The 288358-nt window shown below is 48.7% G+C and overlaps 3 protein-coding genes and 1 long non-coding RNA gene across 12 annotated transcripts in view; 1 reads left to right on the top strand and 3 right to left on the bottom strand.

Moving 5' to 3' along the window:
* The window catches only part of LOC144180715 (NFX1-type zinc finger-containing protein 1-like), a 27766-nt gene extending 22513 nt beyond the window's left edge, over nt 1-5253 (top strand). The window contains exons 3-4 of the mRNA XM_077708995.1: nt 1-63; nt 1961-5253. The exon at nt 1-63 is cut by the window's left edge and continues 216 nt beyond it. Of these exons, the coding sequence (XP_077565121.1) occupies nt 1-63; nt 1961-5033 (3136 nt within the window). The 3' untranslated portion in view covers nt 5034-5253. The remainder of the gene's footprint in view (nt 64-1960) is intronic.
* A 25581-nt stretch (nt 5254-30834) lies between these two features.
* Nucleotides 30835-46246, bottom strand: LOC144179584 (uncharacterized). 2 transcript variants are annotated; one of them, XR_013324291.1, is made up of 4 exons: nt 45931-46246; nt 35117-35226; nt 34176-34319; nt 30835-31023 (listed from the first exon to the last, which is right to left on the bottom strand). It is a non-coding gene; the product is annotated as an uncharacterized LOC144179584 (long non-coding RNA). The 2 variants fall into 2 exon arrangements; XR_013324290.1 differs by lacking the exon at nt 35117-35226 and having other exon boundaries at nt 45931-46244.
* A 7226-nt stretch (nt 46247-53472) lies between these two features.
* LOC144179583 (alkylglycerol monooxygenase-like) lies at nt 53473-221045 on the bottom strand. 3 transcript variants are annotated; one of them, XM_077707994.1, is made up of 11 exons: nt 220823-221045; nt 137163-137363; nt 97785-97915; nt 91566-91717; nt 90506-90609; nt 87594-87756; nt 76315-76460; nt 71294-71428; nt 57311-57427; nt 56042-56124; nt 53473-53785 (listed from the first exon to the last, which is right to left on the bottom strand). In XM_077707994.1, exons 2-11 carry the CDS (start codon nt 137271-137273, stop codon nt 53575-53577), a joined length of 1353 nt encoding a protein of 450 aa, XP_077564120.1. In that variant the 5' UTR covers nt 137274-137363; nt 220823-221045; the 3' UTR covers nt 53473-53574. The 3 variants fall into 3 exon arrangements, with proteins under 3 accessions (XP_077564120.1, XP_077564119.1, XP_077564121.1); XM_077707993.1 differs by lacking the exon at nt 220823-221045 and having other exon boundaries at nt 137163-137678; XM_077707995.1 differs by lacking the exons at nt 53473-53785; nt 56042-56124; nt 220823-221045 and adding an exon at nt 59381-59506 and having other exon boundaries at nt 137163-137679.
* A 4742-nt stretch (nt 221046-225787) lies between these two features.
* LOC144179579 (zinc finger E-box-binding homeobox protein zag-1-like) overlaps nt 225788-288358 on the bottom strand; it is a 558265-nt gene continuing 495694 nt past the window's right edge. Inside the window, exons 1-6 of one of the 6 annotated variants that reach the window (XM_077707990.1) lie at nt 263735-263978; nt 246003-246397; nt 243443-243694; nt 232524-234329; nt 231932-232136; nt 225788-231551 (exon numbers count right to left, since the gene is read on the bottom strand). In XM_077707990.1, the coding sequence (XP_077564116.1) occupies nt 231349-231551; nt 231932-232136; nt 232524-234329; nt 243443-243694; nt 246003-246397; nt 263735-263939 (3066 nt within the window). In that variant the 5' untranslated portion in view covers nt 263940-263978 and the 3' untranslated portion in view covers nt 225788-231348. Of the gene's footprint in view, nt 231552-231931; nt 232137-232523; nt 234330-243442; nt 243695-246002; nt 246398-263640; nt 263979-288358 lie in introns of those variants that run through there. The other 5 variants (XM_077707992.1, XM_077707986.1, XM_077707988.1 and 2 more) reach the window with 5 other exon arrangements.

The raw sequence follows: 288358 nt of genomic DNA, 5'->3' as shown, positions 1-288358 counted from the left end.
CCTGGCCACGGTGGCTGCCAACGAGAAGTTCCTCAGGAACGTCGAGCAGCAGCTCGTGTGCAGGTGTGCCCGCGTCCTTCCATTTGACTGTATGTGCTTCGCCCAGCACCGGCTTCCCCCCATTCCCCGTGTCGGGTTGTTGCGGCTTCAAGTGTACAATGCGGATTGGTAAGAGGTAACACACTGAGTTTACATCCAATTGTATAGACACCTAGTGAAACATTCGCCTTCCTCGCAGGCAGAAAAAGGAGGTGAAAGTTCTAGCCAAAAGAAGGCCATTTTACTATCCTCCCTCCCATGTAACAGGCGCAGCGTTTTGGATATAACTTGCAGCCTGTGTTTCTGTTGCAACAACGAAAAAATTGGCGCAACTTGCAATAGTGGTGCAAGGCTGGAGAAACAGCAGAGCTGGCGGCCCCCGTCCCTTCGTCGGAGACCTGGCCGCTGCACCTCACGTGGACTTCAGAACTTGGCGCTGAAAGTTCTCCATGACTGCCAGGCCCGGACCGTTTTGTCCGCAGCCTTTCACATCTCTCCCAAAGTGGTCCGCGCTAGAACCCTTCGGCCACAGGCTTCGCGAACTCGGCATCTGTGCTCCCAACTTCGGGCGCGAACGCACGTGAACTCGCCACTAGAAGAGCAAGCGAGACACCTCGCCACGAACGCTGGGCAAAGTGTTCTCGAAGGTCGAGCTCGCCGACGCCGGGCGATCCTCACGAGGCACACGCTCACATGCGCTCGGTGTTTTTTCTTGGCATTAATTTCTCGTAACAGAAAGCCCTGCTGTTAAAAATCGTTTAATGTTACGTTGTATTTATTTCATTAGAATCAGCCCACAGCACTGACTTTGCTGTAAATTCAAAGCGGTGGATATCGTGGAAAAGTCCATCGCACGAGTACCAGTAAATGCCACGGGCAGACTGTGGCGCATTCTAAAGGCATCTGCACGGTATAATATCATTTACACTATTGCCTGAGTTTTATTTTTTCCTGCTTAACGCTAGCTATCTAGGTTTAGTGCCCATTAAGGCGCTGTAATGGTCACTCCGCTCGACGCCCTCCACACGAGCCCAGCATTTTCAAAATAAGTGTTGCATTTATTAATATTTTGTTCGAGCATTTCGAGTGCATCGCGACCTGATATTCAAGTGTAGGTGACATATCAGTTCGCCTTTCAAGTCTGCGTCACTTTGAAATTGTAATATTGAAATGGTCGATTGGCAACGTGATGCCGACTGTTTTTGGCGAGAGTAATGATTCGCACTGGAAAACAGCTTTTCCAAACGACTCTACGCCATAATATCATCAAAATCAAAGCTGTCATGAGAAGTAATAAACTTTTAGAGAGGTCATATAGGGAACACTTTGTAGACAATGCCGCTGTAATTTGAAGCACAAATTTCCGGCTGAATTGTTGTCCTGCAGGGAATACCGACCACTGGCGTCTGCTGGTTCATGAAGTAAATAACTTAAGCCAGTGAAATGAACAACCTTAAAAACAATTAATAATGCCAGCTATATTCTGTTTAAAGCCTTTTTTAAGCCAGCATTATTTTCGATGCTTTTCATAACTTAAAGATGTTTTTGATCTTCACTTAACGGTTTCGGCCGCTGGGGATTTCTTTCGATAATTTCACTTAAACCAGAAACCTTAGCCACATATAAACATAATCGCTTAGAGAGTACCGATACTGAAATGAAAGAATGTTGGTTTTAAGCATTGGTCTGCTGAAGTTCGCGATTTGCTTAGGCTAATTTCTGTCTTGAAACAGTTCCTGGCTTGTAAAAGTGTTTTTTTAATGGGTCCAGAAGAATTATCATCAACACCCCATTTAATAACCGCCGTCAAAATGTTTGCGTGCCATTTTGAACATGTTGCGTTTTTTTTGTTGATGTGTATACAATTATTTATGCGCTTATACACTTGACATTTATAATGTCTGTGGACCTTCCTTGGCAGGCGGCGCCTGTCGGTGTTCTGGAACCAGTTCGTGGTGCCCCTCGTCTCGGTCGTGGAGAAAGGCGTCCGTCTGCTTCCGCGCGAAGGAAAGACGAACCTTTGCGGAATCGCCACGGCATTGCTGGACGCCGTCAACAGCAGCCTCCAGGAAAAGCAGCCCGTCGATGTGAAGATCGTCGAAGCAGTCGAGAGCATCGGCACACAGCTTGCAAGCAAGCTCGACTTTCGTCGCGTCGTCAGCAGGCCCCCGCACGCCACGTTTCCCGGGGACGGGGACCCAGGAAAGAAGCCTTCCGCCTTACCTGCGGATTTCGTTCTAAGCTCACACTTGACCGACACCGCACAAGTCGTTCCATCTCGTCCTGCCACCACGAGTGACTACCTCAACGTCCAGTACGTTCTCCTCCGGCAGCTTTTTCTAGCGCCTCTAAAGAGGGCTCTGAGCGCGCTACAGCTGTACCCAACCCCTGCAGAGACCTCCGGCATCGCAGTATACACTAAAGTAAAAATTGGTCCTCCAATCTGCACGAGCAACGGCGTCGGCAACAAGGTGAACTTCAGCGTCCTGGACAGCAGGGCGTGTGAGTCGAGGCTGCGTCCGGGAAGCATGGTATGCATCAGCATGGACGGTTTTCAAACCGTATTTCTGGGCGTGGTGCTGTGGCGTAGCTTCAAAGACAAGACGAGGGGGCACATGGTTGCGTCGTTTGTGGAGTCGAGACGTCTAGAGTCCCTGGCGTCCTCACGTGGTTTCGCCATGACGGAGTGCCCGGAGTTCTACGAAAACTACGCTGGGGTGTTTTCCGTCATGAAAGAGTTCGAGTCCACCCAGCTGCCACTGCCTTTCGAGAGGTACGTTGTAGAAGGGCACAGCGACGTTGTCCCGCCCGCGTACGTGAACGACAATACTCTCTTCGATATGAAAGCACTCTTCAAGAAAAGTGTCTTTGTACGACCCCACAAAGATCGAGACTGGCCGAACTGCGAAGAGACAGAGTTCGATCGTTACCAGTACGACGCACTTCAAACCGTGCTCTCAAGAGCTGTCACTCTCGTGGAAGGCATGCCTGGAACAGGTAAAACTTACGTTGCCTCGAAGCTTGTATCACTTATATTAGACAACATGGATAACCTTCGCAAAGGGCCAGTTTTGGTGGTATCAAAGGACAAAGAGTCAATATCCACTCTCCTGGCACACTTTGAGGGAGTTCTGGACGAGATAAAAGTCCTTTCTGGAGACGGTGACCTGTCCGAGATGTCAAAGCAGTTGCTCGCCTCCCCACCGAACTCCAGCGCATTGGAATCCACATCGCAGCGTTTGATGAGGCAACACAATGCTGATATTGAGAACTTCAAGTCTCGCGCAAAGATCCATCAGGGTAACCTGAGGCGTCGTTCGTCCGGACTATTATCAGAGAGCGAGCTTAGATCTGTGATGACTGACAAGCACTACAAGAGTCTGTTCTTTACCCTGGCCTCCGGAGCTGAAGACAAGCTTAGGGATTGGTTGCTTGCCGACAATAAGGATGTCGCCTCTAGGTTCTCTACGGGGTTATCCACTTGCCTCTCCGAGGACGAAGTGTGTTACATTACTGATGTGTGGGCTCTTGATATGGAAAGCAGGTATCGGCTCTACAATTACTGGAAAGAACATTACTTCGAGAAAAAGTCACTCGAGTGGCTTAGCTTGGTGGACAAATTCCGGACTGCGCTCCTTCTGAGAGAAGAGGTGGAAGAAAAGTTGCGATTTGACAGTCTTCGAGGGCAGAAGATTGTAGCCGTGACTGTTTCTTCGCTGATCAAGTTGTGGAAGGTTCTCAGGGAGGTAAAGCCACCAGTGATTATCGTGCAAGACTCCCGACTGGTTCCAGAGCCTTTTATGCTCCCAATCCTAACACTCGACCCCCACCACATCCTCTTTTTCAGCGACACACAAAACATTTTCGACGCTGTAGACGAATTTACAGTCGGGTGTGGATCGTTGTTTGACCGTCTCGCCGAACAAGGGGTTGCTTGTTGCCACCTCTTGGGCCAGTATCAACTCATCCCGCAGGTTGTGCGGATTCTGGAAGCCTTCAAAACGAAGAAATTTTTAAAGAGGTACGAGTTTCATGCCAACGTTACCAGTATTCTGGGAGTCTCGAAGAGCGTACAGTTTGTTGATCATAGCCACTGCTACGACAGGGACACCATAATCGCGTGCGCTCTCGAAGCAGAATTCCTGGCATCCTTGGCGAAATATCTCTTATTGCAAGGCTACCACACAAACCAGTTGGTGGTGTACGCGCCCACTGAAGAGCAGGCTGAAATCGTGAGGTCCAATATGTGCGGCCTCCAAGAACAGCCGCTGGTCACCACAGTCGACAAGGCCAAAGGACGCCGAAGCGACATCGTGCTCGCATCCTTCTCGTGCCCTAACACGACGCACGACATCGAAGCCCTGAGCAGCAGCTATTACCACGCCATCGCTTCGTCCACGCAGGGTCTGTACTTCATCGGCAACATGACGTACCTCGCGGAGCGCACACGAACTTGGAAGCAGGTCGTGCCCGTTCTGCACTCAGAAGGTGTTGTCGGGCCGCTGGAGCTGACGTGCCAGCTGCACCCGGAGAAGACGACCGCTGTGGTGACAGCGAAAGACTTCGCAGAAGTGCTCGACGGGGGGTGCAGCACACCTTGCAATGCGATGCTGCCCTGCGGACACCCTTGCCCCAAGAACTGCCATCTCAAAGACAGAGACCACCAGGGCACTACGTGCACCAAGCCGTGCAAGAAGCTTCTTTCCTGCGAGCACCTTTGCAAAGCATTGTGCGGCGAGCCCTGCCCGGAGCAGTGTGACGTCATGGTGAACGCTCTGAGCCCTTGCGACCACGTTGTACGAGTTCCGTGCGCGGTCGTGCGCAGCGCGCACGAGGTTCGCATTCGCTGCACTGAAGTCTGCGGCAAGAAGATCAGTCGGGCCGTCCGCTGCGCCAGGCAGTGCCGAGATTGCTTCCTGGAGGGAACGCACCTCGGCGACGACGTCTACTTTGAAGAGGAGCCAGCCATCTGCTCCAGCTGCCAAATAATGTAACCGTTAGTTTTTTTTTCTTCTTGTCAGTCGTGCTGTAGAGTGTACATAAGCTTGCAGTATGACACGTTGGTTTGCTGTTTTCTTTTTTTCCTTTCTTCATTTTATAAAAGAGACGTGAATTCAAGAGAAACTATGTGTCAATAAAGATTCACGAGTTTTTACAGTACACGCGGTCCCCTGTGGTCTAGAACACGGTCGTGCTTGATCTGGCGTGCTTTATTGCGAATCAAATTCGTTTTACAGCGCAACAGCTAGTATCACATTCGGTGATATTATATCGGCCAACCGCTATATTACGGTATTCACAATGGCAGGTCATTATTACTAATACCAGGTCAGGCGGATCGGCCGAGGACGATGACCCTTATTCCACCGGGCAGTCAGATTGAGTCAACTAGAACATGGCTGACGGTCTCTTTACCGTTCTCTGAAACTTTACGTTCTTTGTGGCTTTAGAGGATGATTTTTAATAGTCTGTAGTAAATCTACGTCGCGATGCATATCGTAGGATTGAGCTTAAACATCGACAGAGGCGATAAAAAGAAGACATAAGGGCGCCTTTCGCAGAGAGAGAGAGAGAGAAACTTTAATCGCAGAAGTGAGCATACTTGTAGTCTCGGTCTTCAGTTCAAGACTCTGCCGGTACGGCCGGCTGTCTTTCCGCTATCAGAAGCTGCGTTTCAGGACCCTAGCTGGCCAGCGTGCTCTACCACTGCTCGCGTGAGGGGTGTTTTCACGTCTGTGAAGTATAGACTACCAAGTAAGCCAATCGATTAGTCGACTATGCCTGAAGCTATATGGAAAGTTGCAGTACAGTAGTTGCAATAGACGTAGTTCACAGCCTAGGAGTTGAAAAAGCTGTCGTGCCCATGACCCGACAGAGTGCGCAGTTGTGCACGTGATAAGGATCACGTTACAGCATTATATACCACGTGCGGTAGTCGCATAATTGCCATTTCGATGTTATATCGGACCTTTTTAACAAATTGTTTTACAATCGCATGGTACTTTTGGCCCAGCTGCTCACACGCTCAGTTCCCGCGAGTTTAGTCATGAGGCGTACTACCAGTGACGGATCTATAGGGGGCGGGAGAAGGGTGTGTTCATACTCCACAAATAGCCTTACCAACCGGAGGGTGCACCTTCGTCTTAGCAATGCGGCTGTATGGGCGACTGTGTTCTCCATCATCCGGTATGGCATCCGAGGTCTAACCGGAAGGCGTTGGTTCAGTCCCGACTCTGGACGCGTGTTTTTCTTCGAGTCTCTTTCGAGCACTGACCGCCCGAGCAGGCCTCTTTTTTCCGCCTAACAGCAGTGTCCCAACGGCTTCTCTGTATGCACTTCTAACTTCTAACTACCTACTCCTCCGCAGGCACTATCCCCCTCCGCACCCGTCGCTAAGGAACGGTGCCGCCAACATGCGGCGTGTCCTACAAACTCACTGCTTCCCCCTCAGAAACATTCTAACACACACGCATAAGTTTCCAACACCCCACTGCCCTCATTGCCACCAACGTGATACCCAATTTCATTTGCTCTGTGAGTGTCCACACGACCCATTTCCCTCCTACCCCACGCCGCACCACTGGGAACAGGCCTTGGGGAGCTCAAACCTGGCGGTTCAAGAAACTCTAACCGCACGAGCCCTTGTGGTCACCGAAGCCCTATGGGCTTCGGCCATCCCTCTCCCATAAATCCCATTTTTACAATAAAGTGGTCTCTCTCTCTCTCTCTCTCTCTCTCTCTCTCTCTCTCTCTCTCTCTCTCTCTCTCTCTCTCTCTCTCTCTCTCTCTCTCTCTCTCCAACATAAATCTGAAATGTTAACTTCACTAATCGTAGTAAAAAATAAAAAATAAAAAATAACTTGAACATTCCCATACGCCTCCCTTGGCGTTGAGGACTCCCGGCCTTTTCTTCTCTATTTCCTCAACGAGCCCCTCTTCCTAACCATATTATTCTACAAAGTATAACGAAGGCCTCGGTTCTGGCAGCATTGACGCCGAAAAGTAGCATAAGAGGGTTTCCGTCGGTCGACTGCTCATGACAGGCAATAGACGCACGAGTCACGGCCGGGACCTTCACCCGTGTTGTCGGAGTGGCGCTGGCTACCACTCCCAAGCGGCAAAAATAGCTGTATGAAATATAAATACAACATAAAGTGACGGAAAACACCATCGCCCAGATAGGCGAATGGTGAGGCATCTGAAATCTTATCGGGAGGCGTAGGTTCGCTCCCCACTGTGAACACGTTTTTAGATGCGACGCATCTCTTGCTCTGAGGCATGTCCCTCCTGCGTTGGCGTTGTCCGGCGTCCGCACGCCAGCTGCGCATGCGCGACTCTCCTCCCGTCTTCTCTCCGACAGCTGTGCGCGCAACGCACTCACTCCGCCTCATTATCATAAACAACAGCTGTGTGCGCGCGCTTCGCTCGCTTCGCTCCGCTCTCGTCGCGCAAGCGTGCGCATGCGCGACTCTTCTCCTCCGTTGTCTCCTCTCCTTGAGGCGCTGTGAATATAAAGCGGGTATCGCGCTGCGGCGGTACTTTGCTTGACGACTGCGTGCTTGACTTGATTCTTGCGATGAAGACGTGATGGAAGCGACGGTACCTTCATGAAAAGTAAAATTACGCTCATCTTCCCGCGTATGAGAACACCCGCATGTGATGGAATGCATCATACGCGTTCACAACACGTTTCACCCGATTTACAGAATCAACCCAATGGAAACGCCAATTGATCCCCCCGATGCGTCGCATCACACCAGGGTTCCCTCGCGGGAAGATGGGCGTAATTTTTTTCTTGCCTTTCGCTCCTATATAAGTTTAAAATGTTAACATCACTAATCGTAGTAAAAAAATAATGAATTAAGAAACTTCATTACATGAGGGTGGCAATAACTCGGCCAAAGTGGGGGTGTAAAGGAAGTCGAAACAACTCCACACGCCCAAATGGACGCCGGTGGAGAGAGCGAAGTCCCACAATGAGGAGAGAGAGAGAGAGAGATGAAACTTTATTCTACAGCTCAAGTCCTAGCCGCGCCACAATGATGAGACCACCTGCTGTGCTTCATTAAACACAGCTGTTGGGCAATTTGGTGCATTATGGTCGAAAAAAAATACAGCGCGACTTGGACGACGGCACAAAAGAATAACGACGGGACAAGCGCTCACTTGCCACTAACATTTATTGAAACATCGTCTCGTATTTATACATGCATCACTAGGAGCATGTGCAGTGGAATAAACTAAATGGAAAGCACCAAACAGATGATGGACACAATCAGAGTGATGTTTCCAGAAATTCGAACTCGGTGGCGCGCAAAAGCACAAATGTATCACTGACGCACTTGTCCCCTGTTTTCTTAATATAAAACGCTTCCAAGAGCTCCCTACCTACAGTACTATCACTCCTGCAGAGAATTCGAATCTGCTCAAAGAAAGGTCTGCATTTTTCCAAAAGACTGACAGGCCTGCAATCTTCGCAATGCGCGGGTAAATGTGCGCGCGTATAAATTTGTTGAGAGAAGAACTGTGCTTGCGTGCCCGGTCATTCACACATCTGCCCGTCTGGCCAATATAGGCCTCCCCGCATGAAAGCGGTATCTCGTATACTACCCCAACGTCACAGGGCACAAAGCGCTTGGCATGCTTCTTTTCGCACTGTTAGTTTGGGCTTGCTGGAAATTTGCGCACACGGGAGGCCAAGTTTCTGTGGAGCCGAAAATACCACCGGAACTTTGTACCCTTCTGCCACCTTCTCCAGGTTGTGCGTAACTCTATGTATATAGGGTAGAACAACAGGCTTCGCCTTAAATTGCTCTGGCGGCTTCGCACCTGCTTGGCCTTTGGCTTTCCGCAGCAAGGCTTCGGCAACCCCCACCAAGACATAGCTCGGGTAACCGACCGACAGAAGTCTCTTCAGTTGAGAGTCAAAGCCCTCTTGAACAGCGTGCGGACTCTAGAACCAGAAACGCTATGGCCCTTGTAACAGTCTTTGAATGGGATGATGAATATGGAAGAAGCTGTTTACGGGAACGCGGGCGATGGACCCAACAAACATGGTCGGATGAAAACTTAAAAAAAAATAATGTCTAAAAACTGCAGGGTGTCATGACTTGGAACCTCGTGTGTAAATGCGATACCCTTCCCATGCCGGCTAAAATGCTCTAAAATCCCTTCTGCGGTTTCAGGGTAGTTAGAAGAACACTGTTTTCTTAAAACGACGCAGAACAATATCCTTGTCAAAACTGAAAAGCAAGTCCCGGCCGACACTGGCAAGAAAAATATTGCATAAGACCGCCGCAACACATGGTCCGATACAAATTCCTTGTTTCTGAACGTACATGCGCCCTTCGAAAGAAACATTTTACATCCAGATAAAACTCCAACAAACGCATAAAACAGTCCACCTACATACCACAAGAATTCTGGAAATTGCCTAACAGAAGCAAGCAGTTCCGAGTGCGGCGCATAATAGAACAAATCCTCAACGTCGACGGAAAAGGCAAACCCCACGGAGGTGTCATTATTTATATAACCTACGACTTCAAGTAAACTCGGTGAGAAACGGGTCGTCGATGGTAAGCCTACCAAGATGTTCTGTAAACACCGGCTTAAATGCGACTGCCAAGTTCCGCGCTCGATAACGGTATACACCGAAAAGAAATCTATCCTTATGCGTCTTAGCTGTGAAAAACACGCTCAAACAATTGCTCTTGGAACTAGAAACGGCTTTTTCTAGACGGGGCAGCTCAAGTTTCCGACATAATTCCGCAGCCTTTGCTTTCACCTTTTGGGCATTTGCCTTCACCGGTTTGAAGCTCTGTTCTACCGCTTGCACTGCCGTCTTATTAAATACACCGGAAGGCATCGCAACAAACCCAACCTCCCTGTCACTCAGAAGTTGTCGTAGCCCATTGTCGTTGAAGTAGTGAACCAAAGGCTTGGTCTTCAGCTGTGAGCACTGGCTTGGCTGCTTAGGAAAAGTCCTACAAAGGCTGTCAACACCGTCTAGGAGACACCGTTCCCGGTCTTCGACGCCTGCTTTTTCCGCGATCTTCCTGTTGAAGGTGAGTCGCTTATGAGCGGGGATCTTTGGTTCTTGACTAAATTTGGGTCCTCTTCCTACAACAGACTTGATTCGGTCGGGAAGCTGAACCTGTTTAGTTATTACGGGTGCTGCATCGCAAACTGGTAACTTTTCCTGGCTCCTTGGGAGTCCCAGCAGCCTGATGAGCATGCTAGGGGGCCGCAAGATGCACAAGCCCCCCGCATCGGCTCCGAGTTTCGCCCCCGTTTACGCTGGCTAATCGCTATCCACGCCATCGAGAGTGGTTCCACGGTAACCGGCAAGTCACGCGAATCACCTGGACACTATCATCTCGGTCATCGAACCACCAGAAGGTTAGTTTGGAGTGCCCGAAGTCCACGACGCCGGCTTCGCTAGGCCTGATCAGGCAGGCCTAGCACCTTCGCTCTCCTCATCGTCGCCGCCGCAGCTGCGCTCGTGCACCGGCCGCTCTGGCGCGTGCACGGCCACCGCGTAATATCCTGTCATGAAGAACACCGTGGAAGGGGAATAAATGGACCCCGCCAAATTCGAACGACCAGGCTGGGCAACCATCAGACACCGCCAGCATGTCCTACACTCTTAGGCAAAAATGACTAAAAGTTCGTCCTTTGGGGGACTAACGACCTCTGCCACAATCATTAGTCCCTTCGGGGACTAACTGCGAGGGGACGAACGGTTAGTCCCCCACCCGGATGGTCCGTTCCGATACTCCCCAAGGACGAACTGCTCTGTCGCAAAAAAAAGAAAAAAAGTGGGCACCAGCAGGGATCGAACCACCGACGCCCGGTAATACACGCAAGGAACCCGGCGCGTTACCGCTGGACCACGCCGCCGGTTGGAAGCAGCAGATGATATTCAAGTGCACAGCGTATAGTTCTGTGCATAACGCGACATATCCATTGCAACTCGTGTCCGAATTTGTATCCGTGCAAGCGAACTTTACCGGGATTTGCGCTTTGTGTTTAGCGCTTTGCTAACTTTAGGGACTATTGCTCAGTTTGATTTTAAGTAGAGCCTCACAACCATAGTTTTTTTCGTAAATAACAATCAACTCGTCGTCGCCTAGTTGAGATAGGTAGCTGGGCGATCGGACGACTCATTTGTTTCCGCACAAATTAGCGCAAACTAGGTGTATTCTTAGTGTTCGATGCATATATTAAGTGCTCTATCTAACGTATGTGAAAGGTGTCGTCTGTGTGAGTGTCAGAATAGGGAAACGGCTGTCCCTATCCGCACCCTCGCGCGGATAATTTTTAAAACTGTCCGCACGCCTCGCGCGGATAACTTTTAAAACTGTCCGCACGCCTCGCGCGGATAATTTTTAAAACTGTCCGCACGCCTCGCGCGGATAACTTTTAAAATTGTCCGCACGCCTCGAGCCCGAATGCTGCCAATGCAGCGCCGTGTGCCGCGTTTCTTTTTCCGGGTGTTATTATGGACGCCCCAGTTTCTTCAGCTTTCAACTTGGATGCTATCCGCGTGTTACGTTGTCGTGGCGGGTTACTTTAGCGTTCGCTAGTACAATGATTTCCTTACTTAAACCAAGTGTAGCGTCGGTCTGCTAACGCTCGGCTTCGCGTTGTGTGCTGTCCTGAGCCAGCCAGCTCACGAGTGAAGCCGGCGGGCTAAGCCCTCGTCGGAGAAACGGCGACCACGACGACACCGACCCATCTCCTGTAGAATCTAGGACGAAGTTTGCCATCGCTAGTCCTGCACTTTCTATCCTACAAGCCACGTTGCAACAATGTGCCAGAGATCACCACATGAACAAATGCCGTGCTGTGATATGGCGAATACTATGAGATGAAGATGATTGTGTGCATCGGGTGCTCGACGTACTACCACATTCGTCTTGTGATTGCGGTGACGGCGTAAACTTTGTAAATGAGAGCAAAAAAGAGCGAAGTTCCTCTGGTTGCTAGTGGCCTTGTCCTCTGACCGTAACACCTTCCCCCGTGGTGGTGTACAGCCATTGCTACTATTTCTCAGGCCCACTTTGTGTTGCACACAGAAGTAGCCATTCCACTGAGAGGAGGGGGAATCACCCCCGCAACCTCACCCACCCAGACGTCGTCACCTGTACTCGTACTCGTAGACGTATGTTGTGCTGTCAATGCTGTAAGCATTGTACGACGCAAGATAACGTGTATGCTAGTTCAATCAACACAGTGAAGCACCTGAAGTAGCTTGGTGATGCTTTGAGTTTGTCAGCGTATCCATGGTCTCTGTTCAAGATCTCTACACAGTGGTTGCAAGAGCACAGCCTGAATGTTTGTAACCACTTTGCCGACCACATTTTCCCTTCGCCTTATGTGAATCCTTGCCAAGTTACCGCCGTCAGGTTCTGTTGTTTTCTTTGGCTCAAAAATCTCTGCCCTCTGATGTCCTCCTCCCTGCCTTGCGCTGTTTCCAGGAGAAGGAAGCTCCTCTCCCACAAATGCAGTCTTGACCGGCCGACCTATGGCTGAGGATCAAATACAGGGGCTTTAGCTGAGGAGGGTGCTGATCATCCACTGTGGGACCAAGGCCATTCTTGGCAGTGTGTGCAGTGAAGGTAGTTAATTGGTTGTTGACCTGTGTGAGGGACTGCTGATAGCACTGCACCATTCCCGCTATGATTACTCTTCACTGTCCTTTCCTTTACTGCCTTTCCTACCCTTTCGCTCACTTTCTTCTCAATCCCATTTAGGTCACCCTTTTTTACTCTAAAAGGCAACCTGTGAAGGAAGGAAAAAATGCTTAGGGGGAGTAGAAAAAACTTGCAAGCCAAATAGTACTCAACAGAAGTCGTTATGCAACAACGGCAGGGGTTTTCAATTATCAGTCCTGGACTCTCTACGAACTCCCCGAGAGGTAATCTGGCATTTCTTGCTCACATGTATTCCTGTGGTGTGGAGAATCTTGTGACTACCCGTGGACAACGGTTGAAATGTCACTGCAAAGACCCAGTATATGGTTCAGGAATTAAGTCAACTTAATGCATATAGATGAGACTAAATCTTTGTCACTTGAAAAATCTTGCATATTCTTCACATTTGGCCTCATGTTAGCTCCTTCTGCATAGGCAGGCTTAGTGAAACTATGTATGAATTCGCTGCACATTGGCTCCAGAGTACCATTTTCGATCGAATAGCCTGCTGAAAAATACCGAACACTTTCCAATATCAACTTCAGGTTAGTTGTAGTGCAGTGGGAAAGTTTGTCGTGCACTCAGAAGCCATAATGTTTTTCATGGCTAAAGCTATGGCTACGTGATAAATCCAACATGTGTAACGTGAGTTGCTAGACCAGCGACCGTCCTTATGTTTCTTCCCCTCTCTTCATTTCTGTTGCACCAATTCCATCCAAAAAACACCGTCTAAATGTCTGCACAGTTTCACCTAAAAACTAGACCATAAGCTACAGTTGAGGCTAACATCAACCACCCGGAGTTATCGTTTGTGGGTGAAAAGGTGAGGAGCATGATCCAGAAAAAAAATGAAAACAATATGATGCTGTTTGGGCAAAAGCTTTATTGTACTCAATTTCTTTCGGAAAAAAGTTACTAGCGAGTGAAAGGGGATTTCAGATTAGTTTATCTTCAGCATTTCTTTCAGTAAAGTTTTACTAAGGCTGCTCTCATTTCAGAAGCTGACATCACAAGCACGGTGAGTTAGGCAACAGCACTGCCTCGACATTAAAATTGTATAATGTAAGGTGTTTCAACTGTGGTGATTCCGGCACTCAATAAAATGCAACAATAATGTGTTTAACAATCACGCATATGACTCCACATTACTACCCCTCCCTTTGCATAATACCACCAGACGCTACTGCATTTTACCTGCCCTTGACATGAATGAAAACAATTTCCGGGCACCTTTTTCTGGCACTGGTGTCACCTATTTCCCTTTTCATTACAAAATTATGAACAAGGTAATGGTCCTTTTATAGCAACCTGAAACGAAATTTTGTTTACTTTTTCCTTTGTGTTGAGTGAAGAGTGGTGTTACTAAGGCACCTATGTCGGAAGCAGCCCTGTTCTCATCTTCCTTGCCCCTGTGAAGAATAAAGGCGATTTAAAGGACTACTGACATGCAATTTTCAATTTGAGCAACTATGCAAATAGCTTCTTGTGTATGTAATCTTTCAGAAGTATAAAACAATTTCAAGCTTCGCACGTATTCAAAAGGCAAGACGGTCTGAAGAAAGGCAGAACACCAACCCAAGAAAAAGGAATTGATAAACACCTCAACACGAGCGAGTACATATCTTGAAACACTTGCACTGCCTATGGTCTAAAACGATTTGCCCAGTTCAGTCTCATAGGAAGAACTGAACATGAGTAACTACTCTTTTAATATGTGTGCCGCCTCATGCACTCATAATACAAAAGATTAACGGATACATCCTCTCTGGAAAGAACTTTCAAAGGCACACAGTGTGATGACTGTGATATAATTCCCCTTTTCAAGAGTGAATGTATACACTGGTGGCACAGGTTGGAATTATCAGCTTTTGAAGTGTTTGCTTTTGGCTCTAGCTCCTCTATTACCATATAGAGTATATTGAACAGAAAAATTTTGACCGACACATGATGTACGCACACAGAATTTTTGGCTAGGGGTCAACACATATCGCATCATGTGATAAAATATACAACAGTGGCAGTGTGTTGGTTCTGCACAACAGGAAAAAACAGCATGGCTGGAACAATGACAAAGGAAAGACGCGACACATCCAGAACTCGTGTGATTAAATGCTTGCCATTGCCCTCTTTGGCATCATAGCAGACCCCGAGTTGTGTACAGTTTTGCTGAGAAGCTTTGTATATCCAAGCCCACATATTGCACATGTGCTAGTGCCAGTAGGCAGTGTTTCCCGGTCCCCCACCTCACCCTGTCTCGTGAAGCTGCATCTATGGTCCGAAATGCACAAACCCCTTCCCTTCTTGCCCAGCCTCGTGTCCACTATACAAATGGAATCCTCCTGCCCCACTTGCCCGACAACCAACTGCCCTTCACACCCCACCAGTACTACCCCTCTGCTGGGGGTGCCATCCACTATACCTGCCGCCACATGCTTCCTGGGAAGACTGGCTGAGCGCGGATTATGGTGTGGACGTGAAGTCGATGCAAGAACTTCTGGTGGTCATGGCATTCGGGCTAGTGAGGAACTCTGGGAGATTTGCAGACTAGCCGTCTTCTAATGAAGATTAGGAGACGGCCAGGCAACCTGGACTATGGCTGCCTATATAATACAATAGTACAGATTTCTCTCTCTCTCTCTCTCTCTCTCTCTCTCTAGGCATGAATACCACATTTATAATGCTTTAACGCGCTCATAATAGCAGTACATACAATGTGCCGCTACCTAGAAAGAATGTGGCAGTGATGTGTGTTTTTAAATGCATCAGACTCGCTTCCCACAAAAGCAGTTTCCACGAAAGTGAGTACTTTAAAACGGAGCGCTTGTAATTTTGAACTCTATTTTTATAGGCAAGAAGTCGACTGATTTTTCTTACGCAGTGTTTTCAAAGGGTCTTTGACGCCTCATCACATCTAGCACAGCTAGGACATGAGGGGGCCAGCTAGTGGGTAAACCATAATGCTCACAATAAAAAAAAAACGGGCAGATTAAAGGACAGCAAACAGCGCCAGTTTTTTTTCCCATTAGTTGTTTTTATTTTGTGCTGTGAGCGTTATTGTACGTACCCTCGTGTTGTTTTCAAAACCAATGCATGCACACTTGATTTAGTATCGCTTTGGCACTGTGCCTGTTCCCCTAGCCCGAAAACTAATACGAGCAGTAGCAAGCAAGCACCCGCAGAACAATACTAACAACCCAAGGTCTGCACAGAATATACCACACACGCATGCTCAGTTTATCAGTTCCGTGCAATAATCGCGTTTTTTTTCCTTCAATGTTACGCGGGTAGCAGCTACGTTAAAAGAAAGAACCTCGGGTGCTAAACAAACGCCAAGGCGACCGTAGCTGTCTACTGCAACCGCGCATTGCTGGCAACGGCTGCCTGCAACAATCGCTGCCCGTGCAAGCATCGCACTCAGCCGCCGAATGCGCCGACATGAAGGGTGATAGCGCAGAAAACACACCCTGCACTCGGCCCCACCTCATTCGCGCATTTACCATGTGCTACGCCGTCACCGCAATCACAAGCCGAATGTGGTAGTACGTCGAGCTCTACGCCCCGATGCACACAATCATCTTCACCTCACAGTATTTGCCACATCGCAGCACGGCATTTGTTCATGTGGTGATCTCTGGCACATTGTTGCAACGTGGCTTGTAGGATAGGAAGTGCAGAACTAGCGATGGCAAACTTCGTCCTCGATTCTTCAGGAGATGGGTCGGTGTCGTCGTGGTCGCCGTTTCTCCGAAGAGGGCTTAGCACGCCGGCTTCACCCGTGAGCTGGCTGGCTCAGGGCAGCACACAACGCGAAGCCGAGCGTTAGCAGACCGACGCTACACTTGGTTTAAGTAAGGAAATCATCGTACTAGCGAACGCTAAAGTAACCAGCCACGACAACGTAACACGCGGATAGCATCCAAGTTGAGAGCGGAGGAAACTTGTGCGTCCAAATAACACCCGGAAAAAGAAACTCGGCACACGGCGCTGCATCGGTTGCATTCGGGCTCGAGGCGTGCGGACTATTTTAAAAGTTATCCGCGCGAGGCGTGCGGACAGTTTTAAAAATTATCCGCGCGAGGCGTGCGGACAGTTTTAAAAGTTATCCGCGCGAGGCGTGCGGACAGTTTTAAAAATTATCCGCGCGAGGCGTGCGGATAGGGACAGCCTAGGGCAACGCCGCCTGTATAAACAGTGCCTAACGCGTGAGCGAAAAATGGACAAACCGCCACTCTCCTGTTGCTCTCTCCTACCCTTCCCCGCTCCGTAGCCTTCCAGCGTGCTTTCGTGTCCGCCAGCCAGCGCCGCTTCTCGGAAACTATGCAAAATAGTGGAAAGTTTGTTTAGCGTTCCCGAGGCGGCGCTCCTACGCCTTCTTGTTTTTCACCATGCCTGTCTGTCTTGGTCTGTCACTGATAAAACTTCCTTTGTCACGAAGCAAAATCCCTTGCGCTGCCGCAGGCTGATGCCGGCTTTGCGCGCTTATCTACTCGGATCACAGGCCCTGAAATTTTCTGAGTGGGGCATCCCCCCTCTATCCCCTCCGCATTTAGGTATTGTTTTGACCCCCCTGTTCGCAGTCCGCATCGGTACGCACTTCTGAAATTGAGGACTATACTGTAGAAGCGCCCGGACAGCGTGGCGAGATCGCAGCTGCTTATCCTTTTGTTTCCTATAATTTTCTGAAGTTTACAAGCACGTGATATTATTGGAAAGTAATCGTAGAAGTAAGTGCCTGAACAAAAAACGTGCACGCATTTTTTTCTTCTCTAAATACTCCAGAAAGAAAAATATCAGTAAAATAATGGCTGCCCCAACCGAAAATATCGTTTTTCTGTTAGCTATATGTCTACCCGACAATCAGTATGTTCTTAGACTATTTCAGTCCGCCTCCGTCTTTATGTTTGGAAAAATGCAGCAAGTATGAAGCGAGCGACACGTTGAACGAGATCCCCAGTGCGCCACAGAACTAGCGCCCAGTCACGGCTAAGATGTAAGCGAAACGGCCCTTGAAGCCCAACAGGCAAGCTGACAGACACACGTCGTAGAAGTGGGTGCAGCGTTCGCGACTCGCGAGCAGTGACGTAAGGCGAAATGTCCGCCGGCACGCGCCACATAGCGGATCAGTGCCTGAACTAAGCGTCCCTACCCATAGCCTCCTTTATAACGGCTTGTGCCTGCTCAGTGCCAGAAATTCCGCCGTTCTCTCTAGTGGCGCCCTAATCCCAGGTTGTCCTCTGTTGGCGAGGGCACAGTCAACATTTGTCTACACACCTGGCAACAATGAGTGGTTTAAAAAGAAGTTGTCAAGGCTCCTTTCAAACAAAAAATACGGGTTGTATAAAGGTGACTCTGGCTCTAGCATTGACGGACAACTCCTGTTTGAACAGAAAAGGTATTGAAATTCACGAGGCCAGAAATAAAGCCATCTAGCTAGGGTGATGCCAGAACTTAACAGTAATTATAAAAGAGATGGTCTTTCTCGGGCTATATATATCTTGTTCGTTCATAAATAATTTAACGCAAAGGATTTTTTTCTGCGTTTCCCTCGATTCAGCAAGAAATGTTACGGGTGAGTTTACTAGTGGGTTTGTGACCCACTGGGAATTGATCGGTTATTCGGTATGTGATTGGTGAGGGAAGAATGAATGTACCGGGGAGAAGTAGCGAGAGGAACAAGCTAAGTGCATGCTGAATGTTTATCCTAAGCTTATATAGGGGCTCTCAAATACTGAGCATCGCCTTGAGCTAAAGCTTGAAGTCGTCATTCTTTGCGCAGCAGCCAGGCATTGCCGATTACCGCGTCGTCAATATATCTACTACATGCGCGATAGCAACATTTCCTGGAGCAGCAGCGACGGAGAAATAGGGAACGGATAGAGGACGGTGGGCGAGTACCCTTTCGGGGACCCTAAAAAATATTAGCAGCTGAACAAGACTGAATGGACTCGTAAGTAAAAAAGGGGAGCTCAACTGTTTGGACTTCTTGAAACAAAATGTAATTAGTATGACTCAATTCACGTATCAGCGGAAGAAAAGTGAACTGGCTCTTATCGCAGTGACAACCATTAGGTCATGTAATACATTTTGTTGGGAAACTGCCCTAGCGAACCCAGAAGGCGAGCGTGCAGGCGGAAACAGTACACTGAACGCAGTTTAGTAGTTCTGCGACGCCACCCATAAAGCTTTGGTCTTTAATACTGGCTCATGAAGTTCAAGCTCGCCGTTTTGCGGAAATTTGCAGCTGGAACACGCCTACGTGTAGCAGACGACGCCGAAGTGCGTTTCAGTTCACCTCCGCCTGAAACAGTAGTTCCTATCGGCATGGCCATGGAAAAACCTGGGAACTTGGCGCCCCCACAGTGAACGGGCTGCTGCAATGGGTTTCGGGGCGATAGAGCAGGCACAGTAGGTTATATAGGAGGCTATGCCCTACCCTTCCCATTGAAAAGCGCGCGACGCGTCAGGCAATGTTAATACAGGCGGCGTTGCCTAGGGAAACAGACCATATTTTCCTGCATCGGCGAAACCGAATTCGGTGTTGCTTAGCCTGAATTCTTCAAGTTCGCGTCGCTAGACGATTGCGACTGGGAAATGCAAGCGGGTTTTACAGCAGCTGCAGCATTGTCATAGCTTTGGTGCACAAGGCAATTATGTACCGAGTGCAAAAGATAACTTCGAGACGCTTACCTGTAGCGGGCATTTTTATTTTGCAGTTGTCATCAGCAACTACTGCGTTTTTTCTCGTCTGTTAAACATATACATATTCATTACACTTAGGAATCCACTTTTGCTATTGTCACTAATTTTTGTGTTACTGTTAACGCGCTTGAAAGCTTTCATTGGACGTTATTACCTCGCATGAATCGTATGCAACACAGCGTATCAAGATAACCTCGCCGAGAAGCGTGTGCACGGCCATCGCGCTCGCCGCTCCTTGCCATTACCCGCCGCTCTATTAACCCAAGGCGATTTTCTTATAATTAACATCGATATTTTCTCCCTTGGCACCGTCTAAAGGACCCACTGACTGCCATGACTTGTGTTTCGGAAATATAAAACTGTTCGCAGACATATGCGCGAAAGGGCAACGACGACGCCATTAGGGGATTAACGACGCAGCAGAGAGACTAACTGCATGCGTTTCGTCTTCCCGTTACTCCTTATAGATCGGCGGGGACGAACAGTTAGTCCGAATTTATGCACATGGCACGTACTCTGCCGCAGATACTCCCTTTGAAGATGAACGGTCACCCGCGAAGACTAACGGCTGTATTTTAGTCCCTATTTTAGTCCTTTTTGCCTAAGAGTGTACGCTCGGCTGCTTAGGCAACGGCGGAGCAAGTAAGTCCGCTCCAACTCTACTCGAAGAAACAATCCCTCCGCAAGCGACCGGCTCAGCGGACACCGCCGGCGACGCCACTCCCGGCAACTGATATCAAAATTGTCCTACGTCCCCGAGGCGGCCTTACCCTTGCGTCACTAGCCCAGGCTACACTTGCCGACGCCATACACGTTCAAGCTCACGTTTCGCCGAATCGTGAAGACCAAGTTCGAGTGCAACAAACCGCTAACTACATCGTCATTAGCACCCCATCGGAGGAACGTGCCCACAAGTACACAAGTATGACCTCCTTGAGGGTCCGCGGGAAGCAATATGAGGTCTCTGCTCACGTAGCAGTTCCATCCAACAGCGTACTCGGTGTCATATTTAATATCCCAGAAGACGACACGCCTGAGCAAGTGTTCGACAGCATATGTAGCTACAATCCGGACGTTCACATTCTTGACGCTAAGCGGCTGAACTCGTCAAACATGGCCCAGATCCTGTTTGATGGTCAAAAAGTCCCCTTTTGGATTCGGTATCTGTCTTCGCTCTACCGATGCAAGCCGCTTCGCCGCAAGACGGAAGCGTGTTATGCCTGCTGGTCCACGGGACACCGACAAGATGTGTGCCCCAATGCTCAAGTCGCCCCCCGCTGCCCCCGTTGCGGTGGTACTAACCCCGCCGAACCCCACGACTGCTCCCCACGATGTATAGTCTGTGAAGGCCCCCACATCACCGGATCGGCTGACTGCCCACGTCGATATCAACCACAACGGCGCGCACCTACATACGCCCAAGTTGTCACAACGGGTGCTCCAGCCTTATCAAACCAAGGACAAAGCGATAGACAGCAGTTTCCACCACTGCTGAAAACCGGGCCCGCCGGCCGCCAAGGTCTCCTCAAGGGATCCCCCTCAAGCCACCAGCCGGTCAACCACAAGGACTTCATGCCAAGCATAAGCATGCGCCTGCAGGTGAACAAAACGCCACCCCGGATCACCAGGTGAGCTGCCCGGTAGCTCCTGCCAACTGCTCGTCAATTAATGAATATCCTTCGGGAACTGAATATCCTTCGGGAACTCAATCCTATCCGGGCTGAAATCTCCCTCCTCCGCCAAGAGAATGCGGCTCTGCGACAGGAAAACCAAGCTCTCAAGTCGCTAATATCCCCTAGGCAAGAGGATACCAATTCTCCCACCCCTCCTCCCCCTAAACGCAAGGCGGTCTCAGACGACTCGCCCTCCTCTGAATCGCCCCTTACACCAGACGAACAAGTCCAAAACCAAATTACTGAGGTTGAGGTATCCTGCATGCAGGCGCTGACGGAGCAAAAAGCCGAATGCTCGAATATTCATCAAGCCCTGCACGCCGGCATATCCAATGTCCATGCTAACGTAGAGCCCTTACGCTTAGAATTGCGCAACAGCGTTCAAGAGCTCGTGAACGAAATTAATACCCTCTGCAATCCTAATCCGGCCCGCATCCTAAATTATGACATCTCCAGGGAATAAGAAGGACCCGCGGCACATTCGGGTCTGGCAGTGGAATTGCAGGGGGTATCGGCGAAAACGACAGGCCCTGCAACTTCTAACCCAGGCGACGGAAACTCCCCCTACGGTAATTGCGTTACAAGAAGTAGGCTCATTAGTTAAGCTCCCTGGCTATAAGGCATTTCAGGGTAACGGCAACCTCACAACAGCAGTACTAGTACATCGCAATATTCCTGCTGAACGCACACAGTTTGATGGAATGGCTGTTCCTCATGATTTGGTGACTCTCTTTCCGAGCAAAAGAGACGCTGAGTGGCTGTACATCCTCAACGTGTACAGCAGTCCGAAGGAAACAGGGCATACATTTAATCTCCTCTTCTCTTTTGCTAAACAGACGGTAGGACCCCATGCGCTTATCATAGTAGGCGATTTTAATGCGCCACATACAGCCTGGAGATACCACCATTGTACTCAAAAGGGCAGAGTTCTCTTGGATCAGATTCAAGCACATCGGCTTACTACAGAATCGGACCCGTTGATTCCAACTAGGATAGGCAATAGCGTGCAGCGTGATTCATCACCCGATCTCACCCTCACTTATCACGTCAAACACGCATGTTGGGCATCCACTCCTGACACATTAGGAAGTGATCATTTCATCCTCCAAACGGACGTGACAGTAGCCAGTTTCGTGCGCCGCCGCCCTCGGCAGGCCTTTTTACCGAATTGCGACGACTTCCGGCAAGTACGCCAAACTCTCGATCCCCCCGAAATTAGTACTTCTCGATTAGACAATTGGGCTCAACGAATTCTTAAAGATGCGCGGCACACAAGTATCGCGCTGGATCCGGAAATTCCTTCAGATGTGGTTGATTCCCACCTACAGCATTTGTGGGCTGCATATCGCAGTATACAACGTAGATGGCGCAAACAGAAACACAACAGAAAACTGCGCTCTAAACTATCTCGCCTCAATGCTGAAATTGAGCAGTACTCCGCCCAGCTTGCCCAAGATCAGTGGCATGAAATCTGTAATCAAATGAAGGGAAACCTCGGAATGAAACGCACTTGGTACCTCCTAAGGCATCTATTAGACCCCTCTCGTGCGAAGACCGAGCAGACCCATCGGCTTACAATGGTCACACAAAATTTCCCGGGTACCAATGAAGAACTACTAGACAAAGTTTGCTCTCTATATGTGCCCAGTGGTGACACCCAACAGCTCCCACTATATAAAGGACCACCCAATGCTGATCTTGATGCAGATATTACAGAAGCAGAGGTACGCAGCGCCCTCCTTGCTCTCCGCCCCGGGTCAGCCCCGGGGCCGGATGGAATAACCAATAAGATGCTCCGTAACCAGGACGACTGCTCAATATCGGCTCTCACAGATTATTTTAACCACTTTTGGAAGCTCGGTTATCTCCCCCAGGCATGGAGGCACGCCCAGATCACCCTCATTCCGAAACCAAGGAAGCCTCTTACCATCGATCACCTCAGACCCATCTCACTCACCTCATGCATAGGTAAAGTCATGGAGCACATCATCCTCTCTTGCCTCACGCTCCACCTTACATCTCCTGATGCTCTTCCGCATTCAATGATTGGCTTTAGGCCCGGGTTATCCACCCAGGACGTCCTGCTCCAATTATCTCGAGACGTAATAACACCTACTACCAAGCGCGACACAGCAGCAATATTGGCTCTGGACCTTACAAAAGCCTTCGATCGGGTCTCGCAGGCCGCCATCATGCGCGGTCTAGAATCGATGGCCCCTGGGGAACGCACTTACAACTACGTGCATGCGTTCCTCACGTCGCGCACGGCGTTTCTCCAAGTAGGAGATCTCAAATAGAAAATTCTCACTCTTCCTTCTATTGGTACCCCTCAAGGGGCCGTATTATCACCCCTACTCTTTAATTTGGCCATTCTAAATATTCCCAAACGCCTAGAAGTAATACCCCACCTTCACTACAGTCTCTATGCGGACGATATAACGCTATGGGTAACAGGTGGTAGTGACGCACAAATCGAGGACACCTTGCAGCAAGGGGCCCAAGCAGTTGCCGAAGAAGCTTTGCTGGCAGGCCTTGCGTGCTCTCCCGCCAAATCGGAACTCCTCCTTCTACCATCTAAATTCGGATCGCGAAGACCCCAAACATCGCAGTTTTCATAGATGGTCACCTGATCCCAGAGGTGCCTGCCCTTAAAGTGCTAGGGCTGGTAATACAACGCAACCGAGGCAACACACAATACATCTCAAAATTAAGCTCCCATGTAAATCAAACGATTGGACTCCTTAAACGAATTTCCGGTTGAAATCATGGGCTCAAAGAACAGGAGAGACTACGGCTCGTACAGGCGTTTGTCATCAGCCGGATTACTTATTCCCTCCCCTCCCTTCGAGTCACCAATGCGGATCTGGCGAAAGTTAATAATCTAATTAGAAAGGCATACAGGGCAGCACTGCAAATTCCCCAGAATGCACCCACTGCCAGACTTGAACACCTAGGCCTCCACAATACGGCTCAGGAGCTGATTGAAGCCCATGACATCAACTAACTCCGCCGACTTTCCACTACATCCACTGGTGAGCACATTCTAAAACGTTTGGGTATCCGCGCACCAGAGATCTCCGACCCGAAGGTCCCCATCCCAAGAACCACCCATGCCTGTCTCCGCGTTCGTCCCCTCCCACAGAACATGCACCCCGAGTACCATAGGGCTCGCAGGGAGGAGCGAGCGCGAGCACTGGCGAAGAAATTGCCCATCCGACCAGACATCATGTATGTCGACGCGGCAGAATACCGCCATCACGAAGGCTATGCCCTCGCAGCCATCAGCAGCCCGGGTAGCCCCATGTTACCTCTCTTACCGTGCGTACCACCTCCCCAGCGGCGGCGGAGGAGGCTGCAATAGCACTTGCGTTAACGACCCGGCCTACTCCAACAATTATAATCACAGATTCGAAAACGGCCATTCAAAATTTCGCCCGTGGGTCAATTTCCCTCGTGGCATCCAAAATCCTCTCCAAAAGTCGAACTCATTTGGACCCCGGCGCACACTGGTCTGGTAGGGAACGAGGCGGCCCACAATGTGGCACGAGGGCTCACTATCCGTGCCGGGGCTAGCCTCACCCCCTACCATGGTGTCCGATCCGCGAGGGACCAACTTATCACCCACCTATCACGACATCGTCGTGCATTACCGCCTCGCCCGCCGCCATTATCCCCCCGCTCATCCAGGGCTCACCAACTATCAGGAACGCCTCTGGCGACTTTTGCAAACGAATATCCTCGCTTGTCGGGCAGTACTGCATCGCATCTACCCCGAACAGTATCCCTCACCGAACTGCCTCCTCTATGGCGCCCCCGCCACACTTGTCCACTCCATGTGGGCATGCCCCCAAGACCCCTTCCAGTGATGAGCAGTGGGAGCGTGCGCTGGGCAGCTCGGACCTGGACGTGCAAAAACTCCTGGTCACAAGAGCTGCCACCGTCGCCGCTAGACTCCAACCGGTGGCCACCACGCATTGCTAAACCACAAGCCTCAATAAAAATGTTTCTCTTTCTCTCTCCTAGCAGCCTACGCTTCAACGAAAATTCAATAGAATTCAGATGCTTGCCGTCGGACAGAATGCAAATACCCCTGTGACAGTATTTTAGGGAACGTGTGTCACAGTTTGTTGAAGTTCAGAGAGAGAAGAACTCTCCACAAGAGTGGTTGTCTAAAATTGAACCCCTAACATACGCTTAGGGAATTTTAAATGACAACACCGGCCCTGGGGGGCATGGTGGCATCACTGTGGTTTTTTTCTTTGTCATTTTACGTGGTGCCTGGTATTGCTGTCCGAGATTGGTAATAAAGAAAGAAAAAAAGTTCACAGCACAGTTGGGAGCGCGTTTCGTACCTCCCGTTGCGGCGACAGAGTTCGTGGCTCGAATCCCGGCGCAGCCGCATGACAGTCGAAGTTTTTCTAGCGACGTTATTTTCGTGACGGATATGACGTCAGTGAGGAGGTCTTGGAGGACCCCGGCATAAAACACTTCCGTGTTAAAATGCAGATTTGGACTAAGTAACGCCTATAATCGTTATAATAGCCTAGATGGAGATAATTGATCGAACAGAATTTACAAAAACCGAGAATAAGAAAAACAGAAAATATAAAATTTTCCCAAAAATGATATGACAAAATAAAACATGAGCACATTTTGCGTCCCCCCTCCTCAAACCCCAACAATAAACAAAAAAGACCGTGAAAAAACTTTCTAACCATGCATAAAAAATTCCGAAAATGGCGAAAATACGTGTAATGCACTGCATTTCAACAAAAATGCAGGTTTGGCAAAAAATACCTGTAATGGCTATAATAGCGGAAATGAGATAATTTGGTCGAAACAGTTTTGGAAACCCATAAAATACGAAAAATAAAAAAATAAAATTTTTTACAAGAATGATCTGGCAAAATCAAAAATAATTATTATACATCCCCACTCAAAACCCAAGAATAAACAAAAAAAGAACCCACAAGAACCTTCAAAATACGAATAAAAAAGGGCGAAAATGGCGAAAAACTATGTGTCGCCCTGCCATTCCACAAAAATGCAGATTTGGCAGAAAACACCCGTAATCGTTTTAACAGGAGATTATTGGTTGAAAAAAATTTGAAAAGGCAAAAATAGGAAAAATGAAAAATAAAATTCTTGCACTAGTTATCCTACAAAATCAAAAATATGCATTTTATACATCTCCCCCAAAACCGGAGAACAAACAAGGAAGTACGCGAAAAGAACGAAGGAAATACGAATAAAAAAAGGACGACCAAAGTGGCCAAGAGCTGTGTAATTACACCCTGCATTTTCACAAAAACGCAGATTTGGCGAGAAAACGCGTGCAATAGCTATAATAGCGTAAATGGGGATAACTGGTAGAAAAGAATTTTTTAAAAATAACAAAAATAGAAACTATAATTTTCTCCCAGAAAATGAACTGACAAAATCAAAAGTAGGCATCTTATACATCTCCCCAAAACCGAAGAAAATGCAAGAAAAGTGCGCAAAGGGACGTTCGAAATACGTCTAAAAAAAGCGTAAATGGGACAACTCTGCAGTACCCCCTGCTTTTTCGGTAAAAGTACATAATTAGCGAAGTAAAAGCACTTCGTCGGTGTAATGGTATAATATTTACCTTGGCGAAACAAAATAAAAGAAAAATTCAAAATAATAAAATAATTCAACGTCTTTCGCTACTCATACCCATATTTGGCTGTAAAGAACTCTCACTCTAGACGAACGGCATAAGAATGCTACGCTAATAGACAATTCTCTGAATTTCTGCAGATTGTTTTTATTGAGAAAAATTAAAGATCGTTGTCCCAAACGTTAGCGTCAGGACCAGCGCCTCTACGCCGTCCGCACAGTGGGGGAACTTTAGGTGAACAGGATAGCGGGATTGTTAAAGCGAACCAGTTAAAGACCCTTACGCACAGAAGTATTATTATATACTGAAAAGTCGCGACAAAACTAACCTCCTCCCTTTCCCTCCAGCGCCACTGCAGGTGAAAAAGCGCTGCTTTCCCGAGGAGCTCCGGAGACGCATGACCGGTGTAACATTCAGCCGTGCACGGACGACACAAGGACGAGGATTACTGATTCATTTACCGTGTATAACTTGGATGGGGTGAGCAACGAGAAAGTTCTGCCTAAATAAAGCAATTTTTTGAACAGTTCTTTACTGAAGGCGTGAATCATTATTTCCAGCAACCGTACGAAGAAAGCGAAATTGGGACGTTTTTTAAAGGAAGAGACAACCGATTTTTCTAGAGTGCACGCCCACGTTTCATATAGTGAAGTAACCACAAGGGCTTTGAAATTTTCTGGCGGAAATAATTTTAATTTCTTCAGAGCCGCTGAGGCGAGCATGTGAAACCCCTTAAGATGGCATCCACGACTGAAGGCTCGAAGGCTGGAAGACTAAAGACTCGAAGGGGTCTTAAACCCCCTTGGGCTACGGGCCTCCTCGTTGAATAATGACAATCAATCAACCAATCAATCAATTTGGCACCAAACTTTCTGAAATCTTAAATGTGGCGCCATGCAGTGTGTAAACGTGACATTATACCATTCGTACACAAACGGCTCCGCCTGTTTCAATGCGTGCTTCAGAAAGCGCTTCAAGGAATATGACAGACTGCAGTTTATTGTTGTTTTAACTGGGTGTAAGCTCTTAAATACCCCTTTTCGTCTCGCGTACAGTTAAAAGCACTCTATGGTTAAAAGCATGCTTCCGTGCCATTTCCGTACGGCTCGCTGGCATGGTTGCCAGCATTCGTTTTGCGGCATAAGTAAGGCTGGTACAGTATATAGCCGACCGATTTTTCGGACCTGGAGGGGAACGAAAAATAGCCCGAATAAAAGAGCAGTCCGAAAAATCCGCGAGTCGCAAAAACTAACTTTATTTCATTTAAAAATGACTGAAGAAGACGCGAAGGGTTCAGAACAAACTTGATGATGATGTTGCTTGTAAGTCAGCGTCACCTGCTGCCTAAAAAACGTGAGGTCTAAAAAAACTGACCACGTATGACTCGTTTCCGGTTTTCGAGATTGCTCCCGCCGCAGAATACATGCAAAATTATTGCCTCCAAGATCAAAGTTTGTTACCCTGTCAAGGGTCAAGCAATCCCCATCCAATCCGAGCTGTGGCTTAGGATTCAAAAAGGCGTCGTACAGGAGTCGCACCGTTGCTCTGTGGCGGAAAATGTGTCTGACGAATCGAACTTTTAGCTTTATTTTGTCCGAAATATTCGTTTACCATGATAATGATAATGATGATTGTTATTGGTTTCCCCTTTTTAGCGGGGTGATGACGTGTCATCTTAACAAAAAGGATTAATATAGGCCGTGTCTAGAGTGCCGTCCGACGGTATTATAAGCATTCGACTATATCGACGTCTACCGGCATTTTGTAAGAAAATTGCCGCGTTTGCCAGTACATCGCTCTAGATCACGTAGGGCTACGCAACCTAACCTAAACATAACGTGAGATAACATAACGCACACAAAGAAATCCCTTAAAACACCAAAACTAACCTAAGGCATAAAAATTACACTTCAATTATTAATGAAAAAAAAAACAACTGAGGCAAGAGGTGGTCTCGAACCACCGACGGTTCGAAAACCACCGATCAAGAAGCTTAGACGGATCCTCGACACTACAAAGACTTTTTTTTTATTGACGACACTACAAAGACAGACGCTTTGGACTGTGCTAGCTTAGTCCTAAATATTCGAATGTCGTTCGACGGCACTCAAGCCATGCCTGCAGCGATCAGCTAGAGTGCCGTCGGGCGGCACTCTAGACACTGCGATTAATATACCTATGTTTTATACTCTTGTTTTCAGACTAGCTCTGCTTAGGGCAGGTACAAAAAACTTATTGGCACAAAATACTTTTTTTTTCCCCTGTTACAGGTGCGTTACTCCTATGGGATAACTGGCGGTTCCTCGGGAAAGTCTGGAATATCCAGCAATTCCGAATTTTCGGAGTCCGAAAAAACGGTCGGCTACTGTAGATCTAAAATCCCCCGTTCACACGGACATTCTAGGGCCCCATCAGGAAAAACGTTTCTGTTCAAGGTGGTGCCCTTTTGTTTGGGATAGACAGCATAAACCCCACAAAACTGATTGGCTGTCCCTAAGCGTTAGTTTAGGTCTCAATAAGATCAGCAGGATTCAGCTCGTGTGGCTCAACGGCTGCGCTGCTGAGCACGAGGTCTCGCACCTCGATTCCCAGCTGCCGGGGCTGTTTATGATGGCTGTGGGAAAAGCATTCACGCGCGTCGAAATCTCGACGCATTTAAATGGCCCACCAGTGCGATACGCCTGAGAGCCCTAGAGGAGCGTAAGGTTGAAGAAACTCCAAGCATGTAATGGGATGTCCGAGTATCTACGTCATGAATTGGCAACGTGCGGCCCTCGGGCAGCATGCGGTCCGCAGGGCAGTATTAAAAGGACGTCAGAACAGCCCCTGTCGCGACTACAACACCTTCGGTAAGGGGAAAAGAACTGCATTTACATTAGAATACACGCAGAACACGTCCGGTCGTTGCCATCGTTCCTCATCGTCTTCTTCTACCTGAGGTCACTTCTTTGCCCTCGGCGAAAAAGTTCCAACACCCCCTCTCTTGGTCACTTCCTTTCTGAAGGCGGAGATGGCAGTTTCGACCTCAGATGAGGTTGGAAGGGAACAAAGAAAAATCGCTTCTCGTTGCCACTGTCTTCCATCTTCCAGTTTTGTGCATTATTGTCGATTCGCCGAGTTTTTTTCATCTTTGCCTGCAAATTTAGCTCCCTTCCTCTCCTCCCACCCACCGTGTCGACCTTCCGCCTCAGAAGGTTGCCGACCCCTGGCGTACCGTATCTCTGCCCCTATCTCAAATAGCAAGCTTAAGCTGGTCCCCATGGAACTTTATGTTGCGGTATATTCGGAAAACCCCGAGTCTATGACAGCTCGCAGGGCACGGCTGGATTGGCATTCCCACGTCAGACGTCCGGTCGACGAGCCGTCCGCTACGAGACCGTCGCCATCGGTCACCAAGGCGAGCTTTCATCTGGGTGCGGCTCGGGCACGAGTGACCGCAAGGCTCTGCCGCGTCATCCCGTTCCGGCTCGATCCAGGGTTTCCGCTGCTGCGAGGCCGACGTTCGTGGTGCGTCAGCGGCCCCATGCTCCTGCTCGGACCGCCGGGTTGCTAAGTCCTGGCCACGGCTTCCGGGCCTGGTGTGCTTGGTCGCGGAAGTGTTCCGGAGCGTCCCACATCAGCTCGTTGGCGCCCTGTCCGTGAAGCGACCGGCCAAGTTTGCGCCCCTTACCCTCGACCACCACTGCGACAAGACATACCTGTGAGCCGTGCTCAACGCAACTGTTTTGCGGGCCTAGCGACAGCCACTGCCGTGGAAAGTTAACCGAACCCTCTTTGCGAACATTTCTTTTTTGAGTTACCTTCATTTCCTTGAGTGGCTAAATATGTTGTATATACATTCCGTCCTGTGTGTGCGTCCGGCATTTTTCTCATTGGGTTCTGCACGATCCTAGCGCAACACCATCCACATCAGTAACGCTAAAATAGCACGCCATTGCCGATAGTCATTGACTGGTCACCTACCAACCTTAAGCATGACGTCGTAGTAAACATTGAAAGTGTACGAAGCACGAAACCTTTTTTTCCCACTCAGCGCTGTCCCGAATAATAGTCGTAGCAAAGAAAAAAAGAAGCCTTCTTTTCTGTTTCAAATTTCCTTTTATATAGTAGCTTGCATGTCCCTTGCAGGGAAATTTCCGCGGAGGTCTGCACGCGTGCATCAGATGTACTGCAGCCGGGCACGGAAGATGTTCTGGTAGAATGTGCAGTTGATGCAGGGATGCGAGCTGAACGTGCCGAAAGCCTCCATGAAGTTGCCAATGTCGTCGGGCCGCACCTGCATAAAGCGGTAGCCATCGGTTATAGCACCAAAGCATAGCAGTCTATTCAGAACTCAGCACTCTTTCCTTACTCATGAGTAAGGTATAAATCACGCTTAGCCATTACAGCTCGCTGGTTGCGTCGGCCAACGTGAGAGCCCACGGCAAATCACAGAAAAAATCGGCGGATTCAAAGCATAGGTGGGGAGTAGACATATTCCTTGGTGGAAATCCCCGGTGTAAATGAACTGGCGTGTGGCATCGTTTTAGTGTCATTGTGCGTGGCATAGTTGCTGATTTTTCAGATCGGCGAGACGTGGAGAGTGCGTGGAGAAATTCGAGGCGAAATAAGACAACGCTGAACGTCTTGATTTACCTGGTGAAGACGCCATCAGCTCCAAGCGCAGAGAACGCGATACATGCAAAAGTGGGGATTCCCCGGAGACCCCTCGGACGCGGTACATCCAGGCCAGCGTTATCGTGTGTAACGCTTCTGGAAGACGACCCCCCCCCCCCCCCCCCCCCTCCGGGTCGCTTTCCCGGACCGTCGAGTTCGATACACGGAGGCCAACGTTATCCGGTGTAAGATAAAACCCAACGGCGCAGCCAGCAAGAATGCTAGCAACTCCAAAGAAGAGCCAGAGAAGAGTCTGGAGAAGAGCCAAGAAAGTTTCCCCTACAAAATAATTCTAAATTTGTGAAAGCACCACCATTTCCTCAAGGGACCAGCAATAAACTTCGAAGAGGCTAAATTTTCGCAATTCAACTACATGGTACGAGCAGTGCGAAGTAACCTGTACGGGTGACGGGAGGAACACGTGAGATACAGGCCTTATAGTGAGCCAAAATGACGCTTCCTTCCCGTTGCATCGTTGCGCTTAAACCTCTAAATGTTTGCACTCTAATCAGACACGTAGCTTTAGCTAACGTTCAGGTGCTTCAGAGGTGGAGCGCTAATACCCTAAGGCAGGCGTCAGCACGAACACAGCAGAAGGAGGAATTTAGCGCGCGTAATCGTCGGGTAGCACGACCACTGGCAGCAGGGCTGACGGGGCGTCTGCAAAGGGACCCTAATTTGCCGTCTGCTCCACTCGGGTTCACTTGCTCGGCTGTTTCTTGCTGTGCAAGCTATGAGCGAAGACTGTCATCACGGCCACACCACATTCAGCACACATGAGTTCAGCACACGATGTAGGGTGAGCTCATGTCTAGCATCCAGTAAAAACAAAAACGTTATGGCAAAGTCATTATGTTGCAGCTTTGCATAAACTCTGGAGCCTGTGAGAGTCATCTTTACATGGTCTTAGAGCCCAATTATACGCGGATACTGAGAATCAGTTCGATGCTTAGTTAACATACAAGAATTTTGAACCCCAGTGAAAGTGTGCTCGGCTCGCTTTGTTCCCGCTTAGCGGTATCACGAGCAAGCGTTGGCAAAACCCCGAGTGCACTGAGCGACGTCATACAGCGCGAGGCTAGAAGGGGGAAGAAAAGGCAACTACAAGAGCGACGAAGAGTTTTGCAGTGCATCCTAGCTATGGTGATACATTACCAACTCGCTAAACAATCCACCATGCGACCATACGGCAAAACAGCAGTACCACACATGAAACGACGCCAAACATACGATTGGCAATGCTGTGAGGACCAAACACCGCAGCACCGAAAGAAAAAGATTTGCGTTCATTCGCGAACAACTAAACAATGCAAAAATCTACCTGTTACTCAAGGCCTCCAGACGTTGTTTCGTGTGCGTCGAAAGCTCCGTACGGCGGGGGCGGTATTTTTCTAAGCCGCGGCGGCCCGCAATCAAACCAGCGATAGTTTGCTTACCAAGACCATAATTTGCCACTCGGAAACTAAACTACAGCGAACACAGCCAACAAAAAAAAAGTGTGTGTGTGGAATGGGGGGGGAGGGGGGGTGAGGGCTACGCTAGAAGATATTGAAGGCACTTTCGCACCAAGCTTGCTTTGTATCGGGTAGTGTCCATTATCCCGGCAACCGTGAGAATTACCGTCAGAAATTTCTCATGGCATTCGCCTCTCATTGGCTAAGCACGCTACGCGGAGATGCTACGGGACAAATATTCCCTACAAAGCCGTGTTTGCAGCTGCCCCTATACCACTGTGGTATAGTACTTGGTTTTAAACGAGAAGGCTCAGATTCGCATCCCACGACGCCATGTTTTAAGTGCGAATGCACTTTATAAGCGACCCCAAACCATCCACCGCCGGCGGCGGCGGCGGCGGCGTCAGCGTCCGCAGTGCTCCTCTATCCGAGGACTTTGCGGCCGCAGCGCGACGCTCTACCGACCAAGCCACGGACGCGAAGCTGATATCAGTGTTAGTGACGCGCCTTATATCTTTAACGCATTCAAACTACGTCGTCAGCGGCGTGCGTTGGCGACTCAGCGGCGTTATAGCGGCTTGATAACTGCGTGGTGTACACGTGATACTACAAACCCGATGGAAGAGAAGGCGGCGAGGCGGTGGGCTGCGGGGGCCGAGCGCAAGCGCCGCAAGCGGGCCGACAACCGTGCATTCGCACTTTCACATTCTCCCCCTCGGGGAAATGCGGGGGAATTTTTTTATTTTATTTCTTAGTTTTCAGAATTTTTCTGTCATCGTGATTTTGTTAATACTTTTTTTTTTTTACTCTGGTTTTTACTATATCAAGATATCGACGCTCAGGACTTCTAGAATGGGTTGAATAGCGTTTAATACAGGTTGTGTTCTGTGTCATCGGGCTGGGTTAGATTCGGTTTGTTGCAGTTTGGCTGTATTTGGGTAGGTTATGACACGTTCGGTTGGGTTACGCTAGGTTCGGTGAGGCTCTGTTATGTTAGGTTACGGTGGAACGTAAGATTATTCAGCAGATTTTAGGCCAGCCAGCTTTAATGGAAACTGCCGTGAGAATTTCCCGGAGGTACTTCTCACGGCTGCCGCGTGATTAGACGCAGCCTTTGTATTGTGTGGTGAGCTGGAAGGCATCTCTGGCTACAAAAACAAAACTAGACAAAATTTTCTCATATCCTACTGCATAGCCAAGCAACTTGCGGAAGCACCACGTTTCCATAAGGTTTTGTGTAGAGATTCTGCAGTCACGCAGGCGCGCGCTAAATTTACCGTGCGCCGTTCCGACGTGAGCAAGAGAGGGCAGTACTCACGGGCGTCCTGAGTGTGCAGTTGAAGTACTGGCAGCCGCTCCACGAAGCATCCACTCCCGCGGGAAGTGCGGCCAAGGCCGAGATCACCGCCAGCAGCGCGCAAGCCACGGTGGCCTTCATTCTTCCGTCTGGGGCCCGACTGTGCTGCAGAGACCATAGGAAAATTAATTTAAAACCCTCTTCGTCCATTTCTCTCGCGGGACTGGGGCTCCTGATTCACAAGTCCACACGTCTCTTGTACTCCGTGCCAACCGTGAGCCCGTCGTTTCTTCTGTTGCCAACGGCTATCAGCATCTCGCCGCCGCCATTCCCACAGATTCTTCTTTTGCAGTCCGCATCGGCTGCAAACTCGCGAACAAGCGTCGGCGAGTCACAAGACACGTCGAAGCACTCGCAGCTGGAAATGCGCGCTTCGACCTGTTTCCATGCCAACGTCGCCAGCTTTGCTAAAGCAGCTCCCTCCACTTTGTCGTCATCTCCTCTTCAATGGTTCGGTGTATTGACAAAGCGACGCGAAAATGTTGCCTACGTGACCCATCTGTTGCTCACGCAATGAAGGGGCACAAACGTGATTCGACGAATTCAAAGCAGCGCCGTAAGTCATGATTCCGTTATCACGCGTCCCTAAGGCTGCTGCTTCACGGGCACAACCGAATCAAGGGCACGACGTGGTCAAATTCACGTAATTTGGACAGAATTGGCTCAATTCGCAAAGCGGAAACGTGTTGCCGAAGATGGCGCACCGCAATGAGCATACGACATGCAAGCAAATAGCGTAGTCTGGAACGTTCTGTGCTCTCGCGCGCAAGGCTTAAAACCGGTGCAGCAGAAGCGGTCTCCCGAACTCAATTCTGCCGCGAAACCCACAGCCCTCCTCTCTTCACTCGCATGAGGTAACCTTTCGCAGTCTATCTGACAAAAAATTAGCGTAAAGAACCTACCTGTGCCAACGAAGTCACCTCAGGCGCCCCGCTCCGAATCCCCGAACGGCCGGCCACACGTAGACTGAATGCGCGAGCTCGCACGCTCCTGTCGTCGTCGTTACCGCATTCTGCAATGATGATAGTGGCCCCGAGACTAGTGCCACAAACCCCCTGACTATGGTCCCTAGAAATATTTCTAGGGACCATATCCTGACTGTGCCTGATGAAGAGGAGTTAGTTGCTCCAAGGTTGCTCTAAGGCGGAAGAAATTTTATTCGAGCTTTACCATTACAACTTTAATCTTTTCTTGAGTTGTATTTTCTCTTGTGCACAACTCTATAGGTCAATCCCACTGAGCGGGCATTAGCTTTTATTGACTGGCACCACTAGTACCACAGAAAGAGGGCTTGTTGTAAGGAGGGGGCACTCTGCTCCGGGTAGCCTGCGGCCTGGGGGCCTGCAGCCTCCCCAAAAGCGGGGTACCAGCTCCTACTGCCCCCCTATTACGAAACTGGACAGGAATTGGGGATGTGGTAAGTAAACAGGTTTTGGGCCCGTGCTGCGCAAAATCTGCATAAGTGGTGTGAAATGTAGAGGGGTCATTTTAAGGCGAGAGCCTTAAGCCCCTATGTTTCAAGCACGCGCGTTGTGTGCTTCAAAAAGTAGGCGGATCAAAAAAGCCGAACCTGTTCGAGCTGGTGAGCGTGAGCAGACTACTACTACTACTAAGTGGTTCAAGAGAAAAGGAAAGGAGATGCACTGGGGATATTATTGAGCCCAGCTGGGGGCTCACCTGCATACAACCCAGTGCGGGGGGGGGGGGGGGGGGAGGGGAGGAGGGGTATATAAAGATTAGAGAGGAGAAAGGGGTGATAGAGGGATAGGTAGGCGAGCAACAAGAGCGAGGAGCCTCGACGTGAATCTTCGTGAAGCAGCAGCAGTGGCGCGTCCAGCAGACTATCGTCTACAGGCGCTGGGCAAGTCCTGTAGCCTCCAAGTAGGCCAGCAGGAGGCGGAAGACGTCACGGCGGGTGCCGTCGGGGCCTGCTGGGTGTAGCAGGCTCTCCAGGCGCTGGTGGGGCAGCCTAAGACGCTGGAGCGAAGTCTGCAGCACTCCCCAGTGTGCAGCTGACGATTGCTATTCACCCCGAGATCGAACCGATCGAGCACAGTCAGCCCCTGGCGGCGGCGGAACGAACCGCTGCGATGGCGTCGTCTGCTTGTCCACGTTGCACGTGGCGCAAGACGCGTGCTGCAAAATAACGAATATGTGCTTTTGTTTGGCACTAAGTAGTGGCATAGTTAGCTCTGCTTGCGGATTTCGTCTATAAACGCAATAATCAGTGGCCGTTGCGGGATAACGCGGTAGTTCAGTTCAACGAAACATCGTCGTGGTAACTGCATGAGCGTGAAATGTGTAATAAACATTTCTTCGACACGTTGAAGGTTTTACAGCAAAGGTCCTCAGTAGTTCGGCTCCGCTAACAGAGCGATGTAGACAAGAATCGCTAGCGAGCGTAGCGCCACGTTGCGGAGCCCACGCAAATCCCAGGGATCGTAAAACTGAGCGCCAGAATCCCGGCGCATGGAAAAAATCATTTAAAATTAAAAAGATCCTAGAGCCTTCATATTTTATTACAACACGGCTTATTTATATTTCCTTTCAAAAATTGGCTGGCGATTACGATACTCCCTAATGCATGCCTAATGCGATATTTGGGCGCTGTTGTGTCGTGGGCGACGGCGAGCGGCCTCGGCAGCGACGAGAGCGAAGGCTCAGCGCGCCGGGCCCACGCACAAGCCCAAGAAGAAAAGAGTGCGGCCTGCTCGCACCAAGACCAGAGCCCAAAGAGAACGTTTATTGTTCGACAAGACGACACCTAGACGCATACGCACGTGACCCGTCACGTGCGACCACAGCAACGACATCTAGTTACAATTAACACAACCAAGCGCCCACAGTGAGCGGGCGCTCCACTAGAGGGCGCCACTACACCACATCATCTTCCCGTGCAAAAGAAGTTCGCACACTCTGCGAAATACGCCACTACACCACATCTCATCTTCCCGTGCAAAAGAAGTTCGCACACTCTGCGAAATACATACAGCATCTTAAATGCACACTGCACATCATTCTCCCGCGCTTTGAAGAATGTCTGCATCTTCCTTTCACTTGACTCACACAACAGGCTATCAGTCGCTCACGACAGTTCTATAAGTCCCAAAAAAAAACCCGTCCAAAACACTTTCAATGATGATATACGATTCAACACAGACATGACACGTTCAACATGACGCAAAGCATGAACCGTACGTATACCCCTTACTGCACATATTCGCGAAGCCACTGAGGCTGCTTAGTCTTACGGCGCGGACGCGTAGACGTTGAACTTGCATTATTTGACGATCCAGAAACCCCCTCATTTTCCCTTGTGTTGTCTACATGGCTATTTGGATCTGTTTGTTCACTATTTTCTTCCTGACATTCTAATGGTTCCCGAGGGACAATGGATTCAGACCTTGCACTGGTAGAGACCTCCGACAGATCAGGGTCTGTCTGAACACTGGGGCTTGTCCCTTCTGACAACTGTAGACTAGGGGACTGACTGTCACAAATGTCCAAGTTAGACAAAGAGTACAAAAACTCTTTATGCCTCGACGAGAGTTCAACATTGTCATAGGAATACGGTGCCGAGCCAATCACAATTCCTTTCGGAACGACTGTGAGTTTCGAAGCGTTCCAGATCTTTCCATCACTGAGCTTAAAGGTGAAAGGTGCAACCTGAGCTTGCACTGTCAACGGCTTACTATACTTCAGAAATCCTTGCTTACGGAATTTTACCTTCACGACATCTCCCACCTTTATGCGGGTCGGCTGCGCACCTTTCCTTCTGTCAAAGTACTGTTTAGCTTTATGCTGCTTCGTGAAGACCTGATTCCGAACATGAGGCAGGAAATTGTCCGATTCTGCTGCCCTTTTACGTATTCTGAAGTTGCTAATATCCACTTTGGAACGAGGCTGACGTCCATGCAGCAAAAAAGCTGGAGAAAGACCTGTCACTGAATGTGGTGTGACCCTATACGACCCAAGAAATTGTGTAATGCTTTTCGAAGCATCCTTGCCTTCCAGTCTGGCTACCTGTAAATGTTCTTTGAGAACTCTGTTAAACCGTTCAATCTGGCCGTTAGCCTGAGGGTAATAATTCGACGAGAACACGTGGCGGATACCTTTCTCCTTTAGATACTCTTGCATTTGTTTGGAGACAAACTGGGGTCCATTATCCGTCACTAAAACCTCAGGGAGCCCTTCCCGACTGAAAGACCAGTCCAACAACTTAATGACATCCTCAGTTGAAATGGAATTTGTGCCCAGAACCTCAGGCCACTTAGAGTAGTAATCGACTAGTGTAACAAGAAATCGGGGGTATGACACATCTAACGGACCGACGATGTCCATTCCCAACTTTTGCCAAGGCCCTTCAGGCCATTCCACTGGCTGTAACGGAGCTACATGAGGCTTAGCAGACTTGTCTGCCAGCTGACAAACGTGACAATGCTTTACATGTTCTTCAACATTGCGATCCATTTGAGGCCACCAGTAACGTTCCCGGAGAAGTTGCTTCGTTCGTACTATTCCTTGATGATTTTCATGTGCCAACTCGAGAAACGTAGGTACCAGTACACCAGGAATGACTACACGGTCATCACGCATGAGTAATCCGTCCACAACAGAAAGTTCATCCCTTACATGAAAGTAAGCAGTTAAATCACTGTGTACCTTTTTCTTATCAGGCCAACCCTTTGACACATACTCTGCTACCTTCTGCAACGTCACATCGGCCTTCATTGCCAGCTGCACGGTTTCTTTATCGACTACTGATGTTACTAGTGACACTATCTCTTCCTCCTTAACAAGTTCTTGACCGGTCTGAATGGGTAATCTCGATAGAGCGTCAGCCACCAGATTTTCTGACCCTTTGCAATACTCGATGTCAAAATTGTAGTACAGCAGACGAGCTGACCACCGTGAAATCCTTAAAGGTCTCCGACCTGAGTCTCCTGCGGCTAACAAAGCAACTACAGCCTGATGGTCAGTTCTAAGTGTGAACCGTCTGCCCCAAAGAAAAATGTGCCACTTTTCGCACGCGAACAAACAAGCCAGCGCTTCGCGCTCTCCCACAGAGTATTTTCTCTCAGTCTCCGACAAAGTTCTAGATGCAAAGGCTATGGTTTCAAGCCGAGAACCATACCGCTGCTGTAGTACCGCGCCAATTCCCACATCAGATGCGTCGGTAGTAACTACTACAGGCAAGTCAGGATTAAAGACCTTCACAACCGGAGAACATGTGAGGCACGCTTTCAACTGATCGAAACTGCGCTGAGCATCATCAGACCAACAAAACGTCTGACCCTTCCTGAGCATGAGGCGAAGTGGTTCAACTATCTCTGCATAGTTCTTTATGAACTTAGCATAGTATCCTGCAAGACCTAAGAATGATTGCAGTGACTTTATGTCCGTAGGAGCGGGAGCATGAACTATAGCTTTTACTTTGCTCTCCAAAGGTGAGATGCCCTCAGCCGAAATCTTGTGACCCAAAAAATCAAGTTCCTTGACCGAAAAAAGACATTTGTCGTTCAACTTCATGCCACTGTTTGCTATACATGTTAAGACTTCAACCAGGCTCGCGTCATGCTCAGCTTGAGTCTTTCCCCACACAAGAATATCATCAAGATAGCAAACAACGTTTTTGCAATTTTTTAAGATCTGAGACATCATTTTTTGAAAAACCGCAGGCGCCGACGCCAGACCAAAACACACCCTCTTAAACCTGAATAAACCTTCATGAGTCACGAAAGTAGTTAAGTCCCTACTGCCCTCTTCCAGCAACAACTGATGATAAGCCGACGCCAAGTCAAGCTTAGAAAAACAAACAGCACCATGAAACATCTGCAACAGCTCTTCAACATGCGGTAAAGGATACCCATCAATGATAATTGCCTTATTCGGTTCCCGGAGGTCCACACACAGCCGAATGTCCCCGTTCTTTTTCCGGACGACGACGAGTGGCGAAACCCACTCCGAGGCGTCGACACGCTCAATGACATCATTGTCCTCGAGGCGTCGCAGCTCGCTGGACACTGGATCACGGAGAGCAAGAGGCAATCTTCGTAGCTTAGATGCAACTGGAGTCACACCTGGCCGCCGTTGGATCTTATGCGAGACGTCCTTGACAAGACCCAACTCGCCGTTGAAGAGATGTTCGAAACCCGGGGGCACGTTCACGGGACACTGCACTGCACACACCGATGCTAGTCGACACGTAAGAGACGCACCGTCGATCTGAATGCCCAGTTGCTGGATGGCGTCGAGCCCCAAAAGAGATGTCCCTTTGTCGGTGACGTAGAATGTGACGGAGCAAGACCGTTGCAAGACTTGAACAGGAGCTTGGAATGAGCCGCGGATGCCGATACGTTGTTTGGAAAAATTCCACAAGTTGACGGAAGCCTTGGACAGCGCATGCTGTTTACTGAAGTGACGCTTGAAATCTTCGACAGTCATCAACGACACGGATGCTCCGGTATCGACTAAGAGTTGCATGGTCACTCCGCTGACTTCGGCTTGAACGACTAAGTCCTTTCTTGGAGAATTGTTGACGCTGACTTCCGCTTGGACGACTAAGTCCTTTCTAGAAGAAGTGCTGACTGTTAAGACGGAAGATCTGGCGGGTGCGTTGATCTCCGTGGATGCTGGATGCTCTACAGGTTCCGGTGTCGAAGCGGATCCCGTAGCTTCCTTCGAAGAAACTCGATGCACTGGTGCCGGCTTGCGACACATCGACGCGAAATGTCCCCACTTGTTACAAGAGTTGCAGCGCCGATTTCGGGCTGGACAATTTTGAAATGCTGAATTATGCCATTTATTTCCGCATCGTTCGCACAACTGAAGCTTGCCTGCAAACTTCTGCTGAACTGTACCGCGGAACTCTACAGCTGACTGCGGATGGAAACGTCCATCTTGGAGGCCACCATCTTGCCTTCCCGAACCCGGTGGAATGACGTCACGGCCTCCCCGGCTGGCCAGGCCATCGCCTCCTTTATTACTACAATGCCTGCGGCGTCACCCCAAAGCGTGCCCGTCTTGCCCTCTCCCACTGCGCCTGAATTCCGTGTGGTGGCGCCACCCACCGATCCTCCCGCTACCGATCCTCTCCCGCTAGTCGCGTCGCACGGTAGCAGACGATCCGCGGGCAAAGCGCGCACTGAGCATTCTCGCTTCTTGCCAGCATTCCTGTCGTTAAAGCCGAGTAAGTAATGACTGCCCGCTAATTAAGCGACGATTTTGCTCGTGAAATAAGTATACCTTCCCAGCCGAAGAATGCGATGTTGCTGCGTTCCATTCTGTACATCAAGCGTGCGGAAGAAGGAGCCCAATGTCTCCTACCATGAGTTCCCAGTGGACGAAGCCCTGAAAACGCAGTGGTTAAAGAACATTTCTAGGAAGAACTGGGAACCGAACTCAACGTCGAACTACTCAGTGGTCTGCAGCCTTCACTTTCGGCCGGAAGATTTTCGGACTGACACGAAAAGGCGTAGGTTGAAGCAAAATGCTGTGCCTAGTGTTTTCCCGCACTACCCTAAGTACATGAAGCCGGCTCCGAAAAGAGAAACAAGAAGCGACGCCAGCATCAAAAAAAGAAAGCGGGAACCCTCACCAGCAAGAACGACTAGTGCTGCACACAAAGCATCATCCACGTTGGTGTTACCAGCAGTGACTTCACGAGATGCTGCCACGGTCGCAGCATGTTCAACTCAAGGCGAAGTCTCAGAGATGGAGGGAATCGATGTTTTTGGCCAACGCACGTCTTCAAGCGACTGCCAAGATTGCGAAACGGACATGGATGAGGCAGAAACGATGGCAGCAACACCTCGCCCTGCGTGTGCCCTACGGACCATTGGCACGCAAGCAGAAGTACGGTACACCTCGGCAGCTTACTTGGAAAGGAAAAAATGGACAGATAAACAACGAGCATGGAAGGCACGCAATGAGAGGTTGCAAGCAACTGTTGATGCCTATAAAAAGGAGCTTGCTCGTCTGAAAGAAGATAACAACGTGGTCAAGTTCCTAAGCATTGTGAATGACGCGCACCAGGGAAATGCAAAAGCAAGGCTCATCATGGATCAGGTGGTCAACTACGAGGCGAAAAAGCCGGCATGGAGCGAAATTACCGTCAGACATTGCATCATTCTCAGAAACCTTTCAACAAAATCCTATGAATACATCAGAACTGAAAACTTGCTCGGCCTTCCATGTCGCACCACGTTACAAAAGTATTTGGGAAGCGCTTCAGGAGAAACCGGTTTCAGTGACCTGGTGAAGCAAAGGCTGAACACCGAGCTGGAGTGCCTCCAAACGCCGCAGGCAAAGGTCTGCAGCCTTGTTGTGGACGAGATGCGGATTAAGCAGAGGCTCGAGTACCACAAACAAAGAGACGTGTTTCTTGGAGACGTCGACGTGAGCAAGGATCTTGACCACCTTTTATCTGCATCGGATAAAGGTGAACTCGCCAACTCACTTCTCTGCTTTCTGCTCTGTGGGTTGCACGCCAAATTTAAGATTCCCGTGGGATATTTTTTTACGAAAGGCTGCACGGGCGAGCTGCTTGCAGAAACCATCAGACATGTCATAAAAAAAACCGAGGAACTTGGATTTCAAGTTGTCCGGCTGGTTACGGACAATCACAGAACTAACGTTGCAGCGATGGAAATCTTGTCGGGAGGGCAGCTGCAAACTCAAGTAACCCATCCGGCCGACCCATCTAGGCAACTGCTCCTTGCTTTTGACCAGAGTCACGTTATCAAGAATATTCGATCACAGTTTTTATCCAAGGACTTCGGACAAAACCAAGAAATATCATCGACGTATGTTAAGGACCTCTACGAGCTGCAGCGGGGAAGCAGTGTGAAGCCTGTCCGGTTCCTCACCAGAAGACACCTTTACCCATCGAACCTCGAAAAGATGGGAGTCAAGACTGCACTGCAAGTGTTTTCGCCAGCTGTAACCGCTGCCTTGAGTTTCATGAAAGACCAGGCAGGACACACCTGTGACGCAAAGTTTGCAGGAGTCGGCCCAACAGTCGAGTTCATGAGCAACATGCACAAGTGGTTTGTGCTTATGGATGTGAGCAATTGCCAACAGCACATCCACCAAAACAATCCAGACACCAAGGAATTTTCTGACCCTGACGATCCACGACTTCAGTGGCTTGAACTTGTATTCATCGAATACATTGAAAACCTCAAAGAGACAAGCTCAGAAGACAGCTTTCTCACAAAGGAGACCTACCATGCTCTCGTGTTCACCACTGTCTCTAACGTGCAGTGCATCAGGCTTCTGTTGAGTGAGCTTCGGTTTCAGTTTGTTTTGACAAGGAAACTTTCTAGCGACCCAATAGAATCATTCTTCGGAATACTGCGGCGCTGCGCGGGCTGTAACGATATGTTGGACGTGCGGAGCACCCTTTGCGGCATAGAAAAAATGCTGAAGACCGGAATCGTGGCTTCTTCAAAGAGCAGCAATGTCAGCAGCTCGACATCTTTCTGCTCATCCCGGGCCATTGTCGGAAGCAACGTGCACAGCACTGAGATCACCCCGTCTCCCACCGTTAAGCTGGCACAGCAAGCGCTACGAGACGTCTGCACGTCGGCGACACCATTTCTGCCAACAGCAGACATGGCCGCGCTTTCATTCGTCGGAGGATACATAGCTCGTGCTGTCGCAGAGAATATCGCATGTGACAAGTGCGTTGCTTTGGTCCAGAAACCGAGGGGAAGCTGCGCCACGGACAGGCTGATATCCCACCAGGACAGAGGTGGGCTGTCATATCCGACGCAGCAGCTAGTGCGACTGCTGCATGGATTGAAGAAGTTTGTTGACGCCATGCTTTCTGATCGTCGCTCACTTACGAAGCCCCTAGAAGCATGCTTGACGCACAGTGTTGAGGTCATCACGTCAATGCCAGTCTTGGTGTGCGCAAATTCCGACGAGAGTCATCGGCGAGAGTTGGTGGAACTTATATGCAGAAAGTTCATCAAGCCGCTGCTGACCAACCATGCATTTGATATGACCGATAAGAATGCAGTGAGAAGGATGTGGTGCACAAAGCCTCTCTCACGAAAAGTTCTCAAACTTTGAAAATCGGCTTTCCACATGCACGTGCAGGTGCGGCGCATGCAGTGTAACATAACTCTGTTTTCACATCTGTTTTGTTTGTGTTCATTTACAATTGTTCTTGAGCTGTTTTATGCCGGTTAATTTGTCTGAATTTGTAATAAACGTACGTGTGTTGTCGGATGCGCGTCTCGATCGTATCGTTGCCCAATGAAACCGACAGCTTCACCGCTGCTGTCATGAGTCGAAACACAACCATTCAGAACATATCAGAACAGCAAACTGTACAGGAAGCTGATTACGTGTAGGGAGTTACACCTGTCTATTCAAAGTAGCCAATATATCCGCCAAAGAGCAACAAAACCGATACAGTTAAAGCGCGTACCCATACACTGTACTAGGGAAACAGAATCTGTTCATTTAATGATTGCACTATAAAGCACTCTGGAAAAGAGCACAGTCATCTAAAATAACAACAAAAACGCAGGGATACAAGTTTTATTTTGTAATATACTTCAGATGGAAGCAAAATCGCGCACAAAAACCCGGCATGAGCTGACGCCAGCAACCGCTACCGAGGATCGGTCACTTGCGCCACCCCGCGCTGAGTGAGTGAAATAGGCTGGCGATCTGGCAGCAATGGGAACCGGCGCGACGCTGCAGGCATCGTAGTAGTAAAGGAGGCGATGGCCAGGCCATCTTGAATTCCTGTGCCGCCATCTTGAGCGCGCCGGCCTCCCCGGCGGCCCAAGCCGTCTTGATTCTCCACGCCGCCATCTTGAGCGCGGCGGCTTCCCCGACTGTCATCTTCCGCGACGCCACCTTCTCCTCGTCGACCTACTGCTTGTACTTGATGCGAACCGAAGGCTTGGTTCGCCAACGACAAAGATTCAAAACTCCGACCAATCTCTTCAGCTTTCTCCAAAGACAACCTTTCGCCATGTGCGAGCAGCTTTTCTCTAACCTGGGGGTTAGACGTTCCATGTATGATTTGATCTCGGACGCGCTCCGCGTACGTCAGCCCGAACTTGCAACGTACGGCTTTCTCCTTTAGAGCGGTCACGTATTCTAAAAAACTTTCCCCCCGAAATTGACGACGGCTTGTGAACTCATGTCGTTCAACAAGCGTATTTGTGGACGCAGCGAAGAGCCGGTCCAGCTGCTCCAAAAGTTGGTCGAATTTCGAAATGGCCGGAGCCGAGGATGCGGTCACACTACAGTCGGTCGCGGAGTCGGTCACGATAGGGCTGGTTACATGAGCGTCGGTCACGTTACTGGCGGCGTCCCTCCTTGCTTCGTCCTGCTCCGCCTCAGCAAAATACCTTCGTTGCCCCTCCCTACCCAAAACACTGACGAGCGCCGACGCGCGTCGTCCGTCATTCCAGTCGCTGCCGCCAGCCGCCTCGAGATGGGCCTGAAACAATTTTTTCCAGTTATGCCACGGAATCGGAGGCGGCCCCGGCAATTCGAGGAAAACGGGCAGGTTATCGAAGAGGCCCATGCTGCCAAGCAGGAAGGAGAGAGACGCAGGAGCAGAAGCAGAAGAACGAAGTAGGGCGAGGCCTAAACGACGGTTCGACGAGCGTCAGCACAAAAGAACGCTAGGCCTCGCGACGCCAGACGCGCCGGACAGTCACACTCGAGCGAGGTCAAACGCACTCACGTTTTCATTCTGCCGGACCCGTCGACGATGTCGTCGCAGCAGAAGAAAAGCATCCCATCCTCGTCGCCAAAAAGATGTTGTGTCGTGGGCGACGGCGAGCGGCCTCGGCAGCGACGAGAGCGAAGGCTCAGCGCGCCGGGCCCACGCACAAGCCCAAGAAGAAAAGAGTGCGGCCGGCTCGCACCAAGACCAGAGCCCAAAGAGAACGTTTATTGTTCGACAAGACGACACCTAGACGCATACGCACGTGACCCGTCACGTGCGACCACAGCAACGACATCTAGTTACAATTAACACAACCAAGCGCCCACAGTGAGCGGGCGCTCCACTAGAGGGCGCCACTACACCACAGGCGCAGCTGTTCGTGCAGCAGCCCCGTTTAGCACCAGCGGCAGACAGTCATATTACCTCTATGCAGGCAGACGACCGCAGTTCCAACAGTTGCCTCGCTCATTGCTCAGGAAGAACTGGCTGAGAGCGCATGTGCGCGTTCCACAACAGCCGCTGCAGATGCGCACGAGCGGTTTCGTCACTGCGACTCTCTCCTGGGGCGGTATTCTCGAGTTTTGTCCCTTTTGCGTCCCTTTCAAAAGTGTCCCTTTTGGCGAGCCCTGATTGGCTAAAAGCAAATAACCGGAAGTGACGTTCGCAAGCGCAACAAACCTACTGCCAACGCTTAAAGGCCAACTGCAACGAAAATTTACCTGCCCTAAATTCTGCTTCAATGTGTGGTATGCACCTCTAAAGTCCCTTGTGACCGAATTTTAAACTCCACAAACGCGCAGTTCTTTTATTAAAACCGTTCGAAAACACGCCACTTCAGCCGACGCAGCACCTAGCGGAGTGTCGCCGCAACTTGTCGCCACTGCGGCGGACTTCCGGATGTGACGTGCCAGTCAGGACTCCCGTGCGGCCGTCGCCTCTCCTCAGTAGCACAGCACTTTTACGCTTTTACGTGCGGCCTCACGCGAGTGAGCAGCGTAATTCGTGCCTCTCGCATGAATAATTGCTTTCACGCGTTTCTGTAATGCGAGAAGCTGAAGAAATTCTGGGTTGCCGATACATAAAGAGCAAATTCGAAAAGTGCTGGGGCCGGTCTGGAGCGAATACGGCAGTAGCACAACGGCCGATTTCATGGTCGCGACGGCGGCAGCAGCTCTCGGTCAGCTGTGCAGAACGGCCGACGCGAGACGATACGCTGTTGTCGCGGCCGCTCGGTGCGTCGGCGCGCGAACGACTACGGCGGCTGTGCGACCACAGAACAGGGAGGATTTGTGCGACGCACTGCAAGCTCGCGGCCGGGCGGCCTACGCGAGACGACACGCTGTTGTCGCGGCCGCTCGGTGCATCGGCGGGCGAACGACTACGGCGGCTGCGCGGCGCGCTGCAAGCTCGCGGCCGGGCGTCTCTCCGAGCAGAACGGCCGGTGCGAGACGATACGCTGTTGTCGCGGCCGGTCGGGGCGTGAACGAGTACGGCAGGTAGCTGTGCGGCCCACTGCACGATCGGCCGGTCGACTTTTCGAGAGCGCGAGCGCGCCGGCGCCATCGAAGAGCTCTGCGCCGACGTGAGGTGATGATACGCTGTTGTCACTGTGATCACGCCGGTCGGGGCGCGGACGAGTACAGCACGCGGCGCATTATACGGAATCGATTCAATTCAAACAACTTCGTCAAAAAACTAATAAATACTAGCCGCTGTGGGCAACATTTCTCTCGCCAGTTATAAAAAAAAACATGAAAAACGGGGCCACATATTTCGCAGCACTCTTGGGGAAGGTCACTGCTTCACGAGTGAAGACACTGCAGTGCTTTCGTCGCTGCATGGCATCATTGTCTAAAAATTTGGCGCGCGGGCACCCTGCTAACAGGAACAAAACTGACCGTGTAAACAAAAATAATTAAATTCTGAATTTGAGCTTTCACAACATGCGCTGAAACCGAATTCTTACACCCTAGCCGGCATGTTTCGACAGTTTCCTCCCACGGTAGCTTTTTTTTTTTTCCTCTCACAAACACAGGGTGGTTCAATCGGCACAGGGCATATTAGCTGTGCCGGCGCCCATCTAGCGCTCAACACTGCCTTTTGTGCACCCAGCTTCGCCACGACGTCTCGCGATGCCTGTGTTTTCGTTTAACCGGTCGACTATAGGGACCGGGCGGCCGTTGTATGGCACCACCGTCGTTTCAGCGAACAGCGCCGCCCGTGGCGAACCGCTCGTCAGTGGAATGCCGGTGGCGGTCAGCGCAGCGTAGTTGCGCATGGCTTTCTGTCGTTTTTCTGCGGTGTGGCTTGCAAAGCGTACGTAACCCCACGTGCATTTTTCAGATCGGTAAATCTTGAGCGTGGATGTGACGTTTACGAGGCATGCCATGTGTGTTATTTACGCCCATACTCAGTATTTACAAATAGCAGACGACGCTCAATGCGCCAAGCTGGAAGTCAAGCTGGAAGTTAAAGTTCGTTGCGCCATGCAATTTTTTCATGCCTGCATGCAATTTCGCGAATCGAGGAGTATATTGCCGCTAAATGCTCCCACAAAGCCGGTGTGTGCAACCGATCAAGGAATGCTGCGGCGCTGGCCTTAGGCACTTGATGACGAAACGGCGTCGACGTCGTGCACAAGCGAAAGACAAAGTTGGGGGGTGTCTTCGAAGATTTACCTCAAAACAGAAATTGTGACGGACGATGCTTCCGTAACTTCATTATCTACGGCTGAAACGTGTTTAATTTCACAGAAATGCTCTTACTACAGTCATCGGGAATCGTTGATAGAATAAATACCGCAGGATAGTAGAACGTTATTGCTTGTCGTGGAGAAGCACTGCTTTACAAGAATTGCAATGGTTGCTGGCTAGTTGGTAAATGGTTTTTCAAAAACCAATTCCTGTGTGGCTGAAGGACGCAAGACAGTAGGGTGCCCGAAACCTGTACTCAGCTTCACGACTGAATGCTGCGGTCGGTTTACAAGCTGCCACCTACGCTTGAAAAATCATGCACACCTCCGTCTAACGACGATGATGGTTTATCGCAAAGCTCTATCGTATGGGTTTCCTTGGTTGCCTTCTGGATTTAAACTTTGACTAGTTAAGCGTCGAATTTGACCAGCACGCAGTTTGGTCTTTATCGCAGCGTCTTTGACTTTGACCATTTCCCATTCGATTTCGCACGAAGAAAGCTTTGCGTTCAACCATCGTAATCATTAGACGGAGGGCTAGATGATTTTGCTGTTTAATTTTGTTCTTCCATGCACCCCTCTCCAAATCTAAACTTTTTCCAGCGCGTCGGAAATGTGTCTGTGCTGGAGGACTTGGGCTGATGCACCTATATTTGAGGCAACTAATCGCGCGTTTTTGGTGTTACACGATTTTTCTAGGTACTCCGTAAAGAATACTTAAGCATTAAAAAACACCGACTGACGTTAACACTGCCACATTTTTGAACTATCGGTGCCAGCCCTTATTCTACGCAGGTGGTAAAACGGGAAGGGGAGGAGGGATGGTTTGTAGCCTGGGCTGTTGAGTTGGTGAATAACTTTGGCTCTTGATAAAATGACCACCACAAACGTGGGATTTCCACTTCGGCTTTCAGGCTCGCATGCTGTCACAGTGTCGCTCACCAAAACCGAAGGTACAAAGCTCACGGTTACAGAAAGTGTAAACGACCGCAACATTTCTACGGCTACACGGTAATCCATCTCGTATGCAGGTGCCTTTCTATTTAAAGCACACGTATCGAGGTATCCCAGCGCTAATGAATTCTAATATTGCTAGTAGTATTATTCCTACTCAGATCGCGCGGAGCCAGGCGCAGAGCGCTGCAAAAAGCGCTCTTGTCAATGTAGCCCTTCCCCAACCTTACAAGCATCCAATACGTTTGCGTAGCCGTTAGTCCATTTAAGAAGAAAATAATACTAATAATAGCAATTTTATTCGTACTCAGAACGGGTGGGGCCAAGCGCAGATCGCTGCAAAAAGCGCTCATGCCGTTGCAGCCGATACCCAACTTTATACGCGTCCGACAAGTTTACGTAGTCATTACTGCATCTAAGAACCCAACACATCTGTCTAGACTTCGTTTCATCTCACATGTCTCCTCACAACGCCACCAAAACATACAAAGCACTGAAGCAAACACGGCAAAAACAACGTGAGGCTGTGTAGTCCAATGCACCGGCTCATTCCACTGACGAGGGGAGCGCCGAGTGGTGGCGCCACCCGTCCAGCTGCCCGGTCCCTATAGCGCGTTTCAGCAGCTCACAACGAAGTAATAATGGTTGCACGAACTTCCCAGCCCCTTTTCGCGCATATTTTAAATGTCTAAAGCAACAGACGGCCCGAAACACATCGAATGCGCGCCGTCTTCTAACAGGCAGCTGTGATAAAATCCGCCGGCTTCGCCCACTCGATTCCTGAGTGTAACGTCACTTTCGGCCGTCCGTAATGGCCGCCCTTTTTTTCCAGTTTCGGTTTGAAAAGAGCGTTTTTGATCTTCGTTTACGATGCAGCGAAGCACATTTGGGCCTCCAAATTTTGCAGGTAGCAACTTTTAAGGCTATACTACCGGAAAATAGTGCATTTAAGGAGCCGAAAATTTCGTTGCAGTTGGCCTTTAATGCTTAACCGGAAGTACGTCACGATGAAAGGGACTCAAAAGGGACATTTTCCAAAGGGACAGTCACGAGAATACCGCCCCTGATGGCTGGAGTGCGTTCTAGCTCGACGGTGAGCCCCTGCGGCGGCAGTGCGCCTCAGGAAGGGACCGTGAACTGCGTCTTAGGCCGGGTTCAGACTGTTGTCGCAACTGTCGTAATATCTTAAAATAGTGACGTCATTTGACGTCTCAGCCAACCGAACTGCGTGAAACGCCGTTTTTTTTTTACGTCAATTGCGCACGATACAGCTGTTACGTCGGTAGTCTGAGCAGCATTACGCGAACGCACATCATTGTCACGTTTTCGCCAAGCGTCGAGCGCCTCGTGCGGGCACAGCATACTGCCCCTTCCCTTCTCCCACCGCACACTTGCGGAGAGCGCTGGCTTGCGCCGCCACGGCGAACCGCCCTCCCCTCCCAATTTCGCGATATTCTCCTCCTTTGCTTTCTTTCACTCGTCGGTCTTCTCATCGTTCGCTCGGTCACGACGACGCCGACGCGGCTGAGCCCAGAGATGGGCGCCAAAGGGCTGCGCCCTAAAATGTCTTCCCAACAATTCATTTGTGCAATGAGGTGAAGCAGACTTTAAGGGGATCGTTGCAAGCTTGATCTTTGTAAGACGGCTTTCCCACATCGAGTGTTGCACAGTGAATCACGTCAATCTTCAAAGGGAATACCATTACAGAAAGTGACTCAAACGCTTGTTTTCTAGAAACTATACCCAAACAAATTATATGACAATTAGACGCTAAGACGACTCTAACACAACGCCGGGTTTTATATACTTTTCAAAATTACATGGTTCAAGCGAAGTTGTAAATATTGCGGAGTTCTCGTCCGCTGTCAATACATATGGGATTCTACGGGAGGGAAACGGACAGCCCCATGTTTGTCCACCAGAACAAAAATCTAGTTCTGCAAAGTTTCATTCAGGTAATTAGCCAGGAGGTATACTCAACCTCAAATTACAAAAAACCGTGTTTTATAAACTTCGTGCACCCCTTGGACTACGGCCCAGTGAAAGCTCACGTTGAGGCTCGGCACCAGTTTTGCTGGTCACCTTTCTTCACGGAGTGGAAGGGCACTAAATTTTTTATTGATGAGTGCAGTCGTCTGCCGCTTCGGGAACGTCAAAGGGTGCTTTTTAAAGGTGGCGGGGTGGTTATTTAAAGGATAAAAGTTCACTACACGACACGAAACGGGTAAGAAGCGAAAAGACCTGTACATACCCGTGCATTTGCCACACCCTTGTAAAATTGCGCTGTGTCCTTTTAGAAAGAAGAAACAAACAAACAAACTGGAAACAGGTATTGTTAACTTAGGCACCAGTGTAATTCCATTCTTCGATAACTGCTGGTTGAAGCGCATAGTAGGTACTAGAAACGATGTTGAAAGTATCTTTTCTTTAACGTAAAGTATTTACATCATCAAATTTACACATTTAAGAGTATTGAGTCGATGGATTTACAATCCGATATGTAATAATAAACAACAGACTATCTTTTTTTCTCTCTCTCTCTCTCTTTTTCTTGTAGTGTCAGTAAGAGGGGGTGCGGACTCATATTGGAGTTTACCATGTGTACAATGCAGTTGTGGTATGCGAGCGAAAACGCCATTCACTTTACATGGTATCGGAATTGCTCTTCTCGGCCTGACTAGGCACTAGGCAGTCTCTCAGTAGAGAATGGCGTCATGGCCAGCTCTGTCAAGACTCGGTAATCTGCTCAATCTGTGTTGAAATCCAATGGCCGATCCGGAGCACTTTCAAGGCAACTTTTTTGCTCGGTTTGGAGCAAACACATTCCAATGGCAGATCGGGAGCAACCAAGTTCTGTTCCAATGGCAGATAGAAAGCGTCATCTTCGCAACTGAGATCGCTCCGTGGAGCAAGAAAACTTGCTCGCCCGAAATCGGCAGAGTCGGCCGGAACTCGCGGGGGCCCTCGTGTTCTCTCCAGACATCGTCGCTGTCTGCTTCCACTCTACTCCCCTTTTCGAATTGCCATGGTGCCCACTCCAGCAAATACGCGCAACGGCCACAGTCAACAGCAAAATAGATGCTGCACGCCATGTCGCGTTCATGCTTGCGGATGCGACAGCTGAAACTCGGAGTCAAGTGGCGAGGAGCCCAGCTCGAACGACGACGAGACAACGTTGGCAGCATCATTCAAATGTAGGCTTGTACAACCACAGCTAAATTATCGCCATGAAATTCTGGAAAAATGATCTGAAATTGCAATGGCTGAGCATGTTCATTATACATAATGCTTTTGGGCATTAAAGGAACATTATGCAAGGGCTTACCCTTAATGCTGGTATAGTTTCTTGCTGTAGTTGTGCTTTGTTTGGTTTCTACAAAACTATTCGTGTCAGATTTCGCACAATTACGACAAATGTCCGATTAACAGTTCCAGTCTGCCTAATCCAACTGTTCTGCAAGTACTTTCGTTGTGCTGTTCTGTGTATTGCTTTTACTTTGCATTTGTACTTTTTAAGCTGTGCGTTCAGTCAAAGACAGAGGTTCGTGGCTTCGTCAAGGTGTTGCAAGACTGATGGCGCCCTGTCATCAGGCATGCACGTGATAGTCAAATAAAGTGTTATTATTATTATATTACAATAATACAACAATGTAAAAGAAGAGAATAGAGATGGCAGTGTGAGCTACAAGTGCTTCCCCTAATCCGGCCAAGAAGAATCCCCTCTCTTTTATGTGGATGAAGCCCACATGTTGTTCTGTGCACGCTCCCCGAGGTTGGTTCATGGCATTATGCTGCTCTAAAGGCCATTCCCGATTACTCAAGTTTGTGTTACACAAATATTTTTTTTTCAAAAGATGCCTCGACATCATTTCTATATTCACCAGTTTAGTGCAGCCATACAACCCAGAAAGCACAGCACAATCGGCTCTTTTTATTATCCAAACAAAGCAGTAGAAAGTACAACCACTTGAGCATTCGTCACTGAGATTGTATACAACACAGCGCACACAGGCTCACGAAGATTTGGTCTTTTTGCCTCGCGTGGCTGCCTGTTGGATGCTGATGACGAGGCAGGCAAGAAGCGAAGCAGCGTGCATTGCTCGCACGAGGAGGAGGAGCGCCGCGGCTGCAGCCGAGTCAACCATGGCAGACAAATGGAAGACACCAAAGTCAATCACAAACATGAGAGCGCATCTCAGCACTTCCAGTCGACAGGCGTAACTCCTGCGAGGCACAGGGGAGAGAAAAAGCGAAAACACGAAAGTTGCAGTGAAAACAAAACAGTGAAATTCTGAAGCTGTTTCTCATTTCATCTCACCGTCACCGCGAGATCAAATGCGAACTTCAAAATTTCAGAATTTGTTTAATTTCCAACGTGTGTTGGGGCCCACTCAAGCAGCGGGTTTGATATTTTCCGCAGTGGGTCTTATGCTTGCGGCGACAGTGTCGCGATGTTTGTGTTGTGTTTCTTATTACTGCATTTAGGGCACATTGTTTCTTATTACTGCATATTGCTTTTATTTACTGGCAAGGTGCGCATGCAGGCAACCGTGTGAGTGCGCCGTCACTCGTTATATAAGGCTCCGCGGGATGGTGGTACTTGTCCGTGCTAAGCACTTGACTGTGTTGCACGTTACAAACTCTACCTCACCGAACGCAAAGTATTGCCTCGAGTCCATTGTGAGTGCAATTAATACCCACTGGACCACAGACGTCCATCGAACATCTGTCGGACAGCCGGTGTCCAAAATTTGGACGTCCGTCAGACATCCGCAGAAAGCTGGCGGACGTTTTAGGGACGTCTGTGGGATGGTCCGATGCAAAGGAATTGCTCATCCTACGAACGTCCGACAGACGTCCCAGCCGGATTTTCCCACATCCAGTGGATGTTCAAAATCGGACATTTTCAAGCCGAACTATAGAGGGGACATCCAGGGGATAACAAAATGCGGATATTGATATCCGCCGGACGTCCATTTTTATTCCTAAATTTTTCGAATTGGAGAACCTGTACTCGCTGTAAACCTCAGTGCTTTGTTGATAACATGCCTTGAAGCACAACTCCAGCTTTAGGAATACTTAATACAAAAGCCCCTTCTGTACCTTGTTTTGGCACAACCCTAATTATAAATTTATAAATGCCTGCACTATGCACTATGTCGACACACAACTCTGCACCCTATTCCCACTTGTCTTGCCAAGAGTGCGACAGTGATGTCACTTAAGCATAATACAGTGAAACGTTGCAAGCTTATTATCTTATCATCACAACTTTTCAATAAGGACCGTGCATACACTGCAGGCTGTTGTGTCAACATAAATATGAATAGGCAGTTACCCCCTCGGTGAACTGGATGCTTCAACATTACAGCCCACAGTGTACACATGGTTCCGTATTGAAAAGCAGTTACGATATTAAGCTCACAGCTTTCCACTGTATTATGCTACTGCAAACATCACTGCTCCCACTCTTTCCAAGCAAAATATGAATAGGGTGTGGAGCTGTGGGTACACACAGTGCGTGGTACAAGCATTTATAGCTAGGGTTTTGCCAAAACAAGCTACAGAAGGGGCGTTTGTATAGAGTATTCTTAAAGCTGGAGTAGTGCTTCAAGGCATGTTATCAGTAAAGCACTGAGGTGTACAGCGAGTACAGGTCCTCAAGTTTACTAGAAAACTGAAACCTTTACTATTATGCTTTATAAATGTTTACCGAGTATGTTTAGGATATTTCCATTAAACTGCTGAAAACAAAGCTTCCAGCAATGCACGCTAGAGAACAAAGATTAGCTTGAAAAAGTGCAGTATTGAACAGTTAAGCAGGCTGCTGAAAACAAATGCTTCCCACTTCTTGAGTCTTGCAAAAATTGCGTCCACCTCCCCGCGAGGGGAACCCTGTGTAGATGCGACGCATCGTGGGGTTCACTTGGTGTTTCCGTTGGATTGATTCCGAAATCGCGTGAAACGTGTCGGGAACGCGTATGATTATTATGTTTTATGATTATTATTATGTTTTATTGGCCAATCTTGGTCAATCTCTCTAAGTGGTATGCTTGGGGCTTCGCTGTCGCAACGACCTTTACTCCATCATTGTTGCTGTAAGTGGGAGCTTCTTTTCTTTTATTGCAAGTGTTAATCATTGCCCCATCATGCGTTGTATCAGTAGCATCTTGACGTGGTTTGAATGAGTCAAGGATATAAGGCGCATTCGTAGCATTTGATTCTGTCTCGGTTTTGTGGCGCAGTGGGAAGAGCACCATGTACCTCGCGTTCCGCCCACCGGGTCGTGGGATCGAAACCGGGCGCCGCTAGCTGTTATTTTTTTTATAGTGTAGGGGGAGGGGTGGATGACAACAACGCCGTATGGAGGGACAAGGCGAGTGAATGAGATGCAGTTGCATCTAAAAGAAAGAAAGATGTGAGCACTGATCTAGCGCCATATGTGCAGTCATAGCTCATGCCCTAATCCGAGTCACTTACCTCTGATCTAGGAATGCACCCATCACAGCCAAAGAAAAGAAAATATACGCAATGCCACAAAGCAGGGTGCCGGCTCCGAGCACCTGCACACCAGAGAAAGACAACAACTGCACTTAACAACTAGGCCACTTTTTTAGGTCATACCACGTTTATCAACAGGGTTGACCGAGTAAGTTAATTTGCCCACATTTCTTTATTCAGAGATAATGTGGGCAGCACCATGTGAAATCAGAATTGCTTCGTGAAATTCGTGAAAATCACTCAATATTTAACACTTTCTGTAAGTTATCTATTTCGCAATAGAGTTATTCATTAAGCTTTCTGCAGCACCTAGCGGCTTCATTTCTAGGTAACATCTGATATTGCCTTACACTATAACCGCACAGCCTACATGACTACGCTTGGAAAAATTTAGGTCAAAATTCGACACCAACGGTTAAGCTAAAAAAACGAGCACATATAGCATTAAATCAAGCTCCTGTGGCTATTTAAAACTACATTGAAAATACCTATAAAGCCCAGAAGAACGTAATAAAGACCGAAAAGACTCTTTCCCCTAAGAACCATTTTATAGAAAATCTCTTTTCGTTCCTGAAGGGTTGGGCTCACAGAAACTTGCTTAATCCCCACTACATGAAACACATAGAAGACAAAATACTTCTAGAGATATGCAGTGTAGGTTAGGACTGCCCTGCCCATGTGATGTTTCTCCATAAGCAACTCCCTGGACTTCGCTGAGGACGACTTGCTGTGTACGTGGGAGACAGCCAGACAGAAGCAGTCGCCCGACAAGATTTCAGGCAGCTCTAATGAGTAACCTTAGTCAAAGCAAGTGCTTATAGCCTCAATGGAACAATGTTGTACTATACCTAATTTTTTTTCTAGTTCTTCGACACAAGGTAAGAGGGTCGACCTATATTCCGACTCGCACAGTACATGTGCCCAAGTGGTCATTCCATTACACCAGGGATTTATACACACTCCCCAACAACCCCCCGAAAGGATTTCAACCTCTGCCCCCACCCCCCCCCCCCCCTCAAAAGAAAAGATTCCACAAAGCCCAGGGATTTCTACCCTTCCAACAAGCCCCCCCAAGACCCCCCTAGGAGGATTTCGACACCCCCCCACCCCCGAAAATAAAAATTCTGGCTAAACCCCTGCACATGACTATCCATAAACTTTCCAGGTCAGGTGCCGCTTAATAACAAAGTTACCATCCAATACAAAATGCTGCGAGTGAAGTTAAAGAGGGTGGCCAGCTGTACTTACTTTGCCCCAATGCTTCAGCTTGACATAACCGATGGCGATGAAGATGAAATGCAACGTGACGTAGGACTTGCACAATATCCCGGTGTTTGGAGAGTACGTTTCAACTGGCCGGCAGACCTGCGAGGTGGCCATTTCAACGTGTGGCATTCAGTAGCCTGCTGGTTTCGAACACCAAGCCTAAACAACAGTACTAGTACGACAGCTGTGTATATTTGTGGGGCGAATATGCTTAAGGCAAGTGCCTCATATGTCTTATCAAACAGAAAAAGTGGTCTTCATTTTCAACACAAATGGTACCAACATGGCCACCGCTGTGAGAAAAAAGAAAAAAGAGCATATTTGGTTTGTGTTGAACCCGAACCTGGTTTGTCACAAATGAACACGTGTAGGCTGACCAGACGTTTCGTTTTGGCCAGGATGGTCACATTTTTTAAGGGCCGCTTCTGCCGTCCCGTCTATTTGTCCCAATAAATAGTCATGTCCCGTTTCCCCAGAACTTCATAGTTTCAAAATTTGTGCCAAGCAAGTTGATCAAACCAAAAGTGCACAGACTCACTACAAGTATATCTTACAAATATAACCTTAATTACTTTAAAGGAGCACTGACACCAATTTTCGGCGTTAATATTATTGCACAGTTCGCTTCCTCCACTCAACAGAATACCCTGCCTGAAATATGAGCGGCCTGCGATGCGAAGAACATATATAGTTCAATTGGATCTCATTTATCACGCCGACAGAGCAGCGCGCGGAGCAGCACTCAGCAAATGGACATCAGCGTGACATCACCCCGTGAAGCCAAAAGAAGTGACGCGACAGCGCTCGTCAAAAACTTGTGACGTCACTTCACGCGCGCGGCCCCACGAGCGGCAAGCAGGCGCAGCACCCTCTCAAGCGGGCACCGGTGATGTCCGCAGAAAGCGGTGAGGTCAGGCCGGGATTCTGTCATATGCGCCGTTCGGGATGAAAGCGTGGGAATTTGAAACAAACGATTTTCAGGCTGTTCAATGTAATTAACTATCGCGCACTAAAGTATCTGAAGTGCTGTTCCAGGTTCGCCAGAGCATTAAGCATCGATAAAAGCAATAAAAGTAACATAAAATTTTCGTGTCAGCGCTCCTTCATTATATTTACCAGCAGAGCTAGTCTTATCAAAGAATGCTTTCATGTTTCTTGCCTAGGACGATTTGAAGAGGCATTATTTCACCAGTGCACCATTGTCAGGCAAAGCATGGGAAAGAAGCTAGAAGATTGGAACTCTTTGGGTATTTCGGTCTTTGAGAGGTCTTTAAAGTGATGACAACAGGGGATGTTCACGGCGCAGAGATTTGTCATATCGTGTAACTGGCCCTGGGTTTTCCTAGAACCACGGCTCTAACCGCCGTGGTGGCTCAGTGGCTATGGTGTTAACCTGCTGAGCCCAAGGACGCGGGTTCAAGTCCCAGTTGTGGCGGCCGCTTTTCTGGTGGAGGAGAAAAGCGAAAATGCTGGTGTGTTTGAGATTTCGGCGCACGTTACAGATCCCCAGGTGGTCAAAATTAATCTGGAGCCCTCCACTATGGCGCGCCTCATCACTTGTGTAGCGTCGGCACGTTAAACCCCACAATCAATCAGAACCACGGCTCTAGTACAGCCAGTTTTTTTTTTTTTTTTTTTCACTGGGAACTTGACGTGATTATCAATTTGCTCTCAACATTGCATGCAATGTTCCTTGTGCAGCTAAACTTTCTTACAAGTGCGAAGAATTTTACAACCGAGTCTTGCGGGATAAAGTTCTGCTTAAAAAGCATTCGTCAACAAAACACACCAATGAAATGAATGCAAGTGGGTGAACTGAACTGTGAGTGTGATTGTTCTCTCATCCTGAGTGAGGGCTTAGTGCAAAATGTAACACTTCAAAGAAGACTTAAAATGATTTCAAAAACATTTAAAAATGTACAGAAAATAGTACTTTCGTCAAATCTTTTGTCTTTACTAACCCCCCCCTCCAATGTGTCCAGTTTTCTACGTCCAGGAATATGGCCGCCCTAAAACATGCGTCAACGTCAGATTACAAACTGCTGCGCGTACTTTGGTTCACCCTGTCAGAATGCTTGCCCCATGACAGCTGAAGGTGACGGCACGTGAGCACAACAGGAGCACGCAGAGGAGAGCCCTCACTGGGGGGAGGCTGCTGCGTGAATTCATCCTCTCTGCCTGTCGGAGTAATTCACATCGAAAGACGAAACAAAACTGACGAAAGAGACGAAAACACATTATAGCAGTAAAGAATCCTTCGATAATTGTTAGGCTTTCCCCTTCAATGAATGTAAGCAGCCTTAAAGGAGCCATGGAAAGAAAGCACAAGTTTGGTTCATTCAAAAGATTGCCTAGTTAGGATCGTACTGACACCACTTTTAACATAAACTTCGCTCAAATAAGCTACATAATTAGGAAAAAAGGGAATGGCCATGCGACCCACTAGGCCGTTTCCCGCAACAGAACTGATGATGTCATACCAGCCAGCTCTGCAATTGGCGGAGGGTGGCAAAAGCAAGCGCAAATTAGGCAGGGCTTATAAGCTGGCCGAAAGAGCTATTTGCGCTTAAATATAGGGCACATTCTTTCGAAAGCCCTAAGAATGGTGGGACAAACAGTGGAAGTTACCAAAGCACACGTAAACACAGAAGTACCGATGCGTATGCTGCTGTTGGTACTGCGCGCACTATGCTTGGTTTACCTGCACAGGACTGCGGGGCTTTGGGGTTGTTTCAGACAACACTGGCCGACTGACGCAAGCGACGATGTGTTACGTGACCGTATTTGTCGAGCGAGCACCATGTTTCACGAAACGATTGTCTCCATGAACAAAACAAGCCAGGTACAAATACGTTCACAAACAAACCAAAGGCAGAAAACGGCTTGCCGCGGTGTGGTGGCGCCATCTAGGTTTGCTAACGGTAAACAAGACCCTGTGATGTCATTGTAGACCACGAAAACACACGATTTAGCGGGAAAATCAAAATTTTAATTAAATTTCTTAATTTCTCAGTTAATAAAGCATAATTAGCATTCGGTCAAGCGCTGGCGGCTCTATAAAACACGAAATCTTTCGAATCACACAAATTTCTGCTTTGTCCTCATGGCTCCGGTAAGTGCCTGGGGAATTCTAAACCTATAAAAATAGCAGAAGAGAATGACAGCTGACCTTTTCTTGAGAAAGTTGGTCAGCGTTTGAAATGTGATAGTCCACCTTGCCACTGAGCAAGCAAGAAAGGCAACAAGAAAACAGACAAGGAGGCATTCACATAAGCATGCAGTTTTTATCTAGTGTCGTCCAATCCATCTTGCAGCGCTGATTACCACTGTCTGAAGAATGTAACTCACGAAAACATGCACCCTCTGCTTGCTTTGGTGGTCTTCTAGACTGCTTGCCAGGAGCACGGACCCTTTCTTCTTTGTATTGTCAATCTGAGCACAGGGTGGCTACCGCTGGGTCATTCCATGCCAAAGGAGACCACGATCTTCCTATCAATCTGCTTATCTGCCTATCAATCTTCCGGATAGGCTTCAAAATTTATTTTAGCAATTTTGGGTCGAGAAGTGGTACTCGGTAAAATATTTCTAGCGAAACAATTTTTTTCGTTCTTACAGCAGCCTCCGAAGACCTGGAAAAGACGTAAAAAGTGATAACTTTTAAATTTTTTTGCCAAGGAGCCATTACAGCTTATGATAGCATGTGTGAGCAGGTAATAAACACCGAGGCAAGCGATTTTCCGCCCGAATCAACAGCGGGAATCTGAGAAAAATCGTCAAAGTTTGGCCATTTTTTCAGTCACCTTTTAATCAAATGACCACAACAAATATTTTCGCACTGGTTCTCCAGGACATCTACATTTATTTTCGGATTTTCAAATCACAAAGCCTCACACCATTCTTTTGGTAATAAACGTATAATATTGGATTTTTACAAAGACTGCCCCTAAAGGCGACCGAAAACGGCCATGTGGGCCACGGTGTACGGTCTTTAAAAAATACCCAAAAGATAGCTCAATGTTATTTCTAAAGCATATAAGAAAATTGGAAAAGTACTTTGTCTTATTGCGGAAAAAACATTTTTTGAAAATGAGTCCTCACAGGCGGCTTCACGACACACTCCTCTACAGCGACGCTTCCAATCCTTTGCTAATACGTACACAACGATGACCGGCATTATTTAGAAAAGTGTTCTCGGGTCATAAAGAAAAAAAAAACACTTTTATGCAGCTCTTCCTTTATTAACCTATGTTGACACGTCCTGCTAAACGATTTTAACGAAAGAGGCAATTCCAGCCGTGTTCAGTGCCCATGTTTCAATGCAGGCGTGCTTGTCACTTCACACTATTGTTGAAGCGCAGCAGGCCGGTTTAAATGTTGCACTGAGTACACTTGTTCAGCGGTAGAACTCGACGTCATTTTCGCTGAGGCGCATCCGTGTCCTTTCGGTGCTAAATGACGGTATTGCCGCGTCTTTGGAATCGATCTAGCTGTTTCGTAGCGGCTGCTAAGGCTTCGTCTTTCCGCTGTGACAGCACTGTCGGGGACCCAAAGTACGTTGACTGTTTTCATTGATTGGCTCGCCCTATCATACCGGTCTTTTGGCGACAATATTTGGTTGTCAAGCGGTCTCTGGAGGCTGGCTCTGCTAGCCAGCCTTTTCATCGTGCCCCCTAAGCCATCAAAAGGACTCTTGCCGTGAGAAGTCGCAAAGAAATTCCATGTTGCTTCCAATCCAAAGTCTTGTTTGTGAAAGGCGAGATTAACAAAGTTCTTCCGATTTTTATACTGCGATGTCGCACCATCCGTGAAATAATGTATGCTTATTAAGCTGTCTTTATTTAGCCTGAGTTCGTGCAGGAAATGCCGTCGAAATGCATGAACCGCTGCGTTGTCGTGCTTCAGGGTGTCAGATACGACATTGTATGAAACACAAGAGCAAGAGTTCGAACCAGGTTCGTGATGAACCAGGTTCGTCACTTATAACGTAGACAACAATGGGGTGAATCGTAGCTTGGTAGGCGTTCCGATGGTGAGACTGTCAGGCGTCTTGCACAATGAAGTTATAATTTTCTGCGAAATTCATTAAGACGATTGCCTCAGTTGGGGCAAGGGTGGCTTTCAAACTTCGAAGATACAGTCGAACCCCGCTACAACGAACGCCGCTTCAACGAAATTTCCGCTTCAACGAAATATTTCCAATTCCCCGTCAGCCAGCCATAGAAGTCCATGCAACAAAGTCCTCGCCACAACGAACCATTTGTCAGGCTTGCTTTCGCTTCAACGAAATTTTCAATGATTTGGGCTGGGTTTGAACAATTATTTTACAATAAAATAAGCATAGCGCCAGCTATATGTAACTTTTTATACATTCAGGACGCTTAGTTTCACAGAAAACATGCGCGGTGCGGCCACACCGCCAAAAAAAAAAAAAAAACTCATAGGCGGACGCCATTGTTTGATGGTGATAACTATGTGGCTGGCCGTCTTTACATGAGGCGCACGCCCGGTTCGCCAAGCCGGAGCTACAGCCCTACAGCCAATCCGTATCCAGTTGAAATCACACAAATAGGGTCCCTAGAAATATGTGCTAGTCTGCCGTCCGCCGGCCGCGAAGGGGGCTCCTCCGTGATGCATGCAGCGGCGGCGCTGCAGTCAATCGGAGCGCGGTGGCCGGCCGGCGCGATGGGCAGCGGCGGACGGCGCTCTGCCGTGCCGCAGCTGCCTTCGTAGTTCTGCCCTATTTCTGTGCGGGTTCAGCCAGGTTCAGCCCATTTTAACTGCCCCTTTTCGAACCCTATCCGTTTCTGTCGACAAACCAGATTAGCCAAATAAGTTGGTTCTTACCAGTACGAAGTGTTTTAACCGGAGCGTGAAGTGACAGGAGTACGTTTTCGCGTATTATAAAGGATCGAGCCTTGTAAAAACCGCGGAATCGTGTCGCTATGCTACCCCCCGAGTGTGTGTCGAACCGATTTCGACACATACTCGGGGGCTTCGGGAACACTGCCGGCAAGGCATCGTTTTCCAGCTTGGAAATATCATGCGGGACTTCAGCTAGCAAACAACCGTTGTTTGTGAATACCCCCGCCGTTGTTAACTGATGAATTAGTCAGCGCGTGAAAATGTGTGTGTGGTGTGTCGGTGCTCCTCTTTTTTGTATGGCTCTTTGGAACCATCTTTCTTTGCAAGTTTCCCAAGATGTTGTCTCCTGTACGTGTATGTAAATAAAGCAGCTCGAACCGGTGCCTTCTTTCCTTTCGCATCGTTGATCTGGAGGCCCTTAAGCGCACGTCTTCGCGGCCCCCTCAGTTACGTCCAGTCAGCTGGGAATCTGTTAAATGTAAATGCCGAATAAAAAAAACAAGACGTGTGCACATGCATACGAAGTTTTATCACCTTCAGTCATCAGATACAGTGATTTCTCCATAACTCGAACTCGGATATCTCGAAATATCGGTTAAGTCGAAACCTTTTTTTGCCGTGCATATACCTGCCATAGGCGACATTTTCCACCCTTTGTCTCGAAACGTCTTTTCGGGGATCACGGATATCTCGAAATGTTGACAATAGGACGCAATGCAACATCCGCTGCAGGCAGCTGATAAGCTCTCGGTTAAAGCTTAGCTCCCATTACGTGCCGAACACCGTCGCGAACGGCAAATTTGCACGGGGTACGCACTGTGCGCGGCCGGTGTCACGTTAGCGGAGTGCTGTCCGGCGCCTACATCGTTGATATATCTGGGGAAGACGCTTCTGATCATGTGGACGACGACGTGTCTCAAAAAGTCCCAAAAACGGCAGGAACAAGAAAAACATATGCTTTGCCTGCTTCACAGCAAAGATAGAATATAGCGTTGGCGACCAACAGTTGATGCGGCATTGAGAAGCTCGAGAACACTTTTTTGGGACCAGATGCAAACGCGAAACAGGCGAGCATCACGCAGTTCTTTTTCCGCAATACCTAAAAAAATTGTTTTTTCTGCAAATTATTTTTGCCTGCATTCCGGAAGCGTCCCTGTGCATTGGAGCGTTTGTTACCAGCACTAGCTCTTATTCCAGTGATCTGGCCATACATTTTTCGCATTTTGCTTAACCCAACACTCCGCTTACCTCGAAATTTTCAAAAATTTGGGTACTATCAAACCTCTTCTGCGTGCCTGTAATTTTCGTGAATACCACGATTTGAAACATTCGCCAGCATTGGGTACGTGAAACTGATTTTTAATAAAACCCGGCTGCAAATCAGTAACTTCGCTTGCAAGTCATTACACAGGTTCTTTTTGATCACCCACACACTCGGAGAGAATTGCGAGACGCACGCGGGGAAAGCAAAACGGGAGAATATTTGTGTTATGGCCAATCATATAATCGTGGCTGTTTGAAACCAAGGAGCAAAATATTGAGGTTTATTTATACTGTCATGACCATATATACCTTGCTTTATCCCCACTCCCCCCGCACTCTGCCCAAAGTATATAGGAACAAGTTTTTGCTGGCACCACATTTTACTCAAGCTTTCGCGTTTCTTCTTGTCAGCCTACCAGCCGGCTGCGTGCTTGTCACCGTCAATGACGTTCGGGAATGACCCGGTAGTTTCGATGGGGAGCAAACACAGCTTCTGGTGCCGCAGGGAGTTCTTTTTGAACGGGATCTCACTGTCTGAACATTGGTGGTTGAACGCGAAGCTTTCTTGTGAGCGCTTCCTTGTCGTCTGAGTTTTGACTTTGACTCATTGAGCTTTCACTTTGACTCGCACGCATTTTGGACTTATGATCGCGCCGGATTTGAAATCGACCCTTTGCCGTTTGATTTCACGCGAAGAAAGCTTCGTGTTCAACCATCGTTGCGGAGTGGAGGAGTGGATAATTTTTCTGACTAATTACATGTGCACGTCCATGCACTCCTCTCCAAATCGAAATTGCTTTGACCATGTTGGAATTGCGCATTGAGATAGACGTCGGCTTCAAAACGCGATGGAGCCAGCTTCGATTCTGATCACGGGAAGCGTTTTTTTTTTTCCTCTCACTTTACTCACAAACATCACCGTCGTTAGAGACAGTTGGCTTTCCTGCAGTGCTTTTTCAAGGCGACATAGGCCATCAGTGAGACATAGAAAGCTTTACTTTAATAATGGTCCAAGCGGTGGTAGTGAAACGGCTACGCTGGTTGCTGCGGTTTCATCCTTCGGTCTCACTCGCGAAATTCAACGGCCGCAAAGAGGCTCCGTAGCCCAAATCGCGAAAAACTCGGGGTGTGAAACTAAAAGGTCTTATAGTACTATCGTACCTTCAATTGTGAGCTGATGTACCTCGTACCATTCCATTTCATCGCTCTAAGTGGCCGACAAACCCCGATGCGCGCTCGCGTTCCGCGGCAGTATAGCGCGCGGCACAGACCGGCCTGCGGCCGCTCTTGCTCCGGCCGCTCGGGCGCTCCGATTGCTCGCAGCGCCCTCTGCGCAGCGTTGTGCGTGCATCAGCGGCGCGGACACGCCTTCCCATAGAGAAAGCGCGCGGACGGCAGACTAGCACAATTTCTAGGGACCCTAGCACAAATGTGCTCCGCTGCTGGCGCGGCGCCGTCATGTATGCGTTGTGAGCAGCTGTCCTTGCCGTTTTCCGTCTACCATTCTTCATAGCCAAGAGCAAAAATCATGTTTGCGTGTTTGATCTTGAAGCCAAGTCATCCTATCTTAGTCATGAGCGCGCAGTTGTGTTAAATGCAAGCGCGCGCGTCTAACCTGCCAAGGTCAGTAGCTGCCGCGCCGTGTCAGATGATAAGATAACGGCACTGCTCCTGCTACAAGTGAAAGGGGGGCTTCCGACGGCCTAGCAGCCATCTGCAAGTAATCAGCTCGGTGGACACGCCTTGTTGTACAGCGATACGTTTTGCGCCTGCATTTCTTCACCCCACTCCGCAACGCGTTCTTCGCGTGCAGTGAAAGAACAGATAACCATTGGTATCTTTGTTATCCGAATAAACATGACGTTATTGCGCGTCACTCCTTTTTCTAAACATTGTATTTTGCTGCCAATGATGCGGAAGCATACGGGGCTATTTTTCTGGCCTTTCCGTGGTGTGTTGCGGCAGATTTCGCCTCAACGAATTTTCGCTTCAACGAAATTTTTCGCACGTACCGTCAATTTCGTTGTAGCGGGATTCGACTGTAATTGGACGGCAATTTGCTAATGTAATGGTGCCTTTTAAGTTTTTCCAGCCTTTCAACGAGCTCATGTATTAACTCCTAATGAGTTGAAACTACTGTCATTAAGAGACACTTGTCAGCGCGCACCCACTGCTTGTACCTAATTTCATCACATTCGGGGGTGTGGTTTCGAAGGAAATTCTTGAGCGGCGGAAGGCCGGGACATTGGGAGCAGGCGTTGAGCATGCAGTTTTGATTTTCCGGACTGCAGGCGGTCATAGCCATGAGTGCAGAAGCTGTCCCCTGAATGCTCAATGCATGTAGCATCAGCTTTACGTTCTGGTTGTACTCACACACACAAACAGAATGTTCACCAGCCGATCCAGCAAGTACGCACCAAGGAGGTCGAAGAGATGCGAAGGTGGAATACAATGCTTACAGAATCATGTTTTCTTGCTTCCACTGAACGAAAGCTTCTTTTAGGTTCAACAAAAGCAGGCACTTTTGGTTTCCTCTCACGACGTCTTTTTTTCCGGGAAGGCAGCACGGGATACGATAGTCTTGGTGAAAATTCATTATCGGCGTTTTCACACTGGCCTTCAGGGGACAATTTCTTCTTGGACTGGCACTTTCTAGTAGGCCTTTCGACTCACGGAGGAACCTCCCGGATCGCACCAGCTTTTTCCCGCAATTAAAGTACTGGCAGACTTGAGAGATCGTCCAAGACTGTGGACACAAAGCAAGGATTCTGAGCTTTTGCTGCCTAGAACGTGCATTGTGGTACTATTTGTTTCTAAGGCTGGACAGCAGGATCTTGTAATCTTCTGCCAGTCTTCCATCATCACCCAGTGCTTTTATTAGAGGCACACTAATGTCAGTGCATTGACCGTAGATTTTAGCAGTTTTCTTAATTTAGACGCAACAATGGGAGGATGGCTCACAGGACACTTCCTTCTCCTTAGATCCTTGGAGTATCCGACGCTGGACTAGAGAACGTGCCAGAAACTTCAGCGCATACCATTTGGGTTGTTTCTTCAGACTGAAGTCCAGCCATTTTTTTCATTTTGGTACACTGGATGTAACACTTGGGACACAGCCTATCCCCAGACACTAAGTTCAAGGACTTCAAGCTTTGCGCAAGCGTGTTGGTAATAACTGTTGTTCCGCGACAAGGGTGTCCGTCGTTTCCAAGTGGATCCGTGCACAGTTTCGAGGCTGTGCGCGTAGTGCACTTAGAAAAGTAGACATAATATGGCCCGATCAGAAATTACATCTTGCTGGTCAGGCGGCAGGTCAGTGAACTGCTTGATCCAGGCAATTCGTGCGTATTACCTACGATGGCAGCTCCCAGGACCGAATGAACAATCAGGCGGATATTTGACGACACTGCAACAATGAGTCAAGCTGTTATTTTATAAACCTTGCAGCTGCGAGAGTAAGAAATATTATGTACGATATAATATAGCAAACAACGTATTTGCTCATTGCTCGTAGGACTCATGTTTGAAATGTATTTGGCTACACAGCTCCATAGTGGTGCTTCACGTTTTTAGCGAAGCTGTAAATGTCTCGGTTTCCCCATTAGTGTGGGCTAACGGAAGTCACGTTGACAGAAAATCGCACGCACTCGATCCACAGCCATGTAAATCGCTACGTAGCTCTTAATGAAATGTAAATATCGCAAAAAAATATTCCAAAACTATTCGCTAACACGACACTGCCATTACGCCTAGTTTATTGAGACTTGTGATAAATTGCTCACATATGGAAGTAGTACACACCGCGGAATGCCCGTGTGCTGCCTTGCCCTGCTTCCTCTTCCCCTACCCAACAGCCCCGACTCCTGCCTGTCTGCCCTCATGCCCAGTTCCAGGGCGCCCTGGTGATTCGTCGCCACCAATACATAACGTCTACGGAGGGGATATTCTTAGAGAAACGCGTGTAACTCTTACTTAATCAAAGCTATCCCAAAACGAATTATAAGGCCATTAGCCGCTAAGAGGATGCGATCAATAGACCGAGTTTGATTTACTTTTCTTAATTAAGTAGTCCGCAGTGAAGTTGTCAATTTCCGGGATTCCCGCCTGCTCTCAATACATGGTCTTCTGCAGGAGCGAAACAAAGAGCCTCCTGTTTGTCGGCTGGAATAGAAATGCTAATTTCAAGTTGCATTTAGCTAGGTAAATAATAAGTACGCTGAAGCGCAAATTTCAAGCTACATGTTCGATTACGTTCACTCCTTGGACTGCGCCCAGCGTCGCTAATCATCCTCCCTGACAGAGTGGGATGGCACTGGATTTTTTCAGGCTTTGTGTAATCATCGATTTCTCTGAGTTACAATGCCTATTTCAAACACGTAACACGAAGTGAATTCTGGCGTTTTCGCATTACCAAATATTGAAGAGCTGCTCAAAAGAACACGCCAATTCCACGCAACAAAAACATGCAGTTTGACAGGCGCCAGGGAAGTGCAACGTGCTCGTGCAGCCTAACACTATGTTCCCAAAACATTTTATGGGATATGGGGCTTCCTCTAATTTGGTTATGTATATTGAATGTTCGTACCTTTCCGTCCCAGCGTAAATGTCACCACTGTTACCACCTGACATCGTACTTGAGAAGTGTCACTTTACTGTTTACATCGCAGCACAAAAGAGACACCATCAATTGCTACTGCGCAGACGACGCAGACGATGGTAGTGTTCACGCCCTCGTAGCAGACGACGGTTGCTTTTAAACCGGTCTGAACCAGCCACAGCCATAGAGTTTCATACTAATATATACTAGAGGGAAATCTGGCGCTGCATTCGCGGGCCGCCGTGGGCGGCGCCATTGCAGCTAGCGACGTTCCTCGCCTACTTGGCTTGGTTAGCCACATAGCTTCTTTTTCGTCTTGAAGCCAAAAGGGGTAACATTGTTTTTTTGTTCATCTTCCATGAAGCTTCTAAATAATCCCTGACAAAGAAATCTTTTTGGAGCTTTAATTTTATAATAACAGAACAAATTCGATTAACTTTCTGCAGCAATATTGTTGCATTTTCGCAGCCAAAGCCAACATTTCAGCCTGTTCGTGAGCCATGCCAAGGACAAGTGGAACGTGCCTGCTCGGTACATGACGGCATGCTCGCGGAAGCGCGGCTCCCCTAGACAGTGGCGCCAGATTTCCCTCTAGTATATATTAGTATGAAACTCTATGAGCCACAGCCAGCCAAGAGCAGAGAACAATGGAAGGTGTCGCGGCGGGCGGCGCTCGCAATTCTGGCGGGTGCCGTGGAGTCGCCTATGAGGACTCATTTTCAGAAAATGTTTTCTCCGCAATGAGACAAAGTAATTTTCCAATTTTTTTATATGCTTTAGAAATAACATTGAGCTATCTTTTGAGTATTTTTTTAAAGACCGTACACCGTGGCCCACATGGCCGTTTTCGGTCGCCTTTAGGGGCAGATTTGTAAAAATCCAATATTATACGTTTATTAGGTACCAAAAAAATGCTGTGAGGCTTTCTGATTTGAAAAGCTGGAAATAAATGTAGATGACCTTGAGAAACAGTACGAAAATATTTGTTGTGGTCATTTGATTAAAAGGTGACTGAAAAAATGGCCAAACTTTGACGATTTTTCTCAGATTCCCGCTGTTGATTCGGGTGGAAAATCGCTTAGCTCGGCGTTTATTTCTTACGGCAGCGTAGCCTCTGATTAGATCTCTTTATCTGCTCACACATGCTATCGTAAGCTGTAATGGCTCCTCGTCACAAAAATTTAAAAGTTGTCACTTTTTACGTCTTTTCCAGGTCTTTGGAGGCCATTGTAAGGACGAAAAAAATTGTTAATTGTTTCGACAGAAATATTTTACCGAGTACCACTTCTCGACCCAAAATTGCTAAAATAAATTTTTGAAGCCTATCCGGAAGATTAAAAAATTGCCAGGTCTCCTTTGAAATGGAATGACCCCGCGGTACCACCAGCCACCATGGCCCACGACGTCACATCTTTCCTCTTCTCTGATTTTCTTTTTTTTTTACTCCGTAATAGTGTGCCTCAAAGCTGTTTAGCAACAGAGGCCTCCTATGCGACATTGGTGAGGCCCTTTAGTTGCTGAGAACCCCTAGGGCCTAGCCTCCACAAATCAATAACATTACCGTGCACTTTAACTCTACCCAAAATGATACGGTGGCCATGTATGTCTGTTCGTACTATACAAATGGCATCAGGACGTCACATTCACAATGTATAAGAGCAACATTGCCACACAGGCCGCTACGGGCTTTTTCCCTTCCTTCACCTCTATGGTCGCAAACTTTTATGCCTCCTGGGAGCGATCTTCCAAACTATGCTCTCCTTTCTAAGGCTACTTACTAAACCAGTGTCGGCAGCTTGCCGACTACCGAGTATTGACTACCGAGATTCAGTGGAAACAAAGCACCGTCACGATGAGTGTGAATCCAGGGTGTAATTTTTCCCAGGCTTTCTCATTTGGTTCCCTGCTCCTCCTGTAAGCCTCTTTTAAAGCTCGAGTGCCCAATGAATGAACAAAATATGCTTGCCCGATGAATAAACAAAGTATGCTTGTAGATGTGGCCCAGCCCAAAAGAGACAGCATTGTATAATAACTACGTCAATCATGCGGATAAGAGGGTGATTGTCATCATTCAGTCTGTACTCTTTATATGGTGGCCGGGCAACACCACAACTATGCTTAGCCCGTCCGTGGGGCACCCCAGCTTGGTATGTCCAAGGCTGCATGTTTGAGACACACTGAAAGAGTTGTTCCAATTTCGTAGAATCTGGGAGACAGTTATACTCTGCTCTCGGTCGACTCACGTCAGGAATATCGTTTGGGTCCCCAAGCCTTGGCGTTCCAGGCTGCCATCCGGGACCCTTGAATATGGTGGACATCTTGTTCCAGAAACCTTGAATGTTGACCACTTGTTTGCAGATGTGAATGAAGTGCATCATCTAAAATGGCAAAAACAGATCATGAGCGCAGCAGCGAATATCATCCTCCTGTGAGCTGTGACCTACAAATAAATACAGTAAACTTCGTTGAGACAAACTCGAAGGAACCATGAAAATTTGTTTACATTACCGGAGATTTGTCGTAAGGGGACGTTCTTTGCATTGTGCACGTTACATGAGCACTTGTTTGCCTCAACCATAAAATTCCTCTTAACCAAGTTCGTCTTAATGGGACTTTACTGTATCACGCAGTATATGAACATTTAAAAACCCATTACAGAATTACTGTAGTTTAATGTAATAAAAAATAGGATGTGGCTGAAAACTAAAACAATTGCTCTTATCCTGCTCTAAAGGTTGAGTTTTGGCTATATATTAATTTTACGAACATAGCAGGTGAATCAGCACAAAGCCAAGTATCACCGAAAAATATTTGCGTTTTTCGCTGCGAGAACAGCACAAGGGGCATATTACTGGGTTTTAACAGTGCTGTAAAATTGTACATCATACATTACGTGCTTCAGGAGTGGTGCTAGCAAGACCTGTAGGCCATATACCCCATTTAGTACTCAATTGTAACAAGAGTTTTTTTTCCTAATTTTTGCTATCCCAAGTCGACCCTCAAGTTACAATTGAATACCGAAATTGAAAAGTGCAGCGATGCACCTAATTCTAATTGACGGCTACAGTTTTCGCCATTTCTCAATCTATGTTGGCAACATATGCCAGAGACATTTGGATCCACTACAAGTCAACACCGGCTCTCTTCATTTTCTTGTTCTTTTTTTCTAGGCCGGCAGTGCCCAGCCCTCGGTGGTTTTCGCTGACCTCAAATGTTCCGACTCTTGAGATGGAAACGTGTCGCACTCAGTACGATGCTCGTTTCAAGACGCACGCTATTTTGATGGCTGGAGAAATCGGCTACAGTTGAACCCCTTTATAAGAGACACGTACTGGGGAGCAGTTTCTGTCTCTTATATGAGATGTCCCTTGTAAGCAGGGAACCATGTTTTTGCTTACTAATCAGACCCTAGTTCAATGTGGGCACCGTATAACTAAAATAAGCTCAAAAGAACACTACAGCATGTTGTAAAAGATTCATTCTAATTTATGTTTGGCCCCCAGAATTTATGAAACAGTTATGAATCTTTGTTTGCTTCATGACTGTATTTACACTGTTTTTTACAACCGATTCTACAAGCTTTTTTTGTTTGTTTCCTTGTTTGTGGAAGATGAATCGTAGATGTTGAGTTCACAAGCCTGATGAATAGCCAGAGCGCACAGCTAATCCGCTGTGTGCTCAGGCGCTTACACTTGCAGGATTCAACATCTGCGATGCTTCTTGATTGGGAGCTACGTGAGTGGGAGAGCCCACATGTGCGATCACGCTCCATCTAATGGATGGCAGTAAGCTTCAACCACTTCTGTAAGTTGCATTTCTATTGGCAGGGCTTCTCATCGTCATTTCACAGCTGTGTACTGAACCACTGTGTGTTTGCTGAAGTCGTCTGTCGTCCACCTGTGTTTCCACAATGGACGCAACTGCAATTAGTGACTGGTGGCATTGCATCATAAGTTAAAATGTCTGTTACAAGCGAGATTATCGGTTAGAGTTCCAGGATGACTTGTCCCTTATAACCAGCTGTCTTCTACATCCGATGTCTGTTATAAAAGAGGTCAATTTAATGGGAAAGATAGGGCAGCCAAGCATGTGGGTGAATAGTGTCTCATACCCATTTGTCTCTTACATTCATGTCTCTTATAACGAGGCTCAACTGTATTCAGCTGCTGCCTGAAGAATTGATATGGACGAATCCACCACCCGCGGATGGCGGCTCCAGCTAGAGCACAAGCAACGGCTCCAGCTAGAGCACAAGCGAACCCAGCCAAAAAGGCTTCAGTGAGCCTCACCACAGCCACCACATCGAATTAGAAAAGCGTGTTGATGACTTCGTCACAGAACAGCGCAACCGCCACATGGAGGTCAGTGCTGAATGGTTACAGCTCAATGCAAGCAATGTCACTCGCCAGATGGTCATCCTGCGAATGAAGTTCAAAGCATCACAGGTGGGCGTCTAGTCACAGTGTCCGAAAAATAAATGTGCTTTTCTGTGTTTCTGCTGGCCTTGTCCGAGTTCTTTTTTCCTTCCTTTTTTCCCTTGATGCGACAAAGCAAATCCCTCATGGTACTTTCATGGTTTTATTTTTTTTCTGGATGCAATGAAAAGTCACCCATCATGTTACGATCGTGGTCATGTCACAATCGAGTAAATAAGATAACATGTGACTGTGATAGGTCGGAAGTTTTCAAGCAATGGCTTCCCGCTTGTTTGTCACCAATAGTGTACAACAATAGTGTACAAATCTTCTTGATTAATAAATAGTTCCCAGTGAAGCTGTACATACATTTGACATTCTGGCTTACATCACCATTTTGCAAAGACGAACAGTGAGAAGTGTGGTACTACCAGAAAACGGCTACAGCTGGTGTTCCAGTTTTTCTTGGAAACCGAATGCCGAGTTTGTCTGATAAGAACTGCCCCTCAACACCGATTTCAGTCTTACTACCCAGCACACATAATTTAATACCGCAGTTCTAAATGCATCTGAATCTTAAAGAAAAGAAGGCCTTTGGCCATACCTTAATGTGAACAATTTTTCCCAGTGCCTTAAAGAGATCAAGGAAGTGTGCTGCCAGTGTCATGCTTTCGGCCCCCTTTTACTTAAAGACCAGCCCAAAAGTGTTCGTGCCCGGTCCGCTGTGAAGGGCCAGAAAAAGAGTAACTAATGCCCCAAAAGGGACACGACACAGTTTGTTGATTGGAAGCTGGGCATTGTGTACAAGGTGCCACTTTCTTGTGGCAATTAAATGTTACGTCCACCAGACAGGCACACGTGCCAATGACAGGCCCCCAGAGCACTGTGCAACTGTGCAGACGATAGCTGCGGGAGGCCATTTGCACACCATTGGTGGTTTAATTTTTGACAAAGAACCTTTATTTTAAGCTGTTTTAGAGACCACGGCTGCGGTGAAATGGTTGAGGCTTCGTGTATCTTCAATGAAAGTGATAACTGCCCCCCCCCCGCATCCATGCCCCCCCCCCCCCCCCCCCCCCCCCTCTCTCTCTCTCTCTCTCTCTCTCTCTCTCTCTCTCTCTCTCTCTCTCTCTCTCTCTCTCTCTCTCAACAAAAATGTAGACTATCTCAAAGTGTACATCCAACGTGTGCTAAATTCAACTAGGTAGTCATGAAATTCTCCCTTATCATTTCTCCTGCGTTCGTGCTTGCGCTGTTTCTATATCATTTTGTGTATGAGTAAAAATTCCAGTTGATATCCAGAGCTTGTCCTGCCCTTAATATTCTTCAAACTCATCTTTACCGCGCTTTTTAAGATGTTTCACTGCGTTAAAGGACTTTACCTGGTTGCTTCCACATTGCACAGTTCGCCACACTGCATCATTGCCTAAACATTTTATTTGCACCGTAACGACACCGCAGACAAGGCCATAAGTGTTGGGGGTTCGAAACAAGCTAAGATAGGGGATGAAAACTTTGTAGAACAATTTCGAGCTTTCTGACGCAAGCAAAAACTCGTGTTGGGCTCAGGTGCTCCTCGCCACGTAATTAAACAATTCATGAGTCTAAATTGCCTTGTTTACAACACATTTTAGATGTACCTTAACTTTTACGCAGGTTACATGATGTACATTATCTATTACGATGTCAAAACGATGTACTGCAATTCCAAAGAACAAAAACTGCACAAATTCCCATTTCCAATCTCCTCACCCTTTCTTGTGTCATGCCTTTGATTTTGCGTGGTTTGGCCTTACCGCACTGCATGTCAAAAACAGTAAAGTGATCAACACTCACTACTGGAACCCTGCACAAGAGACAACAGTGGCGCACTTCAGCTTTTGCAAAAACGAGGACACCTAAGCACTCCTTACGATGTTGTGCAGGCCTTGGCACCTTACCGCCGAATGTGTCCCCTCTATATCGCCATATCCTCATCCCTTTGCATTTTTTTCTTCTTTCTGTTGCTATCACTACGAGCCCAAGTCACCCCTGTTATGCTTACAGCTAGGCTTAATGCCGGGCATTTGTAACTTATCACATGCCAAGCAATATGAAACTCATTGTACATCAATTTGCTGTTACCGGTTGAAGATGTTTGAGCGTTGATCCTAACAAAAGGCCGGCACATGGCCACATTTGCACTGCTTGCGAGCCATCATTTGGGGTACCGTCGTACGACAGGTTTCAGTAAATGCCACATGATGACATTACTAGCGTCAAACTAGCACATACCTGCATTCACATCGCCAAGCAAAGAGAAAATTTAACTGAAACTTGCTTTGTTACTTGCCTAATCGCTACTTCTGTAATTGGCAAGCTCAAATTACTTACAGAGGCCTGATACATGACTCTAACACACGTTTTTAAAGTTGAAGGCAAAAAGGCATTTGTCTACAAGGTCCCCCTGATAAGACAATAAGCTGCGGTGGCAATGGGGATGCAATGTGTCATTGGGGCTCTTCGATTTACAGTCTCGGGCTCACCGCGGACTCCCCGAGAAGCAGCCCGGCATTCGATTTTCCCATGTATCCCTATGGCTTCGGGGAATCCTCGGACTACCCGCGGGCTATCCGCGGTGAGTCCGAGACGGTAAATCGAAGAGCCCCATTGTCGTGCATTCCGGAATTCTCAATTTTCTTTTCAACTCAATAACTATACTTTTATTCTCTGCGCTATTGGCCATTTTGTGCACCACTTCGCATACGACGCAGGATGCTGTGTTTTTGGTCTACCATGCCAACCAACGCTTCCACATTAAAAATAAATTATGGAACACCGTTGATTACAATAGGACAAGTTCCTCCTACCTGAAGAGTCCACGGGTCAAAGGTGTTCACTGAGTGCGTAAGCCCGTATGCTGGTCTTCTTTCCTCTGCCGCGAACGTTCCGAAAAGCCGATCCCAGATGATCAGTGTCCCACCGTAGTTCTTGTCGATACAGTAGCGGTCCCTGCCTGTCAGAACACAGGAAAGAGTGAGCCAACATGAATTCACCATCCACCCGAGTTTGTACATCCCCTGAATTCTTTCTTATTGCAACAAGGATGCCCTGCCTTGCCCTGCTTGCTTGCTTGCTTGTTTTTGTATGCGTTCTCGCTTGTGTTTTTCACTTTGCGCTTTGTGCCTGCCTCACCAGATGAAAGTGTCAACGAATGTGGCGACGGCTGCGCATTGTAATGTGCACTGTGCACATATCTACAACAATTCCCGCAAATTGTGTTCGGGTGCTTTCGTTCCATGTGCCACACAAATTGTGCAAACCCCACCGGTCGTCCACGGGCTTGACTCTGGCTAAGAAAGTGTCCAAGGTACACCTGGGCCAGTCAGTGAGTACCATAGGAACCAGACAGCCATTACCACCACCATCACGACCAAAACATAACAACCCACTGATCAAGACAACAAATGTGTGCGCACACATTCTGCCACGATGACCATCAACTAAGACAATAAATGAGTTCCCATCTTTGTGCAAAATTCTCTGTCATCTGAACATCGCTGGCCATCATTATTTTTTTTTTACTTCTTCCTAAGCTATGGCGCACAGCCTTGAGTATCTTACAGCACATAGCGAGCTCTGCCTGCTGTTTCAGCACCACTGTCAGTCATTCTTCACTGGAGGTGGCGATGATAGCTTTTGCTTGTGACCAAATAAACCAGAAAGAAAAATGTTGCTCAGAACTGAAAGTGGGTCTGCATAATTAAAAGTGTGCTCATAGCAGTCACCTGCACTGGGAGTTCAAGATTAAAGTCGCTTTTATTGCATTTCTTGTTAACACTAGACTGACATTTTCAACCAATAATTTTGGTTGAAAACTGTATTGTCATAACCGACCATTTCGGTTATGACAATACAGTTTTAGTAACTGTGAAATTCCCCATCTCTGCATAGCAACTCCGCTTCAAACACATCACTTTGGGCAAGCACGACGCGGCGGCTTCTAATGAAGCAATTAAAAAAAATGGTGGCTTTTGACTCCTATTTCTGAGATTCACGTAACGTAGTTGTAACATTGGGCTCAGGCGTTCGCACCCACGTTGCCTAAGGCTAGCTAATGCCTACTCATAATGTAACACGGTGACCCTATGGTGCAGGTGCGGGGAATAGTATGCAGCTGCAATTGCAAAACTTATGAGACAGTCTTATCCATTTCCTAGGAATTCTGACAAAATATGGCGCACTCACAACTTCACTCATGTAACTGCACTGAACACCGTGATGGCGATTGACAAAATTTGTGAACAGTGCCAGAACATTATGCACACATACTCAGAAGTGGAAAAATCCCGGGCCATCTCCACTAATGTAAAACTTGGGGAGGGGCAAAGTGTGGGACAATCTGCTACACCCGCACGTGTAGCATAGTGAAGAGAATAACGCTCTCACGCCCCGCGCCTCGCGCCATGACCTTGACGTCATGCGCGTGGTGCCAGGCAGGCATTCCTTCCAACATGGTGTCAGAAGTGGGATGTGCTGACCGCTGCTCTCCGCCTGAACGACACGTCAGCACACCCAACCAACCCTCGTTCTGAAGCCGCATCTGCCTCGTCTACGGGCCTTCCCTCGACTACAGACCTGCGTGCGACCTTCGCGAGCGACTCACCCTCGATGGCCAACAAGAACGGCAGCGCGGCCTCGTTCCAGATCACGGCACCTGACCCGTTCACCTTCTCACCGTCAGACTGGCCCCAATGGAAGAGACGTTTCCTCCGCTACCGGGCTGCTTCAGGGCTCAGCGATCGACCCAAAGAATGCCAGGTGGATGCACTGGTCTACCTCATGGGACCCCAGGCAGAGGACATCTTCAATACCTTCAAGCTGACTACTGACGAACAGAAGAACTTCGACGCAGTGCTTAAGGGCTTCGAGGACTACTTCATACCTCGGCGAAACATCATCTACGAGCGGGCGAAATTCAACACCCGAGTCCAGCTGGATGGTGAGTCCGTCGAAGATTTCGCAACAGCCCTACACGCACTAGCAGATTCTTGTAACTACGGGGAGCTCCGTGAAGAGTTAATTCGAGACAGACTAGTCGTGGGCCTCAAGAACCATAAACTGTCGCAAACTCTGCAGCTTGACCCCAGCTTAGACCTAATGAAGGCGCTAACCATCGCTCGTCAGAATGAAGCAGTCCAACAGCAGCAGGCAGAACTCTTATCGGGCACGCCAAAGGAAGCTGTCAACCTCGACGCTCTGAAAGTACGGCGTAGTAGACCCGTTAAAGACCCAGTTGCAACGCCACCCCCAACCACACACCACCCGAGGCGTTTCAAGAAATCATGCGGCTGGTGTGGCAAAGAGCGCCACGTGAGGGCCATCTGTCCTGCCAAAGACTGCGTCTGCCAGAAGTGCGGGAAAAAGGGCCATTTCCAAACCGTCTGCCGCTCAACAAATGCTCTTCGGAACATCGAGCAGGAGCCAGGTTTCCTGGGCCTCATGGCGACGACGGCTTCATCCAGGTGGGAAGTCTCTCCCCTCGTCGAGTCCCAGACCCTGGTATTCAAAATCGACACGGGAGCGGATGAGACTGTTATCCCGGAGCGACAATTCCGACAGCTCTTCAAGCACATCGTTCTGACTTCCCCCGACCGGGTGCTTCAGGGTCCAGATGGAAAGACTCTGCGCATCTCGGGACTGGCAAGGCTTCGTTTCAAGCTCAATGGCCGAGAAAGCGTAGAAAACGTCTACATCTTACCAGGTCTGCGCACAGCCCTACTTGGCAAACCAGCCATCACCAACCTTGGCTTGTTCCCGTCTGTGAACACTGTTTTGGATTTAAACATAGAAAGAGATTTTCCCGACGTTTTCCAAGGGCTCGGAAAGCTGCAACAGGAGTATGACATCGTGCTCCAAACTGACGCAACTCCGTTTGCCCTGACGTCTCCACGACGGGTACCACTTCCCCTCTACGAAAAAACCAGGGCAGAGCTACAACGAATGAAGGAAGTTGGCGTAATTACTCCTGTCACGCAACCCACAGCATGGTGCACGCCAATGGTCGTCGTACTCAAGCCTTCGGGGGCACTCCGAATTTGTGTAGACTACACGGAACTAAACAAGTCTGTACTCCGCGAGTGGCATCCCATCCCAGCTGTTGAACACACCCTTGGCATGCTTCGAGGAGCCGCATGGTTCTCGAAAATCGACGCAACCTCGGGTTTTTGGCAGATCCCGCTGACTGAGAGAAGCAAATTGATCACGACCTTTATAACGCCCTTTGGTCGTTTTTGCTTCAATCGTCTACCCTTCGGCTTTTGCTCTGCTCCTGAACACTTCCAACGACGCATGAGTGACATTCTGCAAGGCCTCGATGGGGTCGCCTGTCACATGGACGACATTCTCATCTGGGGTTCGACCAAGCAGGAACGCGATGAGCGACTCCGAAGTACTCTCGAGCGGATTCGACGCGCTGGTGTCACCCTAAACAAGGAAAAATGTCAGTTTGGCGTCACGAAAATCTCGTACTTAGGGCACGTCATCGAGAACAACCATGTTCGACCTGACGAGAGAAAACTCAAAGCCATCACAGAAATGCCTAGGACAACTTCCAAGACTGAACTTCGACGGCTACTGGGCATGGCGACTTACCTCGGTCGTTTCGTACCGAACATGGCCGAACTTCTCCAGCCCTTGTCCAGCATGCTGTCTTCAAAGCAGGAGTTCGTCTGGGAGGCCGCACAAGAGGATGCATTCGGCAAATGGAAGAAACTGCTCTCATCCAGCCCAGTTCTAGCCGTGTACAGCAACGACAGGCCGACGAAGATCACAGCGGATGCGTCGTCCTACGGTCTCGGCGCCGTATTGCGCCAAAAGCAAGAGAACGGCCACTTCGCTGTTATCGCCTATGCCTCTCGTGTACTTACGGAAACAGAACGTCGATACCCTCAGATTGAAAAGGAAGGTCTCTCTCTCGTCTGGGCATGCGAGAAGTTCCATGACTACGTTTTTGGGATGAAGTTTTGCCTTGAGACCGACCACAAGCCCCTAGTTGCGCTTTTTGGCTCAAAACCCATCGACGACTTAACGCCTCGTCTACAGAGGATGCGGATGCGCTTAATGCGTTACGCCTACGAGGTCGTCTACGTCCCCGGCAAAGAACTGACCGCAGCTGATGCCCTATCGAGGTCTCCCGTAAGCCACGGCGAGACGAATGAGCTCGAGAGAGAGATTGAAGGACACGTGGGTCAGCTGTTATCTACGCTCCCAGTTTCACCACCTTCCTTGGACGAATTGAAACAGGAACAACAACACGACGAACTTTGCCGCCAGCTCCGTGCATTCACGCAGAAGGGTTGGCCGAGCTGTCGCGACCTAAAACAAAACCTTAAGGAATTCTGGCCACATAAGGACAGCATCACCGAAGTCAACGACATCCTGATGCATGGCTTTCGGATAGTCGTGCCCAAAAAGCTACAGGAGTCAGCTCTCCGCGTACTGCACGAAGGCCATTTCGGCATCGACAAGTGCCGTGCGAGAGCAAGGAATGCTGTCTGGTGGCCTACGATTGACACCGACATCGAGAATCTTGTCAAGTCTTGCCGGACCTGCCTCCAGCACAGGACTAACCGGAAGATGCCGCTGCAGCCGACAGAATTTCCTGACAGGCCTTGGCAGCGAGTCGGCGCCGACCTGTTCTTCATTGGAGGAGTATGGTGGCTAATTGTCACCGACTACTACTCAAGGTATCCCGAGTTGGCCAAACTCACGAGCCTGAATGCGAGGGCAGTGGTAACTCACTGCAAGTCAATTTTCGCAAGGCATGGAATTCCCGAAGTGGTCATCAGTGACAACGGTCCACAATTTTCAAGGGGACCTGACTCACCGTTTGCAGCCTTCGCCAAAGAATACGATTTTAAACACGTGACATCGAGTCCCCGGTACCCTCAAAGCAACGGGCTCGCGGAAGCTGCCGTAAAAGTGATCAAGAGCTCCCTCGAGAAGACGGGCGATCCCTACAAAACGCTTTTGGCGTACCGGACGAGCCCACTCAAGAATGGTTACTCTCCCGCTGAGCTCCTAATGGGTAGGAGACTCCGCACTACTTTGCCGGCTTCTGCGGACAGCCTAGTCCCCTGCCTCCCGGACAGAGACAGGCTGAGGGCATACGAGGCTGAAAGCAGGAAAAAGCAACAGCACCACTTCAACATCCGGCATGGGGCACGAGACCTTCCGGACTTGGACCCCGACACTGACGTATGGATCGTGGACCTTAAAAAATTTGGCACGGTCAAAGAGCAAGCGGAGGAGCCGAGGTCCTACTGGGTCGACACGGAGTATGGATCTGTTCGCCGCAACAGAACTCACCTGGTCGCAATGCCTCAACATTCCAACGAGTTGCAGCAACAAGAGACAGTCCCGCGGTACCCATTATGCACAAGCAGTGACCATACTCACAGCAAGAGTGGCCGGTGCATAATTCCGCCATTGCGGTTGGAACCGTGACCTTTTTAGAGAGGGGAGGATGTGGGACAATTTGCTACACCCGCACGTGTAGCATAGTGAAGAGAATAAAGCTCTCACGCCCCGCGCCTCGCGCCATGACCTTGACGTCATGCGCGTGGTGCCAGGCAGGCATTCCTTCCAACACAAAGCATGCAGTGTATAAGTGTATTCTTGGCGCCTTGGCGTTTTTACCAACGGAGATGAACCTGTTGGGGCTTCAAATATGTATCCTTGCTGTAAAAGTCTCTTGTTCTTGAAGCATGAAGCTCTCTAGTGTGAGGCGTAAACGAGAGTCCCGGTGTTTTTTTAGTACGCGTTACGAAGGGCTCCTGCACGAGGCATAAATCAGTGTCCTGGTGTTTTTTAGGACCCATTCCGTTTTGGCGCGCATAAACGGGATTCCCGATGTTTTGGTACTGTGACTACACGAGACGACGATTATGACAACGACGACACGGCAGGAGATGCCAACAGCTGAGCCCCTTAAAAAAAGAACACTAATGGCAGAATGCAGCCCAGTGTGATGCAGTGATGGCCCTGTGGTCTGTATGCAAGGCAATCCACCACAGTCATAACAAAATGTAATAAGCTAGATTCCAGAGTCCCCCAGGCAACACTGGGCCAGCATTTTAAAGGGACACCGAAGTGAATTTGTCAAGCTCCCGTTTTTGCTTGCACTGCGTAGAGTGGCTCAAATTAACACACTTTTCATCGTTTATCCGGTTGATAAGTTGGTAATTATTTTATAAAGCCCGAAAGATGAAAAACTACCATGCGCGGTCTGCGGCGGCCGCACCAACTAAAGGCTGTGACGTTGGTAGGAGGTGCACTGTGATTGGACAGTGTCAAAGATTAGCATTCAAACAAGTTTTGGTTTCAGGTCTGTAAAACATGCTTGACATCCGACGTTATCGTTGGATGGGCATTCTCGATACCTCAATAATCTCCATTCCGCGCTTCTGCCATGTTGTCGGCTGTAAAATGCCTAAGATAAGCCTCCCAGGACGGCTTGGAATCGTAGCGATCACTAGCCGAGGCCTACACAGTGAAAACGCCCTCCACGCCACCGCAGACGCTCAAATGCCATACACTTTTCCCCTATATTTGGAGCTTGCCTCACTCATGCCTGTATCGTAAATAGCGTGTTCACAGCAGGCCAAGGGTCTTCTGATTGTGGCCTGTGCCCACTGCCTGCAAGCAGTCGGTGCTTATGGCAACAGCACGCCTACGAGAACTCGCTAGGCCGCCAGTGTCAGTCTCCGTGCGTTCTGCGAACTCGCTCGTGGAGCAATAAACGTAACAGCGCAAACATGGTGAACTCAGTATAGAAAACATCGGCCGAAAACGAAAAAATCAACCTAAAAAAAGCACCCTCGGGGATTCGAACTTGCGGCTTGCAAAATAACATACCTAGCGCTCCAGACCACTCGGCCACGGGCCAGCGCAGCCAGCGTTGGAAATATAAGGTGTATAATGTATAACCAGTTTACACTTTTATTTAGTTTTAGCATTTCAAGCAGATTAGGTGACTATTTGTTGTATAGCGCTCGTGCAGTAAGCGTCCCCCAAACTTCCACAATATCTCGCGTCTAGCAATTGCATTTCTTAGATGGAAAAGCGTTCGCAGATGTGTGGTCCTGCTGCTGACAGCTGTGCTTGATCACCCAGCGCAAAGTGTTTCCTGCTTTCTATTTTTACGCTGTACGGTAAAAGTTTCAGTTGATTTCATTTCCTTAGTACCTATATTGATTCGCTGACTCTCCTCCCGCCTTGAAGTGGCCTATATTTTCCTACTGGCGTACCAGTCAGCGAAGCGTTGCATGTGCGCTTGTGCAGCGCTTGTGTGAAGCGACCTTGACTTGGAGCTAGATACAGTGTACAAACTAAGAAAGTAAAGAAAGACACATTCTTCCATTCACAAACATGTCATGACTTAGTTTCAACTTAGCGAACGAATTGCGATGACCAGTCGGCAGCCGGCGGAAAAAACGCTCGGCCGACTGACTTTGTCGGAAGGTCGGGCGGGCCGTGCAGTAGCGCAGTCAAGCCAAGTCATTTCCTCCTGACGTCGCACGAAAACGCCACAGAAAATGGGCGAGGGTGCAGAGAGCAGGACAGCATTTTCGAATTGATTTTTCTACTAAATAAATTCGCGTAAACGCACCCAGAGCGGTCAAAACATGGCCTCTGGACTCTGGACTACAATTTGCACTAGTAATCCCTCAATGTTTACCCAGTCAAAAAAAGACCATTGGGTCCAATAAGACACAACAATGGGACCAAATTGGACTCAATAGAAACTTCCCTAAATCCTGTTGGACACCTCTGGGGTTATTATAGGTGTTCCAATGGTGTCCAACTGGCCACACCATACAGACACAATAAGAGTCAACGGGTGCTTGCGTGGGTCCAATTGGACCTCATTGGCTATACAGTCATTCTTATCATGTCCAATAAGCCAGAGTTGTGGGACACCATTGGGGTCCAGTGAAGCTCACCTTGAACCAATTGGACCTCATTGAGTGTCTTCAGTACCCTAGCAAAAATTCCAAAAGAAATTTGTATTGGTCCAATAGAAATATTGTATTGGTCCTATAGGTCAGGCTATTGGTTCTATTTGAGTACCTATAGGACCAATACAAAATCTATTGGTCCGATAGAATGACATGTATTGGTCCAATAGACCAATTTGTATTGGTTCTATTGGTCCCAATGGGACCAATAGTAGGACCAATTGCTATTGGGACCAATAGCTATTGAGATAGTGGGACCAATAGCTATTGGTTGTATCAGCCTAATAGACCAATAGGGGATATCTATTGGTCAAATACATTTTCCGGTGCTATTGGTTTACAGGCACTAATAAAAAGTAGAGCTGTTAGCTTTTTTTAGGTGGTGTGCTGCTAAGCCCAAGAACGAGGTGCGATCCCGGCCGCAGCGGTTGCTTTCCAGATCGAGGCGAAAGTTAAAACCGCCCGTGTGCCGATTTCGCGGTGCGGCGCACGGTATACACCACCGGTGGTCAAAATTAATCTGCAGCCCTGCAAGCAGTGTTTCTGCCCGAAGACATTCGATTCACGTAACCTGCAAGCATTTTGCGTTTAGCACGCCTCAAAAATAATGCCCCTGTAGCGCTTAAAAATTTCCTGGTAGAATTAACGAGTTGCACCTGCAGGCGCATATGGAATGCCCGCAATGCTTGCAACAAGCAAAAACGCCGCACGAATGATTCCGTGCCTGCAGTAGTAAAATATTGTTTCGAGAGCGTCAGCTCTCGCATCATCACCTCTGATTTTTGTAATCTCGCTGTGCGGAGCGGCCATATTTGGTTTGGGTGCCGATTCAACGGCCGATTCTTAGGATAAGTGTCGTACTTTATATGTCTGCGGAAAGTAAAGCCTACAAAATCAAAACTATCACCAAAATAATTAAGCCCGCATTATAAAATTTTGCCCTAATTTTAGGACGAAATACATTAATTAAAACTACTCAATAATGCTTTTTTGACAATATGAACCTGGTGGAGTCGGCAGAGGTTTCGTATGCAAGACAAAGCAAAATGGCTTCTTCCATGTCCGGCACTTCGCTTCGGCACGATCCCCGGCACGGGCGTTCATATCAGCGGCCAGCCACCGCGTTTGTGAATTTTAGTGCCACACATTGTGTGTTAGTTTTAAAGTTACAAGGACATCATCTGTGGAGCGCTAGAACGTAAAGACACCCTCGACGTCGCTCGTATTCAAGGGTTCTTGTCTTCACGAACGGCGAGGTGACGAACGTGCACGCATTACGCAGCTCGGATTTTTGCATTTGAAGGTATGTACACATTTCTTTTCACCGTGATGCTGTGGAAGCTTTTTCTTTCCTGATAATTTTTTTTATTATAAATAGCAAAGCAGGTGAACAAGCGGCGCATTAATTTTTGGTAAAGCCGCTATCGATGCAACCACGTGTGAACTGACTACAAATACATGCAGGACTTTGTGTTCCGATTAACGACTGTGCACATCGCGTTTCGTACAGATGATACAAAGTTTCGCGGGTAATGTTTCATGCAGATAGAATCAAAACGGAATGTCTAGCTTTCGCAGCGTTCCGTCCACATCGGCGTACTCACGCACCGTACTTCGCTGGGGTCTAGCGGCGTGCTGCCGAACAGTGGTTTGTTTCGCTTAGACGAAATGCTACACACACATATAAAAATGTGCAATTATTGCGGAAGTTCCTAATTATTGTCATACTGTTTTGCAGGACCCAACAGCCAGACAAGGCCATGGACACCGCGGATGAAGCGGATGCACATGAAGCGAAAGCCGATTAAGCAGATGCAGCAGGCGAAGATGATGAGTTCGGCAACGTTGCCTAATTCCTTTTTTTGTACTATACTACTGTAAATAGGCATGCAATAAAGAGATACGCTTAATCACCTAATCACGCTTATAGTCCAATTTTTCGTTTGTCTCTGCATCATAGCTAGCGGGGACGCACTCCCCAGTAAAAAGCTAACGGGACCTCAAGGGTGCTAAAGGTCCAATGGGACCTTAATGGTCCTGTTGGGTCCAATGGGGCCCGAATGGTTTTGTCAGACCAAACGGGTTCAATGGTGGTCCAATTGAGTCCCATTGGGGAAACCGAATGGGATCGAAAACACATTGGGACTAAGTCCGATTGAGTCCCATTAGGAAACCTAATGGTCTTTTTTGACTGGGTACAAATCACTTCAGTTTCCCTTTAAAGGTGCGTTTGTATAACAACAGTCTGTTTGGAGTCATCTCTTTGTTGGCAGAGAATTGGATATATCAACAAGAAAAATTGGATATATCCAGTCAGAGAATTGGGTATATCGACTTTATAGTATGTAGAGTGCCCATATAAACTTATCTGGCACAAGGCGTGTGTTTCTAACCATGGAATTACCAAGTGAAACGCACATTGGTGAACCCCAGCAACTTTCCGAGCGCCGTTTTCTTGGCACTGGTTTTTTGGAGTCACTTTTTTGTAACCGATTTCAGCTCATACGGCACGGACCGTTGCAAGAACACTTGTTCCATAACCACTCGTGGCACAGTTCATGCGTGCCAACATTGTTTGGCCAGAAAAGGAAACCATGGGCACATTCGAGCGGATACGTAGGTAAACAAACTGTGTGCCCTCCTATTAAAAATACAGGTCTCGTTATTTTTTACAAAAACAAAGTAAAACAACCACGCCAATGCTTAGAAGAGGTGTAATAACTACACAAAAAACACACAGGCTGCCATGTTGCCTTGGCTCAGGCTCATAAGTGGGTGCTAATCGTTTTGGCCACCTAGATTCAGTCAAGTCTGCTCAGTTGTAGAAAATTGTGAATAAAAACTCAACCGTACATGCGCGTAAAGAGCAAAGAGGAGTCGATTCTCACTAACACTCGGCTGGCAAATGCGAGCAGCCATTGCTAGCGCCAAGGCATGACAGATGTGTCGTTCACTGAGCAGGAGGATATCGTGGGGGGTTGGACAATGGGCTATATGGAGGAAGGTGAAAGGCTGTGTATGGCCCGCAGGCCTTATTGGCCCCCGTGCACTCAAACGGGAATTTGAACGAACGCTCCAAAGTGACTGCAAAGTTTTTACATCAAGTGTTTCGCGCGCGCAGTCAGTACCGTGGTGCACGCGGTGGTGACTGGGTGTGTTGAGCACGAGCTCCAGGGGTCCCAGCGACTGGACGGCTTCCGTGTGGATGAGGAACTGGTACAAGCGGTTGAACTGCTGGTGCACCAGGTACGCACTCGGAGACAGCACCAGCGCCAGTGGCAGGTACAGGATCTGCAAGGTGCGAGCGTCGAAAATTCGGTTAAGGATTTCCCTATACAAGCTGCCATTCACACATCATGCCCCACAGGAGCAGGGGGCCATGTGTCAGTCGTAGAAGAAACAAAGAAACCATAGTCATTGCAGCCCAGTTGTTTGTAGAAAGGGCCACTAACAATGTAATACTGATGGCTCCATAGCACAAGCCAACCTTGCTTTCTTTTCTCATTTTTTCCCGATTTCAATACTCATCATCATCATCATCACCAGCCTATCTACGCCCACTGCAGGGCAAAGGCCTCTCCCATTATTCTCCAATTACCTCAGTCCTGTGCCAACTGTGACCAATTTATCCCCGCAAACTTCTTGATCTCATCTGCCCATCTAACTTTCTGCCGCCCCCTGCAACGCTTGCCTTCTCTAGGGATCCACTCTGTTACCCTTAATGACCAGCGGTTATCTTGCCTTCGCATTACATGGCCTGCCCACGTCCATTTCTTCTTCTTAATCTCTACTAATATGTCCTTAACACGCATTTGTTCCCTAACCCACTCCGCTCTCTTCTTGTCCCTTAATGTTACACCTATCATTTTCCGCTCCATTGCCCGCTGAGTCGTTCTCAATTTAAGTTGAACCCTCTTAGTGAGCCTCCAGGTTTCTGCCCCGTAGCTGAGTACCGGTAAGATATGCAGCTGTCATACACTTTCTTCTTCAGCGACAATGGTAGGGTGCTATACATTATCTGAGAATGTATGCCGTATGCACTCCACCCCATTCTGATCCTTCTAATTATCTCTGCCTCAAGGTTGGGATCTGGGGTAACAACTTGGCCTAAGTACTAGATATATTGGCTCACTGCTTCCACTGCCTCGCCCCCTATCCCAAACTGCTGTGCTGTCCCGAGGTTATTGATCATTACTTTGGTTTTCTGCATATTAATTTTTAGGCCCACGGTTCTACTCTGTTCGTCCAGTGCAGAAAGCATGCTTTGCAATTCGTCCCCCGAGTTACTTAGCAAGGCAACGTCATCAGCAAATCTGAGGTTACTGAGGTATTCTCCATTAACCCTTACTCCCACCTGTTCCCAATCCAATGTTCTGAATACTTCTTGTAAACATGCTGTGAATAACATTGGAGAGATTGTGTCGCCTTGTCTGACGCCCTTCCTTATAGGTATTTTACTGCTCTCCTTATGGAGGATGATGGTAGCTGTGGACCCATTGTAGATATTCTCTAGTATTTTTACATAATGCTCATCTACCCCCTGGTTCCGTAATGCCTGAATGACTGCTAGGGTTTCGACCGAGTCAAATGCTTTCTCATAATCTATGAAGGCTATATATAGGGGTTCAGTATACTCAGCGCACGTCTCTATCACCTGATTGATCGTGTGAATATGGTCCATTGTTGAATAACCTTTACGGAACCCTGCTTGTTCTTTAGGTTGACTGAATTCTAAGGTTGCAGAAATTGTGTTAGCGATTACCTTGGTAAGTACTACCTTGTAGACGACTGACAGTAAGCTGATCGGCCTGTAATTTTTCATGTCCTTCATGTCACCTTCCAATACTATGCAGAGACTATCCTTGGAGCATTTATGTAGTGCCGAGTAATTACATTTCATGTGCAATAGACTCATATGTTCCTCACTATTACGTTTTCCTGGCAATTACATCGTGGTACTGCGGTCCCACTAGCATGTCCACAGAAAACCCTGTATTACAATACCACTTAATAGATCATCATACCATGACATTCCTACTTTGTACGTTGAAATTAGTATATGGCAGAAATAATAAAAAAATGTGGCTAAAGTGATAGAAGTGCACGGAAAAAATTAACGCTGAACTGCTTAGTCCCCAATTAGCACTGTTGGCGCAACACCAAAATCCCGGATATGAGAGAGCACGAAACAGTGCCTATAAGCATCATCATCATTGTCACCATTAAAGTTGTTGCTACCCTATTCGCACGCCACCCTATTGCCGCCACTCTATTCACAGAGGGGGGCGGAGGAGGGGGGTACACATCCCCCTAGAGGGTGTGTGTGTGGTGTGTGTAGGGGAATCACTGTAACACACAGATAATCACTCGTCTTCCTTGAAACTGCAAAGGACAGCAAGGAGTGTGGCTATAGGGGTGAGAACCTTGATCAGCGCATGCCATTAGAGCATAGGTTCTTGCACCGGCTGGGTGCTCTTGTCTCCAAGCTCAATCATGACAGTGTAATAATGAAATGTAATAACAATTCGCTGCCACAACGTACACTTCTAAAAGGAGGTGCACCGGGAAAAAGCAAAGAACAAAGCAGAGACGCCACTCAGTGTTGTCCTTTCTTTCTTGCTGTACTGTTTAAACCAAAGCTGATTACTTGATGAGCGCATATAAACCTCACAACGCACCCCGATCGTGCCTCCTACATAACGGGTACAATGCGCAGCAGATAAAATTTGTTTGTACGTACACAAATTCGTTTAACACGATATTCTGGCGTCCAGTAGCTGGTCGTTCAAATGTGGTTTCAGAATAAAGTGCTCGCGTCACTTCACTTCATCATAATATGAGCACAAAGGAGCACTAATTTGGATTTAACACGTCGTAAGCTAATTGTTTTAAATTATAACATTCATGTTTTTGACACCGGGAACTGACGGTAAACCATGCACACAAGCAATATGGTCTTATGTCTTTTGCAGCGCAAAGCCACATTCCTTGCAGCACCCCTAAACACCGCTAATTGGAAGGACAAACACGCCATCCTTACTGGCTCGTAGTAGGCCTGGAGCGCAGACTGCCGCAGAGCCGTCGTCAGGTTGTAAAACTCTGAGCTGTGGTGAACCTGATGTCCCGACCAGGCGAGGTTGACTTCTTCAAACACAAAGAAAAAGTACAAAAAAGAAACATAGCCGGGAAGGGTCAGATATAAAACAATGGGAGAAGAACCTCAGCAAAAAAAAGAAAAGTGGGTTTGTGCTTTCTTTCTTCCCCCGGGATATGTACACTGGAAAGCACTGTAACTTCAAATTTTATGACAAGCTAACTAAAATTCAGATTTCTGCTTTCTTTTGCTGCCGAGAATACTGGCCATGCTCTAGTGGGCTCAAAAAGCACTACGCATGCATAATTGCAATTGCACTTGGAGTTCCACGAGTAAAAAGTTTCAACCTAATTGGCTGCTGTGGAAGTTGGAAAACTCGTTATTTCTGTTTCTTTTGGGACACACACTCACATGGGTGACTGGCCAAAACATTGATGCTTTGGAGGCTAATACGCCCAGTCAATATAAAACCGAGAACTGGAAACTTAAAAAACTTACTGAAAAAAAAAGACAAAAACACCCTGAAAGCAAATTCATCAGAAAAAAGTAAACAGTGTGATCGATAAGAAGAAAAAAATAGGGCAAACTTTCCTGCTGGTACAAATATAGATGGGAATTGCAGCCAGCCAACTGCACACCTTGTCTATAGGAAATGTAAGAATGAACAAATATCTCTTAGGCGCAATCCTAAGGTTGTGGTCTTCCCAAATGAAAGAAGAACAGGCACTGCTAAAGTCAAGCCGACAAATTTAAAGGAAGCCACAGCAATATAAGAAAAAGTTGTATTATTCTAGTGTTCTATACTGGGCTAGCAGGCTGCCCTCATCATCCTCACTCGGGTTATTTCAATTCAATTAAATTAATGTCACCTCACTCCACGTGTAAAAAAAAAGTCGTCTGTAATGTGCGCCCCGCTACCCAAAAAACGTCATTCATGTCATTGCTTGAACGTGGTTTCATTTTTTTTTTTGCATAAGGAATAAGGAGCGTGAACATATAGACTTGCCATGACCCCAGCGATGCATCCAGTAGTAGGCGAAGTCAACAGCTAGGAGCGCAAAGAACCATGTTCCCGCAGAATTCCACGGCAGCGTCACGATCCTGTAGTTGTTGTAGACGTAGATGTACACCGCCAGGATAGTCCCTTGTGTGAAGAGGCTGCGAAAAGGCCACCAGGGTGCATTGACTCGATGCATTGCTAGAAGGTTAATAAAGAAGTATTAGCTATCTGCCAGCTCCACTATTTTATGCCTAGTACCATGAAGCCTCAATAAAACATAGCGCGACTCAATCAAAGTAAATGGCCGCTGCCAAAAAACGAATGCGAAATACATAGATACCGTGTTTACTCGCATCATTCTCACACTCTTTTTCGGGAAAAATCGGCGTGAAGCTAGGCGGTGCGATAATTATGCGGGGGGAAAATTTTTCAAGCGGTAAAAACGAGCTTAAATAATGTTTGAATAGCTATTATACATAACCAAGAGATTTCCAAGCAAGGCTTACCTCCGTATTAAAAGTACAAGGTGGACATAGGCACGAAGAACATAGGTAACTTTATTCGTTGCGGCCAGTCGCTGCCTAAATTCACCATCCCGTGTTTGGTATTGGGTAAGCTGACCGGACGTCCCCTTTGGCTGAGAAGTACTTGTTTTTGAGGTCCACTTTAGCCGTCCCACCTTTGAGCCCCAATAAACAATGATGTTCAAAATTTGCGCCAAGCAAGTTGGTAAACCAGAGAGAGAGAGAGAGAGAGAGAAAACACTTTATTCAAAAGCCCGGTTAAGTGCGTTCGGTGACCGACAGCCGCAGCCTGCCGGTGACCACGGCAGCTCTTTCCGCGAGACTCTTCTGGGTCTGCAAGTCCGAGCTGCCCAGCGCCTTCTCCCAGAGCTCTTCTGAGGGGATCAAGGGAAAGGGGTCTTCAGAGCATGCCCATATGAGATGGGCGACTGTAAACCAGAAGTGCGCTGCCTCCCAGAAGTATATTTTACAACTATGACCTTAGGTACTTAAAAATTTTTACAAAGAGAGTTAAGTTTAGATCCCCCTTACCGAAAAACGCTTTGAAGTTTCTTGCCGAAGACGGCTTTGAAGAGGCATTATTTCACAAGCGGAATATTGTCAAGGAAAACATTGTAAAGAAACTACAAGATTGGAATTCTTCAGGTATTTTGGATTTCGTGAGATGGGTGCATGTAGGCTGCACTGAGATTTCTGGCGTCGCGGAACTGCCCTCTTTTTTTTCCTTGAACTATGGCTCTAGTGGAGCGTGTTTCTTTTTTTTTTTTTTCCATTGTGAGCTCAACCTGGACATCAACCTTCCGTCAACACTGAGTGCAGTGTTACTTGTGCGGCTGAACTTTCTGTACAAGAACGAACAATTTTACAACTGGGCTTGAGGGGTTAAAAAAATTCAGTCGCTGGCAAAATACACCAACAAGGACCCAAAACCTGATCTTTGAAATGAATGCACCTAATATAACTGTGAGTGAGGGCTTAGGGCAACATGTAATGTTTTAAATAAGAGCAGTTCTTGCATCAAAACGTTTTCTCCCAATCTCAACCTTTTGTCTTCTGTACGCTCTCCCATGCCTGGTGTGCCGCGATTTCTTCCTCCAGCAATACGGCCACCCTAGAATCGGGGGAACCCAAGTGGGAACACTCCTAATCCGAGTCAGTGTTGCTAACATCGCTGCTCGTTGCCCCGTTGTCACCTCCGGATTCCACGTCGGCTTCAGAGGCCTCGTCTCCACCCACACCAACCAGTGGTCAGTCTCATCCAGGGCATGCCCGCCTTCTTGAAGCCCTTGACAACGACGTCTGCAGCGATCGTTCCACACTCTTCCAATATCCAGCTGCATAGCAGCAGTCTCCTTTTCTTGCCGGCCGGCTCAGAGCTTGCTGGCCATCATCCACTCTGCGTACAGCCTTTCAACGTTATCTTTGAATGGCTTGCTCAAAGACATGACCAAAGGCTGCACCATAGATGTTAGGCCACCTGGAATGACAGCCAGCTCAGTGCACCACTCCTTCAACTTTGCACGTCTTGTTGGTCGCCTTCAGTTTTTCGTGCGGCCGTCTCCAGTAGCGCACGCTGAAGTCGTCGATGCTGAAGAGCCTGCTTGCGGCGCGGTTGCCATGCTTTATAGCGTATTCGGTAGCTTTCAGCTTCAATGCAGCTCTACAACTGGGGTACCACCCCATGGTGAAGCGGCACCGAAACCACCACAAAACGAAGCAATGAAAAACTTCCCGAAATGATGAAGAGCGAGCTCTCGTAGACTCTGCTCCAAACGAAGAGATGACCGGACGATGTTGATGATGATGATTGCTAGTTTCAGTTTCAGTTTATTATTCATCCCAAAAAAAGTAGTACAGTAATATTATTATACAGACGAGGGTCCCAAAGTTAAAAATTGTAACGGGACCCTCGAAGCATTACAACAATCAATAAATTAGATAAAGTAAACAAGCAACGAGTGAATGGCAATCAATTATACAATATAATGGGATGAGTAATCATTATAAGCTAAGTGACACATCAAGCAATGAAAACCAACGCAAATAAGGAAAGAAGAAAAGAAGAAGAAGAAGAAAAACGAAAAAAAAATTACATCAAGTTTAATGGCGGACATAGTCAATCAAAATACAATTATCTAAATTGCATAACCAAAAACCCAATGCCTCCAAAAAGCCCATAAACCGGCCGCTAATAATTAAACAGAAAACTTTTAAGCGACTTTTTGAACGATGACAATGTAGACATTCCCTTTGGCTTCATTCCCTAGTGGTATTCCCTTTGTAGCGGGGCGATGACGTGTCATCTTACCAAAAAAAAAACTAATATAACTATGTTTTATACTCTTCGTTTAACACTAGCACTGCTCTTAGGGCAGGCACAAAAAACTTATTAGGCACAAAATTACGGGTGGTAGCTATAGGCAATCTTCCCCTCTCTGCTTTTTGTCCACCAGCATTCTAATCTTCTTTTCGTAGCCTCGATAGCCTTGAAGTTAACTCCCTCTGTGCTAGCCTTAAATCCTAGGGCTTCTGGAAGCCAAATATTTCCCTCATGTAAATTTGGATGGATACCCTTGCATTCTAACACTATGTGCAGCATAGTTTCTGTTTCTTTTCGGCAGACCACGCATACCCCATCATTTCGTGAATGCTTCCCCACAAAGCTCTTAGTTCGCAAGCAACCCGCTCTAGCCTCAAAAAGCAAAGCACTGCCCTTGGAATTATTGTAGAAATTTTCCCTTCTGATGTTCAATTTATCAGCCCTGTACATCTTTAACGACGTTTTAGTTTCCATTTTTTCTCTCCATTTATTCGTTTCTATCTGCCTTGCCTCTTTTTTGGTTACCTTGGATGTCCTGAATACTCCACTGCCCTTTCCGTATTTCATCGTTAGCCTTCTAGTCTGCCTTAGCCACTGCGCATCCACGCTTTGCATGTCTTAGCTGTCCAGCTATGCTGATCCATTGCTCTCAAACCCCTCTCAAAACATAATTTACTCTGCACTTCTCGAACTTCAAAGGAAGCCCAGCCCATCTCCCTGAACTGCTTCGTTAGTTGTTTTTCCATGCACTCCTAAGGTCAAACGGCCTACCGTTCTCTAATTCACTTCAAGGCCTGCTAGAGTGTCTGATTTTAAGCAGAGTAGTTCATTCGCAAATGTGAGACCCGGAACCATTACTCCTTTCCACATTCCTCTCACTACTTCATATTTGTTATACCCCCACAGAGCTCTATGCTTCATTATAGCTGCGTTTTGCTTTTTTTTCCCTTACCCTTAAGCTGCTCCTCGTGAGTACTCAAGTAGTTATCCTCTTCGTTTCCCCGCACTCCCAAATATTAATCTTCCTTGACTCTGGGTAATTTGCCATGCTGGATTGTCACTGCGTCAGTGCTAGTGTCATTGAAAACCATTATTCCCGATTTTTCTGCGCTAAAATTTAACCCAAGGTCGGTGGCTTCCTCACCACTAATATTTATTAGCCGTTGCATAGCGGCCCGGTAATCAGCTAAAAAAATCATTTGTCTGCGTATAACATTCTCGGAATATGCTATTTTACCACTTCACCTTGCAACAAATGCATTAGGTTGAACCCTAACTGACTTCCTTCTAGTAGTTTTTTTTTTTTCTAACCCTCCCATGTAAAGCATAAACAGTATTGGGCTCCAAGGGCATCCCTGTTTCAGTCCCCATGGGTGTTGACCTGCTGTGCGCATTTCTGTCCTTCCCATGTCAGTTGCACTCTGTTATCTTTATAGATTGCTATAAGGAACTATATTAACTTGTCATCTAATCCCTGGAGTTTCAGCATTTCTCTGTTTATGTTGTCATATGCCCCTTTAATGTCTGAGAACGTAATCCATAATGGTCTATTCTATGCTTTAGCTCTTTCAATACATTCTGTTATCATGAACAAATTATCATTGAATCACCATAATCCATTCAACCACCAAATCCATTCAGCAGTTCCCCAAGGATTTCATTTTCTTCCATCCGTGCTTGAATATCTAATTTTATCGCCTGCAATATGAATCTGTACACCACTTACGCTACTGTGAGTAATCTGTGTGAATCAATACTGGCTTTGTTGCCTCTGCCTTTACATATTAAATTTATCCTACTTTCTATAGCCGCGGGCTGCGCAAATGCCACTCTCTACACTCTCTCTACACAGCGGCACCAAGGTGAGCCGGCCTTTCGGGAAGAGAGGGGGAAAACGCTGTGCGACGATACAAACTGAGCAGTCGCGCAGTGGCAGCAGGCGCCAGGATCCCCACGGGCCCTAAAATCCCCTTGTATCTGCTTGCTTCGTAAAAGATGGTGTTTACTCCACCTTTTCTACAAAGCCGCCCTCCTCCCTCTCTCTCATATCCGTTGTGCCTCCCCTCCCATTCCACTTCTCGTCTTCCACTCTCCTCCCTGCCTGTGTCGCCTCCCCCAATCCTCCTTCTCCTTCTCCCCTTTACCCCTGTTTCTCCTTTCTCTCCTCCTCCCCTTCAATCAATCCTCCTCTCCAATATCACCTCTCCCCTTGCATGCCTCTTTCCCTTAGCCGTTCCTCTCCCCATCTCCACTCCCCCACATGCCCTCCTTTCACCCCTCCACCTCCCTACCCCTCCCATTCTAGCCCACTTTTTTCTCTCTTCCATCTCACTGTTCAGCTAGCTCTCTTCCTATCTTCCGGGTCTGGTGACCCACAGGTGAAAGATAGTTAGGTTGCTTGCGAGTGGTTAGTGGTGAGTGGGGAGTTGCGCTCACAGTCCCAAGTGGCGAGAGTGGAAGAGGAAATCTATTAGTGGCCATTCGCAGCATTCTCTGCTTACCCCTCGTGCCACCACTCGCACTCACCAGCCCAGAGCGATGGCAAGGTTCACCCACTACATACTCACTTGATGCGACTCATGGATGGTGAGTGAGTGCACTCGTCAGCGAGCCTGCCAACCTAGGTATGTGGATCCCTGCTGGGTCACTAGCTATTGATGGTTCCAGGTGACACTTGTAATTGGTGGCTGAGTGCCTTGTTGGGCACCACTGGTGCTACTTTCGACTCTTAAATTGTCAGTGACCCAGGTCCATACTAGGAGGCAGAACTACCACTGAAACTTGTGGCTGATTCCAATGACACAGGCGGACCAAAATGTTCGCGTTTCACTTTATACCCAAAAGAGACCATCGCCCTCAATACAAGGCTGCCGTGTGCGCTGCGCAGGAGCACGGCCGCAGACGGGGATCATGTGATCACGTGGCACGTAGTGCCACCACTGCGCCAGGTGTGTCTACTCGCCTTCTTCGGTCATCATTCGCACAGTTTTCATCATCACTGATGGTGGCACCACTGGGTAACGTGCGTTCAGTGGAGTTCGCCCAATCGATGGTTAAGTGCATAAAACTAACAGGCCAGAACGGAACTCTTCTACGAGTACTGCTGCAGAGTGACCCGGTGATGTGGTGGTCAATAAATGACAAACAGACAAACTGCGCTCCACCATTCGCCGGTTTTTTGGCACAAAACTGCACTAAAGTCTGTGGTTGGCTGTTTTCTACTTGCTCGTGCATCCTCATTAGCTGGCTCCGAGGACGTCCTGGCGCTCATGTCATCACATATCACACTGGCTCGCTTTATCACACGATACTCACAGCGAGTACACCAAGATACACTGCAAGTCATGTTCTACGATAGAGTGCATGCCTGTAAACACTCACCGGGACAGTTCCTGAATTATGCCCTGGCTTATGGAGGTCAGGCCGTCGTCGAGCTGGAACCGGTCACTGTTCTTCTGCAGGAAGTTGAAGATCAGTTCGATGGCGAGGAAGGCAACAAAAATGGGCACCGCCTGCGAGCACGCGAAAAACAGCACAACACCTGAAATCAGTTGAGGAGGAAGGTATTCGATTCACTTCCACAACAAAAACATGAAAAATGAACGGCTTCATAACCTGCCCAAATTAGTCCCAAAAGCAGTAGCACTAGCTGGCATCAACGGCAATACAGCCAAGTACTATTGGAATACAAGGACCGCATCGTCCAGTGCTTGGCACGGCTGGCGACCCAAGGCAAGACTCTCCAGATCAATTAAACAACAACTCAAGCAACAGGACCAACGAACAGTGAAGAATCTCAACCAACGACGTCAAAACGGATTAACGCAAAATTACCAAGAATCGAGCTGGGCAAGCTCAGCGGACGGTGGCATCAGTGGCAGTCCTTCTGGGAGCTGTTCGAGCAGATGGTGGACAAAAACGAACATCTCTCCACACTGGACAAGTTCCACTACCTGAAAGCATCCCTGACAGGTGACGCAGCTGCCATGCTGACCGGTCTGCCGGCCACATCCCGTTGCCACACTGACGCGATGCAGCTTCTGAAACAACGCTTCGGCAACGAAGAGCTCCTAATGCAGGAGCACATGAACAAGCTCATCGACATACAGCCTGTGCGCGCCTCGGATGATGTGCGTGGCCTTCGTCGTCTGTACGACACTGTGTCAGCGCATATTATGGGACTCGAGACCCTCGGCCGAAAACTCGGCACCTTCGCCTGTATGTGGCTTCCCATCTTGCAGAGAGCGATTCCGGGAGATATTTTGCTGGACTTCAGCCGAAAGGGCGTAGTGGAAACAGGCAGCCCTACCTCCGAACCACAGCCAAACCCAGACGGTTCATCGCCAACGATGGATGCAGAAGAGAAGGGTACCTTTTGCACGTTTTCAAGGCTCTTATCATTCCTGCGAGTTGAAGTGGAAAGCCGAGAAAACCTTGCTGCACTGCAATCAATGCATGGACGTGAAACTGCCTACGAGGCACAACACCAAAGGAGGCTCCAAATCGCACGCAAAAGACCAACAAAAACATGCTACATCAGCTGCAGTGCTACACCAAAATGCAACTCAAAAATGGTGTTTCTTCTGTAAAACTAACGGCCATACGACGCAACACTGCGGAGGAACAAAAACAATAGAAGAAAAGAAAAGGCTTTTGCAGTCCGAAGGAAGGTGCTTCAGGTGCGCGAAGAAAGGTCATCAGGCCCGCGCATGCAGGGCAAACGTTCGCTGTACCAAGTGTGATAAGAGACATGCTAGTACTATGTGCGATCCGACGTAAGCAAGGGCGAATGCAAGAGAAACGAGCAACCCCGTCGCAACGCGCACGTGACTCTTGAGGCTGCGGTCACAGAAAGTGAAACCTTCCCCAAACCGACGGTTTTTCTCCAAACTGCGACAGCTTGGTGTTGCGGAGAGGCTTCCAGAGCTCAGGTGCGAATCCTATCCGTTGGCGGTAGTCAATGCTCTTACATAACGTCGGCTACGTCGAGGAAATTGGGATGCAAATTGCTCGGAAGCGAGAAGCTTACAGCTGGTGTCTTCGGAGGTCACCAAGATGAGAAACTGTATAAGAGAGTGGCTGTGAAACTGCAAAGAAAAGAACTTGAGTTAGATGCTCTGAAGAACGATGTATATATAATTTGTGACCAAATTCTCCCTTCACCACCAAGTATGTGGACCGACCGTCTCACGGCCCTCGGTTACGATGTGGCTGACGTCAGTGGCCCAGAATGTATCGAGCTGCTCATCGGATCAGATCACTTCTAGCGGCTCACAACGGGCCGGACCACTAAGCTCGAAGGAAAGCTGAGGGCAGTGGAGACGGCGGTCGGCTGGAGTATTCAGGGACCGGTGGAGGGGAGTTATGCGTCGTCCCAGTGCCCGTAAACAATCACGCTGCGAACGTCTGTCATCAAAAGAAATGCGGCTGGTGTGCTGACCAAGTTCTGGACACTGGAATCAATTAGAGTGAACGACATCGAGGAAACGAAGAGCCCACATCCCACCCTCGAATTTTTCCAGGAGACCGTCAAGCGAGTGGACGGTCGTTACGTGGTGGCGCTTCCTTGGAAGCCAATAACGTCGCTACACCAAATAAGGAAATAGCCTTGAAGCGCCTACAGCCCTTGGCAAGGCGCCTTCAAAACTCCCCAGACTTGTGGCAGGACTACGACGCAGTGATCAGAAACTACGACCGCCTGGGAATAGCAGAACTTATCGAAGACAGCATGAGTGAAGCCGATGCCGTTTACTATATGCCACATCAGGCTGTTGTACGTGACTCCCACAAGCTTCGGGTGGTTTCTGACGCATCATTGCACAATAATTCAGCAAAATCACTCAACGACAACTTGGAAAGCGGGCCGAACCTGACCGCCGATTTAGTCGCTCTACTGCTCAACTTCCGAAGACACCGAGTCGCGCTGGTTGCGGATATCGAACAGGCATTTCTACAGGTTGGCATAAGACCGGTGGACAGAGACGCGTTGCGTTTTCTGTGGTTTCAGACAACACCAAAACCGGGTGAACCACTTCCACCGATTGCGACTTCGCGCATGACCCGTGTACCTTTCGGAACGACGGCTAGCCCATTTCTGCTTTCTGCAACGCTGCAACGCCACTTGGGGAAATGCGAAGAACGGTACCCTCAAACTGCGAGTCGGATCAAGAACAGTCTTTACGGGGATGACTTGGTAACAAGGGCTGAAAGCGAAGAAGCAGCAATGAAACTCTACAACGATGCGACGGAAGTGCTTGAAGCGGCGAAAATGAAACTGCACAAATGGTCGCCCAACAGCGAAATGCTACGCCAGCAATTCCAGCGTGACTCCCGGGCCGCCATTCATCTCGGCTATCTGTCGGGAGTACAGAAGGTTTTGGGACTTACGTGGGACCCATGTGCTGACCAGTTAACGTTCTCTCCATGCACGGATCGCCTTCGTGAAGTAGAACCACCCACAAAACGGTCCATGCTGCAAACAACGGCGCGGATATATGACCCACTGGGGTGGCTTTCTCCTTTCATCGTGTGGGCCAAGATCCTATTCCAACAGCTGCGGCGGAGAAACATAGACAGGGACGACACGTTACCTGACGACATCGCGGCGGCCTGGACGGAGTGGCTAGACGGACTCCAACATCTTTCCGAGGTTCAAGTACCACGGTACTGCGGGTCTCAAACAAACGGAGGGAGGACAGACTGCCTTCACATTTTCGCCGATGCCAGTCCGCTGGCATACGGAGCGGTCGCCTACCTCACCGTCGAGGGTGAAAACGGTACAAGCTTGACAATCCTGATAAGATAGTCAAGGGTGGCGCGAGTCAAGGAAATTACACTGGCGAGACTTGAACTAATGGCATGCCTGCTTGCTGCTCGATTGTGTCGCTACATTTTGAAAACCCTCGAGGAACAGCCTTCCAACGTCTGCCTGTGGTCGGATTCAACAATCGCGCTCCACTGGATCCATGGAAATTCCGACCGCTGGCAGCAGTTCGTACGCAACAGAGTCACCGAAATTCAACACCTCACGGACAAGTTCATATGGAGACATTGTCCGGGAAAGGAAAATCCAGCGGATTTTCTAACACGCGGGATCCCAGCCGCGCAACTGGCCACGAACGTGCTGTTGGAACGGAGCACCGCGGATTTGTCGCACAGAGTCGGACTGGCCCCCAGTGGTTCCGGAGGCGAAGTTCGGTGAAATTGAACTAGAGGAAAGGAAGAAAACTAGGTCATTGCCAGCGACGACATCGCCAACTGCTGAGTCGGCTGTGATCGATTTGGATCACTACGGGAAATACTCGAAGCTAATCAGTCACGGCATGGGTTTTTCGGTTCATCACTAGAACTAAACGACAAAGCACCGACTTGGGAACCCTCACAGCCGACGAGTTGAATCAGACTGAGGAGTACTGGATACGTCGGGAGCAAAAGGGGGGATTCCCAAGAGAAGTTGCATGTGTCGCCCAAGGAATAGGAATTCCCCTTGACTCACATTTGAGACATGTGTCACTGATGATTGACAGAGTTGGCATTTTAAGAGCTGAGGGAAGGATTCAGCGTAGCCAACTTGGATACAACGAGAAGCACCCCGCTGTCTTACCCAAGAATAGTAAAGTGGCGGACCTTCTAGTTTTGCAGTGTCACCAACAGGTGTTGCACGCAGGCATCCGGGATACACTGACGCAAGTGAGAGAGCGCTTCTGGGTGATTGGAGCAAGGCAGTTGGTTAAGAGAACCATAAAGACGTGCATAACGTGCCAACGTTTTCATTCGCGGCCAGCAAGCCAAGTGGCCGCCCCCCTTCCGACTGACCGCATCACCCGGGCCTCTCCCTTTGAGGTGACCGGTGTCGACTTTGCCGGCCCTCTTCTCGTTGAAGGAGCGACGAGTACAAAGTCTTACATCGTGCTCTTCGCACGGGGTGTCACCCGGGCAATACACCTCGAGTTGGTGAGCGACATGTCGGCGGCCTCCTTTCTGCTGGCTTTCCGTCTATTCATTTCTCGACGAGGATTACCGAGCACTATTTATAGTGACAATGCCTTCACGTTCAAGAAGACAAGTAGAGATCTGGCCACACTCTGGGAAGTCATTACAAACGAAGAGGTGAAAAACTTTGTAGCCAACTTTCGCATACAATGGAAGTTCATTGTAGAGCGCGCACCATGGTGGGGCGGTTTTTATGAGCACTTGGTCAGACTCACTAAGCAGGCTCTAAAAAAGACGCTAGGAACGAGCAGCCTCGGATTTGAAGAACTGTGCACAACGCTGAACGAAGTAGAGGCAATGCTAAATTCGCGCCCCCTCACACATGTCTAAGCGATCCCAACGAACCTCGGCCACTTTCTCCAGCCTTGTTTTGTACTGGAAGACGGCTCACATCGCTACCTAACGTACAGCGCCAGGAGGTAACGGCACTTTCTTCTTCCCAATTGAAGCAAACATTGTCTCATAGGAATAGAATGCTGAACCATTTCTGGAAGAGATGGGCGACAGAATACCTGAGAGAACTACGGAACTTTTAGTTGCAAGGAAACACACCCAGACCACTAAAACCAGGCGATTTGGTGCTGTTGAGCAAAACAATGCAGCCCAGACAGATGTGGAAAATGGGAACCGTTGAAACGACACTTTCTGGTCGTGACGGAAAGGTCCGATCATGTGAAGTACGACTGCCTGGGGGAACAGTTCTCCGAAGACCCGTTCAACTGCTGTACCCATTGGAACTATGTAGCTAAACGCAAATGACGGAGTCATTTCGGGGGGGAATGTGTCGCGCACAGAACGCCAGACGAAACTGCATATACGGCCCCCGGCTCTCAAGCACGTGGTGCGTTTACGTTTCCCCGGATCTCTGGGATGCTCGCTGCACTGCGGACTCTTATAACGGAACTTTGCCCGGCCGCGTGAGCGGCGAAACAGCGGCAGTCGCCATCCAAGCCCCAATGAAGAAGCACCATTTGTATAACGTTGCGTTCCTTACAGTAAATAAGTTGTTTAGCTCATCAAAAGTGCATATGTTTGTGTTTTTTTTAACGTCATCGTCACAGACAACAGGCTCTGCTAGCCAGCCTTTTCGGCGTGCCCCCTACGCCATCACAAGGACTCTTGCCGTGACAAGTCGCAAAGAAATTCCACGTGGCTTCCAGTCCGAAGTCTTCTTTGTGAAAGGCGAGATTCGCAAAGTTCTTCTGATTATTATACTGCGATGCCGCACCGTTAACGAAATAATGTATTAATATAAGGTTTTCTTTTTTCGCCTGAGTTCGTGCAGGAAATGCCGTTGAAATCCATGGGCGGCTGCCTTGTCGTGCTTCAGGGCGTCAGATACGACAACGTAGGAAACACAAGAGCAAGAGTTTGAATCAGCTTCGGGAACATCGCTTCCAACGTAGACAACAATGGGGTGAATCGTAGCTTGGGAGGCGTTCCGATGGTAAGACTGTGAGGCGTTCTGCACAATGAAGTTATAATTTTCGACAAAATCCATTAGGACAATTGCCTCAGTTGCTGCAAGTGTGGCTTTTAAACTTACCAATACCATCTTACAATACCATCAAACTTACCAATACCACCATCTAGCACCAAAAGGACAAGGATGCATCTCAGCGAAAATCCCGTCGAGTTCTACCACCGAACAAATGTACTCAGTGCAACACTGAAACCGCCATACTGCGCTTCAACAGTGGCATGAATTGACAAGCACGCCGGCTTTAAAACATGCGCACTGAACCTGCAGGGCTGAAATTGCCTCTTTTGTTGAAGTGGTTCAGTAGGACATGTCGACATAGGTTAATAAAGTGAAAAACTGCATTAAAGGGCTTTTCCTCATGTGCCCGCGAACATTACCGTCATCGTTGTAACGTATTGGAAAAGGATGGCCAGCGTCGCTACGGACGAGCGTACCGCAGAGCCTCCTGCGAGGACTCCTTTTCAAGAAATGTTTTCTCCGCAATAACAGGAAGTAGTTTTCCATTTTTTTTTATATGCTTTAGAAATAACATTGAGCTATCTTTTGCGTATTCTTGAAAGGCCGTACATCGTTGCCCACATAGCCGTTTGTGGTCCCCTTTAGGGGCAGTTTTGGTAAAATTTCATTATTATTCATTTATTACCAAGACCAAGCTGCGAGGCTTTATAATTTGAAAATTTTCAAATAAATAAATTTTGACGTCCTAGAAAAGCAGTACAAAACTTTTTGTTGCGATCGTTTGATTAAAAGTTGACGAAAAAAATTACCAAACTTTGACGATTTTTCTCTGATTCCCGCTGTGTATTCGCGTGGAAAATGGCTTTGCTCGGCGTTTATTTTTTACGGCAACGTAGCCTCTGATTATAGCTGCTCACACACGCCATCGTAACCTGTAACGGTTCCTTGGTAAAAATTTTTAAAATGCGTCACTTTATATGTATTTTGCAGGTCTTTGGAAGCCACTGTAAGGTAAATTTATGAAGCATATTCGGAAGATTAAAAAATTGTCGGATCTCCTTTGGCGTGGAATGACCCAGAAACAAGTTTCTGTGCAACAGATTCATCTTCGCAGCGCACAAATAACGGGACAAAGGAGGGATAACACTGGACAAGCGCTGTCCAGTGTTATTCTCTTTTTTGTCCCGTTATTTGTGCGCTGTGAAGATCAACCTGTACCAACTCGCCAGGTTTTCTACGCTACTTCAGTAAGTTTCTGTGGCGACACAGAAATATCGCCGGAAAGTTGGCTGCTAAGTCGCCACTACCTCATCTGCTTTCCTGAATATCTGAATTATTTTTTGCGTTTCCGATAAAATAGCTATCATTGTTATGGGGACAAAGCAGTATTTTTAATGAATCAAACTAGTGTTTTGTCATCATGACCTTTTTCAGGGGTCTTTTTTTCTATCATTATGCGAGCACTCGCCACATCATCCGATGCCTTGACTCGCTTCCCCTGTCGTATGTTCAGTCTGCTCCTGTCAACCAGAGCTCTTCGATGTAAGGAGTTGCGAAACTCAACTTCAAAAAACGACCGGCACCTGGATCGACCCCCGCCACTTTGGATCGTGCATACGGTGGCGCCACCGCGGCCGCCGCACGCACTATCAAAAAATAATACTAATTATTCAAACTGACAATTTAACGTTGAAATTCGATTTAAAGGTGCTTAATTCTTTATTTTTGTGCTTTCGCAAGTTATTTATTGCTATCTGAACTCCGGTTTTTAGGTTGCGATTGTTTCTGCGTACGCGCAACTGCCTCGACCAATTAGCGCTTGTGCGGGTCCGGTCCGGCCTGAAGTATTAAATTTGCAGTTATCGTTTGGCCTACAGCACATTGTATGCCAAAACTAGTCCAGTAGCCGATCAAGCGGCTCTAAATAATCCTTTTCAGCTTGCATAAAGCCGTCAAAGCGACTTTTAATTCATTTTTTTGCCGACAGAAGACCGAAGATGACGCGCAGCAGACGACAGTGCGCAAGCGACGGTTGACCCAACGGTAGCATTTCTTTTTACTACTCTTGCTTCGTATGTATATAAAACACTTGCAAAGTTGAACACATTGGGCTCATTTGGCATAACAAGCTTACGTAAGCACTCAAATACCATGTTTCGCCCAGGTCGTCGAGCGGCGAAGCACGTTGTATAGTTTATTTTGTCACCAACAGATGGCGCCACTGTAAAACAAGATCCAAAGCAGTGGACCAATCGTATGGCCACTTTTTGATGCATGGGGCCTATGGGGAGTTTCGCAACTCCTATATCAAGTAACTCTGCCTGTAAACCACTGGTCCTGGATATCCGCAGTGCCGCGCCGTGACGTGGGGCCTCGGTGGGCCGGCCTTTCGCCGCTGTAATGTTGCTCTCGGATATGGCCGTCAAAAGCCGCTCGACTTCCGCACCGCTTAGCACTACGGGTACTACGGGGCCTCTCCTATGCCTTTCTTTCCTCCATGACCTAGCCCGACTTTCCGGTAATGGAAGCGCCGTAGCAGCTGCGCCAACATCGTCATACGCCGTCGCATCGGTGCGTGCATCGTGCGTGTCCCTCCACACCTGCGCGTCCGTGCCGTCAGAAGCAACGTGTGGAGATTCTCTATGGGGCAGCCTGCCCCCACAGCCACGGGCCTATGTGCACAGGTGCCGCCGGTCCACAGCAAATGTAGGCGTGGCCGGCTGGACACACGTCCGGGTCGCCGTCGGCATGCCTTTTACAATTTGAACATGCGTAGTTGGAAGGTGGCTTATGTATGTGCAGTGGTATTACTGAAACGCAGCCTCTCGATCGTTTCAGAGAAATATTGATTAAAAATGCTTTAACAGGCAGCCCGGAATTGTTTTGCAGGATCCTTGGAACAGCGTAAGGAAGGAAACATCGTATTATTAGCAGGCTGCTGACTTTCATCGCGGATATTTTCTCACTGCCTCTGTTGTTCTCGTTGAAGGACAACACGTTTTCCCTCTGTCCCCGTTGGTTCAATCCATCTCGGGTGCGGCGAAGCGAGAGAAACGACGGGCATGCAAGCCACTCCGGCACAAACCAAGCGGCCGTGAAGAGAAAGGCTTCAGATAGAGAAGAAGCGCGGCGTGAAGGCCATATTAAGGGTGATAAACCGATATAAAAGTTCAAATAATAATTTTTCGCGCCAAGGATAAGGCGCCGGTCAAGCACGAATCGAGACTTGACAATCGAGACGAATCGACACACTGAGGAGAGTTGCGGGTTAAGACGCCCCAAAAGATCTAAATAATGGGTTCGCCAAACGCAGTACCTTTCGAGGCTGAATATTGCTTACAATAAACCTGTGTCACAAATGTGAGACGGAATAGTAATGGCGCGATTTCGAGAAATTCGTGTTGCGAAGAAACAGTTTGTACGCATACAATTATCGGAACACCGTTCGCTGTAAAGTTTCAATGTCTGAAAACACTGCTTATTTGCGAAATCGAGTAAGACGGAGCACCCCGCCCCCCCCCCCCCCCCCCCCCCCCCCCCCCCCCTTCCCCCCACCCGCCCACAAACGGAACGGAGCAATTGCGACCTCACACACGCTTGTTGGCTGACTCATCTGCCACGCATTGCGCCATTTCTCCGCTGCTTTCGTAGTGCAATCACAACACAAATGCTTATGCGTATTGAGTTTAACGCGCTGCCTTAAGTTTTTCTGTGATCCCATTGTTCTTAAAAATTCGACCAGTTGGGGTTCGACCCCTGTTTCACCTGCCTTTGAAAATGGAAGCTATTTTGGAAGTGATTGTAAAATGAAACTATTTTCTGCAAACTCTCCCGGCCGCTACATTTTCAAGAATATGAGAGATAAAAAAAAATTGCTCTTGAAGGCCAACTGCCGTCAAATTTCACCTCGGCCAAATTTATTTTGAATGTATACTACTTGTATATGTATACTACTACTAACATGACCGGTGGCCCCGCGAAATTTATTTATTTTCATACCTCATGGGCCTCTGTGGTAAAGTGCGTGAGGGGTGGTACAATAAGTGGTAGACTAGTACAATAAACGAGGTGGGGGGGGGGGGAGAGGTTCGAGCATCATAACAAAATTTCAGACAGATTCAAAAATAATTGATAGGAAAAGATGATATAGCAGAACGCGTTTTACATCGAGAAGTAATGAGTATTGAAACGGGTGTAGCGCAAATCACGGTAGTACAGTTGTGCAAAATACGAACAACTGGTATTCATCTGACGACAACGAGCAAAGGATCCGTATATGCGATCTAAAAGCAGATGGCAACATAATATGAGTATGCAACACTGCAGTAGTACTCCAGCTGCACTCAACGAGAGCGATGAAGAAAGAAATAACAAGAACAAAAAAGTAAAGAAAATAAAAGCAGAGAAGAAAAGGAAAGACGAGAAAGAAACGAGGCACAAGCACATTATACCATTCCGAGCGCCATGAGCAATGATTTAAACAAGGCAAGGTCTTTGGTGGATACCACGAGATTGGGAAGATCGTTCCATTCTTTGGCAGTGCGAATTAAAAATGACTGTGCAAATGTGTTGGTGCGCAGGTGAGGGTATGAAACTTGTGAATCGTTTTTGCCACGACTTGATTGGGTGATAATGAATAGTGAAACCTGAGAAATAACGCCAGCCTTGCGAGCTTCCGACAGTGGTTGAGGGGGAGGAAGGGCTGCGCGCGATTTCAGGTTAGTGGCACTGGTAAATGATAAATAATCGGCGAAAGTGAATATATATATATAACTGCACGGTTTCGGATAGCCTCTATATTGTCGATAAGATAACATTAATGTGGGTCCCATATGTCGGCGGGGTATTCAAATTTTGGGCGGAGGCTAGCAGTTTTAAGTTTGAAGGGGAGAGTTTCATCGCACGCTGCAGATACCCAGCCATCTACCAGTGCTTGCAATTACTTTGCTGACGCGTGCGGTACAAGCTAAATCGCTGGTAATACGAACTCCAAGTATATGTACAATTTTTTGGTTTGTAAAGATGAGCCATAGAGAGTGTAATTATAAACTACAGGGCATGCACGTCGGGTAAATGACATTCATTTGCATTTTGATAAGTGAAGCGACATTTTCCAACACCAGTTTTCAATGCGGATAAGGTCTTAGAATCTGAGCTTATCCGCATTGAAAACTGGTGTTGGAAAATGTCGCTTAACATATCAAAATGCAAATGAATGTCATTTACCCCACAATTGGAAAGTTAAATTGGTCTTGCTTAGACGTAATTTCGGCATACAGCACACAATCATCCGCAAATAGGTGTATGTTATTAGTAATGTCATACAGCGGGTCGTTAATACAAATCAGGAACAGCAACGGACCGAGTACTAGTGTACCTGTGGCACGCCCGACAAAACACGTGCGGTGTTAGATAGGGCGTTACTCCCGACGACACATTGTTTTTTTTTCAATCCAGGGGCGGTATTCTTGTGTTTGTCCGTTTTGAAAACGTCCGCTTTGCGTCCGTTTTATTGTGACGTACTTCCTGTTGTAGGCGGGCTTTGGGTTGACTTTTCCGCAACTGTTTTTGTAAACACATTTTAAACGACTAAACCTATTTTAAACTACCTTTTGTGTATTTATTGTTCCGAGAGCGAACCAACAACAAGGCGACTAAAAATCGTCTGCTCCAAATCGTCTGCTCCGAGAAGCCGTGGCTCATAGCTCCACCATGCTCCGCCATCAAAAAAGCGGCCACGGCGGCCACTTTTTTGATGGGGGAGAAAAGCAAAAACGCCCGAGTGTACGAGATTTCGGTGCACGTTAAAGATCCCCCGGTATTTCCCTAGAAATGCATATTTGGCGTAAGTTCCACATTTCAGCGCGAATGGCGGTTATTGGCGGGACCGAATTTTGGAAAACCCCAAAATCAGAAAGATAGAAAAAATAAAATTATAACAAAATGATCTGACAAAATCAAAAACATGCGTTTTTATGCGTTTTATATACATCTCCCCCAAAACCGAAGCATAAACAAAAAGTCTGCAAAAAAACGTTCTAAAATCCAGAATAAAAAATAGCGAAAGAGGCGAAAAACCGTGCAACGCCCTGCATTTCTACAGGAATGCAAATTTGGCGGAAGTTCAATTTTTAGTCGTTATAATAGCGTAAATGGAGATAATTGGTCGGACAGAATTTCGCAAAACCAAAATATAAGAAAAAGACTAAAGATAATATTTTAACAAAATGATCTGACAAAATTAAAAACATTAATCGTATACCTCTCCCCCGAAAACCGAAGAATAAACAAGAAACGTCCGCAAAAGAACGCTAAAATACGAAATGAGAAATGCCAAAATTGTTTACCGCATATATAACGCCCTGCATTTCGACAAAAATTCATATTTCGCGGAAGTTCCACCTTTAATCGCTATAATAACGCGAATGGAGATAATTGGTGGCACAGAATTTTGAGAAACCCGCCACGGTGACTCAGTGGCTAAGGCGTTGTGCTGCTGAGCACGAAGTCGCGGGTTCGATTTCCAGTCGCGGCGGCCGCTTTTCTGATGGAGGCGAAAAGCAAGAGATTTCGGCGCACGTTAAAGATCCCCAGGTGGTCCAAATTAATCCGGAGCCCTCCACTACAACGCGCATGGGGAAGAGAAAAGAACTGCAGGGGTGAGACAGCTGAACCAGATTTGGGAGCAGCTTTTGGAGCAGCGAAAATTTGATTTTGGAGCAGAAGAACCTTGATTCGGAGCAGAAGAACGACATTTATTATGTCACCTTAGAAGCCTAAAAAATCAAATTTTTGGCCACTCGGGGGGGGGGGGGGGGGGGGGGCGCTTTTTAATCGGTTTTTACCGTACATAACACTGAAACAGCCTTTCAATAAAGTTTTTTCTACCTGAGTATCACAAGGAATGAACTACACTACCTCTTTCAAACCATTTTTACATTCTTGGGCTGTATGCATAGATAACGCGGAGTTTCGTTGAAAATATCGAATTGAAAAACTAAGCAATTTTAAGGAATTTTTATTATCCTGCGAATGCCGAAGTTATGTTTGTAATCCCAGACACGGCGTTACGCACAACTGAGGGCCACGGCAAAAGTTGCGCAAAGCGAGGTGACAGTCGTCGCACCCCACCAGCCCTCCCATTTCAAGCCCCAAGAAGGGCGTTCACAACGATCGTAATTACAGTAGTGGTATGTTTAGTCACCTCCCTTTTGGCATTAAATTTCAATTCAGATAGATGAACCATTATTACTAGCGTGCGATAATAGCCAGTCCCGCTATCGGAAACTGCATGAACATATGGCGGTGATGCAGCCTGCGCCGCCACTTCTGCAGTGTCCATTGTCCCACCCCTGCCGCTCGCAAGCTCACTATCAATAGCAACAATAACTCGGCGTTTTATAGTGCAGCAATGAGTCCCAAATGTCACTTCAAGCACGCACCGCACCTCACACTCAAGGCTGAAACACGGCGATATCGCGGGTAGCCCGTTGTTTTTGATGAACCCTCGTATTTCTAGTCGCGTAACTTCCCGCAACAGGTCAAATGTAAACCCGGCCACCCCCATAACCAAAACCGCGGTAGAAATTGGCGAAGAGCACTCTGCCTGAACCACGAGAAACTGCTTCGCCCAGCGGTCATGTTTTCCAATCTTCGCCGCACCGAGATGGCGGTGCCCAGTAATGTCGTTCTGGAGATGCGGCGCTCCCAAAATTACCGTTTTAAAATCAACTTGCACAAGTAGTTTGTGAAAACTTTAATAATTCGCACAGTATAACATGGGCAACCCGACATTGTTACTTTCGAAAAAACTATCCCGTGGACAATTTTATGCGGGGTTTTTATTAAATGATCAATCAATTAAACCTTTACAAACATTACACCTTTACAAACCTTTACATTGAAGGCACTGGAAAATTATGCCGTCAGTAAGCATTTTTCCCCACTGAAATTGACGGGAGCGTTAAAATCCTTGGCTTTCATACTGTTTTGGAGCAGTTTGGCGCAATTTTTGCAATTTTGAAGCTTTTGGAGCAGCCTGGCGCAGGAAAAGGAACTTGTATCAAAACTGCGCAATATGCGCAGCTGTCTCACCCCTGGAACTGGGGATATTGTTGAACTCAGTCGGGGAGTTCACCCTCATACAACCCAGTCCAGGGAAGGGAAAGGGGGGGGGGGGTTTCAAAGTATAGGAAGAGAGAAAGAGGAAGGAAGGAAGGAAGGAAGGAAGAGAGTGGGGCACAGTCTACGTAGCGTTCGTCTCGTCCAAGGCTCGACGGCAACAAACGCCGCACTACTGCTGTCACAACTATCACCTGCATTGCGTCGGGGCGTTAAACCCTGCAATCCATCAATCAATCAAGAATTTTGAAAAACACAAAAACAAGAAAAATAGAAAAAAAGGCAACTAAAATGATCTGACAAAACTGAAAATATGCATCTTGTACATCACCCCCCCCCCCCCAAAACCGAAGAATAAACGAAAAATCTCCGCAAAGGAACAGTGGAAATATGAATAAAATTGAACTGACAATTACTACACTATTTGCGAAATTTGTGCTCAGCGTGAACTGCAGCCTTTTAAAGACGATAGTCTTTCTTGGGCTACTTAAACCCAGAAATTTTGGTCTGTCTGTCTGTGACTCGATACAGTCACCCGGCCAAAGCGAAACGAAGTCTGCGCAATAAGTCTTATATACTCATACCGAAATCCAAATGTACCCGCCGCGGTGGCTCAGTGGCTAAGGCGTTGCGCTGCTGAGCTCGAGGTCGCGGGTTCGTTTCCCGACCGCGGCGGCCGCTTTTCTGATGGAGGCGAAAAGCAAAAAACGCCCGCGTGTACGAGATTTCGGCGCACGTTAAAGATACCCAGGTGGTCAAAATTAATCCGGAGCCCTCCACTACGGCGCGCCTCATCGCCTGCGTTGCGTCGGCGCGTTAAACCCCACAATCAATCAATCAATCAAATCCAAACGTCTAATCCCGGTTTATATGTTCATACTTGACAACATTGTTGAACAAGAACAAGACATTACGCAAATATATAGAGAAAATTAATACACAAGAGATATTTACAGTGTTCCTTTATAAAAAAAATTCATAGTTGCTTGATTTTTGCGAAATGAAAAACCACATCTACTGCAGAAAAAACATTCACACTGTCGCCTTCTGTCGCCCGCGCCAGAAATGAAAAACTACATCTACTGCAGAAAAAACATTCACACCGTCGCCTTCTGTCGCCCGCGCCAGAAATGAAAAACTACATCTACTGCAGAAAAAACATTCACACCGTCGCCTTCTGTCGCCCGCGCCACTATAGCTTCTGGCGGAATTTTAAGAATTCAAGCGGCAACAGCTACGAAACGTTCCACTAGATAGGTTCCACGTTCTGCTTGGACGTGGACTCGGGCAACGCGGTTCTATAAAAGTTTAAGTCTCCGCCGTGCGGCAGCGCTGGCATCGAGGCACCCGGCCTGGAGCAGTGGAAGCAATTTTTTTTAACCTCCTTGAGTGGAACGCGGTAAATTTATATTGACTTGGGGCCCTATTCTCGACTGCACAAATTGCCGGCAATTAGCCATGCTTTTTTGCGTAATCACGACGTAAGCAATCAGTGACGTGCTGCACCTATAGCTATGACGACATGAATATATAATTTGACAATTCACTCATAAAAATCGCAACCAAGGTATCAAATATTGTGCAAGAAAGATATAAAAACACTTGGCATGTACTATAAAAATTAAGACGGCAGCTGAGGCTGACAAGAAAAACACATTTCTGGAGGTCAAAATTGGCGTCAACATAACGAGGCGATCGAGTAAGTTGACCCAAAAGCGAGTGAAAGGTGGATGTCGAGCTAAAGAACATCACACAACGTTTTTACCGCATCTATTTATTTCTTTCAATCGCTTTTAGTAACATAGTTGAGCGCTCTCCTTCAATGCAAGCTTTATTGCGTTATCACCTTCCCTGCCGCCACCGCCGCCACGCCACCGTCTGCTGCTATGTTACAAGTTTATGGCGTGATCACAGAAAAAGGCGGCCGCGACCATCGCTTCTATGACACATAAGAGCAGCGAAGCGCTACGCCTGATAACCACGGAGCGCACCGATGCCGCCGATTCACTCATTCGTCAATCTCCACTTCAATCAGCGCTGTAATGAACCAAAGAGTCACTTTTCTTTGTTATTTTTCTCTTGAGTTCGATCATGTGACCCAACAGCTTACTAGGACGAGTGTGGACAAATTGCCATGGGTTCTCTTTGTCATGGAGATGCTTCTACTGCTCTCTTATGTTGCTGTTACGCCAAACAAATAATTTTTATTTTATTGCCAAACATAAAAGCAAAATACTGCACGTTATTTGTATGCTCCATGATCGCTGACTTGGAAGCAATTGAAACTATAATTTGTTTCGGTAGGAAACATGCTTTAAACAGCGTGCATGCGAAACTGCGCCTGCTGCAAATTGGCGGACGTTTCGCGGCGCCGAAAGCCGGGGCAATTTTTTGCCCTATTTTGCTTGTATTTTGCGACAAAAACAGCCGCCATTTTCAAGCTGTTACGTAGCATTACGTCACTTTTACGCAGGCTAAAGTTGCCAATGCATGACGCAATCGTTCCCGCAAATTGTTTAAATTACGTCATGTCTTCTCAGCCAATCACAGAGAGGGAGTGTATTACAGGCATTATTGTTGTTGAATAGCAAAGACAGGCCGACGCTGTCATGTCTAGTGCTTTTAGTCTGGTTTTTCATGCCGGCCAAGAATTATGCGCTTTCAGTAAAGAGAAATAAAGCAAACTTTAGAACTGGTGCCCGTAAACGTCATAAAACGTCAAAATGACGACAGCACACACAACCGCTTTGTCAACTGGAAGCACGTGACCAAAATTGAAAGCCAATCAGAAAAGACTTCCGGCAAATTGCCGGCAAACATGGCGAATTGCCGGCAATTTGTGCAGTCGAGAATAGGGCCCTTGAGCAAACCTTTAGCGTGTTTACCTTGGGAGGAGCGCGACGCAGGAGGGACAAGATCATAGGTGAGCGGGAAAGAGAAGGGAGGCATTTATTTGGCGAAGGTCGACAAAGAATATCGTCTTTCGTTGGCATTTGCGAAAAAAAATTGGGCCCATCTCCCCGCGAGGGGGACTCGAGTAAATGCGTCGCATAGGGGGTGGGTGTATTGCGTTAACGTTTAGTGTTTGGGGAGTTGGTGGTAGTGAATGCGTTGTATCAGCAGCTTCTTGACGTAGTTTGAATGAGTCAAGGATATAAGGCGCGTTCGTAGCCTTTGATTCTGTGTCGGTTTTGTGGCGCAGTGGGAAGAGCACCATGTACCTCGCGTTCCGCCCACAGGTAGTGAATGCGTTGTATCAGCAGCTTCTTGACGTAGTTTGAATGAGTCAAGGATATAAGGCGCGTTCGTACCCTTTGATTCTGTGTCGGCTTTGTGGCGCAGTGGGTAGAGCACCATGATGTACCTTGCGTTCCGCCCGCAGGGTCGTGGGATCGAAACCAGGCGCCGGTAACTATTTTTTTATATATAGTGTAGGGGGAGGGGTGCGGACCTGTTGTTGAGAGCGAGGAGGGTAACGTGATGCGGGAGAGGAGGAGTGGGGGAGAGGGCGCACCTGCGCGCTGAGCTGTTGCGGACGGACGGCGGACGCTACATGTGACTTCAAGAAATGCTCTGCATTTAAAAGGAGCAGATACGCGGCCAATTTTTCTGTCACGGCGCACATTTGCTGCGCTACTTGGCCGTTATCTTGCAGCGCGTCGCCGCCGCCGGCAAGCAGGGGCGGTATTCTCGCAACTGTCCCCTTTGAAAACGTCTCTTTTGCGTCCCTTTCATCGGGACGTACTTCCGGTTAAGCAGTGGGCCTTTAATTCAAATACCCTAACTGTTCTTGCAAACGAATTTTAAAGTGAAACCGTATGAGAGTATCTTTTATGTGTTTTTTGTTCCGCGAGCGAACCAACAGGGCGACGAAAAATCGTCTGCTCCAAATCGTCTGCTCCGAGTAGCCACGGCTCATAGCTCCGCCGTGCTTGTAAGGCGTCGTTCGCTTTTAGCCAATCAGGGCTCGCTCAAAAGGGACACTTTTGAAAGGGACACAAAAGGGACAAAACACGGGAATACCGCCCCTGTTGCTGCTAATCGTGTTTGAACAACCAGTGCAAATCGTAGAGTTTCATACTAGTATCAGAGTCCTTCAATGCTTCTCTGGTCATGAAACTCCCGGCCAAGTTTCGTACGGGGACAAAGGTTACCGCGAGTGGCGCTACCGCAGATCGGAGGGCATCGGGCGGCCGCCGCTGCTCTGCAGCCAGACCGGCAGGCAGGAACGCAGTAGCAGCATGCCCGTTCGCACCAAATTTTGTCGCCGCTCACAAAATGATAAGTCCATTTGAGCGGCCCACTACACGTAAAGCGAAAGCGCACTGCTGATAAGGCGGCGAGCGTCTGTTTTATGTTACTCCGTGGTCTGTTCCCTGGAAAACGCGCTCTGACCACGCCCACGGCTGCCCGGGTGAGCCTCATTTCACACACGATTTCTATGACACCCCCTCGCGCTCCTGTCACGTGATCATAAAGGTCGTGACGTCAAGACCAAACGTCACGTGGCAAAGATCGTTTCGTCACTTTCTTGTTTAACCAAAAACAAATCGTGCCGTGCGCGTTTTCTCTACGTTGGCGTCGGCGTTTGGCGGTTCGGTGCTATCCGCGTTTGGTGTCAAGGGCGGTTATTTAAAACAAGTGCAGCGTCGATCTGCAAACGTTTCTGTCAGGTAAATAAGCGAGCGAGAGTGAGGGAGAGCTATTTTCCCCTTGTTTCCGTCGTTTCGTGGTTTCGGGCGTCGCGTTCGTGCCTGGCGGTCGATCGTTCCGAGTGCGCGGCTGGCCTTGCGCGCCGGGAAGCTGACGCCCACATGTAGTAGTTATTAAGCTTACCTTACCTGTTCTTGCTTCTAGCTCAGAGTACTGGAACAACGAGAAATTTCGCAGCTACTTTGAAGCGGTGTGGCTAAGTGTGAAGGAGCTGTGGGTAATGTTTCACAGGCTTGAATTTGACGTTGTTCTAACGACAAATAACGGCATTGAAGCCCAAAACAGGGTGCTCAAGGCCCACTATGTCAAAAGCGCGAGTGGAAAGCGGTCACTGACGTCTCGGATCGCAGCCGTTGTTCGTGGCTACCTTTCGGACAACGAGAAAAGGTTCCATGAGTCGACGATGAGGCAGTCGTCACTGTACAGACCGTAGAGAGTTTTAGTACAGCGGAAAGCACCACTTTAGCGCGCCCATTGCGTTAGTGGGCACGTTAACTGTCGTGTAACGAGGCGTATTCGTTTGCGATTGCGGCGCGCAATCGTTAACGCCTGTAACAATTTTTGTGGGGGCTTTGTGCGAAGCCCGTGAGTTTTAATTGCACAGAGGTGCAGTGTCCTGGTATCTGTACAACAAAGTGCGAGTGGTCTTGTGTTCTTTGATTTCCATATTACTCCACATTGGATTGTTTACCTGTGTATATATTAGTTTGTCTTTCAGTATGTTATTTGAATTTGAATGTTTGTACACCGACACGTACCCGAGGCCTGCTCTCAAATAAATTGGTGTCTGCTTAACTATCCTGTCTCACAGATCTGTAGCATTGCTGAGAGCAGTTAAGTGGCTAAACTACACCTTAGCAACCTTAGACAGACATAATAAATGCTTCAACTTAAGGCAGAATTACAGGTACAAACAAGAAGTCGGTCACATAAACAATAAACTACCTACCTGCAAGATATTGCTTTTATTGCACTTTTGTGCATAAAAATATTGTTTTTTTCTTTTGTTTCAAGTGTACTTATTGAATTCTAATTTTACTTTCGCAGTTAATGGCCTTTTTGTACACTTGCTGATTTTATATTATTTATATTATTATATATTATTATATTACATACCTGTGACATAGTATTTATGCCAATGGGCATACTATCGCAATAAAAAAAATGTGGGGTACGCTTGCTGTCATTCTAATTCTGCCTGATTAATGTGAAGTGATGTACAGCAGCGGCAACGAAACATCCCAACTGTATGCGCCATAATGCAAGCATAATGTTTGGTAGAAAGTTTGTTTCCAGCAAGGCATTTTCAGCTGCTGCTGACACACACAAAAACATGTAAAGTTCCTTTCAGGCTTTGGTAACTGTCGTGACTAACAATAGTGCAGTAGAAGTGTGGCAGTTTCACAATTAATTTGTAAAATTGGTTGCGAACTCAGTATTCCAACACTGAAACTATGCAAGTCATTACGTTAACTTTGTTTCAGTGGATTCAGCATCTAAAGGTCCAACGAGACGAAAGGTCCAATAGTGGATATTCCGTCTCGGTGGTCATTCAGGCTCGATTGGACTTTCCGTCTCAGAGGATCTTTCGTCTCGTTAGACATTGAGGCTCTTACTATTAAATGAATGTCTGGAGCACTCTGAAGTTACCTTGAATGCCCTCTACCGCAATATAGTTGTGGGACCTTCTGCATTTTCACATGCAGTACCTTTTACACGATAATTTGAAGTGAAATGTATGCCTGGCACCTCTGATTTACGTCATAAAATTTGAGTGCACCTGCAACGCTATTGACGAAAGCAAGCTTGGTCGCGAGTACGTTGCTGAGGGTGCCGAAATATGACTCCAGTTTTTTCATTTGGACCTGTTTTATCATTCGGGCAAACCATCAGGGTTTTTCTCGTCGTTTTGTTGGAGTGCACTAGTATCAGTGAAAAAAATAATTTTCCCGACCTTCATGCCATGGCAGGCACACGAGCGCTAAGCAAACAGTCACATGTTGGTCCATCCAAAAAAAGGAGGGTGCTACGACAGTCGCCTGACACTCACCGTGTATGCGCGTGAGTGTCCGTCAACTGCTGGCAGCCCGTAAGAAGCGGTCGATGCGGATGAGGGTTGTATATTCTCAGTTCGGTCTCATCAAGGCGTCGGTTTGATGTGTCATATTTGTCATCCAGGATTTCACATATTAATCAGTTATTGAGATAAAACATCCTACTTCAATATCTTCCCTTCTGATATTTCGTCTAAATTTCGTGCCCACTTATAAAAACGACGTTATTGTGCTTCACGCTGTCACAAGAGCAAGCCCAAATACTAACTTCAAGCCTTGGAACACTTTTCAAAAACCGTCTTCTTTTCATCAATTCCCTTTCCTCATCTGTCCGCAGCAGTAGAAATTTGACGATGCCCTCAGCAGCATAGACTCAGCACCAGGACATGTGTTACATCGATAAATGGAACACTTCCCGAGCGTATGAAATGAAAATACGCTCAGGAAATGAAAATTTCCTGAGCGTATCGCTGCTCTGTTCGCGCTCAAACTTCACACGGAGGTCGCATTTTGTGGTCTATTTTGTTTGGCACTGGGAACAACAACAGTAGATAACTGTTTATTCTGCAAATACATAATATCGATCTTTGACTATGGCAAAATGGCGCCCATTATGGACGGGCAAGCTGATCTTGGATCGGTGGTGCCACCTGGGATATGCAAAATGAAATGAGCGATGACAATTCACGGTGGGAAGGAGCCGAATGAGGTAGCAGAGGATCAAAAAACCTCTTTTGTCGATAGCTTAGGATGGCCACAAATAATTACATAGCAGCTAGTACAAATCATAATACTGTACTCCTGCGGTTCATTGTTGTCGATACCGGTTACCTGGTTTCAGATAAGCTGTCGTCTTCTGTGCCAGGTTACCCTACTTTCCGAAATAAGGCTTACAATTCTTTGTTCACGTTTGCTGCTTTGTTCTCGTTTTACTTCTATTACTATTCTGTGCGTAAGTGTCTGTGCTTGTGACAAGGTGCCACGAGATCATTCACAGCATACGAAAAGGCATATCCTGTTCACCTGCAGTGATCGATATTATGGCGTCATGTCACAAGTACAGAATGTTCGCCGTTCGGCTGGCTTGAGAAACAGGTAAGGTGTGCCGTACATAATGTGCCTTATGAGAAAAGCTTAAGTCGGATGATGTCTGGTTCCTTCACTCCTGCCCGTTGTGCTTGGTGCGGTGAATGAATTTGGTTAGCTGAGTCATTGTGCGTTGAAGTTGGAGCCTGATCCGTCCTGTGGGATGGTGAGCACGAGTAGGCTCAGAGTGCACTCAAGATTTCAACCCCCTGAAAATGTTATTTCTGCATAGTCGGCCTAAAAAGACTGCATGCATGCATAGGCAAAAAAGGACTAAAAGTTGGTCTTCTGGGGGACTACTTGACTTTGCCCCAATCATTACACCCTTTAGGAACTAAATGTGAGCGGACAAACGGTTAATCTGCCACCGGGTTGTTCAGTTGCCATACTCCCCAGGGATGGACAACTATACTTCAAACAAAGGAATGAACAAGAGAGAGCGCCAAGAGATGCTGCTCGAATGCAATTATTTATTTTCATAGCGTGTCAGATGATTTTGTGTGCATGTTAATTCTAGTAAACCATGAGCGCTTGACCCGTCGTCCTTCTTTACCGTCGTTGTCCAAGTCGCGCTGTATTTTTTGAATCATTAAGGAGTGCTCCAGCTAAATCGAGAAGATAGCCCATAGTTGCTAAAAGAATCAATTGAGCAGAAGTTCATTTTTCTGGCCTAAGAGTAATTGGCGAAATTTTGTGATTTCCGGTCCAGTCTTCACACGCCATTAATCATATGATGGTACCCTGTGCCGCAAACAAACAGATTAGTCTTATAGATTTCCATAATCACAATCACACTTTCTTGTTTGTTTTGTGGTGGAACTATTTTTAGGAGGTTGACGAAAGCCATCCGGTACGGCACATTCATGTGCAACGCTTTATATTGACGCAAAGGTGAGGCCCGCACATGACTACCTGCACAGTCGCAACGCTTATTTAATTAACGTAGCGTAACATTTGGCACAACACGCTTGAACCTACCTCTATCGGCTTAATCTTCACAACAAATGCATGTCTTGAATAAAACAGTGGGCCTTAGTATTGTTGGACCCTTCGTCTCGTTGGACATTCAGGCCAAAAGCGGTTTTTATGTAGCTTGAAATAAAATTCAAGAGAACAAAGAGCAGAATGCACATTTGGTGGACACTTCAATGCCCACAGGAGGATATCTATTAAAAGGCGGGGGTAAGTGCGAAAGGGTTTAAGCGGAAGTTGTTCAGAGAACATGTCTGATTTACAGCATCCCTAAAAGGGCACTTGCAAAGTGGCCTTTTATAGTCCAGTATAATTGCTGGCTTTTTGTAAATGTGAAATTCGAACCTGTTATTAGATACAGAACCTACTTTTTGTCGTTCCTAAAGCTAAGTTACGACGTCCTTGTACATTGGCAGAAGTCTAGCCTTCATGCTGGAATAGAATAAGTGCATGGACGAGGGATAATGAAAACAAGCGTCCTGCTGTCACCATGGTCTCCGTACCCTTTCTTTCACCACCGCCGCTGCCATCTTTCGTCCCCGCAACGCGCAGCATGTTACGCGGGTAGCAGCTCCGTTGGGCGAAACAACCTCGGGCGCTAACCGAACGCCAAAGCGATCGTAACTGACCAGCACAACCGCGCGATGCTTGCAGCGGCTGCCTGCAACAATCGCTGCCCATGCAAGCATCGCACTTCACCGCCGAGTGCGCCGACATGAAGAGCGACAGCACAAAGTAATCGGTACATAGGACACAACACACCCTCCACTCCTCCACATCTCATTTGCGCATTTACCGCAAAATCCGAATGTGGTAAGTACGTCGAGCTCTACGCTCCGATGCACACAATCGAACCTCACTGTATTCGCCACATCACAGCACGGCGTTTGTTCGTGTGGTGATCTCTGGCACGTTGTTGCATGTCATTGCTGGTGGCAACGTGACTTGTAGGATAGGTACTGCAGAACTAGTGGTGGCAAACTTCGTGCTCGATTTTTCACGAGATGGATCAGTGTCGTCATGGTCACCGTTTCGTCGACGAGGGCTCAGCACGCCGGCTACACCCGTGAGCTCCCAGCACAGCACACAACGCGAAGTATAGCGTTTGCAGATCGACGCTGCACTTGGTTTAAATAACCGGCCTTGACAACGTAACACGCGGATAGCACTGACGTTTAGAGGAAGAAAATGGGGCGTCAAACAAACGCCGACGCCAACGTAGAGAAAACGCGCACGGCACGATTTGTTTTGGACAAAGCAAGAACGTGACGAAACGATCTTTGTCACGTGACTTTTGGTCGTGACGTCACGACCTTTTTGATCACGTGACAGGAGCGCGAGGGGGTGTCATAGAGATCGTGTGTGAAATGAGGCTCACCCCGGCTGCCCTCCGATCAACACCGGCGCCGCGGCGCGGTAGCGTACGAAGCTCTCCCATAGTGTGATGGCGAAGTTTCATGACCAGAAAGGACTCTGCTAGTATATACTGGAGGGAAATCTGTCGCTGCAGTCGCGGGCCGCCGTGGGCGGCGCTATTGCCGCTAGCGACGTTCCTCGCCTACTTGGCTTAGCTAGCCATATGGCTTCTTTTTTGTCTCAAAGCCAAAATCAACAAAACAGGGTAACATTTTTTCCCTTGTTTATCGTACATGAAGCTTCTAAATCTTCACTGGCAAATTAACCTTTTTGGAGGTTGAATTTTATAACAAAATAAATTTGATGCATGAACCCCCTACAGTAATATTGTTGCTTGTTTACAGCCAGAGGCAACTTTTCAGACTGTTCGTGAACCACGCCAAGGACAAGTGGAGCGTGCCTGCCCGGTACATGACGGAACGCTCGCCGAAGCGCGGCCCCTTTAGTCTACAGTGGCGCCAGATTTCCCTCTAGAGTATATTAGTATGAAACTCTATGGTGCAAATGTCCCGTGATTCGCATTAGCCACGCGCGGAGGAGTAGCATCTGGAGAGAGTGTGAGGGGGAGGCAGTGAGAGAGCTGACGTCATAGAAGCACATGCCACCCACTCCCCATCTTGCGATTTCGCCAGAGGCTCCGACGAGCGTCTTGTGCGAGCTCAGCATACTGCTTTCCCCCTAACCCTTCGCCGCACTTTCTTCCACCGCTTTCTTTCTTTCTTCGTTCACTGGGTTACAACGCCGACGCCGAGGCCGACGCCATCGCCGCCGCCAAACCACAGTAGCGACGGAGAGAGTGCTTGCGCACTAAAAAATAGCATAAACGGACCAACTCTGCAGTACGCCTTGCGTCTTTGGAAAAAGAAAACATAATTTGCGAAGTTAGGGCACTTCAACGCTGTAATGGCATAAATTTACACCATTGGCGAAAAGACGCAAAACCAAGCTTAAAAAGAATAAAATAATACAACGTCTTTCGCGACTCGTAATATTTGGCTGTAAAGAACTCACACTCTAGCCAAGCGGCATAGGAATGCTACGTATTAGTATTTCTGCAGATTTTTTATTTCCTATCGCAAAAAACAAGCGTTCATGTATATTTAATTAAATGAACGGTGCAAATTCAACTTATGGTTTGCTGTATTGCCTCAAATATGCCTAATGTAATTTTTTTTTTCCTGAACAATGTTGAACAGTACGAGGTGCGTTTCCAGATTTAGTGGTTTGAAAAAGTTTGGCTTATATAAACGTCTCGTTCAAATATTCTTTTCCCTTTTGGCTGGAAGGCTGAATCGAGGGACACACAAAGCAACATTTTCGGGTTTAAGTCTTTATAACTGCCATTTTTATTACAGTCAAACACATCGCCCTCTTCAACAAAGGGGCGAACGTAAACAAACAAAGCGACCAAATAAACCGTCTCCTCAACACCCGTAATAAAAGCTCTGCGGCTGAAAAAACATGAAAAATCATGGCGAATCATCTGCCTCCTGAACGTTGGGGCACCCGATTGGTTCAAGTATCGCTTAGTAGCCTTCCGCGATTTGTGCTATTAGGAGCGAAGCACCTTAGGACCTCGCTTTGTCCGTGGCTTGTCCCTTGGCGTCCGTGTACACAGTACTACACACACTTGCGCATGCATGCGCGAGGAGCATTGGATCGGATTGGGTTGGATTAAATTGAATTGAATTGGATTGGATTGGATTGGAATTGTATATACTGTACACACGCGTTGTCACTCATTTACATTTTTTAATTGCGATAGTATGCCCGTTGGCATAAATACTCTGCTACAAGTATAGGTTAACTCCCGTTTCGCGAAGAAACGCAAGGAGGGAGCGGTGGTGGGGTCCCCATATCCACCGATGGAGGTCAGGTGGTCTGCCAGGGTGGAGGCCTGTGCCTCGAAGGTGTCGTGTTCTGGCCGCTTGCAATGAAGGGCACGCCCACAGCAACTGTTCTGTGTCCGCATCTTCGGCAGGAGCCGTGCAGAAAGAAGAGGCCGTTCTGGCCGAACGGGGCATGGTAGCGTGGTGGCCACTCCCGGGTAACAGCGGGAGAGAGGGCTACACCAACACGAAGTCTTCGCAGCAAGACCTCCTCCCAGCGAGCGAGTCTGCTAGGGAGGTCCGTTCCATACGGTGGAATTAGAGCTTGTGTGGCGCGACGAAGATCTTCTTTCCTTAGGAAAAACTGTCCTGGGGTATCTAGTGTCAGTAAAGGAAATGGTCGTGGAACAAATGCAGTGTGGCAGGCACCATCCGCCGCAATGTCATGCGCGAGTGGAGAAATGCCACGGGTAATTTACGGTATAAGAACGGTAAGAACGATCCCCAGTGCTTCGTCCACTCGTCATGATTAACTTCGTGGAGATGCGTGAATTTTTTTTCGTAACATTAATCAAGCTTCGGGCATTCCTCAGGAGCATGGGTAAACGCACTGCTCACGATCGAATTTATACGAGTGCGCTCAGAACTTTCCAGCAGCTCTGTCAATAATGCTTGACCTTTACGATACCGCTCATCTATTTCAATTGAATGCGAGTTTCCCGGCCGCGGAGGCCGCTTTTCTGATAGAGGCGAAAAGCAAAAACGCCCGTGTGTGCGAGATTTCGCCGCACGTTAAAGATCCCCAGGTGGTCAAAATTAATCCGGAGCCCTCCACTACGGCGCGCCTCATCGCCTGAAATCAATTGAATGCGAGTAGCTTACGTCGGGAGTACGGTTACTTTAAACAATATATTTATGCGGGCAGCATTCCGACACTCTTGCGGACAGCAAATTCTGCACAGCTATAGGTTTGTATCACGAGTTGCGCTGTTAATGTGTGTGAGGCGGGATGAGGACTCAACGAGCGTGGAGGCATCTCATACGTCCTTCTCCGAGATAAATGGTTATGGCGTCCGGTGTGGCTCACTCTGATACTGTTTATATGTTTTCGTAGTCGAAACGTCTCTTGTTTTACACTGGATAGCATGCTACAGGACGTGGAGCTCTCGTTTGTTGTTCGCGGCAGCTTTACCACACATGACACGTTGTAGGGCAGTGAACATTGCGACGACTATTTGGCACAACTGCGGAATCGCTGATTGACAGAAACAAGAGGTCCCACTACAGTGTTTACTTTGGGACCTCTTTCTGTATATTGTGTTGTATGACATTCACCAGGATCTAATAAACGTTATTTCAATTCAATATCTGAGTTCAACAATAGCCCTGTAACATTCCCGCGAGAATGTTGTCTAGATGCCTTGATTTGAAGCCGTGCCCTTCGGGAGGTATCTGATAGTATCTGCTGGCATGTTGACTACGATAACCGTCTACCGATCATGGTATCATCCCTCCCGTGTACTGATTTGTGGCAAGAGAAAAACCTGGGGGGGGGGGGGGGGGGGGGAGAGATCCACGCATTGGAAGTTATTTTGTCAATACAGCGGACAATGGACAATACAATGGCCGCGCCCTAACGACCGTACCAGAATTCTGCAAACTTGGTGCCTGCCCTGTGGGACTATTCGATAAACGGCTAATGTGAACGTCATCGCGCGGAAAGGCAAGCGCCTTGTAACAGGCGCTTTGGAAAAATCTGCGATTTCCAGGCTGCACGCACTACTGAAATCGAAGAAAACGCTTGATCGGTCGTGCATGCACGTCTGTACAAACTTCCGACGACGCAATCGGCGAAGCAGGTATAGACAGGTGCCGTCAGAAGTAATTGGAGCACGGGAGCTGTGGCCGAACCGCGTAGGAGTGCCGTGTGGCTGCACCAGCGGCAAACGAAAGGACGAGAACACGCATTCGCGCCATTGCGATGGCCATAGCCCACCTATGCATCTCAAAACACTTATTTTAACCTGTATTCGAGAATTATTCGCAGCATACCATGGTCTCGGCGATGGTGCTGATATCACGTGCCCATCTATTTTCAATTAACAGAACACTACGAGTACCAGTTATGTATTGATGTTTTGTCTAAAATACGCCTAACATTGTATTTTTGTTCAACAATGTCGACAAGTACGAAGTACGGTACCCGGTTTGGGGATTTTGAAAAGTTTTGCCAAGTTTCAACAGTTTTTTTAACTTTTAGCCAGGTGGCTGAATTGAGGGACCACACATGCACATGCATGCATACATACATACGTACGTACGTACGTACATACATACATACATACATACATACATACATACATACATACATACATACGTACGTACGTACATACATACATACATACATACATACATACATACATACATACATACATACATGCAGAGACAGACAGACCAAAACGGCCGGGTTTAAGTTGCCCAAGACAGACTACCCTCTTTAAAACAACATATTGTTTCCAAATGCTCAGTTGGCAAGTTGCTTGTTCCCAGGAACTTCCGTAATCTGTAAACCATTTTTTTTTGCAAACCTATGTTGCCAAGAGCTTTTGGAAAATTCATGACAATTTCGTCTGTTCGCTTTCAAATATTTATATGCGATTTTTTTGTGCGAAACTTTTCCAAAGGCGTTTGAAAATTTAAAAAATCACGTGTTTGTTTCCGATTATTTATTACAGAACCGAAGTCATGTCCTCGCCTCGTCCTCTGGTTGTTATTGCGCTTGCTTTCTGGGTCGCTACGAATCAACACGCCCAAACCTTTTCCCTTCTGAAGAGCACTGTTGACTGTCAGGGTTTTCGCAGCGTAGACGGTCTCCCATTGCTCCTCACAGTAAATGTGCCTTTTGAATTGCTGAAGTCTTGTCCCAAATCTCCACGATCGAGGCAGTGTTTGCAGCCGCCGTCGCATATTTCCTGATGAAAGTGCCTGTAGCCGCTTGCGTTGGATAAGTGGTCGTCTGGAGATGTCTCCACGCGACTTCTTGCTTTTTGTTGAGCGGGGGGTCAGCAGCCAGGTAGGTTCGTCTTCCCCTTTGTAGTGATCGAGCACGTCTCGGTAAGTACAGGGGCGGTCTCTGGATTTGTCTGTGGAATGTGCGCCGGGTTGCGGGGCTCTCGGTGGGTAAGATCTCGAGCAGCTTCGTTGGCCCGTTCGTTGCCTTCTAGTGCCATGCGGGTGTCCATGTCAATGTGGTCAAGCCCAGAAGATTTTTTAGAGTCGAGGTTCATAAGCATGCTTAATATTTCTTGTTCGCGAACATCAGGCATTTGCGACGAAACTGCTTCGAGAGCGGTAATACAGCATTATCTAAAAAAAACATTTAAATATTTGTTAAAAGCAATAGAAATTTTGGCATTGTGGTGTGTGAGAATACCCTCAACGTTAAGGACGTCGAATCTGTCGAGAGTCGAAACAGGCAAATGCTTTACCAAACTTCCTTGGGAGATGCGGTTAAGTAGCTCGGTAGGGACTCGCGATAATAGCGCTGCTTATCTATTGGAATTTGATGTTACAATTTTTTTAGATAAAATGTCCCAGATTTTTTAAATGAGTTGCGTTCAGCTTTACCTCTTTCCTTCCGCCGCTTTATTGCCTCCTTAGCCACTGCAGTGTCACTCGAGATATCCACGGATTCTTTAGTTTGGATGCCTTTAATTATCAAAGGCACAAAAGATTGAGTGCGCTCATTGACAATGACCTTCATCCAGAAGCATAAATTCAGTATGTCAGCTTCACTAGTCAAAATGCGTAAAATTAAACGAAAGCAGACCTATACTAGCAGCAGCATCTGCTCTGTTGAAGTTAGGGTAATTGCCTGTAGGAAGCACTGATACTTACAGTAAAGAACCCAACGCGATGATAGAGAATTACAGTAAATATTTCGGCGCTCGCTTGAGGAGTAATCACGTTGTTAGCAAAAAAGTTCAGGGAATTCTTAAGCTTGTACTCACACACAAGACTTGATTAATTGATTGTGGGGCACCCACGCACCGACGCAACGCAGGCGATGAGGCACGCCGTAGTGATGGTTCTGGATTAATTTTGATATTTAACGTGCGCCGAAATCTCGAACATACGGGCGTTTCTGCTTTTCGCCTTCATAAGAAACGTGGCCGCCGCGGCCGGGAATCGAACCCGCGTCCACGTGCAAGACTTGAATGGCGGAGGTTATAGGTGAGCATTGCAACAGCTCCGCTGTGAAAAAAAGATCACGAGTGACTGAGATGTACTTTGAACTTTTGTGCAGCCTTCAACCATGTGAAGGAGGTTAAAAATTAAGCATATATCAAGCATAACTTCACCCCGGCGGCCGCGATGCTTAAGAGAAAAGCTTTTCTAACGTATGAGCGAATTAAAATCTCCTGTCAATATATGTAGAAACTGAATTAATTCAAAGCATCAACAGTAGCGTTACGAGACCTATACACACACCTCATAATATAAAGGACGTTGTTGTGGTAAGCATTACTAAACTCCCTTTCAACCCTGGTCCTTCTAGATATCTTAATTTTTGTTTAAATCACACAAACACCCCTTTCACTATATATACCAACGATCATTTATGAATGCACAGTGCCAGACGGAACACACTCGCTATCATGTACTGAATCACTTAGCCATGTTTCCGTCGAAGCACCAACAGCGGGATCATGAAAATGTATTAATGGTTCGTATTCAGGTGCGTTATTAAAGGAGCCATTCATGCATATTACAAGTTTGTTTTATTCGAGATACAGTAATCACTCGTTAACTCGAAGCTGTCAAATCCGGGGGAAATTTCGAGATAAGCGGTATTTCGAGTTAAGCAAAAAGCCGGAAACGTTTGCCCAGGTCACTGTAAAAGAAAAGCCAGTGTTGCCAGGAAAAGCTCCACTGCACGAGAGAGCTACCGTAGTAAATTGGCACAGGAATTCGCAGGGAACAAAAATTATTACCGGGGATCAAAAAAATGCGTGATGCTCGGTTGTTTCGCGTTCGCGTTCGGTCCGAGAAAGGCGTTCTCCAGCGGCTCAACACATCGCATGAGCCGTTGGTCGCCACCGGTGCATTCGACCTTGCTGAGGAGCAAGCGCAGCACGTTACGTGTTTCTGTCATCGTAGGCACTTCTCGATGCTCTTCCTCGTCTGCATTGTCATCCGCGTCGTTCACGGCCATCTCAACGATATCGGCGTCCGACAGCATTCCGGTAACGGGCACGTCCGCCTCGTAGAGCGAGCGCATACTCCTCAAAGGCGATCTCGCCGTCTTTAGTGTCACCAGTGTCACCCACGCAGCCAGTTCCCTTGCGCACTTCATTGCACAGCTCATCACAGCCGCTGAATTCTGCGCCAATATCTTCTTCGATCGGTTCCGGGGCGCGAGAAGTGGACTTTGCCTTCTGCCCTCCCGGTCAAGATTTCGAAATATCCGCTGTCCCCTCCGAAAAACGTTTCGAGATAAGAGGGGGCAAATACATAGCACTTATGGGAGGCTAAATGCCCGGCGAAAAAAAGTTTCGACTTAACCGATATTTCGAGATATGCGAGTTGGAGTTAACGAGGGTTTACTGTATTTGGTGATTTATAGTGCCCCCCGCGCTTGTACAGCAGCAAGTGATGATTTATTCACGAAGAAATTCATCAATTTAATTTCAAATTTTGATTCTCCCACTGAAACTGTGTGTTTCGGGGCTTCTGCGATGCCGCAACCAGGCAGGCCTTCAAGCGAACGTTAGTGCGCTGTTTCGTCTGCAGCGGACTGAGGAACGCCTTATTTACCGCAAGTCCTTCTAGATGGCGCCCCCATACTGCTCCGTACTGTTATTCGCCTTTGCTTTGTTTTAAGAGCAAAGCACTTTAGGACCTCCGAATGTTCGTGCCGTTGTCTGGAGTTGTCCGTGCGCACAGCGTTAAGCCATCTATCGAGAGCGGCGCACACTGTAGTACCAACCGCGGCCATCTGGGGAGAGCGGCGCTAACTGCAGTAGCAAAGAGCGCGAATTTCAATGGGGTAAAAAACGCAACTTGCGTCCCTGTGCTTCGCACTTTTGGCATCGTTCACGCCGTGGAGATGTATGATTTTTTTTACCGTATTTTCACCTGGCTTGTTTTCGTTACAGGTAGAAAGTAATCGTTTCATGAAAGATGGGGTATGTTCGACAAACAGGGTCACTTAAGACAATGTCACTTACGCCAATTAGCCAGTGCCATGTCAGGCAACCCCGAAGCACCGCACCGCTGTGCAGCTATAAGAAGCATAGTGCGCGCAGTACCAACAGCTGTACGCACTGGTATTTCTACGTTTACTTGTACTTTAGTAACTTCCATTGTTTACCCCACCATTCTTACTGCTATAAAATAAATATGCATTACACGTAGGCGAAAATAGCTCGCTCTGCAAGCTATAAGCCCAGCCTAACTTGCGTTTGCCCCTCAGTGATCGAACGGCTGCGCGTATGACGTTATATGGCCTAGTGCGGGAGATGAGCTAGTGATCCAACCTTTCTTCCTAATTATGTAGCTCATCTGGGCGCAGTTTACCTTAGAAGTGGTGTCAGTATGATTCTAATGAGGCAATCTTTCGAATGAACCAAACCTGTGTTTTGTCTACACGGGCCCTTTACGGACGCGCTTGTGATTTACCTTTAGTATTTCTGATAACACAGAAGGCTGATTTCTTGGTCAATTCGATTTTTGTTCCGCATAAAGCTTGCGCCCTTTCCTTGGCCTGCAGCCAAATAAGACGTCATGAACCATAAACGTATCGTGTACCAATCCTGTCTTGCAACCACGCAGTCTTTTTTCTTCGGAACTGCTTTCGTGTTTCCCTAACCTGTTGAGAACGCCTTCAGACAGTCACATATGCTTCCATTTCATTCGAATGCATTCGACGCGATGTTAGTTTTTACCAGGTATAGTTCACAAATTTAATGGCCACAGGTCGTGATTACCATCTGTTCCTTTACAAGCATATGCCCGTTAACGTTATTTCTAGTTATTCTTTTACAAATATTTTTGTACAGTTAAAACCACATCTAACGAAAACATCGGAAACCGCAAATTATTTCTTTAAATCGAGAACTTCGTAAAATTGGGACTGTCGTTTCACAAGCAGGTAATTCCATAAATTCGATGTCTAAAGGTAGGCGCATCCAAGCACCTCCCATGACATCTTATAATTGTGGCGGCCGCGGAACTCGCCGGTCGATAATTTAGCAATGCGTTAAAAGCCCGCTGTAAAAAAAATAACAATAAAACAGTACGGGTTCTGGGGACATGAATTTCTTGCCTGGCAAAAAAAAAAAAACTGATTTTCGCTTGCGTGGGATTCCTTAGCATTAGACGGATATACCTTTCGTAGCACACAAGCGCGTTCAATGCGTCCTCGGTTCCTTCGTGAGCCCACAGCAAAGCGCTTGAGGAAATCAATAGTGTCCATCACCTGCCCTGGAGCAGGCTTAGGAGATACGGCCGTTTTAGCAGTACCCCTCACTGAAAACCGGAACTGATGAGTTTATCCCGTAGAGCTCCATAAAAAAGAAGCTGTTAGCCTCGTTCCTTTTTTTTTCTTTTTCTGACGTGGCGCAACGATCATCGTGGCGTTCTGACAAAATACTTCCGAAATTGCGCTTTTTAAGTGTGTCTGTTTCTCAAAATACTTCATTAAATCGAAAACGACGCTGAATCTAATTAGTTAGTTCGAGTTCATCAAAGCATTGAACAGTATAGGCCCCTGCGGAGGAATCCGAATTTGTTCATTAGATCACAAAATTCGTAAGATCAAGTTTCGTTAATGGAGTTTTCACTACTTTTATTTTCACTTCCTCATAGTTTTCTTCAGAGGGCTGGTTAAGTTATTTCCGCCGTTGCCATTCTTAATATCATCTACTTTGCCAATAAACACTGATACCTCCTAGAATGCTTTGTTGGGCGTGTTGGTTCATGGCTTAAAAAAATTAAAACGAGCGCAAAGGACGAGGACATAGAAACACAGTCGACGGGACGAGCGATATAGGACTGCTATAGGAGCGCTCGTCCCGTCTACTGTGTTTCTGTGTCCTCGTCCTTTGCGCTCGTTTTAATTTACTGATACCTGCTTTCCAGGGTTTGATGTTGACTGCTTCATATTCCTAACCTCGCTAGACAAACTGCTCAGGCCACTTCAATTTTCATTCAGGGATCAGCAAATGCGAACAGCATAAGAAAAATTTTCCCCCGTTTTTTTTTTCTTTTTTCAATGGCTGAACGAGTCAACGGTGGGATGGGCTGTCTTTTTTTTTTTTTTTTTACCTGACAACAATTCTTTCCCCTTTCCGTTTCAGGAGGTCTCGGCTTGGCTGAATATTTCTGCACAATAATGAAACAACGCCCAACAAAGGCAGAACCAAACAAGACCCTCCTGCGCACGCGCGCTGACGCGTACCTTCGCGTATTTATACGTGACTGCCGTTTGGCTTGCTCGTGCCGTCTTCGAAGGGCTGGATTCGCTCCCATACATACCGCAGACGCAGCGAGCAGCCAGCCTCTTGTACAAAACTCGACAGCTGTCATGCTGCCGGATTGAGCGTAGCTCTGTCGCAACCCTGCTTACTGTAACGTCGTTCTGTTCATCGCGACGTGGATGAAACTGTTGTAAGTTTGCCTCCGGCTTCTTGACGTCTGCACGAAGACCACGTTCGCCTGCAAGCACCTCGACAGTCACGCGGGCCACCAGCGTGGGGTCGGCAGCAACTTACGATATAAGCTGACGTGCCTAACGATAATGCTAACGATAGAATGCTAACGCAGCCAATACAGGTGGCGCTGGGGAAAACGGCAATGGCGGACGAGACGGTGATCGGGCCCCCGTAGCAACATGCGCGCCAGCATCAGTACCGGCCTAAAAGCCGGTTGTTCTACTAGGACCAAATAGTTTTTTTTTTAATAACACAAACATACCTTGTTAAATGCGAGACAATATTAGATTCGTTTCAGGGTGTCTGGTGCGGCGTAAAAAGGGCCGCGTGCGTCGCAGTCCGCTGTGCACGGCTCAGGCCGCGCGGAAGTGGTTTGAGAACAATCCCGCCTTACTAGGAAAACAAACTGCTATAATAGGACGCGCCACGCTAAGATTTGGGGCATTATTGGAGTGTACGTCATCTCAGTGTACGTATTGCTAGCGGCGTGTTTATTATTTTTCTTCCTGTGTGCCTGGTAAGCCGAAGACCACGCGCACCGTGCGCGGGCGATACGTGCGTATTGCAGTGTTTTGCTTGGGTGTAGTAAAACCTAGTTCTGACTTCCTGATTAAAACCGCGAAGAAGGAGGCTCCGATTACGTCTGTCAAATGGTAAACAAACGAACGTGTTAGCATGATATGCAAAAAAAAATTATAAGCCTGCGTATTTACGCGTGCATGTAGCATGCACTGGCGTGTGATATTGAAGAGTAGATGGAAATACAGACATTCAAGTGCGCTTCTCGCTTGTGATAATTAACTTCAAATATCCTGGCTAAAATTACGTTGTGTTTATTTGACTAAATTACGTTGTGTTTATTTGACTGCCGGTAAGATTTTTAAATGCGTTGATGCTTATCACCAAAGCTAAAACGGGGGTTACCAAATGCATTCAAGAGCTGGCAAACACCAGGGTTCCCGCGAGGGGAGGTGGGTGTAATTTTATTATTGCTAAGACATCTTACTTAAACAGAATTATTTATGCTATTCAGTCATTAATCAATAAACGAATCATCACGTTTGCTTCTCGCCTTCGCGTGCAAAATGTGTTCTTTTTTTTTTTTTTGCTTTATTGAAAATAAAAGCAAGCGGATTGTACAGCCTCTGCTGCTTGCATATTTGAAAGCCGTGGAATTGAGCCAATTTAACAACACATAAGCCAAGATCGGTTGACACATTATGCGGCAATGAATTCCAATAGCATCTGAAAAAGTCGATCACAAGGTTATACAAAAAGCCTATAAAAGCGGCGCCCCAACAGGAAAGCATTATAACTGTGGCAGCTATAATTCCGTAGAGAATAATGTAAGCACCACATACGCATCCATGGGTAGGCCCGAAAGATTCCCGTTTTTTTTTTTTTTTCCACAGCGGACACCGATGAGGTCCCCAATTTTTAATTTTGCCGCGGCTTTTATATTTGCAAGAAGGTCGAGAGAATACGAACGTTTGATTGATTGATTGTGGGGTTTAACGCGCCGACGCAACGCAGGCGATGAGGCGCGCCGTAGTGGAGGGCTCCGGATTAATTTTGACCACCTGGGGATCTTTATCGTGCGCCGAAATCTCGTACACACGGGCGTTTTTGCTTTTCGCCTCCATCAGAAAAGCGGCCGCCGCGGCCGGGAATACGAACGTTTGCTTAGCCTATATTGTCCGATTATTCATACCGCATTTTCGATCAGTATACTCGCGATTACTATTTTCCTTTCGCTTCTGCGAGGCCGCAGGAATGCCGCGGGCCGCCTCCGCCGGAGCGACCAGTCCGCCGATCACCGTCTCCCGGCTTCGGACAAATTCCGCGCGGCGTCTAGCCCTTAAACTCAGCGGCTGCCGATGGGGTATCCATTCAATAATGCTTTGAAAAGATCGTTAGTGATTTTTTTTTACCTTTACAACGCGGACTGTAGCATGCACTGCTAGGTTATGGCACTTCTTTTTAAGTATTGTTGCGATGTGCGTTGGTAGTTATGCACTTAAGGTTGTGAAACGCATTCGTAAGAACAACCCTTGGACACCCAGAGAAATTACTCATGCAAAAAAAAAAAATACAACGGGAACAACAGCCTAAAATAGAGCAATTCTACTTCTGTAAACAAAAGCTGCATTCAATCAACGAGACAAGAACTAAAACGCCTGATCAAAGAACCTAAGGATGAATTTTTAAATATGCCGTTGAAGAAATTCTTGACTGAAGTGAAGGCCCCCCAAAGTTCTGGCTCTACTTCTTCCACCAAACTCCCCAAACTCTCGCAAAAAATGCCCCGGTCCTCACGAATGATAACGGTACTTTGCCCGAGTTCTCTGCTTCATTATTTCAGCAGCCAAATGGGGAATACAGAAATGGAACATATACCACTTAGGAAGGCGATATAGATTTTTTTTTACTTAACATGAATGCAAGAAAAAAGGCTCCGGTGCTGATGTTGTACCAGGAAATTTTTGTGCGGATACGCAGAATGGACACCCCAGCTCCTTATTAAAATATCACGTACGTAGTGGATCTTTCCACCGCACGGAAAACTGCTGGAATCACCGTGTTGACAGATGCCGCTCTCTCTTAGACGAGACAAGTTGCCGCCCTATCTCGCGCATCAGCACGGGCTCAAAGTGACTCCAACGTGTTATCAACAAACATTTGCTGGCCTATCCCGATACGCATGATCTATTGTTTCTGAACCAGCACGGATTCTGTCAAGGTTTATCTTACGCCAGCTCAGTTGATTGCATTTGCTCACGATCTTTCCAAAACAAAGTCGCGCCGTAAAAGTGGTGTGGTATTTATAGACCTCGCGAAAGCATTCAATAAAATGTCTCACGCAAAATTACTGGTTAAAATTGACAACCCAGTTTAAAAACACAACAGGAATACCGCAAATACCTAACAAGAACTCCTGTCGCACGACAAAAACTTTGCTGTGACAACAGAAGTCCCGTTGTTGCGACAAAGCCATCTGTTGTAACGACACACATTTTTGTCGTAACGATAAAGTCAATTTTCTCAACGACAGACATTCCTGTAGTCACAGCATATGTGTCATTTACGCTACTCTTCACAATGGGCAATAAGATTCAAACCATGTTCAACTTATGATGGAACATTAGGATCACGACAAAACAGGAATTCGGCACGACAGAACATCAAAATGAAGGCAGGATTACGACACGCGACAGAACATCAGAATCCCGACACGACAAGAATACGACAAGACGACAGTAGGACACGCGAAAACACGAGAAAACTACAAATATTTCTCTTGTCATTTTTGACTAGGAAAACGAAACTGTGGTTGTACCATCGTGCACAACGTGGTTGACGTGGTCTGCTTCCCTACTTCAAAATATGCCAGAAGAACCGCGAAACATCTGCACATTGCGGAAGAATGACAGTCCACGGCCCATGATGCGCCACACTTTCACGCAGCGGGAAAAAAGAACGAATGTACGCAACTAGTGAATCGCTGTAGGCTAGACATTTGAAACGAACGAGTCTAAACCAAGGCGCAGAGAATACGGCCCGTAACGAGTCCCGTTGAGATTACTTCGAAGTAAATTGACGTAAAGAGAGGGGAGGGCGGGGGAGGGGGCAATCTCCTCTTTCTTTCGTCTTTGGACCTTGAAACAATCGTTTCCTGGCGCGTGACGGTGACAATGCTCGGATCATATTCCCAGCTTCCAGCACTTGCGCTGGATCCCGTTACCGCGTGATTACCACGTCCTGCCCGATGTGACTTAGTTCCTGACGTGAAAAATTTTGCTCCAACGGAACGCGCAATGACAGCGGTAGGTATATACTTTAAATGTCATAACCCCTGTTTAGCGCTAACCCGCAGAGTGTACACAGGAAAAAGTTGCTGCTGTTTGTCTTAACTGCGACCTACAGCTACACTTCCACTAGCCCGCGACGATCCTCGGTTATCGGTGAAAGGACGTTATTCCCACGCTGTCAAATGGATTCTTCAATTGCACACCGAGGATAACAGCTCAAATTTGTTGCGTTTGTTTTTACATTCGTAAATAACGTTTCTTTTCAAGCTCTATTTGGCTGAGTCTCGTTAACAACAGCATTGAGGGGAAACGGGTGCGCCAGCACATGTAACGTTGTCAAGGCGTCGTACGCTTAATTGCTATCGCGGCCGCTAACGTATGTCCAAGGTTCGGCCTGCAATGGCACATGCAGCGAATAAAACACGCAATATTCAGTTTCCAGAACCATCAAAACAAGAATCACGGGACTGTTATGCTGCAAGCTATACGACGACGTAAACAACAAACGCACGCACCGCAGTGGTGCAAAAGCCCCATAGCGTACCGAGCTGTGTAAAGCTTCAAAGTGAGTGACACTCCAAACGCAAGCAAAAACGCATACCCGCCACTTACCTGCACTATGTAGTCAGGAACATCTTCGTGTCTTTCAAACGACGTCTCGTTCGGGCTGACAATGTACAGGAGATAGCCCATGCGCCTGGCGACATCGCGCGTGAGGTCCATGTTGTCCGTTCGCTTGTCGGCGGCGGCGGCGAATACTGCTGCGCCGGCCGCAAGTATCCACCGAAGCGTCACGGCCGTTTATCGCCGGAGCTGCGCGTAACCGGAGGAGCTGATCAAAGGCCGATTCATTTATACTTATCTTTTGTTCACTTTCGTTTTCTTTTCCTCCTACTCCAATTCGTATCACGCTTCCAGATGAAGCGGCCTTGCGATGAATAATCATCACGGAAAGCTCCGTAATGGGACTGCTGCAATCCAGCTGGTTGCGCAAAGAATACACGTGTGCTGTACCAACTTTTCTTGTAAGTGAGGAAATCTACCGGCCCGAAGGGAAACCTCTTTTGACAGGCACCTCCTCTTACGAGCGAATCATTATTAGCGAATCATGGCTCCATGCCAACAGGTTACAAAGCTAAAAAGCTGGAGAACTGGGGCACTGTTGCTGAACGGATTTGTGCTGCCATCTATCGAGTAGTGGTACAAGCAGGCTACGAGTACTTTTTGTCGGAACGCCAGAGGGTGCGCAGTGTTGACTCGTCGTATGAGGGGCGCGCTTTTTAATTTTGCGTAGCCAGCACTAAGACGCCTCGTCTGTCCCTGAGCACCACTAACAAATTGTACTGCGTGTTAAGGCGATGAATCAGCGTTTTTCAACTTTTCCCCCGAACACACCGATTTCGTCATTGTTCCGTCACTGTTTAATGTGGGCGTAACATTTCCGTTTTCGTTTACAATATGATGGCAAACTATGCAAATTCGCTCCGAACACTGCCAACTATGCCGTTCTCCAGAGAGCGATTACCTCCTTATCGCACTACCACGGGCGCAGCCAGGGGGTGTTTCGGTGTCAGAACAACCCCCAATATTGTTTTAGTGCTGCATTCCCTCCCTCCTTTCAGGCTTTTTTCTCCCATGATATGCACATGATATGCGGGCAAATTTTCTCCCATGATATCATCATCATCATCATCATTTAATTACCCTTAAAGGCCCTGTCTTGGGCATTAGATAAGGGGGGGGGGCATAAACGAGAGCTTCCGATGGTCATGATAAAACAAGGGGAAAACACAGGGGCAATATCAAAGCACCGTAAACACGACAACAGCAAGAACAATAAGACTACATAAACATGACAACAGCAATAACAGGAGGATCGCACAAATGGGGGGAAGCGAAAAACATGAAAGCGTATACATGTTCGGAGAAACAAAAGAAAAAACAAGACAGGAGGAAAAACAAATGGAACACCAAAGAGAAAGATCGGGCAACATGTAAAGCAGGGAAGCCGTTTGGGGGAGAAACAAGAAGGGACTCATCCCAGCAGCCGTTTGACTGCATGGGGTAACAATGGCTTAAAAAAAAATAAAACGAGGTAACAATAGGGTAACAATGGCTTAAAAAAAATAAAACGAGGTAACAATGGGGTAACAATGGCTTAAGAATATGCGGGCGAATTGTACCAGAAAAACTGGCAAAGCTGCATGCACAATGCCTAATGACCGCGAGTGTACCGGAATCTTGGAGGAGCGCGAACATCATCCTAATCCATAAGAAAGGTGACATGAAGGACTTGAAAAATTACAGGCCGATCAGCTTACTGTCAGTCGTCTACAAGGTACTTACCAAGGTAATCGCTAACAAAATTTCTGCCACCTTAGATTTCAATCAACCTAATGAACAAGCAGGGTTTCGTACAGGATATTCAACAATGGATCATGTTCACAGGATCAATCAGGTGATAGAGAAATGCGCGGAGTATACTCAACCCTTATATATATATATATATATATATATATATATATATATATATATATATATATATATATATATATATATATATATATATATATATATATATATATATATATATATATATATATATATATATATATATATATATATATATATATATATATATATATATATATATATATATACCTTTCATAGATTATGAGAAAGCCTTTGACTCTGTCGAAACCTCAGCAGTCATTCAGACATTGCGGAATCAGGGTGTAGACCATTACGTAAGAATACAAGAGAACTACAATGGGTCCACAGCTACCATTGTCTCCATAAGGGGAGCAGCAAAATTCCTATAAGGAAGGGCGTTCGACAAGGAGACACAATCTCTCCAATGTTATTCACAACGTGTGTACAAGAGGTGTTCAGAATATTAGATTGGGAACAGGTGGTCGTGAGTGTTAATAGAGAATACCTCAGTAACCTCAGATTTGCTGATGACGTTGCCTTACTAAGACACTCGGGGGACGAATTGCAAAGCATGATTACCGCACTCGAGAAGCAGAGTAGAATCGCGGGCTTGAAAATTAATATACAGAAAATTAAAGTAATGCTTAATAACATCGGGAGAGCGCAGCGGTTTGAGATAGGTGGCGAGGCAGTGGAAGAGGTGAGCGAATATATATCTATTTAGGCCAAGTTGTGACCCCGGATCCCAACCATGAGGAAGAGATATATAGAATGATAAGAATGGGGTGGAGTGCATTCGGCAGGCATTCTCAGATAATGAATGGCAGCCTACCATTGTCCCTGAAGAAGAACTTGTATGACAGCTGCATCTTACCCGTACTCCCCTACGGGGCAGAAACTTGGAGGCTTACTGAGAGGGTTCAACTTAAATTGAGGACCACTCAGAGAGCAATGGAACGGAAGATGATAGGTGTAACACTAAAGGACAAGAACAGAGCGGAGTGGGTCGGGGAACAAACGCGTGTTAAGGACATATTAGTAAAAATATAGAAGAAGAAATGGACGTTGGCAGGGCATGTAATGCGAAGGGAAGATGACCGTTGGACATTTAGGGTAACAGAGTGGATCCCTAGAGAAGGCAAGCGTGGCAGGAGAAGACAGAAGGTTAGATAGGCAGATGCGATAAAGAAGTTTGCGGGGATAAATTGGTAGCAGTTAGCACAGGAGCGGGATAATTGGGGATCCATGGGAGAGGCATTTGCCCTGCAGTGGGCGTTGACAGGCTGGTGATGATGTGCACACCACATTGATAAATTACAATATAAAAACGAAAATAAAAAGCGTTTGTTTTCTGACAAAAATGGTTCCTCAGAGCCTTGTGTGCACACGTATTTTGAGTTGACGTTACAGTGAACCAAACAACTAGCCTTTCGGCTTCATTAAAGGGACCCTGAAGTGATTTGTAAACATTGCGGGATTACTAGCGGAAATTGTAGTCCGGAGTCCATAGGCTATGTTTCGACCGCTCTGAGTACGTTTATGCGAATTTATTTAGTAGAAAAATCAATTCGGAAAGGCTGTCCTCCTCTCTACATCCTAGTCCATTCTCTGTGGCGTTGTCGTGTGACGTTTAAGGAAATGACTTGGCTTGACTGCGCTACTGCACGGCTCGCCGACCTTCCGACAGAGTCAGTCGGTTAAGCGTTCATAGTCCGCCGACCGCCGACGGGTCGTCGAAATTCGTTCGCTCAGTTGAAACTAAAAGCCACGACACGTTTGTGAATGGGAGAATGTGCCTTTCTTTACTTTGTTAGTTTGTACACTGTACCCAGCTCCGAGTCCAGGTCGATCCACACAAGCGCTGCACAAGCGCACATGCGACGCTCTCTCTGAGTGGTGCACTAGTAAGAAAATCTAAGACCACTTGTAGGCGGGAGAACAGACAGCGAAGTCAAATATAGGTACTAAGGAAATAAAATCAACTGAAACTTTTACCGTACAGCGTAAAACTAGGGAGCAGGAAGCACTTTTTTGCGCTGGGTGAACAAGCACAGCGGTCAGTAGCACGACCACACATCTGCGAACGCTTTTCCGTCAATGAAATGCAATTGCTAGACGTGAGACACTGAAAATTTGGGGGACGCTTACTGCACGAGCGCTATACAAGAAATAGTCACCTAAGCTGCTTGAAATGTTAAACAAAATAAAAGTGTAAAGTGTTTATACATTATATACCTTATTTTTCCAACGGTGGCAGCGTTGGCCTGTTGCCGAGTGGTGTTGAGCGCTAGGTGTATTATTTTGTAAGTCACAAGTTAGAATCCCCCAGTGTACTCTGTTTTTTTTTTTTTTTTTTTTTTGTAAGTTGACTTTTTCGTTTTCGGCCGTTGTTTTGTATACTGAGTTCATCATTTTTGGGCCATAACGTTCACTGCTCCACGAGCGAGTTCGCAGAACGCGCGCAGACTGACACTGACGCGCTAGCGAGTTCTCATTGGCGTTATGTTGCCATAAGCACCGACTGCTTGCGGGCAGTGGGCACAGGCCAGAATCAGCAGACCCTTGGCCTGGTAACACGCTTTTTACGATACAGGCATGAGTGAGGCAAGCTCCAAATACGTGGGGAAAACGCATGGAATTTCAGCGTCTGCGGTGACGCGTTCATCGACTGCGCAGTCCTCGGCTAGTGATTGCTACGATTCCAAGCCGTCCTGGGAGGCTTATCTTATGCATTTTACAGCCGACAACATGTTCAGAAGTGCGGTATGACGATTACTGAGATATCGAGAATGCCCATCAGATAACGTCGAATGTCAAGCATGTTGTTTTACAGAACCGAAACCAAACTTGTTTGAATAATAATCGTGGGCATCGTCCAATCACGGTGCTTCTCCTCCCGTCCCCTACCAAAAAACACCATATATGGGATCTTATGGGGCCCATATATATGCCATTATTGGATATGGGTATATGGGGATATGGTGATATGGGGGGAAACATATAGGGCTTCTTTCATATAGGGATTTCATATGGTGTCACAGACCCGTATATTTTACATCCCCATATAAAAAGCTCAAATAACTTTTGTTTCGCTTGTTTACACGTGTGAACACAAATATTTGCTGTGGTGAATGTCCTAGCCGCGTTTTCCGGCTTCTCTTTGCAAGGAGACAGTGGGGTTTGTGCTTTGTAAGGCATTTATTGCCACATTTGTGTACAAAAACACACATGCAGAGCTGAATGATGAACAAATTTATTGCAGAGATGCGCTTTTATTTTAAGTCTTTACGCATCTCTGCAATAAACCAGTTCATCTTCAAGCGTCGGGTTTTTGCCGGCACGTCGGTGTCCACTTGACCTATGAAGTGGTCGAATGCACCTGAAAGTGTACGTTCACATTAATTTGGTAAGCTTAATTGCAATGAGGTGAAAACTGGTTAATATACACTTAGCAAAAACAAGTATCCCAGCAAAGACACTCACTACCAACGGCGTGCAGCTGGGGTCACTTAGGAATTACTACAGGCGCTAAGCGGACACTACAATGTGCGCACGTGCGCGCCGAACGCACGGCGTTAACTAGACCGGTGACAACCAAACAAAAACATTACACCATGGGGTAATACAGAGACACAGGGGCTTACATCCTAACACTATGCAATACAACAACAACAACAAAAAAGAAAAAAAAACCTAGCAGCTAGGTCCGATCAAAAGCTGGGCGCGACACAGGAAAAAACATGAGGAGGCATACGTCTTAACGCTAGGCGTGGCTGTAGGTTGCCGCCAGTCCAAGGACAGAAAGTCACGGCGAAGTCGAGTCGGCTTCGCCGGGAAGCCGCTTACGTTTTTCGGGGATCCGGTGTGCGAGGTCTGGTCGGCCTTGATACCCACGACGATGAGGCGAACTCCTTCCCGTAGAGGAGGCGCTGGTCGTCCCGCCGTGGGCCTAACGACGGACTTCGCTAAAGCCGCACAACCGCCGGACCCTTCCCCGCTGAGCAGCTCGCACCCCGATAAACTTCGCCCGATCGCCGGACGGTGCCGCATCTTTGTCCCCCCTGTCTTGCACCTTTGTTTCCCTCTCTCCCTGGGCCCCCGCGACTCCGCCGCGTGCCCTCTTCGGAGCAGCGCCAACGAAAGGCAGGAGAAACAAACAAACAAACAAACGCGGGAAAAGCGGACGGGGTGGCTCAGGTCCCGAAGCGCGACAAAAAATGGCCGCCCCCCGCTGAGGAAGCCGTCATGTTAGCCGCCCGAACGAGAAAATTGAGGGCCTGGCCGGCCGTTTGTGACAGGGAATCAGTTGGGTACGTTGCACATATTTAATGCGCTGTTTGCGATATCATTATGAGAGTGAACACAAATAAATGTTTACTTTTAGTCCACAATTAATGCCCATGTAGCACATGAATTTTAATTTGTGTTAAAACATTTACAAACATACGGGCCCGATCTGCAACAGTGTGGTAACAACGTGGGTTTGTGTATAGCTTTATATCACTCACAGAAAGTTCCACAGAAAGCTGCATGGTGCCCCGTATGCCCCCACATGACTTCGTGAACCACATATAACCATGAATGGTGGTTGAAACAAGCCCGTATAATTCATATAGAGATCGATCCCTTACGGGACCGTATAATATATGCCCGTAAGAAGCCATATGGAGATTTCATATGGGCCCATAAGAGTTCATATGGGGTTAGACTTCTTATGGGTACGTATCATATGTGCCCGTAAGATGCCATATGGGAATCTAATATGGGCCCATAAGAATTCATGTGGTTAGACTTCTTATGGGTCCGTATTATATGGGCCCATAAAAATTCATATGGGTCCCTATATGAATTCTTACGGGCCCATATGAATTTTATGGGGCCCATATAAAAATCATAAGGGTTTTTTCGATAGGGTCGTCACAGCGTTCAGTTGGTGCGGCCGCTGCAGTCCACGCATGGCAGTTTTTCTTCGAGCTTTATAAAAAAATTACCTACTAGTCAACCGCATAAATGATGAAAAGTGTGTTAATTTGAGCCAGTGTACGCAGTGCAAGCAAAAACGGGAGCTTGACAACTTCGCAGTGTCCTTTAAGGGGTGAAGACTCTCTGTCTTTTATTATTTTTACCGCTGACGCATAACACCCCCCAGAAAACGCGTGTGGCCAGAATGCCCAACGAGACGGAAGATGTACCGAGTCCGAAGCGCACGTGATCAGGGAGATGAAAGATCCACCGAGACGGAATATCCAGTCGAGTTTGAATATCCACCGAGACGTAAGAACCACTGACACGGAAAATCCAATCGATCCTGCATATCCACCGAGACGGACGATTCACCCAGTCAAAAGAGCCAACCGAGCCTGAATGTATAAAAAGTCCACCGAGACTAAAGACAGGTCCAGTGTGCTCACTCGGACAAAGCGGATTGCGATGGGTTATACTCCGTACATTTTACCCCACCAAGCTTAACTAACCATCTCGACAATTTTGTTAGACATATCCCTGTAGGCCTCAGTTTTGCGTCAATGTAACCGGTTGAACGCGGGCGTATTGTACCGCGATCTTCTGGTCAATTTCAGCAATTATGTTTGTCACTAAAACAAACAATAAAGTTCTGTTTTCAGTACTGCAATCCGTCGGCGTCTAATCCGTCGGGTTCCTCACACACCGTCTGGTCACATCACTAAGTACACGTGAAGATTGCGCTCAGAAAATCGCATTTCGATAGTTAGGCTAGAAAAACAAACTTCTTGCACATATCATTTTTTTTTAAAAACACCGCGTGAGCTATCCAATATGATAGCTCACACTATCCTCAATACACGGATAACTCAATAGAGTTCGCCGGCGCACTGCTAAAGCTTGCTCGGGGTAAGCTTGACGGGAATAGACGTACAGGCAGAAACAGCTCGATTCTGTGAAGCATCGGCAACCAGCCCTGTCACTCTTTCGCTCCGTCGTTTCAAGTGAAGCTGTTCGTTATTGTACAGTTGTAGTGTATCGCGTGGGCGGAAAGCGAGAAGTTATCTGAGGATGACAAACATCTTCAAAGTGTTAAAATTAAATTGAAACTGGGAATTTCCAAGTAAAAAAAATATTGTAAGGCTTTCCGGGTAGCCGTGGGAGGTGGTGGGGGAAGGGCTACGGACTAATTTATGACTCCTAATTGATATTGAACGTGCGCAACACTTGAGATACATGGTCGTTTTTGTTTATGTTACTTATCGTTCTGATGCCTTGTTTTTACTTGAGGAAAAGGCGTCTGTCGTTGGCAGGAATCAAGCCGAAACTTCGTGTTCAGTATCGGAGTACCTCATTCATGCACTGAGCTGCCATATTCTAGAGATAAAATGGTTTCAAGTGAGTTTGTTACACAAATGCCTAGCAATACAGTTAATTATTCTGAGCTCCGCGCCAGACGGTCGCATCAATCTGGGGCTTTGCTCATTTTATGCCAATAATTGAACTGCTTGGTGAAAGTGGAGCCCGTGAAGAGTCCCTTGAACGTCGCACACGCCAAGAAAAAAAACACGAATTGTAGTTTTAAATTATTGGGTTGCTAAGTCGTAGCTAACCGCTTTCTCGAATTTGTCAAACTTCTGTTTGTGCTTGCTTTGCATAGACGGGTGCGCATAAACATGGTTTCGTCGTTTATGTGGTTGCTACCGCAGTATTTAAGTTTTACAGCCTAAAGAAAGAAAAATATCATGCAAGGACTGCGGGCGGTCGCAACAACTGCAGCAGCAGTAGCGGTCCCAGAGATTGTTTTTTTTTTTTTTTTTGGGGGGGGGGGGGATTTTTTTTTAGGGTTGGGAGGTGGGCGAATAAAGAACCGCTCCCCTTTTTGCGCCAGATCTGCGTAGGAGGTGATAACCATGCAGGCGTGTGCGCGTATGCCGTGTGAACGCACAAATCACTTAGCGACAGAGTGGTTTTTGGCGCCCCTTAGGCGGTGCAACAGCTGGCTAGAGCTCGCATTTCTGACTGTCGCAACACGTTTGCGGCCTCGCACAAGTGGGATTTAACCTCGCGCAAATGGAATGCTCAACAAAAACTAAAAATAAGAAGCTGAGGACCTCTTTGGGGGGGGGGGGGGGGGGGGCGACAGCCCCTTCGCCCCCCTCCCCCTTGGGACCACCACTGTGCAGCAGTGACGTGAAATGACGCAAACTCATCTTGCGATGTGATGGGCGATGACCAAAATTTTCCAGTTCATGCATACCGACCTGCGTTTGTGTAAATTATATTTTTAGGTAAACTTCAGTGCAATTGGCAAGAAGCATGAGTGCCGGAATGCAGTTATTATGGTTTATATTCTTGGAGAGTTCGAGCTACTTCCGGTTTCGGTTTCGCCGTGCACCACACCCACGGCGTACAACGTTAACTGTGATCATACATGAGCCATACATCAACGATCACCATGATCCGCAAGTCACATGTTGTTGACTGCAGAGATTAACCGGATAAACCTGCTAGCACCAGCGACCTTCGTAACTTGCGCCCAACCGCCTTGACAGCTACGCTGTGCAAGCTGTTATAGCGGATGCTTGCCATTCGTCTTCAGTGGCGGCTTGATACTATTCAATGGTATCACCCGACGCAAATCGGATTCAGGCCTCATCTTGGTACTGAGGATGGTTTGGAATCTGTCATCTGTGGTTTTGGTGGAAGGCCGTTCTCGCCGTGTGAGGAATGCGTTAGCAATGGACGGCGTATGACAATGTCAGTCACGCTGCCATCTTAGAGGAACTAAGTTGCCTTTGCCTCTCAGACAAAGTCTATGTCTTTGTCCGGCACTTCCTATAACACCGCCCTTTCTCCGTACGCATCAACGGTGGAAGTCACTTTACACCAGTGCGCGGCGTGCCACAAGGGTCTGTTCTGTCTCCGCTACTTTTGAACATTGTCTTGTTGCCGCTAGCCTGGCACCCGGCCACTATTCAAGACCTGTATTTCTTCATGTACGCGGATGACATTACTGTATGGACCGCCTTGAGATACATTCCTGACCCAGACCTGCCAAGACAAGCCGAGTGCCTCCAGCAAGCGTTAACCGACTGCCAGAAATGGTGTGAGTATGTGGGCCTCACTCCCCCCAATTTATCCCCAATTATACCCGCAAACTTTTTAATCTCATCCGCCCATCTAACTTTCTGCCACCCCTGCAACGCTTGCCTTTTCCAGGAATCCACTCTGTTACCCTTAATGATCAACGGCTATCTTGCCTTCGCATTACATGCCCTGCCCCCGTCCATTTCTTCTTCTTAATTTCTACTACTATGTCCTTAACACGCCTTTTTTCCCTGACCCGCTGCTCCCCCTATGCGGAGAGATGCGGCGAACTGCTCCACCTAGTTCGCCGCATCTCTCAGAAGTCTGGCGGGGCCTGCTGGACTATTGCCCGTTTCCTAGTACGTTCTGTGTCGATTTCATCACATGACGCAACTGGACTGGGATCGGCATGAGGCTATTAATAGGGCCGCCATGCGCACCATCACTGGCCTCCCCACTTAACGCCAATTCCGAAGCTGCGTGCAGAAGCCCAGTTAAACGCGCTCGATGAAATCATTCATCAGCGCCGTTCCGCCCGCCTGCTGAAATGTGGACTATTTCCAGAGGCGGCAGCACTAGCCGCGTACATGGGCCAGCCGCCCGAGACGATGTCAGCCTTTTCAGCCTCTAGGTCGCGCTGGTTCTACCATCAGATGACGGACAACAAGCCTCGGACAAGGCTTCATGTCTGTACCTCTGGCCTACATCAGCCCCCGGAAACCGTTCTTCGTGTCCCTGACAAGGCGCCTGCAACGCAACCAGTTGTCAATGCTTACGTGTACGCCGGGGCATACTACTGCATCGTCACCACGGCCTTGATGTGTCCCTCTTACCCTGCCTTGAACCAAAGCTGCGTGGACGAGACCCACCGTGCTCTACCTATCCTGCTAGCAGAACTTACTGCCATTTGGGGTGGTCTGCAGGCGCTTGCATCGACAGTGACTGGTGGGGTGAAGCCGGAAATTTTCAGAGATTCAATGGCAGCGTTTCGGAATTTACGTCGCGTTGCGCGGTGTGCAAGCCTGGCTGCATGCATTCACGCGATTATTGACACCTACCCATGCCCTGTCCGTGTGTTGTGGATTCGCCGGGACATGCTTCCTGTCCACACTGCTGCAGATCGCGCCTGCCCCCGAAGAGACCTCCCACGGCCACTACCACTTCTTCCATTGTCTACCGTAGAAGAACTGTTGGTGGAAAAAGAGAACCTCCACCACGCCACGAGTGCTTCTATTTCACCGCGTGGAACTGACCTCCCCATTGGGCCCTGTTGCGACGTTGTCATCCCACCGCTGACAACCCGTTGCTGGGCATGTGAAGGCCGACCCGAGCCGAGCTCTGTCGCCTCCGGCATACATGTGGTAGCGTGGTTTGAAGCGACCGGCCAGCCAATGCTGCAGCCGTGAGGAATTCCAGAAGCCGTAGGCAAAACGTAACTTGTTTACTTCATAGCGAGAGGTGAGCCGAAGCCAAAGAACAATGCCCTGAAGGGCGAGGTAACAGTACAGGACTCGAGCAGAGGGACAGCATTGATTCACTGCTCAAACAGGAATGAACTATGGCGCTTGAGGGCGGTCTTATTTATTCCCAAAGCGCTAACGGTCGAAACAAGCGTTCCCTCTAGATTGTGCACCCTACACGACGGCACAGACACAGACAACACTCTCTCCAGAGTTCCTGAGCAGTCGGTAGTAGCGCCGCACGCCGAGTCCGAGAGAGGGGAGAGAGGAGGTCTCTGCAGCGGACGCGGGGCTTCTGTGTCCTTGGGGTAAGTCTCTACGTGTTGCGTCGGCACGCCATCGAAGGTTGATCACGCCGATAGATAGGCGCCAGAGATCCAGGCTTGTCGGAGCTTGCTGCAAGCGTGAGTCACCGACAGGGGGGGGGGGCCTGCTTGAAAGGCGCACGTAGTGGAGGCTTCGCCGCCCAGCCGAGGAGTGTTGAAACAAAGCCCAGCGGCGGGCTCATTCGTAACAGCCCGCTCACTGGAAGGAGGTCTAGCTGCGGAGGCTTCGAGGTGGGGTGGCGTTATTCCCAGCAGTTACTCACGCTTGGCCTGCCCGATATCACGCCCCGTTTGCGGACACCTGCCCCTTCTGTGTGACTCCTGCGCCAGAATCTGCCGTTAAACACCTGTTGCGGGCTTGCTCAAGTCTCAGAAACGCCCGAATTCAACACCTTCGAGGCACAGGGCCCCATCCTGGGAGACCCCCAGACCTTAAGCGTTGGATATGGGGACCGCAGTACCGGTCTCTTCGTGGATTTTTGCGTGAAGCTGGTGCACTGTAGTACCTTTTAAACTTCCATCTATGCCGCAGGGCAATCTATCGCAATTAGAAAAGTATCGTTTCATTTAATTGACTTACGACGCTTCGCCGTAAGCTGCATATGCGACAACTACGCTTTTAGGTAATCTAAAGACAATTAAAGGTGAAATGTAGGTAATACGAAAATGAAATCAACTGCAGCTTTTATAGTAAACCGTAAAACCTTTCCATATATGGTGAAATAGCAGACCGGTCTTAAGCACGACCACACATTTCCGATCAATAATACCACCCGAAAAAGCGCAGTAGCTGCTGATCAGATATTTGTGGGGACTAAGGGAAAGCTTACTGCACAAACGTTTTTCAAGCAATGCTCAGCTTAGCAGCCTGAAGTATACTGCAATCCAAAAAGTAAACGGCAATGTCCGATATGACGGGTTTGGGCCTCAATATATATGCATGTCAGCCTCGTTGCATGTTCTCGTATTCAAGACCGATGAATCAAAACGCGAGTGCCATCGCACTGTGTGGGCTCAAACCCAAGGATGGAAACCTTTTAACAGCGAAGCTGTTGTTGCTGGCCGCAATGTGTGGTGTGCGGCGCCATCAGGAAACTGTGTCTTAGTTACTCCAGCCGTTTAAAGCGTGCGTGAGCACCCGCCTTAAGAGGAGACCCCGCAGTCGTCCAGGCTTGCGCATGGCCCTCGCAACAAATACCAAGAAAACAGTTTACGTGCGTCCGCGATACAGAAGGGGGGAGCACAAGACAGCACGCGCCACAGACGCCCAATTCGCGAAGCCGGTTGCCGCCGGTTCTAGCGCGTTCTGACCCGATCTACTTTGTGAGAAATATGAAGAGAGAGAAATAAATAACTTTTATTCACATAAAGGATTAGGGCGCGGTGAGCGCGACTCGGAGGGTCGCGACGACTGCAGCCGCTCGTGTCACGAGCTCCTCCTGGAGCTGGGGGTCCGAGCGGCCCAACGCTTACATCCACTCGTCAGGGAATTAATTGGAGGGAATGGGTCCTCTGCACAAGACCACATTTGGTGTTGGACAGTGGCTTTTTCACCGCAGCGGGGGCAGAATGAGGATGGGTAGAGGGAAAGGTGGGTGTACGTGATGGAGGACGGCTCTGCAGGGTAGAAATTCCGTTTGCAGTTGGCGCCAGATGCATTTCTCCTCCAGAGTGAGGGATGTGAAATATGAAAGCTTGTGGACAAACAAAACGATTCGGGCCCGCAAGTCAGACGACGATACAGATGAATATGACGATTACTACCAATATACCACAGGGAAAAGCGACGGCGGAAAATGTAAATAAACAATTTCGAACCTAATGCAATGCGTGTTGGTTCATCTTGGGGAACAGCGCGAACTAACAGGGACACAAAAAGAAAGAAGTGGACAGGACTAGCGCTGACTTTCAATTCGATTTATTGGAAAAGACGTAACTACTTATACATACACCGAATCCTCCTCCCCCACCACGCCACGTGCCCACAACAGCCAATGACATACTATCAAGACCAAAACACTCCACTGTTGACAACGCACATTTCCTAACACAGGAACACCTTATCGCGACGACCGCTCCAAATAATCAAATTCTTTTTCGTGCAGGACAACTGATGTTTCACTGATACAACCTCTCCCCCACTTTCTGATGTAGTATGCTTCCATCAACTCTCTAGTACGTCTGTCTTTATGCTTAAACAAGATATCTGTCTCGCGGAAAAGCGGATAAAAAAAGAGAGTTGATGGAGGCATACTACATCAGAAAGTGGGGGAGAGAGAGAGAGAGAAATCACTTTATTTTCCAAGCAAGTTGGCTAGGAACGCGTGGTGGCTGCCGGCCGAAGGCTGGCGGCGACGGTGGCAGCTCGGTCAACCAGAAGTAGCTGCACCCCCGGTTGCGAGCTGCCCAGCGCGTCCTCCCACTGCTCGACGCTGGAGATGGGGGGGAGTGAGTTAAGAGGGCAGGCCCACATGGCGTGGGTTAGAGTGTCCAGGGAGTCACATAGGGGACAGTTGGGTGAAGGGAACTCAGAGGGATAGATCTTGTGGAGGAGGGACCTACTGGCGAGGGAGTTTGTCTGAAGGAGTCGCCATAGGCGCTCCTGATGGTTGGTGAGGGATGTGTGGGCAGGGGGATAGCGGTGGCGGGAGAGGCGGTAATGCTCCGTGACCTCTTGGTACGAGAGCAGTCGATCGCGGGCCGACCGAGCACCATGGTAGGGAGCAGGAGCGAGCCCAGCACGGCTGGTGAGTTCTCGTGCTGCTTTGTGGGCCGCTTCGTTGCCTCCCACCCCAGTGTGGGCCGTAGTCCAGACGATGTCGACTGGTTGATGAGGGGGATTTTGGAGGATAATTTTGAGTGCCGTAGCCGAAATGCTACCGCGAATGAAGTTTTGAACGGCCGTCTTCGAATCAGTGATTATAATGTGTGGTTGCGGCCTAGTGATAAGGGCCAGGGCTATTGCCGCCTCTTCCGCCGTTGCGGAGTAAGGTGTCCGTACGGTAAGGGAGGTGACTGGGGGAGAGTTGGGGTGAGTGACCACTGCGAGAGCAAATCCTTCCGCGTGTCGGTACTCCGCGGCGTCTGCATACATGGTGGTGGGGGAGATGGGGTATTTATCTGAAAGGGCACGGGCGCGCTGGCACCTGCGCTCCGCGTGATGCACTGGGTGCATGTTGCGCGGGAGTGGACGTATGCAGAGGCAGTCTCGGATGTCTCGAGGCAACGAAGCTTCGTTCTCCACCGCTGCCGGGATGCCAATTCGTAAGCGATGAAGAATGTGCCGCCCTGTATAAGTGGTAGAGAGGCGGCGTAACTGATTAATACGATGGGCCTCTAGTAGCTCGTGGGCAGTATTGTATACTCCCAACGAGGCGAGTCTGGCAGTGGACGAGTAGAGGGGGATTTGTAATGCTGCCTTGTATGCCTTTCGGATGAGGCAGTCAATTTTGTCTATGTCGGAAGTGGTAAGCTTAAGGTAGGGGAGAGAGTACGTGATCCGACTGATGATGAAAGCCTGAACTAGACGGATTCGTTCTCTCTCCTTGAGCCCGTGGTGACGGCTAGCGATTCGTCGAATAAGGCCAATTGTTTGATTTACTTGAGAGTTAAGTAGGGATAGGAATTTAGCGTTACCTCGATTGCGTTGTATAATTAGGCCTAGCACCTTAAGGGTTTGCACCTCTGGGATTATTCGGTTGCCGAGGGAAACTTGTATGTTCGGCGAATCACGACAAGACCGGGCAGGGAGAATGAGCAGGGCAGATTTTTCTGGAGAACAGGATAACCCAGCGAATTGCGCCTCTGTCTCCACGATATGGGCACCCTGTTGAAGGATGGTTTCTATCTGGGCGTCGCTACCTCCAGGTACCCACATCGTAATGTCGTCGGCATATAAACTGTATCGGAGGCCTGGTACCGAATCTAACTTTTTGTGGATGTTCAAGATTGCCAAATTGAACAAAAGAGGGGACAATACTGAACCCTGGGGTGTACCTATGGAAGGAAGTCGGATGCGATCAGAATGTAGCTCGCCTACCTGGAGTGCGGCGGTGCGTGCGGTGAGAAAATCGCGTACGTAGTTGTAAGTGCGCTCTCCTGGGTGGATAGACTCTAGGCCTCTGAGGATTGCACTATGGGAGACTCTGTCGAATGCTTTTGTCAAATCAAGCGCAAGGATCGCCGCTGCGTCGCGTTTAGGTGGTTGGGAGATTATCTCTTGGTGTAACTGCAGGAGGACATCCTGGGTGGACAGTTTAGGTCTAAACCCTAGGACTGTGGGGGGAAAGGCCTCCGTGCTCGTGATGTGAGCGGTTAGTCTATTAAGGATTACATGTTCTAGCACCTTGCCCATACACGAAGTGAGAGATATGGGTCGAAGGTGTTCGATAGTAAGAGGTTTGCCTGGCTTAGGAATTAATGTTATGGAAGCATGTTTCCATGCTGGGGGAAGGGTGCCTTGAGTCCAGTAATAATTAAAGTAAACAGTTAGAGCCGTAATAGAAGGGTCGTCTAGGTTGCGAAGAAGTTTGTTGGTCACGCCATCTGCACCTGGTGCGGATCCTGGCCGAATCAGTAGGAGGGCGCTTCTTACTTCTGCTTCTGTGATGGGTGCGTCCAGTGTTTCGTTAGGCGAGCCGCGGTATGACGCGAGTGGAATCGAGGGACCGGTGGGGATGTAATGCGTGCTCAATGTGCGCAGGAGCTGTTCGTTGTCCCCCGAGAATTTATGTAATATAACTGTGAGGCGGTTGCGTTGTTCCGTCTTAGAGCCCGTCGGATCTAGAAGGTGCCTTAAGAGGGACCAGGTACGTTTCATTCCTAAGGTGCCCTTAATTCCGTCACAGATCTCAAACCATTGGTTACGGGTAACCTCAGCCGAGTATCTGAGAATTTCCGCTTCGAGTCGAGTTACCCTAAGCCGAAGTTTCCTATTATGTTTTTGCTTCCGCCATCGGCGCTGTATGCCGCAGTACGCTGCCCAAAGATGCTGTAGGTGTGGGTCGACCGTTTGCGCCGGTATGCATGGATCAAGGGGAGTACTGGTTTCTCGGACATCAGCTACCATTTGCTGGACCCAGCGCTCGAGACCTAGCGGTGAGATTTCTGGGTCGTCATGACCACGGCGCACCTCTCGGAATTTGTCCCAGTTCGGTAAGTGGGTCCTGCGGAGACGAGTATGAGAATGTTTGCTTAAGGACAGCGTGGTTTGAATGATGAAATGATCGCTGCCTAGTGTGTGAGTCAGGTTGGCCCAGGCTGTCTGAGGAGCGTTTAACGTGAGCGTGAGGTCCGGGGAGGAGTCCCTCTGAACGCTGTTACCCACACGCGTTGGGGTCTGCGGATCCGATTCAATCACAAAGCGGAGTGTCTGTATGTGATCCCAGAGGCGCTGTCCTTTGCGGGTGCTGTGATGATACCCCCAGGCGGTATGTGGCGCATTGAAATCCCCCGTGACAAGGAGTGCGTGGGGACCGGCCTCGCGTTTTGCTAAGGAAAGTAATTGGTTGAATGAGTGGTTGACTGATCTGGGAGAGCTATAAAGGTTTAGTACGTACAGTTTGATGTCACCACGTTGCGGAGGGTATACCACCACTAAATCATGAGGGATCGCGATGCTGTCAAATTGTATACGTTCTGCCGAAACGTTGCGATGCACCAAAACGGCAGTGGTTAGATCGCGCGTTCCTTGATAGGCCTTGTAGCCGGCAAGCGAGACTTTTGTAGCTGCTTCCTGAAGAGTGATTACAATGGGGGGAGTTTCTTGGGCCTGTAAGAAGGTCTGTAAGGCGCATCGCTTGTTATGATACCCCCTACAGTTCCACTGCCAGACCCGGAGAGTATCCGTTTTACATTTCGTGGGTGAGTGCATCGCAATCCGGGAGAGGTGTCCGAGAGGGAGTTAGAGCGTTTACTGCGGCGAATAGTTCACGGACGGTTGACTGCATTTCCGCGCGCCATGACTCAATGTTGCCTTGAATAGTGCCTATATTGGCGAGGAGGTTCTGGTGGAGGCAGATGTATTCAGCCTGTGGCGCCGCAAGGGCTTGAGTACATTTGTTCTCGACTTGAGCGATCTGGTCTTTCAATGCAGCGTCATGTTGGTGAACGGCCTCGAGGGCGGATGGGGCATCAGAGACTGCCTTCCGTTTAACGGGAGTAGGGGGAGGAGGGGAGGGGTCATCACGCGAGGGGGAAGCATGTGTTTTGAGCATGTGATTCTCCTGGCGGAGAGCTTCATTTTCTTTTTTGAGGGAGACTATTTCGGCTTTGATGGCCGCAAGCTCCTTGAGGACATCCGCGTATGCGACCGAGGGGGAAGAGAGAATGGCCCGGAGCAGTGGGTGGACGGCACTGAGCAGCTCACCTGGGGGGTCAAGAGATTGCTGGCTTGGTGGGTCGTCCCTGCTGCGCTCTGCAGGGGTGGCCAGGTTGCAGCCCCGGCTTGGGATCGATGGGACAGGTCCGGTCCACGCCCGGTTTGTCTGGAGGAACCGGGCCCGGGAGGGTGACGTCTGGGGTCCTCTTTTCCATGGCCAGGTGGGGTAGTAGCGGACTGGGAAAGGTGCTGCGATGCGATCTGGGCGTAGCTGGGTGTTCGGCGCTTGGGTTGGTATCTCTTGGGGCAGTCCGTTGAGCCGGTGAGATGGGCGCCACCACACACGATGCATTGGGCGTGACATGGGTGTTGCTCCGTGGGGTTGACTTGGCCGCAGCGGGGGCAACGGGGGGGCAACTTGGTGCGGGGGCAGACGTCCGGCCTGTGGCCTGAAGACCAGCACAGGGGGCAGGCTTCGGTTTTTCGTCGAAATGGGCGGCAACGGTACGTCGTTGAGCGATATCGTATCCAGAAAGGTACCCTTGTTCCGTGGAAAAGTATCTGGGCCATGTTCGACGTGTTCAGTCTTTTAGCGTCCAAAATTGGAAGGTCAGGGTTGAACTCGCAAATACTCTTGTAGACTTGCTCTTCGGTGTCGTCCTCTGGGATATTAAATATTACTCCCGTGACCGTGTTGGACGGAGCGGCCACATGGGCCGAGACCGGGAAAGCCTGGTTCTTGATTTGAAGGGAGGTTATCGCCGCGTATGTTTTTGCGCGTTCTTCGGAGGGTGTGCTCACCAGAATATAATTGGCGATCCTGTGCGGTCGTATTTGGTCCGCGTGGCTGAGGGGGAGATTGGCCTGAGTCAGCACTGCGTCGGCAATCGTAGCGGGTGGTAGCGCGGAGACATCGAGACCACCGCGCGGCCTGAGAACGATCTTGACATCCTCGGAGGGCAGAGGGATTAGTGGAGGCGCCCTCGCTGCAGGGCGTCGATGGCGTAATGGCGAAGGCTGCTCCTTGCCGGCATTAGGCTTGGTGGCCGGAGGAAGGTCAGCCTGGCGATGGCTTGTTTGGAGTGAACGTTGGCGGCGGCGGACGTCTGTCCAGTCAGGGTGATTGAACTCTTCGGGGTCCACATCCACCCCCTCGACGAGATTCTCCATGGCGACGCCTCCGACGGGCGTCCGTGGTGGAGAGACCGCGCCGGTTGAGGCGGCGAGCACGTCGGGGCCGAGCTAGGCCTAGTAGGCCTAGCTTTTGGAACACCGTGGTGGAACCTTCAGGCGCGGATGATTTGAAGAACTGAGGTCGAAATCACCAGAAATTGGTGTCAAACGAACACTCACGTTGTCGGGGACTCGATGGTATGCCACTCAACGCGGTTGAAGGCAGTAGGTACGGTCTGGGAAGAGGTTTTGCCGGAGCCGACGTGGATTGCGTTAGCATTCCTCGGCCCCCTAGCGGAGTTTTTTCAGAAAGTGGGGGAGAGGTTGTATCAGTGAAACATCAGTTGTCCTGCACGAAAAAGAATTTGATTATTTGGAGCGGTCGTCGCGATAAGGTGTTCCTGTGTTAGGAAATGTGCGTTGTCAACAGTGGAGTGTTTTGGTCTTGATAGTATGTCATTGGCTGTTGTGGGCACGTGGCGTGGTGGGGGAGGAGGATTCGGTGTATGTATAAGTAGTTACGTCTTTTCCAATAAATCGAGTTGAAAGTCAGCGCTAGTCCTGTCCACTTCTTTCTTTTTGTGTCCCTGTTAGTTCGCGCTGTTCCCCAAGATGCAAGTACACCAACTCGCCCAACTCGCCACCCTGCGTGTTGGTTCGTCCTTCAGTGCTTACAAAGACATCTTCCAGCTTCGCTTGGGTTGAAGCCTTGCACTTAATGCAAGCCTCGCCATTTTTTTTATTCGCCGAATGTGTTTAATTGACTGATTGGCGGACGACGCGGTGCATACAACGGAGAAAAATGCCGGTGAGCTCCGCAGGTGCAGGAGAAACCCCCAGAGGTTCATTATCTCCGATGAACTGGAGCACCAGCGTTCAGCCACAGTCCACCTCGGGTCGACCTTCATTACTGCATGAAACGATACTTGTTAGCTATAAGCGGTGCAAAGAGGTTTATCCGGCCTACTTCTGCAGTCAACAACATGTGAATCGCGGGTCGTGACGATTCCTGAACTATAGCTAATGCGCGACCACAGATAACGACAGAAACCATGGGCTTGTTTTATGGCGGAACCGAAACTACAACTAGCTCGAACTCTCCAAAAATAAACCCCGATAACTATATTCTCACAATTTCACTTGTTTGCAAAAGCATTAAAGCTTCTCCTAAAGAAAGAAGGCATTGATAACTACGCAATAGCCTCGTTTCCCGCTCTGTTTTATTACGCAATAGCGTATGCATGTGATTAAAAATTAAACATGAAATTTAGACCGTCCAGTGGCATTGCAAGGCAAGTTGGCCTCATAGGAAACGTCACGCGAAATGAAAAGGAGAATGCAAAAAGAACATCGCTTTGGGATTCATTTTTCTACTCCATACATTCACGTAAACGCACTCATAGTGGTCAAATCATAGCCTCTAGGGCTCCAGATTTTGATCTGCACAAGTAACCTCACAACGCATACGAATCCTTTCAGCGTTCCTTTAAAGGGTCGACGAAGGGATTTCTTCAAACTTCCGTTTGTGCTTGCATTGCATAGACTGGCTCAAATAAAGACATTTTTCACCGAGGGCAACATCCGACCCCGCGAGAATGCACAGGACCCAGCAATGAAGACCTGGACAGGCCGTTCACGATCTCTGAGTTGTGGAGAGCAATTGACGGGAGCAACAAGAAAAGCGCTCCGGGGAGAGACGCCATCACCTACAGGTTGTTCGCCAACATGAACAGTAGGATGGCACAATCCCTGATCTAACAAGTAAATAAGGCTAGGGAAACCTCACAACTCCCGCCGTAGTGGAAAGAGGCTGAGGTGCGATTCATTCCCAAACCGGGCAAGGCCCCGCGATCGAAAACATGAGGCCAATATCGCTGACCTCCTGTTTTGGCAAGGTGATGGAGCGTATGGTTCTACGTCGCCTTCAGGAACACCTTGAGGTCACCGACCAACTTCCGAAGACGATGTTTGGGTTCCGCAAGCATCTATCAACACAGGACGTCATGCTTCAGCTTCAAGGGCTGGTAATCAAAAGAGCTACGCGAAACAGCCCCAGAGAAATCCTCGCCCTAGACCTCAAAGGGGCATTCGACAATGTTACTCATGCTAGTATACTCACTAACCTAAATGAGACGAGGTGCGGAAAGCACACTTTCGATTATGTCAGACTTTCTGTCCTCCCGCAAGGCACGAATCTCAGTGGGTGAAGAGCGATCGGAGCCCATTGAATTGGGGGAGCGGTGCACCCCACATGGAGCAGTTTTATCACCACTCCTGTTCAATCTGGCCTTATTGCCACTGCCACGTTTGCTGGACCAAATCGAAGGAATCGGACACGCATTCTACGTGGACGATATCCCTATATGGACGCAGCGAACGGGTTCCGACGGCTGGATGGAGGAGACACTTCAGGTGGCAGCACTCACAGTGCACGAGTACGCGAAGACCTGTGGACTCAGTTGCGCATTACAGAAGTCGGAACTCCTCGTAATCCAACCAGGGAAGCCCCGCAAGCAGCCTCCACCAGACATCCGCATCCAAATTGACGGCACCAAAGTCAAGCCGACGGACACATGTAGAACCCTCGGTCTCCTAATACACGACAATGGCAAAGCACACGCCGCCGTCGACAAGATCAAGAGCAGCGCGGAGAAGATCCTAGTCATGCTGAGAAGGGTTTCAACTAGAAACAGAGGACTGAAGGAAGGCGATGTACTCAGACTGGTGCAGGCATTCATTACATCCAGGATAACATATTAGGCCCCCTATCTCAACCTAAACAAGACGCAAAACAATACACTATATACCATCATCAGAAAGGCCACCAAGCAAGCCCTTGGCCTACCCATCTATTCGTCGACCCAGCGCCTTCAAGCCATGGGGGCACACAACACAGTCCACGAACTCACAGAAGCCCACCTGTCTAACCAGTGACTCCGCCTGAGCCAGACAAATTATGGCCGCGCGGTGCTGGATAAGATAGGGTGGCGCAAGGAGAGAGCAACAATCAAGATGTCCATCCCAACTGAATGTGTGATGACAATCACCACCAAGTCCTTACCCCGGAACATGACGCCGGGAATATTGATGGCAGGAGAAAAGCCAGAGCTCAGGCGATTAATTCCAAAATGCAGTGGATGGAGGGAGTCCTATACGTGGATGCGTCCCTCGTCAAGGGCAGCAGCAAAGCAGCGGCGGTGGTAACCGACAGGGAACGGTTTGTAAACAGTGCTTCAGTCAACACCAGAGAGTCAGCGACAGCAGAGGAAGTGGCCATAGCCCTGGCGCTCGTCCAACCGGGTGCAAGGGTGGTGGTCACCGACTCCAAAAGAGCTTACGGCCGCTACAGGAAAGATGTGATCTTCTCAGAGGCAGCCGCGATATTAACGAAGAACAGGGCACCGTAGCGAACCGTAGAGCTCGTATGGGTGCCTGCCCACACAGAGGTAGCCGGCGACGTCATAGCCGATTATCATGCCCGACCGATAACCCTCCGGGCAGGGCAGGACACCGACACCACCAACCCGGTGCTCACGTACAGAGATTGCCTCCGAGTATAGCGAGGATCCGCGCACCTTCCCCGAGCCGCACCCCACACTGAGCAGGGAGAACCAAACAATCATCAGGTGCATTCAGGCGGGTTCACTTACACACCCTGTCTTGATGAATAAATTGTATCCAGAAACCGAAGAGGACACTTGTCCATTTTGCACAAATAACATAGGCACTCTCGCACACATCCTGGCGGAGTGCACTTCACTCAAGTCCCATATACCCCAACCCCCCTCCACTCTCCACTACCCCACCCCATGGGCGATGCGAGACCTTACGGTCCAGCCCCGCCCTGCCGATCCAGCTCGCGCTGGCGGCCAGGGGCCAGAAGCTGCTGGCGTATATGGGTCCCGAAAACAGGGAACCACCCTGTCCGACGTCTGAGAAGACGCCGTCATATTATTTGAGCTCAATAAATGTTTTCTACAACTACTATTCCCCGTTTATCCAATCGCTAAAGCAGTATTTATTCATAAATCCCGAAAGAAGAAAAAAGAGCCATGCGGCATGCGGCTGCAAGCATCATCATCATCATCAGCCTGTCTACGCCCACTGCAGGGCAAAGGCCTCTACCATAGATCTCCAATTATCCCGGTCCTGTGCTAAATGCGACCTATTTATCCCCGAACCTTCTTTATATCAACTTCCCTCCTAACTTTCTGCCGCCCCCTGACACGCTTGCCTTCTTTAGAGATTCGTTCTGTTGCCCTTAATGACCAACAGTAATCTTGCCTTCGCATTACAAGCCCTGCCCACGCCCATTTCTTCTTCTTAATTTCTACTGATGTGTCCTTAAAACACGTTTGTTCCCTGACCCACTCCGCTCTCTTCTTGTTCCTTACTGTTGCACGTATCATCTTCGGTTCCATTGCTCTATGAGTCGTCCTTAATTTTGGTTGAACCCTTTAGTGAGCCACGAAGTTTCTTCCCCGTAGGTGAGTACCGGTAAGATGCAGCTGTTATACACTTTCTTATTCTGGGACAATGGTAGGCTGCCATTCATTATCTGAGAATGTCTGCCGTATGCACTCTACTCCATTCTTATCCTTCTAATTATCTCTGCCTCATGGTTGGGATCCGGGGTCACTACTTGGTCTAAGTAGTTACATTCGCTTACCACTTCCCCTGCCCCGCCACCTGTCTCAAACCGATGTGCAGTCCTAAAGCTATTGAGCATTACTTTTATTTTATTACTATTATTTTCCGGCCCACGATTCTAATCTGCTTGTCCAGTGTGGTAATCATGCTTTGCAATTCGTCCCTCTATTTACTTAGCAAGGCAACGTCGTCAGCAAATCTGGGGTTACTGAGGTATTCTCAATTAACCCTTACGCCCACCTATTCCCAATCCAATGTTCTGAATATATCTGCAAATAACATTGGAGAGATTGTGTCTCCTTGTCTGACGCTCTTCCTTATACGTATTTTAAGCAGGAGAACGGCGCCGCCTGACCCGAGTCGGACTCGGGAACAGGGGGTGGTGTTCAGACAGATGCAGACGGGTTCTCTACTGACCCCGGTCATCATGAAACACGTGTGCCCCGAACAGTACGAGGACGACACGTGCAAGGTGTGTCACAGAGCGCGAGCCACTGCGGCTCACCTGCTGTGGGACTGTACGACAAGGCCCCGCGAAGCGGCAACAGCAACAGAGTAAGGTGATCGGCCTGTAATTTTTCAAGTCATTCGTGTCTGAATTAGGATGTTCGCATTCTTCTACGATTGCGGTACACTCGCAGTCATTAGGCATAGCGTATACAAGTTTGTCAGTTTTTTTAGTACAATTTGTCCGCCATCCTTCGATAAGTGCTGTAATCTGATCCTCACCAGGGGCTTTTCTCCCTTCCATTTCTTTCAAAGCCTTCTTCACTTCTTCTGCTGTTACTGGTGGGATGTCTACCTCCTCTCAACTACTTCCTCGTTCGGCATTATCCTGGATGTCACGGCTACTGTTCACATCTCTATAGAACTCCTCGTCTATTATAACTATTTTATTCCTATTTGTGAGGACATTGCCTTGCTTGCGTTAAGTGCATACATCTGATTTTTCCCCATGCCTAGACACCTCTTCGCAGCTTTCAGTCTGCCCCCATTCTTTACAGCATGCTGTATCCTCTCCATATTATACTTCCGTATGTCAGCTGTCTTACGCTTATTGATTAACTTCGAAACCTTTGCTAATTCTATTCTGTCAGCTGGGGTGGAGATTGTCTTTGCCGTTTTCTAGTTAGATCTTTCGTCTCCTGGGAACGTTTACCAGTATCCTGTCTAGCCATTGAGTCCCCGACTTCTACTGCACACTCTGTGATAACGCGTGTAAGATTGTCGCTCGCTACCGGGGTCGCGAACTCTGCTTCCTCGGTTAGAGCTGAGTATCGGTTTTGCAGAGCGATGCGGAATTCTTCAACTTTACATCCTACTGTTAGCTCATTGATCGGCTTCTTTCGTACTATCCTGCTGCGGCTTCTCCACAAACCTAGCCTAATTCGAGGTTTTACTATCCTGTGGTCACTACAACTCACCCTTCTAAGCACTTTCACACTCTGCACGACGCCAGGATCATCGCATACCATGAAGTCTATTTCATTTTTATGCTCCCCTTTCGGGCTCCTCCACGCCCACTTCCGGCTCTCCCGTTTGCGGAAGAAGGTTATCGTGAAGTGCAGATTATTCCGCTAATAACTCCACTAAGAAGTCCCCTCTGTTATTCCTACAACCAAGACCATAGTTCCCAACTGCCTTGTCTACAGCCTGCTTTTTGCCTACTCTATAGCATCGAAGTCTCCCATAACTACAGTATAGTGTCTTTACTTCAGCCATTGCCGATTCCACATCTTCATAGAAGCGTTCAACTAGCGGGTCGTCATGGCTAGATGCGGGGGCGTAGCGCTGTACGCCTTTGAATTTGTACCTCTTATTAAGCCTAATTACAAGACCGGATACCCTTTCGTTGAAGCTGTAGTGTTCGTCTATGTTACCAGCTGCGCTTTTATTGACTAGAAATCCCATTCCTAGTTCTCTTCTGTCCATTAGACCACGGTAACATAATAAGTGGCCATTTTTAATGCGTAGCATTCTTAACGAGTACCACCACAGCCAGTACCGTGTAACGCCCTGCATTTCCAGAAAAATGCAAATATTGCGCAAGTTCCACCTGTAATTTCTATAATAGCATAAATGGAGATAACTGGTCTCAAGAAATTTTGCAAAAAATGAAATAAGAAAAATACAAAAAAGTTCCGGAAAATGGCGAAACGTGTAACGCACTGCATTCCCACAGTATGGCAGATTTCGTGAAAGTTCCAAATGCAATCGTTATAATGACGTAAATTGAGATATTTGGGGGGGGGCGAAATTTAAAAAAAACTATAAAATAAAAATATTTAAAAATTAGGGAAAATTACTAAACGTATAACCAATGGCATTTCCACAATAATGCAGATTTCGCTAAAGTTTCACCTGTAATCTTATAATAGCTTAAATGGAGATAATTGCTCGAACGAAATCTGGAAAAACTAAAGAAACAAGAAAAATGTAAAATAATTACGGAAACTGGCGATCCGTGTAACGCCCTGTGGTAGTGGAGGTGGTGGTGGTTGTGTAGGATCAGGCGAGGTTAGCTTGGCTGGATATGCCGGCAATTGCTCCGCCCAAGCTACTCCTAACTAGTCATGACGAACGTTGCCCCACAGCCTGTGGACCCCACAGCAGCTGAGGTGGCAAAGAACGCCGTTGGTGGAGATGCCCTGCCTTCTGCTACTACTGCACTGGTTCCCATGGACACAGTAAGCATGGAAGTGGAAGGCTCTGCCCAACTTTTACACCCACACTGCCACTGCAGCCTCCACTGGCACGCACGGTAAGCATGATTGGCAATCGAAAAGGTGCCCGGCAAAGGGAGCCAGATCCGGCATCTACCCCTTTGCCACGTGGGACGAAACGGCCACGTCAGCTCGGTCAGTTTTTCAGCCAAACGAGAAGCGTGGCCGTATGGGCCGTGGGAAGAAACCAGCTACGCGTATCACTGGCCCTGAAAAAGCTCAGTGACCTAGATAAAACCACTCACACACACACACACGTATCTTTTGCTTTTTATGTTTAAGCACCTATGACAATGCAAAGCATTACACAATGGAACTGCAGATGCCTAATGAAAAACTTAGATGATATATTTGAAATTCTTCATAAAAACCAATCCGCTATCTTTTGTTTTAAGGAAACACACTTAAATTCAAAACAAAATTTCTAAATCGCTATTCTATGTTTAGGGAACATAGGGATATCTGTTCTCACTCGTCTGGTGGTGTAGCAATAATCGTATTGGAAACTATTCCCTGCCAATTTGTTCCTTTGACAACAGCCCTTGAAGTGGTGGCTCTACGGGTAATAATCTACAACAGATCTACTCATACACTGAATTAGCAATTGTTTTGGCCATTCTCTTCCAGTTCTTCGAGCGGAACGTGGACTTCAACCCCTATGGGAGCGACCACTTCCCTGTCACTCTCAAGGGCTTAGATGATCTCCTCCACAGTTCCGTGTACGATAAAAATTTTAAAGAAACTCGTGCAGACTTGGTGGTTTTCGCGCAAAAATCGCAACTATCTTACACGTTCATACAACACAAATCGGCGAAGCTTGTAGCATCTTTACTACACACATTTCTGATGCTGCTAGAAGGTTTATCCCTGTGGCAATCAACAAAGCCCCATCTGGCCTTGGTGGAATGAAGACAGTCGAGATGCACGCAAAGCACAAAACAAGGCCTGGGTAACCTTCGCAAGTACCTAACTGCACAGAACCTCATTACTTTTAAGTATGCTAAGGCAGTTAGATAGCGTATTCGTCGAGAGGCAAAAAAAACAGCTAAAGGGATTTTGTATCGTCAGTTCTTGCACAGGCACAAGCAAAGTCTGGAACCGAATAAGAAAATTAAAGGACACAAAACAGACCACTTACCCCTTGTGAGCACCACTGGTGGCACATTAGAGGACCAGGCACTTTGAACACTTTGAACTTGTATCAAGCTCTTCCCACTACACAGTCACATTTATTAGGGATAAAACGTCTGTCGAGTGCCAGTCCATTAGGGACATAAAGCAATCGTCACAAGACTCTCACAACTTTCCATTTTCTCTCCTTTTCATTTTCCCTCCGTGTAAGTCATCAGCACCAGGTGCAGACCCCCCCCCCACATATACAATGATTCAACACCTGCATGCAGACACCCTCGAAACCCTCCTGTTTCTATTAATTAAGATTTGGTGTGCCGGAAGTTTCCCAAGGGCTTGGAAGTAGGCAACTATGGTGCAGTTATAAAAACAAGGAAAAGATGCCTCCTGTCCCGCAAGCTACCAGCCAATAGCCCTAACCAGCTATCAGAGTAAGCTGTTCGAAAAAATGGTAAAAAGAAGACTTTCATACTTTTTACATTACCATGGTATTCTGGATAACTGCCAGGCAGGTTTCCGGGCGGGAAGATGTATGACCGATGAGCTTGTGGCTTTGGAATCGTACGTCAAAGATGCTTTTATCCACACGCAGCACTGTAGGTCTATTTTCTTTGACTTGGAAAAGGCGCGCGATTTTGCATAGAGATACAGCATCCTGCGTGACTTCAAAGGTTACGGTGTATTTGGAAACATATGTTCAACCCTATAGAAAGCTACCTGTCGAAAAGCGCTTTTAGCGTAAGGGTTGGAGCATCACTGCTTCGCCATTGCTGGTCAGGAAGGGTAAATTTGGTGACGGGTCCAATGAAGTGGCTGCCAGGCCAGGCAGCAGCAGGCGAACGACGGCTACGAGGAGCACCTGAATTGTTGGGATGAAAGGGTAAGCAAACTGCGTTGCGGTACAGCTACCAAGACCACAAGGTGCCGCTGGTGGCCGCTCGCGATATATAGGTGCACACTCGTAGCGGTGATGTCGACTTCGATGGGACTGTCCAGCGTGAATTGGGGGAGGAGTAGTCCCGCTATGTACTGAAAGTCTTGACTGAAAGTCTTGACCCGCCAGTCATATGGACCAGATAAAACGTGCTCCTGCGTCTCTTCAACAGCTTGGTGAGGCCGCGCCTGGACTATGGTAGTGTAATATATAGATCCGCCAGTCAAACAGCCTTAAAATGTTGGATTCAGTTCTGAACTTCGGGCTCCGCCTTGCGTCCGGAGCCTTTAGGACAAACACCATCCAAAGCTTATACGTTGAGTGTGACCAGTGGTGTTTAGAACACCAGCATTATTATACAGCAGTCATTTCCGCTCTCAAGGTGATGTCATTGACTAATCTTCCATGTAATTCGATCATTATGGACACGTCAGCCAGCAATGTCTTCCTTAACCATCCATCCATCACCACGATATTTGCCTTGCGAATGGGCCCACAGGACCAGGAACTCGGTATCACGATGAACAACCTATACAAAACTGCTCCCTCTGATCTTGTTTCCCCTTGGGATACATGCCCAGTATCGTGTGGTGTATCTTTTAATCTAATTGACAAAAGAAACGCACCAAGAGAACTTATTTTACAGCATTTTCTACAGTTGCAACACTCATACCCATATGCCACCTCCTGCACAGTCGCTTCAAGGTCCATTTCCGCTGTCTCATGGGCTGCACATGGCCCCAACTTTACTAGTACAAAGACACTGAACAGAATCTGCAGTATTTTCGCAGCAGAAGCTCATAGGGTTTTAAGTGCGGTTGAACACATCATGAAAACGAACATACATCAGTCTGTCATCTCAACAGATGCTCTCAGTGTCGTGAGCGCATTACACTTAGCAAAACTCTGGTAAAACCAAGTAAAAATCCTGTCTTAAACCGACTCATTAGAAAGATAACGTCGGCTTATGCTTCGTATGTGACGATACTAGTGTGCTGGGTGCCGGGGCCCAGCAGCATTTGTGCAAACGAAATTGCTGACCAATATGCTGCGGCGGCTGCTCTTCGCGCTGGCGCGGATGAGCCTCTGGTGCCGTATTTAGACATGAAACCTGCTATACGACATAGACTCCGTGTATGATTGCAGCAGGAATGGAGCTAAGAATCACATAACAAACTACACACAATAAAACCACGGATAAACCCGATGGGTTCACAGATGTGTCCATTTTTAGATTGAGACAATGCCACACTCACGCCACACACGCATATATTTTGATTGGCACGCTTCTACCAGTTTGTGACAAGTGTTGGGAACGGCTTTCCGTGCTCCACGTAATAACTGAGTGCACATCCTGCAAAGCCGCGAGAAAACGACACTTTCCTAAAATCTACGCATACAACATTTCACTACACCCTTCACTTACCAATGTTCACTTACAAATGTGTCCTAACCTATGTTGCGGATATCAACTTCTTGAAACTCATATCGTACAGCGCGTGACTTGAGACCCTCTCATTCTTGAGCGAGGTCCCGATTCTTTTGTGTGCACAGGAAGCCCCGCTAGCGCATCGCACTCTGAGGCTCCAGGCGATGTCACGTCTCAATCACAATCCTCTTTTATCCGTCATTATGCAGTTTTAGTCTATGGGCCCTCTGCACCCATTTATACATTTTTTAGCAATACCATACCCATCTCATATTTTCTTCCTGAATCTGACATTGAAAGACCACCTAATAGAGTCTTGGCGCTTGTAGATACCCTTACGCCGATAAACACAAACATACTATTACTAGGAAAAAGTTTCTCATCAGGTTGCAAGGGTTTGATATCAGTCCTTCCAGGTGCTGATGTTGCTCCTTTGCAGAGGTGGGCTGTTGCTTCTGACTAGAATGCTACAGCAAGAATTGCAGACTTATGTAGTACGTTGGAATGGATTCATGTAAAGCCTTCAGGCTGCAATGTCGCTGCTTGTAAAGCACACCTCTTGTTTACAGCCATGAAGCTGTGGTGACAGTTCAAGATGCTTATGTAATGTAGCACAATGGATTCATGCCTGGTCTTCAGACTGTGAGGTTGGTGCTTCTCATGCACGCGCCAGTGTAATTTTTATAGGACCTATACCTCCACCATCACCTTTTCCAGCTCTCCCAGTATTGACATTTTCAATTTGCGTGCTCAGTTTCTACAGCTTTCATGGCGCGGAAAGCACTACTCAAACACTATGCCATGAAACAATTTTCTTTATGTTGTGCGACGTCTTATGAACATACGGCATCACTTTGACCCTTGTTTTCATCTGGCCTCTGCACTTTGTTTTTGCCTTTTAAACTTGATGCGGAGGCATTCAGCAACCGCCTTAAAGGGGCCATGCAGACAAAACACAAGTTTGGTTCATTTGAAAGATTGCTTCGTTAGAATCATACTCACACAACTTTTAACGCGCACTTCACCCTAATAAGCTATATAATTAGGAAAAGGGGGAATGGCCATGCGACCCACTAGCTCATTTCCCGCAACAGAACTTGCGATGTCATATGTGCCCAGCTGTGCGATTGGCTGAAGCCGGCAAAAGCTAACGCAAATTAGGCAATGTTTATAAGCTTGCCTAATGAGCCATTTGCGCTTAAATGTAATGCCTATTCATTTTACCGCAGTAAGAATGGTGCGGTAAACAATGAAAGTTACGAAAATACACGTTAACATACAAGCACCGATGCACACTGCTGTTGGTACTGGGCGCACTATGCTTGTTTTAGCTGCACAGTAGTCCGCCGCTTTCAGTTGTCTTACACGACACTCGCCGATTGGCGTAAGCGACGTTGTCGTATACGTGACCCTGTTGAGCGTACCCGAGTCTCACGAAGCAATTACTTTCTACCGTAACAAAAACAAGCCAGGTGCAAATACGGTCAAAAACAAAGCGAGGGCAGACAGCGGTCCTGCACAGTATGTTCGCGCCAGGACGACTGACGGCAAGCAAGGCTGGAGAGCCGAATGACGCATTGGAGGTTCCTTTAAATACGCGCTCTTATGACTTCATTTCAGACGTCACAAAAACACACGATTTGGCGGGAGAATCAGAATTTTAGCCTAAATTGGTGGATTTATCTATAGTGTTACATAATTTACTGCCGGAAAAGCAGTGGGGGCACTGTAAAACACGAAATCTTTCGAATAAAACGAACTTGCATTTCGTCTGCATGGCCGCTTTAAGTGCTGGTGTTCGAAAACCATCTGCAGTTAAACTCTGAGCATGGCGGTCATTGCGTTCCTCGTTTACGAGAACATAACTTTTCTGTAGCGCACTGCAGAAACGTAATGTGGCTATGCCTCATTATCGATGGCTCAGGGGTACTGCCCTCGCGTAATATGGGTTCGAATCTGCGTACCGACGTTTCTTTAATGGGACAGGCGTGCCTGGCCGAGTGCAGACCCTTGAAAGGAAAATTCACGCCTGGAAAGCTGCCTTTACCCTTGAGATGGGCTTTTCACCCTTGTCAATTTGGTGGGGCCTTCAACACCGCATTGCCCGGGGATGAAAAAGTCTGGAGCCGTGTCCTACCACAGTCGGTTACCGAGTTGAGTGTCTACCATAGCTGCGGAAGTCACCATGGGCATTCGTGTGCCTTGGTTGTGCCGGGCACCTATTAGGAAAATAGGCACAAGCCACTCCTCAGCCTGGCCCTCGGCACTTGCTACCACTAGAAGGCGCTCCTGGCTTGGGGCTACAACGCTTGGAAAGTCGACCTGGCTTGTACAAGAAGTCACCCCTGAATGGGATGGCTCGAAAGTGCAACTTTTTTTTGTTTGTTCTCCCACACGATTGATCAAATCAATATAAGGAAAGGGGAATGCTAGCACACAGCTCCACCTCAAAAAATGCAATTAATGGGACAAAAGTTATGCGCAAACGGTAGAGAAAACTGGAAAGCGGCAATAACGTACACAAATAGTTTACTGAAACACTGGCACTGTCGCCAATTTTTGAAATTTTGTAAATCGGAGCTGAGCTGGTGGTAGATAGCAGCATTACAGTTATAGAGAATAAGCGAAGTGGAAAATGTTTTGTCAATGGCACCTGAATGATTTCGGTGAAACAGGTTTTGTGACTTACATTCTCAGATGCATACACTAAATTCATATTTAAAACACCTGCAATGCAGCCTGCTAGGGTATGCTTCTGAGATATGCCCCATACCCTACACTGTACCAATGAAGTGACGTGACTCTGGTGTCTGAACCACTGCTAACTGGTGCAGACAATAAACAAAACAGTTCGCAAACGACAGTCAACAGGTGCAGTTGAAGTTGAACGCTCTCTTTTTCTGCTTTCTGCTGAGCACGAGGTCGCGGGTTCGATTCCCGGCCGCGGCGGCCGCTTTTCTGATGGAGGCGAAAAGCAAAAACGCCCGTGCGTTCGAGATTTCGGCGCACGTTAAAGATCCCCAGGTGGTCAAAATTAATCCGGAGCCCTCCACTACGGCGCGCCTCATCGCCTGCGTTGCGTCGGCGCGTTAAACCCTACAATCAATCAATCAAATCTTTTTCTGCTTTTGCTGCCTACTTTCCAATTTTGATACAGGCGCTCTGGGGAAATAAAAATTTCGGGAGCACTGTGAAAATGGTCCCAACACTAAATGCTGCCGTATTACAGTCAAACCCGGTTATAGCGAACTGCAATATGCGCCACGATTAGTTCGATATATCCAATAGTTCAATATAGCCGAACCCACCTGTAACGAGTTTATTGTTACGAGTTCGCAATACGCAGGAATCCCCTTGCCATCCCCGCATGCAGAAACGAACAAAATAAGGTATGTAATTATCATACACAAAACAATCGATTTATCAAATATAATAAAGCTACTTTCTGCCTTAACGCCTTAACTCCCAACTTCAAAAAAAAAAAAGCGGCGATTTTTATTTTTCCTTTCGTTTTGGCAGCGTCAACTAGCCCACCGTTCTTTACACGAGACATTGTTTGCACCATTTCGACTCCGCGTGCTTCAATATCGCAGAAATATTGGCGGAGGACATCGACTGCCGAAAACACTTCATTAAGCGTCGGGCGGCTTTCACTCGCGACATCCTCTGCCTCCTTGGTGCTTTTCATCAGCATTACGACGGTGCTGCTGACGGTGCCCGCGTCCGAGGGGCTTACAGTGACGGAAACGTCGTCGCCGACGCTCAGGAAATCTTCGAAGGACACTCCTTTCGGCACAGCATCGGGAAAGTTGGCGAGCAGCCGTCTTGCTCCGGACTCACTGACTAGGCGGGTTTCGTCGTGAGTTCCGCACGTGGGAAACAGTTACGGAAAGTGATTGATTGATTGATTGATTGATTGATTGATTGATTGATTGATTGATTGATTGTGGGGTTTAACGCGCCGACGCAACGCAGGCGATGAGGCGCGCCGTAGTGGAGGGCTCCGGATTAATTTTGACCACCTGGGGATCTTTATCGTGTGCCGAAATCTCGTACACACAGGCGTTTTTGCTTTTCGCCTCCATCAGAAAAGCGGCCGCCGCGGCCGGGAATCGAACCCGCGACCTCGTGCTCAGTTACGGAAAGTGTCGACCGCCATCTGACTCTATACGAGGCGCAATGTCTGAGTCGCGGTCTTTTCGCAGTGGTCGCGGCCAATCAACATCTCAATCGCCGCTCCGAGGCCATGCATTTTGGCGGCCATTCTAGGCACGCCGAGTTCGATATACGAGATGTCAAGTTCTTTATAAGGAATATGTTTCGCGTGTATTTCCGTAACTGATATATTTTTGTGCGATATATAGCATAATTCGCTCTATCCGGGTTCGTTATAGTCGGGTTTGACTGTATTCCAATATTATTCCTGCCATTACGTCACCGTCTGTTAGCTGGCTGAGAAAGAATGTAATAAGTACGGGACATGCGTACAATGTACTCTGCGCCCGTACATTTAAGAAATACAATACCCAGAACTACAATTTTTTCGGAGGCGGGTTTTTTTTTTTTTTGCGCACTTAAATTGGCCAAAATAGTTACTAAAGGTGCAGGATTGGCTCTTCACCAAGAGTAGAAAAGGTGGCGGTGATTCTGAGAAAGCCGTTCCGTCCGGACAGAATAGTAGCGTTCACCTAAAATGTGCCCAGACGGAACGCCGAACAGCGCGCCCGGCTCAGAACTCGCAGTGAGGGCAGTTCGTGTTCATTTTTACCCAAACTGCCACCGCTCACTGTTAATTAGTGAATTCTATTAATAATTACATCAGTAATGACAGCTACGGCGACGGGCCTCGGGGGCAAGCATCCGCACTGAAATGGCCAATGTGAAAATTGTTGCATACTGCTGAAAAAAACTGCTACCACGACCACTGTCACTGGAGAATATGAACACAAGCAGCAGGCTGTTTATATCACTTTTTTACGCATACGACGGCTGCTACGACTAGAAGGCGCGCATGGCGCATCCGCCCCACTGGCGTTCATTCGTGAAATGTTTTGATGCAAAGGCTTACACGCGCAGCAACATTTGTTTTTTTAATTTTTTATGATCATCCTTATTTCTACAATGCATAAACGGCATTTGTTTTTGTTGTGTTTTGTATTTTTGTGTGACGTCACCGGAAGTTTTTATGCTGCAGCGTTTTGGAGACGGAAAGACGCCCCGACGTTTTCTTCGGCGGCCTTCGATATATCACAGGCCGGGGAGTTTTCTGATTTGATTGAGGGGTTTAACGCGCCGACGCAACGCAGGCGATGAGGCGCGCCGTAGTGGAGGGCTCCAGATTAATTTTGACCACCTGGGGATCTTTAGAGCCGGGGAGTTTTCTCCTTTTCTCCACAACGTGGAGGGGTCTATTTCCGGTCTGGGGCCACAGAAAAGCGGGCTGCTCGCAATCGCGCACTCAGGCTGGTAGGGCGTTTTTAGGGGCGAAGCTCCTAAAGCCATGGGTCTGTCCATCCCTTGTGTCTCGTGGTACGTGACCGCCGCATGCTTTCGGAGATGTCGCAAAGTGGGCCGCGTTGCACGCGTAAGAACCGGCTGCAACCGGCAGCGCAAACTCGGCACCCGGAGCGCGAGCTTGTCTGTGTTCGCCAACGGAGGCGCGAGCGCACGTGCACTGCGAGGGGGAGATCACGCAAGAGATCACGCCACGAACGCAGGCAGTCGTTCTCGGAGATCGAACGAGACGCAAGGACCTTTGCTCGTTTCCACTCGTCTTGTTCGGGCACAAGTTCGCCCTAAATAAAAGTTCTTTTTTTATCGTTGTGTCCCATCCTACGTGACAAATTGTGGTAGAGGTGCGGGGTAGTCCTCGATGGCGCGGGGTCTTTCACCAGGTCTGGGAGCATTGACTCCGAAAATAAAAGTTGATTTGTACAATGTACGCACACAGTCTTACGTCTTTCTTAATGATGTAATGGACGAATTTTCACGGGAGAGTTACGGTTACCGATGATCTCCCCCTCTCGAGCTTCGCCCCACTTATCATCATTCATTCCGTGGATATGGCGTGATTTTTTTAAACAATTAAGGTTTGTTTGTCGGGTGGTCTGGTTGAAAGGGGAGTATTCAGTTCGTCACAAACTCCGCGCGCAATCAAAACGCAAAAGAAACGCCAGACATGTGCGTACAGGTCTGGCATAGAAGAGGTTTGTACACAACGCCGACGACGGCGGATCGTCACAGGAAATGCGAGAAATAAGCTTCGAAGTTGACCAACGACAGCCAATAGGACAGCCATGGCCGCAATGACGTCATTTTGGCCATGCCAGGGGTGCATAATGAGGAAAATTGAAGAGAGAGCGGTTGGTTTTTCCGCGTCTTCTACGGCGATTTGCGCGCTCACCACTTCACGTGCACGTGTAATATTTGGCTCAGGTATTCCAGGCAGTATAACCTAAACGTCGCGCAGGTTTACTTGCATCGTTCAGAGTGTGTTGCAGGGTCCCTTTAATCCGATTCAACGCAAGAGAGGGCGCCACTGCCTCTTCAAACGCGCGATTGCTCCCCCACTGGCTGTTCTCAGGCGCCCAATCAGCACGCGCCGTGGGGCAAGAAAGAGACTTACAATCTTTGAATGCATTTATACACTACATGCTTCGCCCCTCCCCAGGTTTCACGTTAGTGGAGATGGCCCGGGATTTTTTTTCGGCATCGTGACAGAGCGCGACCTACCTATACACAGTCGGCCCATGGAGGCGGAGTGAGGAACCGCTCCTAGCGTGGATTCCGCTTTCACATCAGCTGCCCGTTCCCGCTGCGCTCAACGCAGGCCGCGTGCTATTCACGGCAAAAGAAATATGACTGCTCGTCAGGCAGTAAGCAATGGCCTGATCACCTATCGACGAACGTAATAATGAGCGGTTGTTGCGGGATAACACACTCCTTCTGTGAAACGTCGTCACCGTGGTCATCGCTTGCCGCGGGAAGGAGAGAATAACTTAGTTTCGACCCTTCGCAGTTTTCGTATACATAAAACAGACATTGTTGTCGCCTAGCATAACTGGCGACTGTCCAAAACCGTATTTATTTTTGGCAAGTAACACGGAGACTTACACACCTCAACCGATCTATCATGGCATGTGTAAAATACGCTTCCGCAAATTTATGGGTGGAGCACGTCTGCGGTGCAGAATAAACGTGTTGGTTTGGTTCATATTTGCAGAAGGACACACGCTAATTTTTTTTACTATGTTTATGACAAATGCATGTGTATGTACGAGTACCGTCGTTTCTCGCTATTTTCATGGAGTTACTTTTGCCACTCAATAACAATAACGAAACCTTCAACGTAACACACTGGGCCGTCACCAAGGGGCGGACTACCACACTTGTCGGTAACTAACACATGGGAGGAGCAGTAGAGCACTTAGGAGTCGTACTGAGCAGGCTCATAGAAGCAGGCCTAACAATCAAACCGGCGAAGTGTCAACTGAGTTGCGCCGAAGTGACGCATCTAGGGCTTGGGGTGGGGCGCAACCGACGTAGACCATCAGAAATCAAAGTAGCCGCAGTCGTGAACTATCGCCGACCAACCACCAAGTCCGAGATAAGGGTTTTGGGGGGTTTGACTGGATATTACCAGCATTATGTGAGGGACTACTCCACACTTGATAGTCCTTTAACTGACGCTCTAAGAAAGACTGAGCCAGTAAAGGTGGAATGGTACATAAAGAAGGAGGAAGCGTTTCAAACGATGAAACGAGCCTTGAGCGAGGAGCCAGTTCTAAGGGCCCCCGACTTTCCAAAAGGTTTCATGATTTTGTGGGATGCGAGCGATCGTGTCATGGGAGCTGTACTATGCCAAGAGGATGCGAACGGCCGGAAACGACCAGTTTTGTACTTTTAAGCCGCAAGCTAACTTGAAAAGAAGAGGCGTACAGTACATCGGAAAAGGAATGTGGCTGCGTCGTGTGGGCAGTGCAGAAGTTGGCCTGCTATGTAGCTACTAGCTGGTCCCCAGTTTGTTGTAAAAACTGATCATTTCCCGCTAACCTGGCTAGATAACACCCCTAAAAGCGGGTGCTCGCTAAGGGTTGAGTGAGATACTCCAGCAGCCCAATCTTGTGGTTCGCTATAAGAAAGGAAAGTTCAACGTTAATGTAGACGCACTAAGCCATGCGTTCTAAGCAAAGCTGCCTTCGACCCCTCGCGACTTCCGTTTCGTCCCTTCGTGAACGGCTTTTAGCTTAGCATGTACACGGGAGCAAAATTATTGCCTCATTTGCTGCCTCTCTTGATTGTCCTGTGCACAACGTGATTTTCGGGAATTAACTTTAGCTATGGTTTTTTCATGTCGTGTGTTACATTTGACACATAGTTTGAGTTCTAGTTTAGGAGTCTTGCGTCCCACACGGGCCTCTTGGTGTAGAGGGTCCAAATTGGGGGTCCGCTGTTTCCAGCCCCCACAGCTGGCGCTGCGGAAAACGGCAATGGCAGACAAGACGGTGGCTCCCGTAGCAACATGCGCGCCAGTATCAGTACCAGCCTAAAAGCCCGTAGTTCCTCTAAAAACAAACAGCTTCTTGAACTGAATCATGACGAGTGGGTGAAGCACTGGGGATTGTTATTACCGTAAATCACCCGTGAGAGTGCGCACTGCTGCTAAAACGCCTTCCAATCCAATCCGATCCAATACAATACAATTTAATCATATTGTCACGAAGCCAAAGACGACGCAGTTGTCTTGAAGGAAAACACGTTTATTGGAGCGAACTTGTGCTCCCTTAACAACACAAAGAATACACAGGCAGCGAAGCAGCAGTCAACAAAATGACGTGTGCGGGCGAGCGTCAGCGATTCGGATGCCGCGGCGTCTGCGCTGCAGGCTTTTATCTTTCGGCACGAGTGTTTCTGGAACCGTCGATTTACATCCAGAACATTGTATTTCAAAGAAGCTTATTGTGGGCTAGTGACGTTAGGGCGAAACAGTCTGCTTATCTGAATGAGATAGCCCGTGCCGCATAAAAATAAAGAACGGAAGACGCGCTTCACTTGGGACACAGATAACAGACATCGGACCACTTCGAACGGCCCTTCAGACCATACCCAACAAAGGAACGCCACAAGGAGCGGTGCTTTCTCCAGCATTATTTAATATAGCTATGATGAAGCTCCCACAACAACTTAACACCATCCCGGGGATTAAACATGCGCTCTACGCAGATGATATTACGATTTGGACTACTGGTGGGTCAGAAGGCGACATCCAGGATGCGCTCCAACAAGCCGCTGACGCAGTCCAGCAGTACGCCAGTGTGCGCGGCCTTGAATGCTCGCCGGAGAAGTCCGAGCTCATCATTTTGAGGCACAAGCCACGTGGCAAGGCCCTCGAACCCACCACAATACAAATAAAGCTCCAGGGTAGCGACATCCCCGTAGTCCCAACCATCCGCATACTGGGACTTTATATCCAGCAAGACGGAGGAGGAACGCTAACCGTCCAGCGCCTCAAACACACTGCCTCGCAAATCATGCGTATGGTAAGTCGAGTCACAAACCGTCACCAGGGTTTGAAAGAGGATGACATCATCAAGTTGGTGCAAGCACTTGTTGTCAGCCGCGTGGTGTACTCTACGCCTTACCTCCCGCTGAAACCGCGGGAATTGGACCAACTTGACGTACTACTGCGGAAGGCGTACAAGCAAGCGCTAGGCCTCCCTCCTCAAACTGCCACTAGCAAGTTGGAAGCGCTCGGGGTGCACAACAAGGTGCGGGAGATCATTGATGCCCGCCTTGTCAGCCAACTAGAGCGGCTCAGACTAACTTCGACCGGTCGCACGGTGCTGAGGCAGCTAGGCTACCGGATAGCGGACGCCAGCCACCCTCGTCCGGAAACTGTTCCTCAAGACATCCGCACGCTCATCAGGGTTGCTCCGCTCCCGCGAAACATGCATCCTGAGCATCACGTACAGCGCAGGCAAGCACGGGTACAATTCCTGCAAGGGAAGTACCCTGACCACCCGCATGTGCGCTTCACGGACGCGGCCCACTACGCGTCCCATCCAGCCACAGCAGTTAGTGTCATTGACGGCTCGGGCGATGTCGTTCGCACTGCGACCGTAAAAACCACAAACATTGTTGAAGCCGAAGAAACGGCCATCGCACTGGCGATGACGTCTCCAACTTCGAATAGCCCACTTCATATAATTACAGACTGCCAGCAGGCATGCAGAAACTACGGCAACGGTCGGATCTCAAATATGCGCTCTCCGACTTCTAAAAAAGCACAAGGACACCCTAAACCCAACTGTACTAATATGGACGCCAGGTCACGCAGGGCTTGACGGAAATGAGCGAGCACACGCTACAGCCCGAGCATGCACCCTCCGGGCACCGCACCAGTCGCTCCGTGACCCAGAGCCTGTCCAGCAGCAGTACCGTACACTTCTGCAACACCACCGCCTTGCCAGATGTGCCTACCCACCACCGCACCAGAAGCTCACCCGAGAGGAGGCTGTAGCCTGGCGGCAACTACAGACAAACACCTTATACAAACAAACAGACAAACCCCCACCTTAGCTTCCTGCACATCATACACCCCACAATGTATCCACCAACATGCCCACACTGCAGCGAACATCCAACACTGTACCACACCACGTGGGCTTGCCAAAACACACCAGCAGCCCCCATTATTCGCATACCCACCTTCGAGCAGTGGGAGGCCGCGCTGTGCAGTTCGGACCCTGAGGACCAGCGACAGTGGGTGGACCGGGCACGCAGAACCGCAGCCGCCGCTGGGGCCCTGGACTGAGGGCTTCTCCCGCTTTCAAGCGCGAACCTCTTTCGCTTGAATAAATGTTTCTCCACCACCACCACCAGATAACAGACTCGCGTTGCCGGGCAGTAAAAACAAACAATAAATAAACAAACCCATACATGGTTCGTGGCAATATCCAATTCAATCCAATCCAAATCCAATCTAATGCTTCTCGCGCATGCGCAGCACGGCTCTCCAGGAGCACACACACACACACACACGCACGCACGCACACACCTTTTGTTAAACTTTTATTTTGTTCTTGTTACATTTTGTGAACCTTTTGTTCACAGACGTTTCGATTTACACGGTGCTGTGCCGTGAGCACGGACGCCGGGCCCCTAAAATGAACACAGGCATACGTTGCTGAATGCGAGACAACATTCGACTCGTTTCAGGGTGTCTGGTGCGGCCTAAAAGGAGCCGCGTGGGCCGCAATCCGCTGTGCATGGCTCGACGCACGGAAGTGGTTTGAGAACAACCCCGCCTCATTGGCCATGCAAACTGCTACTGGATGTACGCCTATAAGTTTTGGAACATTATTGCAGTGTGCATCATCGCAGTGTACGTTGTACTTGAGGCGTGCTCATTTTTTGCCTGTGCGCATTCTAAGCTGAAGACCATGCTCAACATGCCCGAGCGATATATACAGACGGGGACTTAAAGGGACACTGAAGTGAGTTGTAAACATTGCGGGATTAGCGCAAATTATAGTCCCGAGTCCATAGGCCATGTTTCAACCACTCTAAGCGCGTTCACGCAAATTGATTCAGTAGAAAAATCAATTAGAAAATGCTGTCCTCCTCTCTGCACCCTCGCCCATTTTCAGTGGCGTTTTCGTGTGACGTCAGGAAGTGATGAGCAGGCAATTGACTGCGCTACTGCACGGCTCGCCGACCTTCCGACAGAGTCAGTCTGCCCAGCGTTTAGTTCAGCGGCCGCCAACGGGTCGTCGCAATTCGCTCGCTCAGTGGAAACTGAGCCACAACACGTTTGTGAATGGAAGAATGTTCCTTTCTTTACTTTGTTAGTTTGTACACTGTATCAAACTCCGAGTCCGGGTCGCTCCACACAAGCGCTGCACAAGTGCACATGCGACGCTTCGCTGACTCTGGTACGCCAGTAGGAAACACTAAGGCCACTTGAAGGCGGGAGAATAGTCAACGAAGTCAATATAGGTACTAAGGAAATAAAATCAACTGAAACTTTCGCCGTACACCGCAAAACTAGGGAGGAGGAAGCATGTTTTTGCGCTGGGTGAACAAGCACAGCGGTCAGCAGCACGACCACACATCTGCGAACGCTTTTCCGTCTAAGAAATGCAATTGCTAGACGTGAGACACTCAATATTTGGCGGACGCTTACTGCACGAGCGCTATACAACAAGAAGTCACCTAAGCTGCTTGAAATCCTAAAACTAAATAAAAGTATAAACTGGTTATACATTATATTTTCGGGAGCAAGCTGCGTTGGTGCGGAGCATTTATGCGGCGCAAACTGACCCACCAGAATGGCTGCACCTGTTGGACGCATGCGTCTGCTTGCCAGAGTTTTAACGGACGGCTTATTTTAGCTGCAGTGAAGTGCATCTTCATGGACGACTCATAACTTTTGTAGGCTGTATTAAGGGCAGTTTTCCATGCAGTAAAGGAAAAAAAAATTCCAACGGCGGCAGCGCTGGCCCGTGGCCAAAAGATCTCGAGCGCTAGAAGTAATATTTTGCAAGTCGCAAGTTCGAATCGCCGAGAGTACATGCTTTTTATTTGTTTGCGGCCCATGTTCTGTAAACTGAGTTCAAGTTCATTTTTGGGCAGTAACGTTCACTGCTCCACGAGCAAGTTCGCAGAACACGCGAAGACTGACACTGACGCGCTAGCAAGTTCTCGTTGGAATGCAATTGCCACAAGCGCTGACTACTTGCGGGCAGTGGGCACAGGCCTGAATCAACAGACGCTTGGCCTGGTGCGAACACGCGTTTTACGATACAGGCATGAGTGAAGCAAGCTCCGAATATGCGGGAAAAGCGCATGGCATTTGAGCGTCTGCGGTGACGCGGACGGCGTTCTTCCAGTGCGTAGGCCACGGCTCCAAGCCATCCTGGGAGGCTTATCTTAGGCATTTTACAGCCGACAACATGGCAGAAGCGCGGTACGATGATTACTGAGATATCGAGAATGCCCATCAGATAACGTCGAATGTCAAGCATGTTGTTTTACGGAACCGAAACCGAAATTTGTTTGAATGCTTATCGTGGGCATCGTCCAATCACGGGGCATCTCCTCCCGTCGTCACAGCGTTTATTTGGTGCGGCCGCCACAGACCGCGCATGGTAGTTTTTCTTTCCCGCTTTATAAAATAATTACCGACTTATCAACCAGATAAACGATGAAAAGTGGGGTAATTTAAGCCAGTCTGCGCAGTGGAAGCAAAACCGGGAGCTTGACAAATTCACTTCAGTGTCCCTTTAATATTCCGGTCCACGCGAGCGCGTTGCAAAAGCCAGCGATGCGCACTCTGGAGGCCTGGCGCCTGTTGTCGAGACTGGCGCGGCGCGCATGCGTGTCCTTTTTTACTCGCAGGCACGCTGATTTTCTCGCTTCCTGCAGCGCTACTGCGATGGTCACTGAAACACCGAAGAGCGACGCTTTGTAGCATTCTCTTCGTGATACATTTGCGGCCTAATGTGGCACTGCGCCGGCTTCGGCGCAAATGCTCTTGGCATCCTGATAAATGTTAACGAGTAATTTTTTTTGTGCTTTATCGTTTATAGCCTCTTCCGAACGGCGTCGCCGGATGAAGCGAGTATGAAGCACAATCGCAGGGCGCCGTGCTATCGACAACGAAATGCCGGCGAGATGATTCGCGAGCCTTTATTCATCGTCTTTATTTTGTATGCTACTTGACCACTGAACTTACCTTTCAGCACGCTTTCCGCTTCCGATAAAGTAGGCATTTAGCAAGGTTTGTAAAAGACACCATCTGTTTGTTGTTGTTGTTGTTGTTGTTGTTGTTGTTGTATACTTGCTTAGTTAAAATTGACCCAAAAAGACACTCCTTATATTTTCTGTTCACCCTGCCCTTCGGTATTTGTCAAAATGGCACCTCGGCTTCCCATCGAAGAACCCCGTCAGATTATTCGCTTAAGGCCTGTCGAATTTATTTGGCATAGGGAAAAGGTCTGCAACCACTGCAGCGACAATCAGCTTGTCCTTCTATTCTGTTTTAGACATTGTCCTTCCGCTCTGGTGGTTATCTGCAAGCCGGCTTTCATAAATTCCTGTAGGCATGACTTGCTCGGCTAACAGCATCCCTCGACCTATTTGCCTTTGAGAAATGCCTTGAGAAATACCAAACAAAACAATCCCCGCAAACATTTATCGGGACACGAGGAGAGAGAGAGAGAGAGAGAGAGAGAGAGAGAGAGAGATCTTTAATGAAGTCTGGCGATGTTAGCTGGGCTAAAATGCCTAAATTGCTACGCCAGTTGATGACGTGATGAAGCTGGTGGAGATGATGTTCAAGAACTTGATGCGCACAGAGACGGTGAGCTATTCACAGCGACTGGTCTAGACCTGTTTGTTGCAGGTACTGTATCAGAGCTTTGGTAGCCCGTAAAGTACGTTTGGGGCAAGCCCATCGTCCTAAAACGTCCTTTAGCTGCATGTCCACGGAAAGCGGCAGTCCCAAAGCCACTGCGAAGGACACTCTTTGAGCACTGAATCGAGCACATTCACAGAGTAGGTGCTGCAGGGTTTCTCGCACATCTCAGTGTGGGCAGAGTGGCGACGTAGCCTGTTTTATCTTAAGGAGGAAGTTGCGCGTGTATGCGACATTCAACCGCATGCGATGTAGAATTGCTTCTACCCGCTTGGAAAGTCCTGGTGGCATTATAAATTTGCAGTTGGGATCTATGAAACATAGCGGCGCGTAACGACGAGATACGTCATCCCAGGCTGCACACTGCATGTTCCATGCCGTGCTGGATGCAAGTACAGATGCATCTTTCCTAGAGAATGGTATAGCTATTGTCGATGCGCGATGCTTATGCGCAACGGATGCCGCAATGTCTGCCTTCACATTGCCAGTTATCCCACCATGGGCTGGAATCCACTGAAGTGCAATGTGATGGTGCGCTTGTAGAGGTTGAAGATGTAAAGCGTGTATGTCAGACACAAGCTGGTCTTTTGAAAAGACGCTAGACATTGAAGGGCAGCCCTTGAGTCTGAAGATCGCCCACTCTCGTGCGGGTTGCTTGACGATATGAGCGAAGCCACCCTCAGAGCTGCAAGTTCGGTAGCCGTAGTTGACGTTCTGTGACTGAGCATGGCACTGATGGTGGTACGTGATTACGGTATCCACACCCTGATAGTGGATGATGTTGATGAAACCGACCCATCAGTGTACACATGAGTTTGGTCTCTGTATATCCGTGAAATGTAGTCCAGGGCGAAGAACTTTAGTGCGGGAGCCGGAATATGCTCCTTCCTCGTGATACCGGCACAGTAGTCGTGACCGGTGCGGGCAGGAACATCCAGGGCGGGTTCTCAGGAGGAGCAGGCTCTTGATACACCTTCGGCAGAAATTTACGCACTTCTTTGGCCCAACTTGTCGCTAGAGGATGGCCCCGCTGTCTTGCCACAATCCGCAGACGCGCACGAAGCAACTCCTGCGTGTTTAGAGCTCGTGGTGAGAGCTGCCTGCATTCTGTCATCGTTCAGATGGTAAAGGTTGTCTTTGGAACTGCAATGCATACCCGCAGGATTGGTTCTTGCATGCTCTCTAGCGCTTTGACAGTTCTTTTTGATAGCGGGACCAAAGCAGGGATGCTGTAACTGATCAGGCCAACGCAAAGCGCTTTGTATACCCGTAGAAGAGAATTGACTGAGCACTTGCGCCAAAGCAGGCGCAATCGTCACATTAGGCCGCAAATATGCCTTCGGGATAAAAGGAATGCTACAAAGGCGTCACTCTGCGGGGCTTCAGTCACCATCACAGTACCGCCACAGGAAGCGAGAAAATCAGCGTGCCTGTGAGTAAAAAAGAACGCGCATGCGCGCCACGCCGGTCTCGACAACAGGCGCCAGGCCTGCAAAGTGTGCATCGGTGGCTTTTCCCACGCGCTCGCGTGGTCCGGAATATCAAATCCCCGCCTATACGTACGGCGGTGTCTTGCTTGGGTGCGGCAAAACCTAGTTGTGACTTGGGCTGTTGAACCGCGCAGACGAGGCTATCATTACGTACGCGGTGAACAGACGAACATGGTAGCATTACATGAAAAAAAAAATGGTATAAGCATATGTGCATGCATGTAGCATTATTATTATTATTGAAGCGTACATGAAAATGCAGACATTACATTACCGTTGTGGTTCTTGCTTGTGGCAACTAATTTAATAGAATTCTCTGATTGATTGATTGTGGGGTTTAACGCGCCGACGCAACGCAGGCGATGAGGCGCGCCGTAGTGGAGGGCTCCGGATTAATTTTGACCACCTGAGGATCTTTAACGTGCGCCGAAATCTCGTACACACGGGCGTTTTTGCTTCTCGCCTCCATCAGAAAAGCAGCCGCCACGGCCGGGAATCGAACCCGCGACTTTAAGAGAATTCTCGTGGCAGAAATTACGTTATATTGATTTGACTGCCGGTAACATTTTTAAGCGCATCGGTGCTTATAACCAAAATGTGGGTTACCAAATGCATTCAAGTGCTCGCGTTTGAACTACCAGACTAAAGTTATTGTTATTTTTAAAACATCTTGCTTCAACACAAATAATTACACTATTCAGTCATTAATTAATAAACACATCAACACATTTTCTTCTTGCCATCGCGTGCAAGAAGTTTTTGTTTGTTTCTTTATTTAAAATAAAAGCAAGCGGATTGGACAGCCTCTGCTGCTTACAGCAGTGGAATTGAGTCACTTTAAAATACATGAGCAAAGATCGGTTCACACATTATTCGGCAATGAATGTAAATAGTATACGAAAAAGATGATCACCAGGCTATACAAAAATTCTCAAAAATTGGCTCCCTCCCAGCAAAGTACTATTAATTGTGGCAGCCATCAATATAGAACAATTTAAGCATAATGTCCGCATAGGCGGGTCCAAAAGATTTGCATTTTTTTTCCGCAGCAGACACGATGAGGTCCACAACTTTTTCATTTACCCGTAGTTTTTATGGCTTAAAGAAAGTTGAGAGAATATGGACACTTGTTTAGCCTATATTTTATGATTATTTATGCAGCATTGTCGATTTCTACAGTTGCGATTACTAATTTCATTTCGCTTCTGCGAGGTCGCACGGATACCGCCGGCCACCTACGCCGAGACGACCGGTCCGCCAATCACCATCCACCGGCTTCACACAAATTCCGCGCGGAATCACCAGCGTCGAAGAGCGAATAGACACTTAGGAGAATTTATCGCATTTCTTTGGAGTCTGGTGTTCTGACAGAGGACAGAGGGTGATTGCTTGCGCTGCGTGTTGCCTGTTGTCGGTCGGTTCCTTGCAAGCCGCAGAACTATGAACTACCGAGGCCGAGAAATGAGACTGGAAAACCGGGTGAAGCTGGCCGTGACACCTGGTCAGCGCGGCGGTGTACTGATGATCCGGGCCTGGCAGGTGGGACCTGTTTGTGGAAAGGAGCGTGGAGCCACCTCTTCTCTGGAACAATGGAGGGGAACCTGGAAGAGCCTGGCGAAAGAGCGCGCTCGGCATCCGAGCCACGTGGAAGTAGCTGGTCTGCCTGGCGCATTGTCTTACAGCGGGGGTTCTGTTGTGCCAAAGCGCCCGACACAAATTCGCTTCGCTTGGCGACGCGGCGACGGCTGGGCCGATTCACGCCTCAGAAAAATGGCCCCCGCAGACGCGCCCCGACACGCCGGGAAACGGCGCCGTTGAGTCGCGAGACCTGTGCCCTCTACCGAGAGGCAAAACTTCGCCCTGTAAATATTTTCACGTTAATAAACACTTTCTCTCTCTCTCTCTCTCTCTCTCCGTCGCAGCGGTTTCGGCTGACGCAATCGCTTCGCCTCTGTTCGTCGGATTCAAACTGCGGCCAGCGGCGAGTCCTGATTGGAGGGATTCGAACTGCTCGCGCTGCAAGGAACCCCCGGCGGTATCAAACAGCTTGGAAGCAGAAGCGATTGTTGCACTCATTGGAGGAACCGAGTTGAGACGTGCTGTCGCCTCTGTGCGAGCCATGTAAGGCTCTTGTTACCCTTGTACATAGTGGCTATAAATGCTGCTTAAACTCACCCGTCCGCTCGACAACTTCGTCGCTCAGCTCTGCGGCACGTTGGTAGCGGGCTAAGCAAGACAACGTCGCAACAGTGGTGACGGCACCGGTATGGCTAAGTCCCAACACTGGTTACTTCGCTGAAGGGGCCAAGTCACAATAACATCCCCATTGCGTGTAGTCTGTCTACTATTGCTTACCTCAGAAAACAATCATAAGCTTTCGAAACGACGGAAAACAGAGCTATAGTTGACAGTCCGTGCGCCCGGTTATGTTCGACATGTCTGACAAAGTCCAGAACACCATCCTGGGCGCCTAGCGCCGCCGAAAACCAGTCATGCAGGACGGTAGTTGTTTATAAAGATCTAGCCACCAGGTTAGCCTCCGGCACAAACCAGTTTCCCCATCAACTTCGCCCCACAGGATGTGAGGGAAACAGGCCGGTATGCAGACACCGCCGTTCGGTCCTTTCCAGACTTAGGAACCGGAACCACACAGGAGAGTTTCCGCGAAGAAGGAATGGCACCCGTCCCCGAAATGTGGTTCAAGTACCGGAGGAGGTAGTTTCTGCGCTCTGCCGGCGAATTAAATAGCATTTGATTGTTGATTTTGTCAGGGCGTAATACCCATCACCTCCGTAAGGTACTTGCGCTCTCGAACTCCCGGAGCGTGAATGGGTCATCCAACGCTGAAAAGGACAACGAGGGTAACGAGGAAAAGAGTCCCCCCATACATTGTCGAAGTGTACGCGTCCGCAGATGCCTCAGCCAATTGGGAGATCGTCACATCCTTCCGTAATGCCAAGGCCACAAACGCCCTTAACGGTCGTGACTTTCCAACAACGAGTTCACGATGCTCGAAATTCGAGGCACTGGTGTGAACACGCTTACTGAAGAGCAAAGACGCAGAGCCGATCGGCCTTTTAGGCGAAAAACAGCGCGAAAGCATGCGGAACCCATAGAGTATTTTTTGCGCCGACATTTTGAGCAGACCGCCCGCGTTTGTCTTGGCGACTGCGACTCGTCGAGCAACTGAACGAGCTCGGCGGAAAAATTCGAGTCTATAGTTCTTTCTTGCACATTGTTGAAAGCGCTACAGACTGAAATTTCTCGCGGAGTCTGGTGTTCGCACATTTCCGAGCCCGTAACATGGCTGTTAAGTTGGCAACAATGGGTACGAGACCATTCATTGAACACCGTTTCGGTGAACGCCGTTCGATCGAACGCATGTGCATTTCATCGAAGCCGATTCGTCGACCACCGTATCGTCTAACTGACGTTGCCCGTTTGATCGAACGCTGTTTGGAAGCTTCGGGATCGGTTGGTATTGATTGATTGATTGTGGGGTTTAACGCGCCGACGCAACGCAGGCGATGAGGCGCGCCGTAGTGGAGGGCTCCGGATTAATTTTGACCACCTGGGGATCTTTATCGTGCGCCGAAATCTCGCACACACGGGCGTTTTTGCTTTTCGCCTCCATCAGAAAAGCGGCCGCCGCGGCCGGGAATCGAACCCGCGACCTCGTGCTCAGCAGCGCAACGCCTTAGCCACTGAGCGACCGCGGCGGGTGATCGGTTGGTATTGCTAGAAAATTTCAATTCATTTTAGATACCAAGGGATGCATGAAGCATGGAATACTTATAACTTTGGGGCCGTATAGAAAAACCCCGCCATTTCGAAGTCCAAGCCTTGGTTACTGCCGCTCTCCGTGGCGATTATCGGAAACGAACATGCTCCGGGTAATGCCGCATTTTGGATTATATTTACAGAACTTTGCTTTCTACTTTCAGGAACCATGTTCTACACAGAATTTTCTACAAAGAGGGAACACATTTTAAGATGCACTGAAAATACCCCAACCGACTTGCAGAAATCTAAAAGAAGTTCATTTTCCAGGGCGGAAATTAATTCTTTAAGTAGCTTCATTGCATACAAGAACGCAGCCACTGAGAGTCGTTTACTGCCGGGTTTCGTTCGTTCTAGGAGGTGCGTGGCTTTTCGCTCCTGCTGCCGGCGGCTAAGGAACCCACAAAAGCCGGGATGTGTGATTCCGACAACTTGTGAAAACTTACTGCGCAAGCTGTCTACGGATTTATTTCCCAGTGGCAGCCCTTGTTCCGTTAAACGCTTAACGGACAGGAGTTAGGGGTACTGGTCCGCACCCAGGTGGCGTGCAGTTCAGAAGTCCCCCGGGCAGTTGGCGTGCTTTCCCGCGAACCATTTCTGCTCGAACAAGCATATTGTAGCGCCCTCTGGTTGGCGCTCTTCTATGAAAGAGGAGAATAAAGAAGCGAGCGGCGCGTGCTTAGTGCGCCAGCACGGCACGGGCAGTTCGATTCCGAGAGAGAGAGAGAGAGAGAGAAGTAAACTTTATTTAGAATGTCCGGCGGAGGTAGCGGGGAGGACCACGCAGGGTCGCCCGCCACCCGACGTAGTTAAGGCGTCTTCGGGGTGTTGCCTCCCCGACTCCCGCTAGGCCGGCCCGCTGTCGACCTGTGGGGTTTATACCCCCGGTCTCCAGCCGGCTCAGCCCCACGCGTTTGTCGGGCAAGAGCCACCTCGAGCCGCTGGACGGCCTGCAATTGTTCTGTCAAGTCCTGCGATAACACTGCACGAGCTATGTCTTCCGGCAGTCGCCCGGGAGAGGCGACCGCTTCTTCTGGATGTAGGTCACAGTCCCAGAGGATGTGGGTCAAAGTTGCTTTAGCCCTTTTGCACACACTGCACACTTCACTTTCGAACACCTCCGGGCACACGTAACGCGCAAGCGCCGGCGTGAGCACGGATCTAGTTTGAAGTTGTCTGTATAACACCGCCTGTTCGCGTGTCAGTCCCGGGTGGGGCGGGGGCATGGTTCGGCGACCATGCCGGTACCAGCCCAGCACCTCCGCATACCCGAGTAGTGGGTCCATTTCGTCGTCGTCGTCACTGCACATATAACAGTCCTCACAGTCCACTCCTTCCGCCGAGGCGAGGGCGGTGGGGGCGGCCGTGCGGTTGGTAAGTACTCGCGCGGCGGCGTCCGCCGTCTCGTTGCGGTTGGGATGGCTGCTGCTGCCGCTGCCTGTAGTTATTGTATGCGCCGGGAACCACCTCAGTTGGGTGGCCGGAACAGAGTCGTTCACTGCACTGCAATGTACCACGCGCACTGCACTGGCACATACTGAGTTGCGGGCGTAGTTCTTGATTGCCGAGCGGGAGTCGCTCAGTATCGTCGAGCACCGACGGTCCGTGAGGGCAAGCGCAATGGCCACTTCCTCTGCTTGGCATGCCGACGATGCCCGGATGCTGCAGGCACTGTACACTTCACCGGTCGTGGCTTTGACCACCACTGCCACGTAAGTGTCTTTTCTGTCTGCGTACTTGGCCGCGTCCACGAAGATGGCGCCGGTGTCGTTCGCGTGCGTGTCTCTAAGGACCTTGGCTCTTGCGGCACGTCTCCCCGGATTTTTGTCGGGATTGACATTCCGTGGGAGCGGTGTTATCTTGAGCCTTTGTAGGGTTTCCGCCGGTAAGACTCCGGCTTCTTGCTGCTGGGGTGTTGTTGTTGCCCCTGCGAAGCCCAGCCGGGTGAGGATGCTCCTGCCCGTTCTGGTCGTCGAGAGGCGTTCTAGTTGCGCGGTTCGTTGAGCTTCTGCAATCTCTTCGAGGGTGTTGTTGACCCCCAGCTCGAGAAGCCTGGCCGTGCTGGTGCAGTTCAGAAGCCCCAGTGCGGCCTTGTGGGTTTTGCGAATTGCTGCGTTGATTTTGTCTCGTTCTTGCACTTTCCAGTAGTGGAACGCACCGATGTACGCCACGTGACTGGTGGCGAAGGACTGGACCAGTCGGAGGAGGCTTGCTTCCTTCATTCCGTGGTGTCTCGTGGCTACCCTCTTTATGAGACGGGTGGCCGTCCCGAGTTTGGTGATGAGTCGGTCTACTGTGGTGCCGTTGCTTCTGTTGGCCTCCAGGAACATGCCGAGGACCCGGAGCGTCTTGACTTTGGGGATGACGGTGCCGTCTTTCGTGTGAAGAGTGATCTTCGCACAGTCTTCCGTTGCCTGTTTGCGGTACCTTCCCGATGGAGGGATGATCAGCAGTTCGGATTTTTGCGGCGAACACTTGAGGCCCGTACCATCCAGGTGGTCTTCGATGGCGTTCACTGCTGACTGCAGCGTCTCCTCGATGTGGCCGTCACTGCCCCCGGGGACCCAGAGCGTGATGTCGTCCGCGTAGATGGTATAGCGTACTTGTGGGACCTCCGAGAGCAGTCGGTTGGCCACGCCGATCATGACGAGGTTGAAAAGGAGTGGTGATATGACGGAGCCCTGGGGAGTACCGACGCTCCCCAGTGCCCTTTCTGACAGTTGTAAATTTCCCGCTTGGATCTTCACGGTTCGATCAGACAGGAAGTCCCGGATGTAGTTGTACGAACTTCGTCCCATGCCCAGCCTGGAGACCTGCGCCAAGATGGCCGAGTGGCGCACCTTGTGGAAGGCACTCTGGAGGTCGAGGCCCAGCACCGCCCTGTTGTCGCGGGTGGGGACGGATGAGTCGAGGATCTCGTGTTGCAGCAACAGCATTGCATCTTGGGTGCTGAGCTTCTCCCTGAACCCTAGCATGGTGTCGGGGTAGAGGCCTTCGGTTTCTAGGTAGCGTTGCCATCTGTTCCTGAGAACGTGCTCAAGGACCTTTCCCACGCACGATGTAAGAGAGATCGGGCGCAGGTTCTCAATGCTGGGTGGTTTGCGGGGCTTGGGTATTAGGACCGTCCGGGCCGTCTTCCATTGTGGGGGTAGTTTTCCCGCTTGCCAGCATCGGTTGAAGTACTTTGTGAGGGCGGTGACCGCCCCGTCGTTGAGGTTTCGCAGGGCCTTGTTGGGGACCTGGTCCGGGCCGGCAGCAGATCTGCAGTTGAGTTCCTGCAGCACTGCGCGTACCTCCCATTCTTCGATGTCTTGATCGAGGGCCGGGTTGGCCGCGCTTTGGTATTCTTCGCGTTGTTCGGCTGCTGTGCTGGGCAGGTACTTAGCGTTTATCCGCTTGCCCGTTTCTTCCTCTCCCAGCTCTCAGATTGCAGTGAGCATGGTCTGGGACAGTCTGTGCTGTTGGTATCCCCGGGTCGACGTGTCGTCCAGGAGATGTCGAAGGAGTTTCCAGGTTTGACCCTTGTGGAGTTGGCCGTCTGCAGCACTGCATGCCGCGTACCACCTCTGGGTACTCAGGTCTTGACTGTACTTTTCGATGGCTCGTCCAAGCTCCGCCACCCGTTTTCGGAGCCTGCGGTTGTGCCGTTGGCGCTTCCACCGACGCTGCATCGACTGTCGCGCTTCTATCATGTGGGCCAGCTTGCTGTTAACTTGCTGTATGTCATCATCAGTGTCCAGCTCTGTGGTCGCTTGGGACGCCGCCTGTTTGATGGATGAGGTCCATTCGTCGATGTCTGCGATGTCCTGTTGCGTACCTTCCATGACCGAGCGGAAACGGGCCCAGTCCGTGAGCCAGTGCTTGCGTCTTTGTTCTGCTGTGTGGGGCCTGGCGGTCGGTAGCACCAACTCGAGAATATAGTGGTCGCTGCCCAGGTTATGTCCTGTATTGCTCCACCTGACATCACCCTTGGTCCTGTCTGACACTCGGACGAAGGACAGGTCCGGGTTGGTATCCCTCGTGGTGGATGTGCCGATTCGGGTAGGGGTTGCCGGGTTCGTGTAGAGGATGAAGCCGGCGTTCGTGGCTTCGTCGAGCAGGTCCCGCCCTTTGACTGTTGTGCGACTGTATCCCAGCTCTTTGTGGGGGGCGTTGAAGTCTCCGCAGATAGCAATTGTTTCGCTTGGAGCCGTCCGTGTCGCTTTGTGCAGGAGAGCCTTGAACTTCTGTTGTCTGTGCGTGGGGTTGCTGTAGACGTTCACGAGCAGGAAGGATTCCTGCCGCTTCTTGCCGATTACCACCTCGGTCGCGCAGTGCTCGATGGTGCTACGGCCGAGGAAGTTCTCGTGTTTGATGAAGGTGAGTCCCTTTCTCACGAAAGTGCACACGCCCTGCGCCGCGCCCTTACCGCAATCTCGAACGCTTGGGGGGCTGGCGTGTGCACGGTAGCCGGGCAAGGACGGTGCATTTTCTGTGTGGGTTTCTTGAATCATGATGATGTCCGGTGGTTGTTCGATGCTTAGCAGGTGTTGTTGCAGGACCGCCTTCCGGCACCGGAACCCGTTGGCGTTCCAGTGCCAGATCTCCAGGCCTGGGCTTGTTGTTGGTGTGCTGGCCATGTTGGTGGACGCGGTTGGGCGGTGGGGTTGCAGGTGTTTGCCACGTCATCGTCGCGGCCAAGCTTGCGGTAGAGAAATTCTTGGAGTGCGTCGAGACGGCGCTCGACGGCGGTAAAGCGGGCGTTTACACGGTGCTCGAAGGCGTCCATCCGTTTCTCGAGTCTGTCGATTCGTTCAGTACAGCGGCGGAGACGCACAGCGAAGCTGATTCCGTTCTTTGCTCGTGGTTCCTGCTCTTCGTTGGGCGATTGTGGGGGTTCGTCTTCCTGCTCCTCCATGTCGATTTCGGGGGAGGGTGATCGTGGAGTCTTCGCCTCGGGTTTCGGTGCTTTCATGCTGGGTTGTGGGGCTTGTGAATTCGACGGTTGGCTTACCGGTTGCGTCGCTGGCTGTTGTGGTTGTTGCTGATGCCGTGGTGTCAGCGACTGGGGGCGGGGAACTCGGCCCTGTTCCCACGTAGGCTGGGTTGATGCTGGCGGCGTCGGACGTTCGCGTTGCTGTTGCCGGTTACTCAGGTGTGTCAGCGCCTCTTCAAGGCGCTGGTCCAGGCGCCTGATTTCTGCCTTGAGGCTGGCGTTTTCTTCTCGTAAGGCTTGCATCGCGTCTTTCGGCTGTGACGATTTATTCCGGCGTTGCTTGGAGTCGATGACGACGTCGGTCCACGTGACTCTTTCGCGGGAGCGGGATTCTTTGCGACCGTTTGCGCTGGCGCGCTGTTTGCTTCTGCTCCTGCTTTCCCGCCTCCTCGATGTCTCTCGATCGGGGTGGGCGGAGCTTGGCCGCGTGCAGCTGCGGCTTCGTCCTCTGCGACCTTGAGGCTCGAGGAGCGGAAAATTGGCGGGATTTCTGCTCGGAACATGCGCTCCCTTTGGTGACGTCGGCTTGGTTCGTTCCCAGCGACGCTTCTTAACCAGGTAAGGCATCTTGAAGCGATTGGTACAGCCAGGCGCTCCGGATGGGTGCTGTCCACCGCACAGTTTACAATGGGGTTTACACTCTTCTGCGTGATTTTCGCCCGGATTTGGCTTGCCGCAAGCGAAGCATACTTTCGTCTGCGGCTGTGGGCATACATCCTGGCGGTGGCCTATCTTGCCGCATTGTCGGCACACCTGATGATGTTGGCGGTAAAGGCTGCAGCGCACGAGTACGGCGCCATACTTCACTGTTGCAGGTACCTTGTGGCCTTGAAATAGGACGATCACCGCGTTTGGAGTCTCCTATTCTGTGGGCGTCAATTGCCGTGGTGTTGCACGTGTTGACCACGTTAGCCCTAATGTCGTCGGGGGTGTCCGTGGCTGCTATATTGTAAATTACTCCTTTAGCGGTGCCGTGTGGTGCCGCATGGTAGGCATTGACTTCAAATACTTGATCTCCGATGTTAAGCGTGCGTAGTTGAGCGTATCTCATTGCTCGTTGCTCGCTTGGGGTGCTGAGCACTCTAATGTTTTGCGCCACGTTAGCGCACACTGTGTCTTGCAGGGTTTCCTCTCCTGATGTGCCTGTTGCAGCCATAATTGCCGTCATGAGTGCCGAAGCTTCCACGCGGCCGGTATTGAGCCCGCCTCGGGGCCGTACAATGACTTTATGCTCGTCTCTGGGAATATTCACCGGCATGCGGGCGGCCTTCGTCATGCTTGCAGTAACTCTTCGCGCGAATTGCGCCTGGAAAGATCGTGGTTCATGCTTCTTGGCGGTAGACTCACCGTTAGCGCGTAGCGGTGGGGTTTCTCGATGCGGCTGCGCGCGTCTCGTGGCGAGAGTCCACCCCGCGGTGTCGCTCGCCTGTAGGTCCTCGCCGGGGACCGCGACGACGGTGCGTCCGTCTCGTTGGCCCAGTTGCAAGTGGAGATTCTGGTGCTCTTCGCTATCGTGATCAGGCTCGTACTCCGTATCCATCGCTGAGGCCATGTCCCGCGAGGCGGTGACGATGGTGGGGCCGATGGCGTGCGGCCGAGCGCGTGCTTCGGATGGAGATGCATCGGCGGCACGTGGCGGTGGCGGCGGTGGCGGCGATCGCGCCGTTGCCATGGCAGCAGATTGGAACTCCGTTGTTAGGTTTAGCGGGCGTCGGGCATGACTGCTGCCTTCGGGAGGTCGGTTTGCAGTGTACAAACGGTCAAATGCGGCAATTGAGGCACGAAAATGATCCACGAGACTTGCCGAATAGTGTGAACTGGACGGTTCAGGTCACAGCGTCGACGACCTGGTAGGAAGAGCGTAGATTCTGCAGCTCGGTGTTGTGCCGTCTTTCCAAGCCGAGGACGATGATGATGATCTTCGATTCCGAAAGCCTGCCACGCTGGTACTCTTTCAGTGGCGCTGCGCTGCGACCCCGCGGTTCCCAACAGTGGTGACTCCGGACTAAGACATGTCCGACCCCCGCAACCTCGCGCCCTCGGGCCCTCTTTTGCCTGACGCTTCCTCGCTGCCGCCGGACGTCGCAGTCATACAGCTCCGTCTGCCCACCTTCGTGCGCAAGAACCCACACGTCTGGTTCGCCCAGGTCGAAGCCGTCTTCGATCTGCACCGCGTCACCTCGGAGACTACTCGGTATCGCCACTTGCTTTGCAACCTGCCTCCTGAGGTGGCTGATGAGGTGGCAGACATCATCGGTGCACCTTTGAACGATGCCCCGTACCAGCGGCTCAAGCAGAGTATTCTGGACCGAACCACGGTGTCCGAGAGCGCGCGCCTCCGGCAACTGCTCACCCACGAAGAGCTTGGAGATCGCCGCCCTTCCCAGCTGCTCAACACCATGCGACAGCTCGTGAGCTCGAGCAACGTGGACTCGAGCGGTGCACTTTAAAAGGAGCTCTTTCTGCAGCGCTTGCCACAGTCCACTCGCATCGTTTTAGCTGCTGCAGGGGACTTGACCCTCGACCGCGCCGCCGAGCTTGCCCATAAAGTTCACGACGCGACTTCTCCCTCAGCCGCTATCCTCGCTTCGACAGCAGAGTCATCGGCCGTGTCCCGCTTAGAGACTCGGATCGATCAACTCGCCGCTTCCATTGAAGCGCTTAGGACGTCCTCTGATCGCCGATGTGGCTCCTCCCCACGTCCTAGCCGTCGTTCGTCTTCCCCGGGAGGTTCTTGCTCGCGCAGCCCTCGAAGCTCGTCTATCTGCTGGTACCATCGCACTTTTCAGCACCGCGCGCGTCACTGCACTTCTCCATGCAGCTGGTCGGGAAACGCGACGCGAGATCACTGATGGCGGCATGTGACCTCGCCTTACAACCTGGCCGCCTTTTCCTGGTCATGGATCGCATTTCTGGTTTGCGCTTCCTTGTAGACACGGGCGCTGAGGTCAGTGTATTACCGGCCACCAAGGATGAGCGTACGTCTAAGTCACCTGGACCTACGCTTCCTGCAGCGAACTCTACCTCTATCGCCACGTATGGTCTGCGGTCCCTCACCCTCGACCTTGGTTTGCGGCGCGCCTTCCGGTGGGTCTTCGTAGTAGCCGAAGTCAATCAGCCCATCCTCGGCTCCGATTTCCTCACCCACTTTGACCTAGACGTCAGCATGCGTCACGATCGCCTGATTGACAGCAAGACGCGCCTTTCCATCCTGGGCGTACTGTCTACTGTCGCTCCAACTGGCATCCGCACGCTGCTTCCCTTATGCCCGTACGCAAGAATCTTCGAAGACTTCCCTGAGGTTACGAGACCCTGCAACTTAAAGCAGCCGCCCAAGCACAGCGTTACCCACCACATCGTCACGCGTGGTCCACCAGTCGCATCTCGGCCGCGCCGCCTCTTCGGTGAGCGTCTGGCGGCTGCTAAACGTGAATTCGAGCACATGCTGGAACTCGGTATTATCCGCCCATCGTGCAGCAACCACGCGTCTCCACTGCATATGGTTCCTGAGAAAAGTGGAGACTGGCGTCCGTGCGGCAATTACCGGGCGCTCAACGCTCAGACTGTCCACGACAGCTATCCCCTACCCCACATCCAGGATTTCACAAGCCACTTGGAAGGGTGCACAATCTTTAGCAAAGTGGAACTTGTCAAAGCGTATCACCAAATCCCTGTCGAGCCTGCCGATATCCCGAAGACGGCCATCACTACACCCTTCGGCTTGTTTAAGTATGTGCGCATGCCCTTTGGGCTACGCAACGCAGCCCAAACATTTCAAAGGTTCATTGCCGAGGTGACACGGGGCCTTCCGGCTGTATTTGCGTACATCGACGACATCCTAGTCGCGAGTCCTACTCCACAAGATCACGAGCGTCACCTACGAGAACTCTTTGAACGCCTTCAACAATTTGGCCTGGTTGTCAACGCCCAGAAATGCGTCTTCGGGACGTCCGAGCTCGAGTTCCTGGTGTTAAGTTCGGGCTCCGCATGTAATTAATGAAGGCCGCCGGTGGCCCATGTATTGGCGTCGCCTCCGCTGGTGGCTACTTTCCCGTTTCGGAGCCGCGGAGAGCGTGTGTTGTGCCCGTCCTTTTGTGTGTCAAAGGACGGGGGTGCTTAGCCTGAGTACCTCTGTCGCGCCGGAGGTGGCTGGGTCATTCGGCATAACAAGCTGACGGGAGGCCAGATGATCGTATCTCTTAGTGTTGAAAGCGCGCGCGGTGTAAGTTTGGAAAATCTTCGACTCCGGCGGCGGGCGCTCTTCGTCGACGGGTCGTTCGCCTCGACGATGGTCGCCTCGGCTGGCAGCGTCTCTCCCCGTGGTCTGTTCAGGTGGCCGGCGGCGCACCTTTAGTCTGGGAGGGAATTAGCAACCCTCATTGTCCCGCCGCGCGCGCAGACGCACGACGTCGTGGGAGGCGTCGCGCGGAGGGAGGTCAGCCGCGCGGGGACCGCTCCGGGCCCTCGGCTTGGCTGTTGTTTGTGCAGATGCCGCCCGCTGAACGTAATGAATGGTTCACTTTAGGCCGCAGATGTCCTGTATTTTCTGGCCGGGTGTAACAGCGTGCGTAAGAAACGCACTTTGAGTGCATAAGAGAGAGAGTTGGGTCACGTGACCGCAGGTGGGGACACATGTGTGATTGGCTGGTTCCTGTGGCCAATCAATGGGTTTCTATTAATTGTTTAAAGGGTTTTTCTCTCTTTCTTGTACGCCCCCTTTTTGGAGGCGGGGTTTTTGTTATCAAAACCGGAGTGTTGGGTTTTCTGGGAGGTCGGTCGAGAGGGGATCTAGTTCAGTATAGATCTCGGCCGAACAGGCTGCTGCTGTCAGAGTGACAATGTAACCGTCACTCTGACGTGATGTAAACTTGGAGTCATGTATATAATGTAAATAAACCTAATATTCAGCAAGGAAGGCAGTCATCATCCCTCACCCGCTCCAAGCATCGGTCGTCGGTCATCGGAGCGAGTCGAGATCGTCCTCTCGGCTCGCGCATCAAAAGAACATCCCTATTTCGCCTCCCTCAGTTCGCCAAGAAGATGGAGAGGCGAAATTTAACTCCTGGGCCATCACATTTCGGCACAGGGAATTCGTCCTTTACCCTCTCACGTTCAAGCTGTGAAGGACTTCCCCGAACCTACCAGCCTCCGCCAGCTTCGTGAATTCCTGGGCCTGGTGAATTTCTCGCGACGCTTTATACCTCACTACGCCGAGCTGCTGCATCCACTGACTGAGCTTCTTCGCACAACCAAGAGCTCCTCATCCGCTATTTCCTGGTCTCCAGAAGCTCAAGCCGCTTTCAACGCTGCTAAACAAGCCGTCGCCGATTCGGTGCTTCTCATCCACCCGAAAACCGACGTGCCCACTCGCATCATGGTAGATGCATCCAGCGTTGCAATCGGCGCTGTTCTCCAGCAGAGAATCGACTCCGAGTGGCACCCGCTGGGTTTCTTCTCTCGGAAGCTCCAACCTGCCGAGACACGCTACAGCGTTTTTGGTCGTGAGCTGCTCGCCATTTACGCCACCATTGAGCACTTCCGGCACTTTTTGGAGGGCCAGTCCTTTCACGTTCTTACGGACCATAAGCCTCTGGCGTACGTTTTCCGTACGAACTCCTCCAAGTACGTTCCACGGGAACTCCGTCAGCTCGCCTATATTTCGGAATTCACGGCGGACATTCGGCACATCAAAGGCACCGACAACGAGGCGGCTGACGCGCTCTAACGCATTACGTCCATCGGCAGTGCTGCATCTCCTGTGGACTGGGAACGCCTAGCTCAGGCGCAGATTCAAGACCCTGAGCTGCAAGCACTGCGGGACCACCCGGGTTCCCTTCGTCTACAACTTGTGCGTCATCCGTTCGTGCCTGGCTCACTGTGGTGTGACATGTCAGCGGCGGCGCCTCCACCGTTCGTTCCGGCTGCCTCTCGTCGTGCTGTGTTTCACTCGCTCTACGACATCTGCCACCCCAGCATCCGAGCCACGCAGCGCCTCATCACACAGCGGTACGTCTGGCCGAGCATCAACGCTGATGTCGGCCAGTGGGCCCGTTCGTGGCTCGCTTGTCAGACAGCCAAGGTGACCCGCCACATGAAGACCCCAACGCAGCCTTTTGTGCCACTTAGCTGTCGCTTTGACCACGTCCATCTTGATTTGGTCGGACCATTTCCTCCCTCCCGTGACTGCCGGTACATTCTCACAATGATTGACCGCTTCACCCGTTGGCCCGAAGCCGTACCAATTCCGGACATCACGGCAGAAACGGTCGCAAAAGCCTTCGTTTCGACATGGGTTTGCCGTTTCGGCTGCCCCGGCATTGTTACCACGGATCGAGGCAGGCAGTTTGAATGTACCCTGTTCACTTCCCTGAGCCGCTTGCTGGGCACGAAACACTGCCGCACCACGGCATACCATCCCTGTGCCAACGGCATCGTTGAGCGGCTCCATCGCCAGCTAAAAAGTGCTCTCACTGCGCGCCTGGATAGAGAGCACTGGGTTGATCACCTTCCTGTAGTGCTTCTTGACCTGCGTGCCGTCCTTCGTCGCGACCTCGGCTGTTCAACTGCTGAACTTGTCTACGGCGCACCTCTGCGTCTTCCTGGCGATTTGTTCGTCCCTACGGCCTCCTCGCCCCAGCCGCTTGAGTACCTCCAATGCCTGCAGGACTGCATGCAGCACCTGCGACCGGTCTCACCTCGGTCTTCTGACCACCGCATCTTTGTGCATCCCGACCTGGCGTCTTCGACACACGTTTTCCTCCGGTGGGACGCTGTAAAAGCGCCTCTTACCCCCTCCTACGATGGACCGTACCGTGTCCTTAACAAGACCCAGAAGTCCGCCACCATCCTCTTGAATGGCCGCGAAGAAGTCGTCTCGTTGGACCGCCTAAAACCGGCCTACCTCGAGACGCCACCCAACGAACTCCGCGCAGACATCGCAGGCCTAAACACTCCACTACTCGCCCCCAAAACCAACGCCCGCCTGCCTCGCCGTCGCGTGACGTTCGACATTCCGTCTGGGCGGGGGGCCCTGTAGCGCCCTCTGGTTGGCGCTCTTCTATGAAAGAGGATAATAAAGAAGCGAGCGGCGCGTGCTTAGTGCGCCAGCACGGCACGGGCAGTTCGATTCCGAAAGCCTGCCACGCTGGTACTCTTTCAGTGGCGCTGCGCTGCGACCCCGCGGTTCCCGACAATATATTCCAGCTTCGAGGCTGCTGGTGCGAACCGCTCTTTCAGTTTGTCAAGCCCATCCCAGTCAGCAAGTTTATCGCAATGCGCCATCAATTGACGTATCCTTGGAATTTTAAGGAAGGAGAGAGCAGGAAGGCCAAAACTCCGAGTTGTCGGTAAAAGGCCGAAGCCACTGTCTTCAAGTATTTGCAGGCCAATCTTCTGTAAGCTCAACATTTTGAGATTGATTGATTGATTGATTGATTGATTGATTGATTGATTGATTGATTGATTGATTGATTGATTGATTGATTGATTGATTGATTGATTGATTGATTGATTGAGGTCTTTAACGCGCCGACGCTTCACAGGCGATGAGGTGCGCCGTATAGTGGAGTGCACCTGGGGTTTTTTAGCGTGCGCCGGAATCTCGAACACAGGCGTTTTTGCTTTTCGCCGCTTTCTGAAAACAGCCGCTGCGGCTGGGAATCGAGCGCGCGTCCTCGTGCTCGGCAGCACAACGCCTTAGTCACTGAGCCACCGCGGCGGGTAAACATTTTGAGATAACAAGCCGTATACATGCTCGATTACATCGAATAAACATAAAAAGCCAGCAGCCTGACGGTAGTAGCTTGCGGAAGAACAACCTCCTTTATTTCTGTATATGCACGATAAATGCCCAACTCCACTGTGTACAACATAATTCGGTGAGATATCCCATGAGATGTCCTTTGTCCAAACGGCGTTCGATGAAACGGTGTTCAGTGAAACGGCTTCTATGAGGTGGCGTTCGATATAACGGCGTTCGATTAATTGTCCGCATCTCCTCAATAATAACACAAAACGTTTCTAGTTCGAAATTCTCGCTGCCATATGCGTCCTGCGTGCCAACTCTCCAAAATATTGTGCACAAATTCAGAAATTATCGACTAATGCGTAGCAGTCTTATGCCGCTAGTCTTGAGTGTGAGTTTCTACAGTCAACATTTAGGGTTTTTCTAAATCCTGCAGTGTCTCACCAATTATCTCTATTTACGCTATTATAACGATTGGAAGTGGAACATTCGCGAAATATGCATTATTGTTGAAATGCAGGTGGTTTTACGGTTTGCCATTTTTGTGTTTTTTATATTTTTATTTATTCATTCTTTCTTTTTTCAATATGTTTTGACATTTTCCGTAATTACTGTTCGACCAGTTATCTCAATTTACGCTATTACAACGATTATAGGTGGAACTTTCGCGATATCTGCATTATTGTGGAAATGCCATGGGTTTATGTCTTGAGATTTTCCGTAATTTTTTAATATTTCTCTTATTTTTCATTTTTTCAAAATTTTGTTCGACCATTTATCTCCAGTTACGTAATATAGCGATTACATTTGGAATTTTTCCGAAATGTGCATTATTGTGGAAATGCAGGTCGTTACACGGTTCGCTGGTTTTCGTAATTATTTTATATTTCGCTTGTTTTTTAGTTCCCCGCGCTGGGCACCTTGAGTAATTTTGGTGAGGGTATTGGTGACACCGCGGACCCGAGCCCCCCCAACATAAGCTGTAACCTACTGTGGTGATGTGTTTAAAGGTGAAGGGTAAGAAACCACAAACGGTGGCCGTCGGAGCCCAGGTCAAGCTCCGGAGGATGGGCTCCCTGTCTGTTTACCAGGCAGGGAGCTCCGGGACCTCTTCAGCTATCAGGGTAAGGCTGACGAAGAAAGTACCCCCGTTCCCTGCTTTTTCCTATGCCATATGGATAATTCAACCCCGCACCCTCCGACCCCCCCCACCCCCCCCCCAAAAAAAAAATTACACCATCTCCCCGAAGGGAACTATGTGGTAATGCAAAGCATGGGGGTTCCGTGTAGGTTTCACACCGGAGCAGAACTGGCGCAGGCGGTGTCTCGGAGCAGACTGAACGCCGCGCAGCGCGCGCACCTGCTTTTATACAGCTGGAGGAGAGGATAATAGAGGAGAGACGCGCATGCGCAGTGGGGGTGTGGACGGCGCAACAAGGGAGGGACATAGCCCCGACCATGAGATGGCTCCTGGAGCGACAGTGTCGCCGGTGTCTTCCTGGGCCGGCACGAGACGAGCACGCTTCCCCTTTAAGGGCTCCTTGAGCCATTGCCGGTGTCTTCCTGAGCCGGGACGAGACGAACTGAGCGGCGAGGAGGAGAGCGGCGTTATCACAGCTGGTTATGGCTCCTGGAGCGACAGTGTTGCCGGTGTCTTCCTGAGCCGGCACGAGACCAGCTGAGCGGCGAGGAGGAGAGTGGCGCTATCACAGCTGGCGTGGAGAGGGGTATGAGAAGGAGAGGTGCGGACGCCGGACGCCGAGGGACGACGGAGGGTCGACTAAGAGATGATTTGCATCTAAAACGTGATCGGTCCCTGAAAAGGGGCCGCACCGAAGTCTCCTTTCTTCCCTTGCCTAATTTGACATTTCCAAAACCCGACAATTTCTCCCGCTTTCTAATAATGCAATCTCTTGACCAGTCAAAGCCCGTCACTGCACAGTCTGATTTAAAGCAAAGCTTTCTACCTCTACCCCCCAAGGGTTCTTTCGCGACCGTTGGTGTCACCAGAAAACTCCTGGAAAGAAATAAAACAATTTACTGCACCGCCAGGGATCGAACCTGGAACTAACCGAGTAACAAACCAAGAGCCCGTAGTCTTACCGATTTAGCTACGAGCCCACGCGGAGGCGGGGAAGACAAGTGATGCACTGACCAAGCACATCTACGGCTTTAACTCCTGCATTCTCGCTAAATGCTACGCGAAAGCGATTAACCGAAGCACACACTAACCCATGGCGTCTCACTTCTAGTACGACGCCAATGGGCCTGTGGCTTCCAGTGTTCGCGTAAAAAAATATCAGTTCCTTATCCGCCCTCACGCCAGACGATACCTCAAGAAACACATTCAAATACTCCTTGATGGCCAGGCCATCACTCCAATCCCCAGCACCAAAATCCTGGGCCTACATCTTCAGGACAACACCAAGAGTAACATATCCTTGCAGTGCGTCAAACACAACATTAATAAATCATACACATGATCCGGCGAGTTACCACCAAGAAGCGAGGCCTCAAGGAATACGATACCTTTCGATTAGCTTTCGTCTTCTCCAGAATCACTTACGTCAACCCCCTGTCTTCTTCTCGGCAAGGAGGACATAAAGATGCTTTATATAATGATTAGAATGGCGGTTGAGCAAGCCATTTGTCTTCCCATGAGGGCACCCAGAGAGACTGCTTAGCACGAGGCTCTAAAAAACTGAAAGGTGGTCATCTTTCTATACAGAAGCTCCGAATGAGCAGAACTGCGGCGGGTTGCCGAATCTTTCACCAGATTGGCTGGGCAGCACAAAATATCACTCCGCTTGATGTACTCCTGGGCTTTTGGCGACAAGAAAAAAAATATGCTCCCTTTGCTTAGAAATATGAACCCCTCAGACGACGAGGGTCACCGACAAGCACGGGCTCAAGCGCTCAACACCACCCGCGGTGGGGATTATGCAGTTGTCTACACAGACGCCTCCAAACATAGAGTGCAGCAGTACGTCATCATCGTGTCTACCTCCAGAACCAACCTCCTTGCTGTGCCTCACTCAAGACCGAAGACATGATGGTAGCAGAAGAGGCAGCCATCGCCTTGGCTCTCAACCAGGGGTTTGTAAAGTAGTCACAAATTCCAAACAAGCCTAACGGAACTACACGCGGGTTTGGTGTCCCCACCTGCACTGCGTGTGCTAAAAAACCACTCCCCAAATGGTTCCATTCAGCTCATCTGGACACCTGCTCACGCTTCCATGGAGGGCAACGAATACGCCCACCAAGCCTGCACTTCCACCCCCAGTGCTATGGAGCTGCACGAGTGCAGTCACCCGCTTGTCTCATTCAGGGACATAAACCAGAATTATCGCTATCTGAGGCAGACTCTACCTTTGGCTTACCCTGACCTTTCCATAGAAGAACAAACTACCCTACGCCTCATACAATCCGGCTCCTTCCCACACCGGACGTGTGTTCACTTAATGCATCCGAATCGCTAAGACGCTGCATGTAAATTTTACTCATAAGTAGGAACACCCTGCCACATAATCGGGGTGTGCAACTTTAGCCCTGAGCACCTCCTCTCCTTCTGTCAACTACCTAACAAGAGCAATGGGCGATGCTGCTATCCAGCCCCTCTCTACCTACCCAGCTTCAACTGGTGGACAGGGCACAGGCGGCGCGGACTGAATATGGGCTACAGTGAAGAAGGAACCAGATTCTGATTCTGGGGGTGAAGAAGGAACCACTCCCCTGGACCGCACTTTGGCCGTTCAGAAGTCCTAATAGAAGTGTTTCCTCCTCCTCCTCCTCCTCCTCCTCCTCCTCCTCCTCCTCCACCGTCTATGCAACCGATCTCATCGCCTCCGTCTGCTACGGCAAAGACGGAGAAGTGAGATCGTCTGACACCGGGTTTGAGCTTTTATTTTATAAAAAAAAGTTTCCACTGATGTACTGCACCAATACAACTCAACCAACCACCGTTCATTCCTCATGCAATAATTTAACCTGAGCAAGAATATCTCTTTGAAGTAATACAGGGTGTGGTTAAGTACATTTCACTTCTCTCTGGTTTCACGATTTGTAGAGCGACGTGAGTGAATTTATGTGATGTCGCATGGGTAATCGTTGTGGGTGCCGTTTACAGCTTTGCTTTCCAAACACATTCACCGAGTGGATTGGCGCCAATTTTTTTTCTCATCTCAAAGTTCATTGATGCTGCTTGATGCGGCCAGAAAGTCCATTTCCACAGGTGTGCGGTGCCCCGCGCCACCCAAAGAGGCCCTGGTGGAACGAGGACTGCAGGAGAGCACGAAACCCACAAGACGTGGGGTATCCTTCGCCGGTACCCTACGTCGGATAACCTCATCTCCTTTAAACGGGCAAAAGCATTGGGAAGCGTGTGCGCCGCGAGGCAAAAAGGGACAGTTGGCGCTCCTTCCTCACATCCATAACTTCATACACTGACACTCACAAAGTCGGGACACACATACAAAAACTCAAAGGACAACAAACACACAGTCCGCCTCTAGTTAGTACAACCACACTGGAAGACCGTGCTAACACACTTGCGCAACACTTCCAACACGTGTCCAGTTCAGCACACTACACAAACGGTATCATGAAACACAAAATGTCTTGCGAAAAGAAGTCCCTGCGTGATAGCAACAAGTCGCACACTTCCTACAATTCTCATTTTTCAATTCATGAGCTGAAGGCTGCTCTGACCACATGTAAACCTTCAGCTCCAGGTACAGGTAAGATTACATACACCATGATACGGCACCTACACCCAGACATCCTTGAAAGACTCCTACACCTATACAATAAAATATGGCTTTCGGGGCACATTCCACGCTCTTGGAGGGAGGCAATATAGTAGTGGCTTTCCTGAAGGAAGGGAAGGACCGTTCCTCTCCTGCCAGTTATCGTCCCATTGCCCTGACAAGCTGCCTGTGTAAGCTCTTCGAGAAGTTGATAAACTGGAGACTCGTGCACTTCTTAGACTGCAATTGCCTTCTCGAGAGCTGCCAGGCAGGCTTCAGGGCGGGGAGATCTATCAACGATCAACTCGTTGCATTATAGTCAAATATAAAATATGGCTTTCTCCACAAGCAGTACTGTATGACAGCAGTTTTTTTATCTTGAAAAGGCGTATGATACTGCTTGGCGGTATGGTATCCTCAGCGATTTGAAGTCCTTTGGCATGTCTGGTAACATGATGAACACGCCTGCCATTACTTGTCTGAAAGAACGTTTCGCGTGCGAGTTGGAACTCACTCTCTAGGGTTCATGTGCAGGAAAATGGCGTACCACTAGGTGTAGTTTTTAGCTGCACCATTTTTATTGTGAAAATGAATTCTCTTAGGAAGGCACTGCCACCATCTATTTCCTGATCAATCTATGTAGACGACGTTCAACTCTCCTTTAAATCCTGTAACTTGTCTGTCTGTGAGCGCCAAGTCCAGCTTGGTGTTAACAAGCTAGCCGGCTGGGCAGATAGCAATGGTTTTAAATTTAATCCAGGAAAGTGCACTTGTGTTTTGTTTTCCAAGAGGCGTGGCATCCGGCCGGATCCAAACATTCAACTCAATGGGGTGTCGATTGCTGTTAAAAAGGAACACAAGTTTTTAGGTGTAATCTTTGACGAAAAGCTCACATTCATCCCACACATAAAACTAAAACATAAATGCTCAAAAATAATGAATATACTAAGGGTTCTCTCTTACACCGATCTCAAGTCACACACCGACCTCAAGTCACACATCCGACAACACCTTCGCACAACATGGCAAGCACACTGGAATTAACGACAGAGAACAAACTACACGTTATAAAGCCACCCTTGGGGGCATACACCACTGACACACACAACAGACACAATAAAGTACCCTGGCTCTATTACGGATAGGCCACGCGCAGGCAACACACTCCCACCTGCTCACGGGATCTCCAAGACCCATGTGCAGCGGGTGTGGAGAGGCCCTGTCCGTAATCCATATACTCATACAATGCAAGGCACTAGAAACAACACGACACAAGCACTTTGCACAACTATACAGACAACACATTCCACTACACCCATTGTACTTTTTACGGTGACGACCCCATAATCACCCACAAGCGTACTTTTAAGTTTCTTAGCGATGTCAAGTTTTTACACCTCATTAATTACCATGCGTGTTGAAACCCTGGCCCTTTACAACAGTCATCTTCATTGCCTTTTATGCCATTTCACGTATATTTTAGTTAAATGTTTTACACTTACTTCGTCCTCATAAAACTTTACCTTGGCACTCTTTACGCTTAGTCGGCCTTGCGCCATAAAAACCCAACCATCATCATCATATTATTATTATTATTATTATTATTATTATTATTTAGTTTTTAAAAATTTCGTTCGACCAATTAGCTCCATTTACGCTATTATAACGATTACAGGTGCAACTTTCGCGATATCTGCATTATTGTGGAAATGCAATTCGTCATACGTTTTAACAAATTTCGTAAGTATTTTATATTCTTCTTATTTTTTAGCTTTTCAAAATTTCGTTAGACCAATTATCTCCATTTACGTTATTATAGAGATTACATTTGGAACTTTCCCGACATCTGCATTATTGTGGAAATGCAGGGCGTTGCACGCTTCGCCAGCTTTCCTAGTTATTGATAGTTTTCTTTTTTTTTCCAAACTTTAGTTCGACCAATTCCCCCTTTTTAAGCTATATAAAGATTACCGGTGGAACTTTCGCGATATTTGCATTATTGTGGAAATTCCATAGCTTATACGTTTCGACATTTCCCGTAATTTTTTGTATTTTTCCTATTTTTCAGTTTTTCAAAATTTTGTGCGACCAATTTATTTTTACGCTTTTATGGCGATTACAGCTCTATTTACGCTATCATTTACGCTATTTACAGCTATTTATAGCGATTAGAGCTCTACGCTATTATAGCGATTACAGGTGGAACTTCCGCGATATCTGCATTTTTCTGGAAATGCAGGGCGTTACATGGTCCCGGCTGTTGGGTGTTGGGGTACGCGGCAAAGAATACTACGCATTAAAAATTGGCGTCGTTTTGAAACGGCGCGGTCGCGCGCATGCGTTCTTGGGCTGGCGCACCGCTTTGAGGTGTCGGGGAAGCGTGGGAATGGCCCTGCAGAAGAGCACCGTAGCAAGGGCGCCAAGCGACGCGCACTTAGCAAAGCTTAGTTAACCTATTTTAGCAAAGATATAGTCATCAAAGAGTGCGATTCAGTTCATCGAAGAGTGCAATTTAGCCACGTCTAGCTTCAGCTTCTAAAACTATCTTGGGTTTTCTATTCCAAGACTGTATTTTTGTTTACAATGGCTAATAGGGTCTTTCATATATGAGTATATATTCTCTTCATGTCTTACCAAAAGAGAGAGAGAAATAATTATTTATTGGAGAGTTTAGCTCCAACCCAAACAGGAGCTGGCTACTCCAGGCATTGGAGTACAAAAGGTACAATACTTGCCCTAAGGAACCACAAGGGGTTAGATTAAGTACATTGATACAGCAGCGGATGAAAGATGCGCACTCAGTAACTACTTGCTCTGTGTAGTACACAAGCACACCCATATATATATATATATATATATATATATATATATATATATATATATATATATATATATATATATATATATATATATATATATATATATATATATATATATATATATATATATATATATATATATATATATATATATATATATATATATATATATATATATATATATATATATATATATATATATATATATATATATATATATATATATATATATATATATATATATATGATTCCTTACAGCAGTGGAATATAGTTTTAAAAAAAAACCAAGAGAACTATACACATCTATATACAGACGACATCCACGACGCGACACAGATAGTTTCGCCAATATACATAACACCCTTGTGTGTTTCCACACCCATTTCAGAGCGTTTCAGAGGAAAGTGCACTTATTTAATAGTGTTCACACATATTTGTCATTTGAAAAAAATCCCTTAAGGCAAGGAAGGCTTTCGTTTGGTTGCGTACATTGTCCCACGGACCCAACAGTTTCGGCAAGGATAGCGGTGTCCGATATAGCAGGTTAAGCTTATCACTTAGTTTTTTCCGATCGGTCGCATATAGAGGGCACTCAAGCAGGACATGATGCACATCTTCAGTTTGGTGTCCACAAGCACAGCAGGTGTCATCAGCGAATCGAATACGGTAAAGAAATTTCTTGGTGTAGGCCACGTCAAGGCGAAGGCGATGTATTAACGTGTCGACGGAACGACCCAGATGAGACGCACACGGGTATGTAAGGTACGGGTCCACTTGGTATAACAGCGATGAACGATATTTATCGGTCAACCTGGTTTCCAAAGTAATGTGTGTCCTTAGTTTTTCCAAATAATTTTTAACATCACCTCTGGTAAAAGGCACGGCGCTACACGTGGAATTTGAATGAGCGGTTGCTGCTAATCGGTCAGCTCGTGAATTTCCTCTTATTCCAATGTGCCCGGGAATCCACTGAAATGTTATTTTCTGAGTTTTTCCTATTTCAGTTGCCATCACATCACAGATGTGTCTTGCCAAGATATTGTGATGACTGTAAGCCGCAATTGGATTTAGGGCTTGAAGAGCCGCTTTTGAAACTGTGAGAACTGCCCATTTAGTCGGTGAAGTCATTGTAGCGATAAATTTGACTGCAAGATATATTGCGTAAAGCTCTGCAGCCGTCGACGATGTAGGGTGCGAGAGCTTGACCCCCTGATCGATGTGAAGACTCGGTATTGTGAAAGCTGACGACGACGAGGTGGTTGTCGACGATCCATCGGTATATATATGCACATAATCAGCATAACGGTCATGCATGTAATTGAGCGTCATCTGCCGTGCTGCCACTGTAGATATAGATTGTTTTTTTGGCATCCCGGGGATATCAGCATTGGTGTCAATGCAGGGAACAGTCCATGGAGGCGACCCAGTGCTGTGCTGCCATTGAGATACAGCGGGCAGGGCCATGACATCACCAAAGATGGCCTGATGAATCTTTGACGCTGAACGCTGTTGAAGGCGGGAAACCAAAGGGTGCGAGTAATGCTGCGTAGTCAGGCGCAGGTAATGGCGGCGCACCTCCTGCACGCGCAAAGCATTTACGGGTGGCTCTCTTGCTTCCGCGAGAAAAGAAAAGTGAAAGCTGCTTCACTTCAAAGTAGCGGTTTTAATTTGCGAGGTTTCCTGCTGAGACAAAACTGAATTGTCACTCGATATAAGTTTTACTGCAGTTTCACAGAAGAGTTTAAGTCTTCGGGACAAGTTGGAAGCTCATCACTGCTGATAGTAAGTGCCAACTTTCGCGGAAACTTCCGTAAATAGCATTGTACGCTTTGTGTTTTCTAAACTCGCACTACTTTTGTTTTCCTAGTTTTGCTGCTGTCGCATTCTTTAGAAATAATACTGCCCTTCAGAAACACCTTACTGTCGTTTAGAATACTCCCGTGAAAGTGGTTACGGCCTTCCCAAGAAAATGTAAGGATTTTTAAAGGAAACTCTGGGGCATACCATTTTTCGGGGGACTTTACAAGTCAAAGTGTAAATTATGCCTTCCATATCAAGCAAATGCGTACTCGGAACAAGTACATATGGTGTAACTGAAAAATGTATGCAAATAAAATATAAGGCATGATATTTTAAGACTGCAGTTTCATGGGACATTGACCATGACTGGCTTTATAGGTTATGATGTAAATGGATGTTTTATATCTGTGCAAAAGGAATGCAGTGCACTCATCGAAAATAATGCGTGAAGGCTTAATACACTCAAAGATGATGATTAAGTGGGGGTTTAAAAAGCCGACGCTACACGGGCGATGAGGCGCACCGTAGTGAAGGGCTCCGGATTAACTTTGGCCACCTGGGGGTCTTTGACGGGTGCAAAAATCTCGAACACACGGGCGTTTTCGCTTTTCGCCTCCACCAGAAAAGCGGCCACCGTGGCCGGCAGTCGAACCCGCGTCCTTGGGCTCAGCCCACACTTAAAATTAGTCTACATATATGTTCCAGGAAGTAAACCCCCTGAGATTTTTTTCGGGCAATTGATCAGTTTATGGACTTACTGAAAGTAACTGCTAAACGTCAGCAGAAAAAGTGCGAACCTATTTTAGCGAAGACACATTCAACGCAGCATGGTCAACAGTACAGTTGTCATCCAAGATTGCGATATCTCTAGCACTTTACTGTGGCATGCCTAATAGCCTGTACCTGGCTTCAGCGCGTAAAAGCGTGATCCCAACACTGCGATCACATTTTCACACACATTACCTGATAGTGCATGTGATACATGAACATGTATTTATGTCTTCCCTCAAATAATTTGTATCTAAATAAATAAACCGCTAAATAAAAACAAAATATGGCATAACTGTAGAATTCGTGGCACAGAGCACCCGTATCAGTTTCCTGTGAAGTTGAACGCAATTTTTGTTAGTACAGGCCTTATTTCTGCTAACACCTTGGGTTTGGTGCCTCTCGGTTTACCTCTCTCCACAGTTTTTTCACTCGCATCCAAAGTATCTATAGGTAACTGATCGATTTGGTGTGGTGAGAGACCTTTGCAGGATATGGTGGCTCCCTTCATGCTGCAGCAGCGTTTGCACGTAGCTGCCATTGTCCATAAAATAGCGAATTACTATCCTTCCTGCTTTTCTTCCTGCTTTTAATCAAACTTCCTATCAAACTTACTATCTGCCTGCTTTTAATCAAACTTAGCTTACAAAATTGTAATGTAGTCGCCCTTGTCCTGAATGGTTTACATTGCCTTTCATGTGTATAGAGAATAACATTTTGCTGACATCAGTGGGATAAATAGGATGAGGTGACAATCAATTACACATTTACAAGGCATACAGATTGTGCCTGAAACTGAAATCGCTTATAAAAAAAGCTTTGGAGACGCATATATTGCGTAATTTTTAAGTTGTAGCTTCTATAATTATTCCATATATTTTCCAACATAACGCTGAATGCAAGCTAGGCGTCTTCAGGCTCTTACTGTTTAGCATTTACCCTTTCTTTTTATCTCAGTGGAAGATTTTGGAACTTCTTTTTTGCGGCAATTGTATTTGGTGCACTTGAGCACCACTATGTGCATCATTGTGGGATTATGTCTTTTATCATGATTTTAAGGAATACATGCGCAACCAAGAATGTACGTCTTAAGTGGTAACACAGGTAAGTTATGAAAAGCGGATGTTTTGTCATCTGGCCCTTTTATCACATTTTAATAGCGGCAGTGCGTGCCCATCTCTCGCCCAAAAATAGTGGAATTCTGCACAACTGCAGGTTCTTTTGTTGAGGCCATCGAATAAATGCAACGGAATGGTTACAAAGCAAACATATGCACGCTTCGTGCTTGTTAACAAAAGTCGGAAATACCGATGAAAAATGTCGTGTCAGTTCATAGGAATTTCAAAACTCGGAAAGCGATGTGCAGAGCACGCTTGACGCTCCTTTGAGGGGGAAAGGGGGGGGGGGGGGGGGGTGCTGTGTGCAGGAACAAAAATATTAACCATTTTTGCGTCTGGCTTAAAGCACGTGTTTACTCAGCGCCTCCCGTACTTCACAAATTATATGAGGCGCTAGTTTATTTATTCACCTTATAGCTAGGAATGAATCGGTAGTCTGTTCACCTTAAAAAAAATATCAACTGTTATTTCCAAACAATATGGGTTTGAAATGGGGAAATCAACAGAATCAGCTTTATTTAACATTAAGGAAAAAAAATTTTCTAACATAGAAAACCGCCTCTATATAATTGGCATTTTTGTTGATTTTAAAAAAGCTTTTGATTCAATCAAGCATCATATTCTTTTCAGAAAGCTTCCATATTACGGAATACGTGGCACGGCGTATAAGCTATTGCAGAGCTATTTATCAAATAGAGTACAGTTTGTTGTATATAATAACGTATTATCAGATGCTGGATACCTCGCTTTTGGTGTCCCACAAGGGTCTATATTAGGACCAGTACTATTTCTTCTTTATATTAATGATATTGTCAACATTCCTGAGACGCCTGAAATGGTGTTATACGCTGACGACACAAATGTCCCTTAACAAGCTTCATGTGTTGTTACCAAAAAACATAAAACGACAACTTTACCACCGCGCTGTTCACTCAAGGCTACAATATTGTTTACTAGTTTGGGGCGCTACGTCACAATCAAACATTCATGTTCTTTATTTAATGCAAAAACGTGGTTTACGATTCATTCACAACTTATCAAGTCGACAACATGTCTCTTCGTTTTTTAAATGTAGCTACATATTGACTATTAAAGACATATATAATCAACGCCTAGCCGAAATAGCCTTCCTGAACTTGAAATCAGACCCAGAAATATTTTTATCATTATACACTAATACTGATCCATCTCAGGCACATTGCATTTAAAAAATTCAGACTAGGACAGGGTACGGCATGCAACTGCTTCAATGGCAGATACCAAATATTTTAAATATGTATCCTTCTCTACTTGATGTGATGCTAAGCTGCTCTTCTCTGTTAGCCTTCCGGAAAAAAGTTAAAAGGCTTCTACTCGAGCAATAATGTCATGTTCTTCCGTCTCCTCTTTTGTAGCTCTGTTATTGTGTGCGTGTGTTTTATGTAATAATGATTTTGTGTTGTAATCACTGTAAAAAACTATTTTTCGGTATGTAACAACAGTTATTTTATTACGCATATTTGTGCTTACAAATTTGGATCGTGAATACTGTACAGATTTCAGAAAGGGATACAAACTGTGTATGGTTAGCCTGATGTTGTTCTATAGTTGTACATAGAATTGTATAAGGTTTCAATTACAATTTCTAAGCCATTTGCGTTTTGTAACAAACTGCTGTATGTGTGTTTGTGCTGCCTGGGGCTAGGGACCTAGTCAGGCGATTTTAAATGTTGCCTTTTGCCATAGCCCCAGGGCAACCTCCTTTTGTTGCCGAAATAAACAATTCAGTTCAATTCAATTCAATTCTGTTTATACCTTTCGAAATTACGATGAGTTGACCAGTGAAGGTACGGTATTGTTATCATATGGCCTCCAAAATATGTCAGGGAACTTTAAACTGAACAAAGCAATTGACTGTGTGGCTGGATGATAATGGCCAAACTCGATCATCCTGTCAAGGCGCTTTGTAAATTACAAAAGCTTGCATTGCGCGCCGTGCAGACCAGGGTTGGGGGAGGCTTGGTTGGTGGGTTGCAGTGTTCTTATTAATTCATAAGCGTTGCGGCATTCTTTCGCAATTTATTGAATCGATTGCTTCCTATAGCCCATCACATCTTTAGTGACCTGCAGTCGATCTCTTGGTTTCGTATTTGATGGCATACAGGGACGTGCGAACAAGGAAGACTGCTGAAGCCTTTTTTAGCAAAAAGAATTCTGAAGATTGTATTAGTTGCCCGTCCATATCTTTACTGGATTTCGAAGTGGCTTATCTGTACACTTCTTGAGTCTGATTGTTTTGCGCGAATGTGATGTATACGTCATGACTGCTAAGTGTGCACTCAGTAATAAAAAGATTCAGTTGTTGGTCAGCGCTTGTGTTGTTGTTTCCTTTCTGAGTCCCATTCTGTCCCCGCACGGGTCATATTGCCCATGAAGAAAGGGGGAGTGTATTCCGAGCAGTGCGTGTGTGCTTAGACGTGAAGCCGACTTTATCATAATCGGTGGGAGCAATTGGTCGTTGAATGCTACCAACTGGCCCTGCTCTCGATTCTTTCGAAAGCTCTGATGCCTGAACTATACAGGAGTCACCGGCCCCCTTTTCATCTACAAGTGGCCCTAACTTGGAGTCCAGGTGCGATGTCAAAGTAACAAGCCCCTGAACGACGTGGGCCTAAACTGGAACTAGTTTGATTTTAAATTAGTCCCAACAGATAAATTTTGCTGGGAGATAACGTCTGCCCCCTTAATTTTGTAAATTTGAGCCTTAGAAACTGTAAGGCTCAGACAAAGCTGGCTGATTTCGTTCTCAGCATTGTTAACATCATTATGAAGCAGATTTGCATTTTAAATGCAGAGCATTTCAGTAACTCACGATGTCACCCGCGTTGGCGTCCGTAGTCCGCACCGCACCCCTCCCTACTAATAAAAAAAAGAAATACTATCCGGCGCCAGGTTTCGACCCCTCGACCCTGCGGAAGGAACGCAATGTACAAGGTACTCTAACCACTGCGCCACAAAGCCGACACAGAATACGAGGCTATGAACGCGCCTTATATCGTTGACTCATTCAAATTACTGCTGACGAGCGCTCTCTCGTCAGCAGTTGCCACAAATGCAACCACATTAACGTAACGCAAACTACTGAACGTCGTGCGCCCCCGGAAATGCTCTCCATTTGATCGTGCCCCTCGCGAGGGGGATGTTTCAATGCGTCTTCCTACTGGCCAGTACACTCGTCGCCATCTGTCGGATGTTGTGCGAACCCTTTGCGGCTGATGGCGCGCGATTTGAAACGACATTTGCATATGATCAAACTGATAGGCTCTCCAATAAAAACAAATACCAGGGCCAGAGTTTCTGCAGTGGATGTAGTTTTCTTTGCCCAGTGAATTTCTATTGTAAGAGCGCACCAGGGGCGGCGGAATCCTCATGTCCGCAGCATGTCCGTCTCAAAGTTCCCATTTGGAGCGGTCCCTGATTGGTGACTCATGATGGAAAGAACAGCGCAAAGACGACAAACTAGAAAAAGGAGGGAGACAGGACACACGCTGACTAGCAACTGAATTTTTCTTTAATTCCGGTATTCATTAGAAGCAATTGCAAACAGTGAGATTACAAAGTTGCAGCTGGTTTGAGTTCAAACAGCAGGTACCGTATCCCAGAAGTAATGCGTACATATACAACTTCAAGCTGCTGCTACCTACTTGCAAAGCTTCTGCACGACGCAAACTGTGGTGCGCGTTATTGAGTGTCTACTCTTACGCTTCAGGAAGCTCAGCTGCCCACATCGAGATGAAAGGTTGCAGCACTTACACAACAGTGTTTCTGCACCTTGATCGTTATGTTAAACTTACTCCACTTTCATCAGAGAGTTTTTTTTGTGTGTAAATGATGCATGGTTTCACGGTCGCCACCACTCAATTATGTAAAGCACCATGTCTTGGACCGTACCAATTGTATGATGATAACAATGGTATGACACGAAATTGTAATATAAAAAGGATAAAAAAGCAGGAAGGTAAGCAACGACATCTTTACTTGGTCTGAGATTCGTATGTCACACTGCTACTCATTAACTTCGGGACAATAATAAAGGGCAGGATCATGACGCTACTCTCACGTGACGAATAGTGGTGTGTAACACCAATGATTTAGCGTGCGATGAGTGAGATCCCCTTTGCAACATCAAATAGGGAGAATCTGAGCCAGTTGTTACATGTTGAATTCTACGGCAGACAGCCTGAAGTCTCAGACAAAAGGAGAAAACACACAGAGACAGGACATGGTGCATATCATCGCTTAATTTCCTTGTCTCGTGTTTGTTGTTTGAGGTACTGAAAAGTTGAGCTGCTGCTAATGATGGACATTGCATTTTACCTGGCTCTTTGCTAGTATGATCAAGGAAAGGAATGAAGAGCAGGATCTTACTTTTCGTGGTTCACAGCGGTGTTTCATCTTGCTCCTCACTTATGTTTTGAAAGGTGGAATTCCCATGGCGTTGCTCATAAGTAGTTCGAAGAACAGACTGAGGAGAGGGATCATGACCGTGCTCTTATGAGGCACACAGATCATTCGGTGTGGTAGGGAAATACTCATCTAAAGAACGCGAGGATCTCCCTTCTGATTTGGGACCGTGACGTACACTCTTAATAAAAAAGGTCATAAAAAGGTAGTAACGGCCGTATTTACTAACTCCTTACGAACCTTACTACCCCGCGGTTTTGTACGTAGGCTCTGGCACTAACAACTACATGGTTAGTAAATTAACTGAGTGTAGGAAGTGGTAGCACTAGATTTAGGTTGTGCTTATGACTAGGTTGTGCATGTCCAGTTAGTAAACGCATGTAGCTCAGAAAAGTGCTATCGCTGGGACTTTACTAGTTGGGGTAGTGGTGCTTACTGCCTGCTTCGGTTAGTAATTCTGACAAGTGCTACATTTACTACCTCCAGTTACTAAGTACCTAGTGTATACTGGGGCAAGTAACTTGTTAGTATTCCATTAGTGAATGCTCCGACCTTTTTTTAAGAGTGTACATGCGGATGCAGAGGCATGAATGGAACCCTTTGATAAGTACCATACCCATAAATGCTTCAGCGTCACAAGAGGGAAGCAGAAACAGCATCTGCTTGTGCATGCTACGTTGAGATTAGGCACTTAAGCCTTTTCGACTATTTCAACTGTCGAGAGCTGTGTAAGAAGGCGTTTTTTTAACTGGCAAACGATTTTACGGAGGAGGTTCCAGGAGGAGCTGTATTGAATTTAAAGGAAGGAAGGAAGAAAGAATGTAGGAGGCAGGAAAGTTAACCTGGCTAGAGCCTAGTTTGCTATCCTGCACGTGGGAAAGGGGAAATGGGCAAAAAAGAGAGAGGAAAAAAAGAGGAAAAGTTGGACCAGACACGTATGCCCAGCACTGAGGCACTGACAGTGATTGACAGTGGAGGCTCTCAGTCTATAGCCTAGTGTTCAAATTCGTCGCCCGTATAAAACGTAATAGTTCCTTAGTCGCCTTCTGAGCGGATGACTGAGAAGGCCAGTGGCACAGATTCTTCTCCTCCGAAAATGGCCGCCGAGAGCCCAGGTTCCTCAGCGCTGACGACAGCTTTTTTTTCTTTCAGCCGAGTAGCGTGGGCACTCGCATAAAACGTGGCGTATCGTCTCCGATGTGCCGCACGTTTCGCACTCCGCCCTTGCTGCCATTCCTATTATGTACGAGTAAGCATAATTTAAGGGGATGTACAAAAGGAATGGGGCGATTCCTCTCTGCGTGGCCAAAACTGGAGTTCCTTTCACTTGGGTACTCGAACGGGAGCCAAGCAAGAAAGCCATTCATTTATATCTTGAGGGGTACATGACCCTTCTCATAGACATCAGCCATGCAAAATAACTCGCCAACGTACAGGATGCAGAAAGAAAATAAATGCACACAAAATGTACATTCAATAACTTGTGAATGAAAACATCACATGCTTATGACATGAACAGAAATTAGAAGTCAAGGTGCCTTCTCGTAATTCCTGTTCCCTCGCTTTCGCTCCTATTAAATAAAGTTTTGGTTTGATGATTCAACTCAAAAGCATTAGTCAGGAAGCATGTGTCTTACAATGCATCTGCTGTATGTTTTACTGTCTGAGCACATCTAGAAGCAAACATCCAGCTTCAGTGCTGCTTTCACGCTTGAAGGTACAGTCGTGAGCTGAAGTAAACGGACCACGGGAGCGGTAGCCAAAACTAATCGCTGCGCCGTCTGGTTGCGCGGCGCCTGCTGTCAAGATCGCACACAGCGCAGGCGCGGCCTAGCAGTACAGCACACATGCCGCTATCGCTCGCTGCTTCGCGATTGTCTCACGCTCCGATAAATTGACGCCAGGGGAATCACGCCGCGCAGTTAGAGGAACACTGCCGGGCACCGCCCTATCATTGAAAACGATGCGACTCACCTGATAAGTGGCAATGGTGCTACGCTGCCACACATAGCGTGCTGTGGCTGCGTTGGGCTCGTAGCCTTTTTTTTATTCAAAAAGCAGGAGGTTTCTTTTTTTGTTAAGTGATGAAGTTTCTCAGTTGATATCTGCTGTCTTGTTTGTTCGAGTTCGTGTTTCGTGTTTTTCGTGTTGTTCGTGTTTTTCGAGTTTTGAGTTTCTGCATGAGAGTGACAGAGTTGGGTCCCATAGCTATTTGTATACACAACAACAATTGACTGTCTTTGTGGCCGCTCAGCGGCCTATAGTATTGGCTAATTGATAGGTCCTCCTCACTCTCGGTTGAGACGTCTCTTTGGGAGGCAGGACTTTTGTAATTAAATAAAGATTATGGCGTGGTGAAGGAAAGGGCTGCCCGCCAGACTTGGGATTTGCCCGACCTCTGACTGATTATTTATGCCAGTGGTACTCGGCCGGTAGCATGCCAAATACTCCTTCTGGGCTTGCGAAAGTGGTGAGGGACCCCACGATGAAATATGTTGATACGTGCCCTATTGTCGCACAATTAACCCTTGCAGCCAAAGTCGCTCATACTCATATCTCTATGCACGCCCTTTGAGTGTGGCTTTTCTGCATAATTTAAACGTTGTGCGAAAAGCCAGCTTTAAAATATGTGCTGTGCGGAGGCGTTATTTTAGCATGTCATCCGGCAAATCCACTTTTTTTAGTTCGTGGCAGGGTTTGGAAAAAGAAAGGAAGTTGGGAGTATCGCGGAGGGACCCACGGAGTTCCTCTTCTCCCACGTTCCTCTTTTTGTCTGCGGACCCCCATCTATGAACGACAGCCCTGTGCAATGCTTTGTAAAATATTACGTGTAAATAAACTTGGCTGTTTTGAAGTATACCGTCGTTTGTTTGCCGCATGCTGTCGACCATAAGCTAGTAATCTTTTTATCTCCAATCGTCGACTGAAGGACCCTCTTTGGATCAAATCCTTCAATTTCAACTCATGGCACAGAAGTGCGCAAGAACTCTCAATAATGTTTTCAAGTGCAAATAAATCTAATCGAAAAATGTAGTTTGCATGCAGTTCGATAGTCGCTGGGAATTGAAGGCGTGGTTCAATGGTATCTCATATCGCAATACAGTTTTTGAACATAAAATTTACGTGTCGGTGCGTCGCACTTGAAAAATTGCGAAGCTGGATTTTCCCGAGCAATTGCGAAATGGCACATATGCCGCATGCGGCAAACGAAGTTTCATAAAGCAATGCAGTACATACCTAAACACAGCAGTATTTGTCAATACCTTGGCATGCAAGGTTAGCATCAATAATTTTCCCAGTTCGCTGATATTCTCGGGAGACTGTCCTCAAAACCGACAAAGATGGTGTTGTGTTTTATTTTCTTCGACTGTCCAGTGATTTTTTTCTGCTTCATTTTCTTCTTCAATATATGACGGCGGGGGAGGGGGGAAGGGGGGGGGGGGATCGCAAAAAAAAAAAAAGCTTGAAGCCCGAGATAATCACCAGCGCGCCCACTCTGCCAGCGGAGCCGCGTTGCCGCCGATTGCGCCAGCGCGCCATTTCCACTGAAGGTGCGTGACCCGCAGGCAGTAAAAGGGCAGCGCGGCTCCCCTGGCGTCAATTTATCGGAGCGTGAGACAATCGCGAAGCGGCGAGTGATAGCGGCATGTGTGCTGTACTGCTAGGCCGCGCCTGCGCTGTGCGCGGTCTCGACAACAGGCGCCGAGCAACCAGACGGCGCAGCGATTAGTTTTGGCCAGCGCTCCCGTGGTCCGTTTACTTCAGCTCACGGCTGTACATTCGACTCCCGTAACAGAAATAAGATTTAGCGCAGCAAAAGACACGAACGGTGAAAAGGACGGGACGGGTGCTAACTCGAAACTGCATTTTTTTTAAAGACGGCATGCATATATACATTCGGCGTAATCACACACGTGTGCTAAAAAGACTAACAGCCATCCGCACAAATCAACACACATCAAGAAAGTTATCAAGGAATGCACACTCTTTTGCGCAGATTAGCAGTGATGGCACGTACGCTCACGCAGTTATGTCCCCTTCGCTAATGTAGAAGGCTTCCGCTACTTCACGTGCCGTGACGTCCCGACTTCGTTTCAAAATTTTTGTTTTGTCCAATTCGGGTACACAGTGACATTCTTTGCCGAGGGACGGCAAGTGTGATCCCGTCCCTTTTTTCATGGAGAGGGCGTGCTCTCGTTGTCACTCATTAACACATCGACAAGTTTGGCCGATGTATACTTTACCACAGTCCAACGGTATCTGATAACACCTTCAATGCAGTTTACAAAAGGTTTAGCATGCTTCTTATTGCATGTTTAGAGAGGTTTCTTTGTAGGGTCGGTTCGCGCGCATAATGTGCCAAGTTTAGGCGGTGCTGAAAACACAACCGAGACCAAGCTTATGCCTCGTGGCGACCTTCTTTAGATTATGTGCGACTCGGTGGGCGTAAGGTATAACTTCAGGGCATGTTTTTCTGTGCAAAGGCTCTGCGTGAGCTCTTTTCAGGGCAGTTTTTGTTTCGCGAAGGAAAGCCTCAGTCACGACAGTGAGCATTGAGCGCAGGAAGTCTGTGGCTTGTAGTCTGGTCATCTGATGGCCAAAACTTTTTTCTATAGCATGCTCACATGATTTGTAGAGCGCAGTCGGGAGGCACAAAGCCGCTATAGCTCGATTTACCATCTTGGAATGTGCAGAATCGTAAGGCCGCAGTTCCTTGGTGGCTCGGGGTGAATATTTCCAACAAACGCGGTAGTCTGAAAAGTTAAGGTTAATATCTAAAAACTGTAGACTACTGTAAAGGTGTAGCTCATGAGTAGCTCACCCTTCCCGTCCCGATTAAAAAGGTTTAAAATTTCAGTCACAGTGTTGGGGTAGGTGGCTTTGTCTTGTTTCTTCAAGCGGACCAGAAAATTGTCAACGTACTTAAAAATCTTAAGAACCTTGTTAGAGTTAATTAAATTACTTAGGTCACGGTCGACACTCGCCAAGAAAAAGCTGCACAGTACTGGCGCTACACACGAGCCGATGCAAATACCTTTCTTTTGAATGAAAAGCTTGTCGTCAAACGAGATGCACGTTGCACTTAGGTAGAATTCAAGTAGAACCAAAAAGTTAGTGGCGGAAATACCTGCTGCATTTTGGAAGGCTATATCACCATTTTCTTCGATGCATTCAACAACCACGGGCAAAAGTTTACTGTGCGGTACGGAATAAAACAAATCTTCTACATCAACCGAAGAGGCGTAGCATATGTCCGTCTTGCCCCGTATTGCACTGATTACCCTAGTAGAATTCTTGGTATCAAACGGGTCATTTATACACAAATCGCTAAGCTGCTTCAGAAGGTAGCGACTGACAAGTTCTTGCAAAGAATCTTTCTCGCTCACAATGGTCCTTTAGGAGATACCAACTTTATGCGTTTTTGCAGCGAAAAAAAACGGTTAGGCTGCTTTTCTTACTGTATTCAATGCCCTTAGCAAGTTTAGTAAGTTCAAGACTATTGCAAAGGGCTACAGCCTTATTCTTCTGCGTGGCGGCACTCACGTTTGTCGGGATAAAGTTCTTGTGGACGACCAGGCTGGCCTTGACATTGAACACTCCGGAGGTCGTCGCCCCGAATCCTCCTTCCTTGTCGCTCTGCAGAAGCCTCAGGTAATTGTCCTTGAAATGGGAGGCAACGTCGTCCAACTTGTGGCGGTCGGGTGTTGTAGAAGGGACGCTACCAAGTAGGCTGTATACGCCGTCCAGAAGGCACCTCTCCCCGTCGTCCTCTTGGGCTTTCTTGGCTACCCAGCTATTCAAGGCTAGCAGCTCGTGGGCTGGCATCTTTTCCACACTGTATTTTGGTCCTTTCTGAAGAAGCCCGGCTATTCCCTCAGGAACATGGGCATGTCACTGAACAAAGAATGTCACTCTGTACCAGAACTGGACAAAACAAAAATTTTGAAACGAAGTCGGGACGTCACGGCACGTGAAGTAGCGGAAGCCTTCTACATCAAGCGAAAGGGAGATAACTGCGTGAGAGTGCCATCGCTGCTAATCTACGCAAAAGAGTGTGCATTCCTTGATAACTTTCTTGATGTTTGTTGATTTGTGCCCTCACCGGACGCCTGTTAGTTTGTTTTAGCACACGTGTGTGATTACGCCTAATGTATATATGCATGCCGTCGTTTCAAAAAAATTTAGTTGCGAGTTAGCGCCCGTCCTTCCTTTTCACCGTCCGTGTCATTCGCTGCGCTAAATTTTATTTCTGTAATATGAACCAACTCGCCTAGCAACACGTATTACTGAAGACTCCCGCTAATGCGAAGTCCAAAGGCACTGCAAAAACACATCAAACTAACCAAAGTTCCAATTGAGCAAAAAGCACCAGAACAGCATTGTCATTAGTCCGCAATTCATCTCTCTTTTTCATATCGTTCAGAATCTCTACTTTTGTCGTGAAGTCGAGCTTATAGGACACGGATTGCCGTGATAGTGCAAACTTATCGCTAAAATCAAAGCCTGAAACGTCCACCAAACTGCTCACAGAGTGCTCACACAGTGCTCACACAGGTCAAAATAGCGGTGCACACTGCGCTTCTCCACATTGCTCTGCGCTGGCCAGGCGTCGCCTACAGCGCGCGCTCCTTTTATCGTGTTTTATTTCTGAGGCACGCGCTGAGGAACGCGTCGCAGCAAATGGGAATTCAGGCGCCATTTCGCTGCTACAGACGCTGGCTTCTTCGCCACATGGGCCATTTAATGCTTTCGCATCAAAAAGACTTCGCTATGCACCTTCCACTGCGGGCGTCATGTTCCTGCAGCCTGCAATGATGGCGTGCTTCCGAACACGTTTCCTCTGGCCGGTGGGAAACGCGCATGCATGTTGGACCACAAATAAGTCGGTAGTTTGTAAGACTGGCAAGCCGAGGCTGAGGCTTTTTTGCAGAAATTACATTTCAGTAAATGGTAATTCACCTGAACACATTGTCAGACGAATTTCTCCCTGCTTTTCCTCCTCTTCGTAATGTGCGCTTATTGCCCATGTATGCGTGTAGTTTTGTACTTTTCGCTTATACTCATCGAAGCGCTATAGTTATTTTCCTTTTTTTCCGTTATTTCGACTCATTCACGTAACGTGACAGCCTTCGTAAGAATAACATGCTGGTAAAATGACAAGCGCGGTTGAGTGGTTCAAATTCCCCCCTCATCAACGTTGGAGAATGGGGTTGGCACCCATTACCTAGCAAATGTCAAGTTAAATTTGTTTATCAAATCTCTGTTGAATGCGCGCACACTCGGCAGGCACAAAAAAAAACCGGCGACACTATATAAGCAACTCTTACGAGTTGTAAATGCGACATTACTGTCCAAGGAAACGTGGTATAGTGTTCATCCGAGTAGATACTATACAACCAATGGGAATTGATGAATAAGCCGTGAGCCTCCGACGGCAGCTGTCTTCGTATCTGGGCCATTCCCACTCAGTGGGGATTTTGATATTGACGTCGCCGCCAAATGGGAACTGGTGGATCAGCCGAGAGCTATACTAAAAGGGGCTCTGCAACACTTCCGATAAACGCTTTCACCGCTTCCTTCACGTCTGGAAACTGTGTGAAAGCTATAGCTATCGCCAGCACGAAGCGGCACAGCGTGATTTGCTCGTGTCGCTGCAAATACGCCTTCCGTTCCTGCTTTGCTTTTGTGGGAACTTTTTTTTTTTCAAAGTGTGTATAAAATGCGTTCATTGCTGCAACTGAAGGAAAGTCGGCCAATGGCCGCAACACCGTTGTCATGACGTAGTTCCAGCGGTCGAAGACTGCCAAGACGGGGAAAGAGAGAAAAATCTTTTGAGCAAGTTTATAGGCTATCTGATTGGCATAGAGGAGTAATTTGTGGCTGGGGTACCTTGCGACCCCGTAATCTATGTGTTGGTTGACTACGTTCTGAAAGTATTTAAGATTTAGAAAAAAGTTGAAGAAACTGTTGCAGAGCCCCTTGAAGACAACCGCCATTTGCCAATCCCCTTGTGTGGGCATGTGGGAGTTGTGAGTGGGTATGTTGACCGCCGCCAAATGGAAATTCGTGAAACCGCCCAGAGCATATCTGACGGTATAGCCGCCATCGTTAAGGGCCAATCCAACCGAGTGGGTATTTGTTACGCCAATATTCGCATAGAGTTTAGAGAGGAAACTGCGCCTCGTAAGCCATGTCGTCATGGAGGCTCATGGGAAGACCTCCTTTTTGGCTTGGGCTTGGCATGACAATTGGATTCTTAAGCGGTTTTGGGGATTTGCTTTCTTCACTATGCATTAACACGTTTACGAGCTACCCGCCGCGGTGGCTCAGTGGCTAAGGCGTTGCGCTACTGAGCACGAGGTCGCGGGTTCGATTCCCGGCCGCGGCGGCCGCTTTTCTGATGGAGGCGAAAAGCAAAAACGCCCGTGTGTACGAGATTTCGGCGCACGATAAAGATCCCCAGGTGGTCAAAATTAATCCGGAGCCCTCCACTACGGCGCGCCTCATCACCTGCGTTGCGTCAGCGCATTAAACCCCCACAATCAATCAACGTTTACGAGCTACAAGGAAGCCGAAATACTGCCTGTTCTGCGGCAGCCGTGTTCGGTGAAACAGCAGGCAGTGCGTGATCGCACCTGACGTTGCTCATTCCGCAGTCGAAGGACGTATGACTGAGCGGGTAATATGGCGCCGCGAAATTTGTAGCCGACGAAAAAAAGAAACAAACCGTACTTCGACGAAGACAAGATACGGCAGATACGGGGGCTTGTATACGCGTCCTATCTTGTCATCGTCCACGACTGTTTAACGCTACGTTTTCTTTTTTCTGGTTAAACTAGCTGGCGGTCGCGGCGCACCGGTTCACCACGAAGGCACGCTCAAAAAACTTTCGAAACTCTTCAAACAACTTGTTATTTGAGATAATGGTAAAATTAATAAAATCACTGTCTTTAATGAGTTTCCTCCCCGAATATTAACATTGTTCCTAACTACAACCTTGGCCTGCGGAATAGCAGGCACAACCGTTCCGGCAAAAATACGCTTTACTTCTTCTTTCCTTAGTTTTAGAACAACGTGCTTTTATTTTCCACTTACATAATTGCACATTATTCTGGGCATTCTTGTGGTTTAAATTTTCGGTCACTAAAACGTTTCAATCGAAGCCAATAATGAAACCAGAGTCCTTCAGAGTCCGATGAAACTAAGGCGAGCGCGATGTATAATGGCGGCCCATGACGACACAGACGACCTTGATGTAAGCCGCATAGACGCTAGCGCCAGATTCCTCTCTAGTGTATACTGTAAGAAACTCTATGAATATTCGGCCTTCATGCGTGGTTACCGTGATGATGGGCCTGTAACGACTCGGCAAGCAACTTCATCCTCAACGTACAGTGCGCAACGCAACAGCGAGATAATTATTACCTCTGAGAACTCAGACTTTTTAAAAGTACGTTGAGGACAAAAGTGGTCGACTTAGCCTTCACAACGCCCCAGTAGTTTTCTCCGAATTATTTTCGAGGGAGGCAGGATAAGGCTGGAGGTACGAAGGCTGCGCTATACACAAGTACGTCTGTACGTCGATCTTCGTGTACCCGTAGTTGACGTTTCCCCTCAGCCCCCCACTCGAAGGCCACGACGCACTCACTATAGGTCCACCTTTACACAGCTGGAGCTACGGATCCACAGTGACGCCGAAATGCGTGTTCGACTCGCATTGACGACATCCTGGGGTTCAATTCCCATGCCCTCCCAAATGTTGCTCTTTTCAACTCATTTAGTTACTTTAATTGTCTTTACGCCATCAGCCCTTTCAAAGACCGTTTCACTATAGGGACGCCGACGCCGGGCGGCAGCTTTTCTATTAAATGCGCAGTTTAATACTTTCGCACTAAAATTTGTACACAGGTTGAGCGTACCTATAAAGGCGTCTTGTCTCTCGAATGGAGCACCAGCAAGCAGGTAATCGTTTGCTACCAAGTTCCCTTCCCACCCCTTCGCTGTCTTATAACAAGGGCCAGGGTTATCATCATCATCACCTGCCTATCTACGCCCGCTGCAGGGCAAAGGCCTCTCCCATTAATCTCCAATTACCCCGGTCCTGTGCTAACTGCGACCAATTTATCCCCGCAAACTTCTTGATATCATCTGCCCACCTAACGTCCTGCCTTCCCCTGCCACGCTTGCCTTCTCTATAGGGGTCCACTCTGTTACCCTTAATGAGCAACGGTTATCTTGTCTTCGAATTAGATGCCCTGCCCACGTCTATTTCTTCTTAATTTCTATTAATATGTCCTTAACACGCGTTTGTCCTTACCAGGACCAGGGTACTTGAGCGAAATTGCTTGTACCAATGTGGATGGACCTCTTGGGGAGCGCTAATCTAGCGACGTGCGCGCGAGATTGCAAGCGAATCGGCGCGCGTCATGCATGTTGGCGGCGCCCGTTCGATGCGCGGCACCGCCAAAAGGAGAGCAGCAGCTGAGGCAAAGAGTCCACAACACTCTGTTCAGTTGTTAACAAAAAGCTTTATACAAAATATAAATTTTACACAGAATACACAAAATGGTGAAACAACAAAAATTACGAAGAAACAATACTTTATGCACAAATGATTCAGAACTCAGTGGAAGAAAATTCGGGGATTATTTTCCACCATGAGCGCTTTTCTCTCGCACGCTCTCTCTATCTCTCTCGTTCGCTGCACGTGAGAAAACAAAAACACAAGCCACTGCCAATAATAACTAAACAGGACGCGAGGACTCGGAGGATTCCACGATCAAAATGTACGAGGTCACACTTGTTCCCAGCCAAGCCTTCTCCAAACCCGGCTTCCCTGGACGCCAAAACTTGAGTGCACATGGTGTTCACAGCAAGGCCATATGAAGACCATCTACAATTTTAATGTTTTCGTAAATTCAGCTGCCGGGGACCCGGCTCGCGGAAATTCCAAGGAAGATCTCATTCAGCCGGTAAATTGTTTATAGTACGCGATAACAGGCCAAGGCCTGCTAAGCTCTCCCCTGACGTCATTGCTTGATGACGTAGGCGGTGAAGACCTCACAAAAGTATCCGCAATAGGTCAAGGCTACTGCACCCAGTTGACTTAGAAGAGTTGAGAATCTTGCAGGTGTACACGAAACTGCAGCTTGGCTAATCGCAAGCAGTGTACGCAGTCTCCATGAGCATGTGAAAAAAGCCTCAGAAGCAAAGGTAGCCACCGCAGACTGTATAACAACAGAGTCTGGCGACAACCCCAGAGATTACTCCAGCCGCGTAGGAGTAACGAGTGATTATACAAGTTCGTAAGGCTTATTCTAAAAGGTAATGTAACCGGAGGAGAAAGTGAAAAGTGCCGCAGGAATTTCCAATCTAAATCGCAGCTGGTTTTTAGCAGGGCAAGGAACAATTTAATGAGAAAGAGGTCTTAGCGCAAAGCTGGTATATAAGATTAGTAAGACAGACAGATCGCTTTCAGATTCTAATCAGAAGACGTTAAACGACATGCCTAACGGCGATGTCAGCAATTCGAGAACAGTGGCCACAGCGCACACTTCGAGGCGATTAGGAACAGAACTCAGGGGGTAAATGACTCAACTTTGGCACATGTTTCTTTGGCATAAAAGACAGGAACTTTTCCCATCGTTCGCATCAGTTTGTTGTATCAACTGTACAATAACGGCGAGCATTGCCCCATCTCGTAGGCACAGTTTGGCGCCGCTTACACAAACATTAGGAAATGTTCGCGCATGCACAGTGTGTTCGTAACAATACAAACAAAGTCACTTTTATTTTTATCCTCGTCTTTGGCACAGTCAAAAATCTCTCCCTCTCTTTTTTGCACCGTTCTAGCAGTGAACACACTCCAGGCTTCAATTCCTATAATACTGAGCAACAGTTCCGGAACATGGGGACAATACCGCATGTACGAGTGTGTATGTTCAACCATTCACGATTCTCGAAAAGCGCAATATCGTAACTAAAGGTGCAGAACCAAGGAACTATTGCAACGAAAACAATGGCAAATGACGGCGATATCAAATGAAAAAATAAAGCTCTTGCTTTATAACTGCCATTGGGAGAAACAATGACCAGAACAAATGAGTCGTCCCGCACGACAACAGTAGCCTGCTACACGGCGAAATTATGCCCCGGAAAAAAAAAAAATTTCGGCACTCCCGTTTTCTGTTTTGACCACTTACTCCAACCGAATTTGACGGAATTGCTACAAAATTATGCAGAGAAAAAGGGTGGAAAAGTGCGATGACGGAGATTTGAAAATCACCTATATTACAGAGTGACTAGGTACACTCATCGGTTAGGCTACAGATCTGTACGCCCAGTGTAAGTCTGATTACGAGGAAAACGCGACGGAAATTTGCGCGCAACACGGTGAACCGAAGAATGAAAACAAAAAAAAAAAAAGAAGCACACAATGCCATCTACCAACCCCACAGGTTTTCTAGTTCGTGGCCCTTTGTCGTCATAAATACCGACTTGGTTGCTGATTTTCGTCCTGACTGAAGTTAAGGACAAAAGACGATTGCCCTCGTAGGCTCGAAACTTCCGGTATATATACACAGCTAGGTTTAGGTGAAACCGCCACGAAGTTGCTGCGTTTGACCGCTGTTTATTGAAGGCGCCAGACCTTAAACGGAAGGTTGACACGAGAGCTGCTGAAGTGCCCATATTGCTCTGCCAAGTCTGACGGTCATAACACCGTTTTTTTTAATAATATATGCCTCGGGGATAAAATAAAGCAATTTTGATGAATTCCAGCCGAGGCCTGTCAGTGAGACTCATTATTGCACAAAGCTCCCCGGAAAGAAATGGAACGAGTGAAAAGCGAGGGAAAGTTTGGAAAACGTCGCCTATAGATCATTTAAGTAACCTATGTATCGCTGAAGGAAGTGCAGTAAGCACTTTATTTGCAAGTTAGTCGTTTAAATGTGGCTGATTTGAAGCGCGGATCACATGATGAGTCATGTGAAGTGTCCTTCCGTGTGACCTTACTGCGAGCTGTATTCTGATTACAAGAACCTTCGTTTGTTTTTTTACGTTAAACAGAGGACCTAAAGTGTGGTGTCAGTACAAGGTACACGGTGCAAAATCGGGGCGAGAAGCCGCTATTGAGGCGGCTTTACGCTCGGAGGGGGGGAGGGGGGGGGGTTGTGCGCCGCGAGCAATATGCGAACGGAGAACAAAGCGGGTGGAGCGAGAATACTTTATACAATATACCTTGGCACAAGTAAAGGAACAACAACAAAAGAAAAAAAGAAAAACATAATTCACATACAATAAAAAACAATACTGAAAAAAAAAAAGCTCGCATTGCCGCTTTTTTGTTGAACTTATGTACATACTAGCGGCCATCGACAAACTCTGCAGACGATGGAGCTTTCTTTGGTACACACTCGCTGTATGAGGCTTGACAAAAGCAAAATAACAGAGAACCTATGACTTTCACACAGTTTGATTTATCGACATACCCGGAGGTATACCCACACATACGGCTAGGTCATTCCCGGTTGAGATGATTCACATAATTTTACGGGGAAAAATTTTCTCCGTCGAGTTGCACTTCAATCCCTCCCAAAAAAACTAGCTGACACAGATCATTGCGTTTCCATGCATATGCGATGGGAGCGCCCCCTGGTGTCACATCCCACACGAGAACTATACCGAAATTAGTAATGCAGTTCCTGCGACAGACGATCCAGAATCCTCCTTGCCGTAAGTAAACAAATCTTCTTGAATGCGAAAAAAGACTACACAGCAGCAAAAGTTATACTGCTTGGAACTTTATGTATTTATATATATATATATATATTTATAATATACATAATATTGTACATATATCTTCAAATATGCGCGTGTGAAGAATATATCTTGAGATTGCAAGTTTAGCGGCGTCATGGCGTATCGTTCTTTGCATTTTTTTCTTTGCACACATGGACCAGAATGCGTGAAAACTGACGACTGCGACAGGCTATGGGCTGCCCGAGTGAAAAAAAGGGGGTGGGGAATGAACAAAATAGAAACGAGTGACGTCATAGGGTCGGTGTTCTATTTACACGAGTTGATTGCATACCAGTGAATTCTCGCCCTGTTTTTTTTGTCCTACTTGCTGTGACATCCTGAGAAAATGACAAACAAGAAGCTTATTTATCCTGCTCGAGTGTGAGGAAAAGCTGTCAAATGCAAGACTATGTGGGCTTCAACAAATACTCTCTCTGGGTTCTTTGGCATTAAAAAAAATTGCACGTTGACACATGAAAACGACTATATCGCCACACGCTCGACTAGTCAATGCCTCGCAGCGTGTGCGACGACAGGTAATTGCTGAAAACTTTGTAAACGGAAAGACCCCGAAAATGATAGCTGATAAACTAAGAGTGCTCAAAATATCGCAATGCAGTGGACAAAGCAATGAGTGGCAGTAGTTCAAAAATGTACACAATTAAATTAGTGAACCAAAACAAGCGGGCAGGAATTTTCTAAGTGTAAGTAGCAGGCTTTACCAAATAAGCTACCAGGGGCAGTTAATTCGTTGCTTGTAACAACGCCTCAGGAAAGCGTGCTTCCGCCGCCAATTCCAGTTAGCATAAACTCGTACGGCACACTGTTCAACTAGCCTGCTCTACTTGGCACAGTACAACTCCTTCGTTGTAAATAGGAAGCGACGTAAACTTCGTGGTCTTGTGTCTCTTTTTCCCCTGTAAACCTATGCTGTAAACCAGGTACAGTGTCGGAGTTTTACCCGATAGCTCAATATCTGCGTTAAACAGGAAGAAATCGCCATGAGATTTCAAACAAAACGCGAGCAGGTGAGTACTTCCAAGGTTGAGAAAATGCTTCCTTAACGAAGAAGCTCCGCACACGTGCTCATTTTTAAATCGAGAATATTTCAGGAGAGAAAACAAACTGTCTACACAAGCAGCTAGCTTCATTCTCAGACTTCACAAGCCTTATATATATAGTCGTGACGTGAACACGCGCTAGAGTCGTGAGACATTAGACAACTACCAGCGCAGCAAACAGCAAAACATTCAAGCACACACACACACACATACCCGCGCACATTTTCGTGCACAATAACACCCACACGAATGTTTAGTCCCAGTGAATGAAGAAATCACGTGGACAGCATGTACACAACAGCACTGCACGGCATAAAAACAGCTCTTGGTGTTAGATGTTTCAGCAGAGGAGCATAGCGAGAGTAAACAAAATAAGAAAAAAAACGGTTTATACAATGTCTTCTTCCGCTCAAAAGCAATGCTCATCCGTGTCCGTGCTTTTGTTTTTCCTTTTACACTTTTGATCCCGTGAAGCTGCTGCAAGTGGCTGGTGAATGGAACGGTCGTCTTGCTGCTGGTTGTTCGTGAAAGGATGGAGTGATGAGTGGTCGGAGGGTACCTGCCACTTCGCCCAAGCCACCGGTCACTGAGCACCGGCGACGGGACACTCGGGTGGGAATACTGTGGGCGATGACTCGAGTTCAGATCGTACTTCCCTTGTGTAGTAAAAAGGAGCAACGTACACCCATCTCAGGTCTTCATTTTCTGCACCGAGGATGTCTCAAGGAGGACTTTGTGGGTAAAGCAGCACGCGCGCACACAGACACGCACCTTGCCTCGCAAGAGTGTCCTGCTGGTGTTGCACGGGTGCAGAGCATTTGTTGTTGCACCGCACTCCCTGAGGGAAGACCGGATGACGTCGTGCGATGGCGCTGGTGACCGTGTTCTTCACGAGTCAGTCTTTCTCCGCACGTAGTGTGGCCGGATGCTCCACTCCAGAGCACGATTGGAGTCTCGCCGCCGTGCTAGGGTTGGGAAGTTGACCGTTCACACCGACCTCGGGCGCACCGTCGAACGAAGCTGACGCGAAACCTTGAACACACAAAGAACTCTGTCGACGAAGCAGCGGCGGCGTGCACAGCGGCGGCCTCAAGTAGTCAATCCCCACTCAGAGCTCACTTGGCATGTGGAATGCGGTAAACAGCACGGTGGCACCCTTGGCTCAGCACAGGGCCTTTTTGTTCGCAAAAGGAGTGCGCAGAGCCCCGCCTACTTGCCGTTCTCTCGGTAGGGCTTGCAGTAGCTGAACCGGTGGTTCATGTGCTGGCTGTAGGAGCCGGAATGGGAAAAGCGCTTGAGGCACTTCTGGCACTGGAAGGGCTTCTCGCCGCTGTGCAGCCGCTTGTGCTCCGTCAGGTGGTGCTTGTGTTTGAAGGCCTTCTCGCAGACGTCGCACTTGTGCGGTCGTTGGCCTGCACAGAAGCGGGAAACCTTAAGTCCCAAAGGAACTACAGAAACATGCACACTGAACTTTTAGCATGCCTGTACGTCAGTTGTCAGCTGCAAGTAACACAAGAACTGAGCTATATCATTCACAAAAATGCAAAAGCTGCGGCTCAGCCTTATTTTAGAACGCTAAATTTTGTACTGCCACTTCAAATGCCTGCCCCAAAAAGATCTTGCCATAACTCAGTTCCCTTTTTCCATTCGATGCTAGCCGTCTTAAAACTTCTGTCGGAGCTCTTATCTGAAGTTACCATTATGCCTTGCCTAAATAGATCGAGTCAGGCGAGTTAGGTTGGCCTCTCAGTGAACCCGCACACCTCGGCAGTAGTATATAGCGGTGACTGACCTGAGTGTTCGTACTTGTGCCTGGCCAGCGAGCTCTGCTTGCTGAACATCTTGTCGCACTGGTCGCAGGAGAACATGCCTTCCTCGGAGGCACTGTCCCCCTTGGCGGACATCTTGCGCTTCTTGGAGCCAGGCTGGCGAGGATCCTCGTCGTTCGATGGGCTGTCCTCGTCAGCCAAGCTGCCGTCGCACCCGCCACCATCGCCCTGCGTGCGTGTGGCGAAAAACAGTGCGAGTGCATTTATTAAGTGCTGCAAATTGGATCTCACTGAGTGTACAGTGGATGGAGAAGGAAAAGTTTATTTACATGTTAGTGGACGCGACTGGACATGGGCATTTGACAAATCCCTTCCTATAGCTTTCTGCGACTGGTTTGCATTTTCAAACACTATGTGCACCCATACTTACGTGCACTTAGGCTATTATTGGAATGTCAACCTCACCTACTCATTCCTTTCCATTTAAAACTAAGATACACAAAGCAAGTACTGCACAGCAGCGATTTTGAAAGAGAAATCCAACCAAGGGGCAAGACATCCCGTACACAGCTGCAGTCAAGGGAAGCGCGAAGTGAAACAACTTCAGAAACTCACCTGTCTGAAACCCTTCTTGCGGTAGCACTTGGGACTGCTGGGGTCTCCGCAGCCATGTTCATCCACGTCGGGGTAGTATGGTGACGGCATCATCTTGCCGTCTCCGAGGCCAGCAGCCCCTCGAGGCGGGGGGCTGTTGGTGGCATCATGGCTGTCGGAGGACGTCGAAGAGCGCATCAGGTCGGCGCTCGTGGGTGGCGAAAGGGCAGCATGGGGAGAGGCGAGCAGGAGTCCGACCACGGAATTGGGATCATGGGGAGCCGACGGGTAGCCATGGAGGGGCCTGTCCAGGAACGGAAGGTCGCGGAACCGCTGCAGGTCAACATGCCCCTCGAAGTCGAAACCCTTGAGGGCCGACAGCGCCAGAATCTTGTTCGCGGAGGGCGGCAGCAGGGGGCTAGCCGAGTGGGCATTAAGTAAAGCTGCCTTCAACTCCTCGTGAGCCCCATACGAAGCCAGCGGACCGGGAAGTGACAGAGGAGAGGACCTTCGCCGATGCAACCCATCGCCATTGAGGAACGCCGTGTCGCTGTCCCGAGGCGTCCGCGGAGACTTTTGACTCAGGTTGAGCACTTCACCGTCATTCTCCGAGCCCCCGTGACCATCACCATTGTTCCACTGCAAAGCAAGGTAGGAGCTAGATCCGGGCTTGACCGAGAGATCCAGAGGTTGCTCGGACTCCGCCAACGCGGGATCCGAAGATGGTTCGTCGGGTAGCGACGCGCCCCCGTTGAGCGCAGCGCCAAGAGACGCGTACGGCAGCGGAAGCAGAGAACGGAAGCTGGCGGCGGGCTTTCCCGGAGCCGCGGGGCACCCGAACGGTGGCGACGACAGCTGGCGGGACTGGGAAGCGGCAGGCCTGGCCGCGACGCTCTGGAACCAAGCTCGCACGGCCCTCGTGCTCGAGTCTATCTCCCGCGCGAGGCTGGACAGCTCTTCGTGGCTGGGCGACGGGTTGATGTGAAAGGCGGCGGTCAGAAGCATCTCGCCCTTGGCCGATATGGTGTCGGGTCGGGGTCGCCTCCTGCCCTCGCCGTCGTCGCCGCTGTCGTCGTCACACGTCGTGTCGCTTCCGGCAGACGATTCGCGACCGGACTCGCCCCTGAGGGAAAACTGAGGGCAAGCTTTGAGATCGGAGTACAGGTTGCGGTTCACGTCCCTGTTGGCGGTGCACGTGAAGGTCTCGTGCTGGTACAGCGCCATTGGGTTGTCGAACATGGCTGCCCTGCAGTGGGCGCACGTGTACTCGCGCGACGCGGAGCAGTCGTCGCGGCTTCCCGGGCGCCCCAGCGGGCCGCCGGCGAGCAGCTCGGGGAGCAGGCCGTTCTTCTTGGGCGTAGAGGAGCCGTTGCTGCGCTTGGCCACGCTGGCGTCCATGAACTCGAGGAACTTCTTGACGGCGTCGGCGGGCGGGATCTTGACGTCCCCGTTGGCGGCCTTGTCCATGGCCACGCTGCTCGCCTGCAGCATGTGCGCCACCTCGCCGAAGGAGGGCGGCAGGTACTGCGGAGGCAGCGGCGAGCCGGCGAACTGGCTCGCCAGGAGGTGGTGCAGCGCCAGCGGAGACGCGTACGACGGTAGGAAGGGCGGGGGCACGCCTCCTGGCTGGCCACCGGACGACCGGGCACCACCGTAGTCGGCGAACGAGAAGCGCTCCTGGAGGTAAGCGCCCGTGATCGGCGACACGGACACCTCACCGCCCGCACCGAACTTTGGAATGATGGGCCGGAAGGTGTTGTTCTGGGAACCGCCCGAGACACAGTTGGAGCCGCGGTTCCGCGCTGCCTTAGTGTCCGTCTTTCGGAGCTGCGCAGAGAGAGCGCAGCTTGTGAGGCACTACTGCAGTGACTCATACGTTGTATAACAATACAATTAGGACGGGGTAAAAAATCATTTTTAGTACTTCTTCAGTATGCTGCTTCTACATTGTACAGTAGTTTTAGACCATGCCTGCTTAAAGGGGAGGTGAAGAGGTTTTAAATTAAAAGAAAAGTTGACTAGCAGCAAGTACACGTTGAATAGTTCCTGTGTATGAAATATTTTCGCAATACATGCAATAAAAGCGGCGCAATGCGCAAACAAAAGTGGCCCGATGCCCAGCCCCCATCTAGGCGCGCGATGCCGGAAGACCGAAGAGCGCAGGCGAAAACCGGCCGGAAAACGTCATACCTGGCTTCCGGCCGGATCGGCCACCTACCGGCCGGAAAACGTCATACCTGGCTTCCGGCCGGATCGGCCCCCTCTGCCATGCTCTTTTCGCTGTGTTTCCTGTAGAGGCTCGCCACAGGAAGAATGGTACTTGTTGTTGTTGTTGACAGCACTTATTTGTACAATTTTTCGTGTTCAAAAAGTGTGCACGAACGCCAAACTAGGCATACGTTACCATGCCGTTTTCCTAAGCCGGATAATACCACGCCGCGATGTTTTATAACATACGGAAGCGACAACCGAAGTGGCTGTGCTTGATGACAGAGAATATACTACACTACGTTAGATACTTTGTAAAACACTCCATTGCGTTTTTCCTTTTCTTCTTTTTTTTTTTAATGCAACGGACATAAATGTTCACATTAGATGCTAGATTTAGGAAAGATGGTGAATACTGCTGTACTTTGGCCCGGGATGTTTCGTTCCGTTCCAGAAACAAAGTCACATTTGTTCAGGGAATACCTGTTTCGTTAAACGCGTCGGTTTTCTTTCCCTATGGGCTTAGAACAGTGTTCAAAAACCCATTTCTTGGCGAAACTAAAACAAGGGGCCAATCCTGATAAAGTTGTCTCCCGGCTAATAGGTAAACAGTATTCCTACAAAGTAACAGAACCAAAACCACCACATAACTTATTTTGCAAGTATACATGCCACGATAAGGTAATATTTGTCTGTAATGAAAGAACACCGCTCCGAACCACCACCTCACCATTATTTGTGTTGACTGGGGGGCCTAATTTTTTGCCCATGATTCCGTGTGCCTGCACATTATAACCTGGCAAGCACTTGTTGCCGCTGAACCTCAACTGTGCTCCAGCGATAGTCATTGATATATATAACGATGATACTAAAAAAAGTAGGAGCGAAAAGTAAATATACGGCCTTTGTCCGACTAGCGCGGTAAATGCTTAAATCTAGAAATGCTGAAACAGGCCAACGATTCATTATACCAAACGTTTGGTGATTGTTACCTAAAGTAACGTAACTACAACGTAACTGCCTTGTCCGACTGTTCTGTTAATTATAACGACGTGGCCGTAACATTGTAGCAGAATGCGCAACGCACACGCGAAAATCAAGCCCTACTAGCGCTGATGACGCCGCGGAGGCACCAGTATACTAGCGTTTTCAGAATAAATGCAAGTCAAGCAGTAAGACGCCACTCAAAGGGCAGCTAGCGATCGCGGAGGCGCCTCAGCGCCGCTACCCAAATGGCGCGCGCGCGCGTGTTGGTGTGTGTATGGGGATGAGTAAGGGGAGTGTGTTGGGCGACAACGAACAAAGGAAATTCGGAAGCAGAGTCCGCTTGTCGGTTTATGCGTGTACCGGCCACGTCTCGCATATACGTTTACAGCGCATGAACGCTATTTTTCTGCGCAGTGCACGTACGTGCTTTTCGCTGGTCGATTGATTATGAAACGCCGCTTAATCTAGGCATAAATCGTTTCGATATAGTAACAAACAGTTCAGGCAGTACCTAATATTAACATACGGAATAGAAAACCCCTATGCTGGTTGCCTAATTCAGAAATATTTTGACGGAACCCTCTAGCCGACGCCACAGTCACTGCTTTGGGGTTCTTGGTCGTGTAAAGCAAATTTAAGCTCCAAGATACTGGAACCAACAGCACGGGAAGTTGGAAAATAAACTTGCAGTCATGTGCGAACACTAAACTGCAAGCTAAATTGCCGAAAGGCCATCGCCGCTGCCGTACGAAGGTTCCCAATGCTTCCGTCAACCCGCCGCGGCCGAAGGGTGTCCTCCTTTGACGTCATGACGGGCACAACCAATCAGAGCAGGCGCGTAGCCAGGAATTTTTTCGGGGGGGGGGGGGGTCGATCAAAAGATGGGACGGGAAAATATGTAGGCAAGGATTCTTGCGCGTTGTTTTTCAAACGAAGCTTGAAATAACTGACTTTAACATGCGATTTGTGTATGCTGAACACTAACAGTAAAGCCCACCTTAAGGACTTAGATGATGATGATAATGATGATGACCTAAATTCCCATTCGCCGGTCTATGGATAGGCCACGGGTGATTCGTTCGTCCGTAGAGCAGGCGGTTATGCGGGCACGCGCTCGTGAGCGTGATCATGAGTGTACTCGTGAGTGGCGCACGGTCCCCGAAGTTCGTCAGGCGGAAGTGGAGGTCAACACTGGGTAAGATTCGCGTGTTTTAGATTTTCCCTTAGGAAAGGGACTAATAAGTTTTCTTATCAGCTATGAAGTACAGTCCAGTACGATTTGAAGGTCATCGCACCAGGATCGAGCGGCCACGCCTGCCACCGTCCTACGGTTTCGTTTCGGAACCATGAAAATCAAGATTTCGCACTCTTCTCTCCCTTGTTGGCTGTTCCATGCAGCAACAATGGCCCGCACGACTGACCCACCACTCTTTTGGGTTTCAAGCTTTACATTCGTAGTTATCAAGCACAGACTTGGTTGCCTTTTATCTACGCCGACGATAACGAAACTGGTATGGAAGATTTGCTAAAGCTGGAGTTCTGTCAGCTTCATTTGAAAGAGTAGCTTTCCCACGATAACCTTCGAATCGCAGTGGACTGTACGTGCAGCACATTCGTATACTATGGCGGCGAAGCTATAGTGCGTCTTCGTCCTTAAGTAATCGCCTTTTTGTTAATAGTAAACTTACGCTTAGCGGAACGCCTCATTGCATTGCTGTCAAATGTTGAGCTTGATGCACGCTTCTTAAATTTCACTCCATTTCTATCCGTTAAATCGAACAGACATGACTTCAGTAAAATTTCGGTTAAACAAATACAGAATGCTGATTCTAACCAAGAGGGAGGTTAAGAAAACAATGGAATAGTGCCAAAAAGACAAACCTCCGCAATAAAGAGAATTGTACAGTTTTGTTGATGTGGAGGAAATACAAGATGAGCAGAGCAATGCTTTTCATACAGCAGAAATTATGGAACTGCAATAGTCAATGAAATGCGATGTCGGTAGAAAAATAAACATATCAAGGGTTGATAGTTGACTAAACAAAATACAGTGACATGCTCTGTCGTGTGATTATACTTTGTACCAGTGTAAAGACAAGGAATGACACGCTAAAGACCAGCCCACATGTATGCGAGGCTTTTCATGCTGTTCCGCCAGCGAAACAGCGGGACTGCCTCGATCGGCTCGCGGCAGGTTCCCGGCGCTGCTCGGTGTATCGGACGCGAAATGCACCCGGGCTGTATATGTTGACATGTACAGCATATAAAGCGGGCGCAGGGATCAGACGTTGACCTAGCCCTTATTTTCAGCTTTATATGGGGTAGAATGTCCTTAATACTGCAGGTTCGCGCCTGCTAATCGACTTCAGGCGGTTCTTCAGGCTACCTAAACCGCACCCCAGCCTGGCACAAAACATTTCGGGGGAGGCACGGGCCCGGTGTGCCCCCCCCCCCCCCCTCCCCCTGGCTATGCCCCTGAATCAGAGGCGTCAAAGACGAAAAGCACGCGTCTTTCAAACGGGACCGCCCGTTTTGTAAGATAAATGCCGGTTGGACTCATGTGCGACGAAATTCAATGTGATATTCGGAGTCAGCGCCCAAGAAACTATATAAACGTGCCTCTAACTCAATTTTTTTGGAAACCGCTTCAGCTTCCTTTGACAATTTTTTTCTGAATAATTTTTTTGTACTGTGCCCTGTTTATAGTACTCAAACCTGTTTTTTCAGAGCTAATGTATAATTTCTTGTTATAGTGTTTGCATATTCCATTAGCGTGTTAGACTGACCCGAACCTCGACTGCCTAAATATTTTTAACAATATTTTCGAATTTATTAACAGGAGGTCACCCCGACAGTTTTACTTTGGGACCTCCTTCCATGCGATGTGTACACCGAAAAATGATTAATAAAATCCTTACATCATTAAATACGTGCCAGCGCAACAAGCTTTATAGGTAGGCACCTCTGTGCAGATCTCGATGTGGTTCTGTGGCCTCCGCTCTTTTACAGAACGTACGGCGGACCGCGGGTGCCGAACACACCTCCTCTCCGCGGATCGACGATCCAGGCATCAAAGTGACAACAGCGGCGGAAAGATGTACAGTTGAAGCCTTCGCACTTTACCATTAAGACCGCCGTGCGACGTTCGGACATTAGAGAGGTTTAGCAGTCCGTCGTGTACGTAGTTACCGTGTTGACCAGGACCCGACTGCGCCTGCGCGCGCGGAAAAGCGAGGAGGCGCATCTCACCGTGACGAATGCACAAGCAAGGCGAGGGCCTGCCCGCCGAACAAATCCCCCTACCGCGTCGAATGCGCAAGTGCCCAGACGGGTCCTGGTCAACGCGGTAACCACGTACAACACGGAACATACGGACTGCTAAAACTCTCTAATAACTCCACAAAATACGCAATAGATGACCTTTACGGGTGGGTAATCAACAGCCAAAACGGTTTCCGCATACAGTTTTAAGTTGCGTACGCGGGCCATGCCAAACGTAAGAGCTTAAGTTAAATATGCGGTACACATTTCGGAGCACCTCTCGTTTCCTTCCCACTTATTGCGGAAGGCTAGGCGAAACGCGGCTGCAACAACCCACATACCGCAAATGTCAAGCATCCTCCTCCAAAGAGCCGCCGTTGACCGCCGACACATACTGAGCAGGTGACCGGGAAACCCGCGCGTATAAATTATTCAGCCGAGCCGCTTCCGCGGTGGCCGTCCTGTTTTCGTAGCAACGCAAAGCAGGTTTGAGCGCAACAACCGCCCGACATTTCTTCTCATCCGACAGAAACTCGGAGCACACCACGAGTGGAGAGGAGCGAAGGAGAGCGGGAACAAACAGGAGTAAGGAGCCGATCGGGCCTTCTTCAGGCCAAAACAAGAGCGGTGGCGGCGGCCTTGGAGAAGAGAGAGACGGGAAAGGTCGGCCTCGGAAGGAGGGGCGTCAGGCCGAGGCGGCGAGAAAAACACGTGGACGACGCGACGGAGGGAAGAGACCTGGCAGGCCGCGCCGCACCTACGTAGCGCTGCGAGCAGCCCCCCCCCCCCCCCCCGCACGCAGGAGTCACCGCGTGGCACTCGCAAAAAGAAAGCGAGCGGCATGGCGGCAACAAAAGATATACAGGGATGCTATTCGGAGACGCCGACGCGGGTCTTGGAGAGGTATTTGCGACCCTCCCCGTCCTCTTTTTCCCTTGGAAGGAGGAGATCCTGCATTTTCCGCCACGTAGAGAAAACTGTTCAGAGCGCCCCATGTCACACGCTTTTTATCGTGACTGCGGCGGGCTCAAGCGGCCACAGGAGTTGGCGATGCCGTTGCTTGCGTCCGACCCGCGATTTGGCCACACGAGTGCGTGAACGGTAATTCCGCTGTTATGTAAAGCACGAACGGATGGTCATAATGCGGAATCTCGAAAACTAAGCACGCTCTGTCGCGTAGCGCGAGGAGGCATTTTCGCCGGCACTTGCATGTGGCGAAAAGTTTCGATATGTACGTCGAACGTGGACCATATTCGCGGGCTCCTCTCGTCAACCTAGTAGAGGCAGGCGCGTTATAAAAACGGCATTTCGCAGCAATCTTTCACCTAAAGTGCTGCCTTAGCTCCAGAACGCGGTGCGAATCTTCAGGACTTGGTGCAATTCGTCGGCAAAGGTTGCCGCCAACACGTGACGTCTGACTGCTTCAACCTTGCATAAATATTTAACACGTGGTGCAACAATCACGGTTCGTTGCCTTCTGCGCCACATAACTTTGCAGAGCACTCGAAAGGTTTTGATCAGTTAGGCATAATATTAATGCAACGTCGGAAATGCTCACCACGAAACATGTACGCTGCGTCGATGAAGTGGACACGAACTGCCGACATACATTCGCAGCCAACCAGACTCATCGAAGCCCCGACCAACAGCCCGAAAAAGACGGTACACACCTCAGGCCATCACCGTAAAGTCGCGCACATCCCCACACTCCACAGACCGCGGTTCAAACTTGAATCCCCCCGTGCGCGGCCTTCCCTGCGGGGGACTGCGGGGACCGCCGTCGGCGTCCCTAGCTTTACGAGCGCCTCCTCCGATGGCCATGGCGGCCGTCCTTTCCTCCGGCAGCACCTGCTGGCATGCGGCGGACATCCCCGCCCCTGCACGCACTTTTACCTTTCTACTTCCGCGGCGTCCGCCGGGCTTTTTGGGCCGCGCTCCCCGACGGATGCGGCGGCTTTGTTTACGTCGGCCTAACGAGATCCCAGATGGGAGCGGGGGTAGGTTGCCAACTGGGGCGCAAAATGTGGCACGAGTAACTAGTGACAATGGCGTCCTTGAGATGGTCGGGCGCACAACGCTGCCCCACCTACCTGTTCTCATTTGTTTCGTGAGGGGAAAATCAAAAACAGACAGGAAGCAACTGAAATTTGCGTTTATAATAGAAGATACCCCGTAAGTCTACGCTCGAGCGTACATAACGTACCTTTTAAGACGCAAGGACGAACTAAACTGTACTCGGATTACTGACCTTGCGCCCTGACCCGAACACAGGAAATACTGGGGTGACGAAGCACTACAGATGCAGAACCCGCTCCCCTCTTCTCCCCCCCCCCCCTTCTACCCTCAGTAATGGTAAATATTTGCACTACAGTTTTTTTTTTTACAATACAACACAATACAAGGCACCCTAGCACTTGTTACCACGACGTTTGGGCACGCGTCACGCAACCCGATGCGTGTCGAAGAATGCGAATTCAGCTTGAAAACTTTCGCGGACGCGGTATTTTCACGGAAGCGCAACTTGCGCGATGTCATCGACGGACCGAGCTGCTGGAAGCAGGATCTCCTCGGTTCTACGCAAGCGGAATACGCTTCGCTCACAAAAAGTTGGGCAGGGCAACGAGAACAGCTAGCTATACGGGAAGCTCGAATCCATGGGACGACAGTGAACCGGAAACGTCGCAATCACCACCTGCTGCTGGACGATGCTTTACACGCGGCGGGACACGTGGAATACACATTGTTGTCGGCCCCAAAGGCGCCTCGGCCATCAGGCTTCCCCGCAAGTCGTTACGTCGTCCTGGCCGCGGAAGATGCGCCCGTGCCGTTCCAAGTGCCAGACGCCGCTCCCTGCAAGCATCTGGAAGCACTTTCAATGAAGGCTTCCGTCGCGGTGCACTGTGCTTTACGTATCGCGGGTGGTCGCCTCCGCTTCAGCGGTAGCGAAAAACGCTTTGCGGAGGGCACAGAACGTTCCGGCGAGACAGAAGGCTCCTCTCAGCCAAAGCAGGCGTGAAAAAAACAGCTCGCCCCGCCGCCGTGACCCCAGCAGGTGACGGGAGCGCGCGCGGCACGGCAGGTCTAAACGAGCGCGTCCGGGTGGTCCGCGTGCGCGCGACTGTGTATAACTAGCACCGTTCAGCGTACACACAGGCCCACGTGCGGCCAACATGCGCGTGCGGTGCGAAGAAAAGCGGAACACGGGTGTGCATCTGTTCCCGTTATGAAAACGCCGGTCGACGTTGCCTCGCGTGCCCCAAACTAAGCAGCGCTGTGACCGCGACGCCAGAGGCGCCTCGTGACGCGAGAGGAAACGAGCGTACACAGCGAGCCGCCTCTGTGTAAGCGCGTCTGCAGCAGCAATGTGGGCCCCTGCAAGGATCAATAGTCGTGCATGCAGGCGAAGTTGAGAGCGATAACGGCGAACTACTTTTTATCTTTTCTTTCCAAAATCGAGATAGGCAGACAGATATGGGGATTGTTTTATTCGTGCCTATTCTATATCCAGCTGATTGAATGCCAAAAAGTTGCCTTCCACTGTCGGCAACATTTGAAAAGCCGCCAGAAATACCTGGATATCTAAAAAATGCTGGATATCTAAAAAATAACCTGACGACTCACGAATCCCGCATACCATTGTACCGCGCTCCCAAGTGCCTGCAGAAAATATTTCGTTGGCACCTGCGCGCCCACACCGTACCATCTCTACGCCTGGTATTAACCCGCCACGGTGTATACGAGTTAGGGAACAACGCAACGTGGCGTAAAATACGTTGTCTTCGAGGGAAATTTGCCGACTCGCCGCAACATCACGGAGTCCTTGCCTTTCGGAGTCCTTGTCAGAGCTGAGCGCCGTACATAGCTGAAATAACTAACCGAGCAGCAATTTCATTCGAAGGTTTAGAAACCCGAGCCATACAAACTTCGTCTCTTGGTGTACGAGAAACAAAACAATTTATGTGCGCGAAACAAAACAATTTGCCTGCTCCGCAACGTCTGTGAACGTTTAGAAGCGCGCACAAACAACGGGCCACTTACGATTGCTCCGGGGCCGTTTTTTTTTTTTTTTTTTTTTACGTGTACAAGTAATCCGGGTACAAGTTAAGAGCGGCAATAGTTCATGCAGTGTATCACTCCGCCGATGAAAGGGACTCGCGACGTCAACGCGCAGGAGGTTGCGCTTACTGCGCGGCATCGTCTGCTTTTTCTCGCGTATTTTGTCGCCGATGAAGTAGTCCGTAAGCAGATTAGGTCCGAAAAATCACGGAACGACCCCAGTCACGCTCAAAACGCTAGTAGTAACGCACTCTTTGTGTCGCACGGAGGAACAGCCGATGGCGACGTGATGAGGCGGAAGGCCAACTCCATTGTCGGTTTTAAGTAATGCCAGAGTATATTATAGAAGCTGGAATTTGGCTTGCAAGCCGGAACCCACCGGCTTACAGGCCAGCTTGGTGCGCTTTCCGAGGCGGGGCGGGGCCTACCTTGAGGTTGACGATGAGGCACTTCTTGCTTGTCATGTGCGACGAGTAGGAGCCCGAGTGGGAGAAGCGCTTGAAGCAGTGCGGGCACTCGAACGGCTTCTCGCCGCTGTGGATGCGGATGTGCTCCTTCAGGTGGTGCTTGAACTTGAACGCCTTGCCGCACGACGCCTCGGGGCACTTGAACTTGCGCAGCGCCGCGCTCTCGTCCACCACCGGCGTCTGCTGCTGCGGCTGCTGCTGCGGCGGTGACTGCTGCGCGGTAATGTCAACACGCGCCGTCAGCTTTAAAATCGACTTGAAATGAAAGAGTTTCACGAGCGCCCAGGCTGAATGAAACCCGACCGTAGTGCTGAGCAAACGCTCAAAGCATAGTACGCACAAGAGTTACGCCTCTATAAGCCGCCTCGAATGTTTGTAGTCTAGCGCAACCTGCAGCTCCAACGGGCATGCGGTGCCGATAATCATCACTTCAGCCTGCCTAACGACTATTCGAAGCGAAATATCAAACAGTCTCGAGCTTGCATCAGCTGATTGACTGTGCGTGCATCTATAGAAACGCCACCTGAAAAACGCTGCACACGCCAAGAAGCAAGTGTGCGCACTGCTGCATAGGCAGACAGCTTTGCACGGAAATACATCAGAAGGCATGCGTAGCATGATCGCCTTAGCGGACGCCACCAGGCAAAAATGTTAACTGTCTCGTGTAAAGCATCTTTGAATTATGCATGAAATAAAGCTGCCCCGAGTTCATGGGTGACCTATGAACTCGGGGCAGTTTTATTTCATACATAATGCAAAGATGCTTTACACGAGACAGTTACCAGCAGCGTGCACCAAACTTAGCATGAACAACGTGGATCTACTTGCACCAATACATGGTATACGGCACACGTATACGCCGAAGACGCCTGGCAGGGTCGTCCTTGAAAGAGAGCGGTAAAGAACGAAGGGGGCCGGTCGCAGGCTGGCGACACGCTGAGCGGTCCCTGCCCCGGAGGATATGGCATTACATTCCGCGGGATGAAATCATTTCCTTCGCGAACAATCAGACGCGCGTGCGCGCGCTTTCGGTGCTGAAGCGCGCGCGGCAGGAAGTCGCGAGTCACGGCGTAAACAGGTCGCTCGATAGCGCCTGCGCTCCTCGGTCGCTGCGAGGTCGACATCTGAGGGCCGGGGTCTCAGGGGTTCCTTCAGGACAAGGAACTGTTCTCCCCGCCTCTTTGCCCGCGACCATTTTCGAGAAGTTCCGCCTGCCTGCTCAGCAGCACCGGCGGACAGGCCGAAGATAAAAGGCGCCCGAATCGTGGGCTCCGCGGAAGAGGAACCAACCGGCCCATAATGCCCACAATCTACACGAACCGCAGGCTGTGGCCATTGCGCGGGCATGTACATGGGGACCGAGTGGAAAGTTACTTTTGTTTTATCTCCCAGCGCGTCCTGTCCGGGAATTCCCCTGCGGAGAAGTTTCGAATGCGCCGGGAGAGGAGGACGAGTCTATTTTAGAAGCTATACGAGTGTATAATCGCACTGGAACAGTAAAGCGCATTCTGCAATCACCCGCCTTCCAGAGTCATTCCAGCGAGGCGCAGCGGAATGGATGTACACGAATGTACACGAAGGATGTGCACGAATATGGATGTACACGAAGTCATGCCCGTGACATCCCGCCGGTCACGTGATACGTTCATCCCGTCGGACATGTCATGCGCAATGTTCAACGGACTCAGCTATAGGAGGAAGTCCTTCAACTTTCACTTGACTGGGTCCCGTTTCAAAACTTGCAAAAACAATTACATAAACGGGCGCGTACACTCAAGAGATTGCGGGCTCGCTGGCAAGCATTGAAATTTTATGGGTCTAAAGGGTCGAACGCAGGGGCGGAAAAGCACGCGTCTCCGGATGACCCGCCACGTCGGAAACCGGGTTGCTCGGGCGGACCGCTAAACGCTTGACGGCGATTTTCCCCATTCCCAAACTGCACTCTCTGGCCGCTTTCCAAAATTGGCTCCTGCCGTTAAGTGCGACTGTTCCTTTTGTCATTAACGATTTCGAGCTCTTTTACCAAAAGCCTGGGGAGCAGCAACTGGCTGCCGTCATAGGCGATGGCCAAAGAAGTTCAAGTGCGATAGCGTTCGAAACAGTGCTCGCCTCTCAGACGCACCCCTTCTTTCACAGTGTAAGCCTAGATCACCACCGCATCATCAAAACGCCACTGGTGTTACCGCATGCACTTAGCAATTTTCTTTCTCTTTTCGCACCGCGCAAACCTCAACTTCTCGAAACTACACTAAATCTGGTTCTAACCATCACGCGTGAAGTTTCACGCGCGTCCCTTTAACGCAGATCCCACCTGAACGTTGTTGGCGACGCGGGAAACGAGTTATGCTGACACGGCTGGCGTGCGTGTAGTGCAGAGAAACTATACAATGTCGCGAGCCCGCCTCAGGCGCAGTGCAAGAAAGCTAAAAAAAAACATTTGTTTTTGCGGTAATGAAGTGGGACGCTAACGGATTTTTCGGGGGGAGAGGAAAGGGGTGCAACAGGCAAGAGGCCTCCTCACCTGTTCCGCGGGACTGGTGGCGGCGTGAAGCAGCTGGTCGTGCTTTTCGAGGTGCTCCCTCTTGGAGAAGCCCGCGTTGCACTTGGGGCACACGAAGGGGGGCGTGCTGGGCGGAGGCGGCGACGACGAGGACAAGAGCGGAGGGGGCGCCTTGTCCGAGTCCACCTGGCCGCCGGTCGGGTGGGCGCACATGAGGTGGTCCCTGAGCGCGGCCACCGCGCTCTGGCCCGAGAAGCTGAGGGCGCAGTGGGCGCAGTGCAGCACCATGCTCTCCTCGAGCATCGTGGCCGTCTCGCCGGCCGGGGAACCGTCGGCGACGACCACGACGGGGCTCGCGCGGCTCACCGCCTCTTCCTCCGCCTCCCCCTCGGCCTTGCCGCCGTTCGAGGACAGCCCTGCGAGAAGGGGAAACGGGGTCACCCACACGAACCACCGGGGTGCTAATCACCAGGCAAAACGCGAGGCAGAAACGAACCCCAGCTCCGCTGAAAGTCCGTGGTTAGTGCTTTCAGATCGTAGAGATCCCAGACTTGAACCTTGATTAACCCGCTTCTGCATACTCTCGTTTGACAATGCGCCGTCTTCCTTTTAATAAACGTCGTCGTGTAAACGGTTCGCAGCCACAAAACATTGTTAGTGGTTCAACAGCGAAGCGGACGCGGACGGCGGAACACGAACTGACGACGGCCGAGAAACGCACAGCTCCAGACAGCGGAAGCGGAAGTACCGACAGGGACCGAGGTCCGCTTATTCCGTGATGTCGCGCGAATCGTTAAAGCACGAGGCCGACGCGTGTACCGGCATGCAGCCGGGCATGCCGTTGACACGTGCACCGACTGCAGCTGTCGGAAGAAAAACGAAAAAACCCGTACATGTCCTCGCTCGGAGAAACAGTTATCGACAGGGCCAGACCCCCTGTCTGCCATCTATCGACAAGCAGCCAGAAACACTGCAGGCAAGAGGTGAGGGCGGTGCTGGGGAGACACTTGCTTATCTATTACTGCGAAGACAAGCACCAGCAACGTATAAGCCGCACGGACCACTGGGAAGGAACTACGACCGGCAACGAAGTTCCACGATTTCACCCAAAAAAGATATCTCGAAGAATGGCGATCAGAATTAAAGGCATACGCACAAGGTGTGTACGGCGTACTAATATACGTCAGGGATGATTGGCTGATGTTGGACCACCCGAAGAAAAATGCGCTCTCATTTAAGGCGAAATCGCTAGGCGATTCTAAGCACCGCTTTTTTTGTTTACTTTTCACATGGCCAAACTCTTTGGCTGTTTACTTGCAGCCTGGCCTAGTGTTCCCTGGCCATTGGCCTCACCAGCAAGAATACACGAATTCCAAAGAGACTTGCACGAACCACCCCCACAGCGCTGTACTTGTCGGAAAACACTTGGTCAAGAACACATCTATGCAGTAAGAAGAACCAGCAGCAAGAATTGACTTGGCTGAGTCGTAAATTTCGCCAGAATAGTAAGACCTGGTTGCCTTCATCGAGAAGACGACCGGCAGATCCTGAGAATTAGGGGGCTTTGAGTACATTGGGGCAAATACAATTCTTTGTTGGTGTGTCAGGCCAAAGGAAGTACGCCAGATTATAGCTATAAAGGCATTCGCGAGGGTACAGACACAATGCCTTTTTTTACCCTCGCAGGGCACCTAAATACGTCCCTTGGACAATGCGGAAAGTTGTTACATATCCGCTATTCGCACTCGAGATCCGCACTCTAACCACGACCACGTACCCCCTACACTAATACGTCAAAGTCGCGAACGATCAGCGCAGCAGGCAGTCTTACCGGCGGCAGCGGGGTTTGCACCCCCGTCTTCACTCGAGGGCTCGTCCGCGACGGCCACAGCCATCGCCCTGGGCGAGAGGACAGCCTAAACGTGGCGGCCAGACAGGACGGCAGGAGCTGTCTCCAGGAGGAGCGTAGCATTGGAGCACGGCGACCGTATGGCAACGCGTCCTGGGCTGCCTCAACTCTTAACCGCGCTGTTTACTCATCGGGGACAGCGGGAAACGAGCTGATACGAACACCGAGAAGAAGGTCAGCTATCTTGTTTTGTTTCTCTTTTGCGCTTTGCGCGGTCCTCTGCGCCCCTGGGTTCCAGGAGGTTCGGAAACGAAGACACGTAGCGCACGCGGCGAAGGGGGCTGCAGATACGGGGGAAGTAGGCAAACTCGAGATACGACGCGCATGGCGGCATGGCTTGGTTTTAGCTGGCCGTGCAAGGTCGCCGTCATTGTCTTAACAGCGGGCAGATTTTAGAGTCCCCGCGTCCTGGTTCCACTTGCCGGCCTGTATCTACGTAGAAAGAAGGGACTTTGGAAGCGGGGTAACTGCGGCGAGGATCACGGACCATGGTTGCACGATACTGAAGCCTTCTGCAGACGCGATAGCAAGAACTCGAATCTACGCGCGCGCGACGTGGTATGTGCAGGGATCAGCGAGCCCGGTGTGAGTCAGGTCTTCGCCGCAAATCGTTAGCCAGCGGCCGTCAGACCATCCAGTCACCTCCGACCCGCTCCGATATCGACGCTCACGTGAGCCGCTCGCACGCCCTTCGGACCTCGGTGGAGATTGCTTGAGACGCACTGCGTGGGAAGTAACGCGGCATGTCCGAGCGCGAAAGTATACGGCCAGTGAGATATGATACTCATCCAACCGTCGCCTCGGTGCCGCAGCGACTAACGATTTAGAAGTTTGTTGGTAAGTGTGGCCCTCGTATACATGCGTTTATCTGAGTTTAGGGAAGATGTCTGCGACTGTGGAGGGCAGCGCACAAGTTGCGGCGTACAAGCAGCGAGATGCCGCTCCACATTTCGAATAGTGCAGCAACCTATTCCCTGCTGCTGGACGAACGCCACTTCAAAGGTCTCCGGCCACTTCTAACGGAAGATTGCAGAGCCCAGTCTCTGCCGCAGAATTGACTTCATTCACGCCTTCATCGAGTACTGGGTCTTCGCTATTTCGTTCCCCGTCCAACGGCAGCCATTCCGTTAAACATGCGGTCCGCCTGCTGTCCACCATGCGCATGACGTGACTGTTTTGTTTTGACTCTGAATGTCTTCCACCCCGAGTTTGCGCTCCACGACGCTGTTCAACACAAGCGAAAAGCATTTCTCATTTCGAGCGTCACGTACCAAAATGGGCCGGCAGCGCCATGACCAACACAGACTCGTCTCCTCCGTACAATGTCTGCTTGTTCTATACTGTCCCACCGACCGGCATAGAGACGTGCATATAAGGCGTATTTGTCAAGCGAATCATGTTCAGTGAATTGGTCTTACGCGCCGGGTCTACACGTGGGCTATGAGGTGCGCCGTAGGCTGCGATTAACCGAGACCATTAACCGAGACCATGCATGCCGAAACCTAGAAAAACGGGTGTTTCCTTTGCAACCCGCCTTCATTTTGAAAGTTTACGAAGCTGCCGGGATCGAAGCCACGTCTTCGTTTCGGCAGCACAACGCCTCCGTCTCTGAGCAACCGCGGCGGATAAGTCTGAAAACCGCGCTATCAGTGACATAATAGCGCTCTATTCGTCCACGGGTCCTATAAACCTTCTCCGCTGTTGTTCCTTACAAACGTGGCGTTCAGTCAACGACGTGGAGGCTCGAAGGGCTCGTGAATTAGGTTAGGCTCATTTAAGTACGTACACAGCGTGGCACAGAAGTTGCTGCCCTTCGCCACCATGATAAATGTATACCGGGCGAACAAAATTTAAAAAAACAAAACCGCCAAAACTAAAACTAAAGCACCCCCTTTGTATGGCATGAATGCAGGCCATGGTTCAACCGCAGCACTCTCATTTGGCAACAACACGCGATGGCTCTGCAACATCTACAAAGTGGACTAATTTTACGCTGAGGAGAGCGCTCTACAGAACGCTGCATGATGCGCCGCCAGCGAGCACCGCAACTAAATGTGTGTATACATCCCGCCAACAAAGAAGAAGAAATGTCTGAAATGAAAGACGAAGAAATCTCAAGTGGCTGAGGGACTCTCACTAAACTCCTCAGAATAGAGTTTTCTCTCTCTTGGAGGCGGTATGAGGCCACTTCCTGGCTTAATGTGAGTCCATGACTAGAAAAACCTCTGTTATCTTTTCTGTTCCTTTATCTTTGTCTCTTTCTTTTCGGGAAGAGAAGATAGGCGGCAGAAAAAAATGCGTCCCCTTCCGGGCCCATGCGAGTGACTTTTCACGGCCGGGAGTGATTCAGGCCTCTGATTCACGGGGGCGCACTGTCGGTTGTCCCGGTTGAGTAACGCGTGCACGCGCCAACGTCACGCGGCGGCAGCAGTCAAGTGCCACTGTCTCGTTACAACTGGTCCTCATCACTGCCGGGAATGCGTTAGACGCCTGTAAACCAACCAGCCTTTTTCAGAAGCCATTGCACTATATGACACCGTGCGCGTACGATTCGCATCCCCGTAATAAAATCTCCTTTCAGACACTGCGTCAAACCTATTGAAGTGTGTCCACCGGAACATGTACACCTTGAAAAGTGTGCGCAGGCGTGCGGCGTACACGTATACACAAATATCGGGAGCGGCATGTTGGACATATTTACTATTCTCGCGCCACACGATCAGCGTTGGAGCTGAATGAGCCCATGCACATCGCCATCACCATGTGCACAACGAGCATGCAGTACGTCGCTTCGAACTTTTGAAGCTTCAATTTCGTCCCGAACTTCCCCGCGTCGCATGCAGAAAAGAATTATCCATGGTGTATATACACCCACGCCAAGCCCCCGAATGATCGACGGCGCTAATCCTTCGCTGGAATATTTCAACAGATGTGGCATAAAGCGGGGAAAATAAAGTGATATTAACGGTGACCGCCAGCGGGAGAAACGCAGCATGATGTGGTATAGTAAACTAACCTGCACGTCGGGGGCCAGCGTCAACGCTCATGTCGGTACGCAGTTAGCAGCCCGTCGAAGGTTGCCCAAAAGTAAGTCCCGGGAAAATTCCGACACTCGTTTCAAGGTCTTGTAATCGGGGAAAGAAGATACAGCTCGGAACAGGAAACATAATTTACGCCTTATACACGACGCACAAAGGCAACTTCTTCGTCTTCGCCCAATAAACTAAACCGGCGCGCGCAAGCCAGGTGTTTGCTATAGAGAATAACACATCAAGCACGCGCGGCCGTTTATACCAAGCCTCGCTTTTTCTTCTTCACCTTTTATCTTAGACCCCACGCAGCGCGCCTTTAGAGTTGTTAACCGTGTCAGTTTGTACGTTCTCGTATCGTCTGCCTCATTGTTCCTCATCCATTTCTTGTTTTCAAAGACGCTGCTCCAGAGCAAAGGTACCGCGCGAACAAGACGAGTTACCTCCTTTATATCGCGCGCCCGTTATGCAAACACACGGACGAGAACACACCTTTGTTTAAAGGCGCCGTAAACTGGGGGGAAAAAAGCGAAAGAACTCTATGAAACCGAATAGCGCCTCAGAATTGTATAAAGCGACGCAGGTGCACGTTCCGCTTCAACGCTGGCAAGCTATTATTATTCCTCCCGAAAGGATTATTTACGATAGCACCGCATTTCCTGATTCTACGAAGCTCAGTGCGCCCTGCTTAGTTAATTTTGTATGTACACGCGAAGCATATTTGGGAGAATCCGGAGGGTTTTCTGGCTCCCAATTTTCGCCTGCCCCCTTCACGTCCTAAAAGTGGGCGGGGGCGTTGCATATATCGGCATTCAAATAAATACTCATTTAATACTTCCTCACAGCCGAAGATGAGACAGTGCTTTAAGGGGCAGTGACGACAGCTATAAATGCTGCCTAACCACCCGATATAATGTCAAGAATGTGCAGTGTCATGTTATGGGTTTTTGTCGGAAGTATTCACGCGGATTTTAACACGAAAAGAGTGCGTCCAAAGGCACGCACTATTCCTTTCCCGCCATATTCCTCGGCGAGTTTGTGATGTCGCGACTACGACACGGCATTCAGCGAATTGCGATGGTGGTAAACTTACAGGTGGGTCCATGATGAAGCAGTGCTGCACCGTATGCGGTTGAACGTCGCCTACAGGCGATACTACTGTTACAAAATGAACCAGTCCACCTCGCCACTGTACCCAGAGTGTGATGCACGTGAAGATCCGAAACACCTAATGTGTGACTGTACGCGATTTAGTATGCGAAGAGTATGTCTCTCAGTGTCTCCGGGCCGGCCGCTCTCCGTTGGACTACAACTGAAGCACGTATTAGGTCCCTGGGATTCTTCCAAACGTGCCTGTCGTGCTACAAAAGCTTAACAATTGAACAACAGCGCTTAAACGGGACAAGAGATTGACAGGACAGAGCGCTGGTCCAGAGCAAAGCGCTTCTCCCGTTTGAGCGCTGTTGTTCAATTGCGAAGTCTGTACCAACAAGCCCGCACTACCACGCTTTTTCACAAAAAAATTGTTGACCTATCCAAAAGCCATAAGCCTCGATCAAACTTCGTAAATAGTCAAAATCATGTGTGTTCCTCTTCATCATTATAATTATCATTGTCACCGCATTCATCTGGCGTAGCAAGCCAGGCGGTTTAGCTCGGCGGATATCGCCAGACTCATTAAAGATTGTTCTTTCTTTCTCTCTCTCTTTCCGTGAACAAGCAACCAAGGAATCGGCTGAACATCTGAAGGCTGAAACAGCATCAAACAAAACTGCAAACCAACGTGACGTCATAGCGGTTTGCAGTGAGACGGCCGCGAATGCAGCACGTCGTATTCTATTCTGAAATTCGCGCGTAAACTATGGAAGGCTCGGCAGTTCAGACGAGCACTGGAATAAACGGCTGCATGTGTTGAACTACACAACCCAACGCAAACGCTCAGTTGGGAAAATTCACTTCAGTGGCCCTTCAAAATTTGAGAAATTACCTTATGCGTCCCATGTATGACTACGAATGAGCATATTGTCACGTACAGCGCCAAAGACGACGCAGCTGTCTCGAAGAAAATAACAAGTTCATTGGAGCGAACTTGTGCTTTCCTGACAACTCAAAGAATACACAGGCGGCGAAACAGCAGTCAACAAAGTGACGTGCGTAGATTGGTGTCGGCTATTACAATGCCGCGGCATCTGTTCAGCGGGAATTTATCACTCGGCGTGAGGGTTTCTGGAATAGTCGAATTGTATCCAGAACACTGTAGATCAATTAGGATTATTTTAAGCTGTTCACATTCGTTCGGAACGCTCTGCCTGATAACACATGCGGCACAGAAAAAAAGAACGGAACACGCGCCTTCCTTGGCACAGAGACAACAGAGATAACACAGGCCGGCGCAGCCGGGCGGCAAAAGCAAAACACAAATAAACAAACCCAATGCATCGTTCGCGGCAATATATTATTTTGTTTCTTCAATCAGTACAGGCAAATGCGCTTAGATCCACCCAGTGCAGGACCTTTCAAAAATTCCGCGAAGTGCCACTTTTAGGACTGGTTTCAGCAGGCGCCGCCACGTCTGAAATCAAAACTTCCGTCGTCGTTATCTTGGTCCGGCTCGACGCCTTCCCGTCGCCACTCCCACCCGGCCTGCTCGGCCGAACAACGCAGGTACGTGGCATATAGTCGATGACGGAAGCGACGCTCACCTACACTTTTGCTGAAGTGCCTTTACCTTTGAAACACTGCAAACCTGAAAAATATGCGCAGCCCCAAATTCACAAGACTTAACCCCAAATACTTAAAGGAGCCATGAAGACAAAATACAAGTTGGGTTTATTAGTAAGACTGCTTAGTCCCGATAACAATGATACCAATATCATGCCAATCTTCGAGCAAATAACGGAGATATTAAAGAAAACGTGTGAAGCAGTCGCGACCCCTTGCCATTTTCCCGCTACTTTTCTATGCCGTCACGGAAGCTTGTTTGTGCGATTGGCAGCCGCCTAACTCACCTGTCGCGACGACACATGACTGGACGTCTGTAATGGGGCCTCTAGTTCCATTTGACCGCATCACTTGAAGGCAAACGTGTAGTTAACGCACTGAAAATTGTTTTATTGTTGGTCCGTATGACGTCATTCTTGCTTATAACACGTCACTGTGGCGCAAAATTTGAAAGTTTTTAAATACTTCTTGCTTCTTTCGTTAAAAAACATCTTTTGGGGCTGTAATGGAGCTCAGTGAGATACTGAATGCTAGTTCGTTCAAGTTACACGAATCTGTATTTTCTCTTCATGGCTCCTTTAACGGCTTTGCGCCAGGAAGCTGTTTTGCGCGGACTAAATATCCCGCCTTTAACTTTTCGATTGAGGAATAGATAAGCTGTCATAATAAACGAAGGAATACATGACAAGATCTCCGGAAGAACAGCTTTGCAGCGTGAAACGATGCTTTGATGCAGAGCCTCTCGCGATGGAAGAGAAATGTTTCCCCCTCAGCATCATTCCGGCAAATACCCGGAGTTTACTGCTATGCTTTGATAACAAAGTCACGTAGTTACGCCGTAACCCGCAGTTGTTGCCAATTAACCTCAAATAAGCGTACTGCTTCTATTCCCGCATAAGAAAAAAAAAAAAAAAAAAACGAAAACGCACGGGACGCATCAACCCGACCTGCGCGTAGTCTGTCCGATCGCCAACAGATGGCGACACCACCACATAAGCGCGCCCGCTTGGACAAGGTTAAAATTGAAACGCTGGGGACCGCCACGTTTCGCTGTCTTTCTGGCTGTGCGGGCGCTCCGAATAACTGGTTGGCGGCAAAAGGTTTACAGAAACGGACCATTGAACACCCAATTTTATTCTCCGAAAGAAACGGCAAGCTAATAAGGTTCGGATTTTGGTGTCGTCCTATCTTTTGAAGACGTGTAGTAAATTTTTCCGCGAACTGCCCGGGGAAAGGTTTTATTTCATTATTTTTGAGGGAGGGAGGGGGGGGGGGGTCCGTATTCATTTCGTGTAGATAATACAATATGACACTGATATCGCTCGCCGCAGTAGGAGTCAGTTTCCTGTGCCAGCTTGTGGGTGCCGTATAGCGGTATTGCGAAGAAACAAAGGTGGGTTCCCAAACTTCCATGCTCGTGTTCACAGCACGCGTGATATCGTTTTGGACGACCGGGAACAGCAGCTCGGGCGTTGGAAGAGGCTACAACTAATCTTATTCTTGTGGTGCACAGCGGAAGACCACACAGACGAAGCCAAACAGATACGAGACAGTTTCGTCTATTGTCGTCTGAGCTGTGCCACAGATACCAGGAACCCCGAACTCATTACTCCACAGACGACAATTGCCCCCTCTTTCCACTGTACAGTGTACACTCAACTGTCGCAGTTGGGGGTTTGGCCAATGTGTCTGTTCACCAGTTCAACATTCGCACAAAATGTTTCTGGCCATAATGACCTGGCTATACTTTCGGCTCGCCAGCTTCGATCCCGCTTCAATTTCTCGGCCCCTAGCATCCGCAACCAGGCCCCGCACCCGGCTCTCTATTCTCTTGGAACCCCGAAATATGTAAAGCTTAAAGACGAGAGACTGACTGCATGCCCTCTGATTGAATTTATTGAATATACGTTTTATGAAAAGAACCCATGTAGCCTGATGACAGGCTACATGGGACACCTGTCCTGTGGGGAGTCTTCCTAATCTGGAAAAACCCGGTCATCGCAGTCCTTTTTTTTTTTTTGTCGATGACTCGGGAAAAAGAACAAAAAAGAACATCCAATGAAACAAGTCCCGTAACAATCCTGAGTCCTTACCATACCAGCTTTGCCTGATTCCATGATACCCAGATGTGGTCGGAAACAGCATAACATTTGGAACGGCTAGATGTATCATATAGAAATCTCACTGTGAGTGTATAGTAGCTCGTCTACATTCTTCTTGCTTGTCCTTTCGGTGGTATTCACAGCTTTGTCGGCTTGACACACGCAAGACGAACTATCACCAATGTGTCTTCCGCGTATGTCAAGCCGCCAAAAGTGTGAAGTTTTAAAAGAACACCTGCGTGCTTTCAGCCGTTTTGTCAGGTCATGGCGGTTAAAGCTCTCAGGCTTTAGGCGACCAAGGTGTTTGCGGTATATGCTACAATGAAACGGCCCCGTCTGTCATAACTCCCGAGCCGATATGACGGATGAAGTTATCGCACTTTGGTGTAGACGCCGCCACCGTTTGTGGGAACCTGAACGATTGATGAGGCGCGGCGGGAATCTTATCCACCTGGGACAAGTCAGACAGGCAGTGCATCAAAGGTAAAGGCCAGAACGGTAGCCTCTGCACATCGCCTTTAAATTTCCACGCGCTATCGTGGGAGCACAACTAAGGCTAGTCGATGCACGCCGAACGCGACATCCAGAATCTAGTCGCCCTAGTAAGCCTTACTGATTATAGGTAAGAAGAGCACAAGGATTGCAAGGGTGACGTATTCAATATACACTGCACTGAAAAAGTTTGAGCTCGCGGCACAAGTTACATTTCAAAGCGGTGTGTATGCTCTGCTGTTAACAGTAAGGAATTGTCCAGAGCACGAGAGCCGTCCTGAGGCGTGCCTCGGCTTAGTTGTTTGGCAACAGCCTCATTGGTGACGGGGCGGTTACGCCGTTGGGCTAACGCCGTTTTCTTTTTTGCCATTGCTAGCTTAGTGAACAATTAAACGCATTGACAAACGTTATATATACTTCCCCTGCCTGTATGCTTCAAGCATGGAACGCTATTTGAGGCATGCATGCAGCATTATTTACAGTATATGATGTCTTCCGATTTCCCCCTAAAACAACAACAAAAAAAAGGCGAATTCACCCCTTTTTAAAGAGGTAGACGGAGTACTTCGCATTGTCAACCGGACGCCTTGGTATGTCGCAGCCCGTAACTGAAACACTGCCACGTCTACATGTCACGCAGTAAAGCCCCAACAACCTTATACGTTTATGTAAAAACTTCGAAATGTTCCGCACTGTTCCGCTCACACTGTTCCGCACACACAGCGGTGGTAGCCGAAGGTGCGATTACAGAGGTATTGCTTTCAGAAATACGCTCTACATATACGTAATAGCGCCGCGAGGTTGTAACCATTATCAATAACCTACCTATTTGTAACAAGAATAGCACCGGCGTTCGTTCATATACATCATAAGGCGGGCGGCACAAAAGAAGCCTTCGGGTGCATGCGTCATACTTAGATAAAAACTGTTCTTCAGTATCGGCTGATGATTACCTGTAGCTGCTGAGCTGAGTCGCGATATGAAAGGCGATTTTGGCAGTACCGAACGCAGCTCTTAAATCGGCTGGAAAGGTCTGCATGGCCAACCATAACGAATGATCCCACCGCAGATAGCAAGAATCTTGGGGGGAGCCAAGGCACGTTATGACGTCATCATTGACGAGGTAAACACAACGACATCACAGATACGTGGCGGGAAACGAAGTTTCTGCTAGACAGGTAAACCTGATAAGTATCATGCACTTCGGCCGTATTGGCCGCGCCGCGTCTGTCCGGGGATATAATAATCGGACTGACAACCACGTTGGAGCCTTTATGGAGATGTTGCGCGCTGACTGCGGCATTCAACTTGCGCGGTAACGCCTAACTGAACGGAAAAATACCCAACTGCGGCCGCTTGCTAGGCGAAGCCGAAATATTTTAGAAAACGTAAAATATCCTGGTGGCCTGACTTACATTGTAGTTACAGGTAATCAACAAGGGCAAAGCTGCTTATTACGGGCTAATCGCGTCGACAAACGAGTCTGCGAGAACGTCGTTAGGAAACGCTACGATAGTTATGAATAACGGTGTTATTCTATATAAGCAGCGCGATTTATGCGCAGCATACATCATCGGAACACCTGAACACTGACACACCTGTTACAATATTGTGGCGCAAGGTTTTATGTGGCCGACGTTCGGTGTTAGCCGAAACTACGCGAACTGACGGACGCCCATCTTTGACTCCTCGGGTATCTGATGTTGGAACGCGCTTCCGTTCAAGTCCCAAAGAAGGAGCTGTCACCTGCAACTCCGCAAGCAGGGTCATAACTCGAACGGGGCGCTGCTTGATGCAAAAAGCGAGCGACCTCCTATCTGTGAGCAATCACGTGACATCACCTTCGCGACAACCGTGCACGTGAACGAAGGGCCCACAAATGGCGTCCCTCCATTCAAATAAAAGGGCGCGAGTGAGACGGGCATCAACAAAGGAGGGCGCCGATCGGAGTGAGTGAACGTACACACACACACACCTGTGGAACGGCCGATCCAGCACCACCTGTCAGCGGGGCTCGGAAGCAGACGGGACGGAGTTCACCTCGCCTCTTCGACTCCACTAGCCATCGGAAAGCACACACACGCACGCACACACGCACGCGGAGGCGGTAGTTGGCGCGGCACACCGGCGGCCGACGTGAGCGCACGAGGAACGGGCCCCACGCGGCGGCGCGCGCAGGAGCAGAGTAGCGGTGGGTGGCGCTACCGCCGAGCGAGCGGCGACCGACCGGAGCGGGTCCGCGCGAGGAAACGGTCTGCGCCGGTGGCGTACCTCCCCTCGCAGGGCGCAGCGGCCACCTGACTGGCGCGCTTCTCCCTCACCCTCAGGAGCGCGCAGGGGGCCCTGCTCTCCTACGTTTCTCCCCCACTTCCCCGCCCGGCGCCCTCCTTCGTTCTCTCCGCGCTCTCGCCCACCCCGCATCTTTTTCGTCCAGGGCAGGCACACTTGGCCCGGTGTTGTACGGCGAGCCGGGGGAGAGGAGTGTCCCGCGTTCGAGGGCCCCGCTCTCTCTTGCCTCCTGCCGCGCGTAGCAGCGCTCCTGTTCGTTCCTCGCGAAAAGCAACGCTGTCGGCGCGCGCGACCGCTTCCTCCTCTCTCTCCCCCCCCACCTCCAAACCACCCCTCTCCGCCCAGTGGGCCACAGAAGTGGAGCGAGAGCTTTTGTGGCAAGCGGCGGAGAAGCGCTCGGGACCCCTTCGGCAATGGGGGCAAGTAGTTCCCGCTGTCGGCCGCTCTTTTTCAGCCGCGATGAGCTTGTTGATTCCTGGCGTTTCGCGCGCCTCGGGCTGTAACGGAGGGTGATTCTGTCTTCCGCGTTTATTACCTAACGTTTCGGAACACGCCATGCGCGAAGCTAGTGGTGCGTACCTTTTATCTTTCCAGCAGCACTCAGAGCAGGTGCATAACTTAACTCTCGCCTGAGGGATCGTCAGTAAAGACTGACGGTGATTCTCGGCCTGTCAATTCATGGTTCGGGGTAGCCACTACCTGGTGTAATTTTCGTGCAAACACATTTCTTTCTTTTTAACAGCGGAGAACACCACGATGTCGGTATCGAGGTGCAGTGATAGGGCGTTTTTTTTTTCTTTCTGTTTGTGTGTGCGCCGCGACGTCAACGACGCTGGGGATTTTGTGCGCTTAATATACAGCAGCGTTTGCTGCACCTGGCATCTAACCTCAGATCGAGCAGGAGGCGCGTAGAAAAACAAAAAAAGAGTCACCAATAGGTATTCAGGATGAACTGTCCAAAGCTGCTTAGGCCGCGCACTTTTCAATCAATCAATTGTACAAAAAGGCTGCAAACTAACTATTCTATTTATTTCGCAGAAAAGTAGGCCATATCAGCCAAACAAGCGCGTCTGATTCGTTCTGACAACATGTGGAGGAAATTTCCGAGGCAACAACTGTTTCCGACGCCCTGAAACTTCGTTTCCGGTACTGCTGCTGCGGAAATTAAACTGCCTCTGTAAAACAAATCGTTTACACAGAGGACATAGTGGACGGCTACAGATTAATTTGAAGACCACAGAATATTTCCCGTAAGCAGCAATCTTGACACGCGGCATTTTGGTTTTTGCCTCCATATGAAAAGCAGGCACTCACATCCATCGAACTCGCGTCCATGGGCTCGGCAGCACAACGCCTTCGCCGTTGAGCCACCGCAACAGGTGCCGCACCTGTAGGCCTCGAAACTTTAGAACATGGTACCCGCCGCGGTGGCTCAGTGGCTAAGGCGTTGCGCTGCTGAGCACGAGGTCGCGGGTTCGATTCCCGGCCGCGGCGGCCGCTTTTCTGATGGAGGCGAAAAGCAAAAACGCCCGTGTGTACGAGATTTCGGCGCACGATAAAGATCCCCAGGTGGTCAAAATTAAACCGGAGCCCTCCACTACGGCGCGCCTCATCGCCTGCGTTGCGTCGGTGCGTTAAACCCCACGATCAATCAATCAACTTTAGATCATGGTGCACGCAGATTGCGGGGAGCTTTTTGCACGGCCAAGCGGAAGATGGGTTGGAATTACAAGAGAAATATTTAATGCCGGACTTCCGTAAAATGTAAAGGAAGAGAAATATGCTATGCAAAAACGGGCGGGGGTAAAAACTAGTCAAAAATACAATGAAAGAATGTTTTTAGGCACTAAAATATGCTAACCATGCCAAAGTGTGAACTTTCTTCACCTGTCGGCTTTTACCGAACCGGTCAGGCAGATAGATATCCCCTTAGCAAAGTCACCTCAAAGGTCTTAGCAAAGGTCTCTCACTTCTTCCAGGTGAGTATCAAAGTCATCGGTGCAGACTAATATCTCAGCGTCAACGCAAATGTGACTGCAATCATGATGTCAATTCCAGAATTCACCTCGACGTCCACGACGTTGCCCACTTTTACCCATAACACATCTAAAATAAACATTGGTGTTCTACTTTCCAAGACACGGAAGTAAAAAAATTGAGGGAAAAGGGAGGGGACGAGTGCGGCTGCTTTAGGCTGGTAGCTTTCGCGGTACCAGAACTATAGTCTAAATTGTGCTTTGTAGCTAAACAGCATCGAGAAAAATAAAAGGGAGGTTGAGATGGGGGGGGGGGGGGGGCAGACAGCCGATGTCGTTTGCGGCCCAAAACTTCCGTTGCGCAGGCTTTCGCAACAGCGTACGCGGGCAGCGTCGGCGTTTGGGCGCGGCTACCGGTGAAACGAAGTTTGGGCCGGAGCCCTCCATAGTTCACGTCTCTGTGCCGGGGTGGCGCTAGTGGTAGCGTTCGCGCGCGTTTGCGTCGTTCCACCGCGCGCAATGCGCGCGCGCGGCGTTTACGAAGTGGACGGCGAAAAATGAAAGAACTGCCGTTCCGCGCGCGCTTTCAAACTTTGTTCCAGGACGCCCCGCTTTACGACATTCAAGGACACTGAATGACCCATGGGGTCATATAGGGTATTTATTCACCACCCCTAGGGCCTAGGACCTCCGAGGTGTATGCCCGCAGAATAGCGCTCCCTCTCCACAGAATAGCACTGTTGCTTAACCACCATCTGACAATCCCATCTCGGAGGTCTTCTTAGTTGTTGCTTTTCAGTCCTGTTTCAGTGCGCAGCGCACAGTGGATTTAACCAACAGAGCGCCGTAGCAGCACGAGTCGGCACAAACCAGCTATCAGGATATGACTGTAACTGTTTTTTTTTTTTTTCGCCTTCAGTATTTCTTGTAAATGTGCACCAAAACTGTTCAAAACAAGCAAATCTCTCGTTCTGTTCTCCTTTAAAGCCTAATACGAGCCGCCTGCAAAAAAAAAAAAGAAGAGAGAGAGGGCTTTGAGCGGAAACCTGTTCGCAACATCGCCTCATGACTGTTACTTTAAACCGCTCTAGTTTGAGGCATTATTCGACCAGCTACGGCTTCTGACAAACTGCTCTTATGCTGAAATACGTAAAGAAAGGAGGAAGCGTCTGGGGATAAAGCCCGAAACAAAGATGTGCTGCGCTCGTGGACAGAGAACGAAAAAAAAAGAAAAAGAAAGGAAAGCAAGAAACGAACGTGTTACAAAAATACCGAGAGAAAAATGAAGTTCAGGTTTGCAAAGGAGGGAAGTGGTCAGAAGCGACTGGAGGGCCGAGTGGAAACACATCCACAGTGAGAGCCGGAAGAGTGCGGCAGCAGATTTCCCCCGTTCGCTTTTGCTTCCTTTTCATCTTTGACTGGTTCCCCCCCCCCCCCCCCCCCCCTTCCCCTTCTCGTCGCCGATCAAGATGACACGTGTGCGGCGGCAGCGAGCGGGGCATCCGTTCGGCGGGGCGACCACCGCGAGCGAGGAACAAGAGAGACCGGGGCCCCGATTCCACTTCCTCGATCGCTGCTGCTGCTGCCGCCCGGCCCGATGACTCAGCGCTGGAATGCCCGCAGCCCTGGACCCGCGAGCTTCTCCACTCGGGCCCCGTGTTTGCCTCTTGCGGCGGGCCGGGCAAAAAGCCATCCGGGCCAAGCCCCCCACCCAACCCGTGTTCGGAAAAACTGTGAGCGGCCCGCTATCAGCGAATTAGTCAAGGCCGGGGCCCCATCCCACTGTCCGGGCCATTTGCCTCCTCCGTGGTGCGGGCAAGGAAACGTTGCCGGCACCCCCCTCTCTATAACGGCGCATATACGGCCGCGATTGGTTATAAATATGGGAGCCCCCCGCTTCAGAGGCCGTTCAGTTGCCGGCCGTGAACTCGCTGACCGCCCGATCGAGAGTGCAGCTACAGCGCGGCCCATTCAGCCAAAGCCGAACGCCATTGCTACGGGAATGTCTCAAGCAGGGTGCATCTGTTGCTGCTTGCTCAATATGCGAGCGACGAGCTACAGCCGCCGCGATAAGCGCTCAACGGGGATGGATATACAGTCAGGCACGTCGGCGTGCAGAACACGTGTAGGCCTGCAAGCGAGCTTGGCGGATCGACTTCAGATGTACGAACGGTGCGGTCTCGTGTTCGCCATGCTCGGTGAGGCTGCTCGGAGCGTGCTTGCAAAAAAGGAACGGCCGCCCGCTCGAGCCACTTATCCGGGGCGTCCTTGTTAACACTGCAGTGAGGCTGCGCACGCAGGAACCACGGACAACAACAAACGCCGTGTGTGTGTGTACGCGCGCGCTGATACAGGGCGGGGCGTGCAAGCTGCAGTGGTGGCCAGCCGTGCCGTTATCGGAGCCAGGGCAAAGCGCGGGGTCAAGTGCGAACAGCCGCGCATGGCTGATGATGGACTGGTTGGGACGCGGTCACACCCCCTTTCCCGCTACGTGTCTTCGAACTTGCCGGCAGACGTCGCGAAATGTTCAGCGGAGCAGCCGCGGACTTTCTGGCGAGGAAGAAGAGTGCACAAGGCCCCATGCACACTGGCGAATACGCTAAGAAGAAGAACCGGTCGCGAGCAATAAAACTGCCCCTTCCGCGAAAAGGTGCACACGCATCTTAAGACTGCATGAATGTAGTGCGAGTGAGCAGTGCACGCTAAGCTTCGATATGCCTCCGTTCTTTTCTTTCTATTATTAGGCGCTGCTATCGACATCAGTCAAAACGTGGCACATATATACCGACTATATAGAGCAAGGTTAAGTCTGCATACACGTAGACGCCGCATGTGCGCAAGAAAGCCTACAGCCGTTTCTACCCAAGTAACAAAGCACTGTTTTGAAATCCTGCAGCTGCGGCACCGCTTACGACAGGGCCTTAGCTGGCCTCAGCTTACGTCTCTCGCTGACCACTGCTGCGTCCCGTTCGCTGCCGCTGCATGCACGAAAATCACGCCTGCTGCACGCGCCAGGAAAGGGATCAAAGTGCACCGGCGTGACTTACAAGTACGACTGCTTGGAAGAAACACTCGCTTCGCAGAAGGAAAAGTGAGGGTCGCGAAACTACGCAGACAGACCAGGAATAAATAGACGCTCACCGCAGATGGTCATTGCAAGCGGAAAGGTGGGCACGACAGCGGAATCCACTCCAAAGCGAGCAAACTTCATTCACCGTCTCACAACACAGCACACCTGAAGTCGCGCTCTGTCTCGCGGAGACTCCATCCCTGGATGCGGCCGCGCGGCGCACACGCGCGATCACGATTGCCGCAATTTCCAAGAAATCCGCGCCGCCGCCGCCGCCGCACGCAGGTAAGCGAGGACACGTGCTTGACACCAACAGCGGGAGGGGCAGCGAACAATGCGGGGCGAAGAAAAAAGAACGAAATGGCTCCATCCATCGTGCGCGGAACGCGATTGTATCGCGGCTCGCTGACAGGTGGACGGATCGGGCATTAGGAAATGCGCGAGGCGTCGCGCACGGCTGGATTGTTGCGAAATGAAAAAGCTCCGGCGCGTGCGCTTTTGGAAAGCGCGTCGACGACAAACAAGGGCGCATCACAATGTCACCGCCGCCGCCGCCGGTACAGAGGCTAAGGTCGACACACACACAGACATCATTAGGTATGTATGTATGTATGTACACACAAACACACACACACACACACACACACACACACACACACACATATATATATATAGATATATATATATATATATATATATATATATATATATATATATATATATATATATATATATATATACTCACATATATGTGGAGAGAGAGAGAGAGAGAGAGAGAGAGAGAGAGAGAGAGAGATTGCGAGAAGGGCTGTCTTAGGTTGGAGTAAAAAATAGTAATAAATGAGTATAGCTGTATAGCTTCTAACAAAACTGTTTATTCGTCGACGTTTCGGTCGGATGCCGACCTTTATCGAGTCTTGATAAAGGGCGGCATCCGACCGAAACGTCGACAAATAAACAGTTTTGTTAGAAGCTATACTCATGATTCATTACTATATAATATATATTCCTGAGTCCTGACACCGAGAGATTCCTGAGTCCTGACACCGGTGCGCGCTAAGAAAACGGGCGAGCAAAGAAAATCGTGGCAATTAAACGATCCCACCGCAATTGCAGCTCCTGTGTCAAGTATGTATACGGCGGCTCGCTGCTGGCCTTGAACGGCGTGCGCACGTGTTTACGCGGAAAAAGAATGTCAACAGAAGGCCAAAGCCTCCGCCTGTGCACGTATTCGGTCGCCCATGTATAACAACAGTGATGGCGAGGTCTCTGAGGGGCAGTATTTGAAATATGTCATCTGTCAACCCTACGAAAAAGGCGAAATATGACCTCCTGCGTATGCACGTATGCTCGGAGACAGCTAGAATAACTACACTTTCTGAGAAGGATCGCTTGGGAAAGTCGCAAAGCTTCATCAACCATACCGTTCTCCGCTTTCTCCTTCCGCACTACATGCATGCTTCATTAGGTTTGAAGCCCGCCGTGAAATTTTTTTTCGCACACTTGAAATTCAAAAATTCGTTTGTGGCTCAAAGAACTTGTCGGCCGACGTTCGAAATAGTGAGCGCCATAACAGTGCGCCGCTATTGTTCTCTGCGCTCCGCGGCATACGCAACACTCGCGATGTTTTTTTAACCACGGTTCTTGCTCAAGTTTCAAGCTCTCGCATATAGCGGAAAATTGCTACCGGGAACAGCGACACCTAGCAGCTGCGCGAAGCTTCCGTTTCACCTGTTTGTGGTTCTACCGCTAACCTACACACTGGTGTGGCAAAAACTTCGCGCGTAATTGCGAGGAACCGCGAGTCGGCCGGCGCCGAAATTCGAGCGGCACAAGCGCGCATGGAGGTTGCCTTAATCCGGTCTGTGCTGGTGTTAGTTAAATGAGCGCAGATGATCCAGTGAGGGCGCTGACAAGACAAAAGCACCGGCAGCGTTCCTTTTCAGTGTTGTGCGTGCTGTCCACAATGGGCACCAGGTTTCTTTCATGCTTTCTGTATCTCCTAGAGCCAAAAAAGAGGGTTGGAGGGGTGTAGTAGTGAGGCTGTGCGCTGCCAAGTGCTGTGGTTATCCCGGCAGACGCGAAGGCGAAGAGAGATTACGAAAGCCAAACAAGACGAATCGCCTCTCCGTTATATATGCTGAATGCATGCCGGCCTTCTCCGCATAGCCAAGCAGTTAAGAACAGTGTGACAGGTGTATAGTAGTTCGAAAACAAATTCAATCGAAAGCATGCGTTAGGACACAGGGATGATGCGGCAGAAGAAAGTTCTCGACAACGTTGGCAGCGAAGAAGCGAGCCAACATCTTTAGCCGTGTAGCACGTGTAAGGGTTCGCGTGATTGTGCGAGCTTTGTGTGAAAATTATATGCCGGTTACCGTGTACAGCACGTATGGCCCGGAGACGAGGGCACAAGTTAGCTGCGCGCTCGTGTAGCTGGGTCAAAATGCGTTTTCACAGCGGAGCTGTTTAAAGGGTTCATGCAGCACTTACCACCAACTATTTTCGGAATGCATTTCGGTGTAAAGTCTATTGTCTCAGCAATCTCCTCCTGCAAGAATTTTAAAAGTCCCCTCTGCATCACTGTGGCTACGGCAGACAAAAATATAGCGCATAATCGTTCTTTCTAAACTCGAGCATGGACTATACGCGGTGAAGGCTGCGCGCCCTCACCAAAAGATGGGGGTGGCTCATTACGTTCTCTTTTGCAGCCTTCTATATATCCAGGGCCCTCTTTCTGTTTTTCTCGGCAACGTGGACTAGAGTATTTTCTTTTTTTTTTTTTATTGCGATAGAATGCCCGTTGGGATAAAATACTGCGTCACAGGTATAGATTAACCCCCGTTTCGCGAAGAAACTCAAGCAGGGAGCGATGATGGGGCCCCCAAATCCACCGATGAAGGTCAGGTGGTCTGCCAGGGTGGAGGCCTGTGCCTCGGAGGTGTCTTGTTCTCGCCGCTTCCAATGAAGGGTAAGTCCACAGCAAATGTTCAGTGTCCGCCTCTTCGACAGGAGCCGTGCAAAAGGGGCAGTTCTGTGCGAACGGGGCATGGTAACGTGGTGGCTGGTGGCCACTCCCGGGTAACGGCGGGAGAGAGGGCTACACCAACACGAAGTCTTCGCAGCAAGACCTCCTCCCAGCGAGCGAGTCTGCTAGGGAGGTCCGTTCCACACGGTGGAATAAGAGCTCGTGTGGCGCGACGAAGATCTTCTTTCCTTTGGAGAAACTGTTCTGGGGTGTCTAGTGGCAGTAAAGGCAATGGTCGTGGAATAAATGCAGGTTTGGTGCGAAACAAAGCAGGCATTGGTGTCTGATCGCGCACAGGCTTGTAGGACATTTATGAAGCAATGAACACTTGCTTTCGAGTGGTCTAGTAGAAATATTGAGCGGTCTAGTAGAAATATTGAGCTCGTCCCTCCAACTCGGCGCACACTCGAAACCCAAAAAAATGGAGGAAGTTCACAGTAACGAGTAAGACTGGAGGTAGCGAAGCTGTGCGCAACCTTCACGACCATCATGCCGGTTTAAGTCCACGATTGCAGCCGATTTGCTTCTTCTTCGCTGCCGCAACGACCTTTACTCCATCTTTGTTGCTATAACAGCGAAGGAGAAACGAATCGAAGAAGCAGAACGAACGAACGGAACGCGCACACTTAAACTAGGCGCCCCCAAATGCAACGTGCACCGTATCCCGCGTTCTGTGTCGAGCAGGGGGGTGGTTCCTCTCCCCACAGTCACAGCCGAGTGAGTAAGCGGTTTGACTCTCAGGTACTAAATCGCGGTCGTAGCCGATGGGGTAAGACGGCTCACTCCGTTGATCTACCGGACAGAGGTTTCAATCCTGCGGTGCCGGTGATTTATTTTCATTATACTGAGTTTTGTGAAACGCCGGAATCAACGGATTGACAGCTTCGCTGTGTAAACAAAATCCAGAACTGCACGGACAGGTTCAGTCACTGAAGAGGCTGGTGCACAGAGCCGACGACTGCGGATCGTTACCGGAAATGCGACAAAAAAATTTTGGTTATTCCTCTGTCATAGAAATCAGCAAAAAACGAAAGTGAAATGTGCAGCGAAATCTGCAGCCGAGCATGTCTTGCGGGTCGTCGGATGTCTTATGGGTGTGCTTGGCGAGCGACGTCTGCTGGCGGGTCGCTTCGGCAAAGGTGTACTGGCGTCATTTCCATAACGGATATGACGTCAGTGAAATCTTAGGATATCGCGGCGTAAAACACTTTGATGTTAAAATATAAAACCCGAAAACGAACAACCATAAGTATAACGTACTCTTTAGTACTAAAGGTTGCTTCCCCGCAAGAAGACCCTGTCTGCAGGAGTGCACCCTTTACAGGCTACTTTCTTCGTTGTTGCGGCGTCACTTCCGTGACGGATATGACGCAAGCGAAATCTGGGTGTATCCGGGAATAAAGCGCTTTCGTGTTAATTAAACCGTAACGTTGGCCAGCAACCGCCAATAGGACAGCCACCGCTGTAATGACGTAATTAAAGCGGTGCATAATGAGAGGAATTGAAGAGAGAGCCGTTTGTTTTCCCGCTTCTTTCACAGAAATTTGCGAGCGTACAGCTCTACGTGCACGTGTAAAAGTTTGCTCAGGTATCCCTGGCAGTGTAATCTAAACGAATTTTGTAGCGTGAGCTTCACTGGCCGAGGTTGAGCAGTTTCGCGTGGCTCCTGGAGAGCCGTGCTGCGCATGCGTGAGGAGCAGTGACGTCTCACGGCGCACAGCTGCCGCGCCGGAGCCGCCGCGGCAGCGACTGGTTTGGATTGGATTGGATTGGATTGGATAGGACAGCACTCGATTGGATTGGATTGGATTGAACTGAATTGAATTGAATTGGAAATCATTTTACCTGCAGTAAGCATGATAATCAGCTAATCCTAGACAACCAGGAAACCTAAGAATAACCAGCTGAACCTTAGCTCACGCTATCCTGGCATAGCCGAGCTAAGCCACTGCTAATTTTTTTCTCTCTAACGGCGTGAAACAAACGCCCAGTTGCGGGGTTCTGTAGGGCATTGACTTTTATGCTCCTTCAGGCTCTAAAAAGCCCATATAGGCTCATATAGTCAAAATAGAAAACCCATATAGTCAAAATAGGCACTTACAGGCACAATAAACTAGTGCTTAAAATGCTCCCGGTTTCTTAGTTCATGCTTACATGTTAAAGGCTTGATACGGACTCAAGGGAAAAATTGGCAATTTGCCTAAAGTTCCGGTCTCTAGTGATTACACGTGCTCCACAGATTTCTGCGCGTGTACATGTGTTTATGTGAATTTACTATACTGTTATGTATATGTCTGCGTATGTAATATTTTTTATTTTATTATTTTTTTACTTTCTTTTGTTGGTCACACGATTTGTAAGTAATCATTTTCATTTTTTCTCTCTCTAGTTTTTTGTTCCTGCGTGATCGCACAATACGCGTTGCTGTTTGGCCGCTGCCAAGTTGTGCGTAGGGCCTCGCAGGCCTCGTCAATCTGCTCAATGAGCACTTCTTTGTCTGCGGTCTATTTTCCCTTTGAGGAAAATGAAAACAATGTCTGATCCTGATTCGTCGCAATACGTTGCAGTTGTTAAAGTGCGCGCTAGAGGTACAGCTTAATATAAAATTTATTGATTCTGTTATCACGATAGTATTTCAGAACACTAAAATTTTTAAAAATAAGAAGTGCATCTGCTCATACCTATAAATATGCGTCTGCGGGTATAATTTCTGGTTCTAGTAAGATAAGGTATAAGCTCGAAGACGTGTACCTGAAATTGCATGCCCGAAGATGTGTACTTCGAGCGCCTAATCCATTAAACACGCAGACGTGAAAACGACGACATTCCAGAGGACGGCGTTTATTGCTTTCTTTCTTTTTTAGATCACGTGTGTACTGACGCGCACTCGAATAAAAAGGAGCCATTCATTACAGGTGCCGCGCGACAGGACGCACGAATGGCAGTTATGTGACCACGAGATAAGCACTGAGCATAGGATCAATTTTTTCAGGGGCATTGCGAATACAGGGGATAACAGGTGTTATAAGGCTGCTTGCTGTGTGCTGAATGGATCGGCAGGCGCAGATGCACGCATGATTTAGGTCAGTGCCACGCGGGGACAATGGATAGAGAGAATGGCCTTGCTTCTTTTATGGCCGTCTTTATAGTTGTCGCTTTTTAAAGCGGCAGCAACGCACGAGATGACGTTCGTTACTTTGGTTTTATTTCTTCGGCGGACTTGTGACCGATACATATGGGTTAGTTTCCTTTGTTCCTGCGTGGAATTTTACTTTTCGTGAACAGCCACATATCTGTGGATGCGGATGTTAATGCGGCCACGTTATGGCTATGGCCTTCGACTACTGTCGGTACATCGTCTGAGGCTTAACGGGCGAAATTTTAAACCAAAAGAAGAGACATTTTCAGGAACGGACGCTGCGTCCCGTTCCTCCTTTTCTCTAAATTCTGTTTCCTTGTGCCTAGTACACATCGGAACGGTCTATCGCGGAGGCTACACTGGCCATGTGCCATTCATCATCGTCGTTGGCAGTTCCCTGCAGTTTCCTGTCACAGGTATGAGTATAAAGTATCCCACAAACGAGCATTACGGTTTCATTTTGATGTGGTTGTACCTTTTTTTTTTTTTTCAAGGGCGCCCGTAGCTCCTACACGTTCAACAACCCCGGTTCATCTTAAAATCAACATCAAAAATTTCGTATTGCCGTTTTGCGAGTGGTTTCTTGCACTTTTCATTAGAATCAGAAAATCAGAAAATCTTTATTTCATGAAGAAAATCAGATACAAAAAATAGGTGAGAAGTCATCTGGATCCATAGCCGACATGGCTAGTAATGGATCCATAACATAATATACACAAAAAACACAATCCAACACAATATTACAAATATAAAATACAATGTGCACGAGAAAAATATATTGGGCAAATTTAACACGGTGAAGCATAAAGCTCAGACATGAAATATTTTTTTAACGAAGGAGTACTATGTCTGTTTCGTTTTAATTCGACTGGTATATTATTTAATAGTTTGGCTCCCAAGAAGGAAATGGTACGGCGACCATATACATTGTGTATTTTTGGTAAATTTAAGTTGCATTGGTGGGCGTGTCTAGTTTCTAATTTGGGTTGTATGAAATTGAATGACCGGTTAGGTGTGTTTAGCATTTTTTGGGCAAGTAATGTTGTCTTGAAGTCTCTTGCTACAATAAATGGCATGATTTTAAGTTTTGAAAAGATCGGGGGTGATGGTGCAGTGGTAGGTGCGTACGTCAATATTCTAATCGCTCTCTTTTGGAGTTTCGCAATAATGTCACTATATGACGCATATGTGAATCCCCAAGATTCTATACAGTACGTAAGGTGAGAGTGGAAAATACTATGGTACAATAATCGTAGTGTTTTACTGTCAAAGTGTTTCCGTGCTTGAATTAATGTGTAGCAACCAAACGACAACTTTTTGCTAAGTGCTTCTATATGGGGTGCCCAGTTTAGCGACTTGTCAATTATTACTCCTAAATATTTATGTTGCTCAACCTTTCTAAGTGCGGTATTTCCCAAGAATAATTTGCAATCTACTGTTACGTTTTTTCGATTAGAGCAGAAGACTATAAAATTTGTTTTTGTAATGTTGAGAGCTAACTTATTACTGGTAAACCACTTCAATATATTACGTAATTCTAGGTTGGCTAAAGTTTCGGCTTCTTTTAAATTGCGATCAGAGATGAGTAAAGCTGTATCATCGGCGTAGATAGTGGTTTCGGCGTGTCTTAGCGAATTTGGAAAGTCATTGATAAATAGAGAAAATAATATGGGACCGAGTACAGACCCCTGGGGTACACCAGCTTTGACAGCTTTTAAGTCAGATTTGCTGTCAGCTATCTGCGCGAACTGTTTCCGGTTCGTCATGTAGCTGCGAAAAAAGTCTAATGCTGGCCCTCGAAACCCATAACGGTCGAGTTTTTGCAAAAGAAGGTTGTGGTCAACGGAATCGAAAGCCTTTCTAATATCAAGAAATATGCCTATTGTAACACGATTATTATTTAGGGCTTGGTTAATTACTTCTGTAACTTCACTAACTGCCGTTGTGGATGAGATCGGGCAGGAAAAGAAAATGACTTCCTACCGAGGCACGATGGAGGGAAACAACAAAACAAGGTTACGACATAGCTTCGGATTCCACGAAATGTGTTTCTGGATTAGGAAATATTCTCGAAAGCTAGACAGTACGCTCGACAATGTTGGAAGAAAACAGAAAACAGCTGCAACACGGCACACCAGCGCACCTTCTGCACGAAATACTCCCACAGTTGCCAACGCCCGTCTTGGCTCGGCCTGGTCGCGCGACTCGGAGGCTCGAGAGGAAAGCGAAGAGAGGGGCCGTCGTTCTCCTGGCTGGACAAGGCAAAACGTGGCCACGGCGAACAAGCGCGAGAGCTCGCGGAGCAAATCTCTCTACCGGGGCGGTGCGCGCCAACACACACGCGGCGAAGCACGATAAGGGACGACATAGGAACGCCCTCGCTTATCGGCTCTATCAACCGGCGCGTCCGCCTCACTCGGACGCGAAGGGAAACGTAAAGGACCCTTCCCTCGCCTGCGCCCGCTTTATTTTCGCGTGGACGACGCATCAATCGCTGTAGCAGCGCCACTACAGCAGGTCTGCTCGTCCGCGGTCTCCCCTATCTCAGGCTGTCCTGCGCTCTCTCCTTTATCGCACTGAGCGGAAACAAAGTGGAGTTACCTCGATGTACGCGCGACCCACCTTCCCTCCGCGGTCTTTACATAACGGTCCATTGGAGCCCAAGTATATTTCGCCCCCGTCGGTATATATGTCCACCCGGTGCCTTCCGTATCCGCTCGACGCACCGTTGAGGTAAAAAAAAAATACAAACAAAACGAAGCCCGCAGGCATCAAGGAGGCCGGAGTTCGAGCGAGCATTCGCGAGACGGGAAAAGCGGCAGGTAAAAAAAGTAAAGTGTAAGGGTTTCCCGGTGACACAAAGTAACGGCGGCGGCGGCGGTAAAGAACCGTGCGTGTGACATTGTACCGGAAAGCAGTGAATCGGGGTTAGAACACCGGGATTGCGCTATCGCTGGTCGGACGTGGGCGTCTGCTTGTGCTCCCAGGTTAAATGGCGGGTGGCTAGACAAGCAGTCGTCCACGAAGATGGCGCGGCAGGACTGCGCGGGCTAACTCGGGGTTTTATTTTACGGGCCCCACGCTGGCTTTCGAACACGAACGGTTTACTCCGCACGTTGGGTGAGCAAGACGAGCTTGTCTTCTTAGTTTTCTTTTTTAATGAAAAGGGAGAGAGAAGAACTATGCGCGTTATTACATGAGAGGGTATACCTGGTACTTTTGTTGGCATTCAACTGCGTATCTTTTAGCTGTCGTCATTAAGTTTTACAAGCGTGTTCCCGGTCATTTTTTCGGCGACTATGAGGAGCGGCACCTATCTGTCTGTACATTCAAAGAACACCATAGAAAGTACAAATATAATCGACTTTCCAGTTTTATATGCACATAACTTTTGTACACATGCTTTATATCAATCTATATGCAATGACTGTACCACATTTGCCCTTTATACAGTATAGTAGGCGCGGGTTGGTGCTTTCTTTGTTAAAGCAAAGCTTTTCTACCTATACAGCCAACGGTTTCGTCGTGGCGTGCGCCACAAGAAACTCCCAACCAGGATAAATAAAACTGGCACCGCCGGGGGTCGAACCCGGGCCCTAAGAGAAGTGGAGCGAGAGCCCGTCGTCTTAGCGACTAAGCTACGACCACATGTGGAGACGTGGAGACATACGCTGGTTTTGATTCAGCGGCTGCGGAGGGGGAGGGAGCTTTTCGGAGGAGACACATGAAACAAGAGTGAGGGGGAGGCATTGAGAAAGATGACGTCGTAGCCGCGAGTGCCGCCCTCCTCTCCACCCTTCGAATGACGCTACCCTCCGTTTTCTTTCCGCCGACGCGCGGCCGGACTAGAGCGACGGCTGCGTTCGGGACCCCGCCCCCGCGAATCCCAGGTAAACGGCTGGCAGAAACTCTCGTTTCACTTTTTGTAGAGCACGTATGTGAATTCAAGTGACGTCGCATGGGCAACTGCTGTGAGTGTCGTTTACAGCTCTGCTTTCCAACCACTTTCACAGCGTGGATTGGAGCCGTTTTTTTTTTTTTCATTTCTCTGTAGGTATTATTTTTTCCTGTCGCCGAAATAAATGACAGTCTACTGCAACATTTAGTTACTAGACACGAAAGAAACAACGCAAATAAAAAACGAAGGCAAAGAACACTACAAGCTAAGCGGAGTTCCAGCAGTCCCTGCTCTTGCTATACGAAGTTTCTTTGCTTCTGGTCCACATTCATCCTCTTGGTCCTCATTCACCCCCGGAACTATGTGCCATGAGACTCAGAGTGTTGTGGACGGACCCCCTCCTGCCACGAGATATCGTTCAGACCACTGTTCAACCCTGCTCCTTCTTGCCGTCCCGCTCCTTGTTCAATGACGTGAATAGGGGTTTGGAGCTGTTATTTTAGGGGCGAAGCACCTTAGGACCTCGCTTTGTCCGTGTCTTGCCCTTGGCCTCCATGTACACAGTGTTGCGCATGCGCGAGGAGCATTGGACTAGATTGGATTTGATTGGATTGGGTTGGATTGGATTGGATTAAATTGAATTGTATCGGATTGGATTTGGATTGAACTGTATTGGATCAAATTGAATTATATCAAATTGGATTGGATTGGATTGGATTGGATTGGATTGGAATTGTATATACTGTACATACGCGTTGTCACTCATTTACATGCGCGAATGGGTAATGCCACGGGTGATATACGGTAAGAACGATCCCCAGTGCTTCGCCCATTCGTCATGATTCACTTCGTGGAGATGCGTGAATTTTTTTCCCCCGCTGGCGACCGGTAAACGAAAAACTGCTGCCGAGATACCACTTCTAGATTCCCTGTAAAGTTAAACATGTACACGATGACTAATATCACTCGTTAATCGTTATTTATAAGTAAATAGCGCGTAAATAATGTAAGAGGGAAGCTAATAGACGGTTCACAGACTTTTACGTATACTGTCAGGCAGCCGGTCGTAAGCCGCAGTCGGTATGCAAGTCGAAAGAAATGCCAAGCCGAAATGCAATCGTTTTGAAAAAAAAAATGTTTAGTGCACCTGGTATCGACGTATTGAAAAATTAAATCTTACCGAGCGTAAGAAAAAACTGGGGTAGTATCTAACTGTTGGTATCAAAAATCGGCGCACGCGCATTTAAATAGATCCGTGATTATTTTAAATATCAGCTCTATTATAGTTGCTTGCTCTCCCCAACCGCTATGTGTCACAGGTTGGTCTGTTTACAGGCTCTTAGTTCACGGCTTGCAATATCAAAAGTTCGCGGACGGTTCCCTGCTCCCGAAAGCATCGGTGTATACGCGAAACAAAATGTATTACACTTCGACTGCTGTATAAACAGTTTACGGAAGATTCTCAGCTCCCTCCGCAAACATAAAACAATGTATTACACTCTGACATATTTTCACCGCGATCACCTGACTTGTTATAACGTGTGTTTCGATATGTTTGCTCAGAGTGCGGGACAATGCTGTACTCGTTGCCGCTAGCACGTTATGCACGCGCACCTGGAGTTTGTTTGTTCGTCCACTCGCTTGTGTACCTTTCGCAGCGGACGCAGCGCCGGTAGAACGTGTATATAGGTTGCAAAGAAGCCAGCCTGACGGACAGGCAGAAGTATGACCGAATATACAATGGAGATAAACACGTAAACAAGCTCTAGAATGGCAGGCGTGAATGGTGATGTGTTTGCAACTGAGAAGGTTGATGCTCTGTCGCTTTGTGAACCTCCCTTATCTGCTCAAATAAATGCTTCTACAACAACAACAACCTTGCCCTACATGACGGATACAGCGGTAAGGCTGTGTGAAGGCGCTTTAGTTGAAATGGTAGAGTTCGTCATCTTTCTGCCGGAATAAAAAGTGCAAATAGAAGAAGAGACACCTTTGATGGTCGCGCAGGAGGTGTGAAGAGTACATGTGTTCAGCCGGGCGAAGCCGTCAAGTATCGTTAGAAATAAAGCGGGCATGTATGATACGGCGACATGGGAGTCCAACTTAATGCGGAGACATCGTTGGACGCAGCGACTGAGAGCGCACGGGCGAGTAAAAAACAGTCGACCGAGCTGACTTGGCCACAGCACAAGAATAAAAATTTCAGGGACTACGACTGACTCGTGTGCTGTAGTTATTGCGTAACAACTGTTAATGCCATAACAATACTGTTATCCAAACATAAAGGTGGCCGTGTTGCTTCGAAAGGAGAAGCTACGGGGGTGGACTTGAACACCTTCCACTATGGGTGAGCTGTGCGAGTGTTTATAACTAGAAAACCGAGGCTGCTGCAGTCTGTCAACACCCTTTTGCCACACAAAAAACGGTGTACAGCTACAAATTAGGGAAATTAGGGTGTTGGAACCTAGGAAAAATGGTGTTAAAGACCTTTATACACCTTTGTTGCACCTATACTGCACGTTTTTTAGGCAACAAGGGTGTAAAAATGTTCAGTGTGTAGGCGACGAAAACCGCTGAACTGTGTAGGCGATGCCCCGAGCCACGCGACCGGGCGGTGCTGCAGCTTCTTCTTTTTTAAAGCAAGTAACAGTCATTCCGATCGTCAAAACATTCATGCTCCTTGTGTGCCCCCCCCCCCCTCACACACACACACACGCACAGGTCGCGACCTCCTCCCTTCACCAGAAGCTGTTTTCACCCCGTTGCTCGTCCCTACAATCTTCAGACGGGGGACCGCCTGCGGTTCCAGATGTCCCCAGCGGTTCCAGATGTCCCCAGTTAGTTTTCGCCCGCTCTTCAGGGCATTCGAATCAGCCGCAATTGCGCCCACGGGGGCGCATCCTACGCCAGCAGATACGGCTGGCCGGGGGCCTGTAGGACCATGCGGTGGTGTTCTCAATTGTGGCCGAGCAACCACGTGTGGTTGTTCGGCCATTGACCCCAACCGTAGCAGCTTCCTTTAACGCATGTGCATTCGGGTATAGGTCGATCGCCCTGATGTACTCGATGTGCTTGTACCCGTGCACCGCATTTAACGAGAGCCGTCGAACGGAAGTTGTGTCCAGCAAGGGTAAGAACCTTCGTGCGTGAGACCTGCACACGGATTTGTGTTGTTTTTCTTCGCGCGTGGGGTCAAGAGAGGGAAGCAATTAAGGTGCCAAGCATGTGGCTTTTTCCTACCGTTTCTGTTGCTCGCCAGTATACAAACCAGACACAACTTTGAATTTCTTTTTAACACTTATTTGTAACTCATCTAGACGGCAGCCTGATTGTTATGTCTGTGTTGCAAGTGGCAGATAACGCAACGCCGTCCACGCTCTTTGTTTCGAGGGTTCGCGGCTGAACGGAAGGAGCCCATCCTCCGAATCACAGCAACCTCAACACAAATTTGAAAATTTGCGCGGGCAAATCGTACTGGCCACGAAGAGAAGGGGGGACGTGCTTAGTAGAAAGGCTTGAAGCTCAGGGCTTGGCGCAGAGAAATATTTTTCTCTGTACCTAAAATTGATGTATGTAAGACTATGGAGGAGTATTTCCCAGCGCCACGTATCCGCGTCGTAATATTTTCCATCCCATGGGAAATAAAATAGCTGAATGGCCAGACACGATTTCGGTGTAGGCGATTCTATTCAGGGCGATTCTGTTCCGTAATATGAATGGGCGAATATTAGACATTCAGAATTCAAATTGACAGTTACCTTATTCGACCCGTAAGCGATCCGAGACCGTGGTAGTGCCCTCGTCGTATATTTAATTTCGCCCGTATATTCGGGTGTGTTGTATTGAAGGATGGATGGCTGGATGCTCCCATTTATTTGCAATGACGCTGGAGAATATTGGTAGGAGTCGTCTCCTGGTTATTCAAAACGAAGACTCGCTTTGTGAATGAAATAAAAAAGAACGGGGAATAAGAAAGAGATTTACAATGTAACACGTATACACGAACGCATGAGCGAGCTCTACAGAAGAAAAAGTAAAAAAAGAAGCACGATTTTATAAATGTCAACGGTGCTTTACAACAATTTGGGCTGAAACTTCCTGCTGGTGCATTTTTACGCATCCAGACCCGTGATTTATTTTCAGGCGATTCTTTCACGCCTGCGTTGCAGCGTTCCAGATGAATTCGCAGCAAGAAAATGCCAATAAATATTAATATATTTATTGGCATTTACTGCTACAGACGACACGTGCGCGAACCCCTGGCAGCAGTGGATTCGGTCATGTGGCGTCAAAGCAGCAGAATACGGGTAGCCACGCGGCTCCCGAACCAACAGCGCTGAACAGCGCCCTTTTTTATTTTTTAGGCTAAAAACTTAGACGACCCACCAAACATGAAAAGTGACCGTCGCCGTCGTCCACCAACATGAATGTCCCCGTAATGACTGCCACTGCAAAAAGAAAGTAAAAAATTAGCAGTGGCTTAGCTCGGGTATGCCAGGATATACGTAGCGTGAGCTAAGGTTCAGCTGGTTATTCTTAGCTTTCCTGGTTGTCTATGATTAGCTGATTATCATGCTTACTGCTGATAAAACGATTTCCATTCCATTCCATTTCGATCTAATCCAATCCAATCCAATCCAATCCAGTCCAGTCCAGTCCAGTCCAGTCCGGCGCGCCAGCTGTGCGCCGTGAGACGTCACTGCTCCCCGCGCATGCGGAGCACGGTTCTCCAGGAGCCACGCGAACCTGCTCGACCTCGGCCAGTGTAGCTCACGCTACAAAAGTAAATAAATTCAAACACATTCGAAGCCAGGTAGCCAGAGAACATTCCAGGTACGTTATCACTGTGTTAATTTGGCACCCTGGCAGAACGAAACAGGAATTAGCCTTGTGCGTGCCTTGTGTCAGGTGAATATGATGAACGCCGGGTGGAGCTCTGACTTTGGGCGAACTGACAGGAGAATCGCGGCCAATCTGCCTGCTGGGGTAATTGCGTCTCAAGACGAAGAAACGAAAGCGAATAAAGAGACACAGTCACCGTGTAGCAGCAAAAAAGTATTTGATAATCGCCTCCAAAGCACGTAAGTGGGCTTACGTTCAAAAAGGATATTTCGTTGTGTTTGGCGCCGCCGGAAACTCTTTCTCATTATGTTTTGTTTTGGCTTAGCTTTTATCTCACTCCTCGTCAAGGTGGTGTTTCAACCGAGGCGGGGTCTTTTTTAACGAGAAAGTGTTGTATTCCCGGATACAGAAAGGTTTCGCTGACGTCATGTCCATCAAGGAAGTGACGCCAGTACGACGGAGCAAGCGGCCTGTAAAGGGTGCACCCCTGCACACAGAGTCTGCTTGCGGGGAAGCGACCTTTAGTACTAAAAAGTACGTTATACTCAGGGTTGTTCGTTTTCGAGTTTTACATTTTAACACGAAAATGTTTTATCCCGGTATATACTAAGATTTCACTGACGTCATATCCGTCCCGGAAATGACGCCAGTACACCTTTGCCGAAGTGGCCCGGCAGCAGGACGTCGCTCGCCAAGCACACCCACAAGACGGCCACCTACCCGCAAATCATGCTCAGCTGCAGATTTCGCTGCATATTTCGCTTTCCTGTTTTACCGATTGCTATGACAGAGAAATCAACCGCAGCTTTTATGATTTCGTTTTGTCGTATTTGGCACCACTAGCGACAGCGCGAGGCAGATTTTTTTTCCGTTACTTTTTTTTTCTTTTTTGTCTCGCCACGTGGCAAGCCCAAGTCCATTTCTTTTTTCTTTATTTCAACTACGATATCATATACTCGAGTTTGTTCCCTGATCCAGGTAGCTGGACCAGGAAACAGTATTACCTTTCATCTCACGTACATACAGTTTAAAGTACGTTGCAGCGCTGCTCTTTGTCGTGTTTGCAAACATTCGTTTTGGCAGCGTACGTATGGCTGGTAGAGCTAAAAATTCCGCTTTCAAACAGTCTAGGGCCCTATCAGGCGAACCGTTTCAGTTCAAAGTGTTTCAAGTGATGCCCTTATATTTCGGATAAAGAGCATGTACTCCGCAAAAATCGGTATTCCGTCCCCCCCTTAAAAGTAGCAAGGACATCTTGACGACGACAGAATGTCATCCAGCTGGCAGTTTGAGGCACACCTGTTGTTTACATCGTAAATGTTTCTTCGCGACTCTACGCGGTCGCGGAAAAATGCAGACAACTGACATTTTCGCCACGAGCAATCAACGCACTTCAAGTCGCGACCTGTGCGATAAGGGTAAGCGGTGTATGTACCTTAACGGACAAACCAGCGATTCTGTCAAATGTCGGTTCGGCGAAAATGTCAGGTGAAACGCATCGCGGGCTTCGGGCTCGGCAGGCAACGTGTTTGAGGAGACTACGTGCTGTCTGGATCTTCGGTGGCTTGTTTGAAGTTCAAGTGGATAAAGGTGTGCTGTACAGTGAATGAGGTGACTGTTGTACCCAAAAAGGAGGCCTTTTTGCACGCAGAGCTAAAGACAGGCCTTTTTTCTTTCCTTGCTTTTCACCGACCCTTGCGCCTTAAATGTCAACTAATGGCCCTTTTCTTTGTCAGGTTTCCAAATTCTGACAAGTCGCTTGGTAACGGCCAAACAGCGACTGGAAAGCAACGGTTTTTATTGGTGACTATGTGTATACAATCCAAGCCGAATTTACAATGGTGAAGCGAAATAAGAAGAGCAAACGAAACTTTGCAATTGTCACATAAGCGCGTCAGAGTTCAACTTCGCGGCGGTCAAACACCATTTGCTTCATATGTGAGCCACGGCAAAGTTAAAACAGTTTGTGATTTGACGACACTGGTATAATGAAGCTTCGTTTGAACAAAAGTGGCTCGTCTCATCACAAACTGCGTTTATTATGATTTTTTTACAACTTTTTGAAAGCTATTTAAGCCATCGATACCAAATTGTAGCCCTGGATTGGGAAGGGCGGCGAGGCGTGCGTGGCGAGCTCTGCTTAAAAAGTGGAGTACCTCATCGTGGGGTGCCACTGTTTTTTTTCTCCGTGATTTTTAATTCATTTGTTAAGGACTTAACGTCAAATATGTCAAATTGCCTAGTTTTCCAAATACGCAGAAAACCCAGTTCTACATATTTAACTAAACGACAGTCTCACTTCTACAAGAAAACTTTTGTTGTGCCGTGAAGCAATGTAACGGCATGTTAGTTAACCAACAACAAAAAAGGACGTTTTTTTTAAACCAGTTAAGATGATGATGATGCAGATACCCATGTTTTTGCAGTATCACAATAGAGCAGCAACGGAGAATGTGTTGTTCCAGTAGAGTGCGAGCATTCATTTAAACATCTCGATGTACATTTTGATGTCATAGCCGCTTGTCATATATCTGCGGCCAACATCGGAGCAGTGCGCGGTTGTTATGCACAATCGAGTCACTGCTTCCAGCGCCGGTGAGAGAAATAATCGTGCATGCGCTGGCTTGCAGCAGACGGGGTATGGTGTCACTCTGCTATATTTGCACATTCGTCTGATCGAGGGAAAATACGTGCAGACGCTATGTTGAAAAAAAAAATGTCTTAAAATGTTCCTTGTGATGTCACCGCACCACAGAAAGAAAATTTGCCCCTATTTAACGGTCTTCCTTCCCTCGAAGGTTTGTTTTCAGAAACCATTGTTCTTCGGTATTTTTGGAAATCGGAATAGGTTGCTCCCCGAAGGTTACGCAAACTGCCGCGTTACCGTCGTCTCACATTCTACAACGAGAAGAGGATATGTAGCCGCAATCTGCCGTGAACTCCGAGTTAAAGTGAACTGGAATATGCGAGTGGTCATTTTTTCTCTGCCTGTCTGTAGGTTCGTGTGTGCGTGCATCTGTGAATGTGTGTCAGCTGGGTTATTTTCGTTCAGTGTAACCAATGTTATCGCTTTATTTCATTTCTTTGTGAGGTGTGTGCATCCTGCCTTACTTGCATATTTTTTTGCATTTTTTTTTCCTTTTTTGTTCCTGAACAACAGCATAAAAACCCTTCCGCTATCCGGCACTCTAACAGCCAACCGATTGATTGATTGATTGATTGATTGATTGATTGATTGATTGATTGATTGATTGATTGATTGATTGATTGATTGATTGATTGATTGATTGATTGATTGATTGATTGATTGATTGATTGATTGATTGATTGATTGATTGATTGATATTTTAACACCTCACTCCATCATGAGCTCAGTTCAGACGCTTGCAAAGTGGTGCTACGTTCTCATTCTCCCCAATGAAACTGTGTGGCACATTTCCTTCACTGTTCTATCGGGCGGAATTCATATTTCTTTAATAGTGGCTGGTCCGTTGTTTTTACCGCTTGCATATTATACTGTCCGTGTTAGGACTATTCGTTCTCCAATTTCTTATAGTATTGTTCTTCTGACGTCATGTGTTCTTGGCTGCAGTGAGTACGTGTCCTAATTTGTATTTAGGAATAACATATGCTTTGCTATTGTATCATCACAGATTGATGCCTTTCAATTTTGTGCAGAGTTGTCCTTGTTTAACGTATCGTGTTTTATTATTTTTTATTTTGTCAGCCAGTCTCTTGGCGCACTAACTAGCACTATCGATTTTAATCTAAAAGCATTCGTTAAACCGGTAGACCGAAATCCGGCATACCTGACACACAGACGGCACACAAAATGGCCTCCGGCTCAAATAATAAGGAACAGATCAAGGAATGCTCGTATTAACTGCAAATGTTTCAGGGAAGCTCCTGTTTTGCAGTAATCGGGTTGAAAGGGAATCGCGCAGATTTCGAGCTGGGTGGGATTCGAACCAGGGGCTTCCGGAATGCGAAGCGACACGCACGTCCAACGGCATAGCAGCTCAGAGAACCTGCAGCTGGCAATGCGTTGCGGCCATCGACTTAGCGACGTGTGTTGGAGACACGCCCTGAGACCTACACGAGTAATTTGAGCACGCTCATTACAGGAGTGGCAACGTGGGGAGTAGAAAAGTACGTCCCGTCAAACGTCCTCTTTGCTTGGCGACGCTAGCGCGTCTATTTGCGGAGTCGTAATAACCGAGAGAAACGAACGACGCAGAAAGAAAAGTGTGATGGCGATGATGACGATGATGATGAATATGATGGCAGGACACGTTCGGCAGTTGGACGCGAACGCTTTCGTAGTCGTTACATCACAAGGATGCCCGGGTGTCCTCGTACTATTATTAATTATTATTTTTATTAGTGCTCTTGCTACTACTATTTAAAATCGTTGGGATGCAGGGTCGCATTTTGGAAATGGTTTCCACATGTGGGTTTCCCAACACCATATTCTATCGCGCACTATCCGTAATCTTGGCCAATGCAAGATTACGGATAGTGCGCAATAGAATAGAATAGAATAGAATAGAATAGAATAGAATAGAAGACCAATGCAAAATCGGCAGGAGGAAATACGGGAAAATATTTAGTAGCTGAATAATTAAAGCAAACAGCTGTAAGGCCAAGGATGATGAGCGTTTCCCCTGAAAAAAAAATATACGTAGCGTGAGCTAAGGTTAACCTGGTTATTCTTAGGTTTCCTGGCTATCTAGGATTAGCTGATTATCATGCTTACTGCTGTTAAAACGATTTACAATCCAAAACAATCCAGTTTCATCCAATCCAATCCCATCCAATCCAACCCAATCCAATCCAGTCGCGGCGGCGGCGACGTCACTGCTCCTCGCGCATGCACAGCGCGGCTCTCCAGGAGTCACGCGAACCTGCTCAACCTCTGCCAGTGTAGCTCACGCTAGAATACCCGGCGGGAGCATATCTGGAACACCACATTGGCGGCGGTACGATTCTAACTTTAGCCCGCTGCGGAACCGCTTGAAGGTGTATGCGCTTCACGACGACGGCGGCACTTCCAGTCAACAACGATGTGGCCGCGCTGTCTGCGCGTCGCGACAGCGACCAGGAAATTGCGCATTTTAGCGGACATTCGCTGCTTTCACGTGCACACGTCGTCCGAAAAGCAAACCATTTTATTCTTCCGTTTCCTCCTCTTTCCCCGAGGATATCCGCGAGGGTGGCGGGTCTGAGAGCCACGATGGTGTTGTCTTGGCTGCGTGCAAATTACTAGGATATGATTCAGCGGCCAGTCGGGCACGGAGCCGCACAAAGAGAGCGCAAGTGCGGTATTTCACAAGTTTCCGCTTTCGTATACTTCCCCAATCGTCCGACGACTGCCTGCTCGTGCACGCACACGTCCTTTTTCCGGCGCGCCGCGTTACGCGTATCCTGGCAATAGGAAGACCGCCGACGGCCAGGTATATGTACGCTGTCGCGTGTCCGGGTTGCAACTCGCCGCAGAGCTGTTCCAATACACACTCTGTCGCATATTCGATCAGTCGTTTCCCTACCTGGATGGCGCGCTGTGCTTACACTCGAATCATCCACAGGCGGTCACATTTATCGTCCTGCACACCGTTACTCGCCTTGTGTTCAATTAGAATCGGTTCAGAGTTAGCTGCTGGGTTGAGGGGCGGTATTCTCGTAACTTTCCTTTTTGAAAACGTCCCTTTTGAGTCCCTTTCATCGTGACGTACTTCCGGTTAAGCAGTGGGCGTTGGCGCAGGGGGCGTTGGCACTAGGCAGTGGGCATTGGCAGTAGCTGGGGCGGTATGCCGCCCCAGCTTTCAACGTCAAGGAATAGGCACGGTCCGCCCGATCACGGAAAGTACTAGCAAGTTTTGGCTGACCCTTTTTGACGGTCCGCTCCGCTCAGGTAGCAAGCGGGAGCGCCATTGCGCATGCGTGGCGCGCTTGGCCGCGAACGGCATTGGCTCCGATAACGCTGAGCGGGCCGCCGGTGCAGGAGCGGACCGTCCAGAACGGTCAGCTAAAACTCTCTCTTATTATCCCCTTCCTACACTTCTTGACGGGGACCGCAGCCGGTTAAAGAGTAGCCCCTTCACCAATAAAGAAAATGTTCCGCAAGTTTTTGAATTATTCTAAAATAGCGATTGTGCAGAAAACTGCGAAATGCTTGAAGCTCTGAGGTTTAGTCTTCACGTCGAATTAGTCGAAATCGGATTATAACGGAGCGATTTCTCGCAGTCTCTGCATTCCAGAAGCAGGCGGCGGGACATACACGCGCCATTTTTTTTCCTTTCCTTCCTTGTTTGCGTATGGCTATTCAGCCCGTCATACGTGTCCGTGACGATTGGTAGCGCCACCTTACCGCCGGCGTCGATCAGGTATCGGTAACTACGAAGCGGGGTACTCCTGGGCCGGGCCATTTATCATCCGCGGAAACACTTCGGTTTATCAGCAACAGGTGGCGCCACGAGAACGCGCGGCACCCGCGCCCGCTTCGTCGACCGCCCAGGGCACGAATGAATTGTTCACGAACGGAGAATACCGTGTACGCGCGCAATAAACGCGTGGGGTTCTATTGCAAATTCTCAAAGTACCACAGTCATGCCTGCTCGCATTTACGGTTGTCGTTTCCATTAAGCGTCGAAGAGTCCGGCAATGCGCCGTGTGTTACTTCCTCGTCTGCATCCCGCCTCGCGCGCCAGTTTCTGATACGTGGTTGGAAATCCATCTCCTGCTCGTGACGGTGAATATGACCTCGACGCCTACATCACGCTTCCATGCAAACAAATAGGCACAAATGGCACGCATTCCCCGGGAGAACGTACACAGTTTCGCAAATGTGAGTTCAGGCTGTACTAGGTGTCGCCCGCAAAATAGGATGCTATTCGTCCGTTAAATGAACGCGGTGTGCGATCGCTGGAAAACCTTCAACTGAAACGTACGCAAACGAAGGACGGTCGAGAGAAACAAGGACACAATGCTGACGAACAACTAGTGTCAAGTCTCGATGGCGTTTATTGAGCAAGCGAGTCAGAATCGAGCCGCTGGCTGCGGCTAAAACATGGCTTCGGGACAACCAACTCGCCCTGGCGCCAGGGGCGTGAACGCGTGAACCCCGGGCTACATGAGCGCGTGAACGCCGAACGCAGCACACAACGCTATGTAGCACACCTCCCCGATCAGGAATCAACTCGCCCAATCCCAAGCAATACTGCAGTGGGTGAGGCTCCTATCGTTACGCCCACCGATGCGTCTAAGAATGATGGATAAGTATGATAAATTCCACAGCATTGTCATGACACGGCGTCGTAGCCCGAAACCAAAGCCTCGCAATCAATCGACTTCTGTCACTTAGATTGTTAGTTATGCTTTAGCTGCCCCTGTTTCACGTGTTGCTTCACGTTCCGCTCGCGATACAGAGCAAACCGCGAACACTTCGTGTTCCACCGCGCGATGAACTTTCAGGAATTGTTGCCCTCGTCATTTCACACCATATACGGAGCCTGCATGATTATTTATCGCGGGAACCACGGGTAACACAGCACAGTTAATTCCTGAAGGAAGTTATAGGCATTGTTAAAAGCCGTTCTTTCAACAGTATTTTTTCCCTTCGGCACGTAACAAGAGCCTGCCGTAACTATCCGATCCGGTTGCGGCAAGGAACATCATTCCCACCCCTAATCTTTCCGCCCTCATGAAAAGGAGATATTTCTTTTGATACAAACGTATACATCGACGTCCAAACATTTTCCCTTCCCGGTGCTGCATGCATGCTATAGTACTTACACCAACTCTATGAAAAGGCCTGCCCGCAAAGTCATAGACGTCGCGCTAGTCCCCACATCTCTGATTTGATTGATTGATTGATTGATTGATTGATTGATTGATTGATTGATTGATTGATTGATTGATTGATTGATTGATTGATTGATTGATTGATTGATTGATTGATTGATTGATTGATTGATTGATTGATTGATTGATTGATTGATTGATTGATTGATTGATTGATTGATTGATTGATTGATTGATTGATTGATTGATTGATTGATTGATTGATTGATTGATTGATTGATTGATTGATTGATTGATTGATTGATTGATTGATTGATTGATTGATTGATTGATTGATTGATTGATTGATTGATTGATTGATTGATTGATTGATTGATTGATTGATTGATTGATTGATTGATTGATTGATTGATTGATTGATTGATTGATTGATTGATTGATTGATTGATTGATTGATTGATTGATTGATTGATTGATTGTGGGAATTAAAGCGCCGACGCTATACACGTGATGAGGCGGGCCGTAGCGTTTCGGATTAATTTTGACCACCTGGGGATCTTTAACCTGCGCCAAAACCTCCAACAGACGGGCGTTTTCGCTTTTCGCCTCCATCAGGAAAGCGGCCGCCGCGGCCTGGAATCGAACCCGCGACCTCGTGCTCAGCAGCCCAACACCTGAGTCCCTACATGTCTAAACCTGGTGACTCGGTGCATGTCTCGGTGATCGATGAACAATGCTATAACTCCGCTTATTTGTACAATTTTAAACACCATCGGGCTGTGAAACCTGCACAACCACGTAGAGTGAGTAGATGCGCAGCCAGAAGACAGACGGAGGCTAAATGTTTAGAAAAAAAAAAAAGAATTGGAGGAGCTTAATAAAACAAAAGGCTGAAAAGCGGTTTTTTATATACTGCAATCACGTCAACGTTGATTAAAATGGACGCACACTACAGGCGCAGAACAGTTGGTCCAGTCAAACAAGGTAAATAATTGTCTCTTAGTTTCAGGAATTACTCAATGTTTAGCTCAAAATCCAGGTCTCTGGTCCCAGCTGTGCCTGTATAGCAGAAAACGAAGCATGCAATTGTGACTGGTCGCCTGCGGTATTCTTTCTTCTCTCCCTCCCTCCCCCCGCCAGGCGCTTTTGTCGTGGGTGTCCTTAGTTTTCAGCTACAACTCAGCGAAAACAAAGACGGCTAGAGAAAGTACGCAACGTCCACGATGTTCTTCGGCGAAGGGAGCGCATGGAGCGACGGTTGCATACCTTCAATTAATGACAAAGCAGCTTCCTCGCCGCGATTACAGTCACTAAATAGGTTCAAGAACAAAATCGCGTCGGTGTACACATGACATATGCTGCTGATTCGCCACTGCCGTCAGATTAATGATCTGAACCGGGCGTTGAAGATTACGCGCGACTTTTAATGAATGCTGTGTATGCGGCTAACGCGAGCCCGCATAGCTGACAACAATCGTTCTTGCGTATGCCGGCTGCGACGGCGACAGTTTCGTATCTCCGCACGCGCGCGCTATTTGGTCGGTCTCGTTTCCCGCCTTAAAGGGGCCCTAAACGAGGTTTTCATGTTCCGCCACCACTTTTTTCAACGGTGAGCCCTGTTTGAGCTGGGTTTCGCAGTGCTTGCGCTCGAACATCTCCTCTAGAATTGTCCCCACAACTCCTCCTTTCACGCCCCCCCCCCCCCTTTTACCAGACGGTGGGCACTGGGCTGAGGCGCTGGGCAGTTGCGACCTGAGTCTCCAACGGACAGACAAGGGGAGTACTGCTGCGGTCACTGGTACGCCAGTCACCGTGCACGCCTCTCTAAGGGGCCTTTTCGTGCATCTCAAAAAACAACCTGCGCGCAAATTAACGGGAACAAGAACACATGAAGACAGCACAAGGCCTTTAAATGCTCAATAGAACGTTTCTCTCTCTCTCTCGCTCTCTCTCTCTCGAGAGAGACAAACATTTTCGCTCTAGCTTGTACCTTCTTCCGTCCTCGTTTCTACGCTGTATTTTAGTGCGAATAATGTGCACCCAACTAGCCCAGCGTCAAGCCCTATAGTAGCTTAGGAATGT

Source organism: Haemaphysalis longicornis, unplaced genomic scaffold (genome assembly GCF_048455015.1).
Source record: "Haemaphysalis longicornis isolate Haplotype H1 unplaced genomic scaffold, Haemaphysalis longicornis Haplotype H1 scaffold_4, whole genome shotgun sequence".
Classification (NCBI taxonomy): Eukaryota; Metazoa; Arthropoda; class Arachnida; order Ixodida; family Ixodidae; genus Haemaphysalis; species Haemaphysalis longicornis.
This window is presented reverse-complemented; position numbering and strand designations above follow the sequence as displayed.

Bases quoted from the DNA above. Each gene is read 5' to 3' on its own strand.
- LOC144179583 (XM_077707994.1), bottom strand. From the start codon at position 137,273: ATGGACCTCACGCGCGATGTCGCCAGGCGCATGGGCTATCTCCTGTAC. The intron at 71,429-76,314 runs GTAGGAGGAACT...TTGCCATTTTAG, and splicing joins TTGACCCGTGGACTCTTCAG to ATGATGCACTTCATTCACAT. The intron at 53,786-56,041 runs GTAAGTGACTCG...TGTGCCTCGCAG, and splicing joins GGTGCATTCCTAGATCAGAG to GAGTTACGCCTGTCGACTGG.